Source organism: Sminthopsis crassicaudata, chromosome 2 (assembly GCF_048593235.1).
Source record: "Sminthopsis crassicaudata isolate SCR6 chromosome 2, ASM4859323v1, whole genome shotgun sequence".
Lineage (NCBI taxonomy): Eukaryota > Metazoa > Chordata > Mammalia > Dasyuromorphia > Dasyuridae > Sminthopsis > Sminthopsis crassicaudata.
The window spans coordinates 524,248,890-524,537,247 of record NC_133618.1 but is presented as its reverse complement, the minus strand read 5'-3'; the positions used below and the strand labels follow the sequence as shown (position 1 = coordinate 524,537,247).

General features: G+C 35.4%; 2 protein-coding genes across 11 annotated transcripts; both read left to right on the top strand.

Annotated features, from left to right (window-relative positions):
• Nucleotides 1-89,162: 89,162 nt before the first annotated feature.
• On the top strand, nucleotides 89,163-127,221 carry ONECUT1 (one cut homeobox 1). The gene is made up of 3 exons (XM_074294546.1): nucleotides 89,163-89,309; nucleotides 90,361-91,607; nucleotides 126,847-127,221. Exons 2-3 carry the CDS (start codon nucleotides 90,518-90,520, stop codon nucleotides 127,137-127,139), a joined length of 1,383 nt encoding a protein of 460 aa, XP_074150647.1. The 5' UTR covers nucleotides 89,163-89,309; nucleotides 90,361-90,517; the 3' UTR covers nucleotides 127,140-127,221.
• A 46,503-nt stretch (nucleotides 127,222-173,724) lies between these two features.
• Nucleotides 173,725-287,589, top strand: ATOSA (atos homolog A). Of its 10 annotated transcripts, XM_074294542.1 has the most exons (16): nucleotides 173,725-173,838; nucleotides 187,355-187,398; nucleotides 191,676-191,761; nucleotides 197,952-198,066; nucleotides 226,863-226,943; nucleotides 256,226-256,410; nucleotides 257,387-257,589; nucleotides 259,067-259,192; nucleotides 261,976-263,827; nucleotides 265,611-265,727; nucleotides 269,300-269,379; nucleotides 271,004-271,115; nucleotides 273,509-273,667; nucleotides 279,437-279,505; nucleotides 281,776-281,975; nucleotides 286,369-287,589. In XM_074294542.1, exons 7-16 carry the CDS (start codon nucleotides 257,420-257,422, stop codon nucleotides 286,520-286,522), a joined length of 3,039 nt encoding a protein of 1,012 aa, XP_074150643.1. In that variant the 5' UTR covers nucleotides 173,725-173,838; nucleotides 187,355-187,398; nucleotides 191,676-191,761; nucleotides 197,952-198,066; nucleotides 226,863-226,943; nucleotides 256,226-256,410; nucleotides 257,387-257,419; the 3' UTR covers nucleotides 286,523-287,589. The 10 variants fall into 10 exon arrangements, 9 of the variants coding, with proteins under 9 accessions (XP_074150643.1, XP_074150639.1, XP_074150638.1 ...); XM_074294538.1 differs by lacking the exon at nucleotides 226,863-226,943 and having other exon boundaries at nucleotides 191,676-191,757; XM_074294537.1 differs by lacking the exon at nucleotides 226,863-226,943.
• Nucleotides 287,590-288,358: the final 769 nt, after the last annotated feature.

Here is a 288,358-nt window from a genome sequence, read left to right as displayed (position 1 = left end):
CTCACACATTGATCTGAAAATGTCAAACCTACATCATTAAAAACACTAAAAAAAAATGCATCCTTAGAATTCTAAGTCAATGACTGTGACTACAAGAGAGTACCCAGACATCAAACATTATTTCTTATGATGATCATTTGCTGGACATTCTTTGCAATATGGCACTAACTCCCACCCTAATCCACCTCAAACATTTACTAATTGTGTGGTGCTGAGCGACTTATATAATTACTCAGTGCCTCAGTTTCCTCATCTGTAAAATGAGAGTTGAACTTGATGACCTCTAAAGTCTTTTAAAACTTTAAATCTATGATCCTAGCCCTGAACCAATGAATCTTTACTTTGGGGTCTGCATAAGGGGTAAGAAAGGATAGGCTCCAAAAAGTCATGTCTGCAAGGGTCAATTTCCAGAACATTTATTGGCTAATCAAAAGATCTCCTTCCTGCCCAGGCTAGCACAGACTAGCCCAGATCTTTCAAGAGTTTCAAGCAATTTAGGGAAGGTGGTCAGAAAGACAATTCAGTATAGACCTTTTCAGAGTTCCTTAGAATGTGTAAAGACCCACTTGGAACCAGAATCTCCCTATCCACTCACCGCCACCCCCAAAGATAACACCACTGAAAATCTACTTTAAGACTTTTCATTCCCCCAAAATAATATTCCATACATATGTGACATGCTCCTAATATGTTATATACCAGGAAATTGAGTGCTGGCCCACTCCCAAGATAACTAGCTCCCTAGATTTCCGCCTGGTCTTTTAACCCACTCCCGACACCCTCCCCCAAATCTTTAATCATGTCTAAACCTCCCATTTTTCACTTCAGGACTTCAAAGGCCAGTCAGTGGGGAATGGGGATGGCCATTACTGGATATCTTCTGCCTTTCTTCACAGGGACATAATCTCTAGGTAATGATTCCCTTTGCCAGCATCCCAGACCCAGAAATAGTGTGGCATGTTGGCAGATCTCCAGAGGCTAATAGGAATGGCTGCTTTGTGTCTTATGGCCCATTTTAACTGATCTAATTTAGAATTTACCTGACCAAGAGCACCATAAAATGTACTTCTAAAGCTCAGATTGTTAATTATCACAGGATGCTGGGCCAAATACAAGAGGGAGGGCCCCCTTCCAGAAATAATCTGTCCCTCAGACTCAAAGAAGAAACAAATGGTGGTGAGGGGCTAAGGCTAGAGGTACAGAGATTTGCCCACAGGAATTAAAGAGCTTATAATTAGTTGTGCATTGCCCAGTGTCATCTTTCTTCTCACTGCTGGTGGAAAACATTTGAGAAATGGAGAATGGACTAAGAATTCTTTTTGTTTCTTGTACGGTCCATTGTGGTCCTTTGGTGTGAGAGAGGTAGAGCCTGGAGCAAGATGACATACTCAGAGCAAGGAGATTCTCAGCACAGAGAATGCCTGAATAAGATGACCCCCAAATATAATACTATTTACTGACAGTCACTTCCCCACAGCAATTATAGAGCTGCCTGAGAGCATCCTAATTAGCACGGGCTGTCAGCACACCCATTATAATCCCCAGTTGTGTAGGATAAGTGTTTATCTCAGCCACTTCAAGTCACATCAGGCTGAAACTTAGCCTGCAAGTTGCCCATCTCAATTTATTCTCTCCCTCTTCCCCTCACTGATTCTGACAATTTCCATTCAGGGACAGAAGAAAAATGGAAGGCTCAACATTTCACATGATTTTGCTTGAGCTTAGACCTAAAGCTGAGCCACCACCACTCAAAGAAAAGCAAGGCTATTTCACCTCCGGTGACCCATCATTTTAAATAAATGTTCTCTCCAAACACTTCTCTTGCAAAGGATTGATTCAAAGCTACACTTGCAAATTAGCTAGTACACATTGCATCCCTGCTTTGGGAGCTGCCACGTGCTTACTTAAGGGAACTGAACCTTGACAACTGCACAATAAGCCTGAAAAAGCTAAGCATGTGCTCCTCATTTTTGCAGAATTATACAGGAATCTCTGAGCATTCTCTCTTCTGAAGATTATATCCTATATGTTCAATCTATGAGGGCTTTTTATTAGGGGGCTTTAATTCAGGAAGTCATTTTGGAGTCAGGGCCATAGAATTTGACTGGTAAATCTCATATGGAGCCATAAAGCTTTACATTTCATTATTTGCTTTGGGGATTAAAATGGTCTTATTAAAGATAATAGTGCATGTGAATTCTAAATCATGAGGATCAGGGGCTTCTGGAGCCAGCTCAAATTTAGTCTTGAGAACCAATACTTAATTTTTTAATATTAGCAATTGCACTTTGGAAATCAGCAAATGCTACAAATCAGAGCTTGATGTATTGTTTTGCTGATCATTTAGACTTAAGAAAGTGTTGGAGGAAATGTTAATAATGCAAATTAAATTTAAAAGTGAGTCTAACAACATTTTTTGTCATAGAGCCCTTTGGTGAATGTTTTTAAATGCATAAAGCAAAAATGCACAAGATTAGAAGGGAAATTGACCATAATGTAATATATAGTTGTTGAAATGTCCAGGAAAAAAAAAAGATCATAGACCTAAGTTAAGAATCCCTGGTCAAAAGTTCTCTCTCAATACCACTTCACACCTCTCAGATTGGCTGAGATGACAGAAAAAAAAATGATAAATGTTGAATGAGATATGGGAAAAGTGAGATACTGATGCATTGTTGGTAGAGTTGTGAAATAATCCAACCATACTGAAGAGCAATTTGGAACTATGTCCAAAGAGCTATAAAGCTGTATATACCCTTTCATACAGCAGTATCTCAAGTGGGTATATATCCCAAAGAGATCATAAAAAAAGGAAAATGTTTCAGATATACAAAAATGTTGGTAACAGCTCTTTTATAATGGCAAGGAACTAGAAATTCAGTGCATACCCATCAGTTGAGAAATGGCTGAATAAGTTATAGTATGCAAATATAATGGAATATTATTGTTCTATAAGAAATGATGAGTAGGCTGGTTTTAGAAAAACCTGGAAAGACTCACATGAACTGATGCTGAATGAAATGAGCAGAACCAAGAGAACACTATATGCAGTTTCAACATTATTATGTGATGACCAACTGTGATGGACTTTCCAACAATGAGTTGATTCAAGGCAATTCCAACATACTTTGGATAGAAAGAGCCATCCACATCCAGAGAGAGAACTATGGAGACTAAATGTGGATCAAAGCATAGGATTTTCACCTTTTTGTTGAATTGTATATGTTTAATCCACATTGGATTGCTTGCTGTCTTGGGAAAGGAGGAAAGGAGGAGGGAAGGAGAAAAATTTGGAACACAAGGTTTTGCAGAGGTGAATGTTGAAAACTATCTTTGCACACGTTTGGAAAAAATAAAATATTATTGAAAAAAGTCCTCCCTCAAGAAGTTTGAACCCATGAAACATCCTTGAAACTGGGCCTCCAGACAAATAAAACCCCTAACCTGACCTATGCAACATTGGTGTCTACTGCCAGTCCTCAAATTCCAGCCACTTTCCAGTACAATATATGTACCACATGATATACAATATGAGAGTTCTCCACTATCAAATGAAATAGTTTGGCTATGGGATGAGAGATGCTAGCATATCATGCCTCTAGGTCCCTTATTAATTAACATCAACAAATAATATTAATTTCTACTGTACAGTAAATTGACTTCCTTGTCACTAGACAATCAACATTTGAGAATCTTTATTATAAAGCACTGTATTAGAGGCTTTGAGAGTAGATTTTTTTTTAAACTATATGAATACTAGCATTGACTTGAGACCATCATTTGGCATCGTCAATACCACCAAAATCCTTGGTACTGTCAAATGGTTCAGAATCTATGTATGACTTTATTCATGGAAATTATATTAACGTAGATAAAGTATCAATTGGTTCATCATTACACCCTAAGGACCATGGCATTTTTTCCATCTGACTTGCAGCTAAAACCTCTAATATATATTATCTCCTCCAAAAGAATGAGAGGTTCTTGAAATAAATAAATCCATCAATCAATGTTTATTAAGTCCCTACAATGTGCCAGGCACTGTGCTAAGCAGGGTCTGTCTTTCTTTTCTATTTGGATCCAAAATGTTTAGCATAGTGCTCTTCACATTGCTAGAGCTTGCTAATTACTTCTTCATTCATGCTCTGATTTTGAGACTGGAAATAAGACAAAAAATAAAATTCTGGCTTCTTCCATTTAGGCAATAATTAAATAATTCTTACATGAATGTTATTTATAGCACCTCATAGGCTTATGCTTGGCCCAAGCTATATCATCTAGATTTTGCATATATTGGGCTAAAAAATATGGAATTATGCGAATGACTGTCACAGTTGTTATAATAAAAATGTGACAAGTACAGAAATCATTCCTTGCAGGAAAGACTTCATTTCGATTCAATTCATTTATTAAGCAGATGCAAAAGCATGGTATAGTCAATAGAACTGGACTTGTAGTTTGAAAGACTTGAATCCAAGTCTCTGATACATACTTATTGTGAAATCCCACTTATTGTGAGACAAAATTGTTTTCTTGCTGGTGGTTCCCTATCCCAGTGAAATCATGAGTCCAACTTTACTTCCCACTCCCCCACTGACACGCAAAACCATCTGCTTTCTGCAAGGCACCGGAGATATGATAAAAAAAAAAATACCATACCTTCAAAGAACTAATAGTCCAATATGAGAAATATAATGTGTGTATAAATAAATGTGAGATGAGATAAAATTGGGGGAGGGGGGAAGAGAGATCGACATGAATTCTAGGAAAATGGGCTCAAAGAAAAGACAAAGATAGAAGAGATCTTGAAGATCGTGGGCTCCTTTGGACAAGTCAATGTTTCTCTGAGTCTCAGTGAAAAATGGGGGAAGTGGACCGGATAATCTTCGAAGGCTGTTCCACTTCCAAATATATAGTTCTGCGATGTAGTTCCACCCTTTTATCTGACAAACAAAGAAACTGAGTCAAAGGAGTAAAGCGGGTTGTTCAGAGAATAGAAAAGGAAGAGCCAAGGTCTCGCAACGATCCATGCAATAAATATACTTCCTACCTAGGAGAGCCATAAAGCACACTGGCATCCTTTGTGGGATGATGTGCTTAAGTAATGTACGATGTAATACCGGAAATATAAGGACTAGAGAACATATGAGACTGGGGCGGAGAGGAGAGGAGCTGGCCCTTATGTAGCGCCTTATCCCCCATCTCCAGTTCGGAGAGAAGTCCGAGGGTCGCGTGTCAGAGACTCGTTGCTCCACAGGACTGGTTTAGGAAAGATCAAATGCTTGGGACCCTCTTGAGTTGGGAAGGGCATTGCGCCCCATGACCGGCCTTTGTTGATCTGATCCGAGTCAAAGAAAAACAGCGGCCCAGACAAGCAACAGTCGCCGTCAGTGAGCAGGAGACTTGAGACTCCAAGAGTTAAATCGCTTTGTTTAGTAGGTCTGGTGTAGAGCAATCTATAAACCAATCACTGAAGTCATTTGGGGGCCGCCTGTTGCTGACAAATGTAGATGGACAGATATGTAAAGATGATGCGTCATGAACTGCGGCTGATGAATTTCCTGCAGAAGCCGCTGTGTTCACATCACAGGTGTCAAAGGGTGACAGAACTACATCACACAAAGTCTGGCAGTTTAATTTGGTGTCGGCGATTAGGGGTGACTCTCGGAGCCATTGTCATTCCGCGCTTCGGCTCGCAAGGTGACACGGCCGCGCGCACTGCCGAGTCTCTTTGTTGGAGCCGGAGCTGGGGGCTCGGGTTTGCAGAACAGAGAAACTCCAGAGGTCAGGGGCGGAGGGAAGGAGCAAAGCGCGAGTCCTCTGCAACTGTCCTCGCGTGGCTTCGGTTAAGTGTCTGCTGGCTCCATTACCCAGAAAACAAAGGGCGGGGGTAAGGAAGGGGGGCTTTACCTCCACATGGATTTTAAAGACTTGATTGATGCGAAAGGCTCAGGCTGGCCGTATTAGGAGCTACTAAGTGCACTGGGGAACGGTAGTGGCCTGACGGAAGTGCTCTCCCTGCCCTGGTCCTGGGCAAAACCACCACTTCACTCAGGAAGGAGGATCTCACGAGCGTCCCGGACTCAGCCGGCCGCGCTGGCACAGACAGCGAACCCAGTCCTCTCCTCTGCCTCTCTCTGCTGCTCCCCGCCCGCCCCGGGGGGGAAGGAGGCCGTGGGAAGGGCGTCCAAGGACACGGGGAGCTGCCTGGGTCACTCCCTAGGAGGGGGAAGGGAATCATCACACGTGAACATCACCACTGGAAGGGCAAGATAGGCTTCCCAGGGGGAGGGGAGGGGCTCCAGAGGGAAACAGGCAAGTTAGGATCGAATGAGACACATGTGAACAAAGACAGACAGAGAGGGAGAAAGGGAGGGAGGGAAGGAGAGAGACACAGAGACAGACAGAGACAGAGAGGGAGATTCAGAGAGACAGACAGAGACAAGTAGACATAGAGAACAGACAGAGACAGACAGGAATAAAGATAGAGAGGGAGACAGAACAGAGCTTCTATGATCATAGCTCTCCTATCTGACTGCCATACGCTCCTATATTCTGGAAGCTATTGTAATATGCCCATCTTCAGACAAAGCTGGAATATCAATAAATCAACCAATCAAATAACAAGCATTTATTAAGCACTTACCGTGTGCCAGCCACTGTGTTAGGTACAAGTGGAACAAAAACAAAAATTAAAAACACTATCTGGATCTAGAAAAAGAACCAGTAAATACAAGTATGTATAGAAGAATTTTACACATGTATATGTATATATATATATATGTGTGTATATATATATATATATATATATATATATATATATATATATATATATATATATGTTTGTGTCTGGTGGCAGCCATCTCTGGGGTGGGGAGAAAGAAACAAGGAAAAACAAAATTCACATGATAATTTTGTTGTGTATTCATTCAAGTTGTGTGTAACAAGTTTGCACTTTCATGTGCAATCATTTTTGTACTATTTTATAGAAATGCTAGATTTATTCTATAAATTAAAAATAAAGTACTTTTTAATGAAAAAAAGAAAAGGAATAATTCCTACCCTTAAAGAGTTTGTAGTGTAATTTCTTGTCATTCAGTCATTGTGGCTGATTCTTTGTGACCTTATTTGGAGTTTTCTTGGCAAAGATACTAAAATGGTTTTCCATTTTCTTCTCCGGCTGGCTCATTTTACATATAAGAAAACTGAGAGAAACAGTATTGTGACAATCATATAGCCAGTAAGTGTCTCAGGCCATTTCCTGATTTCAAAAAGTCTTCGTAACTCCAGACTTTTCACTCTATCCACTTTGCCACCCATCTGCCCCAACATTCTGTTATTTTCAATCAACCAGCATGTACTAAGCACCTACTGTATGCTGTACATGATGCTGCAGATACACTGGCAAACATGAAACAATTTCTAGCTGACTTAAAATATATTTTTAAAAACATAAAGAAGTTAAGAGGAAGGGATACTATTAACCCCTAAAAGGCTAAATCCTAGCCTCAGAGGGAAATTACCAAGGATCCTCTGAAAGTAAACAGAAGTACAACACAATGGATCAGAGGTGAAGTAGGAAAAGAAAATGTACAGAGCACAAAGGATTAGAGATTCATTCTGCCTTGTCTACTCAATCCCTCCTCTTGATCAGTCAATAAACAGTTATTAAGTGCCTACTATGTGCCAAGCACAAAATGGGGGTGAGCCCACAATCCCCCCAAACAAAAACAATACTAAACTCCAACTAAATCATCCACATGTAATATAATTTTCAAAGAGCTTTCACATTTGTTCTCTTAGTTGAATCCTATTGACTCTTATGGTAAAACACTTCTTATAGTCAATACTCCAGACTCCAGAAAAAGTATTGACAATGTCTTAGCCTCCACCTAGTCTTTTCCTCTATAGCAAGAGAAAGCAACGCATTACAAGAGATCTCACACAACACAAAAGGATTGGCCAACCCTAAAGCCATAATGAGTTTTCCTCCTCCCATTCCCATGTAAAGAAGGGTAAGTGCAGTGGTGCTGGAGGTAGGGTGGAAGCTCATAGACTCAGAACTGGAAAAGACCTTGATGGCCACCTGAAACAACTCTTTCTCATTTTACAAAAAAATCAAACCAATGCCCAAAAAGATGAAGTCATGACCAAGGTCACATTCAAAACCAAGTCCCTTCACTCTAAATCCAACATGATTTCCACTGTATCACTTTGCCTCCTAATAACAGAAAGGAGAGGGGAACAAGAAGTTACTAAGTAACTGCTATATACTAGAAACTGTGCTAAGCACTTTACAAACAAGATATTTGATCCTCTGGGTTGTATAGTAGAGGGAGAACAGACTAGATGGCTGGGAGATTATGTTCTAGCTCTGATTCTGCTACTAACCAGCCTATATGATTTGGGCGAGGTCTTTACCCCTTGGGTCTCAGTATTCTCATCTGTAAATGAAGGGCATGAAGTAGATAATAAATAAAATTATAGACTCCCTGGCAGGGAAAAGAACTTCAGAGGGTTCTCTAGTTCTGCCTGTGAAGTATGGTAACACAGCTAGATTTGGAGACAGAGGACTTGAGTTCAGATACTAACTGTTACAGTTACCTTTTATCTACATTTATGAGAAAATTAAGAACTCTGACAAATAGACTTTTGTTGGAACTCTGGTGCAAGGTATTGCAAGAAGGCACTTGAGAGGAAAAAACTTGAGCTTCCTGAGGTCCCCACAGAATTTTCCAAAACTAAATATCTGGTCAAATGTGGCAGATGATTTTCTGGGGACTGCAAATAACTAAGGAAAGAGTTGAGGGAAGTCCCTCATCTACTGCAATGGGACACCTTCCACAGAGGTGGGTATTCATTCTGGCTCTGTGGGAAGAGACAAATGTTCTGGTTAAGCATTTCTAGTTAAGCATTGAAGGATTTATGTTTGAGATGATACAGCAATCCATTACTGATCCCCATGATCCCCATCCCAAAGTGGACTGCCAGTTGAATCAAGAAAAATCACCCACTGGTAAGCTTAAAAGGAGAAAGAAAATTACTATGACTCCCCACTCTTTTGAGTATTCAAGACTCTGCTAACTCTTCCTTAGACTTCTAGTGAGTGACAAGGATATTTATCCCTCCTCACCCATCCCCAAAAATAGTTCTGATGCTTGTACATATGTGGCAATAAATGTGTGTCTAGGTGATTCTAAAACTGGATCTCAAATCCCTGTTTCTTCTGTTTTGTGTTTCTTTCCCTAAGCATGGATGACAAAATAGGGATCCTGAGAAGGTTTACCTCCTGAGTTCAAGAAATTTGAAGTCATTGTAAAATCCAGGAGCTGAATACTCAGAAGGAAGTGCTTCCCATAACACTATCCTTTTCAGAAGAAATGATCACCACCAAGAGGTTTTTATGGCTGGCCAGAAGATATAAAACTTGAGTAAGCTGCTGTAAATGATGACTGAGGCAAAAATGAAATCTGTTCAGCAGTCCCACAATTCTCCCAGGAATTTTTCTTACCTCTTACCTTATTGGAGAGAATAATATGAGTAATATGCATGATATAAGTATTTGTCTTTGGGTATCTATGAGTCTTCTGTGTTTTAGGCATTTGTAAGAAAAAATAAATAGATCCTTATAATAGGTTTATACTACTTTGTACACCGAGTAACTTTTCCAAGTGAGATACCCGTTTTAAATCTTTTGGGAGAGATTTTAGGCAAGAAACAAACCACCTTGTTTAGCCAGACTTTCTGGGAATAATCCCAGGAAGAGACATAATGAGTCAAAGTGTGAATGAAGTCCAATGTCCTTTCTTTGGGGTCAGATCTCGGCCAAGACTGATCTTCAGTCTGTGTGAATCCAGAGAAGTAGCTCCTGATGGGCCCAATATAGTGGACAGAGCCTGGAGTCATGAAGACCATGAGTTCAAATCCAGTCTCAGACACTAATTAAATTATGCCTAAAGTCCTTTCCAACTCTAAATTTATTAATCTGTTATCTCATTAAGATTCCCTCTAAGGTAGAACCCTTCTGACTCTAATATTGTATTAATCATTCATGGGACCAATGTTTATTCTGCACAAGGAGGGCAAAGCTGAGTCAACTGAACATTAATAAAAATTGGTATGGGCAAGTTTTCTATCTCAATGCTCTTGGGATACAATTCCTGGAACTTCATTTCCTCATGTAAAACATTCTAATGGAAGGATTCCAACAAACAACTCATAAAGGTCTCAATTTCTTGGCTTTTTGTCCCTTTTGTGATTTTTCTCCCTTCCAAATGCATCGTTTAAAGGTTATAAGGCCTGATAAAACATACATGGATAGTCTGCAATGGAAATAGCTTATGTTAAAACAGAACTTGAAACAATGATTCGCTGGCAATAGATAAAGAATCTGCTAAGAAAGTCACTGATTTAGAGAATTTTCAGGTAAGAAAAGTCTTTTATCAGTTCATTTGTCATCCCAATTCAGGTTCTGTTAGCTTTAGCAAAGCTCCAAATCAAATAAAAGTGCCAATGAGGAAGAACATTCCATCCTTTGGATCAATGGAAATGATTAGTGCTTCAAGATTTGCAAAGTTCTTTAAATATATGACAGGATACAAAATCTAGGTTCAAATGCTATCTCAGACAATTATTACCCTGGGCAAGTTCTCAACTTACTGTTTCATTCTCAGTTTTCATCTTTTGTAAAATGAAGGTATAAATAACACCTATCTCAGACTACCTGAGGTTCTTGTGAGCATAAAGTAAGATAATGTTTATAAAGTGCTTTGCAAATCACAAGGCACTATGTGAGTTATTATTATAATACCACTTGGTCCTCATAATCTTCCCCCTATAGATGCTAACAGGTATTACTATTCCTTTTTAACAGATGAGGAAACTGAGATTCAGAGTGGCTATATGACTTTTCCTATGGTACTGTCAGAAATAGAATTTGAACCTGTCTCTCTTGATTCCAAATCTTTCATTTTTCATTATACAACATGTATACAAGTATATATGTCATCTGACATCACCTTTTCATATAACAGTAGGGTTAGGAACTGAAAAGGGACCTTATAGATGACTAAGTTAAACTATCTCATTTTAGAGATAATAAAATTAAATTCCAGAACGATTATTATAAATAATACTTTTAAAAAGTTGCTAGCATTTATATAACATTTTAAGGTTTAAAAAGAACTTTTGCTTGTATCTATCTCATTTTGTCAACTCCTGAGACAAATACTATTATTATTCCCATTTTATAGATAAGGAAACTGAAACACAGAAAGGTAAAGTACTTACCCAGGGCCATACCACTGATAAGTATATAATGGAAGATTCAAACAATTCTTGATTCCTAGTCAAGCACTCTATTTACTATGACACCTCATTAAGTGATAACCAGTTTCGCAAAATTAGTCAGTAACCGAGTTAGGTCTTTAACTCAATTCTCCTACATCCTAGTCCTAGTAGTGTTTTTCTACTATATTACCTTTCCTTGGAAGATACAATTATCGCTTAGAAAATATTTCTGAAATACTTGTTTCTGGAAAGTGTTCATAAGGTTGTCTCCTTCCTCTTTCCCTCCATAATATATTTTATAAAGTTTTGGAGAGGTATGGGAAATGGGGAATGATGCCCAAAGCAAGAGCTATTAGCTCTGAGGATAAAGTTGAAGGGAACAAATCATTGCCTGAGAATTTCTAACAATGCCTTAGCTGGGGGTCTTTTAATCACCTTTAGTGGAAAAAAGCCTCAGCCTATGTACCCAATGTTATGTTGTTGTTTGGTGAAGAGGGTTTGCAGTCTTCTATTTAGCAAACAGCTTATAGATTCCCTGAGGGCTAGATTTGATTGTCTCTGTATGGCAGAGATTTAGCACAATGCTTCATAAATGCTCAAATCTAAGCTTGATTTGTGATTTCACCAACACAGAAATAACTTTACCTGTATTTCAGTATGGAAACTCCCTCCACTACTGCAGCTTGCATTCCATCTATAACTTAGTAGATAGGTCCAAGGAAGTTGCTTGAGGAATACAGAAGTAGTGTTTTGTTTAAGGTGAGAGTTGAACCTAAACCAACTTGAACTCAGCATAGTACCCCTTCCACCTACCTACTTCCTAGGGTATATAGGATTACCCCATAACAGACACTTAGTAAAGTTTGTTAAATTGAACTGAATTGCTTACACACACATCCTTATTAATGCTGTGATTATCTAAGGGGAGAAATGATATTATGCTTTCAAAATGTTTAACAATGCTAGATAATTTTTTCTCTTTACAGTAAACTATAAATATTCCAGAAAAATCTATCTGAGCAGACTTTTGAGATGTCCTATCCATAGTTTACACATACTGTTAAATTACAAAAGAAAAACCCCCAGATTTACTGTATGCATAATACCCAATCATTTGTAATCATATTAAATTAGATAGAGTGTCAATCTCATCAATAATTTAATGATGCTATCAATTCTCACCCCCTCTCTCTAGCTGTCATAGGGTGGATTTCTTTCTGCCATACATTAGCATTAACCATTGATTGGACATGGTCATGGCTCTTGTTTGCATATTTGTACACAAACTGAGAAAGACTGACTCTGAATCCCAATACAAACATAGCCCTAATCTTCAATCACTTGGGTATAGCAATGGTGCTTGGCCCCTGGCCAACATCCTCCTTTCCCATTAATTCTCTCAAGAGAATCGAGCAAGCTCCTTCTAGTTCAGCTTTCACAATGAAAAACTATGCCCTTGTAGGAACAGTGTGAAAATAAGGTTGGTCTCTTATGTCTGTTGCATGACATACTTTGGATTACTGTAATAACTTGCCATCGGAATCTTCAAAGATTTGACCATCATCTTATGAAACAGATGAGAGACAGAAAGGATCTTTAGCCCAGTCTTTAAATAATATTATTAGGCCTTCATCCAGATAGCAAGAGCTAAAGCACTAAAGTAGAGTGAATAGCCTCAAAATTAGGAAGATATTGTTTGAGTCCCATTTCTGACATATACTAGCTGTGCAACTTATTTAATCTGTTGGTTCTATAGACAGCTCTCTAAAACTCTGAATTGCAAGAAATGGATATTTGTAGAAGGCATTTTTTCACTTAATGGATTCTCTATACTAGTAATATCACAGATCCAGTCCTATTCCAAAACCTTGAGACCTACCAAAATTGAATTCAGTCTATTGCATTTTTACTGAGCCTCACTCATAGTCATTATCACAATTTGGCTGTTCCCCATATCTCTAAACTGGAGCCATGACAATGGCCCATCCTCATAGAGGACTCTGAAAAATGTTTCGAACAGATGATCAACTTTAAAAAGCTAGCCAATCATATCTCCTTAAAATTTATGGTAAAAGAAGGGAGGAAAGTGACTATTATTCATGATACTGAGATTAATTATTTCCCATATAAACCAGTAGAGTAGAATAGTAGAAAGAACACTGGATTTAGATAAAGAGGTCCTCCATCTTCACTTTGTCACTTGTTACCCACATGACCTTGGGCAACGGTTTCCTCATCTAAAAATGAAGGAGCTGGTCAAGATGGCCTCTGAAGTTCTTCCAACTCTTAAGTATATCACTTTGTAATCCTATATTGGCATTTGGGGTCTCCCAATGAAAAAACATCTAATTTTGTCTTTACCTTCATCACTTGCAAACAAATCTCCAAACCCTCTTACACACATACACACACACACACACACACACACACACACACACACACACAGCCTCCAATGCTGTACTGGAACACTATTTAACTGATATCGGTATTTTATATAAATTCAGGGTTTTTATAGCTTTAAAGAGCTCAATAAAAATCTGGGTCTTCCAATATATGGGGGGAAAACTGGATTTTTAATGCCATCATACTGTTCAGTTTGAATGGTTATATTTTCTTAAAATAAAAATCATGAACTTGATTTAAAAAACAATAAACTGTTCTTCCTTCATTAGTTAATAAAGTGTCCCTCTCTTCAGAGATTTTACAATTTAATTGGGAAACTAAAATCTGGATTTAAATTAGTGAGACTGATTCTCATTAGTGGATGGTGGAATATCTTCTATTTGCTGAATGAATTCTTTAAGTGATGACACAAGGACAAAGATAACTCACATGTAAATATACCTGATCACTTTTTAATAATTAAGTCTACCCAAAAATGTTGACTCAGGAAGTAGTGGAAAATCAGAAGATCACTAAAATCATGTAAAGAAGTTCCTGAAACAATCTAGACCATTCAAGCACCTAGATTTTTCATCAAACTCTAAAGATGAATCTCTTCAAATTTTGTTAGCTGTATACTAGTCTTCCCCCCTGCCATAAAGGTGTGATAGGAGTAAAGTAAGTACAGTTGGTGAGAAGTAAAGAAAAGACAATATTTATAACAATCTCTACGGGGACTTATAGTTAAGCAGTCAACTAGGAAGAGATTATCAAGCAGCAAGAAAGAGAACTGAACTGAAATTATGTAATAAATTCCAATATCTTATTAATTAAGAATTAATTGAATTTTTATACAAATTTTATTGATAATAGTAAATAAAGTGAAATTAATGTATCTATCTAATAATTTGAAAAGGCAGAAGAACATGCCATAAATGAACTTCCCAAAAAAAAGCACTAGAACCAGAGAGATTCACAAATAAATTATATCACAAATCATATCAGATATAGGATTTAGGTAAGGATAGAGACAGTAAATGATATATATAAACTAAAATTCTCTGAATTTTCAAAATTGGAGAACCAAATTTAAGTGATTACATTATATTAGGTCATAACCCTGTAGATTTGGAACCAGAGAAGCACAGCCTCCTTTAGAGTTGTTCTGAGAATAAAGCATATTGTCCAAGAAAAGATATCCAGGGACCAGATAACTACATGAAAACATCCAGGACTATCTTTTTGCATGGTCTGTCCCCTAAGCAACTGTTCCTCCCTGCTCTGTTTTTGCTCTACCCCATAGGCCGAGTGTTTGGTTGCCTTTTACCTCTGTTAGATAGGATTTGGTATTAATATTTAAGTTTTCTTGGTTCCTTGGTGGCATGCAAATGTCCCTTCTCAGAACTACTTCATTTTGAGCCCTCTAACTAATTTGATCTGTACTTGATTTCATGTGATTATAGGAATTGTAAAAAAAAAAAAACTTTATTATATTTTTAATCCTGCATCATCTGAAGTAAATCTCTCCTTAATGGACAGGCCCAGAAGCAGCCAACATCCACATGAGATGGCTTTCCCAACATTCTGAGCAAGAAGCTGAATCTACTGTCCTAGTGTTTTTTCCCCTTTTGATATGTGCCCAACCACAGAGGTTTATGTGGTTTAAGGCCCTGATTTAATCACGTGTGGCATTTTCTCACTCTAACATTCTTGCCCCCTCCTCGCTCAAACAATTATGGATACCCTCAAGGAACTAACCCTCTAAATAATATCCCCATGGCACATGGTTACCTCCCCTTTATCGGTCATAAGGGCAGAGGTTCTTTCAAACATCTCCCTTTGGGCAAAAGGGAGAAATGTCAAAACATTTTGAAGATACCCTGTTTTCCAAAGCTAAGGCCTAGCAAGCATGCTGTGCCTTGAGCTTGGCATAATAATAATCCTTTGTGCCCTAAGAATTATGTCATCCTCTGACAAAGTTTATTGCTTGGATCAGCTCCAGGTGTTTACTAAGGAATTTAGCTCCCCTTATTTCCTAGGCCATCCATTACATATTCACAATCCCTGTTCTTTGTCACTAACAGGTACTGTACTCCTATTCCTATCAGAGAACTCTGGTTGTCTTCAAGATGGCCATGACTCCCCAGATTTGGAACAATTACTATTCCTATGGGACCAAAGAACTCTTGAATTGTTCTAAGAAATGCCAACCATGAAAACTGTCTCAAGATCTAAAATAATTGTATTGTGGGCCAACCCCTTTCATATATATGTGTTTCCAATATCAGCAGCATTTAGTAGTCCTCCTTCTTAGGAGGTGGGACTTCTGCCTTCAGGTGTCATTTCCCTCACTTTGAAAATAATTAAATTTCTGTTTGTGCCCTGACTTTCCTGTCTTTAGCCTACTTAGTTTGGACTCTGGCCACTCCAAGGTTAGAGACTTCTTTTAGTCCAGTTGATATTAATTGGTGTCAGAAGTGGAATGTACCATGAATATCAGTGAGTAAAATGAATTTGTTTTTGTGATTACTACTCTCAGTATCTCTACCATAGAAATAGAGATATTGGATAGCAAAAATTTCCCCGGGGGTAAGGATTTGAAGTTCAGGGGTAGAAGGTCAAGAAAACAAGAAGGGAATAGTTAGTGAAACACAAAAACAGCAAGCCATACAATCAGAACTCAGTAAGTAAAAAAAAATGAAAACTAGCATAGGAGAGATTGCCTGAGAGAACAGGTGTGAGTCAGGGGGAAAAGGCCACTCAAAGAACAAAAAAATGGTTTAATGTGTATGAGAATAAAAGGGGTAGGAATGTAGGAAGTCATAGAGTGTGATTTCAAAGTTCAAAATCTTGAAGATGACATTATCCTCAGAAATAGTAAGTTTTAAACCATGATCATGTTGGTGTATGATTGAAGTAAGGCAGATGAGGTGATCATTTAGGAATTATTTAGTTAATTGTTTAATAATGCTATCAAAGACAGGAACATAGAAGATCCAAAGGATTATAAAAGAGGATGAGATAAAGAGGAAGAACCTGAACTAGATACCAAAGCTATTCTAAGTCTAGGGGAAAGAACCTAGTAATGAATATCTAATATTCTCCTCAAATGCAAGGAGTTTGCTATTTAGTTGGGAAAACAAGGTATACACATGGAATCAATAGCGATTAAGACTGAATATAACAAAATGTTCATTATGTGATACAGACAATAAAGGCTTTAAAAAGGTTAAGAAAGAGCTCAGCTGAGCTGAACTCAGGAAAACTTTGTAAATGAAATGGGGATTAAAATGGACTTGGAACAGGAAAAGTAGATAGGCAGTTAAGAAATGTGGAAGCATTAATTGTAAGGTGAACACCATAAGCAGAACAAAGCAATTATTAGGAAAGAAATGAGTTCTGTGAGAAAAGGGGATAAAGAAAAGACCCTCTATAAGAAAACTAGCATGACTAGAGAGAAATAAGAGATAGTTTCCTATGTTTCACTTTACTCCTATTCATATACTCTATAATCTAGGCATACTGGACTACTTCTTCATATTCAACTGTACATCTTTATGCCTCTGTCCATGCTATCCTCCTTCAACTCCCTCTCTAAGAATATCTGGCTCAGCTCAAATGCCACCTTCTACAGGATGTTTTTTTCCTGCTCCCCAATTACTAAAGTCTTCACCTCTGAGGTGGCCTTCTTCCTGCTCTGTATGTAAACTTTGTATATGATCTTGTCCCTACTTATTGGAATGTAAGCTTCTTGAGGACTGATTTTATTTTATTTTATTACAAGTGATTAGTACAGTACCTGTCAAATAATAAGCATTTAATAAATGTGTGGGGGTTTTTGATTGATTAATAAATAAACTGAATTCATTATAGAGGGCATTTATATGAGATACAGTAAAATCATGGTTGATTTTTGAGTAATGGACCTTTTCTTTGCAGATGGATTAGAGTGTGGAAAGTTGAAAGCCAAAAAATCAACTAGATGATTATAGCAGTAATCTAGATGCAATTTATTTAGGATGGGAGCAATCAGACTAGAGAGGGAAAGATGGAGCTGAAGGATCTATTAAAATAGAAAGAGACAGAATTTTGTAATAGAGGACACAAAAGGACATCATGTACTGAGCTGAGGAACCAGAGATGGATACTGAGGCAGACTGGATATGCAGAACGAGATAAGACATCAAGTAAGAATCTATGCCAGTCAGGCTAAAGTCAGCAAGATTAAATACGATAATTAAGTATGAGAGGACAGGTAAAATTAAGCAGACTAATTGAGGAAGTATTGAAACAAAAGGTTGGAGGGGGAGCTAGATGGCACAGTGGATAGAGCACCAGCCCTGAATTCAGGAGGACCCGAGTTCAAATTTGGTCTCAAACACTTAACACTTCCTAGCTGTGTGACCCTGGGCAAGTCACTTAACCCCAGCCTCAGAAAAAGGGGGAAAAAAGAAACAAAATGTTGGGGAGAGGAGGACAAGAAGTGAACCCATCGGACTAGAACTGACAGTGATCAAAGACAGAATATAACAAAGCAATCACAGGACCATGGATAGCTCCCTGTGGACTCTGTTACTGCAACATTGGCTGCTGAATTTCTAAAGGTCTTTTAACCTAGTTGCCCAGGAATACCCTGATTGGCCCCACTGCTCAGGCTGAACCCCTAAAACTTTTAGATGTCTTGTTGGATTCAGTGAAGCTCTAACCCTTTTGGGATAGTCTAGTGATCATCAACAACACCTATCCAAGGTATTATTGTCCAATCTATTTTGAAGCCTATCTACAGGGAGTACTAGGAGGTATTGGTAGGAAGGGAGGGAAGAGGTGAGTTATAATCAGTGGGGTCAGCCTCTGTTTCAGTGCATCCTCTTCATCATTTTGACCTTGAAAGGCCTAACAAGCCCAGAAGTAGGCACAAAGAACATAATCCAGGGAAACTGGGAGAACAAAAGTGTCCCTAATCATTTACATAAGGAAAGAAGATAAGTTTTGAAATTGTTGTCTTTTAAATTTGGACAGAACATCTAAGTGGAAAATTCTATACATCACTTTGAAATATGAGATTTTATTATGGTTGAGAAATCAGGGTTAAAGCTGTAGATCACAGGATTTAGAGGTATAGGGTAAGGGTGAGAAAACAGGTTCCCAGAGTAAATAAATGACTCGCCTAATTTCACAGAGGAAGAAAACTGGTTTTTGTGCCCTATTTCTCTTATTCTAAATTCAAGATTCTTTACAGGGTTCTAGTTTAAATGGAATCAATTTGCAAAACTGTTTCTAGAGTACATGAAGTTGAAATAATCAGACAGAGCTTCACTCTAAAAATCAGTCAGTTGGAATTATAAAGGAAAAGGACAGAGACAGAGAGACACAGAGACAGAGACAGGGAGAGCTAAAAAATATGAAATCCCTCCTTAAAAGGACTCATCAACTAAACAATAAAAGTATAATAAATAATATATAAATATAATAATAAACAAATGGAAATACATACAAAAAAAATTCTTCCCTTTGCTCCTTTCTCTTTCTTTATAACTTCCACTACCAGACTGAAGTAGAAACATCTGGGAATTTGGCAATATTAGTAGAAATTGCTATCTGGGAAATTTCTGTGAATTTGTAAACATCCTTATACCTTCTTGGATCTAAAGAGTTCTACTTGTATGGAACTTAAGTTTTATGATGCATATAGTTCTAAAGCTGAAACGCACCTCAGAAGTCATCTACATTCATTTTATAAATGAAGAAACTCAGGAATACACTTACCAAAGGTCACACATATCATAAAAATTAGAGATGCCATTTCTTTCTCACAATAAGAAGTTAGTGATTTTGTTTCACTTGGTCCTTACTATAACCCTATGATAGTGTGACCTTATCCTGGGTATCCAGGAATACTTTGATTGTCCCACTTCTCAGGTTGAATCCCTAAAATCTCTAGATATTTTGTTGTACTCAGTTAAGTGCTGACCCTCTTGATGTGCTCCAAGAATCATTAATACTTACCTAAGTTTCAGAATCCAATCTGACACTCCTTAAAGCTCAATAGAAGAGACTGAATTCCTATGCGACCTAGGAAGTAACCCTATGGGAATTAAATCTAACCCTCAATTTCTTCTATTGCAAAACGGGATATGTATTGCATGATATGTTACATGATTTGATTTACCCACCACAGCTAGGTGATATAGTGGATAGAGCACCAGCCCTGAAGTCAAATCTAGCCTCAGGCACTTAAAACTTCGTAACTTGTGACCCTGAGCAAGTCACTTAACCCCAACTACCCCAGGGGGAAAAAAAAAGATATGTTACATGAGTTGACCATATCTGCATTACCTGCCCTATAAGGATGGTGTGACTTATCCAAAGTCACACAGCTAGTAAATAATGGAGCAAAAGTTCAAACTCAGTCTTATAGCCCCAATTACATTTTTTGTTCCATTATTTCATGCTTCCTTCCAGGGTATTTGAGTCCAAGCCTACCTCCTGAGACTCCCAAGAAGCAACCTAGCCCTGCTTTAATGGATCAAGAAGATAGCACTGGTTAGATAATTAAAATAAAATTCCCAAGGTCACACCAAACTCTAGTACTTCTGTCTTCTCAGAGTAAGACTTGCAAGGGCATCTCCTATTTACATAGTACAGGGCTGCTGCAATGTGAAGAAGGAGAATGAAGAAGAGATAACCTTAGGGTGAGCAGGAGAACAACTTTGGGAAATGTATTCCCACAGCACAAAGAAGGGAGCCCACTAATTGGCTCTAGAGGCAAGTAACTGCAGGCACAAGCAGGTAAAGAATTTTCAATTCTTTATTGACTGCCGTAGCCACTTATTTGGAACTTGTGTTCATTAGCTGTGTGTAAAGTGATATTAGAGGAGAGAATGCTTTGGAGTGTGCTGAATGATTGAATGTCCAGCCTGATGGGAGGCTGCATTATGTAAAAGTGCCTGCTAGGGTAATCGAGTTACTTAAGTGAATGTGTTGAGCATATCTGAGTGAAGTGTATTTGTGGGTCCTGCAGTGTGAATACAAGATCAGGGGGTGTTGAAAAGTAAAAAGTAATTCTGTTCACACTGAGAAATCCCCCAAGCCTATGAGTTTCGTCTCTTCCTGGTCATTACTGAAAAAGGTAAATTCCTTTGGTTTTATGGTTCCTTCTTCATTGGCCTCAGGAAAATAAGGGAAATAATCTATCACAGCTCTAGAGCTGGAGGGGATCCCCAAAACTATCTATTTCAACTGCTTCATTTTATAAATAAGGAAACTTGAAATAAACTGGAGGAAACTTCCTCCAAAGGGAGGAAGTGTTGAATAAAGACATTGGGAAAACTGACTTCCAAAGTACAAAATGAAAAGGCAACTCTTCTGCCAGAGTTTCTTCTTATGACATAAATTGTGACATAAAGAAGGTAAGTAGTTTTGTAGTTTAATAATTCAAAGAGTACTAAATGAGAAATGTTGGCTACCGCTGTCAAATCCTTAGGAAAGTAAGCAGAAGTCAAGAGGCCAGGCAGGCCTACATTTACTTATATTTATGTTTGGTAGCAACCTACATGCTTTCTTCCCTATTTGAGGTTAAAACATTGAGCACCTAATACCTAATGTGACGATATTAGGGAGCAGCTGCAAATTAAATAATTATAAGCTAATAATACCTCCTTTAAAAAATAATTTTTCAAAATCATCTCAATCCTATAACAAAGCTCAGAAGGAGAAAGAGGGAAAAAGTAAATTTGGGTGAACAGGAAGGTCTGAAATATAGCACATTGCCTTTGCAGTATTTAATATAATGCCTAGACAATGAAAAATTGCATGAAAGCTGGGGAAGAAAGAAGGATAGTGTTAGAAAGTAGTAGAGATCACTCAATGCAGGGATGGATGAACATCAAAACAAACCTCTCATTCACAATTTTTCTAGAGTCAACATTAAAAACAACAACCAGAGTTTCTAAGCATGAAACAATTCATCAACATTATTATTTAATGATCTAAAACCTGAATAAGACCCCCAACTCATCCAAAGATATTCATATCCTATATGTAGTTTAGTTTATAATTTATTCTATTTATGGAAGGGGGACATGGAGATTCAGATCAGGATCACAGACAGAGCAGGAAGGAATCTCTGAATCACTTTGTCCAAACTCCTCTTTAAAAAAAAAAAAAAGAAAGAAAGAAAGAAATATGGAAAGTTTAAGTGATTTGTTCAAGAATATACAAGTAGTAAATGGGGAAGCTAGAATATCAGCCCAGGTTCTCTGACTCCTAATAGCTTTTTCCATGACATCATCATCCCCTTCATACTTATATGAATATAAGCTCTTTGAAGGTCAGAATTAGTTTATTTTTGTCTCTGTATTCCTAGAATCTAGTGCAGTACCTGCCAGGTATTGGACATTGTATATTCTTAATAAATGCTTGTTAAATGATAATTTGATTGATCCTGATGCCTTATAATGGTCTGTATTTCATAAACTAGGCCTTTTTGACCTGCATGCTAAAATTTCTAAAGGAAGGCTCTGCATTGAAGAGAGCCAGACTCTTGACTTTATTGTCTTCAGCACAATTCTCCAATTCTGATGTGTTTTTCCCCTTCTGATTTATTACAGCACACACAGTACTCTAAAAATATAATTACAGCATTTAAAGTGTATTTCCTATCTATTGGCTGCAGTAGTTTAACCAGCACATAAAGTCCTCTGACATTGACTTATACTTTGGAAAACTAGAACTGGGCACTCTGCAAAGCAAGACTGAATGGATGGGTGATCAGATGGACAGCAGACTCCATAGTGCTTCATCAGCAGCCTCTATGTGAGAAATGACGATAATCATTTCTAACATAAAGTACACAATTTACAGCACGGAAGGCAGTATCATCTATCTTTTTGACCATTTCAATATGGAATGCTTCCTACCTTTTAATATATACTTCCATAATCCCACCCTTTATCTACATAGAATCTTCAAGGTTTGGGTATTTTTTTCAACATGGCTAAATCCCTGAGGGAAGATAAAAATGGGGGAAGAGGTAGAAAGACAGTATCAGAGTATTTCAGAGTGGAGAAGCAACATGTATTGGTCACAAGATTCATGGGATTGAGAGGTATAAGAAACATCAGACATCATCTAGTGCAACATCCTTACTTTACAGATGTGGAAATTAAGGCCTAGGAATAGTAAATATTTGCCCATAGTCAAATAGGTAATCAGTAGCAAAAGTCACAGAAAGACCTGAGGCTGAAATTAACCCAAGTGAAGTGCAAACACCTCCAGGCTAACTCCTACAGAAACAGGAGCTCTGGGACTAGCTGGTTTGGCAGGAGCCTTAGTAAGAACTACAGAGAATTTCACCACCCAGAATGGGAGTCTGAGTCTTGAAAGACTGAGGAAACCCTGGGCTGATAAGGAATTCCAGACCAAGCAGTGCTGAAGGACATCGCCCTGGGTGAGAAGGAACCAGGACACCCATGAATGCAAAAGCAGCAGGACAGAGATGCTTTCAGTTGTGAACACTTGCTGGAGGGTGGAGTTCTTGATTTGGGGTTCCTGGTCAGAGGGGAGAGCTGAAGTGAAGCCAGAGACACCATCCCCCCTTACCCTAGGATTAGAGTTACCTACACTAATATCTCTTATTCAAAAAGAACTAGCAAAGAAGAACCCCACCATAGAAACATATAATTTGCTATATAAGGGAATAAGGGAAGACTGGGGTTCATCTTTTAAAGAAGACACTGAAGTAAAATAAATCTTCTATCTCAAAAAGTAATATGAAATTGTTCCCTTTCCAAAGAGAATTTATAGAACTCAAAAAAGAATTTAAAAATCAAATGAGAGACATTGAGGAAAAACTAAATAAATAAATAACATCTGAGAAAAACGAGAAAATTATGAAAAAAAATTAGCCAACTAGAAAAGGAGATAGAGTCTCAAATATGAAAATAACTCTTTTAAAATTAGAATTGGAGGGTCAGCTAGGTGGTGCAATGGATAGAGCACCAGCCCTGAAGTCAGGAAGACCTGGGTTCAAAATCTGACTCAGACACTTAATATTTCCTAGCTATGTGACCCTGGGCAAAGTCACTTAGCCCCAGTTGCCTCAGCAAAGAAAAAAAGAAGAAAAAGGAAAAAAAAGAAAATTAGAATTGGGCAAGGGGAAGCAAGTGAAGCTTTTAAGAAATAACAAAACAGATTAAAAAGCATGAAAAAATAGAACAGAATGTGAAACATAAGAAAAATGACAGATTTAGAGAACAGGTCAAGAAGAGAAAATATAAGAATAATTGGACTACCTAAAAATTGTGACCAAAAAAAGGACCTTGACAAAATAATGTAAGAAATAATCCAAGAAAATTGTCCTGGAGTGATAGAACATGAGGGGGAAATAAAAGTAGAAAAAATTCACTGATCACCACCTCAAAGAGATCTTTTATGGAAAACACATAGAAACATTGCCAAATTTCAAAAACCCCAGATCAAAGAGAACATTTTACAAGAAACAAGGGAAAACAATTCAAATACACTGAAGCGACAATTAGAATTGTACCGGGATTTAGAAGCAGCTACAATAAAAGACCACAGGTCCTGGAATTATATCTACCAACAATCAAAAGAACTAGGCCTGCAGCCAAAAATATCATATCCAGCAAAGTTATCTATAATACTGAATGAGAAAAAATGAACATTCAATAAACTTATAGATCTTCAGGACTTTCTATCAATCAAATCCAAACTTAATGGGAAATTTAACATAAAAGAGCCAATATCAAAGATCAACTTTAAGGAACTCATCATGGATAAATATTTTATTTTTTATGTGGAATATTTATAGCATAGGTTTAAGATTGACATAAACAATGTGACAACCCAAAAGAAAAATTGGGCCAGAGTTAAGGTAAAAATAATAATTATGTCATACAAATGAGGTACAGAAGAAGAAAAGACAGAGAGGCATTAGAGGGAGAAGAAGAGCTCATAGTTCTGAAAACCTACTCACATTGGGAATGGGTTAAATAGGCAACACTACATATATAATACAAAGGGTGTAGGATCCTCCAAAATCTATTAAAAAATAAGGATGAGAGTTGGGTAGGCAGGGAAGCAAAGAGTGAGAGAAGAGGACAAGGGAGGGATCCATGAGTGGAGAGACGTTAAGTAATAGCAAGTTAGGAGCAGAATTAAAGCAAAGAGTCAGCAGGGATATGTGTGTGTGTGTGTATATTTCTACATATGTATACATAAATATGTCATTTCTTAACTATAACCTGCTTGAGAGTGAGGGGGATGAAAAGGAGGGAAAGAATAAAGTAAAAAAGGTATGCATCAGAGAACAACAGAACAATTTACAAGGAAGCGAAGAAAAGATGGATACTCATGAATATAATTTCTTCTATTAATATATATATATACATATATATATATATATATATATATATATATATATATATATATATATATATATATACACCATGGATCAGGAGGATCGGATTTCAAATGCAACCTTAGACATGTCATTCTCCCTCAGCAAGTCACTTATGCCCAATTGACTTGCAAATACTAAAACAAAAGCAAGTATAGAGACCATCCTTAAGATATGTTTGACTCTGTGGACTAAAAGATCAGATTGTTGATGTCATTTCCTGGTTGCCTGAGTATAAAATAGCCAAAAAAGTTCCGGAGATGCTTGGCTAGTAGAAAATTATGGGTGAGTTGGGCAAGGAAGTTTCATTCAGTTGAATCAGTTCAAACTGTTCTAAATATCTGTCCTTGTTTGAATATCCTTCTTCTATAGCTAAGTAAATCTCCTTTTGTGATTTTTTTGTTTTATATATTTTATTTTTCCCCAATTTCATGTGAAAACAATTTCTAATCTTTTTTTTTAAAGTTTGAAGTTCCAAATTCTATCCGTCCTCTGCCCAGATAGATAGTAATCAACCAAATATGCGTGTGCAATCACATAAAACATTTCCGTATTGGTCATTTTATACAAGAAGACTCAAATAAAAGAAAAAGAATGAAAGAAAAGTGAAAAGTAGCATGCTTCAGATTATACTCAAACAACATCAGTTCTTTCTCTGGAGGTGGATAGTATGCTTTATCATGAATCATTTGGGATTTTCGTGGATCATTGTATTGCTCAGCATAGTTAAGTCATTTACAATTCTTCATCATACACTATTTCTGTTAAAATGCACAATATCCTCCTGGCTCTTCTCACTTCATTTTGTATCTGTTCATGTAAATCTTTCCAGATTTTTCTAAAATCATCCTGCTTGTCATTTATTATAGCACAATGATATTCCATCACAATTATATACTATACCTTGTTTAGCCATCCCCCATTCAAAACCACCACAAAAAGGACTGCTGTAAATATTTTTGTACAAATACATCCTTTTCTTTTTTATAATGTCTTTGTATAGACTTAGAAATGGTGTTTCTTTGAATGATCTGAGTAGTTCATTTTGTTCTAGTATTAAAAACCAAAATTACCAAGGGACTAACCTAAGTAAAGTCCAGCCCAAATACCAGCCTTGCCATTCTTAGTTACTTCCAAGATAGTGAAGGAGAAACTAAGAAGCAATGGAAAGATTTGGTAGTGTCTGCTGCTGCTCCAATGTCTTTGGGGTATCAAAATTATTTTATGTCCTCAAACTACTGATCAAGAACCTCTTATGACGAATCAGCCTAGGAGAGATAAAAGAGAAAGCTGGATTCAGCATCCTAGAGAGTTCCCTCCTCTCCCATCAATGACTGGCTAAACCACCAGTGAACAAGAAGTAAAGTAACAATGGTAAAAAAAAAGAAAAAAAACTAATTGAAGTCATTATTAGCTTACCTGGTATTGACAGCTCAGGAAGCTAGAAGAATAATGTCTCCATAGCTATTTGTGGAATATCTTCCTTTGACACTTCAGAGTATTTCATTTCTTCAGTGTGACTACTCCCTCCACCAATAGAGATCCTAACTACTATAGCTGTAACTTAATAGCCATCCATCCCCAGGCTTCTTGGCATCTGCCTTGCCATTGTCCCCTTCCCCATGTAAAATAGCACCCTTCAACTGACCTCCAAAGGTCATGCCCTAAACTCATCACTGAAATACCATTTTGGAGGTGACGTGTCCTGATTGATGAGACTGAGTGTAAATTCACCTAACTCTTTATATCTGGCTAGCCCAGACAATACTTCACATAACATTCAACTATCTACCCTGAACATCTTGCCAGCTTCTATCACCAAGCACACATGTTTGTGTGGCTACGCCTGGCTACCCCTACACACATACCCTTCCTCATACTTTCCATCTCTTACTCTAAGAATAGTCATCAAACCAAGAATCAATGCTACCATTGCTCCAGGAAAGGGTGTGAAAATTGATTGCCCTGATTCCACACACTCTTCCAAAGATTTCCCAGATGGCAACCACCACACACACACACACACCACCCACTCATACACACATGTGCACACACACACACACACACACGCATATACATTATGAAAGCAAAATGACATTCACCATGTCTTACTTCTTCTTTATAGCCCAAGCATCCAACACAGCGACTCAAACATATAAGGTACTAAGTAAGCTCTTTATTTCCCCACCTATTCATTTATTAAATGATCTATAAGAGTTGTAATGGCAAAGATAAATAGACAAAACAAACTGATCACCCTATAGTGAACCAGGTTATGGGACTCCTTGATTTTAGCTGAATTTGTCCTTGGACAAAAAAAATTCATATTCAAAACCTTTTTATTTCTGGGAGGACTTACCAAAACTTCTATTTCATAACATGTCATTCGTAAGCCTCACTGTAACGTAGAAGGGATTCTGGATTTTAAGGTCCTGCCAATAGAGTAAACACTGGACAATCCAGAATGGAAATGCTTCCAATATGGGTCCAGTATGGTACTATATGTCAATTGTCCAAGGACAAACCTAAGTTCAAAGAGTCTCAAAAGTCAAAAAGCCAGTCAAAGACTCCAATCACTTGATTGGACAATTAAATTTTTGGCACAGCAGTACTTGAAGACCATCTACTAATTAAGCAGAAACCTACAATCTGCATTAATGGAGAGAATAGCCACACTGACAAGAGTGAAGATGCTTATAGCACTGAATTATTATTCAACATGTTTGATTGTATTAAATTCCAGACTTGGAAACATGGCTCATATGTGCTCCATAGGGCAGTGAACCTCTAAAAATCTTATAAATATGAAGTAACTATCCTAATACTGTCCACTTTACTCAAAATAATATTATGCACAATCCATGGAAGAAGCTAGCAAATTCTCATTAATTTCTGCAAGTTGCCTCTTTGGGTCTTTCAAAGGGTAATCCATCTGGTGGACACCAGCTGATGGCCACAGGGGATGAATGATCACAACAGCTGCATCTGCCAAACCTTTAGAGATCCTCTGCTCCCACCCTAACCTAACCCTAACCCTAGTAGATAAACGTACTTTACAGCTTGCCTAATATAAGTGAAATAGGTAGTCACTGACATGGTATGATATGAGGATTACCAGAAAGACCTCTTTTTCATTTATTTCATCCCCACAAGTCCATTATTGAAATTTCACCATTAGTGATTCACTCCTTTGTATTAAATATATTGTCTTAAAGCATAAATCCCCTGGAAACCATAAGGAATAAAGCACTAGAACTCTGGTATATTTCATCCAGAATAGGGGTTCTTAACCTGAGATCCATAAACTTGGGGGCATACGTTTTAATAACTATTTCAACATATTTAGTATCTTTTGTTATCCTATGTATTTGATTTTCTACACTTAAAAATATTCTGAAAAGTGATCCATAGGTTTCACTGGACAAGGAAACAAGTGCATGAGTAAAAATAGTTAAGGACTCTGACCAAGAGGGATACAAAAGCAGCTGAATGCAAAATCCTGAAGAATGTCAAAGGGGTGTCTGAAAAATGAAGGTGGGAGACTCCCAAAATAAAATTCACCTACTTCACAATTTTTTACATGAAATTCATGATCAGATTGGAGCTAAAAATTATAGCTATCTTGAGACTGAATTCAAGTGAAATGCTTAAAGGGCAATGAAAATTTGTAAATATCTGACCACTGTTCACTCAAGTTTTGTGGATTATACCACCAACACAAGAAACTTCTCTCTCTTCATACTCCCCCTGCTGAAAGAATCAAGCTCACCGAATCATGTTGGGTAAGGGAAAATGGGGAAGAATTTAGGAATGGGGGAAAGAGCAGCTACCATCAGCTTTTTCTTTTACTTTCCTCATCTCCACCCTCTTTGGCTGTATCCAAATAAGGGAAGGGATGACTTAGTTGAATGAACTTATGATAAATCCTCTTTATATTTTTCATGATTCCACTTTTCCAGTGGCAGTTAAGTGGTACATTCATGGTTCATGTAGTTTATATTAAGAATATATGGTGAATATAATACATATTGAAAAATATATATACTACATATATTACATTTAATTTATATTTTAACATATTGAACATGTATTGGTCAACCTGCCATCTGGGGGAGGAAGGGAGAAGAAGGGGGAAAATTAGAACAAAAGGTTTGGCAATTGTCAATGTTGTGAAATTAACCCGTGCATATATCTGGTAAATAAAAACTATTTTTAAAAAAAGAAAATATATATACTGAATATATGTCTGGAACATTCATCTTCCTGAATTGAAATCTGGCCTCAGACACTTCCTTGTTTTGAGACTCTGGGCAAGTCACCTAAACCTGTTTTCCTTAGTTATTCATCTGTCAAATGGGCTGGAGAAGGAAATAGCAAACCACTCCTGTACCTTGCCAAGAAAACCCCAAATGGTGTCAGTAAAAGTCAGACACAACTGAAAAAAAAGTTTGCTGCACAACAGCAAACTACTATAAGAATAACCTCTGTATTGCCTTAGAGAAAGGTTGAATTTTTGTTCCTTCAAGAAACACCTACAGTGGAGAAGAAGAGAGACAAAAAAGGAAAGATGCTAAATACAAGATCCTATTGTTCTTAAGTGTCCATAAATCTTAACTTTACAGTGACAGTCAATAGAAACAGCTCTGACTGCTTAGCAAGTCATATGGAGCAGACCTTTGGTCAGATTGACCTTTAAACACAGCCCAGGGCTCTCTGTCCAGCAAAATGATGCTTCATTTGGCCACTGGCCACAGATGGTATCTGTGTTTTCTGACCTTCTTCAATCCCAGCAGCTAGAGCTTTCAATGAAAGCTAAAAACATTCTCTACCCACAGCCACCAAGGAACAGGATATGAGGCTTTGACCAGCTGCTCTTTTTCCCTCACTCTAGGGAATCAAGGAACTGGAAGGAACTAGAGATATGAAGGCTGAAAGAGGGATAATAGTTCTAGTTATTTTTTTAATTAAACTGAAATTTCATTTTAGATTAATAAAACACTAAAATACTTGTAAGTTGATCCCCATTTTTCCTTCCCCAAAATCATTTCCAAGAACTTGAAATTTAAAAGATTTTCATAAGAAACTATTCTCAACAACCATTACAGTTCCCATACACAGAGGAATGCAAGCCAATACAAACAACTTGGATCCAAGATTTGAATGTAGAAATAATGCAAGCACTTGTGATGCTTTATGTCTGATTGGATTACAAAATAAGTTGCTGATTTAAAGTTTGATACTGGAAGGGCACTTGAAAATATTGAAGAATACAAGACATTTGCAGATGTTTGGTTTGGTCCAGAAATTCAGTCTGACCTTCTGCCAAGCATGCCCCATGGTCACGTTTTTAATGACACAAACTGATTCCACATGCTCCTTATATTCTTCAAACTCTTCCAGATTCTGTTATTCAAGAAAGAGACAGATCTACATTTGTAAATACTCATATTAAATGAATAATGATTTAATGCTTTAAGGCTTACAAAGCATTTTTCTCACAAAAATTCGGTAGGGATGATCATGTAAGTATATCAGCAAGGTTTGTAGCTGGTATATATGCACTTTTTTAATGGGAATGTAAACTTAAGAAGGAGGGAAGGGGCCCAACTTCTTCATCTGGCTCTTGTTCTGATTTTTGGATATATTTGCATACCAAAAAGTATCTTGAAAATAAGGTACACTCTATTCTGAAAGACTTATGGTAAAAAATGTTATCCATACCCAAAGAAAATAACAGATTGCATATAAATATAGATTGAATCATACATTTTTATTTACTTCATTTTTCTTGGGGTTTTTTAGTGGGTGGAGATCTATATTTTGTTTATCAACATGACTTTTATTGAAATGTTTTGCATATCTTCATTCTTAGTATTTCTGAGGATGAAAGGAAGGGAGAGAATTTGGAACTCAAAGTTTTAAAAACATATATAAAATTATATTACATGTAACTGAGGAAAATAAAAATATTAAATAAAAAATAATGTTCACATTAAAGAGACAGCTAAGTGAAATAGCAGTGATTGTGCTGAAGTTGATAGGATCTGAGCTCAAAATTTATTTCAGACACTTAATAGCTTGTAACTAAACAAATCAACAGATCCCTCAGTCTCAGTTTCCTCATCTGTAAAGTGAGGATAACAGTATCACTTACCTCACAGGGTTATTGTGATGATCAAATGAGATAATATATATAAAGCATTTTGCAAACCTTAAAGTGTTATATAAATGTTAGTCATTATCATCATCATTATTATTAGGGTGGCAGTCATCCTACACAATTCCTTTAGAGTTTGATATAATAGTCCGTTAAATGGATTTGAGGAAAGATCACAATCAAGGATTTAATGAGAAATATATGGAATTTTCTACCTCCAAATCAGATAGTTGTTTGGGACCCAGATAATCTATCTTTGGGCTCCATGACTTGTTTACACTGGCTGTCACTTCAATGCCTAGAGTGCTTTTCCTCTTAGTTTTTCTGACTTACTTCAAAATTCATCATTCATTTTCCTCATCGAACAGCTCTTCTCCATGAGACTCAATCAGTTCATCATTCTTATTCATTTCTAGTTCCAATTCTTGTGTTAATTTTGTAATCTTATTACCCACTTTTTCATGTTTCATGACAAAAATATAGAATAAACCAAAAGCAAGCTTTTTTTCAAATTCTTTGCAAATGTTTCTGTTATATATTTCATACTTTTAGAATTCCTTACATAAAGTAAAATTTGAAGAATATGAATCTATGTAAGAGTAGAACTGTCTGTACTTTATATTTGTAAGGAACACTTAAAAATAAGAATTCAATATATTTTGCCTTTTTTCCCCAAAGGTGTTTATCTTCCATTTTCATACTCACACATATCTCCTAAAAATATTTGCCTCTAACTTCAAAAGTTCCCATAAATCTTATATTTTTAAAAGGGACTTCAAGAATCTTAAATGTCCAACCACCTGCCTCAAGCAAGTAAATATCCTAATGTTGGGAAGGAAGTGGGACAAAGTGGGTTTTGCGTTGCATTTGGAATAGAAGACTTTCCTTCACTATCCAGTCTTGTTAATTACTATCTCTGTGATCTTTGGGAAAATCTTTTAACTTGGGGCCTCTGTTTCCTCACAAATAAATTGATGGAATTGGACTACAAGATTTCTTAGATCCTTTTCAGTTCTAATTCTATGATTTTGTCATCTTATAAGCCATCTTTAAAGTGTAAGCACTTAAAAATAATTCTTGATGAATGAATTGACATTTTCTTTTTTTACAATTCTGCCTAAGCCTGAATCACATATGTCTTTCTAGTCTAACCCCCATTCCAGTATTTTCTCATTTCAAAATCACACCTTTTGGGGCTTCCAGCTAATCTTTTATTTCCCACACTCCTCCCATTTATGTACTAATTTTCCTTGGATTCATATAGGGATGGTTCCTGTTTTCCTCCTTATAGCCCTAACAAATTTGTAATTTAATAAAATTATAATCTACCTCAGATTTGGGGTTTTTGCATGAACCACACTGATCTACTCTCAGTTTGGTACTTCAAAGTCAGAAAGAGAAAATGAAATTCTTTCATAGTGAAAGAGCCTCCTCAGTCAGCTCACCATGGAGGTCAGGTGTTAAATGTGTCCATCTATTTCTTCCTAAGGAATATACTAAAGAAGTGGGATGTAACACTGATGTATACTGATCAGTGTACGTTTTTCCCTGTGGTCTATTTCCCATACCTCATCATCATTTCCCCTTTTTCACAAGATTTTCATGAAAAACAGTGTTTTAGAAAAGCTTAAATCCCCATAAAATGTTCATTGTTACTATAATTATAGTTATTTTGTACATACTTACACATTAAATTCTCACCCCCATCACCTTAAAATATAAGCTCCTTATGAGTAGGAATTATTTCATTCCTTATATTTGTCTTCCCAGCATCTAGAATAGAGAGTGGAACAGAGCAGGTATTTTAAAAATGTTTGTTGATTGATTGATTGATGAAAAATTTTAATTTAAATTCATACACTGCTTAATTATATAGTGCCTTTGTCAGCCAGGGAGTGCAATGGATAGAGTGCTGGGCCCAGAGTTAGAACGTTCAAATTCAACTACAAACAAGCAATATCCTGAGTTTTCTGCTCAATTTCCTCTAATGTAAAATGAAGTAGCACCTATTTCAAGTGGGGGGACAGCAAGGTCATACAATGGGTAAAATATTGGGCCTAGAGTCAGGAAGATTACCTTCCTAAATTCACTTTATTAGCTGTGTGATCCTGGGCACAGTTTCCTTATTTGTAAAATAAGCTAGAGAAGGAAATGGCAAACCACTCCAATATCTCTGAAAAAAAAAAGAATCACAAAGTTAGACACAACTGAAAAAAAGCACCTGAACAATAAAAATAACTAAAAGTTACTGTGAGAATCAAATAAGACAATAAAGTACTAGCACATAGTACTACACTAAATACCACATAGTAGTATTTAACAAATGCCCTATCTTTTCCTTATATATGCAATATTCATTAGATCAATGAAACTATTCCTTAAGTCTTTCATAAAACTTTTTCATCCAGCTCATGAATTTACCAGCATCAGCTGCTTCTCTCATTCCAGACAATATAAAACAGGACAGTTATATCTACTTTCCTTTCTCTCAAAAACTGCAGCTTGCTGACCATTTATTTGATGACCAGTCCCAAGTACAATATTGGAAAACTGGCAAAAATCCATGGTGTGGTTCACTATCCACACAAATAAAAGGTTGTGGATCACTAACCTAGGCTTTTCTCAAGCCAACCTTTGAAATATTTGACAAGCTTTGCAAAGAACCACTTGCCCTGGGCAAGAAACTATTTATTGGGGGCATGTCACAAAGGATCATTTCATTGTCTGTATCATATGTCCTTGGAAGAAAGGAGAGTTAGCTTTTTTTAAGTGTGGACAGGTGAATAGTTTATATTTTTTAAGAACACTACATTGAGAAGCTAAGCAATTGTGAATTTGACAAAGAATCCAACTTTCTTATTTCCTAGCTTTTGAGTTTCTCGATAGATAATCACCTCAGAATTGTGTGTGATCCAGAAATAATGAAGAAAAACAAATAATGTCCATTTGTCACTATTGTGCTCATGTGGGAGACAGGCTAATGAAGTTGGCTTGCAAAATGTCATTTGTACTTTGCACTTGAGGTTATCTGGGACCTTTTATTTTCCTTCATTTTTTGCCCTTTAAGGCTGCCTGGAACTATTGCTTTAAAAAATCACTATTGAAGGTAGCACAATTGAACAAAAAGGTGAGTTTCCTGCTCCATTTCAGAACTGCACAAACACAATTATTCAATGACTTTTCCAATCACTTGTTTCAATGATAGTTCTGTGGTGAGATGTGCCACAACATACTTATTTTTCTTCTGCAAATTAATGGTGTTACATGTCTCCTGGTGAAATAACTGTGTTTGACTTTTCTATTAACGTATATTATCCTAAATGGGGTGTCAATCAAGTTGTTCTCATTAGGAATTCAAAACTCCAAGCTCATCAGGTAGAAGATTTAGAATGGTTAATGATTTCACAAAGCTGCCAAACCTTATTCATAAGAGAAGTGACTAGAATGATCAGACTGCCTGCTACAGATGAGCTTCCCATTCATAAGAAAGACCTTATTTCTCAGGAAATTCTTTGGTTTATCAATTCAAAGTTGAAATCATTCAGTTGAAAAAAAATTCTCACTAGTAAATTAAGGGTAAATAAAATGTCGATGTTATTTGAGATGTATTTAATTCTTTCTGTCTTCTGCTACAAAGTCAATAGAATTTATACAAAACTCTGACAGTAAATGCTAGATGACCTAAGAACACAGAGAGACAAGGCAAATAAGAGCAACATCTGCTTACAATTCAATATTATTTGTAAAAACTTGTATTGAAGCATGACAGAATATTAAGAGCAGACTTGCGTCATATACATACACATGCCCACATACAGCACACAAACAAAAAAAATGGAGCCAACATAATGTCTACCTAAAGCTTAGAATGCTAAATATTTTAGCTGGTGTAGAAGATAAAAAACCTGATTGTAACTTCCAGTTGATCAATGATGGACAGAAATAACTACACCCAGAGATGGAACACTGGGAAGTGAATGTAAATTGTTAGCACTACTGTCTATCTACCCAGGTTACTTATACCTTCGGAATCTAATACTTAATGTGCAACAAGAAAATGGTATTTACACACATATATTGTATCTAGGTTTTATTGTAACACATGTAAAATGTATGGGATTGCCTGTCATCGGGGGGAGGGAATGGAGGGGAGGGGGATAATTTAGAAAAATGAATACAAGGGATAATATTATTTTTAAAAATTACTCATGCATATATACTGTGAAAAAAAATTCTAAATAAAATTTTAAAAAAACCTGATTGTAGGTCAAGAAAAACACCGAATTCAAATTTAGCTACAAATACAGAACAACTGTGTGACTGCAATGCAATTCACTTAACATCTGTCTCTTTCACTTTCCTCATCTGTAAATGGGAGATAATAAAAGCACTACCTCCCAAGGATGTTGTTGGGAGCAAATAAGTTAATATTGTCAAGTACTCTGCAAACCTTAAAATGTTATATAAAATGCTAGCTATTATTATGAAATTAAAAGGAGAAAACAAGTAGATGAAAAATGAAACAGATTTGTCAACATTTCCATACCAATTTATTTTCAGTGCCAGTTGAACCACCTTATTTGGACTCTAATATTACTTCAGTCCCCAATATATAATATTATGTGAAGAAACTGAAATGGCAATTAAGAAGACACCAGGAAGACATAAATTGGATTAAGTACAAATAATAAAAAACAGCTGTAAGGGAATGAAAGGAGACATAACACAATTCCAAAAGAACAAAAAGGTTAATATTCATTATTTCTCAAAAAGGATAAGTTCCCCAAATTTGGGGAACAAAGTACTATTTTCCCAGTGTTAAAAAAACAATATTATCCAATTCCCCCAAAAAAGGTTATTGGCAAAATATCAATAACTATAGATTCATATAACTACTTTGTCATCAATATAATTCAACTAACATTTACTATCCACCTCTCTGTGTTTTAGACTAGGTGTTATGGATACAAAAAACAAAATGAAATGGTTCTGTGTTCAAGAAGCTTATAGTCTCTTTATAAGAATGATCAGTTCATGTCATAAAGGCATTTTTATTTAAAGTGTGAGAAGATAATTGGCAGATTTTCCCAAATGATTTTTCTAGAACATACATTACCTTCAAAATTACCCAATTTCTAAGAGGTATAAAGGACTCAAGATCTCATTCCCCTCCCCCCCCCAAAAAAAAACATTTAATTTAGTATAGCAAAATCTGGCCTAAATTATCCAAGAAGGTGTCTCCCATGGATATGTTAAGGTTATATTCCTTGGACCCACAAAAATAAATTTGTTCAATGATGCTCTAATTATCAATACTAGGCAACACATTAAACAACACTTTCAACTAAGGTGTATATCTTCAAAGAATTCCAATGGAAAAGAGATTTCCTGTGGGTGATGAGTCCACCAGATTTCTTGTTTCTTGTCATTGTGCTGATTGAATCTAAGTCCAAAATACTATAAGGTTTCTTCAGTGAAGAGTATGACTAATCAAAAAAGAATGACTTAACAATCCATACAAGAAAAAATGGAAATTATTTTTTATTAAATTACATTGGTCACCATGTGAAAATCAAATTATAGATCAAGGATGGGGAATCTTTTTTCTGCCAACAGCCATTTGGATATTTATAATATCATTCATACAAAATGATTTACTTACATAGAATTCAAGTAGTGGGAGGTTGTTGTCATCTGCAGTTGCCTTGGCAGAACCAGACTAAGTTATTTTGCCTTACACAGCCCACAGGCCAGAGATATAGAGAAGAGATCAGGAGCATCAATTAGAAGCCTATTTTAACAGAGAAGGGATGAGATTAAGGCACAGGGAGGATTCTCTAATATCCAGCTTCTTAAACTGTATTTGCAACCCCATATAGAGTATCATAATTGAATGTGAGAGTCACAAAATTATGATTTTTATCAGTAAATGTTTGTTTGTACACATATTTTATACACCCATATATCCAGGGTCACATAAAAATTTCTTAGGCAAAGAGGGGGAAAAAATTTAAGAAACCCTGCTCTAAGGTAGTAAAGAAGAATGAGAGGAAAGTTAAGGAACCTCTTATTGGATTCCTTAATCTTCTCATTAAAATTGAAAACAAATTCTAAATGCATTGTTAAGCAACTTGATTATATAACATGTACAAGTAAATTCTTTCTAGATTAAAAAAGAATGCAAGCTACTAAGCTGTCATACTCCTGATGAGGATGTTAAACAATAAGAAGTCACCCTCTGTGAAGGACAGAATGACTATGTCTCTTCACTCTCATTATGTATATTCCCTACATGTTATTGTGAAAATAAATATACTTCCCTCTTATGATATCTGTATTAGAAGCAGACGAATCTGCTGCCTTTTCATTTTCCTCAGTCTGGCCAATTAGTTTGTGATCATTTAGAGAAAGATGAAAAAAAAATTATAATAAACTCAGCCAACGGCATCCATGGAAGACTGGGTATCTTTCTGACCTGATCAGGTGAAAAGACTATGCTCTGGAGCCAAAGATTTGATTACTTTTATCATTATTTTAGACTCCTGAGCTACAAATATTACAAGTGGCCATTAAATTATCCTGCCATCTTTAAAATCCCTTTTTAAAGAGTCACCTATGATGTATGAGCAGGGCTGAAATCTTCCTCCTGAAGACTCACAGCTGAACATCAGAAGCAAAAACGGAGACCTAAGCAGCAATGACAGATCCTAAGAGATACTAATGAGGAGCAGTGCCACTGCCTAAAAGAAACATTGCACATTATTAACGCATTAGTCCTGCAGGGCACTATGCCAGTTTTAATAAGCAACCAATTTGGCATGCAAGCTCACATATGCAAGATCATTCATGGGAAAAAAAAAAAACCTTTTCCCCTAATGAAAAAAAAATAATACTTACATACACTGCAGCACATCAATTCCAGGAATACTGAGGGGGAAAAAACATTTTTTATAAAACAAATCCCCAGATACTACTGGCCATGATGAGATTTAAATATTTAAGGCCCTTCTGATCATGAGTTCCAATCACTAAGTATTCACATGTTCCCAAAGGACAAGGAAATATCTAACAGAATCCAAAGCATTGGCATCCATGAAGAAATAGCTCATCCTATCTGGACCTAAGTTTTCTCATCTGTAGGAAATGAGGCTGGAAAAGGTGATTTCTAAGTTCTCTTCTAGTTCTGACATTCTTTCCTTTCAACAAATTAAACTCAACAAATGTTTGTTAATCATTTAGCATATTCACTATTTCAGGAATTAGGGATAAAAGACAAAAATAAAACAGTCTTTGCCTTCGAGTAACTTAATATATTTTCTTAGTCTGATACATTGCAAACACTAAAGAATCTAAAACTCCAAAGAATACCCAATCTCATAGGTATGAATGTTCCCCCCAGAGTTGTAGCTCATAAGCCACTCACACCTGCCCATTTTATATGACTCTGGTCCATATCATCCCATAGGTTCTTCCTGTAGGGTTTATTAGGCCTCCTGAAAGCTTTCCTTGCTTTCTTTTGGTGATAAAAGACTATTAGTGGAACACACAGAGGAGGAGAAAGAGGAAGAGGGAAAGAAGAGGAGGAAAAAGAAGGGAGGAAAGGAGGAAGAGGAGGAGGAAGTCAACAAGAAAGATCTAAAAATCACTCATTCTTCATCCAATTTTTTTCTCATATCTATGGTAAGGCTAAACCTTTTAGAAGAGTTATAGATCAGTTAGTCAATAAACATTTATTAAGTACTTACTATATGCCAGGAACTATGCTAAGCACTGAGTATACAAAAAGAAATAGAAACCTCCTTACTTGGGGAAGCTCACAATCTAATCTAGATGTCATTAAGGAGATTCTACAATATCCTCTAATTTAAAATGCAGTCAGCATAAAGTAGTCCACAGACACAAATAACTGTTAACACCTTCCCATATACTAGGAATCAGTCTTCAGCTTGTATTATCTATTAGTTCTACTCTTTCAGAGTTTTATGACTCTACTATTCTTGATGGTGAAAAAAAAAATTTGTTTATAAAAATCTTTGTGGAGCATGGGTGTCCATGTCTTATGCCTTAATTAGTAAATAAATAAACAAATAAATTAGTACTAATAACCAGAAAGGTTATAAAACAAGATTTTCTCTATTGCTATAGTTTTACTTATCTTTTATAATTTTGATATGTGTATTGGACACACATTGTTGAAGGAAAGCCTTCAAAGTGACATTTTGTTAAATAAAAAACAAAAAAAAACAAACAAACAAAAAAAAAAGGCAAGTTAGATCTTGTATCCACTACATCTTTCAGTCAATTGTGAGATGGCCAGGATATAATTTTTATAGAATATCACTTGAGAAAAAAGTCTGCAAGTTTTCTTCTAAAACTTCATCATGGATAGCATTGATGCATGTATATTTTCAAAAAAATTACAAACAGATGGATAAGTAAGCTTGTGAGTCATATGATGGTATCTGATTCACCTTTGTTTAGTAATAATAATATCTAAGATTGCTTTCCATGCCCTGGGTATCTTACCCTCTCCAAGGATCTTGAAAATCTTGATGCCCTTGAAATTGTGTCACTTCTATAAGTGTCATTGTGTGGACTTCCTCTAATCCAATCTAGCTACTCTTCCCAGCTTCATTCTCTTTAGTGCTATTTCCACTTCCTTTATTAGCACAACACATTAGAATGACCTTACTGCCCTGGAAGGTGAAAGGAGTTTGTTATAAAAAAATCTTTCATCCTTAAATACCTTTTGGATGATTTGGCTTAGTTTTGTGTCTTTCTACATTTTCTTTAAAATGGTTTTTCCCTCCACCATTTCTCACTGTCATACAAAATCCCATGTTCAGCACCTTCTGATTCTTTTCTCAAAGAAATATTCATTAGGTATAGGTGTGAAAATTTTGTTTAGTCTACAAGTATATGGAATTTCTCATCCGTTGTTCCTGACCCATATTTTCCAATATATTTTTCGGAATTCTCACCAATCCCTACCTTTTCATTGAAATTGCCAAGCATCAAAGTATACATTGATTAAACATGGAGATTCTTATCAAATTGTAGAATTGTTCTGCTTCTTCATCCTCTGAAACAGGTGTTGACAGATAAGCTTCAATCACTTAATGTTTCTCTTTTTTTTACAAATACTTATAATGAGAACTACAATATAAAATGCACAAATGTCTCATGAAATGAGTCTTGTTGTTTGGGGATGCAAAGCAAAACCAACTCTGTTAATTCCTTTGTCTTCCCAAGAAGAATCTGAAAGCAATTCCTTCCAATTCCACATAATTTCTATCTTACAATTTTGTTTTTAACAAGAATAATCATTGAAGTAGTGTGGGCACTCAGCCATTAAACAAATATCTCACATTTAGTGTAACAGCAAAATTAATGTTATAAATGGTCTTAAAACCTTGTAATTCTCAGCATCTTCTGCCTCATTTTCCACAACTCTGCCACCATCACTTCCAAATCCAAAGGACATCAGAGTGGAAAGAGAACTGAGGGCAATTTTCTATTTTTTTTTTTTGGTTTTTGAAATGTTAGACCAAAGAACTCACCAACCTGCTACTAGCAATGAACTTCTCAGGGAAGGAGTCTCTCTGCATCCAGGAAGGCTGCTTATCCAGCAGATAAAACACATTATACACAAATTAGAGGAACAAAGAAGAAATTACCTTGAGATCTATACATAGAAGTACACAAAAAGTGGAGAGAGGATCCTAAAAGATAAAATGAACAATATTGGTTACATAAAATTTAATTTTTTTGTACAAACAGAAGCAATATAACTAAAATTAGAAAGAAAACAAATTGGAGGGGGGAATTATTATAAAAATTGCAGCCAATTCAAAGAATGGTCCTCCTCTTTAAAAAAAAGTTTTCATTTCCAAGATTCTTAAGAAACTGATTCAAATGTATAAAAAAAATTCTCTGGTTGATAATCAAAGGATGTAAAAAGATGATTTAAAGAGGAAGAAATCAAAACTATCAACAGCCATTTGAAAAAAAATCCTACAAATCACTAAGAATTAGAAAAACTCAAAGCAACTCTGAGGTCTCACCTCATACCCATCAGATCAGATCAGCTGACCCAAAAAAAAATGACTAATGCTAGAGGGGCTTCGTGAAAGCAGGCACTTTAGTACACTATTGGTGGAGCTATGATTAGAAGTCACTACATTGTCCATATTTGTTGCCACTATTAGACCTTCTATCTCAAAGAAGAAAATGATTCATATTTAAAAGAACTTTGTCAGTTATTTCTACAGTTTGAATCATCTGGAAACTAAGGTGGTAACTATGAATTGGGGAATGGTTAAACAAATCATGGGATGTGAAAGTAATAAAATACTACTATGCCATAAGAAATGACAAATAAAATAGCTTCAGAGAAATCTGGGAAGATGTGTTACCAGAGGCCTCCTTTTCAGAGTAAATTTTGACTTCAGGAATACTAGTAGCTCTGTGTCTATGCTTTGATCCCATTAGGCCTGCTTAATTTCTTCCTGTTACTAAAGGGCTTTAACGGCGGGCTAAGGCAAAAATCATATGGTCCTCAAAGAAAAATCATAAAAATATAAACTTCTAAATATATATACATGTTTACCTGTAAAAAGCACATGTGCACATGCTCAATGGAATTGGTTTATTAATCAATTAATCATAATTAGACCAAACAAATAATTCATCCATTATTCAGCATCCAAGTACAAACACAGTTAGATAGTACAGTGGATTAAGTGTTAGACCACAAGTTCTGGGTTTGAGTTCAAATCCAGCCTCAGATGCTTACTAACTCTGTGGTCTTGGGCAAGTGACAACCTCATACTGACTCAGTTTCTTCATCTTTGAAAAGGGTATTATAATGGCATCCACCTCCCAGGGTTGTCATGAGGATAAAATGAGTTAATTTTTTAAGTGCTTCATAAACCTTACAAAATTATATAAATGCTAGCTGTTATATTTTATATTTGAGCCTCTTTGGCCTTCCCTATTGTCACAAAATTTTCAAAGATAAAAATGAAAATGCAGCTAAATCCCTCTACAGTTAAACTCCCTTGGCATGCATTTGGGCATTTCCTCACTAAACTAAGAGATTTAAGAGCTTTGCCTGGCAACGTAATTTCCTTTGACTTGTTATTAGTCTTTACTACTGTTACCTACCTTAGCCTATCTACAACAGTTTAACCAGCTTAGGCTTTCCTCCTTGCTGACTTTTGGGCCCAGAGTCAGCCTCTATAATGGTGATGTGGAGCCCATTTCCTTCTTTGTTCTCTGCTGCTACAACCCACAAATCTTAACACCTTTCCTCACTTACACTCTACTACCATAGTTTGTCATCTTCATCCTCTAAAGGATAAAAAAACAGATATATAAAGTGCAAATTTACAAGTTAGTTGGAAGCCTGTGAGAAGTGTTGGATCTTTTTTAAAATCCTTTTTAAATCTTTTTTTTAAATAAATTATAGAACCACAGAAGTTTAGAATTTGATAGACCCTTGTAACTCATCTAGCCCAGGTTGCAATCCAAAAAAGAAACTTGTTAAATAACAAAAGTTAAGTTGCAGTCCATGAACCCCCAAGGAGACAATGGATACAGATCAGAGCATCTGTGATCTTGGGTGAAGAGAAAAATGACATCTTTTCACTAACCTGTTACTGAAATTTAGCATTTCTTTTGATTATTAAAAAAACCTTATTATGAGAAAAGATCCAAAGGCTTTACCAGAATATCAAACGGATCCATGACATACACAAAAAATTAAAAGCTCCTGCTCTATACATCTCTGATAAACAATAATCCCTTCTCTGCTTGAACATTTACAAATTTTTAAACAGTTCTTGGGAGAATTTACAATTGTCAATAAGTTCTAAATTGAGCTAAAACCTTTCTTGAAGTGATTTTAAAATTTGTTCCCCTACAACTTCCAAACATTAGTCATAATGCTTCCTTCTTGCAAAGCACAGAAGTCTCTTTATTCTATATCAAAGCCTCTTTAAACTTTTTCCACTTCCTTTTCACTGGAAAAATTTTTACACAATCCAGGGTATATAGATATATAAAATAGTTATAAATATCAAACATTTACTGATAACAAATCATAAAGAAATTTATTTTAAAACAATTCTTTGGTATAGATATAATTTCACCACTTATTAAAGCTGAAAGCAAATTTACATACTAATGAGGTGATTATGCTTGTTTGCTTTTACATAAAAAATTAAATCTTGAGATAATATTTGATACTGCAGGACATAGAGCATTCAGAAATCTTTTATTATTTCCAAATTGTTCACAACCCTCACATTCAGTTATACAACCTTAAATGGGATCACAACTCATAGTGTAAGAAGCTTTGTCCTATATGATAACTCTTCAAATATCTAGGAATAATAGTTATTATCTATCTCAGGAGATAACTTAGTGATTATCTCTCCTAAGTGATAACTATCTTAGCCCATTGTTGGCCTTCTCTTCTCCAGATTAACCATACCCAATTAGTTCAACTTGACCCACTTTACCGTAGTTTCTAAATTCTTGACATTGAGGAGACCCTTCTCTGGCCACGCTCTGCTTTGTTGATGTCCTTTCACCCATTTTCACTAATTCTCTTCTCCAATAATCCAGTCAATCCAATTAAGTTAGTTAGCCATAAGGTTTAAACAAATATAGATCAATTTATTATGATTTTTACTTCACAAAATAAAATTTTACTTTATTTTTTTTTACTTTACAAAGAAACAAAAAAACAAAGTACTTCATCTAACAGAATATACAACAGTCTTATCTTTTCATGTAGGAGGATATTGCATAGATTTTTTTAATAGAAGCATCATAACATTGATGTATTGAATATTCATGACATTCTTATGACCAAAGAGCATATGGACTTTCTTACATATCTTAAATCAGAGCACTTCAATCCTGAATTGAGAAAATTGCTTTTCCCTCTTTTGAGATCTTTATATTTATCCTCATTAAGTTTTCTCTCTTAAGGGATTTACTCATTGTGTTATTCTGTCTAGATTCTTTCAAGTTCTGTTTCTATCCTACTTAGGTTTATGACACCTGCAAATCCGATAAACAGACCATCTATATCTTCATCAAAATTGCTAGGGTTTTTTGGAAATGCTAAATGTAACAGGACAGAGCCTTGTGAGCATGCTACTTGTAGACATTTGCCTAGATAAAATGCATCTAGGCAATGAGATTACATTGCCTATATATATATAATACAATGAGATTACAATATCTCCTTCTCTGCAACTTATAAATTAGAGAGTAGCCCAGAGCACTGAGTAATTAAGTGACTTGACCAGGGCCACACAGCTAATGTGTATCAGAGATGAAACTTTAATCTGGGTCTTTCTGGCTTTCAGTCAATTAAAAAAAAAAAAAAAAACATTTATTTACCTAATATGTATCAAGGGACACAAAAGAAGCTCATGGTCTAATGGAGAAAATCAAGATCTAAGAGGGCCAGTAGTTTGTCCTCTTGTCATGTTGCATACACTCAAAGCATGCTGTTGACCAGTTTTCTGACTGGAAGAAGGGATGATTAAAGTAATGGGAGAATGGGTGGAGACTAACTGGCAAAGAAAGATAGTGAAAGAAAACTGGAAAATGAGAACAAACATCTCTTTGTCTGACAAAAGATTGGAGACAAGGTAATTGAGGTCACTTTAAAGGATATACCTTGACAAGGAGAGAATTGATTCTAGGCAATGTTCGAATGGTCAGTGAATTAGATACCAAAGGGTAAAATAATAGACTTGGAAGAAGCCTGAATAAGTTACATGATCCAGCTGCTTGTCCTTAGAGAAAATAATCTCACCATAGGAATGATACATTTAGAACATGTAATCTAATAGTAACTAATGTACAACTAGCTTAAATAGCTGGGTACTTCTTCCATTAGTGAAAATAGCAAATCTTCCCACCCTATGTACTTCTTGCTCATGTTCTTCCATAAAATCTCCACACATGACCTACCAAATGCTCAAGTCCCTCCCTAGTTTTTTTAGACAGTATGACAAAAGGAAAACTTACAACTTCTTTGCAATAACAAATTAAATTCAATGCCTGATAAAGGCAAATGAGAAGAGACAGCCAACTCCCCTAGTCTTTAAAATAGCCATGCTTGTGTTTATATACCAACAATACAGTATGGGCAACATACATTTCTTGTTTTTAGTCTTGACCTGTAATTTCACTCGGTTAGAGAACTATCAGCAATGAAACTCCTTCTAGTAATACAGGATGACAACTGTTCTGACTCAGAGCTTTTAAGAGTTAATTTATAGGGGACAGCTAAATGGTGCAATGAAAAAGCAACAGTCCTGGAGTCAGGAGGATCTGAGTTCAAAGCCAACCATAGACACTTAACACTTCCTTGCTGAGTGACCTTAGGCAAATCACTTAACCCCAGTTGCCTCACTAAAAAAATAAAATAAAATAAAATAATTAAAACCAAAGAGAGTTCATTTCTACCTTGTTGGCCTAATTATAATTGATTCCCTTTGATCCCTTTCTTGGTCTAAATGTAGCTAAGAAATTTTTTTGTGTTTAACAACTTTCCCCTCAATGGCACTAATAGTATAAATTCAAACTTTTTGGAGGTTCAGTGACTTAACTTGTACAGCCATTAAGTTACAGTTTTTGAATTCAAGTCTTACTGACTCTGAGGTCTCTTTTCTATCAGTTACTAATCTAACAGTGAAAATTCCAAGGTCTGCTCCTAGAAGGTAATTTAAATATGGCCTCCATTACATAGCTTATCCAAAGGTTATATTTACACATAGACAAAACAATAATTAGAAAATGAAAAACAGTTCTATCAATCAATGATTTTTCCCAAAAAAAAATACTAATTTGACTTTTTTCCATGGAATTTATATAGTATTTTTATTACTGTTTTAATTGCTGGAACTGACCAGCTATCTTGGCTTTACCAAGAGAGATTTAGAGAATGTGATAGATTAAAAAAAAAAAAAACAGATTCACATAGACCCACTTAAAGTTGGCCTGACATGGAGCTCTGACTACGGTTCTAACAGGTTAATAAAGATGGCTACCTTAAGCCTCTTACCTATTTCTGTACAACTTGATAAGAGAGGCGTGATCTGTACTGGTAGTCTCACCTTGGTTTTTATGGCCAATCAAGGATATTTCCAGGCTATGAAAATTATGTGCAAAGGGCTCTTGTTAGAATCAGTCAAACTGTCCCCTCGGGAAGTGAAGGGCCTGTGTTGTGGGCTTAGTTAGATTCCTCTGCCAAGGGAGATTTCTTGCTGTCTAGTAAGCGCTTCCCTTAATTATATGTATCCTTCATCTAGTCACTTCCTGTCACATAGACTGTGAACTCCTTCATCTGAAGAGTTCTCACAATCCCCTCTGTTCAATTATTTCCACTATTTTAGCAATGCAGCAAAATGAAACCAAGCTAAGGTGCTTGCTTTCCACTGATTTCTGAGAAGGCCTTATCTCTAGAAGAGTAAGGTTCAGTGTTCCAAAACCAGGCTGATGGTCACACACAATGTGTTTAAGAAAATGGCATATGAATCTGAATGTCACACTAAAAGGACAGAGACATTTTCAAAACCTATTATTTCCTTTCAGGTCTAAGGGGCAAAAACACAGAAATAAGATTATGTGATTTAGCTGAAATGTGAGCTCAGAGTTTTGCTGATTTGGTATTGAATTGACAAGTTCTACAAGGGCAATAGAGAATAGAAGACCTAGTATAATGTGTTTAGGACATGCAAATTGAGGTGAGATATCATACTTTCAGAGAAGAATCCCAGTCTACAACTTCTTTGCATTGTCAAATTAAATGGTGTCTGAGAAAAACACAAATGCTCAAATTGTCCACAGCATTTAAAATTGGCACCAGAGGTATTCACTAACACAAGAATGCACATGATGAGGAATCCTTTCTCTTTTTACTTTAAAGAAGTGCTTTATTTTATCACAACTCTTCTTTAATTTAAAATTACCTATTTTTAAAAAATATTGATCAATAGATGTAAATAAAATACAGAGTCCTGGATATTAAAAGCGTATTTATATTGACAAATGAAGCATTCAGGGTGGAGGGGAGGAAGAATATCAGTCAAGGAAAGTTGAAGTATTTTTTAAATTATCTTGAGCAGATTTAGTTGCCTTCCTTTTTATTATTAATTTTTTTCAGTAAACAAGCATCATTTTCTCTCCTTCTGAAGTTCCTTACATATATGCTTAAAACCTTTGTAACCAATATGCATAGTTGCTAGATGTGGCTGTGCATGCCTGTAATCCCAACTACCAGGAAGATATTTCCAAATAAGGCATTCTAAGAAAGAAAACTCAGACTAACTATATTAATTAATTAATAGCAAAAAAATAAAGAAAGTAAAGAAAAAGAATATTTGATCTGCATTCAGGTTCTACAAATTCTTTCCCTAGAAATAAAACACCTCTCATCATAAGTCCTATAGATATGTCTTAGATAATTGCATTGCTGAGAATAGCTAAATTACTCATGGTAGATCATCAATACAATATTGCTGTTCAATATTGCTGCTATTATACAATGTTGTCCTGGTTCTATTCATTTTACTTTGCATCAGTTCATATATTTTCATATTTTGCTGAGAGCATCTTATTCATCATTTCTTAAATGATAGTATTTCATTACAATCATGTGCAACTTGTTCAATCATTCCCCAATTGATTGACATCCCCTCAATTTCCAAATTCTTTGCCATTATTAAAAGAGCTGATATAGATATTTTTGTGCACATAAGTCCTTTTCCTTTTTGTTTTTAATATCTTTGAGATATAGACCTAGTAGTGGTAATGCTTAGTCAAAAGGCATGCATATTTTTATAGCCTTTTTGGGCATAGTTCCAAATTGCTTTCCAGAATGGTTGAATCAGTATACAATTTAACCAATAGTACATTAGTGTTTTAATGTTCCCACATCCCTTTCAACATTTGTCATTTTTCCTTTTCTGTCATATTATCCAATCTGACAAGTGTGAGGTAGCAGTTCAGAATTGCTTTAATTTGCATTTCTCTCATCAACAATGATTTAAAGCATTTTATATGATATGGATAGTTTTGATTACTTTGTCTGTTCATATACCTCATTTATCAATTGAGGAATGGCTCTTATTTCCATAAATTTGACCCAGTTTTCTGTTTAAGAAATGAAGTCTTTATCAGAGAAACTCACTGTAAAAAAAATTTTACACTAATGATTACCTGCTATGTGTTTTCTTGCATTATATTTTACCTGTTTGTCTTACTCTCTTTCCTTTTATCCTGTCCATTGTCAGAAGTATTTTGCTTCAAACTTTTACTTCCCCCAAATTGTCCTCCCTTCTTACAGTTGTCCCTCCTTCTTTTACCCCATTCCCTTCCTACTTTCCTGTATATAAAGATAGATTTTTATACCCAAATGAGTATGTATATTATTCTCTTTTTGAGCCAATTTTGATGAGAATGAATCATGTGCTGCTCTCTTCACCACTTCCTTCATTTTCACCAGAGTATAAAATCTCTTCTAGGCCTCTTTTATGTCAGATAATTTATCCCATTCTCCCTCTCCCTTTCCCCTTCTCCTAGTGTGTTCTTCTTCCTCATTCCTTAATTTTACTTTTTTAGATATTCATACCATCACATTCAACTCATACCTCTGCTTTCTGTCTATATATACTCCTTCTAACTGCCCTAATAATGTGAATGTTTTTAGGAGTTATAAATATTGTTTTCCTATATAGGGACATGAACAGTTTAACCTTATCAAATTCCTTATGATTTCTCTTTCCTATTTATCTTTCTATGCATCTTTTGCATCTCGTATTTGGCAGTCAAATTTTCTATTCAGCTCTGATTTTTCATCAAGAATACTTGAAAGTTCTCTATTTGATATTCCTAAAAGGCTTATACTTAGTTTTGCTGAATAAGTGATTCTTAATTGTAATCCTAGTTTTGTTACCCTCTAGAATATTATATTCCAGGCCTTCCAAACTGTTCATGTAGAAGCTGGTAAATCTTGTGTTATCCTGATTGTGGCTCCATGGTATTTGAACTGGTTCTTTCTGGATATTTAAAGTTTTCTCCTTGATCTGTAATATCTAGAAATTGACTATAATATTCCTGGGAGTTTTAATTTTGGGATCTCTTTCAGGAAGTAATATAAGTACATTCTTTCCAGCTCTATTTTACTGATTAGTTCTAGGCAGTTTTCCTTGATAATTTCTTGAAAAATGATGTCTAGGCTCTATTTTTTATTGTGACATTAAGGTAGTTCAATCATTCTTAAATTATCTCTCCTAGATCTATTAGTTATTTTTCCAATGAGATAAGTCACATTTTATTCTATTTTTTCATTCTTTTGATTTTGTTTCTTGATGCCTCATAAAGCCATTGGCTTCTACTTGCCCAAATCTAAATTTAAAAGCATTGTTTTTTTCAATGAGCTTTTGCACTTCCTTTTCCATTTGACCAACTCTACTTTTTAAAGAGTTCTCTTCATTGGATTTTTGTGCCTCTTTTATCATTTGGCCTATTCTGTTTTTTAAGGTATTTCCTTCAATATTTTTTGTATTTCCTTTATCAAGATGTTGACTTTCTTTTCATTTTTTCTTGTATTACTCTTATTTCTCTTCCCAATTTTTCTTCTATCCCTCTTATTTGATTTTTTGTGAGCTCTTCCATGCTCTGAAATCAATTTATATTTTTCTTTGTAGTTTTGGATGCAGGGATTTAGATTTTGTTATCTTCTTCTGAAAGTGTGTTTTAATATTCCTTGTCAATATACTAATTTTCTATGGTCACTTTTTATTCTGTTTACTCATTTTCCAACCTATATTTTTACTTTTAACTCTGGGGCTTTGCTTCCCAAGTGGAGGTGCTGAGAGCATCTTATTCATCATTTCTTAAATCATATTATTATTTCATTATAATCATATGCAGTTTGTTCAACTATTATTGACATCCCCTCAATTTCCAAATTCTTTGCCATTACTAAAAGAGCTGCTATAGATATTTTTGTACACTTAGGTCCTTTTCCTTTTTGTTTTTAATCTCTTTGAGATACAGACCTAGTCCTAAGTTTCAGGTTTTTTCTGCATCTGTTTTCAGAGGTTGGCTTTTCCAAAGTGGTATGATCTAGGGAGAGGTATATTTACTATTCTCCTGTATATGAACTGAATTGGCAGCAATAACAAAACAAACTGTGAACAGGATTCTTTCTCCCCTGGCCAAAAGTTCTACTGTGATAATGCTCCTCTTTTGCACTGGGACTAAAACCCAGGACTGTGACCCAATTCCATACATGGGCAAAGCAACAGAGTCGTGTCCCTGGTGGCAGCAAAGGACCCCTGTAAATCTCCTGACACATTGTTCCAATCCCCTAATTGTCTGTGGGTGAGAGATCTGGAAGCCACCATTACTGCCACTGATTCAGGGATCTGGTCTGCACTGGCACAGTTCACACTATACTGCGTTTCTCTCTCCCTGGTACAATAGACTTTTCCTGCTGATCTTCTTAAGTTGAATTGGACTGGAAAATTATTTCACTCTATTTTTTGTGGATTCTGCTCTCCTAGAATTTATTTAGAGTTATTATTTAAAGGTATGTAGAGGGATTTGGGGGAGAGCTCTGGTGAGTTTCTGTCTTTACTCCACCATCTTGGTGTCCCCTCAACCTGTACATACTTGATTCATATTGTACAATGAATACCTTCCTACTCTACCTATCCTAATCCTTGGGTAAATCCTAAAAATATGAGACTTGACATAAATTATTTCCATTTAAGAACAAGTTAACAACTTATTGACCAGTTTCAGAAAAACTTGATGAGAATCAAGGTGGGTGGTTTCAGAAAAACCTGAAAAAATATATTAATTGTTGCAAAGTGAAGTGACCAGAATCAGAAAAACATTGTACACTGTAACAATAACATTGTACCAATGATCAGCAGTGAAAAACTTACTTTGATCAATAATATAATGATCCAAAACAATCCCAAATATCTCATGTTAAAAATGCTATCCAGCTCTAGACAGAGAATTAATGAACTCTGAGTATAAATTGAAGCATAATTTTTTCACTCTCATTTTTTTGCCTTTTTTGCAACATGGCTAATATGGAAATATGTTAATGTGTTTTACATGATTTCACATATATAATTGATATCTTATTGCTTTCTTAGTAAGTGGAAAGGGGCTAAAGAGAGGATAAGAATTTAGAACTCAAAAAAATAAGAATAAAAGGAAACAAATAAATAAAATGAAGAATAATTATAAAGTCTCAAAAAGATTACAAGCAATCTTTCAAAATATCAAATATTGCTGCCATTTTAATTCATGAACCTAAAAACCCAAACCATCACTATAATAATTTTTATTATTTTTCAAATTTTAAAAGTTCTTCTTTTAGACATTCTTGAACTGGTGGTTCATATTCATAATCTCTTCTTATTTTCAGGTTTGCTTCATTTCCAGGTTTTCCAGAGCTATCCATCACCTTTCACCAAGCAAGTTCCATGATTTTGTTCAATTCAAATGTGAAATTATTGAATATCTTGACTTTTCAAATAAATACATTATAGAAAGGATAAAAGAACTAGCAAACCTTTTCTATTTTCTTTTCGATGCTATTTGGAATCTATTTATCTCCTTTTCTGTAATTTATCTCTACTCTGAGATCATAATTTCTGTCATCTTCTTACAAACATGGCAAACATTCATGCTAGGCATAAGTGATCTTCCAAATATAACTGTTGTGCTTCTTGGTATTAAAAAAAAATAAAGTTTCCATAGTTAGTTTCAAAACACGGACTATATTCCATTTTTACCATGGAGCACCTTTTGTCCCCAGCAAGTTCTATTTCATAGAAATTCATCAAATTTTGCCTTGAATATCTCTAATAATCACCTTAAACTTATGAAAACTAATCTCATCATTCTGCAGATTATCTAAGATCACTTTAAAAATACAATCCTGAAATCCATCAGAGTTCATTTTTATTCCTTGAATCCTTTTTACTAATGTCATGCTAAAATTCATATGTTGATCATAGCTAGTGTTGACACCATAGCAATATTTCTTTAAAATCTTTCTTTTAAATACATATATATATATTTAAATATATATATATATATTTATATATATATATATATTTATATATATGGGCAGCTAGGTGATGCAGTGGATAGAGCACTAGCCCTGAAGTCAGGAGGACCTAAGTTCAAATCTGGCCTCAGATGCTTAACACTTCCTAGCTGTGTGATCCTGTGCAAGTCACTTAACCCCAATTGCCTCAGCAAAAATAATAATAATAATAATAATAATAGATAGATATATAACTAGATGATAGATGGATGGATGGATACATAGATGGATAGATAGATAGATAGATGATGGATACATGATAGATGGATGGATGGATAGATAGGTAGATAGATGGATGGATGGATACATAGATGGATATATAGATGGATAGACAGATAGATAAGATAGATGATAGATAGATAGATAGATAGATAGATAGATAGATAGATAGATAGATAAACCATTTTCTTGTTGGGTCTTTTTTTACTACCTTTAATCAAACACTTATTCTTACCAACCACTGTGATTTCTCTCAGAAGCCAAAAGGCCCTACACCTAAATTATAGTGATATCATTCCCAGGATACCATTGTGGAAAGTTAATAAAACACACACACATATGTATACATATGTGTGTGTGCCATTTGCCTAAAAACTTTTAAGAAGGAATACTACCAAACGAAGAAACCCATTCCACTTTTGGAAAGCACTAATTGCTAGAAGTTTATCTTAGAATCAGCATAGATTTACCTCTCTAACTTTACCACCACTGCTCTCAGTTCTGCCTTCTGGAGCTAAACAACAAATCTGATTCCTTCTCCACATGACAGTCTTTCAAACACTTAAAAACAGTTATCATGTTTCCCTCCTATTTCTCCATCCCACCCCAGCCTTCTCCAAGCTAGATATGCTCAGTTCTTTCAAGAGAATATCATATTGACTTAAGTAATGCACTTCATCATTTTTGTTCTATTCCTCTGGACATTCTTCAGATTATCTATTTTTTTTTCATAAAATATGATACCTAGACTTGAACATAATACTCCAGCTGAGGTCTAATGAAGGCAGAGTTCAATGTTTTAATACTTTTGGAAGCTAAGCTTCTCAATTTAGCCGAAAGTCACATTAGCTTTCTTAGGTGTCATATCACACCATTGACTTACAGTGAGTTTGGAGACTAAATAAATGAGTGTAAGAAAAGGGAACCTACTCTGCCTTGCCCAAGCTCCCTTAGGAATGAACTTAATCTATATTACATGCCTAAATACCAATACATGCCAGAATAGAGAAATCCCTTAGTGATGAAGGAAGTGGGCATAGTGGGTCCAGCAACATTTTCTATTCACTCACTACAAGTACATGAATCAAACACTTATATTTAGGCAGGTGGATGGTATAATCAGTACCTTGTTCAAAACCAGTTTTAGATATTTACTAGCTGTGTGATCCTGGGAAGTCATTTTAATCCTCTTTGCCTCAGTTTTTTCATCAATAAAATGAGCTAGAGAATGAAATGACAAATCCTTCCGGTATCTTTGCTCAGGAAACCCAGGAAACCTGGATTTATGGAGAGTCAGACATAACTGAAATGCCTCTAGAGCAATAACTGGCACACAGTAAATACTATATAAATACTAATTATTATTATTCATTAAAAACTATCTCCTATGCATATTTGAATTTGTGTATTCATTAAAAATTATACTTTCACTAAAACTTCATATATCCATTAAAACTATGTATATCTGTTGGAGTTTAATTCATACACTACAGCTTAATATATCCATTAGAATAATATATATCCTCAGCAATTTATGTGCTCGTGTGATTTATCCATTCACAGGAATTTAATGCATCCATTAAGACTTACACATATGATGGACTTTATGCATACACTGTATATACACATACACTACCGTCCCTTGAAACTATTTTATACATTAAAAACCCCAAATCTATTGAAATTTAAATGTCTTGGAAATTTGTGCATTCGTTAAAAACATATGTAACTGTTGGAACTATGAACATGTATTACCTTACTTTCTGCCCATTGAAGGATACAACTATAGAAATGTATATTTCTATATGTAGTATATATATATATATGCTATAGTGTATATGTTATAAAGTATATATTGTACATTCAGTGTATATGTACAATGAAGGCTATGTTGTCTCAGAAGCACAAAAGCCAATGCAACCTGAATGTCTATTGGAATCCTGTACACACATTGGGACTTAATTCCTTTGTCTAATATCTGCAGTATAGAGCTCAGAAGATTAATTCACTTTGTTCTTTAATGATCCTCATGCCCCTTGATGGGATATTGTTTAATAAAAATCTTATGCATTTTTCCCCTCACCACTTCCACATTCTTTTAAGAAGTTCCCAGAATAGATTGTCTCGTTATCTATTTCCTGTTTGAAAATAAAGCATGATAACCCCCACACAAACTTTGCTCCTGTCAAAAAAAAATGAGTCTCTGAAAGTGGAGGTAGTCATGGATCTTCTGACCAGATTAAGGACTCATTTTTCCTTTTGAGAACAGAAGGAAATTACAGAATCATAGATTTGAAGCTAGAAAAGTTCATCCAGTCCAACTTCTTCATTTTATAGGTGATGGATACCAGCGAAATTATGACTTATAAGTAACATTACAGATAAAATAGACATGATTTGAATAGAATTTTTACACTTGCAAACCAATTTTCCTCTTTTGAAAATTTATTACTTTCAAATGATTGTGGAATGTGATTTTTACCTTGAAATCTAGAAAACATAGTTAGGCTTTCAGAGAGAGCTGAGCAAACTATAGAAACACCAGAATATGTAACAGTAATTATTCTTAACCTAACCAAATTCAAAATAGCATAAAAGAGCTAGAAAAGAACATAAGACATTCCCTGCCTGACCTCATACATATCTTTCTGTTTTTTCTGGCAGAATTCTCTCATTCTATCTCTCTTCTGTCACTTCCACTTCTTTCTCTCTCTATCCTCCTCCCCCTCTTCAATAAAATAGTGTCTGTTTTATTAAGAAAAATTCATCCTTCTAAAGGCTCAATCAGTCACTTGCCTCAAGATCTCAAGGAGTGTTAGTGAGAAAGGGATTCCTTGCTCAGAGCACTATACATAATGCAATAACAAAGAATATAAACAATAATAATGATTGGTTTTGTATTATTTGATTTAATGGTTAGCACACTTCACTATGAAATTGGGGCCTTTCATCCTAAGAACTGCCCCCAAAAAAAGTCTGAGACTAATATACTTTGTCTTAAGGAAGGATAGTGAAGTCTGCTCCCACTTATTTCTATGTGACAAATTCATAAAAGAAGAGTCTGAGAATATAAGTTCCTATTATTAATGAACCAAAAAGGTTTTATTACAACTTCTTAGAATAGATTTTTCAAATATGGGTCCTATTCATGCAGAAGAGAAGTTATCACATACATACATACACATGCACACACACACATCTTTTAAAGTCTAAAAAGAAAAGATGGGTTTGGAATAAAATAATGTTGCAACATGATAGAGGGAGTTCCATGATGAACCTCTTTGCATTCCTGAAATTTGTCTAAAAGTGTTTTCTTTCTCTGTCATTCTCTGTCAGGTTTGTGGAAAAATAGCTTTTCATCTCTCTAAGCCTCATTTTGTAAAATAATATTTATACCATTTGTGTCTCAGAGCTTTTGTAAGAAAAGCATTTTTTTAGACTGTAGAGTCTTATGTAAATGTGGGTAAACACATTTAATAGGAGTGTTCTGCAAATTTGATGAGCCTGACAAATGCCAATTTAATCAAATCACTCATTTCTTAAAAAAAAAAAAAAAACATGAACTTAACTTGCAACTTACAGTGAAATGGACAAAAGGTGCCTTGATCATGTGTTTGAAACTATGAAACATATGTTTTGACTGAGATTCAGATGTCATTTTCTATTTAACCCTCTAACACTTATAAGCATGAATGTCACCTCTTTTTTAAATTAAAAAAGCAATTTTTATTAAAATATTAACTAATGTACTACTGGGCTTATATCCCAAAGAGATATTAAAGAAGGGGAAGTGACCTTGTGCAAAAATGTTTGTGGAAGCCCTTTTCATAGTGGCTAGAAACTGATAATTGAATGGATGCCATCAATTGGAGAATGGCTGAGTAAATTGTTATGGAATATTATTGTTCTGTAAGAAATGAGCAGTAAGATTAATACAGAGAAACTTGGAGAGACTTACATGAACTGATGCTGAGTGAAATGAGCAGAATCAGGAGATCATTGTACATGGAACAATACTATTTGAGGATCAATTCTGATGGAAGTGGCTATCTTTGACAATGAAAGGCTCCAATTCATTCCAACTGATAAGTGATGAACAGAACCATCTATACCCAGCAAAAGAACACTGGGAAATGAGTGTAGACTGATTGCATTTTTATTTTTCTTCCTTTTATTTTCTTTCTTTTATTTTTACCTTCTGAATCCAATTCTTCCTGTGCAACAAAAGAACTGTATAAATATGTATACATATATTGTATTTAAGATATACTTCAACATGCTTAACATATATGAGACTGCCTGCCATCTAAGGGAGGGGATGGAGGGAAGGAAGGGAAAACTTGGAACAGAAGTATTTGCAAGGGCCAATGTTGAAAAATTACCCATGCATATGTTCTGTCAATAAAAACTTATGATAAAAAAAAAAAACATTAACTAATGAAGAAGTAGTGTAGTATCCTGGTTTATCTTTCTAATAATAATGAAGAAAGGAAATTCATTTAACTGAGTAACTATTTTTAGTGAATCCATGCTAGCTTATAGAGTCCTTCCTAAGATTCATAAATAATTTCTGTCTAGAATTTTGCCAAGATCTCTGGTCTATACTTTGCAGAATTTGTTTTTTACAACTCCGGTTGAAATTCTAAGTAACACTTATATGCATTTGCAAAATTCATTTTATAACCTTTTAAAAATCAAAATGACTTCTGCCTAATATTTCATCATCTGATAAATTATAGTAGAATGCTAGACTAGGAATCAAAGTTGTGGGTTCAAATTTTGCCTTTTACATTTATTAGTTATGTGGCCATGCCTATGTCATTGATACTGTCTAAGTCCAATTCCTTCTGCCATAAAATTTAGGCAATAATATTCTTATACCTATCCCGTGGAATTATTGTGAGTCTCAGATAATATATACAAAATATTTTATAAGCTCTAAAGTGATAAGTATTTGTTATTACTCAAAGATCAGCAACACTGATTTATTAATTTCTACTATTTTTCTGTACCCTGTAATTGTCTTTACCCTCGATGAATTATAATTCGTCAAGCTCTTCACAATTCTGATATGCACATCCTCTTTTATCTAAGTAATCTAATCTTCTGCCATCTATGATATTAGGAATCCCTCACAACTATGTGCTATAAGCTAATCAAATTCATTGATATGAAAACTAATATTTCCCACTTGTAAAAGTACGACTTCCCCATATTAGGAAAAATAAGGAAATATAATCAGCTGTTCATTTCTTGGTTTGAAATGCTAGAGAAAGGCAAATTACTCTATCAGTGTTTCTGTTCCAGATTTCTGCTTTCATCCCATCCCTAGTTTCTAAAATCATTTCTTCCATTCTATACAATATCTTTGCTTTCCTGACAATGTTACCTAATTCTTATCCATAATAATACGGATATCTTGGACATTCTAAGCTCCATAGGAATAGAAACCATGTCTTATCTAAGCTTTGCTTCCTCCCAGTGTACCACACAGAGCAGAGCCTTTATAAATGTTCTTTCTGAATTGAATTACATATAAGCTTCTGTATGACCCCTGTTTTATTGTTTATTAACCCAATTTGTGACCTGCTCTTTTGCATCTCTGAGAAGGGCTCTGCCCTTAAGTCCCAAAATTCACTATGATGCTGGAAAAACATCTTATTTCTTCTCATAAGCTGACCTTGACTTTGCCAAAGCCCTCCCTCCCGATCTCAGTTAGAGAGGACAGGATTGTTGAACAAGAATAATATATAACTCTTTGACTCTATATCAAAATTAAAGATTCATAGTGCTTTACTAAATTCTTTTCTTCAGTGAATAACAATTCAATAATTAATACCCTGTTAATAAAATGTTTTAATCTTAGTTAAGATAAAACATCCCAATCTATATTGTGCCATCTCCTAGTAATAAGAAAAATAAATAATAAGAATTCAATTTCACTCAAAACAGAATTTTAGTATCTACTAAAGATGCTTCCAGAGTTAATTTTTGTTGTTGTTACTGTACTTAACAACAGTATTTCCATTGAATAAGCCAGACTCCGTATGAACTATTGGGACAGACAGACAAGAAAACAAAAAACAAAAAGTCTAAAGGGTCAAGAAACAATATAAATGTGTGTGTATGTGTGTGTGTGTGTGTGTGTGTGTGTGTGTGTGTGTGTGAATGCAAAGGATATATAAAGTAATTTCTTTTGGAGATAGGTGAGGACACTAATAGGTAGAGTAGTCAAGAAAGAATGTGTACATAAAAGATAGCACATGACCTGAATTTTGAAGGGATCTAATGATTTCAAGAAGCATCGAGAAGGAGAAAGAACATTCCAAGCTTGTGAAACAGCATTTGAAAAGGCATAATGTTGAAAGTAGAATGTCCTGTATAGGGAAAAGCAAGTAGGTCATAACTCACACCATTTTTTCCTAGCAAAGAGAGGTTTAAATGGGCCCATTGAGGCTTTCTCAACTGCATGCCTAATCTTCTTGTGTTGAATCTCTGAACATTAAAATATATGTTAATTTAATTTGCAATGCATTATATTGTTCTCTCTAGAATTTTAATACTGCCTCATCCTTTGCACTGGATTAACTTGGTGCATAAATTTTGGCAAGATGATGGAGAAAGAAGAAGGCTAATGTGGGGTCAGAGGATCTGAATTCAAATTCTCATTCTATCACTTAATATCATGAAAATTAAACCAAATCATTTCCCCCTCTGAGTCTTGATCACTCTAACTTTAAAAATATTCTTAGGGGGCAGCTAGGTGGCACAGTGGATAGAGCACCAGCCTTGAATTCAGGAGGACCCGAGTTCAAATTTGGTCTCAGACACTTAACACTTCCTAGCTGTGTGACCCTGGGCAAGTCACTTAACCCCAGCCTAAAAATATATATATATATTCTTAGATTCCTTAGATGTCTAAATCTACAGTCTTCATGATGGTCCACTTGCAAATGTTTGCCAAGGGAATTATAATAGAAAATGACCAAATGATCCATAAATTAGAACCATTTATAGGAGTCACTGAACCTACAATAGAATCAGCTCCATGGAAAACTCAAAACAAAAGTGAAACACCTTAGTCCAAGAGTGCTGCATTTAAAGGATATTAAATGTAAAGACTTATGTCAAAAGCCATTTACATCCCATCTCCACTCTATGGCAAGGAAGAAGCAGAACCTCCAAGACTGATCAAGTATTCTCTTCTCTTTCTTCAAATAAGCTGCACCAGGCTGCCTGCCTCCTTTGCATAACCAGTCTATCAATTACATTTCATGTTTTAGTCAACAAGATAAGGTCAATTCAGCATCAAATAAATTTTCCATATGTCATAGTCTGAAGGTCTATATTGTTAAACGTTGGATACATACTTAAAATAATAATCATGCATTTGAGTCCTCTGTGTCATACTCAAATTTTCTTCCAAACTATGATATTGTACTGCATGATATCAATGCTGGAAAATCGCATTTGCATTGTCAGTCTGGCAAAAAAAGGTCAATACACTTTCTTGAAATACACAAACCACACATGTCAATAAGGGACTATCATTAATTTTCAAAATGTCAAAAATCTGGTTAGGGATCTTTGACATTTTCCAAAAAAGAACTGTCTTTTCACTGAACTGAAATATTTGAAAAACCACAGAGAATGTTCTTATCAATAGGAATCAGAAAAATATTGGGTTTTGCCTGTATTCTAAAGCAAAAAACATTTAAGAGATACAGGAGGGACTTCTTTTAACTATTTGCTCATTTTTTAACATCAGGTAACCTGTAACATAGCCTTTTTCCTGTTGATGAGTATGTCTAAATTATCTACAGGTGTTCAAAATAATGATCAATAAACCGCCTGTTATGATAAACAGGAATTGTTTATAGGATTCCCACTTTATAATCCATAGAAGTGGCTAGAATTTGATTTCCATTCCTATTGAATAATGATAGATTTTATGATAACAAATTTAAGACGCATCATGTGATCCAGGTAATTTTTGCTGAAAGTACCATCATCTGATCTATGACCAAGTGACCTTATATCTTCTTTTATAGTATTTTTTTTGCTTTTATTATGCAACCGAGACTACAATTACCAACCCTACAATGTGCCTTGAATTTCTAAAATACAAATATGTTTTATTTCAAGGTATTTTGAGACATGAATTTCACATTTTAATGTGCCTCTGGATTTGTTTTAGATATGTATTTTTAATTTGGTATTATGATTTTGAGACAGCCTGACAATGAGGATAAAGAACTAGTCTTCGAATTAAAAAGATATGCGTTCAAATTTATCTCTCTCTCTATATATATATATGTATATATATATATATGCAAGTTATTTAACTTCTGCATCACCTAGATAACTCTTTAAAATTATAAAATACAGAAAAGTTGCCCAATCCTCTTTGAGGGGGGCAGCTAGGTGGCATAGTGGATAGAGCACCAGCCTTGAATTCAGGAGGACCCGAGCTCAAATCTGATCTCATACACTTAACACTTCTTAGCTGTGTGACCCTGGGCAAGTAACTTAACCCCAGCCTAAAAAAAAAAAAATCCTCTTTGAGGATTCCTATAACAAGTCACAAATCTAGTAAAAAAATAAATAAATAAACAATAATGGTGATGATGATGATGATGATAAAATGTGTGAGATAACATGCACCTTAACATGTGAATAGACAATCAGGAATAACAATGTTTAAAAATCTTATGATCATAGGCATCAAGCAAGGAATAAAACATGGAAATTTGTTAAATTGAGTTAAATAGAGATACCTTGTGGATTATGAAGTACTCTAGGTGCTCCTTTTTGGACATGACATACTGATTGCTTCAAACCTTACAATACTGCAGAACCCCCTGGAAAAAATATGTAGTACTCAAAGGATTTAGATGTGATCATCCACATCAGAAGACCCACTGAATGAAAGATGTCTATTTCACATTTTTTTCTATCTACAGTTCATTTAAATAGATACCCTGTAAAGCTTATTTATCAGTTTGTATGTGTGTAATATATATCCTGACCAACTGTAAGCTGGACCTAGAATTGAACAGAAGAAGGTGAATTGGGTGAATTGCCTTTGGAAAATTATAAAGCTCCTCCAAAGATTCCAGCTTCCTCATGAAAACAAACATTCATTTTTTTTAACATTCAACAAGAACTGCTATATGGCAGCAAGACATGAAATGCAATAGTCTCTGAAGATTTAAATTAATTTCACAAAGAGAACAGATGATTAAAGAAGATCACAACATATTACCATGTGGAACTCTAAAGAACAGGAGTAAAAGATATATCAAGGAATTGTGTGACAAAAAAGAATTCTGGTCACATAGTGAAGATAACCTTAAGATATAAGGAGACAAGGAGAATTGACTCCAAACCATTGGGTGGACCCCTGTGTTAAACAACATTTGCATAAGATGAGAAAGACTAGATAGATGCATTGGAGAAATTTCCAAGATGGGTTCATACAACCATGTGAGTATTTGAGTTTTAAAATTTATAAAGTTTTTACTGGGTTCACTAAAATTTGTCTTATCTGATTCCAGGAGTAAAAAAAAAGTTTCATTCCTCTGTATCAGTTATTCATTTGCCACTAGACCTATCCCTTCTTTTCTCTTTTCTAGTCTAACATAGCACCCATCCTGTCACCCACTCATCTCTTATTTTGTCAAGAAAATGTAGATTATTTTCCATGAGCTATTTTCCCCTTATGATCATCTTATAACTCTATGACATCATCAAGTAAAGTAAAGACAACAAATATTTATTAAGCATCTGCCATGTGCCAAACACCGCACTAAATTCCGGGGATACAAAAAAATGGTAAAAAAAAAAAAATAGTCCATGGCCTCAAGAAGCTCACAAACTAATGAGGGAGAAAACATGCAAACAATTATGTACAAGCAAGATACATACAGGATAAATTAAAATAATTTCAGAAAGAAGATCCTAGAATTAAAGAGAACCAAAAAAGACTTCTTCCCATAGGTGAGATTTTAACAGAGATTTGAAGGAAGCTGAAAGGGAAGATAGGAAGTAGAGACTAGGCATAGGGAACAACCAATGCAAATGCCCAAAGTTGGCAGAGAGTGTATTGCTCTGAAAACAGCAAGAAGTTCAACATCCCTGGATGGAGAGTATATGAAAAGAAATAGTGTATTTAAAAGATTGGAAAGGGAAGAGTTTGTAAAGGGTTTTAAAAGCTAGAGTATTGTATATTTGAGCAAAGAGTAAACAATGAATCATTGCCATTTATTGAATGGAGAAAGGATTAACATGATCAGACTTATAATTTAGGATATCCAAGGAAGTGATTTTCCTAAAGCTTAGTGAAACATGGGCTGAAGTGAAGAGAAAATTAAGACAGGAATGCCAATCTGAGGGATATTCCAATAATCCATTAGGCATGATGTGATTCTTCATATACTTAGAAACATGTTGTCTTTCCCATTCATATTTTCTCTGAAGTTCTTTGAAGGCAGGGATTGTTTCACTTTCACTTTTGTATAAATAGTGCTTAACACAATGCCTAACATAGCATGTATTTTAGTAAATATATGTTTATTGATTACATACATTATTTCATTGCAGCCTTATAAAGAGAGGTACTATAGATATTATTGTCCTCTTTTTATAGGTAAAGAAATTGAGGCTCAAAGGTTGAGTGATTTGTCTATATTCACCTAGGCAAAACTTAACAAAACTTAAACCTAGGTTTTCCTGACTCCATGACTATCAGTCTTTTTATAATACTACTGCTGTCTGAATATTGGCTCAAAAAAATCATTTTCCAATAGCAAGATTGTTTTATTTTCTTTAAAATTTCCTTAGTTTTCACTTATATTGTGCTAATTGTGTTTAATCTTAAAATATATATATAATGTGATACAATATAGATATGCATACAAGTCCCAGTTCTGCCATTGGCTGTTCTGTTGCCTTAACTATTTAATTTCCTTCAGTCTTCTATCCACTGAGGGGATAGATATAGATGATTTCTGAGGTCTATTCTAGCACTAAAAGGCTAGTATTCTATGATAAATGGTGGAAAGAGGTTCCAAACCAACAAAGCATTTTATGACAATATTGTTCAATAAGGTAGAGTGACCTCAATTCTCCAAGCCATGGGTCAGAAGCTTGGGCACATAAAAGTACCAAGAACATCTTTCAAGAAAATAGATTAGCTGACTGATACAAATCTCAAAGAAATTTTAATCCAATGCAATTCAACAAACATTTATTGAACATTCTACCATGTACAAATAATTGTGAGGCATACAAAAATAGACAAGGCACACTCTGCCCTCAAGGACTTTATAGTCTTGTAGGACAGATAAGATAAATGAACAAATAACTTAAGAAAGAGCATTATAAAAATTATAGGAGTGGTACAAACAACACATAGATTGAGAATAGACATTCTAAGTAAAGGGAAAGCTGAGAGAAAAGAGAGTTCAGTGTGTATTTCTTAAAAGAAGAGTGATCTAGTTTACTTTTAGAATTTAGAAGTAGTAGAATATAAAATTGAAAAGGTAAGGGGAACCCCAATGGTGGAAGATAAATTCTAAGGAAATTATATTTTATTTTGTACACAGTAGTAACCATTAAAAATTCTTGAGCTGGGGAGTGAAATAAGGAATATGATACTCTATTTAAAATGAGCATATCAGTGCAAACAGATAATCAGAACAAAGTATAAGAGAAAGACCTTCTTCCCTATATAATTATAAAAGATATATTTCAGTATCTATTAGGAAACAGAAGAGAAATATACAAAATATAAATCTAGACAGAAGATTCCATTATTTGTCTGTTTCTGGAGATATTTCAGCCTGACATAATTCAGTCCAACAAGTAATTATTAAACATATATTATGTGCATAGTTAGTGCCTTGCACATAATACATAGCGAACTGGGCTTGGAGTCAGAAAATCTAATCTCAAATCAAATCCTCAAACACCTACAAGTTTCCTGGCCCTAGACAAGTAATTGAACATCTCTTAGTCTCAGTTTCCTTATTTATAAAGTGAATATTTTATAATGCCTGCTATGTCTAAAACACATAATGAATAGATGGAGGATGAGACATTTTTCTCTGATCCTAATAGATTCTGAAATTTCTAAAAATTATGAATTCTGCATAAAAGATAAAAGTTATTTTAGCTATCTCCATGGTCTAGAACAGCAAAAACCCTGAAGTAATAATATGATGAACTAACAGAAAAGAAGGCAATTGCTAGTCCCTACCTCCTAAAATGCAATGTGATAGTATTGTATGCAGCAACAACACTCACCTAGAAAATTGAGGAATAAGGGGAACTATAGCAGAATGACAGGGATACACTCATCTAAGTCAAAGGGAAAGATTTCAGCATCCAGCTGAAGTCATTTATGCCCTAATCCCAAAAGTTACTTGGGAAAGAGCCTCAAGTTAAGTGAAAAAAAAATGGGAGTATGGGAGGATGCTGAGATAACTTTGAAGAGTAGCTCCCAGGGGAAACCCTCATCAAAGAGCACAGAGACAGAAAAGCTAACAGCAAGGAAATATAAGGTGGGAGAAGGGAGGAAGACATCATCAACAAAGTCAGAAGAAAATTCAGTTAAACATTTTAAGAATAAACAAATAAACCACTGAGAAATATATTAATAGCAGAAGGGAGTGTGGCTTTTAGATCATCTAAAAGAGTCCAAATATTTATGAATCTATTATAAGGCAAATGAAAATGAGCCAACACATGAGATGAGGCAGAGATCCCATGGACTCTTAAGAGGGTGCTTAAACAGCATCAAAATGTTTCTGAATGGTATAAAAGAAATAAGAATTGTGAAAACAGAATTTATAACCTGTGCAGAAGAAATAATAGGCAAAATACAAAAACTTAAATATACTCACCAAAGAAATAAACAAACAAACAAAAAATAATTAGGAATGCAAATGGAAAAAGAAGTGAAGGACAATCTGAAGAAGAGTAGTATAACCATAATATAGTTGGTGAGACCCTATTGGCTTAGGTAGAGTTGCTTAGCAGCAAAGGCAAAGAGGGACAAAGCTTCAAAGATCTGATAAACCTTTGCCAGTCATTAGAAGTCATAGATATTCCATGACAAGTTAGTGAAGGGTGAGATTTGGAGTTGTCACCTAATAGCAGATAGAAAATAAGAACTCTAGGCCAATAGCTTAAAGGCCTAAAGGTTTAGAATCAAGTCAAACATAACACAGACTACCCTGTCCAGCACTGGATGAAAGACAGGTAGGTTAGATTTACTCATCACTCCCAGTTCTTGGGTACCCTTAAAGGGATTAAGGGGTATCTAGGTTTTCTATAAATGGCCTCAGTACCCACTAATAATATTTCTTAATTGTGAATAGTAGCCCTACAATCAAGATTTCTCATCCTTTCTTTAGCTACTTTTTCCACTGATTAATTATTTCAGATTTTCCTAGAATTGGATTATATTGCCTCCAGTTTCTAATTTATTGGACTTCAGTTCTGCTCTGTATCTTTCCCACCCCCTCACAGAAATATTGTATTGTTTCTAGGATCTTTACTGTATTGACACCCACACTATTGTATGAGAATACTTTCTAGAAATCAGAGGCTTCAACTCAGGTATTCTTGTACAGCTATATTCCAACATATGTCCTTATAGTTGATCATGCTTTGATCTATACTATCCAGTAGAAGTAACATTTCTATAACTATATCAAAAGATTAATGAAAGGAGTAAAAAAAATTTTAAGGATTGAAAGTGTTTTGCAATTACAAGTAGTTTTTCATAGTAACTGCCTTTTAGAAGTAAAAATGAACCAATATTCAATAAGATAATATGTTAGGAGAGAATGGTTAATATTTGTCAAGCACTTAGAGAGCTTTGTTTAATGTTAGAGCATTTCAATAATTTAATTTTCTATTCATTTGCCATTATATGATTTAAATTTTTAATATAGTCCTAAATCTTGAAAATTTCATTCTCCTGGTAGAGGTTCAAAGACTATCTTATCTAAAATACCAACTAAGAGATTTTCTAATAATAAGTTGTACAAGAGCTAGGAGAATATGGCATCTCTATATGCTTCAAGATGTTTCCAGGATCTTTTACAAACAGAAATGAACTCCTGTCTAATGCAGTCTACTCCAGTGCCCCCCTCCTTTTGGACTAAATGGGCCCCTTTTACCGAGGAAGCTGCTAATATGGCACTAGGCTATTAATGGGAAAAGCATTTACTTTAGATTAAGAAGAGTGTAAAGTAGAAAAGGGGCCCTCTATGACTGGCTATTAGGGATGTTAGTTAAATATTTATAATGTCTAAATTAGCATAGTGAAAGCTCAATTCATCAATTTGTTCTGGTCTGTTTGTAAGGGGAAAAAAGAAATAACTCCAAATGCCCCTGAAGAAAGACGTTGCTTCAGTCAATAGAAAGATGACTGAACAATTTATTACGTTTCTGTGGTAAACTTTTTATTTTGATTTTATTTAAAGATACTTGTTGCAGCATCTTACCTTAAAGACCATTTACCACAGTCAATATATGGGAGAGTTATGCATTATTCATTGTTATCCAATGAAAAATTTGCTAAAGGTGCTTCAATGCTGAATATCTGATTGATTAATTGATTGTCTGATATATTACTTTCAAAAAGAAGGCACTAAGAAAAGGAAACTGGAAGCCAGGAGTCCTAGATTCTGTCTCTGTTACTAATTAGCTGAGTGACCTACCTTTCTGCAGTTTTCAAAAAGTAAATCTTCCTAATAAAGGCAGGAATATCTAGAAGGAAAACAATAAAGTCTTTCTCTCTCTCTCTCTCTCTCTCTCTCTCTCTCTCTCTCTCTCTCTCTCTCTCTCTCTCTCTCTCTCTCTCTCTCTCTCTCTCTCTCTCTCTCTCTCTCTCTCTCTCTCTCTCTCTCTCTCTCTCTCTCTCTCTCTCTCTCTCTCTCTCTCTCTCTCTCTCTCTCTCTCTCTCTCTCCACACACACACACACACACACATACATACAGAAAAAAAAAAGGTTAAATACTTTATTATTTCTTCCACTGTGACTAGGCCTCCTTAGCATTTGTAAAGGACCAGCTATATTAGCACCTAGAGCTGAATAATAAATGTTGGTTTTAGTAATGATTTTGATCATTGTCATTATTACTTCTTGGATCTTTTTACATGGCAAAGAGAAGCACAGAGAGCTCAAACATATTATTTGAGTTAAGTAGGACTGAAGATCCAGATGCAGTTGTCCACCAGTAGCTATGTAACTTGAGTAGAACACTTTCCCTCAATTTACATTCTAATATGTAGGACTCTCTTACTGAAACAAAGAGAATAGGACAGAATTTCTCAGAAGACTCCATAGATTGACAGCTTATAGTAAGAATGGGCTGATATGGCTTTCATAGTTTTCTGGCAGTAGACAGTCCTTTACCATTCACCTTTCAAGACCATGCTTCCTTGCCCAAAATAACCTTTTTTCTAGGAATGTTTGGTCGAAGACGGAGGGGGGTGAGGAGAGGTAGGCAGACAGACTGTTTTCTTCCGAGTGTGTGTGGGTGTGTAGCATCCAATAACAAGAATATCTGTATTGATTCGTCTATCTGTAGGTGCATCTAATTCCCATTCTTTCTCTCTCCACCCCACCCCCACTTCCTTTTTCACCTCTCTCTTATTTCTTTCTCTAGAAGCTGGTCTTGTGGAAGGATATCTGTAGAGAAAGGGTTAAGGGTTTTCTGGTGGAAATGACCCAACAGAAGGGGCTCGGCCTGGAGCTGAAATCTAAGTGCTAATGACCGCTGGCCTTCACCCCGCTGCTGTCCACCGGGCTGAGCCCCGGCCTCCGAAGGCTCCGGGGGACACAGTGTTCTGCATTTAACATTTGAACTTCTCCTATCCGAGGCAGCAGGACGTTTTGTCCTAGGGTCGCTGACCCCGGACTCCCCCATCAGCTGCCTTGAAACCTTAATTGAATGACAGATGGTCATCTTAGGGGAGCCAGAAGCTCCGGGCGGCCAGAGATCGCCTGCAGAGGGGGGATGGGGCCGTCCTTCCCAATCCCAGCGCCCCTCAGGTCAAGCCCGCTGAATTTCGGCCACCAGAGCATCTCCGGGGGAGCAGTCAGTAGCTCTGACTAAAGAGGCCAGGAAGCTTGAAGCCCAATGGACATAAGGGCAGGAAGGAAAGAGAAAGGTGACCCAGCGGTCTTTTTTGACCAGCGAACTGCAAAGATCTGTAGGAAGGCAACGATAGGTTCTTCCCTCTCTCAGGAGTAACTAGAGCTCTCCCTGAGAGTGTTTGAGCCTGAATCGGTGCCAAAGCAGTTAAGTGGTTCCTGAATCCTGCGGTGCCTTGCCACCCTGAGAAGGTCAAGCATCGCTGCTCTGCACAACTTGGCTAGCCCAAGTACTGGACATAAAGCTTTCATTGTAAGCGTGTCCCAGGACAGCCCGTAGGGTTATCCAATGCCAGCCAGTGAGCACACAACCTGATCTTTCCTTCAAAATCCAATGTGGTAGTAGAGGAAGAAATCAACCCAGAGACAACTTAAAGAGGAAAAGAAAGCAAAGAACAGAAAGCCCCATAAATATGAGCCAGGTCGAGTCGAAAAGAACCTTTCACGCTCTCTAGCTCGGCACTGTGTCGCTGAGCACTGGCCCATAATCCAGGTTGCACAACGTTCGGGTGCAATGCCCTGCCCTCCTAGGCCTCCAGTTATTTCTGGGCCTATAAGCCTGGACTGTTGAAAGCCCAAGAGCTCAGATGGCTAGAGCCCGTGCCCGGGGTCAGCAAGGCCCAGGTCATATTAAAGGGAGTCTCTGGTGCGCCAAAACCCTAGGTTTTAGGATGACCTCCTCAGGGCTGATGATTGCGGCAATGGGAGCCACTTCTCAAGAGACTGCAAGGGGCACAGGAAGCAAAGAATGGGGAACAGAGGCCAAAAGCAAATCCCAGATACTGTTTCAGAGAGTCTAGTGGGCTTTAATTGGACGTACCGATGTTTACTGAGAGTAAAAATGACCCGGGTTCCAGGAAGCAGAAAGTCCAGTCCCCAGTGCAGCAGGATTTTCGGGCCGGATATTCTCGGGGGCGGTAAGAAGGGAGGGAGGACCGCTGTCACAGCTCTGGGAGGGGCTCAGACCCGAGTGCAAGTAGCTCTCCCCCAGCCGCCCGCGCTCTAGTGTCCTATTTCTTTAAAATAAAAGCTGCAAGCCCTACAATTACTGGGATTACAGTGAGAGGGTATTGATCTGCAGCCGGCATTGTAGGATCAAGCGGGCAGGCGGATGCAGACACCCCCCACTCCTACCTCCCGCTGACGCCTAGTCCTGAAAAGCGCTAAAAAACCGTTTATAAATGTTTGATTTCAGACGCAGCACCAACACCTGCTGCAGAAGAATTACCCCCGCCAGTGGTGATACAGCACCCCACCTTTTCCCATGTCCCCTAATTCCCCTCCCCTTCGCCTCCCACCTTTGACCATCCGAACGTAACGCCAAGGACGCCACCACCTTAATCTTTTTTTTTTTTCCTTTTCTTTTCTTTAATTACAGACGCGTAATATACACATAAGCAAAAAAAAAAAAAAAAAAAAATGAAAAGAGAGAGGGGGAAAGGAGGCCCAGCGAAGGCGGTAAATGCAGCCCTAATGCACAGATAGCTGACATCAACTTCCGTTAGCCAGCTCCTCGGGATCGAACCTTTCGATTGTAACTGGGACAATTTGCATAGTGATTCCCTTTCATAGCTTTCCCAGGTCCTTAACAAGCCCAGGCAGCTATTCAAATGCAAGGCTAGGCTGACCAAAAAAGAGCTATCCTACGACCGAAGGAGAGAAGACAAAACCCCCGATGATCATGATTATTTTTTTCTTTTCTCTCTTTTCTTTTCTTTTTCTCTCTCTTCCTCGCCGCCTCTTTCTCTCTTTTCTCTTTCAGATTTAGCTGTGAGCTGTTTATTTATGGCTGGAAATGTGTGTGTGAGAGAGAAAGAATTGATCTTTCCCTGGATTTAAAGATGGAGCAAAGGGCGCTGGAGGGAATTTTTGTTTGCTTATTTTGCTTAGACTCAGCTCACAAATTGGGGGTGATGGGGGAAGGAAATGTCTTCCTCCCTCCACCGTTCACCTCAATATCTTCCTGGACCCAGCACCCCTGAGCAGCCTAGGCGGACCCGGACCCGGGAGGACTAGTCCAGCAGTCTGTTGTCTCTCCTTTTCCGAAGTGGGATACAGAAGAGGGTTTCCTAGAGGGGCCACCCTTACCCCTTCTCTTTAAATGAGTCCAATAAAAGGTATCACCTGCGACATGTCCTCTTCTTGGTTAATTTTTCTTAGTATGCATGCGTGTCTTTTTAGGGAAGCAGGTTGTGGTTGAGTTTTAAGAGACTAAAATGAGGTTTTCCCATTCCCCCCCCCTTTTCTTTCTCATTTGAAATTATGCAGATTGATTTTTTTCCCTCCCTCCTAGGGGGCAATACTAGGATGCGAACCTGATCGGATGTCAAAGAGGCAACTTGCCATGAAATCCGCTAATGCACCGCGACTCACCGGGGTAAGCATATCTAACAGGAGCATGCGAGGGGAAAGAGACTTGGGGAAGAGCTCAAGGCGACGGTGATCAGAAGGGCTAGTGAAAGGGGAGCGGTGACATTTGGCACCCAGCTGAGTTTAGTGGACATGCAAACAAGGTTTAAAGCTCTGCAGAGGTCAGCAGCCGCGTCATGAGCTCAGGAAGCTGAGTGGGAGCTCCTACTCAGCAGCAGTCAGTTGGCTGCCCCTACAACTGACAATTTCTCTGCTTTCGAGTTTTAAGTATCAACTTCGTACAGAAGGGCACACACGTAGCCAGTGTGTGCGTAACATACATGAAGCTCTACAGTCGAACACAGCGGATACATAATTGTATAATTCTAGCATGAGAAATACTACTCTATAAAGATACAATTGCACTTTAGAAATGTAGAGAACAGGATTAAGTCTTGGGGCACAAATTACCATATGCGAATTTGTTATCGTATCTCTATACTAAGGAGACTAAATTCCCCCCCCCCCTTCCTTTGAATATATATTCTCTATTCTCATCAATTGCAGCCCCTCAATATTTTTAGATTTTGATTATCTAACAAAGCAGATACTTGTTTTCTCCGGTACTTCTATGAGCTCTACAAACAGTTGTCGAATATTATTAATGCGGCAGCTAATTACGTGTTTACCTTTTTTTTTAAAAAAGAGGTTTGCTTCTATTGTGGGGGTGGGGTGGACCAGAGTGGTTTAAACTGTAGAATCCAGTAAAACATTGATTTGTAACTCGTTCTTCGACTATTTGTCCCTGCAGCTTGGCACAATGAAACGGGTTTGCTGTGTGATGTTTTGTGGTATCTATTTTACATATCGGCCTTCTAAATAGTTTTCTTGGTTTTTCCTTTTTAGTTTTAGTATCTAATGATAAAACTCATAAAACCAGAAAGAAGGATTCTCAGATGAGTCTTTGGTAAATCACCTGCATGTACTTGCGCATCTGCCTAGAGAGGAAGCAAATCCAAAACCACGTAGATTTCCATATATATGTAATATAAATGACACGAATCGAATTGAATAGATAAAGCGAAAGTGGAGATAACTGGAGATGGAAAGCAGGAAAGGATGGGCAGAAGAGAGACATTATTATTTTAGGGAAAAGGATTTTAGGGCCTGAACTTTCCAGATTGAATGTCTGTTTAGATCCAATTATTCGGAATTAAGTCCATTTCTGAGCTGTATAGGCAGTTAAAGGGTCTATCCAAGCATTTTTATGCAAGAATTTGAAAGGATATATCTTTTGGTCGTTTTTTTTTATTATTATTATTTTAAAGTTACAAAGATTCATTTTTCTTTTTAGTGCCCTCTACTCCAAATTGAAAATAGTAGTAATAAAAGGGGGGGGGGAGGGAGAGACCTGTAGTCTTTAAATTGCCACAATCGCTATGTTCTTTAAAAAAATATATTTGATTTTATTTTAATAACTTAGTATCAGGTCTGAAAATGTTAAGCAACCAGAAAAAGGTAGAGAAGGTCTTTGTGGGCAGACGGATTTTATTCTACTCAGCGGCTGATGGTATTTTGGCGCTTGTAGATATTGCTTTAGTTTTGTTGAATGGCTACAGTTCACTTCTTAAAACAGTAACTCAAGATGTAAGTAAAAGTGTTTTCATTTTTTATTGATCCTGCTTACATCTTTCATTATCCAACATGTAGCCACAGCAAATTAGCACTCATCTGATACAGAGGATTCAATTGGCAACCATATTTGTTGGAGAGAGAATTCTAAATACTGGGCTTTTTCTCTGCACTTAGTAAGAACTGATAATGAAGGTTAGGCACCGCTAAAAACTAAATAAATGAAATCTTCTCTCTCCAGGAATTGGTGGTGATGTGTTCATTACAATTCAGACATGTGGATGTGCATAAAGAATGGCTCTTTTACAGGGTTGACTTGCCCTCTCAGGTTTTAAAGGTTCAACCAACCACTTTGAAGTCCTGCCCACTTAAAGGGGTTTTATTTAGTTTCACTGGCATAGGTTCCTTTAGGGAACCTGAGTTTCAGTCCCCAGCAAAGGTAGGGAGAACAGAAATGATGTGTAACCCTTGACCAACAATAATATAACATCCAAGTCTACTTCAGCAAAGTGAAAAACAAGGCATTTATTTATTTGGATAATTAATGCCAGTCAAATCCCCTTATACATTTCATTTATTTGATTCTTTTAGAAAAGGAGGAGGCTTTTTGTTTGTTTGTTTTGCATGAGTTGCCCTGAAAATTGTTCAAATTGTCCTACATAGAGATTCCTAGTCCAGCTAAGGAGAAAGCACAGATTAAGATTGTTAAGAAATCTGGCCTCTTGTCCATGAACACTCAACTGTGAGATCTTGGACAAGTCACATAATTTTTCTGGGTCCAATTTTCCTTGTCTGTGTCAAAACAGATGGTCTAGTCCCTTCAAGTTCTAAAAGTCTATTATTTATTTCTGTGAAACCGGGTAATAAAGAAGTTAGAGTAGAAACCAGAGGAGTTACTGTATATTAGTTTTCTTTTTAAGCAGTAAAGGTTGTAAGGTTTAAACTGGGCAGCCACAGAAAAATAGTAGCTGTCTATCTGCAGGACCATTCAGCAAAAGGGTCATTTCTGCCAGAAAGAAAACTACTGCTCTAATGGCAACCTGAATTTTGACATATTCTCTGCTCTAGAAGTGGTCCAGAGCTTTATGAGAGAATCAGAAAGACAAGCAGAGAAACTGAGAGAAAGGGACAAGTAAACCACACTAAGAAAGGGAGCTGGGGGCAGTGTCTACCTTGTCCTCCTAAGAAAACTGGCGTGCAATTTATGATCTGGTTCAGGAGAGAAGTATAGAACAGATGAAGGAGATACCTTTGACTCTTGGCAGTAAATGGGAAGAGAACTGATCCACATTTCCTTATGTGCTTTCCTTTCTCAGGCCTTTAGCAGTCAGTTCCCATAAACTAATTTTCCCAGCTAGAGTCAGGACTGATTCGATTCAATTCCCTCTTCTAGAAAAGAAAATGTCTTGCATCCTTCCCAGCCCCGACTCCCAAAGATTCTGTACTGCAAAGGGTTTGCTCTCAAAAGTTTGCAGAGGTGCCCTGTTGGCCAACCTGTAGGAAACCCTACTAAATCCAGCTAACACCTAACACAACTTTGGCACTCAACAAGGCTATTACTCAAAAAAGTAACTAGATACAAGGCCTAAATTACAAGGGCTAACGAAACCAAACCGGGAGCATCAATGTGCTGCCCCCAGGGGGCGCCAAAGACTCTCCTTCACTTTAAGGGGGCTGTTTTAGAGTTTTTGGTTTTCTATTTCTGTTGGTTGTTGTTTGTTTGTTCTAATATTCCCCAATCTATAAAGCGATCCTCTTTCTGCCTCTTGTTAACCAAACACAGGACTTTATTGCTCATTAATATGATTGTAGCATTTTCACACTCTACGCTCGTTTCTAGAAAGTTAGGAGCCCACTGGACACTCTGTGCTGTCTTTGGTTTATACAGATAATAGACGTGACTCACGATCCTTTGATTTTCATGTTGTTTGGCTATTTATGTTAGTCTTCACTGAGCCAGCACCCTGTCTCTTGCACAGGCTCCCTCATGAAAAATGGCCCTGCTTTTTTCATACTGCCGTTATCTGATGTAAACCTGATCATTGGATAGGAAAGTTTAGCCTTGTGGGCACTATGATCTACCCAACTCAGAAAACTTAGGACAAAAGTTGTTCAAGTTGAAGTGTGGAGGTCTGTGTGTCTGTGTGTATTCTTTTGGTCCAGGGTTTTCATTTCATATTTATTTTATCTCTTCTCTTAATAAGATGGGCATCTCATCTACAGCTTCTAATCTTAGAGGATTACCTGGCACACGGAGAAATTACCTGACTTGTTCGTGATCACCCAACGAGTCCTGCCTATGTCAGTCAGGGCTTGAATCATGTCTTCCTGACTAGAAAGATGGCCCGTTACCTCTTTGGTGTTTGTGGAGGGGAAGCAAAAATAGATCTTCAAGAATGTGAAGGAATGTTGACACATTTTAGAAGCTATTATTTACAGGTATTATTTACAATAGTCATTCATGTAAATTCACTTAATTTGTGAGAGCACATGGAGAATACAGATTAAACACATTCATGGATGCCTATTTGTGAAACTAACCACAGCTTCTTGAATCCAGTCTAAATAAGCAAACCCTTCTACCTAGTATCAAACCTTTGTTCCTGGTTAATGAGTGTTTTCACGTGAGAGTCTGAAGGGCTTCATAAAGCCTTTGAAGGAAGGAGCATATGTTTACAAGGAAATGAATTCTTAGTAGCTAGGGAGAGGATACTTGAATTTCAGGTGAGGATTTTGCAGTTTAAAAGACTGTCGGGCTATTGAAAAGTTTCCTATTTCTTTCCTGCCGCGAAAATAGAGCGGAAGACCTGGGGAAATGGTAACAAAAGCTATAAGGAATTCGAGGATTGCAAGATCAATGTTTTCTCACAACCGAAGGTTTCGAGGCTAGCAAACTTTTAAAAACCGAAGACAATCATATTACCTATGGAAATAGGGAAGGGGGTGAGATTTCTCCAAAAAGAAGTCCCACAACAAAAGGAGGACCTTGACATTCTCTACATCTGCTGATATCGTTTGGAGTTTTACAAACTTTTGCTCTCACTGTTGTTGCAAACAAAATGACCACCAAGGAGACAGAGAACCCATATACAGAGTATTTTGCGAACACTCCTTGGCCCACTGGTTTTTCCAAGCAAATGAAACGAGCTGAATTCTTTATTAAATTATTTTTTTCAGCCTTCTGCCTTTTTATGAAAATAAAAGACAACACTTTGTCATTTTTAATCATATAAGCAGACAATAAATCTAATTTAGATATTGATTTTTTTCTCTAGAATCAAGTGATTTTTGCAGTGTCTGTTATGTTTACTTTGGCCAATAAGAGCGGTTTTCTCAGAGACTACGTAGTATTGGGGCTTTGTCTTTATTGACAAAATGAAGCCGAGCGCTGAACAATTATCAGAAATATTTACTTGATCGGTGTGGACAGCCAAGGTGAATTATTGCGAGATGAATTTGCTTCCCTCCCCGCCTCCGCAGAAGCAGGTTGTGCGTGGGCGTGTGTGTTTGCGTGAATTACCCGGATAATTACCCCCGATGGATAACCACTTCAGTATGTCCATCGGATAATTCTATAATTCCTTGGTCCTGAAGTGGCTGTTGCTTAGGTCTATTATAGTGAAGGGCAGTTCTTTTGTTTAAAAAAACAAACAATCCTCTTTATATTGTCAGAGATTAAAAATCCACAATGTAGTAGAGTGTTTGGGGATTTCAGAACAAAGCAGTAGAAGGCTGCTTTGAAAGGCAAAACTCTCTCGCTCTCAATAAAGTTCTTCTAGAGTAAATGTACCAGATCTTCCACTTTAGGCAGGAATTCAGGAACGCTGAAAGCAAAGTTGACCAATTACCATTGAATTTAGGCAGCCTATAAGGCATCCCAAAAACCTCACAAGAGAGGAAAGTAGCTCCACACACTACCCCGAGTTCTCGCTTCGCTCCTCTCAAAGAACAAGTGGGTGTTTGGGAAGCAAAAAGATCTCTTTGGAATCTCGAAGGCTTCCAATCTCACTCCCATCCAACCCCCCATTCACAATTACCGCAGATTTCAAAAAGAAACCTGTTTGTCCGAGTTTGGGATGGGGTTTAGATGTCCTGTTTTATTTTGTTTTTAAGAAGCTAGGTTTTCTATTTTTCCAGTAATCCTAACTAGAACTTTCACTATAGCTCTATCCTTGGTACATATCCTAGAGGATGAAAATCAGGGCAATTTACATGCCTTTTGTGTAGGTTTTTAAAGAAATAGAATAAAAGAAAACTTTTTCCCGAATTTTAAAGCATCAGAGAGCAGAAACAAACACTTCTGCCTCATTGAAATGTTCTGAAGCCAAATGTTGACCAGTTGTGTTCATCAATTTACTTGCTATCACTGCCAAGGCCATCCATTGCCTAGAGCTGCAAGACAGGTTTTTTTTGGTTGGTTGGTTGGTTGGTTGTTTTTTGTTTTGTTTTGTTTTGTTTTGTTGGACTTTTTAATTTTTGTTTCGTTTTCGAGAGCGGCGATATACGTTTTATTTGTTTTTAGATCTTTTTGTTTGAGTTTGTGAGAGGGGAATCCACATTGGTTGGCGTCGGGATGAAAGAAAAGAAATAGTGAACCCATTTTCCAAAGTTGGTGAATACATTTAGGTCCATCTGAGATCAGAACCCTAGAAATTAGGGTGTACACTAAGAATTAAGAACTGGAGGCCACTGGAGTCCAAGGCACTGCTGGGGGAGGGGATCCAGCAGTGCTCTGGAGAGCCAGAAAGCAAGCGGTGAGGGGAGTTCAGGGGCCGCTGATGACCCCCTGGGTCTGACCTTTCCTGCTGTTCCTCTGGGGTCATTATTTAACTCTTCGTTCTCCACAGTCCGCCTGCTTAGCAGTCCGAAGCCCTCAGGGAGAATACTGGGTCGATACTTGGGGTCTGCCTTCGAGGACAGAGGGCAAAGGGAGAGAAGAGTAGCTTTCGGCACTCTATGTAGGAAAAGAGAAGGTCTCGGGTTGCCAGAAAGACAAGAGGGCCCTGGGCTCTGATGAAATGGGACAGCGAGGCCAAACCTTGCTCAGCAAAAAGAGTGAGGGCATGTGGAGAGGGAACCATCAAAAGATAAGTCAGGGAGAGTGGGATCCGAGCTTCCAGGCCCCAGTTTAGCCAGACTTTGTGAGGGAAGTAGGCTATCATGGTGGACCAGCCCTGAGGAGCTTACCTCTTAATTTTCCTTCCTTCTTTACAATAGAGCTTCTTTTATCTATTTTTCTAATTATCAACAATACCCTCCACTTCATCTGTTCCTCCTCTCAAAAAGAAAAACACCCTCAAAACTCTCCTGCGCAGAGAAGGCAACAAAAACCCGAAGGACAATGAGGAAGTTAGTAAAATCAGAGCCACGGGGACTGGAAGAGGAGATGGCAGTTGCAGGGGTGAGAGGGGAGTCATTCAGGGATGACTTTCTTTTATCTGGTTGCTAATACCCCCAAACTACTCCATCTGAGAGAGAGTAGCGCAGCTCAGAGTGCGGAGCCCTGGACCTAGTAAAGCGCTGCAAAGACTTCTAGAAAACGTGCCTCCCGTAGGATGATGTGGCACTAACGAGGCGTCTATCTGCTCTCCTTTGGGGTCGCCTTCCATCTGCTAGCCCCGGCTTCGCTCCGCAGGCAGCACACAGATTTAAACTTAGCCGCGGGGTTGCAGGGCAGCTCTTGGGCCTTGACCTCGGCCAGGACTCCTCTGAAGCTAGCTCAACTCTCTCCGTTAGCCCCACACTGTTACTCCTCTTCTAAAATGGGGGAATTGAAATCGGGCGTCAAGAGAAGGCTCCCGATCTGAGCTGCTTCTTACTGGGCTACAGTGAGAAAGGCAAACTAGAATGCCCTGAATCCGAACTGCACCAGCTGACCGTTCCTTCCTCCTCCTTTTTTTTTTTTTTTTTTTTTTTTTACGGGCCGCCGATCTCCCTCCTACTCAAATACACACCCCTAGATCCCAGAGGGCTGGGATTTTAGTAGTCTCCCCAGCTGAAGGCCGGTCAGGGAGGAGCCGAGAGCGTAAAGTTCAAATGCATCAGACTCTGAAGTCATTTATCCGGTTTCATAAATAATTTTCTTATTACACTTAAGCCCCTTAATTCCTGCCCCTTCCCACTTTATTGCGGGGTTTCAGCAGATAAAAAGTTTCTAAGTCGGCTCGGTTGTTGTTTTCCTCTTTCCATCATTAACATCATTAATATAAGCTATCAATAACCCTGTCGTTTGGAGCATAGTTTCGCAGTATTGATCCACATAGCTATTCATCTCTGCCATGCAAGACACGGAATAATTTTCGCATTACAGTAGCTTGGATTTGCTTTTAATTCATATTTAAAGCTGCAACTGGCTCTGTGGAGCTCTCTGCGAAAGACTAGAGGCGCCTAATTAATAATAAGTTAGAAACGAAGGAAGGCACCGGCGAATAAATAATTAATACAGACATCTATGTCTCTTTGAATATTGCTCCTTTAAAAATTTAGACTTACCAGGACCATACTGTAAGTCTGCAATTTATATTGTGGGGATGATTTAAGAAAGCTATTTTTTTCCTTGAAATACAATACTAAATTATTAACAGTGTTTTGCAAACCTCCTAAGTTCCTTCATTACCTAACCCCTCCGGTTTGTTCCTTCCAGGTGGAAAACACCAATATAGAGGGGTGGGGTATAAACTCTCCGCAAGAAACCCTAACTGGATTCCAGCTGTGTTCTGTCGGAATCTAGAAAGCAAAGAGGACAAAATGAGAGTTGGAGGCAAGACAGAAAGTCAGGGTCCAGATATTTGAGCAGCTCATCTCATTGGAGTTCAAAGCTCAAATCATCAGATAGAGAGCTATTTTGTTTGGGGGCAGGATGGCTGAATGTTGTGAGGGACCAGAATTTACTTACAATATAACAGTGCAGAAGTCCTTTGGGTAACCTTGTTCTCCCCAAGAAAAGATTAGGGAGAGGGACTTAGAATTGAAGACAAAGTGAGAGAAAATCCTAGTCAGAGAATTTCATCTTAAGGAACTCAGTCGTTTCAATAGGGATGCAAAAACTCTTGGGATCTCCCAAACTGGGTTAAGGGGAAAGCTCTGTTGTAGGAAAAGACCCCTGGGGTCAAGGAGGGAGCATCAGGACTGAAGAAGAGAGAAGGGTCAAAGAAAATGAAAATAGCCAAATAAAGGAGATGACAAAGAGTAAAACATATGGTGTTTGGATTTTTCTTTCTTTCTTTGATTAGTTATTGTTAGCAATATAGATTTTTTGTTGTTGCTCAGATTAATATATGTTTAACATAAAAATACTGGCATTAGTCAAGTACATTGTAATCATCTTGTTGAAGAAACCTTTCTTAGTTTGATGACAATTACTCCAAAGAAATCTCTTGGGAACAGCAAAGAAAGCCCAATTTCTTTACGATCAGAGACTCAAATGAAGAATCAGCCTACAATGGTGATGATAGTGACAATGATGGTGATGGCAGGGCTGGTGTTCCTTCTTAGGTGCATCTCGTTGAGAGAGAGCCAAACATTTAACCATCAATTTGTCCAAAGCTATCTGCTGCCCAAATTGTGGCTGTTCTAGTTTAAGAGATCATTACACAGATAATTATTGCTTTTCTCACCACCATCGTTGCCATGGTATTCCCTAAAGTTGCAACCAGGATTAAAAAGGAGGGGAAATCGGTCAGTAAATCAGTGTATTGCCTTGGAGGCTGTTCACTTTCCCAATAACTTAAATAAATAATCCCTTTTTCTTTCTTCTCATTGTAATCCTCACATGTTTTCCTGAATTCTTTCTGATGTCTGATCATAATGATCCTGGATTGGAATTTTAAAACTCCAGGATTTCAGGGATCAGAGCTCTAAGGTCCAAAGTAGTGATACCTGAAGGCACTTATCTTATGTCTCACTTTTTCCCTATCCCATCCCATTCCCCCTTCACCTAAAGCACAGATTCATATTAATAGCCTATGGCTAAGACCTCCTGGGTCCCCCATTACCTACTCCTTTGAGGTGCTCCACAGGCACTGATCACACTACCTGTCATCCATCTAAAAGACTGCATGACTAGTCAAAGGTTAGAAATCCAACTCTTTTCTTCACCCAGGAGCTAAGAATTACAGAAATATAGGGATGAGGTGGGAAAAAGAAAGAAGTCACAGAGTACAATTCTTCCACAAGGATGTAGATATAGGACCCATCTGCTTAGTCACATCCTCAGTCTGGAATGTAGGGTGAAGTATACCTTGTGTATGGGAAGTCTTGCATATAAGGAAACCGGGAGAAAGAACTCAAACCCTCTTCTCATTATTTTTATCTCTTAGTAGGAAAACAAAAACTAGGTATACTTTTACCTATTGTGTATCAGTAGGTGTTCTGTGATTTACATGAAGACATCAGATTTCAGGTATCTATTTAATATATAGATTCCTCTGTGGTTAAATTGTAGGATTTCATCAGTCTATTTGAACAAATGAGGTCAAATTGCAAGCATCATCCCCTTATAAGATTAGAAATACAGTATATGTAAATGCAACCCATGGGTCTTGCTCTGAAAGACATTTATGGACATCAGTTTTCCTGTGTGAAGGTTAAAAAAAAAGGTCTTTCTTATGTAAGAACGTAGCTGATTTCTTTAGGTACAGGTGAAAAGGTGCATTCCTGTGCATTCTCTCTCTCTCTCTCTCTCTCTCTCTCTCTCTCTCTCTCTCTCTCTCTCTCTCTCTCTCTCTCTCTCTCTCTCTCGATTAGATCCTAGGTGGGCTCTCTGTGCTGGCCACCTGATTCTTGAGCTGGTAATGCTGAAATTCTGCTAGCCACAGAAGCCACTCTGGGACCCACAGGGTGTAGTTTAAATAGGATTGAATATACCACTTTCTGGGGATGCAGGCGCCAGGGAGTCCCACAGACTGGGTAAAGAGCATGCTGGGGGAGAGTGGAAGGTCGGTAAGGAAAAAAAAAAGGAAAGGTAAGAAGAGGGAGAAAGGGTGAGACAAGAACAATAGGAAAGACAGGAATGAAAAGTGGGAGAGGAGGGAAAAGATGAGGAAAGAATGATGGGAGAAGAGGAGAAGGGAGAAAGAGAAAAGAGAAAGGAATGGAGGAAGATGATAGGGAGCCACAAAACACAAAAGTTTCATTTTTAAATCTTCTAGGTGTCTGCGGGTCAAATAAAGACAAGGGCGGTTAACGATTATTCTGTTAAATCTATGGCACTTGACTACACAAACACTAATTTGATTAGACACCGAAATGATTTGTTTAAAGAGTTTTTCCCTCCCTAGTGCAGCTCCTCCAAAGCTTCCCCTCTGCGTTACCCACTGAAGCTGCTGGAGATGATCACAGAAGGGAACAAACGCCCACCCGGAAGAAGAGACAGGTTTTTTAAACACTGGAGGCTTCTTGAATGGGGCGCCTTGAAACCCTCTCTACGTGAAGCTGATTGCCAGACCTTTGACTACAGCTGCGGAGCCTCAGTTTCTGACGTCCCAGAAGCCTCTGGGTCTATCTGGGAGGTGGCTCACACTTTGAAAAAACGTGAAAAGCTTCCAACCTTCTCTTGACTTCATACCCCTTTTAATTCTTCCTTTGCTACGGGCTTTCTAGACTGTAGGGATTTCTGCCAGAATTAAAACCTCCAAGATCTGATTAAATCCAGGAATACTTCAGATTGTCCACCTAAACAGAAGTTTATATGAAAGCTAGATTTGAACAGGGTAGTGAAGGAGAAGGAAGAGTGGGAAGGGTGGAGTGAGTGAGAATATAAGGGGTGCGTTTCATCGAATCTGTCGTAGACAGCAGGAAGGGAAAAGGTCGCTTTCTTCCAATATACAAATTGCTAACTATGTCTCAGCACCAGTCTTACCAGATAAATCCACAGAGATCAAGGCGCAGTCCTAGCAAACCCCACTGCCCCAGCTCCGATCTTCACCACCTTAGACTCTTATATCTTTAGGGCACCTTGGAGTCAAATTATAGATATTGAAGGAGCCATAGAATGCAATTTTCCTTCCTTCCTTCCTATTTTGCTTACTTCTGTTTCTTCTTTCTTCCTTTTTTTTTTTTTTTTTTAAATAAATCAGGCCGGGAAGGTTTCTTCCCACTGGATCTATATCACTTTACAATTCAACTCTAAAGTATAGCCCGGGGAAAAAAAAAAAAAAAAAGACATTGGAAAACATAGTGTTGTCTTTAGAGTTGAAGGCAGCAGAGCTCCATTCACCTAACTACTCCTCGTCCTTATTGCACTTTCACAGGAGAGCCACCTTAGAACGTCATCTTATTCTCGGCAACATCAAGGCCATCAGATACCAGCAGATCTTGGCCATATAGTGTTTACTTCCAAGCCTGGAAGCTATCTTAGGTCAAGAGCTGAGAATGGTTTAATCTGGAAGTGGGATAGATTAAACCTCAATTTGTCTTGGAGATATGGGAACCTTAACCATCAGTACACAGAGAATAAGATCTCTAATGATAACCCTAAACAACCCTAGTCTGAATAATGTGTTCAGGCTTCTTCTTTGCCCCTGAGAGACAGGAACTTTCCAACATGGTCAAGATTAGGGAATAACTCTCTTAAATTAGTTCCCTAGCAGAGTGGCTTTCTTGACCCAGATCTGGAGGTGAATTAAGAACTTTAAAGAAAATATTAGGCCTATTTCCTTGAACATAAGGCTTATGACTTAATTAATATTTGTGACAATACCTCTTCTCTCACCACTAGAAAATGGAAGAAGAAACTTAAGGGAATTTGACTAAAATATATTCCCTTGCCTGGTGTTTTCAAAAGGAAGAAAGAAAAAAGAAAGAGAAAGTGAGGAACTAAGGGATGGAGGAAGGAAGAAGAGAAAAGGAAAACAAGAAAACTAATAGAAATATTGATAAGTTAAAGGAAAAGGGAAAAACTTAATGAGAAAAAAGCTGGGAAAGACTTCATATGCTAAGCAAAATGGAAAACAAGAAAAAGAAAAAAAAATCAACTGAAAACCTGCCATCCTTCATTAATTGGTTTCTATTGCTCCTCTTTTCTATCAAAAGAAAAGGTATGTGGAATAATAGTGCTTTTCACTTTCAAAAAGAGGAAATAAATAATTTTGAACTACTTTTAAGGAATATTTTTACACTAACAAATTATCAGTGTTTTTTCTCTTCACCTGTAAATTTCTGTATTCTCTTTCCAAAATTTTCTGAATATCTAAAGTAAACAGAATTGCAAAATTTTCAGAATAATTAAAAGAATTCTGAGTGAAAAAAGATCCAGAGATTCTGGTATCAAGCTTTTAGACCATCATAAATTATCTCTCTCATATACACACACATACACACCCCACAAGTTTTACTGAAATGCACTTGACTCTCAAAAATAGAACCTAGCAAGGTTAGAAATTTGAATTCTTGACCCTTTGTTCATCCCTCTCTCTCCCTGCCCACACACAAATATCCATAACCACTAACAAAGTGTGAAAGAATAGTTTGTTTCTCTTTGGAAAAATAGCAAAAGCATAATAAAATCTTAGTTCCCAACATATCAGCCCAATTGCATGCTTAGTAGTGATTACAGTGTAACTTACCTTAATTGGTAACTTCAAAAGTAATATTAAAAAGCATCAATTCCCATTCCTTGATAATCAATGGTCATTGAATGAATGTTGTACCCTAGGCAGCTATCTACTTTGCCCACCCTCGGTCCCTGTGCTGCCTACGGGGCATTATAAAGAACACAAAGAATTGGACTTCCTCTTAAATTTTCATTCTTACATTGTAGGGAATCCAAGAACTCATGTGCTATATGATCTTCTCAGTTATTAACCTCAGGACAAGCTTATTTTCTATTTCTCTAAGTCTACCTCTCCTTTTGATGTCTCTTTTTCTGTCTGTGGCACCACCATCCACACAGTCTTGCATGCTTGAAATTCTGATGTTGTATTTTAGTCTTTTCTCTTTGGCCTCTAACATTTAATTGTTTATCAAGCCCTGATAATCCCTCCTCTTTAAAGTCTCCAACTTAGAAACCTCTTTTCCATTAACATTTCCAACACCTTGTGAATCTTCACAGACTTAACTGTAGCCGCAACCTCCTACATAACAAATTTCCCTGCCTCTACTCTCACTTAATTCTAATCCATCTTCCATTCTTCTGCCAGAATAATGTCCTTTGTTGCTGATCTGTTCATATCATGCGTCTGCTCAGAAAGGTTTAGGAGGCTCATATTACCTAATGAGTAATATTCATAAACTTCTGCTTGTTATACAAGTCTCTCCATCTGACACCAGTCTACCCTTCCATTCTTATCTATTACTACTCCCCTGCCCACACTCTGTGCTACAATAAAAATGGACTACTTGCTCCCTTTCATTCTCTTGCTTCCATGTTGTTTCCTTTCCTGCTCTTGTTCATGCTATTCTATATTATTAGAATTTCTTTTTTTCTTCTGTTGAATTTCTGCCAATCCTTTAAGACCCATCTCATATGTTATCTCCTTAATAAGCCTTTCCTTGGTCTCCATCTCTAATAAGGTTAGAATCTTCACTCTCAGACCTTATTTAAAACTTTGTTTTGTACCTCTCACTATGTAATAGTGTTAAGTATTATTTTCTCTACTAATCTGTAAGCTCCATGAGGGCAGGAATCTATCTTATCTAAATTTGGTCTTCACCATAACCACCACTCACTAATGGACGTTTAATATTACATATTTCTGTGTCTCTTTATTTATTTGAATGGATGGATGCTTTAAAAGTCTGCCTAGATTATCTTCAAACTCTAGAGGTTTCTTCCTTAACAATTATGTTTTTCATACATTCATATGAATGATAAAGAAACATTCATGGTGGGAATAGATAAGTTAACATTTCTTTTGAGATATTCTGTAATTTGGCAGTCAAAAATATGTTGAATCTCAATGAACTAATGTTCTTGGTCTTTCCTAAGGTAGAAAAAAATTGGTCATTCTCAGAAGAAATCATTGTGTGGTTATTATTTGGTGAAAAGTCAGCCCCTTTATCAACTATTAACTCCTTCCTATTTGTCTCTTTTCTATTCAGATTTCAGAAACATTGAGTTCACAATCAATTCTCATCATTTCCGTGACCTGGTATGAACACTGTGACTTGCATATATTCCCCAGGAAAATTACCTTCTATCATTCACTAAATGTAAATACATAATTTGTTCTTATTGGCTCAAAACATAAAATGTTGCTAGTATCAAGAGCTCAGTCATCACAATCCCTTTTTCTTTTCATGTTATGAATAAATAGTTTTTTAATGTGGAGATAAGGGGGGGGAAATTGTTGTAAAATATTTTAAAATCTGTTTTGGTTATGAAAATGAGCTTTCTTCTAAATAAGATTTTACACTTACATAGTGCTTTGCCTCATATTCATTATCTCATTTGATCCTTAAAAACAGTTTTTTGATATTGATTTCTTATCTTCATTTTATTGCCAGAGACCCAAAGGTCAAGTGACTTGCCCAAAGACATAACTAATCAGACTAAGGTGGAAGTAGAACCCAGATCAACAGACTCTTCCTTTTAAGTTAGCTGCTTTTTCTGAAATGTTTTGTTAACAATAAATTCAGAGCTCTAGAATACTTACCCACCTCAGAATAGTCAACAGTAATATCCCCTAGTCACACAAATTTACAAATTTAATTTTCATTATAGAAATTTTTCATCAGAAGAATCTGTAACTTATGGAAACTGGTGATTGGAAAGAGATGGAGTTTCTAGAATAATAAATAATTTTGAGTCCCTTCTCCTTTTCTCTAGAAGGATTGCAAAGAGTATGAGGAAAAGGTAATTTTAGGTTCCAAAGGATATTGAACTTTCAAAGAACATGTTTAGAACTGGTAAGGAGCTAAGAGGTTATTAAGTCCAACCTCCTCCACTTAAAAATAAAGACACTGAAATTCAGAAAGGGTAGTTGATTTGCTCATGATCATGCAGACAGTAGTGATAGAATCAGAATTTGTACCCAGGACCATTAAATCTCAAAGCAATGCTCTACCTACACCACAGTGCTTTACCAGACTTACATAGACCAAAAAATATAGATTATTTTCCTCTCCTACCATTTTTTCCAGATCATTTTAAGGAGAGATAGAAAGGACCCCCTCCTTATCCATCAGAAATATTAGTGATAGCTTCTCCTCAAAATTTGGAGCAAATGATGGTTTTTAAGGCCAGAACAGAAAGTCCATTATTCTCCTCTAACTATAGGATGTCTGTGATTAAAGGAAATATTTAAATAAAATATGACCCACAAAACTTCAAAAAATGAAGCTAGTCCTAAGCTTATAATGTACCCTTTCAAGAGAAAAATCAAATTAAATAGGATATATCCAATAGTTTAATTTGGACAACCCCCCCTTATGAATATATCCTTAACCAAAACTTCATATATACAGCTATTGGGGTAAGGTTTCAAAAACATTGTTTCACACTTTTCTAGATAGCTCTCACTGAATTTAATTGGGGGGCCTTGCATGAGTGTTTTCAGGATCAAATCTTAATTAACTACTCATAAAGAAAACTACAAACAATTTCTTCATTTAGTATTTGCCTTTTCCAAAACAATTTTTGGAAGGGGGTAAGAAGAAAAGGATTGAGATTGTTTCCAAGATAGATGACTGCAACATTTGCCTTTAGAAATTCCTTTTCCCATAATGAAGTAAGGAACACATACATAAGGAACATAGTGATTTTCAGAATGTATTATCTTTTGACCCACAATCTAGTTTGTCTATAGGTGGTTACTGAAATGATTTCATTATAGCAAATCAGGAAACCTGTTTCACACCTTGTCATTTTTTTCCAACAATAATCATGATTATATTGTGAGGAGAAGTGCTTTGTAAACCTTTAAGTGTTTTATGGGTCAGTAATTATTTTCCCATTAATATGACAGCATTATTTCATTGTCACTTATTATTTGGATTTTGGATTATCATTTGTCAGTATACTTCTATTTCAATAAGGGCCTGGACAACATTATATGGACAAGACGGGGTTTTCTCTGAGGTTCTAGCTCAGTAATCCTATTAAGTCTTTGATTCTATTAAATCAACTAGAATGATGAAGCCCAGTAATTTCCAATATCGGAAGATTGACTATCCCTGACAGAAACACATCACAAACAGACTACTTGAGCACAGAAAAGAGGCCCACTACCTCGATGATAGGCTGCCTTCTGTTTTCATTCAAGTTTACCCAATCCTTGGTCTCTGATGGGGTGAGGAGGGGGGGAGCCTATCTATACCACCAAAAACTATCTACTACTCTTAAAGTTGTCCGCTTCCCACATCCCATCTTCTAGAACCCTTTCCCCTCCCCGTTTGTAGGGCACATCTATAATGTGGAGGAAGTGATCTTTGGTGGGCTCTATCTCTATGTGTTCCGGCTTTGAGTAATTTTTCTGACATGGATTTCAGATGGATCCTCCGTTTTAAATCTAAAACCTGTCCTAGGTCAATATATATATAGCCCAGAATGGAGCACCAAATACAGTAAAGGAGACGAGAATTTACCTCGCATCCACGTGTCCCCAGACTTGAGATATAGGAATTCTGAATCTGAGCTCTATTTAATTTCCACCCAGCTCCCCTCCTCACTATTGGGGGGCGGGGGTTGAGAGAGGGGGAGGGAGTGCCTTGGGTCCCTAGTGAGGCCTTTATTGTTCACAGTTAGACAATGAGCACATCTGTCCATTCTCCAAGGGATAAAAAGCACCTAAGCGGACACAGCTCTGCCTTTTGTTTTGTGACCCCCCTCCCTTTTGTAAACGAAAGAAAACCTCGGCATGTGGTGAACTGGCGTGCTTCCAGCATCTGAGCCAGCTCTGTGTTTTGCTCCCTCCCCCTTATAGAGTCCCCCACACACCCCATCTAAAGCCTAGATCTATCTCCACAGTACAATTGAGGTTGGTATAGAGGAAGAGAGCAAGGTTCATCTGAATATCCTATTCGCACAAGGGTCGGATTCCTTAAAAGATCTGAGCTTATGGGGAAAGTATAAGGAAAGAACTGAAATCTGTTTTCAAATCTTCACTCTCTGAAGCTCCTTTCAGTAAAAAAAAAAAAAAAAAAAAAAAAAAAAAAAGGATGACTTTTTCCGTTGGATTTGGGCGAGGTCTGGGCTGGAGCAGAGACCGGATCAGGCAATAGAAACTGCTTAGAAGTAAAGACTGACTGGCACCCGGTACGAAGTCCCCCACTGTCTCCCTTTTTCTATCCTTGAGCTCCGCGGAATCGCCCTTTTGTGAGGACATAGGCTAGCCCAGCGGTCGGGGGAACGGGACAATAGCTAAAGGAACTGCCTGGATCTCCCGCCCGAGCAACTGAGGGTTCGGTTGCCTCGCCAGGACCCGGAAGTTAAAAATGAGAATTCACCGGCGGTGGGAAACCAACACTCTCCCCACCCCACCTACCCCGGAAAATGCCAAGTCATTGGAAGGGAAGGAGACACCGAGCTGTCTACAGTGTTAATTACTGAGAAAGGCTGGAAGAAACCAGATGATTGGGAAGAATTAGGTGCGTAAAGACGTCCCACAACCCCACATTCAACCTCAGCCACCTGAGTCCCCAGGGCCTGGCACTCAGCGGGGGGCTGAACCCTCTAGCCAGTTCTGGCATTGCCCTACCGAGGCCATCGCCAGGAAAACTTTGTCCCACTTTCTTTTCATCCTCCCCTCCTAGGGCTGAGAAGGGGATGGGATGTGGTAGAAAAAGTGGGTTGCCAAAAGTCTTGGTTACAGGTGAGGGAAGCTAAAACCACGGGCTCCCTTCCTTCTCTGCCTTCCACCCAGCACTCTACCCCCAGCCCATTGTCAAGAAAAAAGATCTGGCAGATTTTAGGATCAGTTCTCCTATCTGCACTCTCCATCCGGCTCCACTCTACCATCAACATCACTACCACCACCACTACCACCACCACCACTCCAAATCCTTTGACAGCCCCGCCTTCTCCTCCCTTACAGTCTAAGGCCGGGAGGTTGCTGTGATAAGAGGGGGCGGGGTTGACGCGGCCTCTGGGCCCAGCAGCAGAGCACAAAGGTTGACGGCCTGGCCCGGCCTCCCCTTCCAGGAGCTGGGAGGAGAAATCCTTTAAAGCCAGGATGCGGGCCTGAGCCCATCCAAGAAAACCGAGCGGGACGCGCATCTCCAGCTGCAGCTGCAGCTCCAGGCTCCTCTCGCGCTTTCCCTCCTCGCTTTTTTGCATGTGCTCGCGACTTCCCAGCCGGACTCCGATAGGAAGGCGCCTGGCCCCTTCCTTAATATGTATGGGGACGTCACTAGCCCGGCCCGGAATGGGGGTGGGGTGGGGGGCCGTATCAGTGCGCATGCGAACTCTCCTCCGGTAGCAGCAGCGGAGCGGTGGCCAGAGACTCTGAAACAGTAAAAGAGACATGGCTAGAGATGGCGAGGGACGCAGCCAGACACCAACTACGGCTGCTGCGGGGGCTATTTTAAAGGAACCGGGGGCCTTATAATTATAAAGAGAAAGGGGGAGAGAGAAGGAAACAGGGGGTGGAGGGACAGTGTTTTCAAAGCAGCTCAAACATTTTTAAAATTAATTTTTAAGGAAGAAAGCAAAGAACGAGAAAGGGAGGTGGGGGCGAGGGAGAAGAGAGAGACAAACACAGCGAAACAACCCGCATCCATCAGATGTGAAGACTTCCTACACCGTTCCCACTGCCCGGCCAGATAGATGTTTTGTCCGCCGGGTCGCACGAATCACAATGAACGCGCAGCTGACGATGGAGGCGATTGGCGATCTTCACGGGGTGAGCCATGAGCCGGTACCCGCCACAGCCGATCTGATGAGCAGCAGCCCCCACCATCGCAGCTCTGTAGCCCATCGCAGCAGCCACTTGCCCGCTCACCCCCGCTCCATGGGCATGGCGTCCATCCTGGACAGCGGCGGGGACTACCACCACCACCACCGACCCCCCGAACACGCCCTGGCGGGGCCCCTGCACCCCACCATGACCATGGCGTGCGAGACCCCTCCAGGTATGAGCATGACCAGCACATATACCACGTTAACCCCTTTGCAGCCTCTACCTCCCATCTCGACGGTCTCGGACAAGTTCCCACATCACCATCACCACCACCACCACCATCACCATCCTCACCACCACCAGCGGATCGCCGGCAATGTGAGCGGTAGCTTCACTCTCATGCGGGACGAGCGGGGACTAGCGTCCATGAATAACCTCTACACCCCCTACCACAAGGACGTACCCGGCATGGGCCAGAGCCTTTCGCCCCTCTCCGGTTCTGGTTTGGGGGGCATCCACAACTCCCAGCAAGGACTGCCCCATTACGCCCACCCGAGCGCCACTATGCCCGCTGAAAAGATGCTCACCCCCAACGGCTTCGAAGCCCACCATCCAGCCATGCTAGCCAGGCACGGGGAACAGCACCTCACCCCCACCTCCGCAGGCATGGTACCCATCAATGGCCTCCCGCACCACCCCCATGCCCACTTAAATGCCCAGGGTCATGGACAGATCCTGGGCACCGCCCGGGAGCCGAACCCCTCGGTGACCGGCTCCCAGGTCAGTAATGGAAGTAATTCAGGGCAAATGGAAGAAATCAATACCAAAGAAGTGGCGCAGCGGATCACCACCGAGCTCAAACGATACAGCATCCCTCAGGCCATCTTCGCTCAAAGGGTGCTGTGCCGCTCGCAAGGGACCCTCTCTGACCTGCTGCGGAACCCTAAACCCTGGAGCAAACTGAAATCTGGCCGGGAGACCTTCCGGAGAATGTGGAAGTGGTTACAGGAGCCGGAATTCCAGCGAATGTCAGCGCTCCGGTTAGCAGGTGAGCCGGGAAGGCAGAGAAGTTAGTAAGGGTGCTGGGGAAATCCGGACAGAAATCATCGCATTTGACCCGGTAGAGTTAGTTGCGCCTCCACCTAGACAAATCAGTTCAGGGATAAAAATACAACCGGTACATGGCCTCTCGGGTCCGGTTGCTTCCCTTCATTTTTCTGTAACCTTGTCTTTCTTTCCTCGGGACCCAAACCAGGCAATCCCCATCGCAGATACCACCGAGGCTTCGGCTTCCGGAGGTTGTGTAGGGAGACAGGGCTGAGGGCAGGTCTGGCAGAGGCTCGAGAAAACCAGCGATACTTGCCAGAATCTTTAGCTGCACAGTCTACCCGTAGCGTACTCTCGTGTAGTGTACACGCGCGTACACGGGTATTATTGTAAGTGTGTATTCATGTTGTTCACACACCGAACTCATATGCTCTGGGCTCCAATCCTGTACGAGAAGCTCAGGTTTGGGGAATGGAACATAACAAGTGTTCTGGGTGAGATTAGTAAAGAACTTTACTATCTGGAACTTATATTCATTTATGTAGGTGAATCGCCTCCTGCTTAGGATTCTACTTCGTGTGGCCAGAATGTATTCTATCCTATTGCTATTTTAGATGCCACTGTGTCTGTGAATAATGAATATTCATGTTTGTAACTAAAAATGCTCACTGTTTTCATCCTTCCTCCTTTATCTTCCTTGGCTCTCTGTTTCTTGGAATTAACCCAGTTATAGAGGAGTTGAATGTTTTCGTAGAATGAGAAGTGGAGCAGGGGGGAAAGAAAGCAAAAAGGGTGAGGGAATAAGCTTGTGTCCGTCCAGCTAAGCCGAGTTTCTCGAAGTGCCTGCCTCCTTAGGACTTCAATTTATTCTGCTGCTTCTTTGAAAACCTACCACCCATGTCTGGAGGAGGGTCTGAGAATTCCAAATGTGGTAGGAAGGAAGCCCCACCGCTAGCTTTCAGCTCCGAGCTGAAGTAAAAAAGAAGCAAGAGATTGATTGACCCGCGCTGGTTACCAGTTTCTGCGTCCTGGCAGTTTGGGTCAGTGGCCTGCTGGTTTCGTTATTTCAGCAGTGATGGCATTGGGGGGAAAGCTGAATGATTATTTTTATAATTTTATGGTAGAACTAGAATCTAGTTGTCAATTTGGGACATTAAAAAAAAAACTAAAAGGAGATGCGAGGCAGAAAAACGAGGGGAATAAGGGGTCCAGGTGCTGGCTGTAGCTGAGGGAAGAAATGGAAATGATTTTTTTTTTTCAGGGATCAGAGGCCGAATTGTGACTGCAGTTAGGTTAATTTAATCCTCCCGCCCCCTTCGGCCTCCACACCTCAGACCCTGCTCCTAGGCTGAGTGAGTGGCTTGAATAGAATGGTAAAGGCCTGAATGAGGGTTTGTTAATTAACTGATCGTTCTCCATTAATTCGTCCCTGGAGAACAAGAGACAGTCAATCCGAGCCAGGGCCGGGGGCACTGAGCCGTTTCACAGGCTAAAATCAAAGAGAAGGCCAGAGCTCCCTATCTCCCTCCCTCCCTTTCTGCGAGGTCGTCCCCCTAACTCCATAGCCTTCCAATGAGAAGAGAGAGACATGCCAGGTGCAGGCCGGGCTAAAACTTAAATCTGAAACCCAACTGTGAGGTTTGTTTGCTTTTACTTTTCCTTCTCTTGCTTCTTCCCCTTGCCTGACTTCACTGTTTCAATCCCAAGATTCCATCCCGATGCCTGGGGTACTCCACTGACTGTATTCACTGGCCCCTCTATTTCTATATGTTTCTTTTTTTTTTTTTTTTCAGCACCGCTTAGATGATGCCTTCTCCACATTCACTACTTCAACTTCTCTGTTTCATTCTGGAAATAGGAAGAGGTTGAGGAAAGAGACTACTCAACTACGGACTGTTATTTGTCCCCATGTCCCTTATAGGGATGACAATGTCTTCATTGAGGGGGGAGGACAATGTTTTCATTAAGAGGGTTATGTTTGTCACACTCTTGTCTTTCCCTAAGGGGTGGAGGGGAGAGGAGGGAAAGAATGGGACTTCTGATTACAGAGGAGCCTGCCTGTTCCACACACTTACTCCACTGCCCTCAGGCTGTTGAGCTAGACCCAGGTTTCTAGCATGTAAATTAATTCCTCTATTCCTTAGGAAAGAAGTGTCCTCTTGCTAATGCTGGATTACACTAGCTACCCTTCTGTTTCTCCAAAAACCATAATTTTGGGCTTCCTGTTAAGTTGGAGGAAGATGATGATATTGATTGGCTTCAGTCCTTGTCTTAAGAGATGAGGGGAAGTCTAGGAAGCTTGACAAGTCCAGACATCAGAGGAGTGAAGGTGATCACTTGGACATACACTGAGAAGGAGCTGAGGTAGTGAGGAATGGTTGGATCACTAACCTCCAGTTGGGAGCCCTTTTATCAAACTCAAATGCAAAAACAGTTGGGGTCCTAAACTAGTTAACAATAGAAACAAGGTTTTGTCCTTTTGGAGAACAGACCTTGGCAGCTCCAGTTTGCTTTAAGCATTTGTGAAAGGTCAAGTTGAAAGGAATCATTGAGATACTCCTCTTTGCTCCTAAGACCTAGGAGATCACCAGAGGTTGAACCCCAGGTAGCATCTTGCCAATTTCTATTTTCCCATCAGCTAATCAAATGACCTATAGCAGCCTAGTCCTTAAGCAAGAACTAATGTTGACTGTAATGGCTTGCCCTAAAAGAAAAGAATAAGTTGTTCTCCCTTGGCTTCCTATTGATGGCAGTACTTGGGAGTAGGACTTAGAAGGACCCTCTAGAGGGAATGGGTTTCTAGAGTTTTTTTTGAAGCCTTCTTCCTAATCTAGTACATACTTAGAAGTCAAGCAGAAACAGGAGAGCATTAAGCTTGTTACATATAGGTGGTATGTCAGGGTACTGATCAATCTCATTTTCTCAGAATGAATATGGTCACAAAACTCTTTCTTCCCACATCTTCCTTGAGAATTTAACCAGCAATTACCCTCTCTTTTCTCCCATTTATGTCTTCAATTCTCTTCTTCTGCCTCCTCCTTCTTCTCCTTTTATTCTTTGTTTCTCTCACTCTCCCCACAATCTAATTTCTTTTACAATTCCATTAAAAATTTAATAGTTTGTCCCCTCTTCCCCAGCAGTAGAGCTGCCTTAGTAGTAGAAATGGAGATAATCTATTGCACAAAAAATAAATAAATAAATAAATTTGTAATTATTTAAAACAAGTAAAAGTAAACAGGAAGGGAGAGTTTGCTTTTGCCCTTTATATGACAAAAAAAAAAAAAATTCTAGAGGGGAAAGGCTCTGAGACAATATTGAGAACCTGGAGGCTGGGATAGCATGGATTGACTACAAAGTTATTTTACTAGCGATGTAGTAATAGTTAATGAATAAAAAATGAATAGAGCAGAGAACAACCAAAATCATGACCTGGGTGGTATTAGAGTGTAAGCCTTATGAAGTGTATAACCTTTCAATAGCCTTCAGCCTACTCTGTAAAAGGTTGTGAAATACAGGAATATTTTGAAACTATGCTGAAACTTTTATTTTAAAAAACTTCTGTAAGCATAGCAGAGGAGTAGTTTGATTTTGGAATCCTTAAAAAAATAATTGAAGCAGAAGACTAGAATGAATCTTTCAATGGACTGTTAGTATTTCTCTTCCCCTTAATCCCTCAATCCTGTCCTTTTAAGGAAAAGAGCAGAAGCTTCCAGCAGATTTATATTTTTATGGAAGGAGAATGTTATCTCAATGCAATGTTTAGTATGCGTGCTACTTAAGGGAGAACTCTATGAATGTGAATAAAGCACCGGATTTGAGCTTCTGACTAGAGCGTTGAATATGGTATCCAATAAGGAGCTGAAGAGATCTCAGTTGAATTAGCAACTGTGGGAGGAAGGAAGCTGGGCCACATGGGCAATTGAAGATTTACTCCAAATGCTTACTTCTCCTTTTTCCACATGTATAAATCTAACCCCCTCTCTTCAGCTTTACTATAATGTGTTATGTGTTTCCTGACAAAAATAGATAGAACGGGCTAATATGAGATGGGTAACAGAGGGAAGTTTCACCGAATTAGATGCAAGGAAAAAAATCAATATTTTTTCCTCAAAGTAATAATCGCTGCTTCCCATTAGAGATGCAGCCCAGCAGCTCTCGCGCCGCTAGAGTGTTGTGTCCCGGGTGGGGTGGGATGACATGCCTCTGACGTGGACGCCTATCAAACGGAGGAGGAGATTAGTTTCCAATTAGAGATCCCATAAATGTGCTTGGCTGAGTTGTTGAACCCTTCTGGGCGGGAAGTAGAATTCTATGTGGAGGAAGCTTTTGCCTTCATTCGCCTTTCTGTATTTAAATCTGTTTAAGCAGAACTTGACTAGCAAAGCGCCGTTCTATATCTGCTTGGATTCAAACACTATCCCGGTATACATCTGAGGTTTCGGAAATGCATTACTCTGGTATCTGGAGGGAATCAATAGAAATGAAAAGAATTCATCCTGAGCTAACTGTGAGGGAGGAAAGGGAATGCCCTTTCCTAAAGTCATCAGGACTGGCTCAGATTCATTCCAATCTTGAGCAACTGGAGTTTCCCCAGTGATTCCCCTTCCAGGTCCTGAATTCTGTTCGATCTTGGGGAATTCAGAGGAGAATGGGGGAGTTTGGACACAGAAAGTGACCTCGCCTTGGAACTACAGAAATAATCTTGTCTTCATCCAGAGGTGCTGAACCCGCCGCGTGGTCACCCGGAATCTGAGAAAGTGTCGGCGGGGCCAACCTGGGGCTTGTTTGCTGTAAGTGGCCTTGTGGCCTGGTTGATTTATAACTGAATCCTGCATAACTCCATTTGTTTTTTGTTAATGTTTCTCCAAATTGGGGGAAGGAGGGCAAGAGAGAGCCAAGGATCATTTCCACTGGTCCCTTCGTTTCTTCTGTGCCAAGAAGCTAAGGATGGCCCGGAACCCGGGTCCAAGGTAGTAGGAGAGAGGGACATAGTTAGCTCCATTAATCGGGCTGCCAAAGTGGACAAGATCAAAGGCTGAGGTGGGAAGTTTCCCTCAACTCTGAGGCGAAAGCGATTTTTGACCTACAAGTGGTCCATTCAGGAAACGCAGCATATTATGGGAAAGAACCTCCAGATTTCCTCTCTCTCTCTCTCTCTCTCTCACACACACACACACACACACCCTTTGGCCCAGGCTCAGGCAGTTGCAGCTGCTCTTTGAGTAGGTCAGAGCCAGTGAACAAAGGGACCGCGGGGGAGGGGCAGAACTGGCCCAGCTGGGAGTCCCCTGAGGATTTATTTCTCCTCTTACCCCAAGATTCTCGAAACAAACATATATTAACGAAGCTCACATGCACTAACACTAACTTTCAGTTTTGTGGGCTCAACCTGAATTAAGGAGTTTCTTTCTCCTCAGTCCGATGACCTTCCCGCGGCTACCAGTGTTAGTGTCCGCCTTGTTATTGTCTCTCTGACAGTCACCCACAGTGACCGACGCGGGCAGTAACAAAACCTACACTGCCATTCATAAAGTCTTCGTATCAATGTCTGCAGTTGTTCTTAACGGACTTGTGCTTGAGCTCGAAATTACCCTAAGTGACACTGCGTGAGTCTCTCCAAGCACTCCAACTTTTATTTCCCTTTCTTTTCTTCCCGGACCTTGCTTTTCAGGGAATGGGGGAATAGTTATTATCGGGTCTCTCCCGTGATTTGTGGTATTATTGTCCGCAAACAATAAAATCCAGGAGAAAGGTTACACACCCAGGAAAGAGAAATATTGGGAGGGAACTACCTGCGTGGTTAGTAGACAGAGCTTTTCCGGGCTTTCTGGGTAATTCCATTTTGCTGAAACGCCCAACTTTGCAATTTAAGAAGAAATCTCTTCGGCCATTACCTTCAGGGACTTTTCCCTCTTAGAGGAAAAAACAATCTGTTTAGATGGAAGTCGAAAGCACTGCTCAACCAACAGGCCCCACTTAGTTGTCTGAGTTCTGGGCAGAATGATCTGCTGCTCTATCTCGATGGGTTTTAGTTACAGAAATGTTATCACTACTCTTTATGGGAGACATCTCAGCTTTGCTACCTCCTCCGCCACCACCTCACAAATATCTCTGCTCCCCCTCTAATCACCTCTTGACCTTATACTTTCAGGGTGTGTTTGCAGCAGCAAGTACAAATCCTGGAATAGTCTTTTGTCCTCCTCTCTGCTGCTTACAAAAACATTCAGAAAGAACAGGACTTCTCTAGTGCACTATGAAATAACTGGGAAGTATCTACACTATTGACATGCTACCCTACATTTCTGCCGACCTTCAATTGCCCAGTTGCTACAGCTTTTTTTTTTTTTTTTTTTTTTTTTAAGAAGCTGGTCTTGCCCCCTACTGGCCAATGTAAGGCAGATTGTTAACTGGGGGAATCCTTCCTTCAGCAGGCACTTTAGAGGAAAAGAATCTCATTTCTATGGTTATTAAAATTTTCTAGTTGTTGTGATAATTAATATTAATAACAGCACTAATAAAAAGGAGGTGTATTGGAAAAGGAGGAAGATGATGAGCCATAGAAGCATAGAATTTTAGAGTTGGATGTTACCTCAAAGGTCACATCCTTTGATATATCAGATCAAAGTTCTCAGATATCTCAATAGGAATCTCCATAGCATTCCAGACAGAAGACATCCAATTTCTGCTTGAGGACATTCGGTGTTGGAAAATCTACTACCTCCTAAAGTAGTCATTTCTATTTGGGGCAATTCTAAATGGACAAAGATAGACTCACAAATAAAAACTTTAAAGTCTCAGTCTTGTGATATAAAGTCTATATCTTGTGATATAAAGAGGGGTTGTATTGAGGCTCTCTGAACTGATGGCTGAAAAATTCCCTAGTGAGGAGACAGCTTCAATCATAAATTTGCAGTTTTCTTAGAGCATTAACCTCCACCCTGAAACAATTTACTCAGCATTTAGATTAGGCACATTCTTTTGTTGTGGTACCTATTTGGCTGTATCAAGGTTACAGTCATATGACTAGAAAACATGGATCTCATTTGACCCTAGGCTTGAGCAAAGAAATGTTAGGACTGTGTTTGCTTTGGTTTTTTTTTTTTTTCTTTCTTTCTTAAAAAACAAAACAAAGCAAAATCCTCCTAAGACAGAGCCAGAAAAAGTGGGTTCTTTGTCTAAAGCATGTTGCATTCAAATTTATCTCTGGGAAAGATGGGGGCCACTAAATCCAAAATAACCATCTTAGAACAAGTTTAAACTGCCTTCTTTCCCTGGTTTCTTGGTTGCATTGTCCCTTCAGTACCCTGGACAGGGCTTCTGGAGGACCACCAGTGCTAGAGTGGATTTGATTCAGGCTTGATCTCCCCCGAAGGGCCTTGCTTGGCAATTACAACAGCACTAAGAATCTTTTGAGGAAATAAAGATGGAAATATGTGTTAATTGAAAGGAGATAAATTATCTAGGAATCCTGAACTCCCAAATGAGAAGGCTTGCACCCACTGCAAAGTGAACGGAAGTGTCAGATTCAAAGGACTGATGAGCTCTCTCTCTCTCTCTCTCTCTCTCTCTCTCTCTCTCTCTCTCTCTCTCTCTCTCTCTCTCTCTCTCTCTCTCTCTCTCTCTCTCCCTATTTCTCTGTCTCTCTCTCTCTCTCTCTCTGTCTCTCTCTCTCTCTCTCTCTCTCTCTCTCTCTCTCTCTCTCTCTCTCTCACACACACACACACACACACACACACACACACACACACACACACACACACTGCTGTTTTCAGCAAATGTCTGAGTTCACTTACACACCTGCTTTGTAGAATCTAAATGTGTGTCCCTGTGGGTGTGACATGGGTTGGATCATTAAACTAAAACGTTCAATTCAGTCCCTTTGATCTGTGCTGAGAAAAATCTATAGTGATCTCTAATCTAACTGGTCTTTAAGGAGATTGTTACGATAGTAACACGGGATAGGTTTTGATGTCATCATTTTTACATTCATGGTAATTCAGCTAATGAAAGGAATCCTACTACACACAGATGTCAGGTGTTTTGTTGTTATTTTTTTAAATAGGGAATAATTCCAACTCTTCAATTAATGAAGTCAGTAACTAATGAGGACTGTCACTGATATAGCACTATTCAGCCTTGGTAGAAAGTGACTTTGTCCTTGAAAAGCAATCCTCCCTCTTCTTTGCCTGTAAGCATTGATTGTTTAAATATATATAACACATATATTAAACATATATTAATTTGATATCTGAAATCAACCTGAGTCTTTTGTGAGTAAGAGGAGGAAATTATCAATTTCATTTGAGCAATATCATTTCATCAATTCATTTGTGCTCTCTTAATTGATAGGGAGAGAGTAGAGAATCCCAAATCAGAGTAGTACCAATGTTCTAGGGGTCTTATTGAGACTGAAACTGTTACATTGTGGACTTCTTGTAAAACTGTTTGAATTCATATGGCATTGACATAAAAGTTGCTTCATTTTTCCAAATAATAGAATCTATTATAATTAAAATGTATGTACTACTACTACTGTTAATAAGCATGCCTATTTTGCCATTTAATTTATTTTAAAGTTATTTTTCATAAATTCAAGTAAAAGAACTTAATTTCACCATAAAATGCATTCTGTGTATATTAATGGGCTTGTATCTCTGAATATACAGCTAACAATTACAGATATATATTTTAATGATTCCTTAAAAACTCAAACTTTAATTCTCCCTCCAATATTGTGGCAAGGAATACTTTAATGAGAGAGAGTATTCAGATTAGACAGGAAGCTATAATTTACATTTATAAGCCAGAAAACGGTATACTAGAAATACCATTGAATTTGAAGTCAGAGAAAATGGATTGAATTTCTGGCTTTGTCAACTATATGATCTTGGATAAATCACTTACCCTCATTTGTAAAATTAGGCAGTTGAATTAAATTCTCTTCCAATTCTAAATCTATGGCATTAAAGAGAAAACTTAGATTAGGTTTATTGATACACAATGTGACTGACAGGATGAATCTTTTAATTCTCCTTTGAACTTTAGTGAATTTTTTTCTGAGTTTATTAAATAACCTTGTTGCATGTTAATTAATAATGAAAATTAACACAGATTTCCAACACCAGGATTAAAAAAAAAAAAGTTGTAGCCCAATAAGAATTCTAATTAAAATGAAAATGATTAGCCCTGACACTGTCACCTTCTTTTTTTCTGACTATTGATATTCAGTGATATTGGACATTATCATTGTACTGATAATTGTGGAAAGGTGTAATAACTGAGTGTAAAGCAACTGATCCAAGCAACCACTGAAGCACTCTTACATTATATTGTTCAAATGAATTGGACTTCATAAACAAGCATTTTTTGTGTTCCTAAAATGTTCCAGGCACTGGGCTTGTCTTATGTTTATATGGTAATATATTAAAACATTTAAGTCTTGACTTCACATAGGCTATCTCATTTAATTCCTACAATCATGTGAGTTGAGGAAGCATTATTATTCACATGTAAAATAAGGGAACTGCATATACAAAATATTTGGTCATTATTTTTTTATGAAAGGATCACAGATTTAGAGCTAGCTTTTTTTAAACAGACGAGGAAACTGAGGTCAAAAGAGGTTGCCCAAGCTAACATAAATAGTTAAGTATTATTAACTAAAATCCATATCCCAATCTAGCATCCTTTCCACTTCACTACATGAGTTTGGTGATTATCTTCAAAGAAAGATAACACTTCTGACTATTTCCATAACATTGGTATCCAATCATTTTATAAAATTTCTTTTTGGGAAATGTATTTTTATCCTTTAAGGAAACCATGTCAATAAAAAACATCTCTATATGACAATACTTGAATTTAACTAGGTCCTAACATTTAATATATCATATTAATATGATTTGTCTATATAGACAAACTAGACGATAAGTAATCAGAAATATAATCTGCTACTTGTATAGGTAAATCAAATAGATGGAATGTTTGCCCCATATCTACAGGCCTAACTTGAAATGTCTATGAAAAATAACAATAGTGCCTTAAGCGTAGAACACAAATGCCTTTTCTCTAGGGATCTCAAAAAACTTCACATCTCTTACCTCATTTCTCTTCACAACATGCCTGTTAGAGTTATGTATTATTGCTTCCATTTGTTAAAACTGGAGAAAGAAAGCAAAAGACACATAGCAAGGCAGTAAAGGAACCAATTTGCCAGGTCATTGTTCATCCTGCTACATGCCCTATGTGTGTGCTATAAGTAGTTCTATTCCACCTGGAATCACTGACTGCTGGGACCAAGCTGGGGGGTACCTTTTTAAATCTAAAGATCAATGTAGCATATTTGGTCCCAATTCTACTTCTTGCTTTTGAGCTAATGCTTGCCACATATAATGGCTATAATTTGCTTATTTTTCAGGATTTTATATATTTTAGATAATGCATGGATACACAGATTGTATCTGTAAATTATCAAACATCATGATTTCGGTGGATAGTAACTATACTTGTGACTTCATTGATATAAGAAACTCTGCAATTTATAATACCAGAATCACTTAGAACATACAGAGGCTAAATAATCTGGCCTGTGTTACATATCCAATATTCATCAGAGGTACACACTGAATCCAGATCTTCCTGTCTTGGTATTTTGCTCTCTACCCAATGAGCTGAGCAGTCTTTCATGTGATGTTAAAAACCTAAAAGATTCAATTATTCCTTGCATGTCTCCAAACGTCATGTAACAGAAATTTTATTTCTAATATTGTCCTAGGAATTGCCATTTCTGAAACTACTACATTCCTTTTTCACGTCGTGAGAATTCCATAGCTCCCAAAGGAGGTTAGCCAAAGAACAGTCAGTGACTGTAGGCCACTTTGTTTAGCTTTTTATAATAAAACACGGTGAAAGCGCACCATCTAGTGGTTTCAGATCTTACTTCTACTTCTGCTGACTATAGTGCCTGATAGGAGTGGCTAACCCGATTAAAGTATTGATGTAGTCACAAAAATCGTTCATTAAGGCAATTTAATCTTTGCTATTAAATGTCCTTTCAATTCATTTGGGGTAATTAAGATGCAGTTAAAGTGATTAAATTCTAATTACTTATGCTAGACAAAGACATATTTGTCACACTAATGTGGTTAACTAAGGACTCAGCTGAAAGAAAGTTAACATTTACTTCAGATGATGCAACTGGAGAAATCAGTTCCTCTTTTCATCATTAATCCAGTGAACTGGGTGATTATGTAATGATACTTCAAGTTCATTAAACAGAATAAATGCTCATCAAAATGGTTTGGGGGAAAAGATGTGGCTAAAAACACCTTGGTATTTTAGCAGTTAGTCAACATTGTTAGACAAAATTGCCTTCTCTTTTTTTCCATTTTATCCAGACATGTTGAAAAAATCTTTGAAGAATAAGATATTGTGTGTCTAATATCTGGAAAACAGCTTCACTAAGTTTGGAAAAACTCCTTGCTAGAATATTGGCCACCTGATGTTTTATTCTTTTGACCACAGTAATTCATTAATCCAGTCCAATTCAGTAAAATCTATGCAGTGCTTACTATCTGTCAGGAACTCTGTTTAATGCAGAGGATACAATTAAGAAAAAGATAGTTTCTGCTCTTAAGAAGCTTACACTCTAATGGAGAAAACAACAAAGCAGGGGAGGGCTCAGGTTAGAGGAAGACCAAGCAGATTCATCTTGTTCCATGGAGTTGAAACTAGGTAAAGCAACACATATAGAGTAGAGTGAACCAAAAAGTCCAATTTCTGCCCTCTGACAAGAAAGTCAATGGGAGGAGTTTGGTATTCCACCCTCTAGCCTTCCAATCAGTAGGAAAAGGGAGGGGTGCAGGGAGGCAGTGTCAGTCAAGGCTTGAGTTGTTGAGATTAGGCATGTTGATGAGATTAGGAGTTGACCTGGCAGGGGTATTTGATTTGATACCAGACAGAACAGTAGATGCAGTATAAAATGAGCAGATCATCATTAAAATAATCTACACAGAAGGATTATAATCTACACTGACATATAGGATGGACATAGATGAAATCATAGGTGTTTGAAATATCCAAGTAGGCACAAAAATGCCACTAGGCAGCTAACTAGAAAGTTAGACCTACAATCAGGAAGATCCAACTTCAAATACCCTACTGAGGTATTTGTTAGCTGGATGTCGTTTGATAAGTCATTAACTTCTTTTGCTTTCTCTATTTCTAAAATACACTCACCACTCATAATCACTGTTGGGATCAAATCAAAACTATATAGTGATTTCATAAAAGTGAAAGCACTATTTAAATGTTAGCTCTTATTACTTTGATCTTGACATTTAAAGGAAGATTTTTAAGAGGAAAATTTTTGCTACTAATATACAGGTGCAAAATTGACAAACTAAAAGACAATTTCAAAAATATTAACAGTAGCTATTAAAAAGGAAGAAAAATCACTTAAATAAATAGCTCTTGGTTAAAAATATGAAATCACATCTCCAGATGCTTTGGGTTCATTAAAACACACACATTAACTATTCCTTTGTTTTAGCCCTTCTTTCTCCTCTATTCGTATGCCATATACTTTTGTGGCCTTTGATTTTGATGGAGAAAGATTCCTTTGTCTCACATTTTATACTACACTGACTATACTGACATTTATATAGAATTATACAGTTTGCAAGATATTTTACACACATCATTTCATTCAGTCTTTACAACTCCCCATGATAAAGTAAGACATCATTATTTTCAGTTTACTTATGAGGAAAATGAGATTCAGGACTTGTCTATGGTGATACAGTTAAAAAAAAAATTAAGGATAGGATTTGTATGTAGATTAGGCCAGGAAAGATCCAGAATTTCAGAGTTAAATGTGATCTCAGTGGTCACCTAGTCCAATCCATACCTAAATAATTCCCTCTACAACATACTTGACAAGAGGTCATCTAGCCTTTCTTTAAGACTTCACTGAGAGGTGGCAGATTTCACATTTAGATAGCTTTAATGGTCAAGAATTTCCCCCATAAAAGCTTAATTTTGTCTCTTGAATTTTCCCATTAATTTGTTCCAAATTAGTCACAAAAGCTCACATAACATGAACGCCAGGCCATTCACCAATCTAGTTGCCTTTTTCTGAAAGCTCCCCATGTTATTAGTATTCTTCCTAAAATGTGATACCTAAAACTGAACAGTGTTCTAGATATTGTCTGTACAATAGAACTTTAATAAGTTTATTCATAGAAGATATGTCTCTCAATGCAGCTCAATATTTCATTACCTTTTTTTTACCGCCATAATACATTATCATTTTGAGTTTGATGTCTACTAACCCATGTACCCCTAGATGTTTTTTCAGATGAATTGCCATAAGGGGGTGCTGTTCTGGAGTTAGATTTTATATCTATAGCACCTCTTCTTCACTTTCCTCTTACACACATGCATTATCCCTATTACCATGCAAGTCAGATGTTTGGGCACAAAAATCTGATCAAACTCCAAGACAGAGATGGGAATTGTCTGCAGATGATAACTTATTTGACTAGGAACCTTTTGATTAGTTATTAGGAAATGTCAACAACTGTATTATACTATGACTGCTCTCTGGGTAACTTTGCCAAAAACCTTAGCCAAAATGGACAAAAGGGCATCAGGAGAAAAAGGAAAATGATAATTTAAGTAGGTCCTTTTTTGCTTTGATAGAAAACAGCCTACTTTTAATTTTTGTCTTATTGTTTAGGATTCTGTTATATATGCAGTTTTATGTCCCCAAACAAACTATCACCTTAGAAAGAAATTTTAGCTTATGTATAATAGTGGGGGTTAAAAAAAAAGGATTATCTAGTCTTTTTAATAATTGCACAGTATCTTTTTTCACCACCCTCTTGATTGGAGCTCTTTTGATCCAACTATCACAATTATAACCTATTACTTAAGTCCACAAGAGTCCATTCTTTTAATAAACACCTTGTGTCAGAATTGCCAAAGGTCCCTATAGGTGACTTTGTAGTTGAAAGGGATATGTTTTATTAGCTGAATCATTTTAAGCTGTTTTAGGTTTTTCAAGAAACCAGAAAATTCAGCTCTGCTTGTTTTTTCCTTAGCAACATTAAATTCCTTCCTCCTTTCCTTATAACTTTCCAGTAAACAGAATATGCATTACTAAAACAAAAATAAATAAAATGAAAATGTAAATAAAAAACAATTTCACTAAATAATGATAGAAGGATTTACTCATCAATATACCTGTTCAAAGGTGATAGGCAAGGAAGTTGTTTTTGTCTTCATTAAATTACTATGTGATAACCAGAATTTTGAAACCATTTGTTTCCACTATCTTTCTGTTGCAACATTTGAGTTTGTTTTTTAGCTGCACATCTTAATCAAATATAAAGCTGTGTTGACTCATGATCTTTGGGGAACCTCATTAACATTTCAAAATGCAATGTGCCCTAAATAGGAATTCAATAAATTCAGCAACTGGACAAACATTTATCAAGCACCTTCTGTATACATTTACTATGATAGAGCCTGGGGATACAAAAATAAAATTAGACAAATCCTTCTCTCTAGAGAGAGAAAAAGACAAGTGCATAAATTGTTAATGAAGAATAACATACTAGTTCAAAGGAAAGTTCCAGATAAAATGTGCTAAGGAACTTGAGGAAGGAGAATTCACTTGAGCTGAATAATCAGAGGCTTCATAGAGGAAGTATCACCAAGTTTGTTTTTAAAATAAGGATGGGATTTCATCAGACAGAAGTAGCAGGACAGAGATCATGAAGAGGAAACCCATTCTCGGCATGGAAAATAGCATGAGCAAAGTTGTTAGAGAGGCAACATGATGTAGTGCAAAGAGTATTAGACTTAAAGTTAGGAGGACTTCTGCTTAATATTCTCTTTTAAATTATTTTATTTTTATTGACATCTTTTGTTTTCATATCACATTCTTTCCCAAGTATATCTCTTCTCTACTGTCTCTGATCCAATGAGTTATTTATATAACAAAGAATTTTTAAGGAAAAAACATTCATCACAACCGAATACACTGACCATTTTGATGATATGCAATACTGCATACTCAGAGTCCCTCACTTCTTTAGCAAAGGGGAAGAAAAGTGTATTTTCTCAACTCTTTTCTGGAGTCAAATTTGATTATTATAATTACATAGTATTTTCATTTTTGTATTTTCTCTATTTATTTTAGAGTGCTATTTGTGTTTATTGTTTTTCTAATTCTGACTGTTTTACTCTATTCAGTTCCTGTAACTTTTCTTATGTCTCTCTGAATGCTTCATATTCATAATTTCTTATAGTGTATTAATGTTATATTATATCATATAACACAATTTGTGTGCCTACTCCAAAACCAATGAGTATCTATTTTATCTCTAGTGTAACTATTGATATTCTGATATATGAAATATATATGTCTATTCTTTCTTTCTCTATCTTCTTTATGGTATACGCCTACCAGTGGGATCTCTGGGTCAAAAGCTACAGATAGATCTTTTTTTAGTATAATTTGAAGTTAATTAACTAACATTATCAAGGATCTACCAAGTATCAGATTCAGTGCTAAGTGTTAGGAATTATTAATCCCAGTCCCTGCTCTCAAGAAATTCATAGTCAAATGAGAGAGACAACATGCAAGAAGCTGATACACACACACACACACACACACACACACACACACACACACACATACACAGAATCAATTGAGGCTAATCAATAGAGGCAAGAAACTAGAATCAAGAAAAATTAGAAAGTCTCTCATTGAAGATAAAATTTTATCTAGAATTTAAAGGAACCCATGGCTAGACTGAATCACAGTTGCATTAAATGTGTGAATTCTGGAATCATGGCAATGGATACTTCCTAAGGAGGAAATGTTAGTTTTTGTCTTTTCTCCTCTAGCACCTACAACAGTATCATAAAAAGTAATAAAATGATTAGGAGATGAAAGAAAATGTGTATATACACATATTATTTATCATAAAATTGTAATGGTGCCTCTCTTTCAGTCAACAACTGTAGTAGTGCAGTAGTCATATGCTATGAGAATTGGAGCTCAAATAGAAGATACTCTTCTCTCCAAAGGGTATTTAAAGAAAAAGATTGGGACAAGCAGTACCAGAGGAAAGCACATTAACCCTAGAGCCAGAGAACTAGAGTTAAAATCCTAATGGTTAACTGTACGACATTGGGCAGATCACTTAGACTCACTGAGCCTCAAGTTCTTTATTTGTAAAATGAAAGGGCTGGACTAAATGACTTCTAGAGTCCCTTTCAATTTGAGATCTATGATCCTATAAATATAATTGAGAAGCATGGTGTCTGGGAATAGGAAAAGTGATAGTTTTATTGTTTTCTGTCCTCATTAAATCAATTTTGGACAACTGTGTTCAGTTCTGGGTACTACATTTAAGAAAGACAATGATAGTGTATATCCATAGTAGAAAAACCTTGAGATAAAGTCACATGATGAACTTGGGGCATTTAAGCCATAAGAATAGCTAATATTTATAGAATGTTTTAATATTTCAAAGCACTTTACACATAATAATCTCATTTGACTCTCAAAGCAGCCTTGAGAGCTAAATGCTCATTTTACATTTTACAGTTGAGGAAAATGAAGCAAACAGAGGTTAAATGACTTGCCCAGGTTCACACAGCTAGTATCTGAAGTAGTAGTTGGACCCAAGCTTTTCTGATGACAAATCTAGCATAATCTACTTTACTGCCCAAGAAGGAAAAGCTTGGATTAGAGAATCTGATAGTGAGATTTGCTTATTTGAAGAGTAGTCATATACAAAAGTGACTTCACTGTTTCACTTGACCCTTGAGGGCAGAACTAGGAGGCTTTCAGTTCAAAGAACAACTTTGAAAGTAATGCATTCTCTAAGGCTACCAAGTGTCTGAGAAGCTACCAACTTGCATTGATAGGAGATTCCTCATCTGAGAATTTTCTATATCAATGAAATTATAGGTTCAATTCCTGTCCCTGGTCCTGCTTAATAAAGGAAAGTGATAATAAGGTCAAAATTAGGGATTTTACCCTATAATTAATATTTACATAGCACTTTGTATATGTAAAATCTTATTTGACTAGTGAAGTAGATAGTGTAAATATTTTAAATATGGTGAGAAAATGAGAAGTCTCAGGTCACATAGTAAAAGATGCTAGGCTCAAACCCAGATTTTTTTTTCTGCAAATCTAGATTCTTTTTTAATACAGGAGACTAGTTCTTAGTTTTGTTCTAATACACATTCACATTACCATTGCTCATTCCAGTCAATGATCTTGCAAATGCATTCCACTGGTCACAAAGGGTCTAGGATGAAAGAGTGTTGAAGGATTAGCACAAATCCATCTTCACTGCGGCATAAACAGAATGAATGCCCCAATGAGTAGCCTCATTACCATTTACAAAGAACGCTACATGATGATAAGACAGTATACTAGTTGACAGATACATTCAAGGCATTCTTTAATAGATAATAATATGGTTCTTTACCAAAATCTTAGTTTTAGTCGCCCTATAGTCAGAGACTACTCTAATAAAGATTATGTTTTCTAAGGCTTAGAATTTCACAAGGAAAAGAGTGTTACTTGGGCTCTCTTCTAGAGTTCATTGTGTAAATGAGACATAAAAAATGAATGACTTTTTAAATATTGAGTCAGCTTGCATCTTTGAAATATGCTCATCAAATTGGGAGAAGGCTATGTCCCCAGTGTAAACCTGCCAATTATCTTCAACCCTAGTGGGATGGGAAAGAGGAGAGAAGGGAAGATATAGCTCTTCTCACAAAGGAGATCCAGTGCTCCTGCTTAATGTTCTAGAGATATGTTTCTCATTCAAGACATCCTGGATTCCAATTGTAAGCAATCTCATTTGCTAAATGTCTTGATCCTGTTATGTCAAACATTTTAAATAATATCTTAGATAAAGATATAGATGGCACTAGCATTAATAAAGATCAAGAAAGACTTCTTGCAGAAAGTTGGATTTTATCTGAGCCTAGAAGGAAGTCAAAGAAGCAAAGAAAATAAAAACCAAAAGGGAAAATATTTTTGCCCTTAAGGAGCACTCTATGGAGGAAGATAACACATACTCTATAAAAAAAAAATATATATATATATATATATATATATATATATATATATATATATATATATATATATATATACACACAAAATATGCACAGAATACACACAAAGTAAAAATAGAAGAGATGACACCAGCAATTAGAAGGAATCAGAAAAAGAAAGCAGTATTTCATGGTTTAGAATATCATCTCCTTGAAGGTAAGGGTTATTTTCACTTTTGTTTTTTCTATTTCCTGTGCATAGAGTAGAACCTAGTAAGTAAAAAGTTAATGCTCTTTAATTTAGTTGATGAGAAATTAAATTCATTATTCTTGACCCCAGGGAATGAAAAAAAAAGAACCGATAGAAGTAGGAGAGAGACAGCTTTGGAATTACCACAAAGACAAACTTCCTAACAACTGGAATTGTCTGAAGGTGGATTGGAGATTATAGGTTTCTCCTTAATGTAAGTTTTAAAGTGGAAACAATGCTGTCCACTTGTGATATAGAAGAGATTATTGATAAAATCCAGATTGGGATAGACTTCTTGTGGTTACTTCCATCTATGCAATGCTGTGGTTTTGTGGAAGAGACAGGAAATGATGCTCCAGAATAAAGAGCCAAAAGGAAAGGGTAAGGTTGTACAAGAATTAGTTGCTTTGGGTTCCTGAAAATAAATTTAAGGTTTTCATTTTGAGCATTTACACTTTGGAAAGGATAGCAAATGCTATAACTTGGAAATTTGAGTAATCATTTTGGTGTTGATCTAGACTTAAGAAAGTAAGGGAGAAAATGTTAATAATTCAGATTAAACTTAAATGTGTGTTCCATGTACATTCTTTATTCAAAGAACTATTTGTTAAAAGTTTCCCAGTATATCACTGAGTAACATGCTCCTTCATTATAAGGAAAGTGGTCCTGATTATTTAAAACTGTATTTACTACATTCTAATCTCTTTACAAATATCTATCAACTAGATTATTATTCAAAATGTAAGTTAATAATGCTTTTTAAAAAACTATTACAATATAAATAATTATTATGAATATTTAAATGACAATTTCTTGCTATTTTTTTTCTTTTTTGTTTTGTATTTCATTAATGCCCTTATTGGGTTTTTTCTGTTACAAACACGACCAACAAATAAATTTCCATGTTGGCCACATCCAGAAAAGAAGTCTGAGTCCTTCACCTATTAAGAAGTGGTAACATGTTTCATCTTGCGCTTCTGAAAATTTAATTGGTCATTACATTATTCAAAATTCCTATGACTTTATAAAGTATTTGTTTTTTATAATCAATATATATATATATATATATATATATGTATATATATATATATATATATATTGTTCTCCTGGTTCTACTCACTTCACTCTGTATTTGTTCATCCAAATTTTCCCAGGTTTTTCTGAAACCATCCCCTTCATAATTTCTCATAGCAAATTTGATCTCATTTATATACACATGATGGACCCTCTCTTCATTTCCAGTTTTTACCACCACAAAAAGTGGTTATAAATATTTTATACATCTTTAGAATAATCTGCATTACTTATTTCTTCCTCTTTTCCCCCTTTCCTCCTTTTTTGATTAATTTTATTTCTGTAACCAACTGTGTATGTTTTCCATTTCTTTAAGAAGTTGAAATGAGAGCAAGTAGCACCCACTCCATGATCCCCTAATTACATATTTTTAATTATGTGAGATAATTTTTTCTATCCTAGCTTCTCTTCTGCCTCCTAGTGTAATCCTCTTCTCTTCCCTTTCAATTTTTTTAAAGATCAAGATATTATATAACTATTCCTAGATTCTTCATTTTATAATTATTTTATCTCATGATTATTTATGTTTACCTTTTTTACTTCTTTTTACTCATGTTTTTATATTTCAAAATTTCTGTGCAACTCTAGTCTTTTCATCAGGAATGCTTAGAAGTCCTGTATTTCACTAAGGATCAATTTTTCTCCCCTGTAGGATTATACTGGGTAAGTTTTTCTTGGTTGTAAGCTATATCCTTTGCTTTCTAAAATGCCATATTAAAGCCTTCTGATGGCTGCTAAATTCTGACCAAGACTCCTCAGTACTTAAATTATTTTTTCCTAGCTATTTGCATTATTTTTTCTTTGACCAGGAAACTGGATTTTGGCTATACAGTATTTTTGATTTGGTTTCTGTAAGGAAGTGAATTCTTTCTATTTCTAATTTTCCTTTTGTTTCTAAGAGATCCAAGCAGGGTTTTAAAAATAATTTCTTAAAATATGATATATAAGTTCCTTTTTTGGTTAAGACTTTTAGGTAGTACAGTGATTCTTAAGTTATCTCTCATGGATCTTTTCCCCAGATCTATTGTTTTTGCTAAGAGATATACGTTTTCCCATTGTTTCAGTCTTTTGACTTTGTTTAAAGAGTTCTTATGATATTTTGGAGTTATTAACTTTTATTTTGCCCATTCTAATTTTAATTTTTACTTGGATAATACTTTGTCCCTCTTAAGCCAAAATGTCAATTCCCTTACCATTTCTTTCTACCATGGCCTTCATTCCCAATTTTCTCCAGCTCTTCCATTTCATTTATTAAAACCTTTTTATAATTTTCTTTTTAATTCTTTCATCATCTCTTCTAAGAATTCTAGTTGAACTTGTGTCCAAGCTATGTTTTTCTCTGAGCTTTTGCTTATAGATATTTTGGAATCATTATCTTCTTCTGGATTTGTGTCTTGAGCATCTTTGTGATCATAATAGTTTTTTTTTTTTTGTTTTTTTTTTTTTTTGTTTTGTTTTAATGTCAGGATTCTGTTGTTTGCTTCTTCTTCCTGTCAATTTCCTGGCTTCAGACTTGTTATTAACGTCAGACTCTGTGTACTTCTAGAGAGAATATTGTCTGGTTCTACAACTTCTTTCTTAACATCTTGAACATTATATTATTTTAGGATCTCAAGAACAGCTTAGCCAGGGTTCTATAAGCTCACAATGCTCCCCAGTGATTTGATATATGATGAATTCTAATTACTGACTCCCTGGTCTGAGTTGTATGCATCCCTGTCCTAAGTTTGGGTCTGAATCACATGCCTGTAGTTTACTGCATTTGGAACATTAGTGAATTGTTGCTAGACTCAACCATTATCAACTAGCTGGTTGCTTCAAAGTATTAGAACTTCAGATTCCCCTCACTTGGGATTCCTGCCCTGGTTATTCCAAAGCAAACTTCAAACCTAGCTGAAGTTGAAAATGAGCCCATGTTTTGCTTCTGGAGTGCAAGTCACACAGCTGCTTCTTGCTTCTGAAATTGTTGTTTAACTAAAACAGATTTTAGGATTTGTGACCATTCCTCACCTTAGAAAGCCACTACCAACACCAACAATAACAGCAAACATTTATATAATACCTACTATGTATATAATAAAGTACCTAATATATATAGTACCTAATTACTAAGCACTATTAAGTGCTTCACAAATATTATCTCATTTGATCCTCACAACAATCTCTAAGAGGTAGACACTATTTTTTCCCCCCTGAGGCTGGGGTTAAGTGACTTGCCCCGGGTCACACAGCTAGGAAGTGTTAAGTGTCTGAGACCAGATTTGAACTCTGGTCCTCCAGAATTCAAGGCTGGTGCTCTATCCACTGCTTTTGTCCTATTATTATTCCTACTTTATAGTTGAAGGAACTGATTCAAATAAAAGTTAATTGACTTGATCAAGATCATAGAACTAGTTAAATGTCTGAGGTGAAATTTCAGGTCTTCCTAACTAACTCTAGGTCCAGTGCTCCAGCTACTGTGATACCATATATAGGTATGCTCTTCATTCATCCTTGGATCTATAATCCAGAATTGAATAAAGGGCAAGAGAGCTACCAGCTTGAACTTATTCCCATATCCTGCACTACTTAATCTTGGGCCTTTTCTTGTACTATTGCCCAGTGCCTCTTTGCCTTTTAATATTCTATGAAGCAGTTCCATAACATAACCTACCTCCAGTGTCCACAGACTTCTCTGTCTCCCTATGATGATCTATGCTGGGAAAATTACTCATCCAATTTTTTTCTTGGATTTTCCAACTAGTTTTCAACCTGATACATTTCCAGATGTGCTTGTTGGAGTTAAAGAGTAGAGAGAGCTTACTCTATTTCTTCCTGCTACTCTGGTACCTTATCCACACTCTTGATGTACTTCAAAACAATAAACATTTGTTGAAACTAGGGCAAGCTTTTCAATGGCTACTGAATAAAATATAGAACTTTTAATTTATGTTTGCTTGTCTTCTTCTCAGGGTTAGAAAGATGTAGAGAGGATAGTTACCTGCATCCTCAATCTTTGCATGAAAATGTTTTAATGATAAAAAATTTTATTGATAGATTTTGGGTTTTTGTCACCTTCATTTCTGAACTTATCTTTCCATGTCTCCTACTCATCGAACCATCTCTTGGAATAAAGAAAAGAAAAAAAAATCCATGTCTCACAGTATTATTCCAAGCCCATGGTCCCCTACCCTCTCTAAAGGAGGGCAATAGATTGCATTTTCTCAAATCTTTTTCAAGGTCAAGTTTCTTGATCAGTATAATTACATTAATCCAATTATCTGTCTGAATTTTAGACTGACAGCATGATACTCATTTTGTGTATTGTTTTTTCTGAAAGTGCCTTTTTGATAGAAAATGCTCCCTTCATAAATTTCACCAATTAATAATGAATTTGCTTTTGAAATAGTTTTCACATAATAAACTCCATCTGGGAACTAGAAGAATAAATACTAGAGAAGTTCTTTCATTTTGGATTTCTTCCTGTACTATAAAATATTTGTCCCAAGGGACAATAGTTTTATAGTCCCAGCTTAGAATCTCAGAAATTTAAAAATCCTAAAAATTTGAAATACAAAGATCTTCTAGGATCTCAAATGTTCCTTGCCATATCTAAGATCCTTCAGGTATATCACCAAGATTTGTATTTAAACAAAACAAAACTATCAAACAAAGGAAATAAATTCTCTGACACTCTGACACCAATCAGACAGATAACAGGAACCTAGATGAGAAAAACATTTTTCATCCAATCACATTGGTATCTTGAGCCAGAAATGAACCAACATCAGTAAAAAAAATTGTTTAATACAGTCAAAAAGAACTAATTTGTGGGGAGGGGAATAGTAAAGCTGAAATAAAAGAACTAATTCATTAGCACCCCATATTCATCTGACCTGACTTTAGTCACTGTCTTAATGTTTTACCATCATATACACACTACCATCAATATAGAAAGATATATGCTTTTATGTGATCGCTCAATGAATCTTTTAAGGGACTAATTTACACATAATCAATTAAGATTAATTCTTTTTGTTTTTCTGGGTTTGGGTCAGATCTATGATTTTAATGGCATAGGTAGTTTCCAGTAAAGTGAGTCCTGCTACTAATGTTGATCACCACCTGTACTACAATTCATTGTCTTTAGAGTTTTGTTCTAGGCACTAAGATTTGCTCAGGATCATGTGATCAATATGTATTGAAAGGGCAAATTCCTGAGTCCAAAGTACACAACCAGTACACAGCTCTATATCAACTATGTTGTGTCGCCATCCAATTAATCTTATATGATCTTTAAATGTTTTTTAATCCACTATTTTTCAATCTGGTGGGTTTGTTGAATGAAAACAAAAGATTTAGGATTTGAAGAAGAATGAAGTATAAGAGAAATGTTTTCAAGTTGAGTGGATTTTAAAAAGAAAACTTGTTTTATTCTATTTTAAGTGAATAACTGTTACTATATATATCAACAAAAAATAGATACAACAGAGCACAACACACATGCATGTATAGAGCACACATATATATCACCTAATTCTCAGTATGTTTGCTCTACATGGATCTTAGTTATTTCCTGGCTTGGTTCTCTGACATAGCAAAGAGGATCCAGTAACAGATAAGATTCCAAAAAAAAGTTCCCAAGTCATTTCAATGAACCCCAAATGTTTCTGGGATGACTGTGCCCTCCATGACCTTTATTTACTGAGGTGTTTTTTTTAGGACAAAGGAGTCACAAAATAGCAGCTCCTGTCCAGGTCTGGAAGAAAGGAAGACCACAGCCTTTTGTTTATAGCAGCAGTAACATTCCCACTTTTTACAGATAAGAGGGAGCTAGGTTAGGAATAAGACACTTTTTTATTTATAGGACACTTTGCTAGGCACATTGTTTTGGTGGTTGGGAGCAAGCATAATCATCACTAGAGTTTTACTCAACTATATCCATAAGGTTTTGGTATGCTTACACTTGCTGCAGGTGAGTGGTGTCCGAATCCAGAAAGATAATAGGGCTGAACTTGCCTTTGGCATCTCCAGAGTTATAATTAGGGCTAAACAATCAGGTCTTTACCCCCCCACCACCACCACCATTACCCTTCTAAATCAGTGTCAGATATAGAGGATGGTGAATTTAGAGCTCTTAAAAGTCCTTGAAAAGCATAGAAATAACAAAGTTTAGCACCTACTTGGCAAGAATGACAATTTTTTAAAAGCAAAATAATAGATGGAGTGAATTCCTCTCCTTTCCCTGCTTTCTTTGTCATCATCTACTTTCTCAAACTGGCCTTAAGACAAAAAGCACCAAGCTTTCCATGAAACAAGTTTGTGTATCAACTCCACTTTTACACTTTTAGTGTAAAAAGAAAAAGACACTTTTAGTATCTTGCCAAAAGCTGTGTTTATAGTACTTATCCCCAGTACAAAAATTCCTGGCTGTAGCTCTGGGCCTCTGCTATGGGTTGGTGTTTTGTAGGGTCTTCAGTGACAGGTAATGACAAGGGAAGATATTAAAATGTAAAGAACAAGAATTAATGGTAAAAAAATAAATTAAGTCCCTGAGAGCATAACTATAAGCAAACCTTAGCACCAATCTCAAATGAGGAAATTAAGTTACATAGGGATGTATTAATTTGTCCAAGGACAGAGTATTAAGTTATAAAACTAGGATTCAAGTCAGTTACTCTAAGATCAAACCTATCTTTCTTTTCATTGTACCACATTGTATATTTGAATATCAATGATATAATCAGCCATAATTTCTCCCATCTTGTTTCCCATCTCATACCTCCAATAACTGTACATTGCTATTTGTCATTTTTTAATCCTCATCTATTGTTTATCTTAAAAAAAAAAAAAAAAAAAAAAAAAAAAAAGTTTCCTCTGTACAAAATCCTGGAGAGGAAGGGGAATAGGAAACAACTTCAGGATGATTTGTCTCAAGGTCCCCCCCTCTACCATAGTGCTCTGCCCTGTCTGGTTCAGAGAAGAAAAAAGGGGATTCCTATCTACACAGCTGAGGTCATTGCATGGTGTCCTAAACAAAAGTAAATCTCTCCTTCAGGCAAAAGATTCCAAACACAAAGTTCTTTCAACAACTTTATCTTCTTTCATCTAGTAACAATTAAACTATCACACATAGTGCTCTCTTTCTAAAACTCATATCAAAGCCTTTCATCCCTTGGATTTTAATTACTTTAAGTGTGTCCTATGGTGTCATCCCTAAGTAATTCATTATCACAATTTCTACCATATTCTACATGTGAATATTTGATGAAATTGGCCATAAATCTGACTCTTAGCTCATCAATATATTTAACAAATAGACCTATGTCATAAGCTAATCACCATTTACTATTTGCAAAGATAAAGATATCAATCATATCAGTTCTTCCTAATGTCCATCCTATACATTTCTTCATCCAGACAAATATTGTATGGACTCATTCTCAGATGGGTCTCATTCCTTGATCACTTTCTAACAAAGTACAAGAAGCAGACTAAGAATAAGAGGATTTTTAAAGCCATGTTTGGAAAAATAAAAGAATCAAAGAAGGAATGAGATGATATGATGTTATCTAATGATGGAGAAAAGACAGTGAGCCAACAATTCTTTGGCTTCTTTTTTATCTGCTCAGAAGAGTTTTTTTGTATAAAACAAAAACAGGGAGTTGAGGTCTAAAATTATTTAATCTGCAAGGAACAGAGAGGATTTCCCTCCCCAAGTATAAATTCAAAGAAGTGGCCCTTAAAGTCCTAACCAACTCTGAAATTTTATGATTTTTTTGAAGAATTTGGTGGCTTAATCTTTGACATTAAAGAGAGCTACCATATTTACTTTTATATCTTTAATCATTTCTCACCCATTTCTCCATTTTGAGAAAAATATTTTCTTTGTGTAAGTAAAATACAGTGTTGAGGCTGTCACAACTTCACTGGTTCATTACTCCAGGCTCTTCCACTGGTTCCCACATGGACCTTAATAAATTGCCTTGTCCCCCCTGTGAGGTGCAATCCCAACTTCCCCACTTCCACAGCACACCATTGTTTTTTACTTTGAAACAAATTATAGCTGCCAGCAGAGGCCCTTCAGAAGGCTTATAAATATAAACCAACAAAACTTACTTTGTCTTTGCCAAGATTACATAATAAAACTGTCACTGTCCAGTTTGGGGGGAGAAGGAAGTGAATCAGAGAACCTTCAGTTCTACCAAGTTTTTCTTTGTCCCTTACTCTTTATCTCTGTCTCCCATCTATATCTGAGATGGAGGTTCAATGCTGTCATTGCCAAGCCTCCCTGGCACTGAACTATGCTGACTGCCACTAAGCAAAGTCATCAGAGGACCAGAGCATTTGTTGAGGTTTGAAGTGGGGCTTACTGGAGCCTATTAAATTTCTCTTTCTCTGGACTACTCTTATATATAGGTAGAATATATGACAAGCCAAATGGTGAGATTTGGTATCCCCAAAAAAACCTACTATAATATAGAACTTAACCCAGCATCAGATAGTTTTAGGTGAAAGTGCCATTATTCCATAAAACTATTGTTAAAAGTAGAGCCATTAATATCTTAACATAATGTAGTTAATTCAATTTTTAGTAGTAGTGGCAATAGTTATGATAATTATCGATTTTAAAGTTTGCAAACCTTTTACTTTTATTTCCTTTGAATTTTGTTGTTTAATTGTTTTCATTCATGTCCAACTCTTTATGACTTTATTTGGGTTTTTTTTGGGCAAAGATACTAGACTGCTTTGCCATTTCCTTCTCCAGATCATTTTATAGATGAGGAAATTGAAGCAAACAAGGATTCAGTAATTTGCTTAGGGTAATACAGCTAATTTGTACACCTAAAATTTCATCTCATTACATAGTGAGTTAGCTTTTGCATAGTAGAAAAAAATATTCAGTACCTTTGATGTCAGACGAGTTGGGTTTAAATATGACCTCTGATGCTTACTGCCTATGTAACCTTGAGCAGGTCATTTCTATAAAGTCCTTAGTTTCTTTAACTGAAAATTGGGAGAATTGGGATATTATTATCTCTGAGATTCCTTCCAATTCTAAATCTATGAAATAAATATGATTCTAAAACTCACTTATTTTGTGCCAAAACTACTAGGGAGAAATATTAGTGGAGTGAAACAAAAAAGGAAAGACTATGTTCTTAGGACATGCAGACAACTCCCAGAGCCCTTTGATTGTGGCAACTGAAAGTTTATCAGCACCAGAAAGTCAGGGACTTTCTTTTTGGGGTTGCTCATATATATGCCAGTATATGAGAGTTAGAAAGAGGTAAAGTAGAGGAAATTAGGAGGGAGAGGGACAAAATCTGCAAAACTACTGAGAGGTGATATTTAAATTTCTGCTTTATTGGCTTAAGAAACATTGATCTGGAATCTTTGATCCCAAATCTAATTTCAACATTTGTTTCTAAGTGTCCAAGAATCTACTGGCCATCTCCCTCTCCATCTCCCCATCCTCTTTTAGTACCTAACAGGCTTGCTTTCCTCAGGAAATTATCAGTATTCTGTGGTTTTCTTTAAGTCTTTCTCCCTATTAAAATTTGTAGGTATTTTGTTCTACCACCACTATTTTTTTTATTCAGCTATTTTATAGGTAACAAAATAGAGCCACTAGGTGGTGCAGTGGATAGAGTGCCAGATTGGAGTCAGAAAGTTCAAAATTCAACCTAAGACATTTATTAGCTGTCTATTCCTGTGCAAATCATTTAACCTCAACTGCCTCATAATAGCTAGATGGATAGATAGATAGATGAATGAATGATGGATGGAGAAAGAGAGAGAGAGAGAGAGAGAGAGAGAGAGAGAGACAGACAGACAGAGAGACAGAGAGACAGAGACAGAGAGAGACAGAGAGACAGAGAGAGAAACAGAGACAGAGAGAAAGAAGGGAGAGAGAGAGAGACAGAGATAGAAACAGAGACAGACAGAGAGACAGAGACAGAGAGAGGAAGGAAGGAAAGAAGGAAGGAAGGAGGGAAGGAAGGAAGGAAGGAAGAATACTAGTGTTACATACCTCATAGGATCATATGAGAAAAGTGTTTTGTAAACTTTAAAATGTTATACAATTGTGAGCAAGTACCAGAATTTCTTCTTAAAATGTCTACTTCCCATTCCCAGTTTTATCATGTTAGATAGTAGCTCTAGAGCCATGATCCTAAGACCTTATGACCCTAAGATCTGGTCCTTTCCATTAGAGCTCCTGATCTTGTTGGATCTGACTCAGTCATCAGAGGGTAGGTAAGCAGTTTCTTGGATAAACCAATTAATCAGTTCTTCCTTAGTATCCCAGGGAAGTCCCTCCTCCAATAACCCTGCATTTTCTCTTTCAATCTTTTACTTTTGCTACTGTCAGAAACATGTGTGGCAAAAACCTATTCCCAAATTTATATTGTGAATTTGAAATATCTGTAAATCTATGATTTTTCTTTAATAATAATTATAAAACAAATGTTTTTGATATATTATTAATTGCAGTGAATAAGAATGAATTATCGGTCTGTTACTCTAAGTATGAATTAATTGGGACAAAGGTGAAAAGAGAAAAGGAAGGAAAAGATCAGAAAGAGAGAACAATGAAAAGCAAAAGGAGCCATTTAAAAGAAATTTGGAAGAGGAGCCTCTAAATTATGAATTTAACAATCACTGATGTATCAACTTGCCTCAATCTCTAAGGCTGAGTCTACAGAGAAGAGATGCCATCTAAGGTTCTAAGAATAACATTCTGTTTACATTCCTGCCCCACTAACTCATGAGCCCCAAATTAGTATGCTTTTATTAATGTCAGTAGACTCAATGAATAAAAGTTTGGTGGCACAGTAGATAGAGTGGTGGCCTAGAGCCATGAGGACTTAAGTTCAAATCCAGCCTCAGATATTTATTTGCTATGCACTGCTGGGCAAGTCATTTAACCCTGTTTGTCTCAATTTCCTCATCTATAAAATGAGCTGGAGAAGGAAATAGCAAACTACTCCAGTACCTTTGCCATGAAAACCCTAAATGGGGTCACAAATAGTTGGACATGACTGAAATACTTTAATGTCTAAGGAAACTATAACTAATATTAACCATTGACAACTAAACAACCAAAGATTCAATTAGCTTTCAACAAAGTATTTAAGTGTTTGGCATAGCAAGAACAGTAGTTATAAAACATCCCTCCTATAAACCTGGTGCACACTCTCCCACATTCCTTCTATAAACCTGGAGTGCACTCTCCCACTAATACATACAGCCTACTAAAGAAGAGTAGGCTCAAGCTTATAGTACAATTGTCATAAGTCAGACAAGAAGGATGTGGCAAAGCAATTTCTAACTCCAGGAGTCACATTTCTTGAAGACTGACTCACTGTCTATATCTGTCTAGAATATTTCCCTTTATTCCCTGATGGATGTAGTGTAGCTTTTGTAGGAATCTTTTTTTCAAAACAACATGTTATATGGAGGGAAGAGGGGAAAGGAGGCAGAAATTCAATCTTTATCCCACCACCAACAAGGGCCTCTCCTCAATAGGCATTTATTACCTTGCAATCTTCCCTACTGCTAAAGTTTGTCCAAGGCTTAAAGTCTCCATGGGTATTATTAATTTGTTTGTTCAGCCCATCCCATTCCCTTCTTGACTCAATCAGCTAGGTATTATTTGAACCTCATAAAGGAATCACAATATAATACACCTTTTTAGCAAATTAAAACCTCATCATATGTTTTAACATTCTATAACTTGTATCAACTGAACAGTAGTGGAGAGGAGTTGACAAAGAATCCCACTCCTTTATACAAACATTTCCATATACGAGGAATAACAGAAAAGGGATTGTACATGAATCCATGAATATTCATTACATACAGCTTGTTTTCTTTCAGTAAATATTAAACTTAACATGAAAGTACCAATACCCCTTTGCTTATCTATTTCCCCCTTCTGAACTTCCTTCTGATCTTTTTTTTGTGGGCATTTTTTTTATTTGTTTCATTTACATCATAGCAAAGCTATTCAAAGAAAAGAGAGATCATTAAAATATCTGAATTCCAGTGAATTTTTAGTCTATTTTCTGTGCCACTTGGAGTGTATCACTGTTTTTAGGAAAAGGAAATGAGAATCTAAAAGATTAATGAAGATTGATGAACTACAGGACTACCCATATACTTGATATTCTATAATTCTCATGAACTCATCCCTGCCTCATGTATACTCAATTTGGGAATGAGAATATGGGAGGAGAGAAAAAAATGCAAATAGACATGGTGTATTATATTTGTATGATTACACTTTTCTCTTGACTTTCTTGTCTTCACAAGTTCCCAAGATAAAAATTGAGTTGAATTTTGTCTCTTTTTGTAAAATTGAAGAAACTGAGTTGTCACTAGCACAAAAGTGATTAACCAAAATTACAGTTCAAGAGATTCCAAGTGTAAAATCTGCTTTCTCCACAGTATCTTTATGTGCTGTTCTCAATTTCACAAAATGTTCAATAAAGAGTATTAAAGCAAATTTTAGCTCCAGATATTTTGAAGTTGTTCTAAAAGCTTCAACATAGGACAAATAAATCTATTAAGATAAATATGCATAAAATGGGATAAAGAAGCAATTGAAACATTCTATCCTATGGCTTTAATAGAAAATTAGTAAAATAGTAAATATATTAAGTTCCTGCAAGTAAGTGGTCCAAAGTCCTTAAATATGGTATTGTCCATAGCCAGGTGCTCATAGAAGTTTTTTTTTTTCCCCCCATAACCCTTGGGTGATTACAACAATGGAAAATGAGATAGTGACATTTTAGCATGTATATCTAGAGCTGAGAAAGACTCTATACAGTTGAAGAGGAATTACCTCAGATGGAATTAACAGTCTCAGTACGATAACCCAGGAACCTGTTATAAGCAGCCAGATTTGCCTTAGATTTCAATTAGAAAGCCTTTTAAAGGGATATACAGGGAAGAAAACTAAAATAGAGAAAAACAAAAAGGTATCATATTCTCAACTACAAAATTGTCCCAAACTGAAAGACACATAATCCCAGATTTGCAGCCTTTTTATTTGATCTTCTTTCAAATAAAAACTAATTTGTGTCAATGAGAGGAGGCTACAAGAAGTAAAATCTCAAGGAATTATGAAATATATTGAAACAGATTGCTTTATATATTGGTAAAATCCCCCAGGCCTTAAAAGATAAGATGGCTCTGTTATGCCAATGACAGCATCAAATTTACATCTCTAGGGGCTAAATTGGATTGTGCCAAACCACATAGATTGAAATAACATACCTTACAATAAGTTTAGAAAAGAAGTAAGGGAAGGGAAGGAAGAGAGGGGAAAAGAGATGCAGGAAAGGAAGAAAAGGAGAGGAGAAAGGAAGAAAGGAAAGGAGGGAAACAGGAAAGGGAGGGAGGGAGAAAGAAAAGAGAGAAGAAAAAGGGAGGGAGGGAAGGAAAGAGGAAGGAAAGAAGAAAGGAGGGAGAGAAAAAAAGTTATATGAAAAGTGATAACTTGCTAAATTATAAAAAGAATAATGGAATACTAGTCCTGGAAGGAGCTTAATAGATTATTTAGTTCAATTATCTCATTTCACAAATATATAAACAGAGGCCCAATGAGGTGAAGTTATTTGCGTAATGACATAACTATTTCATGTCAGAGTCAGTTTTAGAATTAAGGTATCCTGACATAGAAGTTGGATTTTCATATTTAGAAAGCAAATGAGAGGGAAAGAGGACCTAGAACTGTAATATCTCTGATGTAGGGAATTCCTGGTTAGAAAACTCCTAAAAAAGCAGAAAGGCTGGAAGGAGAATATCACTCAAAGTATTTAAAACACCTGAGACACTCTAAGACAAGCCAGTCCTCCCTAGCCAACTGCAGAAGTAGTCTTTTCCCTTGTGCCACTTTCAGAATTCAGTGGAATAAGAGGAAAAGGGGAATTTCTCTCCCTCCTCTTATCAGCAATAGTGTTTTGCAGAATAGCAACTTACCCTTCAAAATTCCCCATGCCAGGGGAAAATACAAGAGAAAATGTAGAGAACAATTCTTTCTGAATAAATTAATTGCTTCCTCCAACCCTCTTTGATCAGGGAGCCCACTATCAGTCTGTCTGAATATAAGGTACTCCCTAATATTATCTTAAAATTATCAGTGGTTCCCATTCATTTATTTTTGACAAGCACTATTGGACACCTATTATGTGCTAGATATTAAAGAAAAGAGAAAAATAAATAAAAAATATTTCCTATACTTAAGAAGTTTATAGTCTAGCAGCAGAGGTAAGAAATATATACAAATAAATATAATACTGAATAGAACATATGATAAGATATATGAATGGTACAAACAAAATGATGTTGGATTTTAAAGGAAGAAGAGATCATTTCATAGTAAAGAAATGAAAGGTGGTGGAGATCATTTAAGATTTCCTTAAAGAGACCTTGAAAGATAGACAAAGATGAATAAGAAATAGTGTGGACAAAGCTTCAAAATATATTTCCTTGGTAAACATGAATAATCCAGTTTGGATGAAGTATAAGAGTATAAGAAGAGAAGTAATAAAAAAATAAAGTTAGAAACATCAGTTGCAGACATTATGGAGGGCTTCAAATGCCATTACAAGGAATTAATTTTCCCTTCATTGATTAATTTAAGTCTCAATTCTTAGCTTTTGCCATTCTGACTTCTCTGCCTCTAACTACCTTAAGAACTTAGTGTAAGCTGAATTTAACATTATCAATTGCTGCTTTTCCCATCAAAACCTTCTGTCCCTTATAGATGGAAAATGAATATTTATGATTTTTCTTAGCCATGTCTTTTGGATGACATTAAGGGTTGTATATTTTTCCAACTATCAATTATGTATTTACTTAAGGGGCAGCTAGGTGGCTCAGTGCATAGAGCACCAACCCCGAATTCAGGAGGACCAGAGTTCAAATCTGGTCTCAGACACTTAACACTTCCTAGCTGTGTGACCCTGGGCAAGTCACTTAACCCTAGCTTCAGGGGGGAAAAAAAAGAATTATGTATTTACTTAGCTAATCTAAATACCAGTTGGTTTAATTTGTTTACTATTTATACTATTTGTTTATTTATTGATTATTTTCTATTTATAGAAAATCTACTTATAATAACTTTTATTAGCTAGTTTTTTCATTCTTCCCCTATCCTCCAGTTATATTTGTTTCCTCTGTATCACATTTCATTACTCTCTAACCTCCTAACATAGATCAAAATTTTCTTCTGCCTCTTCCATTCATTTTCCTCCCTTGTTTTCACAGAGGAGTCCTTATCCTGTTGTTTTGTTTTGTTTTGTTGTTGTTGTTGTTGTTGTTGTTGTTGTTATTGTTGTTTTAAGAAATAATTCCTTCTCATTGATAACCTGGAAGTGGTAGAAAAACAAACATGGAATACTCTAAGTGAGGTCTCAGCAAACTTTGCTTTGTGACCTTGTCACCTTGATCGCTTGTCTCCTTGATCTACATCATTTATGGTTGAAAAATTCTCTATCCTTTATTCCTGTTACTCATTGCTTATATTCTCAATTCCCTTGGACAACTTGCCTCACCTGTTCCATATCTTCTCATCACTTTGGAACCTTAGCAGTCACATTGATCTTTCTTTTGTCTTACTGCCTTCTTCTCCAGCTAAGTCCTTCTTTCCTCCTCCTCTTTTTTATTCTACTTCTCCTAGGTTCCTTTTGCTCAACTTCCTCCACCATCACTGCCATCACCCCTTGCAAGTGCATTGCCCAGAAACAGTTAAAGAAGAATGTGTCTGAGAGTATTGTAATACACTGATTGCTATCAGAAAAGGAGAATGAACACTTTTAATTTTGATAACATGTTACCAACATTGCTGGTTGTAGTTTGACTGCATTTAACAGCCTTTATATTGCCATAGACTGTGTATGTTGTTCTCTGTTGTGTGTTTTCTTCACTCTGTGTGACTTTATTTAAGCTTTTCCTTGTTTTAAATGTTACACTTCAATGAGTTCTTTGGATCCACCATTCTTTAAGGTACAGTCATATTTATTCCATTACTTTAATATTCTATGGTCTGTTCAGTCATTTCCCTGATCATTGGATATTAAGTTCTATGTTTGGCTATTACAAATAGTGCTTCTATGAATATATTTATATCTTATCTTCTTTTCTTCTATCTTTTATACCTTATCTTCTTTTCTTGCTATCATTAATCATCTTATGGTATAAACCTATTACAGTAAACCCTGATAAACCCTGGACAGTTTGAGAACAACATAGGGCAGTGAAAGAAAAAGGAAAGATTGATAATATGCTAATCACTTTAAGAAACTGTCTTCCTGGTCCTATTGTTCTATTCTATTGTTAGATTTATCCAATTGAAACTCAACACAATGTTTTCTTTTAAACTATGAAAAAAAATTAGAAAGAAAATAAATTGGGATTGGGGGGCCAGATTTTTTAATTTTTATTTTTTAACTCAAACAACACCCAATTTCTATTCATCTAACCCAGTTATACTATAAACATTTCAAGGGTCTAAGCTATTTCTTCTCAGTCTTTCACAGTTTTCCTTCTCTTCTCTCCCAATCCAACTACTCTTAGCTCAGATCTCTGCATTAGTAAATAAAATTAACACTGAAAGGACCACAATTTAAGAAAACCAAGAAGGAGCAAACTGAATCATTTGATTCACTTTATCCATAAGGCAAAGAAAGTAGAGATAAGAAAAAAATTATTTCAAAGCAAAAAATATTAAATTGTTGTATTAATTGATGCATCTAGTTAGACAATTTCATTAGCCTAGCCTTATGGCTTCCATATTTTTCCAGGCAACTTTCTAACATGACTATGTGTTTCATTGCAGCATGCAAAAGGAAAGAGCAAGAACATGGGAAGGATAGAGGGAACACACCCAAAAAGCCTAGGTTGGTCTTCACAGATGTCCAGCGTCGAACTCTACATGCAATATTCAAAGAAAATAAGCGTCCGTCCAAAGAATTGCAAATCACCATTTCCCAGCAGCTCGGATTGGAGCTGAGCACCGTCAGCAACTTTTTCATGAATGCAAGGAGGAGAAGTCTGGATAAGTGGCAAGACGAGGGCAGCACCAATTCAAGCAATTCATCTTCTTCATCAAGCACTTGTACCAAAGCATGAAGAAATAACCACAAACTAAAACCTCGGTGGAAAAGCTTTAAATAAAAATTTAAGAAAAATAAAAAAGACCAGGACTTCAAGATAGCAGGTTTATACTTAGAATTATTTGAAAAAAAAATATTTATAGTCCAAAGAAACCAAAGACTGAACTCACCTGCATCCTGACTTTGTTCTGAGACACACACTTCAGCAGGGTGACGACTTGGCAGAGGAAGTTATGAGCAAGAGAACTGCTGGGTCTTATACCGTCCATCCATGATCATTCTCGCTATGTTTGGCTCTTTAGTGGTTTGAAGCATAGTGATTTTTAGCCATTGAATGGACATCTTTTCAGATCTGACTCCTTCAACTCTTCTAGCACACCGTGAAGGTGTATGGTGTCTCAGTACTGTGCGTGCACACATCCACACACACACATACCCACCACCAATGGTTAGGGACTTAGGCAGGGCTGGTCTTCAGGAAAGGTTGTGCCATAGAGCACAGCCAACATGGTGTGGAGTTGTCTGAGTTCATTTGAACAGAAGTGGGATTTCGCTCTTCTATTGTTTGAACCTGCCAGGCCTATAACCTAAATGCAGATTCAAACCCAGCAATGAAAATTTGAATGACTCCTAAACTAGTGCATTCTCTTTGTTTGTTAAGGAATGTTCAGATATTTTTTAAAAACTGAAACAAGATTCCATCCATTAAAAAAAAAATTCACCTAGGTACCAAAGAACACATTTAATATTATAGTGCAGGTATTTTATTGCAATGATTTTAATATTCCAAAGCTATTTTTACACAAAATACTATGTAAAGTTATACGTATGAACTGACCTAACTGTATAATACAGTATACATATAATTATGACTGTTATTTAGGATTCTTGAAGCATTTGAAACATTAGTTTTCTTAACTGGCAAGAAAGAATGTAGCTTCAGGGAAGCAACTAATATCCCATCACAAAGGTTGATGCCATGAGTGTATCCTTCCATTCAGTTGACACATGCCTATTCAAGTTCCATAACCATCACTTGAATGGAACTCTAGACACTGATAGTTGAGAAAAATCTAATTTTGTTCCTTCCAAATTATTTCCCTAGAGGTCATTCTGAACCTACTTTTGGCACCATGAAATTATAAAAGTGGCATCCGTAAAATCCTTTTTTTGGTAGGTACCCACTTCATCAAATTAGAGATTGCAAATTCTGGGAATTTGACCTAATATTTTGAATCATTAGATGTCAAAATATCTTTTAAAACTAATAACCAAAAAAAAGACTAAAGAAATTGAGTAAAAAAATGGAGGCACTCAAGAAAGATCTATCATAAAAAACATGGACTAAAAATAACCTACCCAACATTGTTAACTACTTAGATAAGTGAATCAAAGTGATTACATAGCTTAATCCTTGGTGAAATTTGGGTGTCAAGAGACAATGATTCAATCTTGAATTGGGAAGATTGTTGACAGTACATAGAAAAAGGCCAAAAAGAAGAGTAGATTTTCAATTCTGTAGTTCTATAGTCTTTGTATCATTAAGCACAACCTCCAAGGTGTACTACATTCTTTCTTGCTACTACATCAAGCTGGATATTGCATGCTATAGATTCCACTTTAGTTAAAAGGGGGCAAATCAAAAGAGCACTTGACCTGACCTTCTAAACACAGACAAAATTTTTCCATTTTGTTCAAGTCACAGAATCAGTGGCAATATATGATCATGAATTTGGGGTTTTGTTTTGTTTTGTTTTGTTTTTTAAGGTCACTAGGAATAATAGAAGAGACAACAAAATCAGATAATGATGGTACATTAGTGAATCATTTTCTCTCTCTTATAGAACTATGGAGATTCAGATAGAAAATTCCCTCAGTTCAAACTACAATTGCAGATACCATTTTTATCATTAGGCTAAAAACTGACTATCCTTAATTACCTTTTCTGTTTAAAATTATAAAACTAAGCAATGTTCCAATAACAAGTAATTAATTCAAATCTCATAAAAATGCTAAAGATAAAGAAGTTAAATAATTTCAACATACTACCTACCTCCTTAGGACCAAATTTGAGAATCTTTTCTAATTATCTGACAGAAGTCTAAAAAAAGTGAAACTCAGCCATATTATATCAGTTCTGATCCTCTTCCTGAGATCTATGTTGAATGGGAAAAAAAGGTATTTTTATTTTAGGATTTTCCATTTTACCCCAAATTCCAAATTTCTTTTTTTAAAAAAAGGCACAATTACAGTCCAGTTATCTAAACAAACTTCTAAAATTATATACTTTCAAGTTTCCTAGAAATTCAATCTTATCAATTCCTCATGAATCAAAGGAAAAAACCGATTGATGTTTGCTCTCTCCAGAAGGAAAAGAAAACCTGCAATATAACTTATTTATCATGTTGGGAGGGGAAGCCTTATTCATTTCAAACGTAAGAATATAAAATTCAGGGAATTTCAAGCTATATCTGCACACACATAGATGATTTTACTTGATTCCAGTAATTTTTTTAAGCCCACCAAAAAACTGGTTGACTTCAAGCAACCAGGCTTATTTTTGTTATTGTTGTTATTATTGTTGTTGTTGCATGAATCCCAAATGACCAATTTGAATGCATTTTTAAAATTTCAAACAGTTGTTTTGGATGTAGACACAACCCCCAAGTATGTCACCACTTTTTAAAAATACTTCCTTTCATAATGTCTTTTGAAAATAATCAATTATTTGCTGAAACCAAAGAGAATTTTCATACCAGCATTGAATTTGCACCCAGTATGCAATTTCAGGACCTAGAGATATATTTTCACATAAACAAATGCACAAACTACAGCCTGAAAAATAATTTTTTACTTACCTGTTATGCATACTTAAGACCTTTAATTTTTAGAAGTCACAATCAACAAGCCCCACATTTTCACAAGCAATATGCTAATCACCTAGTTGTCACAGGCTTCATTTTCCTTACTCACCTTCTAAATAGCTCATTGAAAATGGAATGTCACCATTTCTGCTTAGTTGTAGCATTATTTTATGTCTCAGGTTATTAACCTAATACATTGATCAAAGAAAATAAGCCATTAGTTTATTCAAGTTCTGATCATTTCTTTTCCTAGGTAAAATTCAACTAAAGAACAAATCTTAATTTTTTTTTTTATTGTTAATTCCAAACCTGTACTCTAAGTAATCTTTATTATCTTTTTTTTTTTTTTTTTTTTTTTTGGTGGAATTGAAGTTAGTCTGGTTTCATCCATCCATCATCCAGGTCCTATTACCAGAGGAAATATTTCCTGAAAGGGGCCAATCATGAGGGTGGGGGGAATGATGCTATGGGGAAGGAAGCTGGTACCAAAGAATAGGAGGTAAAGCTTTAATCAGAGTTCAGGTAAAATAATTCTGGATTTCAGGGATTCAATCTCAGAATGCAGCTGGAATAGACCCTAAAGACCAAAGAAAGGGTGTGGTGGAATCCAGAAATTCTAACTGACCCATGTCATTCACTACACCCAATCAAGAGCACGGTAATTCCTTTGCCAGAACAAAAAGAAAAGCACTGTGTTACTTTGGGACTCTTCCTACTCCCAATGCTATCCCAGGTGAATAGCCTGTCTTCACAGGTTAAATGCAAACTGTTATACCAAAGAGTTCTAGGACACTTCTCACATGAATTATAAAGGCATTTTCCTCTAGAAAGGTCCTCCCTTTGTACATAAAGGATGAAAACTATGCATTTAGCAAACAAAGAGAAAGCACTTCTCCCTTTTCTATCAAGCCAAGTTTAGGGTGCATTCAAAGGCCGGAGGTTATTTTGAGACTTGTTGGGCCTTCTGGGTTATTATTGTGGTGTGGTTAGCTTTATAATACATCTGGTAACTATTTCCTAAATATGAAGGACAAAGAAGCAAAAGGTAAGAAATAGCTACTTCCACAAATGTAAAAAATAAATGTGTAAAAAATCTACTATTTATAGTGTGAACCAAAGACGCTACCTCACTCGATTTCCATTGGTGATTTTAATCACATTGATGATACCAAAGAATACCAAAGATTTTTTCATGCACGGCCTTGGTCTGCAAAGGGGACTCAGCCCCTTTCCCTTCCCTCACCTCTTTTCCCCTTTCTCAATCTTCACTCAGTGTATAAACTTGTCTTCATTATTGATAATAATAATAATAATGGTAATAATAATAATAATGACATTAGGAAATACTACTCTTACTACTGCTAATACTACTTAATAAATCTTTAGGCAAACATGTTGCAAACTTTGTAAACTCATAGGACGAGTGCCTTGCTTAAACCAAAGTGTTAAACCGCTGTTGACCTCTCTCACCTTATACTCTTTGAATACCTCAGCCTCTTAGAAAGGCCACTAATGGAAAAAAAAAAAAAGGAATAATTATTCACCGTGGTGCTTTTTCCGTGCAACCATGCAATGAAACTTTCTTTGATACCAAAGGAAAACTTTTTTTTTCCACTTTCTTGCTGATGAACCAAAGGTCCTCCTCTCTCCCTTCCCATCACTGTTTGAGTCCCTCCACCAGGCAGGCCGTGCATCTCTTTTACCAATTCCTCCAAATACCTCATAGTAATGAAGTTTAGGGTTATGTTGTATAGAGAGTCTATGTGATAAGGCAAAACTTACTAGTTTGATAATTGTTAAGATTACTTAAAAAAAATCTTTATAATTCTTATTTATTTTGTAGTATGTATCACTGAAGATTTGTTCCCTTCAGTTTGGGGTTGGTTGGGTTTGGTTTGGTTTTGCTTTTTTGGTTGGCAGAACTGCCCTAGGATGCTCAAGGAAGACTTTTAATTTCTGGAAATGTTCCCCAGGTGGGTTAAAGATTATGTATAAATGCAAGAAAGGAACAAAAAAAAAATTACTTTCATTTTGATAGTTACTTAAGGCATTTTGTGTTTGGTAGTTAATTTTTTCACAGGGTAAAAAAAAAAAAAAAAAGAATTATCTTTTTTGTGACACTGGGTTTTTCCTACTTTTTCCCCTCTATAATGTGCTGTGATTTTTTTATTTAATTACATTTTGTATAAGCTTATTTAATCACTACTTTAATTTATGACTGTAGTTTTTAAAAAATGTATATAGTAGATTTGAAATGGCCAAAGCTTTATGTTACAATCTTTTTTGTTCTTTATGCTAAGATGAGCTGAAGTAGAGAGCTTCTCTTAACTGCAGGGTGTTATCTTTAGCCTTGTCTTAGCAGGCACTTCAGTGTGTGTTGTAAACACTGCCAGGTTTCCTCCCCATTCCCCCCTTCAAAAACTTGTACATGCCAAAATGAGTGTTTCAAGATCGTCCTTTTTGTCACTTAGAAAGAAGAAAAGCATTATTCGTGTGTTTTTTCTTTATTTATTTGTCTTTTTTAAAGAAAAGATTACTTTGCAGGTAAGACCTGCAGTTCCAAAGAATTTAAAACTTGTTTGATGTTTAAAAGCACCGGCATTTGTGAGATACTTTGCTGACTTTTTAAAAAATTTACCATTCGCACGGGTATGGGAAAGGAAAGAATTGTAAAAACTCTCAAAACAAGCTAACTTGAATTTGGAAATATTTCTGAGTTTTATCAAGCTTCTGCGGCTGAAAGGAACATTTCCACTTCTAGAAAGATATGTATAATGTCATGGCTCAGGGTCTCCAAAAAGAAAGTCACTGCTAAGGACAGATGACTGAGCTGATGCTATTTTTGAGGCAACACTTGTGAGAAAACAGGAGACTCCTAGAGAATGATCTCAGTCCCAGCTATAAATTTAATTTTGTAAAAAGGAAATTTTTCCATACCTTTCCTATATAGCTTGTTACTCTACATCCTCTCCCCTCTCCACTTCTCCCCCTACTTGGAAACTTCCTCATCACCCCAACCTCCCCATCTGCCAATTGGAATAGTTTCAGAGGCCCCGGAGAGAAGGAATAATGGCTTCCCCAAATTAAGTTTGTCCCTCCCCATACTTCACCTCCCACTGTTTTCTTTTTCCAAACTAGAAGCAACAAACTGAAATCAGGCCCCATTGATGTTTTTCAGATGGTTGCCACTATTTTGGGTCACTTCAGCCCAATAAATATAGATATATACACATAATATGTCCATACATGCACACAATGTGGATATATATGTATATATACATATATATGTATATGTGTGTGAATATGTATATATGTATACATACACACACATGAAGAATTCTACAAACCTGAGAAATGGCATTGTCAGGGGAGACGATGCTCACTATTTTGCTTGAGTGATAATTTCTGTTTGAAATGAATGTCATCAATCCATATGATTTATTACCAATGTAAATATTTTCTTTCCAGACGCAATAGTTAAGTTCAAGGTGTACCTTTTCATTTTCAGGGATATACTATGGGGGGTTTAGGGTGGGAAAGGAAAGGGAGGGCTTAAGCTTTGGGACAAATGTTACATTTTCTTAGATACATTTTATACTTGTCAAGTATTTAAATAGGGCAATAAAGCTGCTCTGAAATGCAGGATCATTCAATGGTCTGTCATTGGTAAGCATTGACTTGTTATTTGCTTTTAAATACATACTGTAATGCTGTGCAGTGACTTATGTATAACAGAAAGAAAATCCAGGAAAAAAAAAAAAAGCAGTAGTTATTAACTAGTCTTTTACCATCAGCAATGAAACACTGAACAGAATTGTATCCCTTAAGAATTGTTTTCTGTTTCTCCTTTAGCCTTTTGAATTTTTGTAGTATGTTCTGCATTTATTGCATCATCATTGTGGGATCATTTTAGTTTTGCATTCGAAACAAAACAACAGTATTAAAAAAAAATAAACTTTCAAAAAATTGTCTTTTACTTGCTTCAATAGTTGTGTTCCTATATCTGATGGTGTTGTCCAATCTGAAACCAGCCCACTAGTCTGTGTTCCCTGGGAATCTCCCTTCCTCTTTCTTGAACTTTTCCATTCTCAACACACCTTTGACCTTAGCTATTGTTTGATTGTGTCTCAGTTTCCATGTTCAAGTTAGCTTGATGGTTTAATTATATAAGGAGGGTGCCTAAGACAATCATCAGGTAAAAAAAAAATTAAAAAAAAAAAATAAAAAGATCAGTAGAGGTAGAAAATCTTCCAAGAGCAAGAGGGAGTTCTTCCTTAGCAATGAAAAAAATAAAAATAAAAATAAAAACCATGAGGGGCTTAGAAGATTTTTGATAAAAGACAAATGTTGCTCTTTTTTGTTTGTCAATTAGAAAGCAGTAGTAGTTTATATGTTGCATCTGCATTTCAGACTAACTGATTATTGTACCCAATTACAGTTGATTGCTAATATTTTGTCAATTCTCTCTCTCTCTCTCTCTCTCTCTCTCTCTCTCTCTCTCTCTCTCTCTCTCTCTCTCTGTCTATTTCTGTCTCTTTCTGTCCAATGCTTCTTCTGTACTTTTGTGTGTAGAAACAAAAAGTATAATGCATTAGGCATTATTCTGGTTTGTTTATGGGTATCTCCTGTACTGCATTAAGGTTTCTTTCCTTTTTTTAAGCTTCACTACTGTTCTCACTTTATGCCGTGCAATATCATCTGCTGTGTTTGCTAAGCAAAAAAGAAAAAAAAAGAAAAAGAAAAAAAAAAAAAAAGCAAGTGATGATGCCATCATGCTTTTCAGTGTTAAAATGTTTCAGCGTTTATGTAGTCACCAAAATGTAGTCAATAAAATGTTGGATTTTCCAGCACTTTAAATTTAGACCTTTCTTGACTCCTTTTGTTTTCCCATCCACACAATCACAAAAATTAGCCATGAGCTTTGTTTTGGAGGGTGGATGAGGATGGGAGGGTGGTAAAGAAGCAGGATGCTAATATTCACATGAAAGTCAATGAAGAAAACAATCTTTTCCCCCAAAGATTTTCTGGATAAAAAAAGAATATACTTTAAAATAACAGAGCAGCATTCTATTTCCAGAGGCAACTTCTACCAATCTGATTGCTATCTATCTGAAAATAGATTTTTTTTTTTATGTTATGTATGTATGTATGTGTTTTTATATGGTTGGGGGGGGTTAAGCTCGAGAGGATTGAGATAAAAGTGGTGGGTATAAGGTTGGGAGGCTAATACTAAGAATTATCTTTTGTCTTTGGCAAATATTTCCAATTTTGATTTTTAAGAGGATATATAAGTTTTCATTTTTGATTTTCATTTTCCAAAATGAAAGTACTTCAAAAGAGGCTCTATATGCCATTTGAGAATAAGAAATCCTCATGAGAGGAGAACCAGTGGTCTGACTGATATTTGTGTATTGAGGAGTGACCTGCGTATATATATTCAAGAAGATCTAGGAGGCAATCTGAATTCTTATCTTTATTTTATTCTTGTTTACATGGAAGCCCCTTTGAATGTTGCCTAGAGTGGATTTGGATCAGAACTGGATTTTGGGAAAGTAAAATAATCTTTTCTGCATTGCACTGAGCAAACAGCTCCATGTTCTTTTCACTAATGTTATTACCAAGTCTAGGGTAAAAAATAAATAAATAAAACAAGTTAGATCAGAGGACAGGGAAGTCATAAAGAACAAGAGGTGGTGGAGTAAGTTATTTGAATAGCATTTAATGGATGCTGAAAAGTGATTTTCTTATTAACATCAATATTACTGAGTTTTCATTATTTATTACTCTTTAATTTCCAATTAAAAGTTATCCCTGAAGACAACTAATAAAAAGTGACATGATACTGAGCTTTTTTTTTTTAAAAAAACAAACTCACCTAAATCATTTGTAAAATAGAAATCACACTAAATATACATGGGAAAATATATGCTAGACAATACAAGATGAAGGAGCTCTACCTTTGGGAGTGAGATAACATATCAACCAAGAGAAAAAATTCAAGATTTCACCCAAAGAGAAATTCCCCACAGCTTCTAGTGTATCAAGCTGGAGATAAGAACAGGATGAAGAATACCCCACTTCTGTCAGTTTCTTCCTGGAGTCTTATTCTCCTTTGAGCAATTTGAAGTGAAGTCAGCATCATACATATTCTCTCTCCAAACTGGAAGCCCAAGAGACTGTAAAATACAAACTGAAGAGCACTAAAAAAAAAAAAATTAAATTAAATTTAAAAAAAAAAAACCTCATGCAGGTACCCAGAATTGATCTCTACAAATGAGAAGGAAGTCCCATAGCAATACACTTTGGGACTCAGATTCTTTCCCTGGGCCAAACTCTTTGGAGTCTCTTGCAAGTGTCAGCTGGAGCAAGTCCAGGAACTGTAAATATATTGTATAACAGTGCTTTAGAACATGATAAAAGTATGATTTTCATAGCATTCTAGATAACTGATCTTTGTTACCATCGCAATTAAAATAAGCAAATGCACATTAACATTTCAAGCAATGCAATAGAAATGGCACCATACAGAGCATCACTTGGGTTAGTATTCAGTGATAACCTGTCTAAGTGGCTGAGTAGAGAGAAAGGGATGAATGCAAAAGATTTGTGGAGGTGAAAAAAGACAGGATTTGGCAACCATGATGTATGGAGTGAGGAATAATCTTCACTTGAGTCAAACATCATGTTAGGATTATGAAACTAAATGGCAAGAAGGATAACTGTGCCTTCGACAGAAATTGTGATGGGATTTAGATGGATGATGGATAATGCATGTACATTTCCAAAATACATGCATGTCCTGAGTTTTACATGTACATTTCCCTTTATATTAACAGGACTCAGAGCTTCTAACATAAGCTGGGATTACTTTGACTGATGGCATCAAAAGCTGGGCAGACAAGCATGGAGGTGGTAATGGAGGAAATATGTGGGTTTTCTTTTTGTTCTTTGAAATGTTTGAATGTCTGAATCTCCTGTGTTTTGCTTTAACTAGCAACTTCTGCCAGCCAAATTCCTAGAAAAAGCTGTCTATCCTTATCACCTTCGCTTCCTGTCCACCCACTCTCTTCTCAGCCCTTTACAATATGGCTTAAAACCTCAGTACTCAACTGAAACTGCTCTCTCTAGAGTTAGCAGTGATTTCTGGATGGACAGATGTGATAGATTTTTTTCCCTCAATCTTTATTTTCCTTGACTCCTTTGAAGCATGACTATTGGCCAGTCATGAGGGATTCTCATTCCCCTCTGTTTTTTGGGGGGAGGAGACATTGCTCTCTCTTGATTCTCCTATTTGTCTGGACATTTCTTCTTAGCTTCTTCTGCTGGCTCATCATCTATATCAGATCCCCCAAAGGTGGAGGTACTATAAGGCTCTTTCCTGAGTTCTCTTCTTATTATATCTCTCACTCAATGACCTCAGAACCTCTCTTTCCCAGATCCATATATCCAACCCCAGAATCCCAGCTACACATTTCCAACTGCCTAAAGGACATTTTAAACTAGGTATTCTGCAGTAATCTCAAACTGTGCAAAATACTACTCATTGAACCTTCCCCTCAAACTCACCTTTCTTCCAAATCCATCACAATTCCTATCAAAGGCACAATTATCCTCCTTGCTATTTAGTTTCATAACTCTGGCATGATCTTTAACTCAAGTAAAGGCTATTCCTCACTCCACACATCCAAATTAACTACCAAATCCTGGTAATTTTTTTTTACCTCCATAACATCTTTTGCATGTTTTCTCTCTACTCATCTGGCCTTCATTCCTTATTACAATAACCTTCTAGTTGGCCATTATCAAGTCTCACTTTACTCTATTCTATTATCCAAACAGCTGCCAAAATAATTTTTCCTAAAGCATTGATCACCTCAAGAAATTCCAATGCCTCTTTATTGTTTTCAGGATAAAATATAAACTCCTCTATTTGACTTTAAAAGTTCATAACAATTGGAACCAGACTACTTTTCCAGTCCATGAATTACTCTTAATCTAACATTCTATTACTATAGCATAATATACCATACTCTACTATGCTATGCTATGCTATGCTGTATTATGCTATGCTATACTATATTATACTCTAGTGATATGTATTGTGACCAATGCAATGACAGAGTAGATAACATTCTGGGCCTGGAGTCAAGAAGACTCCTCATCCTGAATTCAGATGTGTCCTCAGACATTTACTCTGTGACCCTGAACAAATCCTTCAACCCTGTTTGCCTTAACTTCCTCATGTGTAAAATGAGTGGGGAAAAAAGAAATGGCAAATCACTCCATTTATCTTTGCCAAGAAAATCCCAATTGGAGGCACAGAGTCAGACATGAATGAACCTACTGAATAGCAACAATATACTATGCATTATTCCTAATTTACGGCCCATCCAGACTGGCCCTCCGGCCTTTCCTTAGGTATAATTCCATCTCCTGTCTCCCTGCCTTTTGCAATGACTGTCCCTTATGCCTGGAAAACATTTACTCTTCAACTCCACCTATTAAAACCCATCATTTTCTTTCAATTAGGGCAGCAATGGACAGAGCACTGAGCCTGGAATTAGGAATTTCCAAACTTAAATCTAACTTCAAATACTAGCTATATAACTGAATAAATCACTTAACTTCCATTTATTTCAATTTTCTCATCTGTAAAATGAGGATACTCCCTAACACATAGTAAGCACCACATAAATATTATCCTTATTATTATCATTAAAAGTGACTTTAAGATGGTAACATTTATGTTATGTTATGTTACCATCTATATGAAACCTGTTCAGATTCCTTCTGCTACTATTGCTCTTTATTTTGCACTTATTTTGAATATACTTATACATGTATACAGTATCTCCTTCTATATACTTCTTGGAGACAGAAATTATTTCATTTTTAAATTTGTATATCCAAATCAATTTATTGAGTAAAATCTACACACCAGGGATTGTGTGTGTAGATTTTACTCAATAAATACTTGTTGATTAATTGATTATTGATAAAACATCATCTAAATTTTTCATCTGTTTTTATTGAATTTACCAATTCTAACCAGATGGATATTTAGACTGTTTCTAGAATTTCTGTTGTCTTGAGATACTTCTTCTCACATGAAAAAAACTTCATTAGGAACACTTAAGCAGCAGCCCAAGATAACAGCTACTGAAAAGTGAACAAAAAAAAATTTTTTTTTTTTAAAGAAAGAAAAGTAACCTAATAAGAATGAAATGGAAGAAAATATCAACTTGATCTTGATTTTTCTATCAGCAAATCTAAGGGTCCTTTCTTTCCCTATTACTTGGCCTCTGCTCTTTTGTTGTCTACAATAGTGATAGTTCTTATATTTGTATGGACAAAACTTTGATAGTAAAAAAACCCAGACTTTCCTGGATTAAATAATGTTCCCTACGTATTCCACAGAACTCTTTTATTGTCCTGACTCAGTTTCCCTAATTATCCTGACCCAGTCCTGACTCAGTTTCTCTAATTGTTCTCTGCTTCAGTTTATAATTGTCAGCTCAATGGGAAGTCCGGCAAAACCTCCCCTCCCTCTTTATCAGAACATTTGATAAGGATGAAAGATCTAATGTTTTAGAATATCAGAATGCCTCTTCCCATCCCAAGCTATCAGAATATCAGATACCATCTTATCAAGATACCTCCCTCCATCTCCAGTGGCTCACCCCACCCTGTCAGAGTTCTGTTCCCGATCTCTGCACCCTGACTCCACCCTTGCCTCAATCTACCCCCTGTATCTGAGCCACTTGTATATATATCATTGAGAACTCACATTATTTGCTGGATACTTGGAGACAATAGTCTCATTCAGCCCTGGGACCAAACCATGGATCCATTTGGCCCCAGTAAATCTCTCCCTTTAAATAAATTATTAAATACTCTCTAATCTCTACTTGCCTCAGTTTCTCTGGCATTACACCTATGGGTTTTACAGATAAATGACAAAAGTGGTCTCTTTAAGTGATCACGATCAATCAAGCAGAGTTCTTATTTTCTTTTATTTATTTGTTTGTTTTTATTGTTTTCATGATCATGTTGATTACTGTAGCCAATCACATAGGAGTCTGGATGTTTTGCTGAATAATTAAAACTAATACAATGTCTATAAGTTATTAATATCAGTCTGATAATTTCCCTCTTCCTGAGTGGCTGCCTAGCACATCAGAATTCAAAATCAAAAAGCTCCATACTGTTTGTGCAAATAAATAGCTTGAATAGTGACTACTGTTAAACTTTTTTTTACCCTCCCAGGAACTAAAAGTTATTTTATAGGAATATAGAAATCTAATTTCAACTAATTTCACCCTTTCAGACTTCTTGCTTACTCTTTAGATTTATCAAAGGAAATGAATAATCCTAAAGACTACAAAGTTTCAAAAACAAACAAACAAAAAAAAAAAAAAAAAAAAAAAAAACCTGAAAACCAGATCCAAACCAAATCAAAACCAGAAGCCAATAGCTCATCATTTTATGGCTCTGATGAGAAAAAAACTGGCATTATGGTCTTATAATACTAGATTTAGCTATAAGAAATCTTAGAAGTCATCTCAATTTACAGATAAGTAATTAAGGCTCAATTTCCCAGTTCTCCTGACTCCCAATTTATGCCTAATTCTATTACACCATTGATGCTCAAATTCAGGACCACTTTAAGCTCTTAAAAATTATTGCTGTTTCCCCTAAAGCGTTTTTTGTTAATGGGGGTCACATGCATTAACATTTACTATTTTAGAAATGCAAATATTCCAATATTATTTTGAAAACAATTTTTACCTCAAAGATTCTCAAAAGGAGGACCAGCAAGAGCCCCAGATCACACTTTGATAACTATTGCACTGTTCCTCATGTCTTCTTTCTCCATCAATGCCTTATGCTTATGTACGGTTGAAGAAATATTCCTCCACTCTCCATTTTGGTTAGGGAAAACAACCTCTGGGGAACAGGTTCCACATTTCTAGCTAGTGTGATAAAAAAATATTTGGAACCAAGAGAGAGTCCCAAATAAATCATATGTCATATTTCTCATATATCTAATTTTTCTTCTATGATAGGAAAAATTTCCATTGGTCAAGCAACAGTCTCTGTGCTAAATTTAGAGATTTATTCTGATCTGTTTTATAGTATAGTAAAAGAAGAAAAAAAAAACTGGATTTGGAATTAAAGGTTTCAGGTTCAAATCTTCACTCTGGATAACCCTAAGGTCACTTTTCTTCTCAGACCACAATTGCCATTTTTATAAAATGAGAGTTTGTTCTAGAGGATCTTCTCAGCTTACTTTCAGGCATACTTGGGCAAAGATTAAAAATCTGGGTCCATGAATTCCTTTTAAAATATATTTTGATAATACTTTAATATAATTGATTTCCTTTGTAATCTCATGTATTTTATTTTGTGCATTTAAAAATATTATTCAATTATTGTTCTGTAAGAAATGATTAACAGGATGATTTCAGAGAGGTCTGGAGAGACTTGCATGAAGTGATGCTGAGTGAAATGAGTAGGACCGGGAGATCTTTGTATACTTCAGCAACAATGCTGTATGATGATCAATTCTGATGGACGTGGTCACTTTCAACAATGAGATGAACCAAATCAGTTCCAACAGAGCAGTAATGAACAGAACCAGCTACACCCAGCAAAAAAACTCTGGGAGATGACTATGAATCACTACATAGAATTCCCAATCCCTATATTTTTGTATGCCTACATTTTTTATTTCCTTCACAGGTTAAATGTACACTATTTCAAAGTCTGATTCTTTTTGTACAGCAAAATAACTGTTTGGACATGTATACATATATTGTATTTAATTTATATTTTAACATATTTAACATGTATTGGTCAACCTGCCATCTGGAGGGGGGGAAGGAGGGGAAAAATTAGAACAAAAGGTTTGGCAATTGTCAATGTTGTAAAATTGCCCGTGCATATATATGGTAAATAAAAAAATAAAAATAAATATTATTCAGGGGCAGCTCAATGGTGCAGTGGACAGAGCACTGGCCCTGGAGTCAGAAGGACCAGAATTCAAATCCAGACTCAGTCACTTAATACTTCCTAGCTGTGTGACTCTGGACAAGCCCCTTAACCCCAATTGTCTCACAAAAGAAAAACAAAGATAAAAAGATATTCAGAAAAGGGGTTCAGATGCTTCACCAGACTGCCATAGCTGTCTATGACACTTAAAAAGTAAAGAACCCCTGAATTAGAATTCAAAAAATCTAGAGACTAAAGTGGGAGGAAGGGAGAAATGGCGCTTCCTTAGCATCCAAGACAGAGATGATGAAGAAGAAAAAAGAACAAGTTATTTGTGGACTCTCAGGAATGTCCGAACATCCTGAAACACCATTTTCCCCACACTCTAATCCTCATCCCCTGACTATATTTTCTATCCTGTAGAGGCTTTTACTCTAATACTCGCCATTGATTTCTCTCTTACATATTATAGAAATTGAAAATATATGGCATCAGACTAGCTAGGTGGTACAGTGGATAGAGCACCAGCCCTAAAGTCAGGAGGACCTGAGTTAAAATCTGACTTCAGACACTTAACACATCCTAGTCATGAGACCCAGGGCAGGTCACTTAATATCAACTACCTCAGCAAAAAAAAAAAAAAGAAAAAAGAAAAAAGAAAAAGAAAAAGAAAGAAAAAAGAAAGAAAGAAAAGAAGAAAAAAAGAAAATATATGGAATTTATTGAGTCAAAAAAAACATAAATTCAAATCCTATTTCAGACAGTTTACTGGTTGTGTGATCCTTAGCCAATCTTTAACCTCTCTTGTCCTTAGGATCCTCATTGTAAAATGGGAATAATTATAGCACTTATCTCATAGGATTGTTGTGAGGCTCAAATGAGATAACATGTAAAAAGCTTTGTAAATCTTAAAGAACTATATAAATACTTGTTATTATTAATGTCCTGTTATTATATATATATTTGTTACAAGAAATATTTTTAAAGTGACCTTTGGAAAAGTGGCAGAGTAAGAAAGAAAAAAAAACCAAAGGAAACCAGCTCTTGATGATCTCCTCACCAATTTGGAAACACTGACCAACTTTTCTCCAATGCACTAGCAAGAGAGAGGGACAGAGAGAAAGAGACACAGAGAGAAGAAAAAGTAAAAATGTTAGGTTCTTACTAAGTACTAATGAGATAATGAGATGATAGGTTCTTACTAAGTGCTAAGTCAGTACTTAACAAATCTCTAGTTCCGGCCTTTACAGGGAGTTTTACCCCTTCGAACTTCTGGGGAGGAGCTTACATGTTTAAGAGGAGCAAGTTCATTGGTTGAAGTATTTTTTCCCAGAAACCCCTGAGTTATTCCACGTCCATTCTCTGGGAGGATAAAAGAAGCAACATTGATCAAGGACGTGAAGTCTCTACTCTAGGTCAGAGTTGGAACGGCTCTCTACAGGAAGAAGAATCTGGCTGAGAGATTGAGTTGAGACAGCAGATCTCTTCCCAGAGAGCGATCTGCAGTCTCTGGAGACAACAGAACTTTACAATGCCCAATGTGGGGCATTAAACATTAAAGAGTATACAAGGTTGCTAAGCATGTCTTTTGTGGACTTGAACCAGTAAAAGGAACAGCAATTCTAGGGTGGCATTTCTTTGTCATTTGTTGGAAATGCTTCCTGTTAACTCCCCACTGCTCACCTCAGCGGAGGTCAACTGGTTCCTACCTTCTCCCAGTCTTTGGAGGTCTTCAGCTCTAATTATCTCAATCAGAGAATAACCTCAAAGGTCCCCCACAGAACACCGAGTCACTCAAGTATGCGGCAGTAGGTCTTTATTCTATCACTTTACATCATGGAGTTCCCTCAGGAGTTCCCTCCCCAGTCTTCTACAACCCCTTTTTATAGTCCCCAGATCATGTGTCTGAGAGGGCACAAGCTTGAGCATGATCAGCAAGAGTGAGAAGGCTTTTCCTCGTTACTAAGGTTTACTCAATACCATCAACACCCTGTTTGTTGGTCTCTGGCAGAATAAGAGTGCCTCTTATACACTGCCCTTGAGATCTGCCTTTTATTCTAACAGCTTCCCCTTTTTTTTTTTTTTAACTGAAAAGCAAATTTACAAGCTCTATGACAAAAGTAATGATGTAGAGGAAATCATGTTGGGCCTAGATTAAGTGAAGAAAATGTACTATGAATTCTATTTTGGCAAATGTTATTCAAAAATGCTATGTGATACATTAATAGAATTTAAATGGGTGATTAAATCAGCCACACAGACTGGGATGCAGACTTCAAAGAGGGCATACAGTTTGAACAAGGGAGGTCTGGGCAGTAGGCATGAAATTAAAGTCAGAAAGACTATAATAGTGGAAGAGGTTATTATGAATGAAAAAAATTGCAGTGATAGAAGGAAGAGAGAAAAAAAGAGAGATGGTAGGTAGAGGGGGAGGAGGCAGAGAGAGACAGGGACAGAAAGGCAGAGACAAAGAAAATAGAAAAAGGAAAGAAAAAGAAAGAGAGAGGGAGAAGGGAGGAAGGAAGAATGGAAGAAAGGAAAAAAGAAGGAAAAAAGAAGGAAGGAAGGAAGGAAGGAAAGAAGGAAGGGAGGGAGGGAGGGAGGAAAGGAGGGAAGGAAGGAAGGAAGGAAGGAAGGAAGGAAGGAAGGAAGGAAGGAAGGAAGGAAGGAAGGAAGGAAGGAAGGAAGGAAGGAAGGAAGGAAGGAAGGGAGAGAGGGAGGGAAGGAAGGAAGGAAGGAAGGAAGGAAGGAAGGAAGGAAGGAAGGGAGGGAGGGAGGGAGGGAGGGAGGAAAGGAGGGAAGGAAGGAAGGAAGGAAGGAAGGAAGGAAGGCAGGAAGGAAGGCAGGAAGGGAGGGAGGGAAGGAAGGAAGGAAGGAAGGAAGGAAGGAAGGAAGGAAGGAAGGCAGGAAGGCAGGAAGGAAGGAAGGAAGGCAGGAAGGAAGGAAGGAAGGAAGGAAGAGAGGGAGGGAGGGAGGAAAGGAGGGAAGGAAGGAAGGAAGGAAGGAAGGAAGGAAGGAAGGGAGGGAGGGAGGGAGGAAAGGAGGGAAGGAAGGAAGGAAGGAAGGGAGGGAGGGAGGAAAGGAGGGAAGGGAGGAAAGGAGGGAAGGAAGGAAGGAAGGAAGGAAGGAAGGAAGGAAGAAGGGAGGGAGGAAAGGAGGGAAGGGAGGAGGAAAGGAGGGAAGGAAGGAAGGAAGGAAGGAAGGAAGGAAGGAAGGAAGGAAGGAAGGAAGGAAAGGAGGGAGGGAGGAAGGAAGGAAGGGAGGGAGGAGGGAGAGAAGAAAAAACAGAAACCAAAAGGATAAAAAAAAAAAAAAAACTTCTTTGATAGTCACTAAGAGAAGGGGAGAAGTTGGTGCTACTGTCATATTCTTATGCCTGTTAATCTATAGTCCTGGAGCCTTCTCTGAACCTGACAGCTCAAAGTAGTCCAGATTCATAAACTTCCCCTTCAACTTTAGGTGGAAACCATCCCTTCTATCTCTAGGGTTTTCTCTGCCTGGGTATGTTTGAGAGACTATGTTACTGAGATCACATTGACCAACAAGCTTGGACTCACTGATAGGCCTCAGCCAAGTTTAAAGAGTGACCTGCTTTTCCTCTTATTTGTGCTTTTTGTTGGTGATCTCGCTGTTTAAAATGGCCCCAAACATACCACTGAAGTGTGGTTTAGTGTTACTATGCATAAAAAGGCTGTGATGTGCCTTATGGGTAAAATCCATATGTTAGATAAGCTTCATTCAGGCATTAGTTATAGTACTGTTAGCCATGAGTTCAATGCTAATGAATCAACAAAATTATACATCCAAAAAAAAAAAAAAAAAAAAAAAGGAAATGATAATTAGCCAATCTGTATGTGAAAGCACTAAAATAAATATTGTAACCAGAGGTTTAGAAGACCTTAACCTTATATTTCTCCTTAGAGCAATGATTTGGTATCCATTAACTCATTGTTTGTAGTGACTATAAAATATAATTGCCACAAATTATGAGAATCACTTTACTCTGTAATTCTCTAAAAATTAGGTATGATGGTATAATCCCTGTTTTACTAGGAAACATGAGACTGATGGGACTTCTAAGCTATAGTAGGACCAGAGCCCATCATTGCTAAGTCTAACACCAAAGAGAGAATCCCTGAGAGGGAAGCACGGTGAGAAGGAGGGGCAGAGAGTTCTGAGAGGCAAAACAGACCAGGTTAAGCATGGAGCAGCTCAAAGATGATCAATTCCTCTAGCCTCAGTAAAATAGTTAACATTAGGACTCAAAATGTTTTTTCCCCCTATATTACATATAAGGTATAGAGATAGATAGATAGATAGATAGATAGATAGATAGATAGATAGATAGATAGATAGATAGATAGATAGATAATAGATAAATGGATAGATGTAGATGAATGGATGGATGGATGGATAGATAGATAGATAGATAGATAGATAGATAGATAGATAGATAGATAGATAGATGATAGAGTAATATCAATCAACATGCCAAGAGGCTTCTTTTACACATCTAGACAAAGTCATATGGGAAAATAAACAGGCAAAACTATTAAGGGAAACCCTGAAAAGAAAAGCCAATAGGTTGTTTTTTTTTTTTTAACTTCTAAATTATAAAACATAATTACACAGAAGTTATCCCTAAATCTATCTGCTACTAGTCCAAAAGAAAAAAATAGAGAAATAGAGCAATGTAGCACAATTAATCCAACCAAATGTGTTCAGAAGATTAGCATTTGTTTGGCAAACCTTTAGAAAACAAAAACAGGGGACATGATTAATTATTTAACAAATATACTTTGGAATATACTCATAAATCAGGGGGTTATAAAGGGTTACAGTTGCAGAACATAGGTTAGGTACCATGAGCCTTCTATTTTCAATTTGGCAGGAAAAAAAATTTAGGCCCACCTCCTACACCATAAAGCTCAGTAAATTCCAGCTAGATGAGAAAATACAAACTTAAAATGTGAACTTTTGAAAAGTTGTTCATGTCACATGGCCAGGATATGTCAGAGATGGGCTAGAATTCAAGTTCTTTCTGAGAATAAGTGGTCAAGGCTTGGAGCATTTATTGCCTACTATGTTCTAGACAGTGGGTTAAACTTTAGGAGACAACAGTCCCTGCCTTCATTTGTGATCTAATGAAAGAGACACAGTGTACAAAAAATTCTGTGCTAACAAGGTACATGAAGGTTAAATAGAAAAAATTTCAAAAGGAAGGGATTTGTAGTGAGGGAAAGTAGGAAAGGTGGGATTTTAGCTGAGACTAGAAGGAAATCAGGGAAACTGGGAAATCCAAATGAGGGAAAGGAGTGTTCCAGGCAGGAGGGATGGCCATCCCAAGTGCATGACATAAGGCAATAAAGTATCTTGTTCAAGGAGTCCAATGCCATTAGATCTTAGATTTTCATGGGTTTGAAAATTAGGTAGGAAGAGACTAGGTTACAAAGAGTTTTAAAAGACAAATAAAGGATTTTTTATTTTATTCTTCCAGCTATGCTTCTGACTCAATGGATTCCAACACCATGCTCAGTTGCTTTTTCACTCCAGAAGTTTCTGTGGTGTTTAGGGGTTTCCCACCCTAGAATATCCCTTTGACATGCACTCCCCTTTCTCCCACAGATGAGTTCCTTGTAGGTCTTCCATTTTGGAGACTGGCCCAGGCCTGCCGTACTCCATTTCCCTTCTGGCGATGCTCCTAACTCTGATCTTCACCATCTTGCTCCATACAGGTATTGTCACTTCAGGCCCCCCAACGCTTTTCAGATCTCCTCATTTGAATATTTTCTCCACTACCCTATTTCCTCCCCCCCCCCCAATAAGAATATAATTTATTTGAAGAAAAGGACTTTCTTTTTTTGCTTTTATTTGTAACCCCAACACTTACCACAGCATCTGGTGCATAGTAAATGCTTAAATAAATGTTTAAATGCCTGTTGGACATTAAGGTTATGAGGAGCTACTAGAGTTTATTGAATGGGGGGTGAAAAAGGGGTGATAGTAAACCTGTACTTTTAGAACATCACTTGGGTAACTGAGTTGAGGTTAGATAGACTAAAGTGGGGGGAGACTTGAGGCAGAAAAACCATCCAACAAGCTACTGCAGCAGCCCGGCGGTGATGCAATGGGGTGCTGAGCTGGGGTTTGTGATGTCAGAGGAGAGAATAGGAGAGGTGTGCCCAAGGTAGGATTGAGGAGGTTTGGGAACAGATTGGAAATGCGTCGGGAGGCTGAGGGACTAGGAGAATACGACCTCTCCCGAGGGCATTTAAATGTCTGTCAGTGAAATTGCTTGAAAAGCGGCTGTCAAGATTAGAAGCAAGAACCCCAGGAAATGATTAGTGCACCCTAAAGTCCTGAGCCCTTGTATTTTTCACCCGACCGTCCTCATTGTTAAATGCTCTATGGGAGGAGTAATGCTGCAGGTTAGCCAGTAGGTGGCAGGCACGGAACAGTTTCCCATCAGGGACCCAAGAGCAACTTCAGTCTCAGAACTGGGACAATTCTTTCAAAGGGAACAAAAGTGTTATTGACAGCTACTAAAGAAGGGTGTTATTTTTATGGACAGTTTCATATTTAGCAAAGAGACCATGTGGAGTTATGGAGTGAATCTTTGAAAGCAGGGATGGCTTCTAAACAAAACTGAATTTCCCACCTCACATCCTGGTCCATCCCATCTCCCCACCATCCTTCCAACGCCCCCCAATTAATAATTAAAAAATAATAACAATTAGAATTTATAACAGTGCTTTAAGGTTCGCAAAGCACTTTACAAGTACCTTAATCTTCCCTCACAACTAGGGATATAGACATTATTTGTATATCCATTATATGTAAGGGTAATTGTGTAATTGTGATAGCTGGTGGGATAGTAGTGTGCTAAGCCTGAAGACCTGAGTTCAAATCCAGCATCGGACACTTATTAACTGAATTTGGGCATGTTACAATCTCTACTTCCTCATTTTCCTCGACTATAAAAATAGAGCTATTAGTAGCACCTATCTTGCAAAGTTGTTATGAGACTCAAATGAGATATTTGTATAAAAGTGATTGGCACATAGTAGGTACGATATACAAATATTATATATATTCCCTTCCCACTTTACAGATGAGGAAACTGAAACAGGGATTAAATGACTTGCCCAGAGTCCTATAGCTAGTAAATGTAAAAGACTGGATTTAAATAGTAATTCTATACACATTACTATGTAGCTACACGTTTCAAAAGATCTTCCAAAGCTACCAAAAAATTGAGTACCACAATACAGCAGATAACTATTATTTAATAAATAGATATATAGTACTTAATATCTTAACTTGATTTTAAAGCAGTTTTAAGGTTTAGTAGCTTAAAAATAAGAATTTTAGGAGACCCTATATTTGTTCTTGGAATATAAGTAATCCTGAAAGTTTTGGGGGATTTTTTAATTGTCTTCTTTTCACAGAATCACAAGGGTAAAAGCAAATTCTGCTCTACCTCATTTCTTCTCATCCACTCCACCCTGAAACCTCTTCCTTAGATATTACATAACTCTTTCCATCATATGACTGAGCACGTGTTTAGATCTACCACTTGTTGTCTTCCCATCCACCAATACAAAAAGATACACACACACTCCCTAAACTGCAAACTTAACCCTGCTTTTAAAGGTCTGAAAAAGGCAAAGTTCTGATTAGAGCCCATTGCTGAAACAGAGATGAAAGTCAGTTTCAAATCTGGAGCTGGATGACCATCAATTGGAGAATGGTTGGGTAAATTATGGTATATGAATGTTATGGAATATTATTGTTCTGTAAGAAATGACCAGCAGGAGGAATACAGAGAGGCCTGGAGAGACTTACATGAACATGATGCTGAGTGAAATGAGCAGAACCAGGAGATCATTATACACTTCAACAACAATACCATATGAGGATGTATTTTGATAAAAGTGGATATCTTCAACAAAGACAAGATCTAACTCAGATCCAATTGATCAATGATGGACAGAATCAGCTATACCCAGAGAAGGAACGCTGGGAACTGAGTGTAAACTGTTTGTATTTTTGTTTTTCTTCCCAGGTTATTTTTACCTTCAGAATCCAATTCTTCCTTTGCAACAACAACAACAAAATTCGGTTCTGCACACATATATTGTATCTAGGATATACTATAACATATTTAATATGTATGGGAATGCCTGCCATCTAGGGGAGGGGGTGGAGGGAAGGAGGGGAAAATTCGGAACAGAAGGGAGTACAAGGGATAATGTTGTAAAAAATTACCCATGCATATGTACTGTCAAAAAAAGTTATAATTATAAAATTTAATTTGAAAAATTAAAATTAAAAAAAATCTGAGGAGTGACCTGAATTCATGGTTTTTGGTCTCTGCAAGGAGGGGGATTCTCCATTAACAGTGAGATAGTTTGAGTTCTATCATTCAGAAATTATTAACAAAATAAATTTTATATAAATAAAATGTATATTCATCTATTTGGCTCTCTTAAAATCCTCAGATTCTGGCAATGTACCTATTACATAGTATTGTTATTTGTCCTATTGTTATTCTTGAAGTTGACCATGACATCAGGGAAGCAATGTCATAATATTCCAGTGAATTTTTTATTTTATAATTATAAAAAATTTTTTGACAATATATATGCATGAGTAATTTTTTTTATAACATTATCCCTTGTATTCATTTTTCCAGATTTTCCCCTCCCTCCCTCTACTCCCTCCCCTAGATGACAGGCAATCCCATACATTTTACATGTGTTACAATATATGTGAGTAAATCCAATTTTCTTGTTGCACGTTAAGTATTAGATTCCGAAGGTATAAGTAACCTGGGTAGGTAGACAGTAGTGTTAACAATTTACATTCACTTCCCAGTGTTCCTTCTCTGGGTGTAGTTGTTTCTGTCCATCATTGATCAACTGGAAGTGAGTTGGATCTTCTTTATGTTGAAGATTTCCACTTCCATCAGAATACCTCTTCATACAGCATTGAAGTGTACAGCGATCTTCTGGTTCTATTCATTTCACTCAGCATCAGTTGATGTAAGTCTTTCCAAACCTGTCTGTATTCGTCCTGCTGGTCAGAAATATAAAATTATTTCTAAAAATGTCCTGAGTTGGGCTTCCTGTCATACAGCTACAGCTAGATATATTCCCAAATGACCTCATCTACCTAGCTGGTAGTTTCTACCATTAGGCTTGAAACACAAAAATCCATCCTAAGAAACACTCTTGGCCTTGTGGATCTAGCAATGTACTTGACATCAGGAAGACTTTGGACGAATCCTCCAATGTTCTCCACTATTAGACTATGAACACAAACTATCTTTTGCCTTCCTTTTATCTGGAGCACATTCTACAGTACCTGGTACATAGTAAGCCCCTAATAAATGCTTATTGATTATTGACTACCTGATTCTAGTTAGCTAGTGTTATCTAGCGATAATACCATATGACTCCCTTAACCTCCTTATGCCTCAATTTTCTCATGCATAAAATGGAGGAAGAAATTCTAAAGTCTTTTTAAGCCTTACATTTGTGATTCTATGATCTTCATTAGATTGTGAATTATTTGAGATCAGGGATATCTTCTGACTTTTTTTGTATAACCAGCACTTAGTATTTTTCCTGGCACATATTAGGTGCTTATTAAGTGTTTATTGCTTGCTTGCTTGATCAATAAGGTTTCTTCCTACTCTAAATCTTATGCTCTTATAATAAAGCAACTGCCCATAGAAGGTATTTAGAGAAAACTCTGGCAATATCCAAAGATAATACCAGTTGATATATTTTATGCTAAATAGGTATTCCTCAAATATATAAGTTTTTTATATTCTCCTTTTGGCACATACCAGGGAAGCAACATGCCGACATTCAGATTAATCATCACTGAAGACTGAAAAGACTTCTATCATACTCCACCCAATTCCATGTAAAATCAGGTTAAAACAAGGATGAACTTTGGGAACCTATTAGAATTCATCCCATGCTATGGGGTTTAACAGAACTATCACTTAGACTTCTATTTTCAAAGAGCAGCCTAAAAATCTCCCCCCTCCAAGGTCTCTTGGGATGAATCCAGAATTTACCTACCCTTCTCTTCCCCTCAAGTCCTTCTAACTAGATTCCTCTGAAAGAAGTATCAGACTAACATTGGTTTTTCAACCAGAACTATCTTTGAAACTTACATTGGGAGCTCAGCTATTCTAATTAGCCTTTACTCTCAGCTTGCCATACAGTCTACATTTCATTTTGGAAAAAGTGTTATGAACCATGAGAGAAGACCACACCTCCCTTGAGACATGGGTTTTTGATGCTTAATAGTCTCCTGTAAGTGAAATCATGTAGTCAGGAGGTATAAATACTGCGATGCAGAGCCAGATGAAAATCAGCTCTGTTATACTTACCTCAGGCCACATGTAGGCCACATGCTCCTTATTTAAGAATTCTTAAGAATTCACACATCATGGTCAGATGCCTCTATAGAAACAAAATACCAGGACCACACATACTGTCTAGTCTACTGACAGTGAGAGATCCAGCATTAAGACTTCCCCTCATGAACAAAGTTATGTTCTTCCATGAAGGGGCAGTTTCCTGGGCAACTGAACACATTTCGAATCTCAGCGGTTTCAATATTGACCAAGGGCAAGCATTGACTTTTAAGGAACCCTGTCAAAATTACATATAAATACAATCCTGGTGTGTTCCATCCGTACGTGATGCTTTGATTCTAGGATCTTATATTGGAAATTAAGAATATGAGATCTACAAAAGTTCACTTTCTTTGATTATAATGGATCACTAATAGTAACCACATCAAACTCAATTAGACCATTTCTTTCTTTCTTTTTCTTTTTTACTTGTGATTTCATTAGTGTGAGTTACTCTTAAGTCCAAAAACTTCTTTTTGTCAAAAGAGCAAAATCCTAATGGTACAATCTCAGGCATCAGGGAGCAAAAAAGGTGAAGTATTTTTATTATCAGAAGAACCTTCAAATAGATGAAAGAAAGTCCTGTTATACTTACCTCAGGCCCCATATAGGCCACATGCTCCTTATTTAAGAATTCTTGGACATTCTCATGTGGCCAAGTTGCCTCTATAGAAATAAAATATCAGGACCAGAGACATACAGTTATACTCCCTATTTTAGCTATGTAGGGTGTATCACTACTCCAACTTTTGAGACCAAATCTGTTCTCAGCAAGTTGCCAAAAGAGAAATATATATATTTTTTTATGTCAATGTTGATTTTCACAGGGTTTCAGGTATCTCTAGGGTGTACTCAGAAACGCATAACGTTGAGAAAACTACCATTAGGATAGTTTGCATTATCTAAATGAACAGGTTTGATGTGCCCTGGAGAATTGAGCTGTTTCAAAAAAGAATCAATGTAAGTGAAATTTGTCTATAGATTTCAATGCGTTTCAGAATTTTTTATCAATCCTCAAAATAAATCCTTTTCTTACTGCTAAAGAAATCCTAATAAGTATATTCTTCTAATATCCATCCTTTCTAACCTCCAGCAGGACCAGACTCAGAGGACCGGAATTCAAAGCCTGGCTTTTATATTTACTATAGGTATGACTGTGGACAAGTCATTTATCCTGTTAGGGGCTTAGCTTTGTCCTCTTCAAAATGAGAGCCAGGAAGAAGTGTACATTCCCCTTCCACCTCCAAAAGCAATGATGCTATGAACATTGTCTGCCTCACCCAAACCAGGAAGAGAAAACAGATGTGAGTCTATTTCAAAATAACTCAAATTATAGGTAGGCTTATTTAGTTCTAATTCAAAAGGCGAAACATATTAGTCACAAACACTAGCAGCACAAAACCTAGATTAGCCATGTAAACAGGAAATAATCATGTTGACCAAAGAGTGAAGGTCAGAAAGAGGATAGATACCTGGCATATGGACAGATTTAGACTAAGGAAAATCAAACTTTTTCTAGAGTCAAAAATCCCAGTGATTTATATGCTCATAAACAGATGAATCCCAATAATACTCCTCAATGGATTTTGTCATGACTTAACTTTGCAAGGGACAATCAACATGTTTTGCTAGCTACTCACAGCCAATCAGAATGGAGAGGTAAGATTTAAAAACAAAAAACAAAAAAACCTTTCCATAACCTCCTGCATTAAGATCCCTGCTCTAGCTCTGACCTATAATCATGTGACTAATATGACTATTATGTGATGACACACATCTCACTTAACTCTCTGGACCTCAGTGTTCTCCTCTATGGTATTAGACCATTAAAATTTCTTCCAGATTTTGGTAAGAGTATTATTTTAACCTCTGCCCCCATACAAATTAGGCAAATTTTTCCTTAAAAGGAAATAAGAGCTTCTTCAAGATTTGATTGGCTCAGGATCTAAAATCACTTCCTTATCACCCCACTTCAGCTCTAAGGGCATTTTGATGCTTAGAGGGTGGATCATGAAGGGCAACTCAGATTAGGGACTTTCATTCAACTAGATCAATTTGGTTTCCTCAAGTCTATCCTGGTTGAATATCCTTCTCTAGCTATGGCTAAGTAAATCTCTTTTTATTAAATGTTGAATGACCTATTGTTTCAAAATGGATCCTAAATTACTGGAGCCATTGACTTGAGACAAGTTCATCCCAGAACACAGCTCTAAAATGAACTTAATTTACAAAAAAAAAGGTCTGGCAACAATGATAGGAATAAAGAAATATGGAGTTAGCTGAAAAGACCTTTGCAATAGGCCATATGGGAGGTGATGAAAATCTGAACTGGGATGATGTCTCGAATAGAGAGATGATTTAGCCAATAAAAGTATTCTTGACCAATCAAGTCAGTAAGGTAAAAATAAAAAAGGAAAATAATGAAAGGAAATTAATTGTCATAAATTATTGATTCACTATGTCTATGCATAGTGAATTTATCTTTTATTTTAGCAATGTAAAACAAGAATTGATTGAATAGTAAATAGCCCCAACATCACATCAAACATTCAATTCAATATTATTTTACTTTCAAATTAAAGTAATTCATTCTTGCCTCCCCATAGCCACTTTGTCCCATTCCCTTCCCTACCCCATTGAGAAAGCAAGAAACAAAAACAAAGCCTCTTTTGCAAACATGTATAATCAAGCAAAATAAATTTTTGTATTAGCTAAGGCCAAATCTAAATCTACACTAAGTTCATCCTCTCTCAGAAGGAGGGCAGTCTATTTCGATATAAGTTCTTTGGGATAATGTTTAGTAGTTTTTTCACCATTTTTTGGTTTAGTGCTGTTCATCTCACATAGGTATGATATTCTAGAATTGGTTATGTATCATGGCAGCTGGACTCTGTGGTCATAATAGCTAAGTCTGAGTCACTCCCAGCTGTCTATTTCTGGTTCCCTCCTAGGAATGTTGAACTCTACAAAATAAGTCTCCAGGTTCACTCCAAGTTTCTAATAATTTTATATAATGTCCAAGATAGTTTAATTCCTATTGCTTTGGTTGTTTCTCATGATAATCATGGCTAGAAAAGGAAATTAAAATTATTGGTCTTATCTACATTTCCTTCTGGCATGTTACTAGTAAAATAAGGGATTTTATTTTTCTTTAATTACTCTGAGATCTATATGATCAGGGACATTGATTTCTCACAAACATTTTTTGTATTATCTTAAACACTGTTTCTGTTATTTTTCAATTGTGTCTGACCAAATTTAAACTCAGAAAGTTTAATCTTCTTGACTTTCTATCTACTGTACCACCTAACTACTGGGTTCAAAAACTAGAGTCAGGAAGATCTGAGTTAAAATGTGATCTCAACAGTTACTAGCTGTATGACCCTGGGCAGGTCACTTAACCCTGTTTGCCTCAGTTTCCTCATCTGTAAAATGGTCTGGAGAAGGAAATGGCAAACCACTTCAATATCTCTGCCAAGAAAACCCCAAATAGTGTCACAGAGCCAGACATGACTGAAACAATAACAGAAAGAACCACTGTTTCTATACCTTCAATCAAGTAAGTCATGGAGTTCACTGAATGAATGCAATGGTAAAGAGTAAGATATCCATGTTTTCAGATTTTTCTCTATGTGTGTATATGTGTGTGTGTGTGTGTGTATGTATGTGTATTTGTGTGTGTTTCTCTCTGTTTCTCTTCTCTCCCTTCATCTTCTTTTATCTCCCCCTCCCTCTGTCATAAGTATTTATTTATATGCACATATGATAATGTATGCACATATATTTACATACATATATACATAACACAACTATATGTGTATATATATTTTTGGAAACTTTTTATATCCATATACACACACATATATAAACACATTTGTATTTATGTATGTATATATATATTTGTATATGAAAGTTCATCCAACAATTTTTAAAAGCATTTAATATACAAGCCTCTTTACTAGGTGCTATGGCAGATACAAAGGAAATAAAAAATGTGGTTCCTGTCTTTGGGAAGCTTACATTTCATTTGGAGAAATAAAACATCTAGAATAGTTTTAAGATAACATATTAGTAAGTGTTTGATTAGGTGATATGTAATATATGGACAAGTACTGAGAGAATCTTTTAAAGGGAAAAGGTTGCCTTAAAGAGTAATTACAGAAGAATTCATGAAATGTCTGACTCTTACATCATACTTTACCGTTGAACTCAAAATACTTTATAGCTATTATTTTATTTAATCCATATAATAGCCTTGTTTGGGCTAAGAACTATTATCAGCATTTTACAAATAAGGAAACCAAAGCTTGCAGAGTATAAGTGCCTTGGCCCAGGTCACACAGCTGGTAAATGACAAATTGGGATTTGAACACATCTGCTGATTTAGGAGCCAGCAAATATACCAAAGCTGGCTTGAGGCAGGCTTAAAGAAAATATAAGATATCAGCAGATGGAGCAAAAAAGAAAGAAAAACATTACAAGCAAGAAAGCTTTGTGTTTGTGTGTTTGTGGGGATGTAATAAGCAATTATATAAGCCTAGAATCACACTAGCATGAAATCTGTGGCCCAGTATAATTCCTTGCGGATGGTAAGCACTTAATAAATGTTTGCAGTATTAAATTGAAGATAGAAATGTACAAAATAGTTATAGAAAATGTGTTCAGAGACTTGCCTACAAGGACTATGCTGGGGAACTTCTGAATATATTTTAGGTTAAGAAGTAATAAAGAGCCTTAAATGCCAGGCTTAGGAGCTAAGATTTAATTCTATAAGCAACAGGGAAACATTTGAGTAAAGGAGTTAGATGAGAGAAGCAGTAATTTAGGAAAGCTAATTCTGCTCCAGTTGCACTCCTTTTGGACTTTTTTGATTTATCCCTCATACTCCCAGTTACGCTATCATTGGGAAATCTCATTTTCCAGCACCAATCAGATTTGGTCCTCACACCTGCCCTTCTGATTGGGGTGGGGTGGGATAGAACAGAAATCTCATTTCCTATCTGTTCACACTTATTTTGGATTTCTTTCACCTCCCTACTTTTCCATCCTTGTGCCCCACCAGATACCTTTCACTTATCCCTGCTTTTCAGTTTTTCTATGTGTTATCTTCCCTATTAAATTGTCATTTCTTAATGCTAAGTAAAGTGAGTAGAACCAGGAGAACACTTGACACAGCAATAGCAAGATTATACAATGCTCAATTCTGATGGACACAGCTCTCTTTAACATCAATGTGATTCAGGCCAGTTCCAGTGGTGTGTTGGAGAAAGTCATCTGCATTCAGAAGAGAATTATCAGGAATAAATGTGGATCACAATATAGTATTCTTCACCTTTGTTGTTGTTGTTGTTGTTTACTTTTTGTTTTCTTTCTCATTTTTTTTCTTCTTAATCTGATTTTTCTTGTGCACCATGATAATTGTGGAAATATGTATAGAAGAATTGCACATGTTTAACATATTGGATTACTTGCTATCTAGGGGAAGGAGTAGGAGAAAGGAAGGAAAAAATTGGAACACAAGGTTTTCCAAAGATGAATGCTGAAAATTATGCATATGTTTTGAAAATAAACAGATTTAATAAAAATAAATACATTTTCAGTTCCTTGAGGAGAGGGACTGTATTTTTTTGTATCTCTATTCTCAGAACTTAGCACCATACATGGCACAGAGAGGGTAATAATTATTTATATTTATAGTAATAAATAATTCATTATTAATAGCACAATGTTGGCAAATAATAAGAGTTTCATTTGTGTTATTTGATTAACTACTGAAAATTTAATGGTAAGTGGGCAAGGTGGTATAAACAAGGATAGGATTAAAGTTGAAAGTCTAGCTAAGAAATTATTGTAAAATCCAGGTGTGAAATGATGGGAACCTGAATTTGAGGGTAGCCATGGAAACAAAGGAATGGAGACACTGTGGAGGAAAAATTGGCAGGGTTTGGCAATTAGACATAGGAAAGTGAAGGAGAAGAGCTATCAAGTGAAAGAGGGGAGTCTTGCATGAATCCAGGACTAAAAGATGGGAAATAAACCCATACAGATGACTGCTTTCTGATAAGAAAATAAAGACACTCTGAATAATAGTTAATGCTTGGATTCTGCCTAATCCAAGTATAATGTAAAATCTTTTGACAGCAAAGATTGATTTTTTTCCCTTTGTTTCCTTAATGCCTACCATAGTAATTTTCATGTAGAATTAATTTAATAAACGTTTATTGAATTGAATTTTCAAATTAAGAAAGAACAACTAGAAAAACTGAATTATTCTTCAGTATTTTATTATCATCTCAATATCTTTTTATATTTCATAGGTACCAGTATCAGAACTTGAGCTTTCTATTATGTATATCTTCCACCAGATTCATAATTTTGGTGTAATTCTCAATTCCTCACTCACTTACCCTTCTAATTATAAGGAGTTGCCAAACTTGTCATTTGTCCTTCCATACCATCTCTCACATCTGTCTTTTTTTTCTCTGTTTATACAGCTACCACTTTAGTTCAAAGCCTAATCACCTCTATTGTAATAGATTCCTAACTGGTTTCTGTCTCGTCTATCTCCACTTACATCTATCCTCAACAGAGCTACAAAAGTCATTTTCATCAAGTACAGATCTGACCATGTCATTCTCCCAATTCCTAACTCAGTAACTCCCAACTGACCCTACAATTAAATATTATTTCATCTTTAACTCATCTTTTATTGATTTCCAATTATATAATGCATGTCATTATTAGGACAGTAGTATATTCATATGCTTTAGCTACATGGTGCAATGGATAGTGATGAACCTAGAATCAGAAAGATTCATCTTCCTGAGTTCAAGTCTAGCCTCAGACATGTACTAGTTGCATGTACTTAATCTTATTTGCTTCTCTATAAAATGAACTGGAGAAGGAAATAATAAAGAACTCTAATATCTTTGCCAAGAAAACACCAAATGTGGTCATAAAAAATCAGACACAATTCTACAACAAAAACAACATTCACATAAGTTATAAGAGTACATGACCAAAAATGTTTACAAAGTATTGGTCTTATCCATTTGTTTTTACCTAGGTGGCCTGCTACTATGATTCCTTTTGAGTAATCATGGTTGTCATTGAGGGCCTTCTTGGGTTTGGAATCTGTAATAAAGAACATGTTAATATGAACACCTGCAATAAACATTCTCCTATTTTGTGCCATTTATTTCCTCATAGTTTAAAGTCCATATTTACAAATAATGAATAGTGAGACTGGGGGTCTGGAAATTAAATGGAAATTAAATGGAGAGGAGAAATAGATTAAAAGGGATTTATAAATTCAATGAAATAAGATATAGCTGTAAATCTCAAACTTTTTGAAGTTGTGACACCTCATTATTTGATTTTTTTTCTCCTCCTACAGGCTCCATCTTTCCTTTCCCCCTTTTCTTCCTCTTTGCATTTAAATGAGTTTTCACTACCTTCTTGATGTCTGAAAATTTAAAATTCAATAAGTTATTTCACAGGCTCACTTGGTCTGAAACATGATGAGGTTGATCAAAAGAAATACCACAGATCAGGGAGGGGGATAATAGTCCCTCAGTGAACTTCCTTTGTTAGAGAACATCTGGAGTATTTCTGCGACCTATTTTGGAAGGAGTAACAAACTGAAACATGTAAAGAAGGAAGATCAGGATGCTACAGAGACTCAGAAACTCCTCATGATTCACTCTAATTCAACAAAGATTTATAAAGCACCTATCATATATTTTATTAGGCAGCTAGGTAACAAAAAAAGTTGTTGAACCTGGAGTCAGGAAATATGAGTTCAGATTCTTAGTCATATACTAGATGTGTGACTCTAGGCAAGTTACTTACTCACATAGCCTAAATTTCCTCCTCTGAAAAAGGGGATAAGACTCACATTCACTTCACAAAATTGTTGTAAGGATCAAAAGAGATAACATTTGTAAAGAGCTACAAAAAAGTTGTTATATTGCAAGCACAGTTCACTTTTATGCTGCGATTGATCAGAAAATGTTAGGGATTCAATTTGTCACTAATTGGAGAAGTATCAACTGGCCTCCAAAAGAATTAAATTTCTAACTTTCTTTCTTTTCCCAATGGATCCCATAATCAGTTAAGTATCCACTTTGTATCTGCTGCCCTGTCAGGTTTTTTTCAACTCCACATTGAACCAGATGCCTCTTCCAGGTTAAACTCATCACCTATAATCTCATCCTGGTGCAGCTGTCTCTAGTCTCGACAGATCTACTTCCATCTGGAGGAGAGAGTACCAAACTCCTCCCAGTACAGAGGGCAGACACCAGATTTGGAGGCTCTCTCCACACTGCTGTCCTACCTTTTCTTTCTACTCCCTAGATGATCCATTCACACCCACCTACTTCTTGACTCCTTTTGTGTGTTTTCTTCTTTCTCCTCGTCCACCCCATTAGATTATAAAATCTTTAAGGGAAGAGACTGCCTTTCTTTTTATTCCCAGAGTTTGTTATCATTTCAGTTCCCTCTATTTGTGATCCCATTTGGGATTTTCTTGGCAAAGATGCTGAAGTGGTTGGCTATTTCCTTCTCCAATTCATTTTATAAACTCAGTCAAACAGGATTAAGTGACTGGCCCAGGATCACAAATAGGAAGTATCTGAGACCAGACATCCATGTAGAGACTAATAACTCCAGACTCTATACTTTGTGAGCCATTTAGCCCTCTGCCCAGCACATAGTAGTCACTTAACAAATGTCTGTTGGATTAGATTAGAGTGTACTCCCCTTCATAATAAATCAAGCTGAAGACAGCTTTTTCCATGGAAACTTAGTAAATTTATTCACTTCAGGTATTTTCATCTTTAATATGGAGATAAAATAAATGAAAATTGATTTTTTTTCCTGTGGAATTTTATCTATTTCTAACTCATTTTTTCTCTTTTTCCTTTACCTTCCTAAAGGGGTGATGCAATCCTTTTGTCTTTTCCATTTTCCTTTCTTCCCTTTTAATCTCTTCAACATATTAATATTTAATCCCTCATTACTGTAGTTAAATAAAAATTTTTTTTTCATTTGGAGAAAATGAGATTAAATGATTTGCTCAAGGTCATACAGTCTAAGGACAGATTTGAATTCAGATCCTCCTGACTCCAGCTCCAATGCTTTATTCACTGTACTGCCTGTTACTCCCAAGTCAAATTTTTTAAAAATTACAGTGTGAAATTGTTTTTTTCCATACATAACATGAAAAAGCTACTTAGAAAGATGTGAATCCAAGGCCCAACTACAATACATATTGCTGTGTGCCCCTAGGCAAATCACTTGATCTCTTAATGCTGCAGGCAATATTCTAAACCCACAAATAGTAGGGCATTTTTGACAGGTATTGATAAACTAGGTGGCTCTGTGGATAGAGTGCTGGATCTAGAGTCAGGAAATCCCTGACTCAAATATTCACTAGCTATGTGACTCTGAGCAAATCACTTAAGCCCTATTTGCCTGATCCACTGGGGAAGGAAATGGCAAACCACTCTGGTATCTTTGCTAAGAAAACCCCATATGGAGTCATGAAAAGTGGAGCACAACTGAACAATATCTGGGGCAGCTTGGTGCTCAGTGGATGAAGTCCTAGGTCTGGAGTCAGGCAGACTCATCTTACTGAGTTCCAAACCTAATTTTGACACTACAAACTATATGACCATAAACAAGTCACTTAACCTTATTTACCTCAGTTTCCTCGTCTGTAAAATGAGCTGGAGAAGGAAATGGAAAATTACTCCAATATCTTTGCCAAGAAAATCCCAAATGGAATTGCATCATACATGACTAATACAACTTAATAAAAACATTTGTAGAGTTTTATCATTAGGAGTTCCCCATACTGCTGAAATCACACACACACACACACACACACACACACACACACACACACACACACACACAATTCTAGACACTGGCCTAGGTTAAGAAATATTTAAGGCTAAAATCTTAAAGTATTCAGAATTTCTTTTTTATTCAAAAGTGGTTGTGTTATTATGTAACATCACCTGGGAACATCCTCAGTTCCACAAAACTATTATTTCATTCAGTTTGACGCTCTCTTCATCTTTCAAGCTAAAAAATTCAGGGCAAAGAATGAAATCTTTGTTCAGCAGACATTACTTCTAATTCTTTGCCCTTATTTTTTTTTCTTTTTTTTTTCCCCCAAAATTTGTTTATTTTCCTTGTGGAAGTTCAAGTTCATCAAGTATGTCTGATGTCATACCAGAGGAAGTAGGTGCTACATGTTTATTAAACATGACTCATTGTAGTGATTCAGGGAACTGGAAAGCGTCAATCCATCTACAAAGACTCCTCACAATTAGTGCTCTCTGGTGGCATGTGTATACTCCAGGACATGGATGAAAACCAGCTCAAGTGGTAGGACTAGCTAGTAGTACTGCAAGGAACTTATTTGAAATCAATTGACTCCACCTTAAGGGAGGGATTGCAAGTTTTAGTCACTCTCCTTTTTGGCACAGACCATCATGGCAATAGGCCATTAAACCCACTCAGCAGTTCCATCTCCAGATTGTGATGTTACCAGCCTAAAAACAATGGTTCTTCTATATCTCTACCCTATGGGAATCATATTTAAGGTTTTTGAGCTTTCTCTCTGTTTCCCTTCTCTTTATAGGTGTCTTTGTCTTTCTCTCTAGCTCTGCCTCTGTCTCACTGCCTTTCTGTCTCTTTTTGTCTCTATCTTTCTATCTGTGTCTATGGTCAACATGGAGGATGACCAGAGCTGGGTTCCCTCAAAGAAGCCATGACCATTGGGGAATCTGGCACTGGAGACTGGCGACAGACCACTGGACCTGAAGTCAAGAACACCAGAGTTCAAACCTGACTTCTCACTGTGTGACTCTAGTCCCTTTATCACACTTTTATTTGCCTCAGTTTCCCCTACTGTAAAACAGGTATACAATAATGATTCCTACCTCCCAGGATTGCTGTGAGAATCAAATGAGATAACATTTGCAAATCACTTAGCACAGAGTCTGGCACACAGTAGATGCTTAATAAATACTTATTTCCTTCCTTTTCTTCTTGCCTGTTATTTGCACTGCTACAACAACATGATAGTAATAATGGATTCCAGTCTGTCTCTGACTGATTGTGTCCCAGGCTGAGTCTCCAAGTCTCAGACAATTATTCAAGTCTAGAAAGCCTGGTGCCAATCCACATTGATGGAGGGAATTTCCTCACTGGAAGTTCCCTATGTCAGTGAAATAACAGATCTTTTTTAAGAAATAAATGATGATGATGTTAATAATAGTTGATATTTGCCGAGCACTTTAACATTGGGAAAATATGAGATGTACGTATTCATTATACCCAATGTGTAGATATTGATAGTCAGTCATGTCTGACCTCATGACCCACTTGAGATTTTCTTGAGAAAAGATACTGGGATGATTTGCCATTTTCTTCTCCAGTTCATTTTACTGATGAGGAAACTGAGGCACATAGGGTTAAGTGACTTGCCCAGGATCATACAACTAGTAAGTCTCTGAGGCCAGAATTGAGCTCAGGGAGACTCAAGGTCTGGCACTTAATCCATTGTACCACTTAGTTGCCCACATGTGAATATCGGATGTCCCAAAATCTTAGTGCAGTTATAAGTCATGTAAGGTGGAAAAATTATTTTTCCCCTCTCTAATTTGCATAAACCTTTTCCTTCTTGTCCCTGAGCCCCATGATTCTCCCATATGCCTGTAAGGGTTTCATATTTAAATGTTTCTTTTTGGTTTTTAGGGTATTTCCCTTGAAAGATTATATTGATCTGCTATTAAAGCCTTTGGGACACTATGTACGTTATACACATACTCATTACTTATACTGTACAGCTGGTTACCAAGTAGAGATTGTTTTAGTAACTCTAGGAGGTATTAAGGAGAGTAGCTAAGTATTCATGTTTTAGTGTCAATTAGTTAAAGTCAGATTTGAAGATATAGATGGTGATATTATAAACAGCAGAAATATGTTATCCCATTCTATTGCTGGAACTACTCACAATTGTTTCAAAAGTGAACTCCTTACAAGACAATATTGGAGGCAGCTCTCTGGGTGGCTGAGTGATCTGCCATTTTTCTTGTCTACAATAAAGAACCAAAAATGAAAATAAAAGGTGTGATTTTGATCTTTCATATCTTGATTTTTCATTCAAATCTCAACATTCAGACATTATTCAATAATAGATTCATTGGCTTTCTGGAAGATAGAAAAGAGACATAAAATACAGATCCTATTTTTTTCCAAGGTCTCTATTGTCATAGGAATATAACAATATAAAATTAATACACTTAGAATAATGATAGAACCAATAAGATAGTACTGTACAGCTGGTTACCAAGTAGAGATTGTTTTAATAACTCTAGGAGGTATTAAGGAGAGTAGCTAAGTATTCATGTTTTAGTGTCAATTAGTTAAATCTTCATACTCTCCTCTTGACAAGTAGTTAAAATCATTCATACTGTCAGAATGAAATAATCTTGGAGTTTGCAGTATTATAGGGAAGAGTAAGGATCTGAGTAAGTAAGTATAGGATCTGAGCAGGGTAGCAAGGTACTTTGGGCAGAAAGAAAGCTCTGGACACTTGGAAGGTTGTGGGTAAAACCTACTTCTTAAAACTTTAAATAAGGCCAGTCAACCTGTATTCACAAATTCTGGAATGACTGTCCTTTCTCCATAGTTTCAGGATGAAAGATAATTGCCAAAGTCGCAAATGTATTTATGCAGCTTTAAATGAACGAAAAAATTGTTTTCTTTTCAAATAACAGTTCCCAAGAAATACTCAATTCCACTAATCTCAGAATTTCAGATTGAAACATCTCAAGTATATTTGTTTTGTTTTTCACAGGGTCACAGACTAAAAAGAGAACAAGATCTCAAAGTTCAACTTCCTCATTTTATAGATAGGAAAAAGAGGCCCATGGAGATATTTCATTGGGGAAAAGCTGAACTTTCCAACTGCCTGCCTATGCCAGTGAATCATATCGAGTTAAAAGCCTATGTTCTAACACCTACCTCTTAAGGTATACTAAGATTAACTCTATATAAATGACTACATAAAAATAAAATATTATTGAGAAATTCCATTTAGAGCATGAAAACATTGCCCTATCACAGGTCCAACAATTTAGAAAATAGAAGCTTCAATACAGATCCTTACTCAGTAACAAACAATTAACAAGACAAGATTTGAATTCAGGTCTTCTGGTATCAAATCAAGTGCTCTTTACAATATACTGTATTACTTCTATATCTCCTCAACTTCTATTCTTATACTTCATCCTGAAGTGGAGGTAACCTTTGTTTGCAAAGGTATCCATTCTGAAACAGGTCTTTAAAGATTTCAATTATGGGCCTTGGAAAGGAATATGTGTTTAATGTCTAAGAACCAACCAAGTTAAATTCAAAGAGGTTCATCATTACAAAGTTGGACAACAGATAATGGTGGAGTTATTGTTTGTTTACCACAGCAACTCAAAAAAAAATAATCTGTTATAAGAGAGGAAATGTAGGAGAGATGTGTGGTACAGTGAATAGAGTGATGGAGTCAAGAAGGCTCTCCTTTGTGAGGTCAAATCTGGCCTGAGATACTAGCTGTGTGACCCAGCATAAGTCACTTAATGCTATTTGCCTCAGCTTCCTCATCTGTCAAATGAGCCAGAGAAGAAAAATCACTTTAGTGCAAATCACAAATCACAAAACACCAAAGGGCATCATGAAGAGTCAGAAATGATTGAACAACAACAAAACTATGGTAAGGAGGAGTTGTATATAAATTTTATATAGGAAGCATCCACATTGATGAAATGATTGATTTTTTGAATAATTAAATTTTTGAATTTATGTTATTGAGTTTTTATAAATATATATCAAAATAACTAAAATTCAGTTACATCCCCAGGGACAATTAATTTATAAAATATTCTTTTTTTTTAAGCACTGAAGCAAAAAATAATGACTGTTTTGTAAGACTGAAGTGTGTACTGTTTGGATATCATAGTCACATTCCAATTAGAATAACTACATTCCATCTAGCAATAACACCAGTGTCTCTATCAGAGAGACCAGTAAGAAGGAAAACATTCTGAGAGTTACTTACAATTAGGTTTAGCTAAAAAAACGTGAGCTACACATTTCCAGGTGTTTTCTTTTTAAGGAATATTTTATAGTCCAATCACATAGACCATTCATATTTTGGAGAGTATAATAATAACTCCAATTTATACATCACTTTAAGGTTTGCCAAGCACTTTTTCACTCTGGGAAGTAGGAGAATGAAAATAGTATTTCTATTACTGTTACTACAACCACCCTTTTAACAGATGAGAAAACTGAGGCTCTAGAAGCTTTACAGATTTAGAGTTAAAGGGACCTTAGAGGTCACCTCCCCTGACTCCCCCACTCCCACATTTTACAGAAGAAGAAAATGTAAGTACAGAGAAGCTATATGGCTTATTTATTTAAAAACATTATGCTGAGAAGGAATCTATAGGCTTCAGCAGATTGCCAAAAAGATTCATGAAAGAAAAATAAAACTTAAGATTTCTATATCCCAGGTATCACAATACATCTTTGCAGATAAAAAGACAGAAGCAAATCCAGCTTAAGAGAATTGTTCATAGTCATATAGCTAGTAATTGTCAGAGATGGATTTGCTACCAGATTTGTCAAAACTTCATGTCCAGTGTTTTGTTTGTTTGTTTGTTTTTTGTTTTGTTGTTGTTTTTGTATACTCCATTGTCTTTCTGATATCAAAATAGTTCCATGAAGTGAGTTTTAGGATTATTATTCAAGGTTAGACAAGGAAGATACTGGCTTTATGAGATGTGCCAAAAACAAAACACATGATAGTTTAAAAATAGAAAGAAAGGGATACCTGGAGTGAGAGCTAAAGATAAATTTTAACTACTTCATAAATTTGTCCAGTGCCAGTGCCAGTGCTTTTTTTCCCTCAATTTATTCTCTATTTTAAACTTAAAATTATTTTGTAATACTTTTCAATTTATCCCCTCTCCCTTTTTGTCTCTACCTTCTAGCTTCTCTAGCTTCCTTTAAGTTTCAGCTAGAAAACTACCTACTTCTAGAAGTCTTTTCCAGTTTTCCTTTATCTTAGTCCTTCCCCACTGAGACTATTCTCAATTTTTTTGAAGTACCATTTGTTTATACATAGTTATTTTCAAATTCAGTCCTCCATTAGAATATAAGCTCCTGGAGAACAGAGACTGTTTTTCCTCTTTCCTTTGTATCCAGTGTCCAGCACATAATTCAGTTCAATCATTTTTCAGGTGTGTCAACTCTCTGTGATCCCATTGGGGTGGGATATTAGATATTAGAGTTGTTTGCCATTTCCTTCTCCTGCTCATTTTACAGATGAGAAAACTGAGGCAAACAAGATTAAGTAACTTGCCCAGGTTCACATAGCTAGGAAGCATATGAAGCTGGATTTGAACTTGGGAAGATGAATCTTCCTGATTCCAAGCTGTGCTGTATCCACTGTGCCACCTAACCGTCCTGGTGCATAATAGATACTTAACAAATGAATTCCTCCATTAAGCAAATTTTAAAAATATCCTTTAATGTATATTATCACAGTCTAGCAAAAAACAATTCCCTTTAAAGGAACTATGTGTGCAAAAATGTTTATGGCAGCCCTTTTTGTAAGAAACTGAAAACTGAGTGGATGTCCATCAGTTGGGGAATGGCTGAATAAGTTATGGTATATGAATATTATGGAATATTATTGTTCTATAAGAAATGATCAGTCAGCAGGCTAATTTCAGAAAAGCCTTGAGAGACTTAAGTGGACTGATGCTGAGTGAGTAGAACCAGTAGATCACTGTACACAGCTACAGCAAGATTATACGAAGATCAATTCTAATGGATGTGGCTCTTTTCAACAGCAAAATGACTCCAATGATCTTGTGATGAAGAGAGCTATCGACACCCAGAGAGAAGACTATGGGAACTAAGTGTAGATCACAACATAGCATTTTCACTCTTTCTGTTGTTGTTTGCTTGCATTTTATTTTCTTTCTCATTTTTTCCTTTTTGATCTGATTTTTCTTGAGCATCTTGATAACTGTGGAAATATGCATAAAAGAATTGCACGTGTTTAACATATATTGGGTTAGGATGGGGGGACAGGAGGGACAAATTTGGAACACAAGGTTTTGCAAGTATGAATGTTGAAAATTATCTCTGCATATGTTTTAAAGACAAAACATTTTAATGAAAAAACTCCCTTATTAGTCATGTTTGAAAATTTATATCTTTTTCTGTATTTTAAATTTATTACCTCTATTAAGAGGTGAGCAACATACTTCATATTCCTTCTTTTGGTTTCATGGTTCATCATTATCTTAATCGATGTTTTAATGTTTTTGAAAGTTGTGTTCCTCTACAATGCTAAATTGCTTTCCTAGTTCTGCTCACATCACTCTGCAAAAGTTCATATTTTCCCCACTTTCCTCTGAAATTGTCCATCTCATCACTTTGGATAATAATATTCCATTACATTCATATACTACAGTTTGTTTAGCCATTCCTCAATAGGTTACTCCCTTAGTTTCCAATTATTGGCTAACATGAAAAAAGCGAATACAAATAGTTTTGTTTAAATATATCCTTTTCCTCATTTTTTAATTTCTTTGGGATATAGGCCTAGTGGTATAGTGAAGTCAAATGGTATATACACATAAACACACACACGCATACACATACACACACACACACACACACACACACACACACACGATTTGATAACTTTCTAGGCATAATTCTAAATTACCTTCCAGAATGGTTGAACCAATTCATTGCTCTACTAGTGTACCTGCTTTCCCATAACTTCTCCAATATTTACTATTTTCCTTTTTGAGCATCTTTCCAAATGATAAGTATGAAAAGAAAATTCAGTTGCTTTAATTTGCATTTCTCTAATTTTTAGTGATTGAGAATAGAGATTGCATTTTTCCATATGTCTATTTATAATAATTAGTCATAAATCTTCATGATTTTTTAGTGGAATCAGAATGATGACAAGAGTCTTCTATCTGCTAACCGAACAAAAATGCCTTTTTGAGAGATAGCTTTGCTTTCTTGATATGGAGAGTGGGAAAGAAATGATTCTTCTTCAAGGTTCTGCTTTGACCTTTGTTGTTTCAGAATCAGATGGTTCTCACAAATCAAAAGCTTTCTTGAGCTTTAATCACAACTTGTTGAAGGAATGACCCTGCCTGTACAGTGCCTTAGCCTGTCTTTCTTGATCAGTTGATATTGGCAGCCTAAGCCTTTTCTTTAATTGTGAAATAAAAGGCATTTTAGCCCAGTGGCCTGTTGACCTGACTTTTATGAAGTCCAGATACCAGCAAAACAGATGGAGGAGATACTTTAAACTGAAGGAATTCTTAACTTGGTATCCAAGAAGATAACTTTTTTCAGTATACTTGTTTCCTTTCATAGTCCTGTGTGTTTTATTTAGCCTCTGGCTCCTCCGAGGATCCTGGGACTCACTATATAAATGCTAAATGTACTTTGCACTCCAGATCCTAGTTTATAGCTCAGAAGTGCTACTTTGTGATTTACCATTTCCAGTCATCCAGGTAATTGACATCACCAGTGCACACCACCATGCCTGGCTCAAGGACTTTCAAAACTTCTAATTTCAATTTGCCTTCGGTGCAAAGTGAATTTAAGTGAAAGAGATGGAAAACTGATAATTGGTCCAAAGCCACTGCTGTCTGTGAGACTTGCAACTGACTCAAGGAGACAGGCATATCTGATGGGGCTGACCTTGTTGTTTTCCAGTCTAGGAAAGCTGCCCTTTACAGTTAAGTTGGCCACAGCGAGGTGCAGATGTCCCATTGCTAGCTGTAACTTCGCTGGTTTAAAATGAGAGTTTTCAGTTTGAATTTTGCCTCAGGTGTCTATTATAGAGAGTCTTGAAACAGATATTTTCAGTCATGATTTCACAATTCCACAGAATTTTAGAATTGGAAGGGACTTCAACTGCTATCTATTCCAAGTGGAAAAGAGGGCAGTTAAGTGCTACAGTGGATAGAACATAGTGTCTGTTTTGGAAAATAAGGACTAGTTTCTACGGTTTTTTAGGACCCTAAATCTATCATTAGGAGAATAAGCATGATTATGGAGAGAAGTATCCAAACAGATGACATTATAGATTTTAATCAAAACAAAACAAAAACATATACATATTAACATATATGTATGTATAAGTGCATGTTATATTTTTATTTTTAACATATTTTAATTTTTATAAATTGTACATAAAATAAGTATAAAATCTATTTTGTATATTTTATTTTGTAAATTTCATATTTTTATATATACATGTACATACAAACATATGTTTTGTACCATACAAAATACTGTGGCTATACAGCTATAATTACAGCTCTAAAAAAAATGCTTGGTGTTTTTTTTTTCCTCCCCACTCTCCCTGTCACACTCATCCATCCATTTTATTTTTTTCCCTTTAGAATAGTTAATTTACCTTCACTCTTTTCCTTTTTTAGAGCCAGGAATCCCATATACATCTTAAACCAGTAAAACATTAATAGTTTATAAAGTAATTTCCTTGAAACCACACTGCAAGATGTATCATTTTCCTTTATTTTTGAAATTCTGAACTTAATGGCCATCAACAAGAACATATGTTCAAACAAACAACTTTTTAAAAATTAATAAAGCTTTTTATTTTCAAAACATATGCATAGATGATTTTTAACATTCACCCCTGAAAAATCTTGTTTTCCAAATTTTTTCCTTCCCTTTTCTCCACTCCCTCCCCTAGAAGGCAAGTAATTCAATATAGGTTAAACATGTGCAAGTCTTCTAAACATATTTTCACAATTATGCCGCACAAGAAAAATCAGATCAAAAAGGGAAAAAAAATCATAAAGAAAACAAAATGCAAGCAATTATAAAAAGAGTGGAAATGCTATATTGTGGCCCACTCTCAGCTCCCACAGTGCTCTCTCTTGGTATACATGGCTCTCTTCATCATAAGACCATTGGATCTGCCCTGAATCATCTCATTGTTGAAGAGAGCCAAGTCCATCAGAACTGATCATTGTATAATCTTGTTGTTGCTGTGTATAATGATCTCCTGGTTCTGCTCATTTCACTCAGCACCAGTTCATGTAAGTCTCTCCAAGCCTCTCTGTATTCCTCCTGCTGGTCATTTCTTACAGAACAGTAATATTCCATTACATTCATATACCATAATTTATTCAGCCATATTCCAACTGATGGGCATCCACTCAGTTTCCAGTTCCTTGTCACTACAAAAAGGGCTGCTACAAACATTAATAAACAAGTTTTTAAGTATAATTCTAGTGAAAATTTACTGCTTGCTTTTGTACATCCCTTTATTCTTTTCTTTTTTCAGATTTATTTTTTTAATCTGGATCTGTGATTTCATTGGTGCATTGACAATGAAGAAGCATCTACTATCAACATGGGTCAGATACAGTTCTGCAACTTACATTTAAAATTTAAATGTTGCCTGGGGTATTGAGAGGTTAATTGACTGGTCTGGGTCTATATAGAGAATATGTATCACAAGCTGCACTTGAACCTAAGTCTCTAGATTCCCAATGCTACCTTATCTGTCATAGCAAGAAAGGATTGTGCAGTGCATAGAGAGCTGCCTTTTGTAGGAATAAAACCAGGTTTCAAATATTGACTTTACTACCTATTAATGACTTTATTCCAGATCATATGGCCCAATGTTTGTGACTTTATCTCTCTATTCTCTAGACAATTTTCTAAATTTGTAGTTACAAAGGTGCCAATTTTCACTGGAAAGGGAGAATTCTTCCTTCCAGGAGTTCCTTATGTCAGTGAAATAACACATCCAGGTCATATTCTAATTTTATCTTCATGTTACAGATGAGAAACTTAGTTTTTGAAACATTAAGTGCTTTGTATACAATCATGAAACTAATGATAATAGCTGATGTTAATATAGTGCTTTCTCTGTGTCTGTCTCTGTGTCAAGTGCTTTACAATTATTATTTGATTGGCACAAAAATCCTTAGGAGACAGGGGCTACAATTATCCCCATTTTACGGATGAGGAAGCTGAAGCAAACAGAGATGAAGTGAAGGGTCACGCAGCTAGTATCTGAGATCAGTTTTGAACTCAGATCTTCCTGAGAGACCTAGAGCTCTCTATTCCCTGGGCCACCATTTGCTTCTATAATAGTCACAGCAAAAGTTAAAATCCAAGTCACCTCATTCCAAATCCACTACCCCTTGCACCCTAGGACACAACTAGTACTAGAAGTGATCTTTACTGCTTTTTTTCAAACTGGACATATACTTGTTTCAGACTGGACATGTTGTTTGATCTCTCTGGATTTCAGTTTCCTGATTTGTAAAAAATGAGGTGTGTTTGGACATTACATGATCTCTAAGGTTACTTCCAGTTCTTAATTTCATAAACCAAGCTTGATAATAAAGGGTAGAGGCAGAAAAAGCCAAGTTTTCAAAGAAGGACATTTCCAAAATAAAAATAATCATCATAATGAACCAGATTTAGTGCTCTTGTGGCTAAAGAGGAAAGACCCATGGGGTGGAGTCCTTTTCTAAACTGGATCTGAAATTAGAAGGAAGAGTGACACGTTTTCTGCTGTTGATATAGTAACGCCCAGTAGTCTGAGGTCCTCAGTGAGAACCACAACCACAACCCTCCCTAGGAATAATTTAAGCTTTCAGAGTTGCCTGGGGGCCACTGGAAAATAATGAAATTGTTTGCCTAAAATAATAGCTACTTAAAGTTCAAAGATAGAACCCAAACCCAGCCGGGCTTCCTAATCTAAGACTAATTCTTGCGCCACTATACCACACCTTCCATTTTATTCTTTCTTTCTTTTATTTTGGGGGGATGGGGCAAAGGTAATTTAAGTAACCTGCCCCGCGTCACACAGCTGGAGGTCGAATTTGAACTCAGGAAGATAAGATAAGCCTTCTTGACTGCAGGTCAGACACTCCATGAGCTGCTCCACCTAGCTGCTCCTCAAACTTTTTTTTTTAATTTCCTCCTCAATTTTAAAAGCAAATCATTAGGCTGGTTAGGATCAGGTCTGAAAGGCTCTAATCTAATCAAGCTCCGGAAGAACCACAGCAACTTCTTTTTCTAGCCGGGTTTGTAGCATCTCAGGCAAATCCACGTGCAGAGAAGGTTTATCTCCTCAACCCCACAGATCCATTTCCCTTCTGACTCCTCCCTCCACGAGGCTCCTCCCACAGCCCCACTGCTCTGTCTAAGTACATCTCTTCCTCGTTACAGCTGGGAGCCTCGAGGATCTGGCAGCTTCTTATTTCTTGGCTTTCTTCGCTTGCCCAGACAGAGCTTCCTTATCTACGATACCCAACCTGGTGAGTAAAAGATTTCAGTTAAGTTCTTCGACTGAATGAATCGGGGCTGAATTGAGTTGTCGAGGACTGTTTTGTACCCCTCAAATCTGTGGGGGATCTCTGGATCCCAAGTTAAGAAGATGAGAAGATTTCTGTGGCTTTTGGATTATATATTCAGAACATCATAATGATTTTGAATCAGTAGCTTGGGCAATCAGTAATTTTGGGGAAAAGTAAATTTGGGGAAAAAGCTTGGATAAAATAAAGCAATCTGGTTTTCTTAGTTGAGCCGAACTTCGTATCTACTATGGCATGTATTGCTGCTTTGCATTTTCGCGAGAGGTGGATAGAACTGGAAGATATTCATGTCCCATACTTGTGAGAAAACGGATTTAGGAAAAGCAGTTCGAAATTGTCTATTGATTAGTTTATAGGCAAAAGTGACGACAGTCATCTGTGATAAATCCTTCGCATGAAAATGTGAGGATGGGACTACATTTGTCTGGAGAGGCGATTGGGCAGAGGCTTGGGTGAAATCCCTTGTTCAGATTTCAGGTTCCCAAGTTTCCGAGGCTAACTGGTATAGTGGAGAGAAGGCTGAAGTTATAAAGAAAACCTGGGATGAAATCCAGCCTCGGGAACATTCCGGGATCCGGCTCACTTAACCTCTCAGTGTCTCATACAGTTTGAAGATAAATTGCCAATCTGCATTGCTATAGGATATTTCCATAATAGGAAATTTGTACAGGTATGAAAGTCCTCATCCTGATTAATTGCAAAAACGGCGGATCTTTTAGAAATGGGTTCAGCTTTCCAATGAAAAGCATTCATTGATCTCCTGTCCAAGGGTTGTAGCTCTGGGTTTGGAATCAAAAGACCTGAATTTGAATTCAGACTGCCAATTACTGCCTTTTGTATATAACCTTTTGTAATTTGTTTGGGGTGGGGGTGAGGCAAATTTCTTAAGTGTAAAATGAGAGGATTGAACTTTCTAACTCTATAGTTAAATGACCTTATGGCTAATTAATTTTGCCAAATGGGTAAGGGTGGAAATAAGCATTTATATAGCCCCTACTGTGCCAGTTATTGTGCTAAGTACATTACAGATATTTTCTCATTTGATCCTCACAACTCTGTGAAATGGGTTCCATTAATCTGATTTCACAGTTAAGGAAACCTGGGCAAACCGGTTAAGTGACTTGTTCTGGATCACAGTGTCTGACGTTAATTTTGAACTCATATCTTCCTGACAAGTTTAGAGCTCTATCTCAACCCTGGAAGTTTTCCTTTTCAAGTATGAGCGGTGGGAGCTGAGTTCTGGACCAGTTACTTATGAAAGTAAAATCATAAAAAACATTATGGGGAAAATGTGCTATACTAACTTATCTAAAATAGAAAACTTGTGGTATAGAAAAGACTTTGGAAATTACCTGATTAACTCCCTCCCCCCCCTTTTTTTAATCCTTTTTTCTGAAACTGAAGTTTAAAGGAGCTAAAAAGGGACTATGTTCCTTAGTTCAAATCTGGCCTCGGACACCTACTGGCAATGTGATCTTGGGCAAGTCACTTAACTCTTTCTGCCTCACTTTCTTCATCTAAAAAATGACCTGGAGAAGAAAATAGCAGACCACTCCAGTTAGTATCTTTGACAAGGAAATCTCAAATGGGGTTATGAAGAGAATAACAAGATTGAATAACAGTGATTCATACAACTACTAGGATGTTAACTCCAGTCCCCTATGCAAATTGCTATCTCATCTGTAATTTTGGATCTTAGAAAATAACCTGGGGACCCTCAGAGGTAATGAAGTAGACCAAAGCCCCTAGAATGAGAGAGAAATTAGAATCCAGTTTTTCTTGACTCTCAAATGGAGTTCTTTTTTCTTCTCTATTCCATGCTGTATCTCTAGAGAATTTATTGCCTTTATTTCTCAGAAAAGCAACAAGGAAAAGGGAAAACACAGTAGGATGATGGATTCAATCCCAGGCTGCCACTTGAACAAGTCACCCCTCTCCAAACATTAAGTTCCTGCACTATGAAGTCTTGGATAGATTATCTCTAAAGTTCTTTCTAGTTCTAACAAATAGCCTATGATTCCTTCCATCCTGCATTTGTTCTCCCTCATGCCAGTTACAGCTGGAAGGATAGAAAAGGGCATAGCATTCCCCTTACAATTGTTTGTACAATTGTCTTCTTCATGAGGATAGTCCATGCTCATGAAGGCAGTAACTATCCATTCTTCAGGATGAGGGAGACTACATTACTTGAAATTTATTTCCATTGCATCGACCTCATTCTTTAACACAGTGATCTCACATTCCTCCTTCTGGAGGAAGGAAAGCTCTCTAAGGAGAGGTGCCTCCCTGGCACATGACCCTGAGAAGCAGCTGTTGTATAGTTACTTATCTATGGGGCTGAATCTGACCCATGGACCAGAGATTGTTGACCACTGGGCTGAGGTTCCAAATTAAGCAAACAAAAAATCCTTTTGATGAGGATTAAAGGAAAAATAAGTAATGATTTGGTCTTTGGTATTGACTAATAACAGGCTCTTGATTTCAGGTTATATTCTTGCATTAATATAAGTGCTTTTTGAAAAACGAGAACTATGGAAAGCTGTACCCTAGAAGAATGACTGGTTCCTTAATCTTCAGTTCTATTGGGAAAAAAAATCCATTTAATAACAACAAAAATATCTAAAATTAAGAATGGCTGTTATAAATATTAGCTGTTACTGTTATAAAAAATTTTTTTGTGAGCTTGAAGATGGAACATTAGAAAGAATGCTGGAATTGGATTCCAGTAACCTTGGTTAATAGCTCAACTCTGCTATTTTGTACTCATGTGGTCCTAGGTACAGCAATTTAATTTCCTCTTTAACATCCCAGTTTTTTTCACCTGTAAATTAGGGGCTTGAACTAGAAAATCTTGAAGGCAGAGGCCCTTACCTTTATGTGTGTGTGTGTGTGTGTGTGTGTGTGTGTGTGTGTGTGTGTGTCTTACAATCTAGTGAAACCTAGAGAACCCTTCTTAAAATGTTTGCAAATGCTTAAAATTTTATGTACATAGTTTACAAAGGAAACTATATTAAGATTGTTATAAATTTTTAAAAATCAAGTTAATGGGCCTTGAGTTCAAAATCCATGATTATCTTTTCTAACTCTTAAATTTATTGTACTCCTTTGTAGAATAAACAAAACCCTTAAACTAATATTGCCATAGAATTTTCATCAATGCCATGCTTATATTCCTATACGGCTTTTTCAATGTCCAAAGTAACTTCATGTCCATAACATACAAAATTTACCTCCCATATATCTTTTTTTGGGGGGTGGGGATATGGTAATCAGGGTGACTTTCCCTATGTCACACAGATGGTAAGTATCCAATTTGAATTTAGGTCCTTCTGATTCCAACCCAGATGATTTTATCTACTGTACCACCTAGCTGCCCACCATCCCATAAATTCCATGATGTCAATCAATCAGTAAACATTTGTTAAGCACTTTGCTAAGCATTGAGATTACAAAAGAAGCTAAAATTTGCAATCATATTTGCAGATCTGGAAATTGAGAAACAAATCATTTTAAGGACATGACTGAGGTCATATAGCTACATAGATGTTTTAAAGAATCCTCTGGGAATGAAGTTTCTTTAAGAAATCAGCCTTGTTATAAAAATAGAGGGGAAAAAAAGGGAAGGAAGGTAGCCAAACTATGCATAATTGTAGATGGTGAAAAGCAGCCTCTTGTGTCACACAGCTCCAGGGCAATGTTCCAGCCAAGCCACACAGGTTCTGTTTGACCCCGGGGTCCACATTGGGTAAAAATGTGAAGAGAACAATGTCCCTAACTCTTGCTCTTTTACCTCCCAGGTGGTTATGTGACCTTTCCCCCTCCGTGGTGTTCTTCCGGCCCTCGGTCCTAGCAAACTTCTCTTGGCCTGATTAATTTAAGAGTTGTTGAATTACACCCACCACACATTTACATTTTAAGCTTTTATTTAATTGTGGAATAATCAGATTAAAATAAAATGTTCCCACCTTTTCCAATAGATATAAAACAGTGGGGGGTTAAAGAGAGGGAGGTCATAGGACTGATTTTGGACTACAGGAAGACCCGAGTTCTAGTTTCAGGGCCACAAGATAATACAGTGGGCAGAGCACTGGGTTTGGAATCAGGAAGACCCTTCTTCCTGAGTTCAAATCCAGCCTCAGACACTAGTTGAGGGATCCTGGGTGAGTCATTTAATCCTTTTTGCCTCAGTTTCCCCATCTGTAAAATGAGCTGGAAAAGGGATGGCAAACCAGTCCAGTATCTCCACCAAGAAAACCCCAAATGGGGGTCAAGAAGAATTGATTATGACCGAACAACAACAGGAAGTTCAAGTTTCTGACCAGTGCTGGCTATAGGACAAGTTGAGTGATGTCTTAGAGCTCTGGGCAGTTTTCTGAGATTTTATTACTGTGGATCTGGGGAGAGGAGGGATCTCCCTATTCTGAAGAGTTATTGTACTTGTACAGAATTGAGAGTTCCTGTACTGATGGAATCATTGGTCCAGGGTTCCTCCCTCCCCCATATGAAATATGAGGAATGGGGAGGAAGGATTTGAGAAGTAGAGATGATTCCTTCCTCTCCTCTTTCCTCCAAGGGAGAGGGAATGTAAATCTAGCTTCTCCTGGTCCTGGTGTAAACAGCTATAGGTTTGGAATCCAAGGATCTGAATTTGAATCCTGCTTTTGCTGTTGATTACCAATGTGACCAATGTGCTCTCAGTTTCCACATCTACAAAATAAATGACCTTTGAATTTACTTCCAGGTCCAAATCAGTGATTTGGGGACTTAGCATTGAGTGGCAGTTGTGTTCTAGTGAACATGATAGGCCAACCAAAGACAAGCTACTTTTAGGATGTTAACTTGTGACCAGGAATAGCCACATTTGTAATTTCTATAGATGTATTTTTGAAATAGATCTTTAAAACTACAAATTAATTCTATGAGCGATTTTTTAAAAATGTTTTTTGGGTTATCCCTGTCATACCTCCAGCAAAGGGAGGCAGTAAATCCAATATTACATTGTGTCATCTCAATGTCAATAATTGTCTTTGGGAATTATAAGAATCCTGACATGCAGCATTTTTACTAGACATTACTTCCTTAATTGTGTCCTAATAATCATGGAGGGGGAACGTCCCTGGGGGGAAATGGTAGGCTGTGTTATTGTCTTACACAGCAAGAGTTCTGGGAATAAATTCACCTCTGGAGTCCCTGTAAACCTATTTTGTGCATTTTGTGCTACTCTGTCCCTTGGTTGGTTTAAAAAAAAAAAAAAAAAAAAGACTTGATATTTCTTTATTAAAGGCAGTTCAATTATAACATAAAATAGGCCTCCTTGGTTATGGTGAAAGTTGTAGATATCAGAATAACCCTGTCACCTACTCTGACTTTCAAACTAATTGAAGGTTAAGAATATCTTACCCTTGGTGTCCCAGCCAGTGAGAATAAATAAGAGAATCAGAGAATGTTTGAATAGAAAAGAATACAATGTCCTCATTTTACATAAGCTAACTAAGGAAGGTGGAATGATTTGCCTAGAGATACACAGACAGCTATTTAATAACAGAATTAAGAATTTCTCTCTCCTGGCTCCTTCTTCTCCAGCTTACCCTCGCCCCCCATGTTCTTTTCAGTGCCATTTTCTTGATAATATGGATATATTTCAGTGGCTCAAGTGCTTAGCTCCTAGGGAACATAATCGGTTTCTAGTAGAATATTATAAATTTCTGTGTTAATTTTTAAGCAGTATTATTTTCTCAAAAATAAAGTGTTTTAGTAAAAAGATCTTAGGTGATCACCAAATTTTTCTCTTCAATATTTTCTTTAGTTCAGAAATATACCCTAGAACTCAGATAACTGACAAGTGATTGTCCTATATCTCTTTTCCTCCTCCCCTATCCTTTTCTCTTTTTTTTTTTTTTTTTTTTCAAAGCCTATTGCTTCCCCATCCTCAGTCACTTTGCATCTCTTTGCAAATGAACTTGCTCACTCTTCATGTTAGCAACAATGTCTTAATTAGACTGGGAGGCCTGTGAGGTGCTTCCTTGGCTCTCTGTCTTCCAGCTTTATACTTTCTCTTGGTGATTTAATCAGTTCCAATGGGTTCAGTTACCCCCTCTTTGTAAATGTCTTTATCCAGCTTATCTGGTCTTATGTCACCAATTATTTTTTATCTATCTCCTCCTAGATTTTCTGTTGATAGCTCAAATTCAGCATATCTTGGAGGGAATTTCTTATCCCTGAACTCCACCCTTTTTTCTCCATCACCATCTTTGTCATGGCCACTACCCTCTTACAGATACCTAAGTTTATACTCTTGGGTCATTCTTAACTCTGTTCTCCCTCAGCTCCTATATCCTATTAGAGTCTTGTCGATTCTACTTCCATGCCATGATATGTCATATGAGATGTTCCCATCCAGACTGTTTTCTTCACCCACATGGGCCTTTGTCACTTTGGGCCTATTGCAGTAACTCCTAATTGGATTCATTGAATCCCAGGTTCTTCCCTCTCCAATCCACTCTCCACCAACAGCTGCCAAGTTGATATTTCTAAAACATGGGCCTGACTATGTCATTCCTTAATCAATAAACTCTGGGTCTTATTGCTTTTAGGATTAAATGCAAAAGTCATCCTCCTCTGTCTAGAAAGAGCTGTTACTGGAGTAAAGAGCTGGATTCTGGTTCTATTAACTGCTCAGTATCTGACAGATTACTTTTAAACTTACAAAATTCTTTATATACATTAATTATCTTAATTGACTCATGTGCCCATCCTGCGATGCATCCTAAGCATGTGCATTGTCAGACATGGCCAATGTGTTTATTTTGTTTGTTTTATTATAAAAGAAGGATTTTTTTGGTTGGGGAGAATCAGTAGGATCTGAGTAGTGTCAGTAAACCATGCACCATGAGCTCAGCTCTGTGCTGTCTCCCTTTAGGGAAGCTGAACTTTCCTCTTACAGGTGGTGCAGTGGATAGAATACTGGGCTTGAAATCTGGAAGATCTGTATTCAAATTTGACCTCAGATACTACTGGCATTGTAACTTTTAATCTCTTAACCTGTTTGTCTGATTTCTTTGTTTATAAAATGGGGATAATAATAGTACCTACCTCTCAGAGTTGTGAAAATCAAATAAGCTCACAGTATAGTGCCTGATACATGGTAAATACTAATGTTCTTGTGACTAGTATTTTTATTCATAACTCCTCCAAAAGTCTTGGTGAGAGCTGTGGGAGTGGTGGGATGGAATCCTCCTTAGTTAGGAGCAGCTCAGGAATCCCTTGGTTCCCTGGGGCAGTGACTCTTAAATGTCTGTCCCTCAGTATCAGTGTTCAGGTTAAAAAACCAGAGCAGAACAGGCCTGAAAGCCCCAAGGAGAGAGCCAGCTCTGCAAGCCTTTGGCCCAGGGGTTAGTCGTGCTTGAGGAGCCATGCCTTCTGGCCCAGGGCATGCCCCTTTCTCCTGCTCCCATTGTGACAGCGATCCCGTCGATGAATCTTTGTACTGAGACATACCATGTCTGCAAAACTTGCCAGTGGGGGTAGAGGGGGAAGTTGCCTTGATGGTACCCATCTTAGATATTCCACTATATTAGGGCAGCATTTAAACTATTCATCTCTTTTATATCATTATTGATCACTAACTGTACACCTATTTTTCTAATTATTTACTTACTTTTTTTGTTTTGTTTGAAAAGGCAATTGGGGTTAAGTGATTTATCCAGGGTCATTTGATAAGTCTTAAGTGTCTGAGGTCAAATTTGAATTCAGGTCCTCTTCACTCCAGGGATGGTGCTCCATCCACTGTGCCATCTAGCTGTCTCATTATTTACTTGCCTTGATGACTTTTTATGCTATTACTTATGTATAAATCACTATTGGTAATATGATGCAACCTATTTATACCCACCATGTTTCATTGCTTTCTGAAATCTTGATTTTTCAGAGATAAGTATTTCTTGCTTCGTATTCATATAATACTTGGATAACTCTGGTATTAAAGAGATGAGTTTTTGTGTCACAGAAGCATATTGTGAAAGTGCTATATAATTTTCCAAGAACACTCCAAGCTACTTTCTCTTTTTTTCAATTCTACACCAAGCTCATGAAGTGGTTGATTTTAAAAACTGAGAAATAGATTTAAAAAAAAAAATTAAGTCTGATTACCACCATTTCTTGGATTTGTTTAAATATTGTAAATAGTTGTCATAATGAGGAAACCAAGAGACAACTTAAGAAGCAAACACTTGATCTGTTTGCCAAATAGGGAGTCATAGTACTTAAGGGCAACACTAATTTATATAAGCTTATTTGCAAACCATTTTGAATGAGGATGGTAAAAGATTGACCAATATTAATTCATAAAACAGTGAAAAGAGTAGAGGATAAAGGAAGCTTGGAGAAAGCCTGGTAGGGGATTTAACTAAACCAGACTATTCCAAAAACATTTATAAATGAAATGGGAATCAGTACAGCTATGTAAAATGAAGTAGGTTTTCAAGCATTTCTTAAAGTGAGCTCTCCTCATCATCAATAACAGTGGAATCACCACATTTGAATTTTACTACCATATTTATTGCCAGATATTCCATATAAGGAAGTAAAAATGGCAATGAAGATGAAGAGTAATCTGCCTTGTTAAAAGTCCTAAAAGGAAAAAAAAAACAACTCTTTGACTGGGGGTTGGACAGGAGTATGGTGGATGATCACTTTATCTATAATTTAATTTTAGATCATTGACTGGGGGTCTGAGAAGCAAGACCCACTATACTGCCTCTTGTTCATGACAGAATTATCGAAAAATTCCAACCTAATTGGGCAGTTGACTTAATTCCATACAATTTCCTCTCCCAGATTTATTGACCCTTACAAATAATAGATGACCAGATCTACAAACTATTATAGTAAATAATACACAAACCAAACTCTACCACATGAGAATTTCAATTCAAACCTTATTGGACCATCAGCTTAATTACATACAATTTCTTTTTCCAGATTTGTTGACCCTTGTAAATAATAGATGACCAGGTCTACAAACTATTGTGGTAAATAATGCACAAGCCAAACCACCAAATGAGAATTTCAGTTCCAACCTTACTAGACCATTGACTTAATTCCATGCTTTTTCCTTTCCCAGACTTGTTGACATAAATGGATGGCCAAACCAACATAATATTGTAGTAAATAATATTCAAACTAAAGTCACATGAGAATTTCTGGTAGTCATCTTTCTACAAAATTGTCCCTTCCCCTATGCTCAATAGATGAGAATATCCTAGGGAGAGTTCACACATTTTCATTGTGGATTGGTGATTTAAGGGAGAAAAATTTTCCATCAAAAACAATAGTAAAGGGGCAGTTAGATGGTGCAGTGGATAGAGTTCAGTCCATGAAGTCAGGAGAACCTGGGTTCAAATGTGACCTCAGAGGCTTAACACTTCCTCTCTGTGTGACCTTGGGCAAGTCACTTAACCCAGCTCCTGGAGAAGCTGGACTGCATTTTGAGTTCATCTCTGTAAAAAGAAGCTGGATGTTTTCTATAGTTATAAGAAAGTTATTTCTCAGTACACCAGCGTATATCTTTCTGAAGTATAATGTTTCCAGGAAAGACAATTTCCAGGAAGTCCATGTGCTGGTTTATGCTTGTATACTTTAGATCAGATCACAGTTAATGGTTTTTTCCCTGTGATATCCCCACAAGCACTGTCCAATTCCTTTGGACTTTAGAGTCCAGAGTGCACAGGCAGGGAAAAGGATAAGCATTTATAATGCACTTATTATGTGCTGAGAGCTATATGCTAAGAACCTTTTACTAATGTTATGTCACTTGGTCCCCATTTTACAATTAAGGTAACTGAGGCAAACAGTTTAAGTGACTTGTCCCAGGATCACAACCTCCTAAGTGTGTGAGGTCACATTTAGACTCAAAGCTTCCTAACTCCAGGCCCAGTGCTCTTTCCATTGTACCACCAGCTGCCTTCATATAAATCTGAAGACTATTTTAGAAATTTTGTTCTGCTGCACTGACTGGTAACATACTCGAATTGGCAGTGCTTTGATGCAGAGCAGTGATACTGTGAATTTCCAGCTGTGGGCTATTCTGAAGGTATGGGGTGAATGAAATTGAACAATGCTATCTTTCTATGTTTGCAAAGAGTGTTTCATATTTGTTCTTTCTATTGTATGTAACATTCTCATTAGCAACTGAACATGTTTTTGAAATACCAACCAACTGCACGGAATGGTAGAACAAAATCTGCAGGTGCAGAATTTCATTTCTCTACTTTAGGCTAGAGAAGGTAGCGTAGCTTGCATCTGCTTTGTAGCACTGCAGCGAGACAGTCCTCTGTAGGGCCTGGGATCACTTCTACAATTGTCTTTTTTGTTCCATTGAGCTGTTGGGCTCTGATGGAGGCCAGGCAAGCAGGCAATTTGATTTATCACAGATGTGATACACATTTCTGTTGAACTTTATTCATAGCACATGAGTTATACTGGGAGGTCTCTTTCCCACATGTGAAAAAGACCTGGAGATTTTATGCAGCTCTTTCTGAGGCCTTTGTATAAACCAAACCATGCACGTGCACATTCATTTCTAGAGCACACAGTCCTGGAAGAGGAAGGAAAATTAGCAGGAGAGGGAATGAAATATTGTCAACTGGGTTTAAATTGTAAAGTTGGAAATAGAGATCACAGTTAATTACCAAATTGGAGGGTAACAGCTTTAGAACTAGAAAGGACTTTAGGGGGTCATCAATACCCTTATTTTTTGTTATTTAGTCATTTCAGTGTGTCTGATTCTTTGTGACCCCAGTTGGGGTTTTCTTGGCAAAGATATTGGAACAATTTGCCATTTCCTCCTCCGGCTTATTTTTTAAAATACATGTAAAACTGAAGCAAACAGGATTAAGTAACTTGTCCAGAGTCTAGGATTTTAGACCAGATTTGTACTCGGGAAGACTGTTTCACTTAGCTGCCCTATTCTGACTTTAGAGAAGAGGATGACTGAGACCCAAAGAAATGTTTTGCTCAAGTTCACACTCAAATCAGGTAGAAGAGATGGAATTTGAACCCAGGTCCTGGGACTCCAAATCCAGCACTCATACTTGCTCTCTTGGCTCTTTCAGTAATGGCTCGCTACGGTATGATTTCAGCAGCAATCAGACACTATATTAATGTGCCCTATATTAATGTACCTCCCATATAATATGTGTAGGCTTCTTCATTACCCAGTTTGGCCAACACCCAGAGAGAGACTACTCCTAGAAGTCTCTTTGTATTAATAGCATTGAACAATTAATGGGATGATGATGCAAAGCGGTCCTCCACCCAAGTCCTATTCCAATGCCTCATCTTGGCAGGAAGGTATGATGATAATGTGAGATATTCTGCAGCTCCAGCCCCCTTCCAAGACCTCACTTTGGCAAGAAGGTGCATTGCTTCTCAAAGGCTAGTGCTCCAGGAGTACAAGCTCTGCCTGGCCCTGCTAGGATAAAAGGGCTTCCAGCATGGGGAAGTATCCTGGATAAGTGTAGAGGAGCTCACCCCCTGGTTGGCTAACAGGAGATGCCTTATTGGGTCACAGCAACCCAGGAGTGCTTTCTGGTAAGGCAGTAAGGGGAAGGGGTCACTATTTGTGTTCATGACAGTCTGACAAAATGATGTATTGTTAAAGGCTGAATTGGTTAATGGCAAAAAGAATTCTTTTGACAGATGCTGTGAAATTCTCTATTTTGAGATGTACACAATTAGTCAGTAAAAAAGCTAAGTGGTTAATGGACTTCAGTAGTGGGGGAAGGAAGGTTTTTTGCATGGTTATTGTGGTGTTATTGATATTGGTGTTTTTCATGTGTTCAGAAAGGTTTACTCTAAAATGAAAGAATATTGAAAGATTACATTTTAAAAACTCTATCATTAGGCTTATTTGTACATCACTAGATCCCAAAGGAAATGCACAAAAATGTATAAGAGTCCCTTAAATGTATGGTCAATATAATAAGTAGTCAAAAAAGTTAGTGAATGTACAAAATAAGTGTAAAGCTATATATTACTGATTATAAATATGTAAACTATAAATGATTATAAATATTTTGAATTTAAAGGACAAGAGTGAGCTGGAGTAGGTGGAGAAGAGCTTATGGAGAAGATGAGATGTGAGCCTGAACACAGAAGAATTTATATAGAGGAAAGATAGGGAAAGCATTCCAGGTAGATGTGGCAGCCTGTACTAAGAGAATGAATGTGCTTTAGCCTTAATTGAAAACTAAGATATAATGAAATAAGAGGTATTTCTAAGAAGGACCCCTGTCTCTGAGAAATTTGAAAAGCAAGAGAATGTGCTTATAAACAACATAAATCCATATGACAAATGACATATTATTGGACATCTGTGACTTCATTAGTGTGCATATGCCCTCTGGCAATATAGCTTGCATCTATCCATAGCTGTGATATCCTTGCACAGTCTTTCTAAAGGTCTATGGACGGTTTCTCTGCCCCTACATGCTGGAGTTCTGTTGATAGTATAGGGCTTCCATCCTTGAGTGGTGTATCTCTAATCTCTTATTCTTACTAAATGATCAGCTCATCTCCTTTTCCAACCAAGGTGTCACTGATTGCATCTTTTATGCCACTTTTCATGTTCAAATCATCATAGGTAATATGTTGCAGCCTTCTTAGGACCACTATGTATCTTTCTGTTGTTTGGGACACTTGTAATTTAGAGGTTTTTTTTCCTCCACAGATCATGCTATTCCATGATTGCATATAACATCACTAGGATATTTATTTTAAAAAATAAAAAAATATATTGATAAAAACATTTTATTGCAGGTGGTGCTTGGGTTTGTTAAGAGTACTGTGGTTTTTTCACATATAGTCCATTTAAATGCCTTTGATGTATTCAATTCTGGCCCTAATTGTATCACCTTTTTGTAGTGCTTATCCAAGATGTGTGTTCTGATAGATTAGCTTAGTGGGCTAGTGTGTCAAAACCTGGGCAATATACATACTTATATACTTTACACTTTCTTTCCTGTGCAGCTGAGGAGCTGATCTTTTTTGAGGTGCTTCAGATCACACTAAGGAGGGAGTGCCCAAAGCCTTTCACAGCTTCATGTAATTAACCTAATATCCACAGTTAGGAATATAGAAAGAATTTCTCCATTTATAAGCAATTTTTCTTTAAAAAAAAAAAAATCACAAAGGACATCATCTATGATTCTGTATGATTACTTTTTTTGTAGGAGCATACATTTGCTTATTTTATTATTTGCTTGATATGGATACTTGAAAGATCATTGAACATTGTGATTTCTGTGGTTGTAGCTATCATGCAATACATATATAAACTTAACATTTGTGGAAGGCATATTGGAGGAATGGCCTTTAAAGGCAAAATTTGCTCAATTTATTTTATTTTGTTGAGCAATAGATAATAGGCACAATGGGTAATTTTATACTTTTTTTCTCTTAGGGAATTCTGTGAAGATGTGGCCTGCTGCAGAAAATCATGTACAGGTTAGTGACTTTGGCTCAGATCTGTATGGAGAATAATTATAATAGCTTTATACAGAGCCTACTACTCAGCACAATGCTGAGTACTTTAGATGGTGGATCTCTTGAACTCTGAAATTCTAAGTAGCCAGAGGCTAAACTGCTTAACTGCACCTGGCACCCAAAAGGTTGCTTTTAAAATTACATTCCCTTCTGTACAGATTTTTTTTCTCAATAGTATTTTATTTTTCCAAATACATGTAAAGATAGTTTTCAACATTTCATTTTGGTAGGATTTTGAGTTCCAGATTTTTTTTTTCTTCCCCTTGACTTCAAGCAATCTGATATAAATTATACATGTTCAGTATAGATTTCTAATGTTTATTAGAACCAGGAATGATTTCTACCATCAGCAACCACCACTTTCTTTGTAGTAGTAATAATTGTTGAGTTGTTGTCATTTCAGCTCTGTCTGACTCTTTGTGACCCCATTTGGGGTCCTGCCAAAGATATCAGAGTGTTTTGCCATTTTCTTCTCCAGCTCATTTTACAGACGAGAAATTTGAAGTGAACAGGGTTAAGTGACTTTTCTAGGGTCACACAGATAGTAAATATCTGATTCTAGATTTGAATTCAGATCTTTCTTTCTCCAGGCTTGGCACTCTTAACTTAGCTACCAAATAATAGGTAACTCTTTATCACATTAATCCAGTGCTTTCAGGTTTCAGGTTTTATTTGAAGACATTATCTCCATTTACCTGAATAGGAAACTAAAGCCTTGAGAAGTTAATTCACACAGCTAATATTATTAAATTCTTCCAAATCAGAAGCAGGATTTAACCCTCAACCTCTGACTCCAAAGCCAATATCCTTTCACCCACACCTTGAAGAAGCTTCTTTCAAGAAAGATGGAGTTCAATTGCAAGGGTTTTTACATTGTCAGTGATGAAAATGGATAAGAGATGTTAGCAGATCTGTTCTAATTAATGTCACTTTGTTGTCCTCCTTATAGCTTCATTTGCATATACTCTCAATATGATCTAATTTAGCTGGAGTTTGTGCTAAAATTCCCTGCAGATCATTTCCCCCTTTGCTTCCTTATGCTGTTTTGTGAAGCATTATTTTTCAAAATCTCTTGTCATTCCCCCTTCAGAATTCTGCAGATATGTTTGTGCTATAAATTGCTGTTGTACTTGTCTGCCATATATCTAAACTGAACAAGATCAGCCCTTTGCTGGATTGTCCAGTTTTTGGATTGTTAAGGCAACTTTCCACTTTTCAGGAATAATGAGAGAGCTTTACAATCAACTCTTTTACATAATTTATTTTCCATTTTTTCAGTCAACAGCTTTTAAAAATATATGAGGTTGGAGTTGTTGTACTGATATCTAATTTGGTGTATTCATCTTTATCAATCAACATGCATTTCTTAAATGTTCACAATGTGCCAGGCCTTGTGCTAGGTTACAGAGACAAAGGACAAACAGTCTCTCTGCTTTTGAGGAGCGTAGGTTCCATAAAGAAAGCTATATCTGAATTTTAAAATATATACAAACTAAACATACAGTAAATTTGGTACCATGGCATTATCATTCTAGGGGGGAGAGGAAAGATCCACTCCTTGTGGATCAAGAAAGGCAGTATGTATGAGACAATGCTTGAACTAAATTTTAAAGGAAAGGAAGGATACTTAGAGGCAGAAGGAAGGAAGGCATTTCAGAAATGGCGGAGACTATGAAGAGACAGAGAGATAAGAAATTGGACTTTATGTGTTAGAGTGGACAAAATGTCCAATTTGGCCAAATAGTAGAGTTTATAAAGGGGAGGAAAGTACTGTCAAACTAAAAAGGTAATCTATCCACGATTGTGGTGGAAGGGAAATTACTGCCTAAGAAAACACATGGTCTTCTACGAACCCTTTCTGATTCCCATTCTCAATTGAGTAGTCTGTCTCCAATCCTTCCTCTAAGGCTGATTTCTCCCTCCCTCCCCCCCAACCCCAAGTTATTTCTTTTGGTTTCTCTCTCTTCTAAGGGAGGGGGTGTTTCCTTGAAGTTTAGGTGAAGAATAAAAGGACTTTTTGAGGTACCTCAACAGAGTTACTTCCTCTCTACTTTCCAGTCCTTCTTCCCCTACCATACTTATTGTTAACTCTTTTATTTACCTAAGGAAATCCAGGAGAGTCTGGATTAATAATGATATTATTAGAAGTTAAATAATACAGCTACAACCATACCATTCTCCTAAATTCCAGTTCTCTATTAGATAGAACAGTGGGAAGAGTACTGGCTTGGAATTCAGAGCTGGGGGAGCTAATATGCTTTCTTTCTTTTTTTTTTTTTAATTATAGCTTTTTATTTACAAGATATATGCATGGGTAATTTTTCAGCATTGACCCTTGCAAAACCTTCTGTTCCAACTTTTCCCCTCCTTCCCCCACTCCCTCCTAGATGGCAGGTAGACCAATGCATGTTAAATAATGTTAAAGTATATGTTAAACACAATATATGTATATATATCCATAGTCATTTTGCTGCACAAGAATTAATATGCTTTCAATAAAAGTCTTCTTGATTTATTTTGAGCCCCTAGCTAATATCCCAACTATTTAGGAGTTGCTTTCTGTCTTTGTTCAGAGCAAACCATAAGTTCCTTCTCTATGTCCTCTTTTAATCCTCCCAAGAACCCACCCACCCACACAATGAAGTATATTTGAGACAAAGAGGCTTGTTTTCAAAGACATGTGGCCTATATAGAAATCAACAATTTTTTTTTTTTTTTTTTTTAAATAGGAAGTAAGCACACTGAGAAAGCTGAATGCCAAGGAGATAGTAGGGAGATAGGAGTTTCTCTATTGCTGGCCTTTGCAAAAAGTCCGTTCTCTTTCTATCCAGGCATTTTTGTAAACTTATAAAAGATCAGCTGCTCCATCAGTGATTATATCATAGTTACTTTAGCGGCCCTGGGAGCCAGCTGCTCTCCCATCCATCCTATTCATCTCTTCTCTAGCCAGTGGAGAAGTCACATTGTCCCATAGCTGATTGCTCATGTCTTACTTCTTTGCTGAGATTATCTTTCTCTTCTTTAGGAGGATAGGATGAGGGAACTAGCTGTCTTTTTTAGGGACAGTGAAAACCTCCAACTGTTCAGGATATACTGGTGATTTCCTGTGCTACAGGATTCTGTCTAGCTGTGTTCTTCATTCCCTCTATAAAAAGAGGAACTACAGTAATTTTGGAGTCAGTTTGTAAAGGATTTTAAATCCCAGCCAGAGTGGTTTTTGTTTGATTTTGCAGGTCTAGATCTATGGAAGGGATTTCAGAGGCGTCTAATCTAATCCTCTTGTTGTTTTTGAATTATTTCAGTCATGTCTGGCTCCCTGAGATCTTATGTAGAGTTTTCTTGGCCAAGATACTAACTGGAGTGGTCTTTGATTTCCATCTCCAGTTCACTTAACAGATGAGGAGACTAGGGCAAATTGGGATAAGTGACTTGCCCAGGATCACACGATTAGTAAGAGTCTGAGATACTATTTGAACTTAAGGTCTTCTTGAATACAAGCCTGGTGCTCTAACCACTGAACCATCTAGTTGCTTCTCATTTTATAGTTGAGGAATTTTAAGACCCAGAGATTATTAATGCATCAGATGTGGAATATAAACCCAGCTCTGAATTCAGAGCTTAGTACTCTTCCCACTGTTCTAATAGAGAACAACTGGAGTTTAAGAGAACAGTATGGTTGTACGTGTATTGTAGAAATATTATTTTGGCTTCTATATTGAGAATGAATTGGAGAAAAGATACAGAACTAAAATGCCACTTAGGAGGCTATTACAATAGTTCAGGAATAACAGATGAGAAAGGCTGGAAATAAAGTTAGTGGAAGGAAGGGGATAGATGTAAGAAATGTTGTAAAAGTGTAAGTCTGATAATTGCATGAATATGATGGTAAAGACGATGGTGAGGAAGACTCATTTGACTTAATAATCAGTACCTTACTGACCAAGACAGATATTTTTAGGACTTTATTTATCTTTGGGAAATGGAGCTGAGCTTTTAATCTCCCTTCTTATGTTCTTCCATCCTTTGCAAATTATAGGGACAATATTGGTTAGAGACAATTAAAAAAGACTTCATCTCACTTTGCTCAAAAAAAAAAGTTGTATCCTGATACAGTTCAGTGGTCTTTCTACATTTATGACTAGTGTCTTCTAATTTTATTGTTAAAATGTGATATATGTAGGTTGTAGACTTTTAATGGACTTTTAAATTGGTCCCTCTGATTTTGCACTTTTTGGCAGGGGCTGTATACTTCCTTGTTCCTACATTTACAGTGATGTCAGACTTGGAGTCAAGAAGATCTATGCCTCAGTCATTAGCTTTGTGAGTAAGTCATTTAACCTTATTTGCCTCAGATAAGTAAAATAAACAGTATATTTGCTAAGAAAATCCCAAATGGGGTCACCAAAAGTTGGACACAATTGAAAAATAACCACAGTGTTTATGTAATTTAATGCTTTTTCAAGTTCTTCATCAAGTTTCTCTGTTAGAATCATGCTATATTGGAGTTGTCAAAGCTTCTAGTATAGATCAAGAATTTGTAACCTGAATCTGTGAAATTTTTTTTGATATAATTGATTTCCTTTGTATTGCTGTGTATTTTATTTTATGTACTTAAAAACATTCTGAGAAGGCATCCATGGGCTTTAACATATTCTGCCAAAAGAATCCGTCACAGTAGCAAGATGAAGAACTAGACCTAAATTTACAGATAAGGAACCTGAAGTCCAAAAAGAAAGTGGTTTGACTAAACCAAGATAAACGAAATTATTGAGCCTAGATTCAAACTTATGTCTTAGACTTAGACCCATAGTCTCCAAATCCACTGTTATTTTCTTATCATGCTTCTTTTTATCTTCTCCAACAATTTCATGGCTGTTTCAGCCATCTTTGTGGGTTTCTCTTTGCTCATTGTTCATCCACAGCATTTCAAAATGAGATAACAAGGTATCCCAGGGAATGATGGTACTTGTTTTGCCCCTCTCTCTGTAGCAAGAGTGTCAATATAGATATAGTTTGGTTCTGTTGGTTGAGTGTTGGTATACCCATGATACCAAGAGTTCAATTAATATTTATAGATGGTTTAAAATGTGATTGGTAGGCCTTTCTGCCATCTTTTATTTTTTATTTTTTTTTTTTTTATCCTATCACTGTGGAAGCAGAGAAAGGTTAGAAAAGACTGGGTGTTATTTTATATTTTTGTTTCTCTCTTGAACTGCCATGGACCAAAAAAAGTGATCATCTAGCATCATCTTCTGATGAGTATCTTTTTTTTTTTATCCCTATCATCAGTCAATTAACAAACATTTTTTAAATGCCTACTATGTGCCAGACATTGTGCAGTGGAGATTACAGAGATTAGAAAAGCAGTCTCTGCTTTTGAGGAGCTTATAATCTAATAGAGACAAAGAGGACCCAAAAGAAAGCTTAAGGGTGAGGAAGAGAGGAGAAGAGGAGAAGGAAAGAAAGGAGGGGAGCTTTTACTCCACCTTACAATCAGAGGAGCAGAGGATGCTGATAGACCAATGATGTATAAGTAAAAAATTTTGTAAGATGAAGATGAGAAGGTAACATGAGACATGAAGGGAAGGTAAGACCAAAGAGAGCACCTGGATAGAAAGTGAAGAAGTTGTCCTGGATGCTCTTCTTTAAACTGTTTTTCAAATAACAGATACAATCTGTTGCTGGACTGTATTTAAAGTAATCTTTTCAGTTTTAGTAGGACCTATCAGAACCTTTATTCTACTGGCATCTCTTTCCAAAAGGCAGGCAGTCTCCTCTTGCTTCAATGAGGCGTCTTAATAGAACCTTTGAGTGTGACACCACATTTATTAAATCTCAGGTTTTCGCATATTAAGACCATGCCTAACTCTAATACATTTGTATATATGAGGGTGTATGACAGTCTATGTCAGTGCTCCTGTAAAAGAAAGACTCCTTCAGGGATACCTCATTCTCATCATGCACTCTAAATAATAGTGACGTGTTGGAAAGAACATTGGAATTAAAGTCAGATCTAGATCTTAGGCTTGGCTCTACCACTAAAGAAAAAAAGGATGACAGAAATGCCTAAGAATTACATTTTTCAGATGACTATATATATAACTGAACTCTTGGTATCATGGGCGTACCAATACTCAGCTAACAGATATAAGGTCAAGTCATTGGTTATCTATAGGCCTCAGGTTTTCCTGTATCGAAAATCAGATGGTTGAATAAGAATGCTGAATTTGTAGCCAGAGGAATTGGATTTAAATTCTGGCTCTTGTACTTCTACTTCTTCTACTCTTACTACCCATCTGTCATCTAAGTTCTCTGGTTCTCATTGGTTATTTGTAAAATGAAGGGAAGTTAGATTAACACCTTTTAAAATATAATTAATTACAAAGAGAGGAGCATGGTATAATACAGGGGTTCTCAAACTACGGCCCACAGATGCAGCCTGCTGATGACGTTTGTGCGGCCTGCCAGGTTATGGCAAATGGGCTGAGGGGCTGAGACAGAGTGTGAGCTTTTGCTTTTACTATAGTCCGGCTCTCCCACAATCTGAGGGACAGTGAACTAGCCCCCTATTTAAAAAGGTTGAGGACCACTGGATAATATAAAAGATCCAGAATTTGGAGGCAGAAAACCTGGGTTTATCTTTCAGCTCTATAACTTAGGGCTTTATGACCTTAACAAATCACTTAGCTTCTCTTGACCTTAATTTCCTAGAAGTGAGAGTTTTGAAGTAGATGATAATATAATCACCCTTCCAGAGCTAAAATCCTATGATTCTAACTAAGTATGTCTTTTTTTCTTTTCTTTTTTTTTTAATGTCTTTCAATTTCCAATCTTCACCCACTAACTTTTTGTCATGCTTAAATACCCTGCATTTTAGCATGCTTTTAAAATGTATTTAGGATTTTCACTGAACATTTTCAGTTAAGTCTGTATATTAGGTCTAAGACAAGTGAAAGTACTGAGAAACCACTTAAATTCCCATATAGGTGGTAAATGTGTAGGGGGGCAGCAATAGTTAGGCAGTTTGTGGATTATCTATACCTTTTTTTCTTTTCCTTTTAGCTATTTTAATATTGTTAGGATAGCCTCTTCCAGAAGGGACAAGAGAAAGGAAAGGAGCTGAGGCAAAAAAAAAAAAAAAAAATCTGCCTCTTAAAGATAGATATTCTAAAAGGGAAATTAGGTTGAAGCTAAAATTAGGTTTCTAGATTATTTTTAACCATAGTCTTTCTATCTTCTCTTATGAAAGATAAATGAAAGGTCAAATCAAAAAGCATTTATTAAGCTTCTATTGTGTACTATGCTAAATTCTGGGAATACAAAAAAAGGTAAATATTCTCTACCCTTTAGGAGTTCCCAGTCTAATGGGGGAGAAAACATACAATTATGTACAAACAAATTTATAAGATGTTCCAGAAGTGGTACTGCAGTTTTAATCTATTAAAGTTAAAAGGATAAACTGGTGCTAATCACAGAGCAAAGGCACAGCATTAAGAGGGACCAAGTGATAATAAAAAAACAAACACCCCAAACAAACAAAAAAAAATCTTAAGTTTTATATCTACACTTAATCATTGTAATTTAATCATTGTTCTCTTAATCATTGTAATTTAAAATTTTACAACAATAGAATAGGTACAATGTCAATATTCTGTTGAAAAGGGAAAAATTCAATATTTGGATTAGTCTAGACACAGTTTAAAAAATATGGTTAAGGATTGAAATGTCAATTTTTAGCACTTTTAAAAATCAATTCATCCAGAATTTGTTTAATTATGTTTTTCATGTATTTTGTAAGATCTTTGATATATAAATATTTCCTGACGCAAAACCCCTCCCACCAAAAAACTCAACCTCAGGTGATGCCCTGTTACTGTACAATAATAAGGTTCCATTACCCGACTACATGATTCTTTTAAAAACCTACTTGTGAGACTATAAAGCATTGTAAATCTGAGTTCCGTGTTACTTTACAGGTTCACATAAAAAACCAGCTCAAAAGATCTCTTGCCTTCTTACACACATTGAGTTGATACTGCTATCAGCAGCACTTAGGTTGACTTATTTTTCTTTTTAAATCACTGGAATGCTTATCTTGCTTATTCGCTTGCTTTCACAATGACACAAAACACCACAGCACCTGAAATGTCATCACGTCACATTGTTATGGCACCACAACACAATTACATCTCGCCAAGCAATGTAATAACATTGTGTCAAGTGTCATCCTGCCATGACTCAGTGTTTTGGGAGCTGTAAAAATTTATTTTTGGACCAGCGAGTGTCCCGAGAGCCAGGGAGTTTGTCCTATTAAAAAATCATCAGTGATTTAGAGAGAAACTGGTAGGCAGGCTTAGGGGGTGGGGGTGGGGGTGGTATAGAGTCTCAGCTTGGGTATAAAAGTACCAATACGTGGGCTCGGAGGAGTTTTTAAATTGCCTCCTCCTAGGACTCCGCATTCTGCTAGGGAGGGTTCTGCTAAAGTGTTGCGTGAAGGAGACGGAGACTATAATTATCTGTTGAGTCCAGGAGCAGTCTCACTCCAGTACTTCTTCCTATTTATTTATGTCAATGTCTAAACAGCAAAGTTCTTGGAGTCCCTGGGCCCTCGAGCTCCGAGTCCTCAGGCACCGAGGGAAGGGCAGGGCCGAGGGAGCCACGCATTCCAATCGTAGTGTCCCCTCTGCTGAAGCACTAGTCCCCCGCCCCTTTTTTACGCAAGGTGGAGAAGAAGGAGGGGAACCTACGACCAAACGTTTCCTTAGACCTTCCCCCTTTCCTCCTTTCCGCTTCTGGTAGTCTGTTACCCTGTTGCTCCGTTGCTATAACAACCTGGCACCGTCCGGGAGCTCGGTGGTAGCCACTGGGGGAGGAAGTGACGAGGGGTGGGTTGGCTGTTGTTGGGACACGTGACTTCGGCTGTGTTTTGACAGGGCAAACAGCGGAGAAAACAGTGTGAGGGGAGACTTGGAGAGAGCCGAGTGAAAGCTGAGCGTGCGAGAGCTTGCGTGGGTTGGGGGGAGTTAGACAAGAAAAAACGAGGCGGGCGGACCCCGGCTGGGTCCTAAAAGTGACCTAGCCTGACCTATTGAACCAGAGGGCCAGGGCAGGAGAGGAGAACGAGGAGCCTGAGGCGAGGTGCCGGGGATGGAGGAAGAGGAAACAGGCAGGAAGGAGGAGTGAAGAGGGGAGGAGAGAAGAGAGAGGTGGCGCAGGGGGCGGGTGAGATTAAGGGAAACAGAGGAGCCGAGGGCTCGGCAGTCTCTGGCCCCTACGGTCCCCAGAGGCAGCCGCGGGGGCCTCCGCCTGACTTTGCTGTGGGCCCCTGCTCTATTTGGAGTCAGTCTTCGGTTTAAAGCGAGTGAGCGTGGGCGAGGCGGGGACAAGGGGGAGGTGGGATGTGACCCGCTGGGCTCCAGGCTCAGAGGCGGAGAGTCCCGTCTGTCCGTCTGTCCTTCAGTCTGTCAGTCAGCAGAGGTTGAAGAGGGGGTAGGGAGGAAGAGAGGCAGCGGGCAGCTGGAGCAGAGCGCCATGAAAGCCGCTCTCCTGGAGCGGCTGGGGGGCCCGGTGTTGTGCTCGGTGACTGGGAGCTGAAGGGAAGCTGGGGAGCGAGGCTCGGGGTGTGGGTCTGAGTGGTCAGGCAGGAGCCATCCCTCACACCCCACCCTGAGACCTGGGGTGTGGAGTGAGTGCCCGGCTGTAGGCACTGAGACCTAAATGAACCCCTGAAATCTGATTTCTGAACCAGTGACGGGAGGGGGACCAACTGGACAGAAGGGGAGGAAAGAGGTCCACTCAGGCCCGGACGAGTTTGTTTAGTGAGTGGGGGGAGGCGGTGTTGAGAGAAAGTCAAAAGGATGCTGCTTTCAGACCCTCTCATTGTGTGAAGTAGTCTGTGGTTGGCTGGGGGAGGGGGACTGTGGAAGGAAAGGTTGTTCTAGACGGGGGTTACACAAGTGAGGGGGGGGAAGGAGAGAGAGAGAGAGTGTGTGTGTGTGTGTGCGTGTGTGTGTGTGTGTCTGTCTGTCTGTGTGTGTGTTGGAGAGCTGTTTGTAATCGGGGATTGGAGGCCTTGAAGAGGGTTTCCCTTCTGGGCAGCAGGTAGAAGACTTGATTCCAGCCATTCCCAGAGGTTTTGGCTCTGGCCAGCGTCTTTTTTCAAGGGGTTAGTTAGCTTGTTATTTGGATTTTTTATTATTGGTCTTTTTTTTTTTTTCTCCCCACTCTACCTTCAGGTTATAAATAGATCTCCCTCTCTGTACAGAAAGGCTGTGTCAAAGAAGGACACTTTGGCCCGGGAAGCCTGAAAGTGGGGGGAGGGGCACTCATTGGGGGAGGTGAAGAGGGGGAAGGCGGTGCAGAGTTTTGCTTTTTTCAGACCTACCACTGCTGCTGCTGTCACCACAATGAGTGCCAGGAAGAGGCCTAACTGCCAACAATTTTGTTGCAAGATCCATCTTTTTAGTATCAGATTAATTTAATTTTATCTTTCTTCCTCTATTTTCCCCCCTCAGTTTTAAAATCTAATTAGGAGCTGCTGTATCCATCCTGTTGAAGAAGGGACCCAACCAAGAGTATCTTATCTAGAATCCTGACTGAGAATTGAAGGGAAAATGAAGCCAGACCGAGGTAAATGATTTATTTAAAAAGGGCTTTTTTTTTTTTTTTTTTTTTTTTAATCTTAATTTTAGAAGTGTGAACTTCATTTCGTGGAAGGATCTTTATTCCTGTATTAAAAGTGTGATTACTGTTTCTGTTTCTGTTACAGCCGATCTCAAGAAAGGCACATACATAGAGCCTTTAGTGAGAGCAGTTAGACTCTCAAAGATGAGTGATCATCTATAAAAACACTTATGAACCTAGTATTTTAAAATTAGGCTTTAAAAAGAGTGCTGCTGGGTGATAAAACATCAGTCAGGATAAAATGGTCTTAAAGGTTATTTCACTACAATTTAGAATCATTTTCATTTCTCAAAGCTATTGAACTCTGTTAAACCCTTTTAAATAAACATAAATCCATCTCTTATTCTGAAGTTATTGAATAATAGTCTTAAAATTGATCATAGCATTATTATACAATTTTTAATTTATACTTTGGTTATTTTTGCATTTCAAAGACAAGCCATGTGAAGTTGAGCATAGAGTACAGTGTTGTTTCCTTAAAACTTTGATACATGAAGAACCTCTGCTGGCACCCCTAGAGTTAAATTTATTACTTCCCTTACAAACCTGTATTTTTAAGAGTTAAGTCAGTGCCTTTCAAGGAACTTAAAATTAGAAACTGTTTAGTTTAACTTTTAAGGTTGATAACAAACCAGTTTTTATAGAATTTAGGCATGTTTGTTTAATTCATAAACATAAGGACTTATGCTGGAAGTGAATTGACATGTTTTGTTTTTGTCAGTTTTCAAAAAAGTTACTTAGTCGCTTGTAAATTTATGATATTAATGGTTGGTTGTTAGTGTCTTATGTTTTTAAGTTGAATTGACTTTGATGAATTATTATGATATCAGTTAAGAAGTGGATTTTCCCATTATGTTATTTTTCCTTTTAATTGGATCCTCCAATCAGAAATTATATTTTTCATTTTACTTTATATCATAATATATAATATACATTTATATTATTCCAAATATGTAACATATAGTGAAAACTATAGTTAATAAGGCCACTGAAATTGTTTTGTGTTTGGAAATATTTGAATATCAGTGCTTTGTTTATATGTGAAATCTTAAGAAATAGTTTATTTTTGCTTAGCAACTCGTTTTCAGAGCACCAAATTTACATGTTAGATTACATTAGATTTTGGAAAGGTCAATAATTGCCACTTAGATAAGTAAGAAAATAAAGTCAGTCTATATTGGCTTTAAACTCACTTTAAAGTGATAGTGTAGTAATTTGAAATTTAGTGTCTGATTATAATCTGTTTTTTACATACACATATGATATTTTCAGTTTAAGATTACTTGCTAATGTTGTTTTCTTGGGAATGTTAATATATGTTAATATAAATGTTAATAAATGTTAATATATTTAGTCTTTTGCATTGTAAGGTTAACGCTTCCTTGATATTTAGCTTTAGAATTTACAGTAAAGAAACATGAAATTGAATATATGGCATTTTTAGTCTATAGACAATACTTAAATACATTAATAGATTACAGTAAAGCTTCCTTCATCTAGTAGTATCTATATTGGGGAATGATTTACCATTCATTAGTGACTTTCCCAGTTAACTGAATCTTATCAGATTTAAGTACAATATTGGATTAATTTGATTATAAATACTTTAGTATACTGATAGATTTCCTGTTTTCTTAGAGTATACTATTTATAATTTAATATTTTATTGATTCCTGGTCATCATTAACACCAATTTTTATGCTCAGTGAGGCATTGGGATAGTCAGTGTATTTTGGCTTTATACTAAGTATACTGTGTGTGTGTGTGTGTGTGTGTTTACTTTATTAGTCTGTCCATATTGGTTTTTTACTGTATACGGTTGCCAAAAAGTTTGCTTCTTTTGATTTTCAACTTTTTGTAGCCTGAGAAAGACATGTTTGTTTTAAAAAAATGTTTAAAATAAATGAGTAAAGTTTTGAATGAAAGTATAAAGATCTCTCCTCTGAATAGTCATAAGTTATTATGTATAGATTTGGTGACAATCTATTTTGGCTACTTGAATTACCCCTCTTACTTTTACTTAATGTTTTTTATTTTGTGTCTTAGTGTTATTGTTTATGGTGATAATTTAACAGCATGCAAATCAAATCAAAATCAAATCACCTAAAATCTGTGCACCACAGATTGACTTGGAAAACTGTATTATATTGTATTATATTTTCATTTATTTTGTTACAACTTCTGTCTGGTTTGGACTGCAGTTAGGTGTGTTATGAGCATGGGCCACTTTGTGACCTGCAACTCACAATGAGTTGATGTAGTTTAAAATATATTTTTCTCCATTACACAATTGTCTAGTGGTGAGCCTTTCCAAACACAATTATCCTTGAAAGACCAGTCCAGCTGTACAGACCATTGAGAAGTTCATATTCAAGGTCTTTCCAGCTTAGTAATACGTGCAGGGATTGTCCTTTGTTGGCATAAACTTTGAGTACCCAAGGTCACTGCATCACAATATGATATCAGAGGATATCTTTAATGGATATCAACATTCACATTAAAACACATCATTAGTAAGATAAACACAAATGTTTTTATATAATATCCCATACCGAGCATGTTTTCACACAATAGGAAGCAATCAAGTGACTTGATGTTATTTCCTATAAATTTATAGGAAATAACTGATCATTCATAGCTTTCTGTGCTCTGGCTCTGAATGTTAAAGTTAAAGATATTGCTGAGAAATTATAAAAGCTTTAGGATATTTGACTTTGGATAAAATTAATTTCTATGTAATATTATCCTCTATATTGTTTTAGTTTCAATATGTTATTCCAGGCAAATGTGGATTTTGATGCAGGTTATATCTGGGAATGTTAGATGGTAAAAACGATGGCCTGGAGCTGTACAGATATAAAGACTAAATAAAGAATATGGTTCTGCCATATACTTCGGAGTATATAGGCATACTTTTGTTCCCATTAGTGAATCAGTTAGGAAATATTTATTGAGTGCCTCCTCTGTTTATATATAGCACAATGGAAAACTCTCTTTGGTATAGCAAATATAAAATATAATCTTTACTTGCAAAAACCTTAAAATATTTAATGCCTTACTAATTTCCAGTTGAAATATCTGCACAAGAAATGTCTATGGAACTAACTTATTTTTCATAGGACTTAATGGTTTTGTCTATAAAAAGGAATATTTAAAAATCATTCAAGATTTATTCTTTCATTTAAAAAATAAAAATTTTCAGAAATATCAAGTAAGTATGGAGCATAACAATATGGGTAACACCTATATCAATACAGATGGATTAATTATTATTTAATGTCCACAAAAGATAATGATAGCATATTTTGTTTTAAACTTTCAGTGTAGGCTTTGTAATAATAAGTCGTCTCTCTTACCTTTGTTAGAATTGTTTTTCTTTGAAAGAATTGGTTAAACATATCTGCCTCTCTCAAGTATGGAGATGATTGTAATTCACATGAAATTCAGCAAACAAGTGAAATGTATTAAATGAAAATGAGAATTTCATTTGTGGCCAAATAATCAAGATAGAACTTGGTATAAGCGATTTAACAAATCACTAGATTATTTGAAATTAAGCTGCTAATTGTTTTTCTTGATACTGATAACAAATCCCATTATTTACCCAAGAGCTTTTGAGGTCAACACAAATAAGAATGGGAAAATGATGAAGAGAAAGAAAAATTGCAGTGTTAATAGTATTAGTTAAATTGTCTGTGAAACTTTTTCATAAAATAGAGCAACAGAAATTCTAGAAAAGATAAAGTCAAATCAGGAAAGGTTTTTAATAAATTGACAATGCCATTAACATAATGGATTAATCTCTCCATTTAGGATTGAAAATTAGGTAGAAGACAGTAAGGATTTAGGTCAAACATTAACTGAAAAAATAGAAGCATTTGAAAAATATGGATAGAAAATTTGTCTTTTCATATGAAACTTAGGAAATTATTGAATAGCATGATAGAAAGGAGATAGTTCAACTACATGTATGTTCACTTTTCTACTCATATGTCAAAAATGACTATGTTGGTCTATTATCCATTTGCATTGATGGCTCTTGTTATATAGAAATTGTCAAGTAATTGTTGGCTCACTATCTTTTACCATCTAAATGTTTAAGAGATTGACAAAGATGATCCCTAGCTGATGTTTTGACCTGTCATCTAGTAAGAAGAAAGGGATCTAGTATGATGAAAACTGTTATTTCTTTTGAAATGATGAGGAAATAAGATACTTGGGGGAAAGCTGATAGGAGAATTGAGACTCTTAATGTGCATGTGCATTACTACAAAAAAACCAAACAAACTTGATTTCTCCTTTGAGAAGAATTTAGGGGTCTAGCCATTGTGACATCAAAAGAGAAGGGAAACCAAAATCAAGTATTTAAGAATTAGGTTGTTTACTCTTCTTCCTTTGTCAATCTCAAGTGTCTTATCTAACCATGGATATAGATTATCCTTTCTTTGAATCAAAGATTTATAATATAAATCATTGTTATATGTAGTTTTTTTTTTAATATTGACATAGCTTTTGTTTTTGTTTTATTTTTTTAAGGGAAAAAAATTGATTTGTAACCTGAAACTAATTATAATCAAGGTAGACTGCAAATTGTTACTACTTTAAGTATAAGTAACTTGTGGGTAATTAATGCCTAGTTGTTGCCTTTTCTAATCTCTATATATTGTCTACGTATTATCTGATTAAAATTTTATCATTCTATTGAGAGATTGAATTGTTAAATAAATTTACTTTCTGCTTAACCAGAAACCTAACTTATTTTGACAATACTTGAGCATCTTAACTGCCTTTTAGTAAACAGAGAGAAAAAGAGAAGTGGTTGGAAACAGAGCATTGATTTCTAAAGTTTTTTTTTTTTTTTTAATAAATTTAAATAGAATGGTTTCTGTGAAAACAATCCCAGAGGATGAAAGGAGTATTAAAATAAATTTCCTCAAATAATGACTAAAGACACCCAATCATTTCTGAGTAAACAACTGTCTCATTGTTCTCTCCATTTGGGAAATAACTTTTAAAAGTAATAGTTAAAATATTATTGTAAAATAATCCATACATACAGATTTGATATTAAAATTTAATTAGATAAAGAAAACTTTCTAAAGTCTTATTTCTGCTTTAAAATATTAAAAACTTGATTACTTACAAATGAAAGAATAACAATAGAAAGAAATAGGTAATAAAGTAAATATAACAGGTAGAGTTAGTAGTCATAGCTTCTGTTCTCGGCTTTACCACTAATAATTAGTAACACAATTCAGGCTATAATAGCTTCTTTGTGCTTTACTGTATGTATGTTTGTGTGTGTATGTATGTATGTAAAATAGATCTAATAGTGCTTATTAAGCAATATGATTAATCACCAACATTTAAATAGCATGTTAAGATTTACAAAGCATTTTTACACATATTAGCAGATAGGTTCCTCAATGGTTAGAGCGCCAGGCCTGGATTCAGAAAGATCTTAGTTCAGATCTAATGTCATCAAAAGATTATTCAATACTATATAGATAGATAAGGGGTAGAAAGTGGGAGACCCCATCAATGCCAGGTTAACACAAAATTACAGATTTTAGGAAAATAGCTACTTAAATTATTTATTTTGTAGGGGATATTGAATCTGCATATATGCCAGTGGACCTCAAACTTTTAAAATAGGGGGCCAGTTCACTGTCCCTCAGCCCATTTGCCATAACCTGGCAGCCACATAAATGTTCTCAGCGGGCTGGCCGTAGTTTGAGAACCCCTGATATATGCAGTAAATTCTTAGAAATTATACATTATAGAATATGTGTAATTTTACAGCCTTAAAATGATGCTAAACTAATATTTTTCATTCCTAAATTTTCCAAAATGACAAAATAATGCCAGAGTAGTACTAAAGATTTATCTGGTGCTTTCCTTGGCTCTTGATTTGGACCCTTTTTTCTTTTACCTATAACCTTCACCTTGTCTATTCCTCTTTGATGATGATTTTTTTGTAGTAAGACACTGCTCTTAAAGTAAGACTTCAAAGAATAAGTAATGTGCCCTAACTTCTCCGCTCTCACTTTTTCAGATGAGGAAATAGATTGTGTTGTTCTCCAGGGACAACTGGAACTAGAATCCAGGTTTTCTGATTCTCAGAGTAATGTTCTTGTATTGTGCCACTGCCTCCTAGAAAATACTGTTGTCCTCAGGTGAATGGAAGTAGTCTTCTAGCTTTCCTTAGGGAGTCTGAAGGAAAACTAATATTCAGATGAGGGGCTAGCTCTTGTCTTTATCCTTCAGCCCTCTGAAGCCATTTATAGGAGACCAAATGGCAGCTTGCTCTTCTCAACTGGGAAACTACAGTGAAAGATTGGGGTTTGTTGGACCATGTCTTCAAATGTTTTCTGATTTAAAGAAATTCAGAGAAACTATTGAAAGGAGGAATTGACTTGTCCCTAAGTGATATTAAATTGTCTGCTTTTATGTTTTTGACGCATACTGTGCTCTAAAATTAGTTATTTCATGGTTACTGTGCAAATTAGAACTTTAAAAAAAAAAGGTCTAAAATTAATAGGAATGAACTTTGTTGCAACAACAAAAAGAAAACACAAAAATTTTGCTATAATTTAGAGTCTTTGTTACAGAAAATTGAATCAGATTTAACTTGTACAGCATTAAAAGGAGGAATGATAGAAAACATTTGCTCTGATTGAGTTTTTTTTTTAAGTAATTTTCATTTGGAACAAATAGAACATTTGGCTATTTAGCTGAAATTAAGAATACACTTATGAATATAACTTAAAAATAGTAACAGCTTTTTAGTTTTCAAAATACATGCAAAGATAGTTTTCAACATCAACAACATTGCAAACCTTGTGTTCCAAATTTTTTTCCTTCTCTCCCCAATCCCCCCCTCTTCTAAACAACAAGTAATCCAATGATAGGTTAAACATGTCTAAACATATTTTTGCATTTATCATACTACACACACAAAAATAAGATCATAAAGGGAAAAAATTAGGAAGAAAAAAATAAATAACAACAAAGGTAAAAATACTATTTTGTGAGCCACATTCAGTCCCCAATAATCCTCTTTCTGAATGGGGATGGCTTTCTGCATCAACAAGACTATTGGAATTGCCCTGAATCACCTCGTTGTTGAAAAGCATCAAATCCGTCACAGTTGCTCATTGTATATAATCATCTTGTTGCTGGGTACAGTGTTCTCTTGGTTCTACTTACTTCACCCAGCATCAGTTCATAAGTCTCTCCAGACCTTTCTGAAATCAGCCTGGTGATCATTTCTTGTAGAAAAATAATATTCCATTACATTCATATAGCATAACTTATTCAGCATTCTCATGAATATTATATTACTCTTTATTAAGGCTTAATTTTTCATGAATACTTTAGATGTGCTTAAAATGCTAATGCAAGGCATATTCTCTTTAGTGTAAATTTTCTGATAAAAGGGAAAAATAATGGTAAGATTATTGTTTGTTTTGTTTTACATTGTTTGAGATAGTTACCAGTTAATCCAAACTTTTAATAGATGATAAAAAAAATCCTTTATATTTCATATTGAAATGCATTGTCTTATATCAAGTTACAGACCAGAAATACAATGTTTTTCCTTTGCCACAGTGCTTTCCTTTTTTTTTTTTCTTTTCTTTTTTCTGAGGCAATTGGGACTAAGTGACTTGCCCAGAATCACACAGCTAGGACATGTTAAGTGTCTGAGGTCAGATTTGAATTCAGGTCCTCCTGACTTTAGGACTGGTGCTACCTAGCTGCCCCACAATGCTTTGCTTGAAATAAATATATGAAAGATGAGAAGCCAGATTTGTATATATATATATAGAATGGGGAGTAGTTGTTTGTAGCAGTTGAATCTGTGAAAGTGAATGAAATCTTTGAGAGGTGATATAATTGAACATTGCATATTTTTATAGTGATATTATGAGAGTCTTAGCTTTGAGAGTTAAAACTTCAATACTTTTTTATCCAGTTAATTTATGTATTATAATTTATAATTGGATTATAGGAAGCCATTGTATTTGGTTTTTATCTGCAGAATTTGCTAGAGAATCTCTCTAAAAATCACACATGATAAAAACGCAGTGAAAAGTTGAGAATCTATACCATGGGAAGGAATATTCATATTGACTAGATTATGGATCTGTCAAAGTATGATTTTATCAATGTATTATTTGTATTTGCTATAGATTTTTCAAACCTATTGAAATCTTTATGTAAAATGACTAATTTTAAATATTTTCATTAAATTTATTCAATTAACAAATATTGGTTTTCTTTTTGTATTTATGGGTTTTTTTCCTTTTTGATTTCTTCAATATATAGACTTTTAAGTAGTATTGTATTCAAGGGGTATGTACAGTTTACAGTAACTTTTAAAACATCATTTATTTCAAATTGTTTTTCAATATAGGATATAATTCATAGTTTCACCACCAGGGTTGGGGGGGGGGTAAGAGAGTATTAATGTAGCTGTTTTCTTGTAGCCCCTCCAATATTTTGACAATTGCTAGGGTGTTGGGGTTTTTTTTTGGCAAGTTTGGAATCTCTTAGAAATGAAGTAGAACTTTAGAGTTGCTTCAATTTCTCTCATTCTTAATGATTTATAGATTTTTAAAAAATTATAGTTATTGATAACTTGAACTTTTATAATCAAAATTTGTTCATTTTATCTTCTGACCCTCCTTTGCTTGGTCACAAAGTCTTTCCCTATTCAAATCTGAAAGGTAATTTTTTTTTCCTATTTTATTTATGATGTCATAAATTCATTTGGAACTTATCTTGGCAGGGGGAGTGTTATTGTTTATATCTACCTTTTTGCCATACTGATTTCCAATTTTCCCAGCAGTTTTTATCACATAACAAATTCTTACTCCCATGGAACAGCAGGCTACTCTATATTATATATGATCTTTACTGATCATCTTCAACTAGTACCAGTTTTTAAAATATAATATGTAATTTTAATATTCATTTCTTGAATATTTAATTTTCTTCCTCTATTTTTCCCATCTATTGAGAAAGCAATATATGTTACATATGTGTAGTGTTAGCAATACTGAAAAAAATTTTCTTGGATAATTCCAATAGATTTGGGATAAAAGGGGCCATCCACATCCAGAGAAATATGGAGATCTGTCAAAGAATAATATTTTTTACCTTTTTTGGTTTTTTTGCTTTTTTCTTTCTTGTGTTTCTATTTCCCTTTTGGTCTTATTTTTCGTACACATGACAAATAGGGAAATATGTTTAATAAGGTTTGACCTGTATCAGATTGCTTGCTGTCTTGGAAGAGGGGAAGTAAGGAAGGGAGAGAAAATTTGGAACAGAAAATGCTTACCAAAATGAATATTAAAAAACTGTTTTTACATGTATTTGGAAAAATAAAAAAAAATCCTGAATCATTGTCTTGACTTAGAATAGCAAAGTCTTTCACAATTAATCATTGTTACAATATTGTTCTTATTGTGTATAAAGTTCTTATGGTTATGCTTTCTTTACTTTGCATCAGTTCATGTAAGTTTCCCAATGTTTTTCTGAAACCATCCTGTTCATCATTTCTTATTACACAGCATTAATTCCATCACAATCATACTGCAGCTTGGTCAACCATTCCCCAATTGGGGGCCATTTTACCAATAAAAAAAGTTAATGCTATATAATATAATAATATAATAGTGCAATTTGAGTTTTGATAATTCATTGTCCAAAATATCTGCCATGAGTTAGGAGATAGTAAACATCCTTTTGACAATTGCAGTGCAGTTTGGCTACACCACTGCAAAACAGGTTTAAAGATAAGACTTGGCCTAGGACTACAATGGCACCCACTTTATAAAAAGCAGAATTGGCCACATTTCTTTTGAGTCAGAACAGGTATGTAAACTCTTTACAGCCTTTTTTAGGAGTGATGCTTTTTCTTTATGGAAATAGGTTTTTGAAATGCTGCTTTCCAACTTCTTTCTCAACTGAGGCTTAAAATAACAGTCAATGATCATTTATTCATGGGTCTCAAGTAAAGTTTGAGGGAGCACAATCCTTTGATTTCTTTACTGCAATAAAAAAAAGATTTTCCTTCAACTTCAGGTGAACACCACCTCAGAGAATATTTATCATTCACCTTCTTGGTTTACTATCTTCCCTTTTTGGTCTCTTATTTCCTTTCTTTTCACTCAAGGCTGAGGATGGATATAGAATTTTCTTTACTTTCAAAGTATTGGGATTGCTTCATTTTGGCCCTTTTAGACCCTTTCCCCTAATATTTAAGAATGTTGGTTATATCATATCATAATTAAAATCTTTTTTACAATAAACCCAAAATTAAATTGATAACATAATTTTCATCGTATTACTCCTTTTTGGAAAACCCTGCAATAGTCAGGTTTTTTAAAAATCATATTAAAGCCAAAATTTTTTGTTTGGTTTTTAACACTTTCTATTAAACATCTCCATTATCTATCTTGCATTTACTCCCCAAACAAGACCCTCCCTCCCAATCAGTAAAATTTCTTTATTTATGTCCCATTCTTATGGCATGTTTATTTCAAGTTCTATGCTTTTGCTTGAATGTTCCTTCTCCTTCTACCCACCTATCCTCCTACTTATAGTCTCTGTTTATGTAAATCTTATCCATCCTTTAAGATACAACATATGGCTCACTTGTTTTATAAAGCTTTTTGTTATAGTCCAAACTAGTATCTTTTAAACTGATTATTTAGTCAACCTTTACAGATGATTGTATTTTTCACAGTATTAGATAGAGAGAAAAGATAGTCATTTTCTGGTTTTTTGTTTTGTTTTGTTTTGTTTTTTGGAAGAGCCTATTATAGTCTGGACCAATGAAATGAAACTATAGAATATCATGTACCCAAGGAATAAGACCAATTATCTAAAAATATTTATGCACAAATTTCTACTCTAAAGGCAAACTGTCCACAAAAACAAAAAAAGAATAAGAAAAATTAACTTTTAATAGAATAGTCCAATATGATCTTTTTAAAAAAGTTGCCATGGCCAAAAAAAAAAATTAAATTAGATTAATGTTATACACCTGTTTTTGTAATACTCCTTGTTAAAATCCTTTGCTTTCCGTCATACTATTTTTCTTAGTTCTACCTATATAACAATCCATTTTTCATATCATATCTTCATATCTTTTACTAGATTATCATTCATGTTGTCCCATAGGTGCCCTTCCAAAGATTCTCTCTTCTTTAAAAAAATTTTTAAAATACAAAATCGGAAAAAAAAAATAGAAAAGGAAAACTTGAAATATTGTTATGTATCCAACAGAACATCAGGAAGTATTCAAAATATGTAACAAATATCCATTTCAAGAAAGCATTTTATTCATAACTGCCCATCTTTTCTTTGCTTCGTTGTAGATTATTCTTTTGTTCCGCTGTGCACTTTTTATGTTCTTTTTTTTTTTTTCTCTTTTTATCTTCCCCACTTCGTCTAAGCAGGCTCTCTATATTCACACCCACATACATCATTCATGCATACACACACATATAAATAATATACATTTACACATATGTAGATATTCATCTAAAATAATATTAATATGGCTGACATAATGTAGATTTCTTTCTTGATTGAGTCTTTTTTTAAGGTTGACTTTGTCTGAGACAAATGATTACTAGCTCTACATTGTTTTTTTTTCTAATAAATTCTACTACCGATCATTGTTATTGTGTTTCTGTGTATCTCTTCTATTTCTGCTAACTTTTATACTTTAATTCTATTCTTTAACTTGCCTTGCTATTTCTTAACCTCTCTCATCCATGGATTCCTCCTTGGTCTTCTCTTCCCCAACTCTGTCCTTCCATCTTTATCTTATTCCCATTAATCTGCATACATTCTCACACTCCCATTAATCTAAACACCCCTCTGTGCCCCACATTGTTCTATGCCACCCCTTCCCTCCCTCTTCATTGCTTTCTCAATTATCTATACATCTTGTCCCACTGCTGAAGAACTATATATCCTATTTTCCACCCTCTTATTTCTTTAGATTTTGAAGGGTACAATACCCTTCATGGGGGTGTGTGTGTATGTGTGTGTGTATTTATGTATGTGTGTATGTATATATGTATATATATTTCTCTATTTAGCTCATTCCAGATGTGAGTAGGTTTTCAAAACTACCAGCTCTCCACCCCTCTAATGCCTCTGTATTAGTTTTTCTTCTAAACCTCCTTTGTATAGCATAATTACTATTTTCACCTTTTTCTAGACAGTTTTGCTTTTTAAAGTCAAAATATACTGCCACAATCCTTCTTTTGAACTACCCAATTACTGATGTCAATTTTAGACATGTGGTTTATATTTCCATTTATAAAACAAAACAGTTTGTCCTTGTTGAGTCCCTTGATATTTTTTATATTGACTCGGATGTTAATTTTTTTTTTATTGAGTTCAGGTTTGGTTGAGACAAAATTCTGAAAAATCTGTGAATTTATTGAATGTGCGGTATTTTTTTTTTTTGTTATTATTGTTCAATATTAAACTTAGCTTTGCTGGATATGTTTTTTGCTGCAGGCCTAGTTCTATCTCCAACTTGGGGTTGGTCTTCTGGTATTTTCAGATGGTTCTAGGAGGAACCCTATTTTCCTCAAAACTTAACTTGTTTTTCATTGGTCTGTGTACTCCTTGAGGCATAATTTTATTTTGTTTATGGGGGAAATCTGGAGATCTTGGAATTTTCTGACTTACTCTGTCATCTTCCTATGATCCTTCCCCAAAGACTTTAATGATCTAGTCAGCTTCCATGGACTTATGTTTGTGATTTCTACACTGATGACTTCCAGATCTGTATAGCTATTTCTGGTCTTTCTTAAGATACTGAATATCCTAGAGGGATCTCAAATTCAATGTGTACACCATCATCCCTTCCCTTTCTCCCTTCCTTTCTCCCTCCATTTTTGTTGAACATATTGTTATTCTTCTTATATGAATTCTTTTCTTTACTAAAATCATAACAACCGTAATTCAAGTCTTTTTCTTCTCTCACATTCCCTATTGAAGGTATCTTAACTTGTTTTCCTATTCTTTAGTTCAGGCATTCTTAATTCTTTTTTGTATCATGGATAACTTTGGGCCATCTAGTGAAACCAGTGGAGTCTATCTTAAAATTATATTTCTAAATGCATGAAATTAAATATGTAGGATTACAAAGGTAGCCAACTATTTTAAAATACAGATTCTTTTCCCCCTATCCAAGTTCACATATGCCCTGTCCTCAGAATCTTTAGGGTACTGTATACTCTGGGTTAAAAAACCCTTAATCTAATTTCCCCCTTTCTCTGATCTATCCTCCACTCTCCTGCAAAAAGGATATTTCTAAAGTAGGCATATGATCCTAAATCCCATAATAAACTCTTATTACTGTAAAGGTCAAACTCCTTTACTTGGCAGTTAAAGTCCTGTCCAATCTAACTCCACTCTACCTTTTTATCCTAATTATACATCACACCCCTTAATGTACATTACAAGTCAGCCAAACTAGATTACTTGCTGTTATACATGGAACAACTCCATTATCTGACTTCCATTGTAGTCTGTCCCTCCATTCCTGGAATCCATTTCTTTTTCATCTATTTCATCATAAGTTCATCATTATAATGCTATCTTTTTTTTTTTTAATTTCATAATTATAACATTTTTTACAACATTATCCCTTGTACTCCCTTCTGTTCCGAATTTTCCCCTACTTCCCTCCACCCCCTCCCCTAGATGGCAGGCGTTCCCATACATGTTAAATATGTTATAGTATATGCTAGGTACAATACATATGTGCAGAACCGAATTTTGTTGTTGTTGTTGTTGCAAAGGAAGAATTGGATTCTGAAGGTAAAAAATAACCTGGGGAGAAAAACAAAAAAATGCTGTTTACACTTATTTCCCAGTGTTCCTTTTCTGGATATAGGTGATTCTGTCCATCATTGATCAATTGGAATTGGATTAGCTCTTCTCTATATTGAAGATATCCACTTCCATCAGAATACATCCTCATACAATATCATTGTTGAAGTGTGTAATGATCTTCTAGTTCTGCTCGTTTCACTCAGCATCAGTTGATGTAAGTCTTTCCAAGCCTTTCTGTATTCATCCTGTTGGTCATTTCTTACAGAACAATAATATTCCCTAACACATAATGCTCTATCTTATATAGGAATCCCCAAATGTTTGTGCTTTCACTCTCCATCAGTTATCTTATTTTTATTTTGTGTATATTTATATATGTACATGTCTCTCCCCTTAGAAAGTAAATTGCTTGAGGACTGGAACTGTTTGATTATTGTCTTTTATGCTTAGAGACTAGGAGTTAACATTGATGTTTAATAGATCCTTGTCTATTATTGATTGAATAAAATTATTAAACTTACAAATTCATATATAATTCCAGTTTTTCATTATTAAGTTTCGTTGTTGAATGTGCACTATAAAATTTTAAAACCTGCCACATGCATTTCTACCAATTTTAACATTTTTAATAGAGCTGAGGATCATGCTGAATAATAGAGATTATAGACATTCAAAAATTATAGAGTACTAGACCTCCAAAAAGATGTTTATTTGTCTTTTTTAGGGAAAAAAATTCATTGATTTAATGATGAAACTGAATACTTTATAAAGACAGTTATGCAATAGTGATATTAAAGCATAAGATTAAAAGTTCATTCTTACTAGTTATTATTAACACTTCTTAAATTTCAACAGTGTGCTCTAGGCACTGTACAAGACATGGAGTCCTTAAGCTTAGATTATAAATAACCCTTGTTCTAGGTCATTTTGAGTAATATTAATGATGTCAAAAATAGCAGAGTACATTTTCTTCTTTATTCTCTGACTTAAGATTTAATAAACAAGTTCCAACTAACAACGTAGGTTATACAAAGTATTGTCAGATTCTTCTTCATGGTTCAGAACATTAGAAAGTCAAGCCTCAGGTGCATTTATGAATTTAATTTGATGAAATCATTTTGATTTGGTGCTGGAGTTTACAATACATTTCATGTGCATAATAAACATGGAATGAAAAGGTTTCTTGGTTTATATTTTAGTTATTTTAATGACTGAAATATGACTATGCACATTTAAATCCATTAAAATGCATATAACAATGTGCTTTCTTTATTAGCAGAGTGGTTGACCTATATATACAGACATGGTGGCAAATAACTTTGGATTCAGAATTGAATTTGTCCACCAATATTATTCTTCTAGTAGCATATGAGAAACACCAGAAAAAAATCAAAAGTGAATGACATTAGTGGAAAAATCAATTCTTTTATTCTTCAAAACTGAAGCAATGTTTAAGGCATTAAAAATAGTCTTTCATTAAATCAAATTGATTAGGTACTCATGAAATAAACCATAGGATTATACATAAAGCACTATAAAAGATCTAGAGGCCATTTAACCCAACTCTGTCATTTTTTAAAATAGCTTTTTATTTACAAGATATATGCATGGATAATGCATTGACAATTGGAGAACCTTTTGTTCCAATTTTTCCCCTCTTTCCCCTCCCCCCTCCCCCAGATGGCAAGTAGTCCAATACATGTTAAATATGTTAAAAAATATATATATATATATATATTCATATCCATAGATATTTTGCTGCACATGAAGAATTGGACTTTGAAATAATGTACAATTAACCTGTGAAGAAATAAAAAATGCAGGCGGACAAAAATAGAGGGATTGAAAATGCTATATAGGGATTTACGCTCAATTCCCAGAGTTTTCACTGGGTGTAGCTGGTTCTATTCATTATTGCACAAATGGAACTGGTTTAGTTCATCTGATTGTTGAAGAGAGCCACGTCCATCAGATTTGATCATCATATAATATTGTTGTTGAAATGTATAATGATCTCCTGGTCCTGCTCATTTCACTCAGCATCAGTTCATATAAGTCTCTCCAGGCCTTTCTGAAATCATCCTGCTGGTCATTTCTTAAAGAACAATAATATTCCATAACATTCATATACTATAACTTATTCAGCCATTCTCCAACTGATGGGCATCCATTCAGTTTCCAGTTTCTGGCCACTACAAAGAGGGCTGCCACAAACATTTTTGCACATACAGGTCTCTTTCCCTTCTTTAAAATCTCTTAGGGATATAAGCCCAGTAGTAACACTGCTGGATCAAAGGGTATGCATGCACTGTTTGATAACTTTTTGAGCATCCAACTCCTTCATTTTGTACATGAGCCAACTGAGGCTCAGAGAGATTGTGGCTTTGCCAAGATTTAATTTGTATGATCTTTCCAGGATTTTATAGATTGAGCACCTTAGTATCTATTCTAACCAGCTGGACTAAGCAGCTAAACAGACAGGATTTAGGTTCAAAATGCAGACTCTATCCTTTCCATGTTGTAGAATTAGCACTAAAGTACTAGTTGTTATTGATGTTTTGTTTTGAATAAAACCAGCAAACATAAAGACAGAAAAACAAAAACAAAACACAAAGCATATTCTATTCCCTTAATCAAAATGACACAAAAGAATGAGACTGATAGTTTATGTACCACTTCTATAATTTTACTGTATGCTAGAAGCAAGAACTATTTTAAATTTAACAAAACACTACCAGTGTAGCCCTTTGTATTTAACCTAAATGTAATGAAGATTGAATCCTGTGTTCTTGATTGAATCATGTTATTGTTTTGTTCTGTGTAGTTCTGGATTGTTATCACTTTAAAACTCTCATACAGAATTTTAAAAACAGTTTTCCTCTTTATCTTGGAAGTCAAAAATTGGTGTCAGAAGCCAGAAAGATGGAGTATACTGGATCTGTGATTAAATTGGTGTAGAAATCTCTTAAATGAGGAAACTTTTTATGTATAAAAACAGTTTAGTAGCTTTCCAGAAACTTCTTAGGGAGTTAATTTCTTGTAGCACTAAGAGGTTAAACAATTTACCTAGAGTTCCATAGCTCAAATCTTTCTTTCATCAACTAGAAAAGCTAACACTCAAGACTTAATTATTCATAGTAATGGAATATTTGGTTAAATATTAAACTTAAATTGTGTTTAATTTGTATTTATTGATTTAAATTTAAATTTTATTTCCTAATTATGTTTTCATCTGTTACAATAATTTGTATTTCCAGAATTTAAAAATGTTGGGAGACAACTTGAGATTATTCTTAGAGAAGAGAATGGGAATTAAAAGGGAATTAAGAAATTCATTGCAGATGATTAAGATTGAGAATAATGATAAACAATACAAAAACCTTAACTTCCTGAGATATTTTAAAGATTGTTCATGACACCCGTGAAATAGATGATCTTTGTTTTCTAATTACTATAGTTTATCCTTGCCTTTTTTTTCTAATGAGATGGAAAGTATGTGACTAGTTACAGAAATTTAAATTCAATTTACATCTAAGATAATTAGAAAACTATAAAATGGTTAAAACTCCAATAAAGCTACTGGTTGTATTTTCTATTAGTTGCATTTAATTATAATTCTGGTATGACAATGAATTTTATTATTTATAGTATACATATAGTATAGTGAAATAGTATAGAACAATTTCATAAAATTCTCAAAGGTAGAAAAGCATCTTGGAGAACTAGTTGCAGATGGCTTATAAAGCTCTCCACTGTAGCTGAAATCATATTAAAATGTAATTGGGAGATTTTTAACAAGCTAAATAAAAATAGTATACTATAGATATGTATAATGATAATTTGTGGTTTTCTAAGTCAGTATGCAGTTTATACTCATCAGTTTCTGTTTGATTTTGACACTAGTGTTTTTCAGACTAATTTCAATGAATGCTTTGGGACTTAAAACATATTAATAGACTCAATAAATGTTGACTTTACACATAAGGATATCATAGAATAAAATAAGGTCAGGGAAATGGCTGAAACAAATAATTTTTATTATGAGTTGGTTTATTCTTAGTATAAGTGTTAGTATTCTTAAATACAATATTCTCATACTTAATGTATTAGAAGGCATATGCTGTTAGTATTGATATTCTCTCGGAACTATTGTTCACACTGTTCAGTATACCAGTGATCTTTGGAACATGATGGGGGCGGGGGAGGTGAGGAGAGGCTCTGCTTTATTCCATCCTTTCACATTTATTACTAGCTTATAACCACTATAATTGTTTAACGTATTATGTTATTTGGTAGTAGTCTAAAAATTCCCATAGCATAACCTAAATTTATTCTCCTTCAGATGTAGTTTCTATATGAAATCCTATTTTATATGGGGAAGCATTTTTTCTCCATTTAAAAATTTTAATAATATATATGTGCAGGCAAATCTTTAATATCAAAAAGGGATCTCAAAGTAATTTATAAATATTAAGAAAGGAGAGGTCAAAGATTGAAGATTAAATCACAAAACTTTTTTTTTTTCTTTCCCTCTTTTCTTCTTGGGGTAGGGCAGCAGGTTGAAATAAAGAGCTGGACTGGACTAGCATGGACTGGGTAGAATGTGCTGAATTAAAGAAAACATTTGCGAATGCAAAAGTAGGCCTGACATTTTAACTGTGTCATCAACATACAGGTGTTACCCCTACATTAGACAAATGATTCTTTCTTCACTGGATGAATATCTCTTCTAACTTCTCTTTTGAGTTGGATCTGTTTTCCTTCTGGCTGCACAAAACCCCAGGAGCCTTTCAACTCCAAAACATATTTTCCCTCAGTTGTAGATGTGATGAAAAATATAATTTACATTAAGGTATGAATAAGACTTAATCTTCCCAGTAACTTGCATGTTAAAAAAAAAGTAGTGTTTATTCTAAATGACTGTCTAATTGGTAGAATGTTAGATGAAGATCTTTAACTGTGTATTCTTTATGGCTAGGTATCCACTCCTACTCTTTCCTCCAGCAATCCTAGCTTTTTTTTTTTTTTTTTTTTTTTTTAATACCTGGCCTGCCGAGGCATAAATCAGCATACAGTTAAATAGCATCACTTCTCTTTTCTTTCCTCCCTCTAGCTCTTTCTACAAGGCCCTTTGGGGTAAAAACAGAATCATCTCCTGGGGATATGGTATGAGTTAAATTTACTAAACCTGTTCAGTCTCTCAATAGAGGCCCTCTTTTATAATATGTTGTGTGATTTTTTAATAAAAGGGAATGAAACATTCATTTAGAGTGAAGCTTTAAATTTTTTTTAAAGACAAATCAAACTAGATGACTGAAGATGAGGAATAAATACTTTCTTTTAAACAGAATTAGCTATCTTTCCAATTTAAATTTTTTTTCCCCTTGTTTTTTAATCCTGCAGTTTAGATGCAATAATTTTAAAAATTGTAACTGGTTGTGCTTATCTGGAAATGAATAAGTTTCTTAAAAATAACAGCTAGTACTAAGTTTGTTGGAAACTGATTTTTAGTGGATAGTTTTAGTTGTTGTTCTCTTCATATTTTAAAGTTTTACTTTTTAAGTCATAAGTTGCTTGAAACATGAAGTAACAAATTGCTTCTCCCCCACTACCTTTGTTCTGGTTAAAGTTTTATGCAAAACATTGTTTGAAACATGAGTTTCTTCTTTTCTCCTAAAAACAACTCAAGGTACTGTTTTTAATAGTATATGCCACTATAATTTGTAGTTGTTGTTCTGCTTTTCTTTCCTTTTAAGTTGCCCAAACACAGCTGAGTTCACAAGAGGAGAAAAGAAAACTTGATAGTGTTGCCAAATAGACAGGAAACTGTAGTGGACCTAGTGAGCAGTGAAAGGTTTGAGCACGCCCTTCATCCAATCAGCTGTGAGAGCTGTTGCTATGTGCACTCTTACTCTGCTGCCTTTGTGAAAAATATCTTGCACTGAGAGAGGGAGAGTGGAAAAGGGAGAGAAACCGAATAAGCACCCAAAGCGGAGCATTTTGTTTTAACCACTGCAGACATCTGGATCTCTCAGATACTGACAGAATAGCTTATTTAAAGCCAGGAGGCAACTTCTTTTACACAAGAATTCCAGTATGGTTTACTGTGGAAACAAAGGACTTCTTCACCCAGAAGGTGTGTAATGGAGTGATTTTAACTGCTTTATTTTTATCCTAATTTTTGTTTTTATATAACTGTTGTGGTGGTTGTTTCACGGACTTTAATGAATAAAGATGTATCTGAATTACCTTACAGAAAGAAATAATAAAGTTAGGGAATTTCATCATTTTCAAAGCCTTTTAGCAGAATGTATAAAGACTTAATTAAAATGCAGGTTTGAACAATGTGAATAGGGAAAGAAAGAATTGTATAGATTGGTATATATTTAAATGAAACAATGTGAAAGAAATACAAGAAAATATTATAAGGGAATGGAGAAAGAGAGAAGTTAAAAGCTTTAATCTTTTTTTTTTTTTTTTTAGAAAATCTATTTTGTTTGAAAAAAAATATAATTTAAGATAAATTAGATTTTTCTTTAGCTTTCATTGTTTTTGAGTTTCACAATTATGGTTCAAAGTTAGCTTATGGAGATTTTTAGGGATGCTGTTTCCTGTTCTTTATAATGAATTTTATAGATTTTTATCTCTTTATTATAAATATTTTAGTATTATAGCCAATGAACAGGCCAGATAAAAGATTACTATTTCTTAACAGTAAATTCAAAGAAGTAAGTAGTGTTTTAAATGTTTACTTAGTTGTATTTAGATTTGGAGAGAAATATAAGATAAGCATATGCAATTATCATATAAATATAACTTTTAAATGCTTTAGGAATAAAATGGGGCAGGATAATCTAAAGTAAGACTCAGGGAACAGAAATACCAAAAAATTGTTACATGTGTTAGGGATAGTTGGTAATTTTAAAATTAAGTTGAATAAAATTAAAAGTAGACCTCATGTTTTTGATAATTGACTTTGAATTTCTGCTATATTTGATTTGAATCAAAAAAGTCAAATGCTGGTTTTAATAATTTGAAAAGGGTTTATGTTAATAGGATCCACAAATAGTTTTTTATGAAGATTAAGTGTAGTTAAGATTTCTGGGAAGCATTCAAACTAAGGGTGAAGGCCACAAATTGCCATCATATACCCTGGAGCCCACTACTGGAGCAACTAAGTACAAGAAATTGTTTTGTGACAGCTTTTAAAATTCATTAAAACAAATTCATTAATAAAGCAATTCATCTCTAAAGATCAAGTAATTTAAGTTCCCCAGCCCAGTCCCATATTTGGAGCTGAAAACTATTCCAAAGACAATAATTTTAACAACAGTTTAATTTTACCAGGGAAGAAACTGAGGCCTAAAGAGGTGAAATCACTTGTCTAATCATACACAGGCTTAGGAAATAACATGTCCAGATTGATCCCTCTTACCTCACTGAAATAAATATTTCCATTGTCCAAGTTAATCTCTATGTACACCTGTTAGTTAGCATTGGCCCACTTAATATGTGACTTTTAGACAAATTATTTGAAGTCCCTGTGCATTAACATGTCTGTAAGAAAGAGTAGGTTGGACAGAATCATTCTTCAGTTCCCTTCTAGCGTATAACTATCCATTTCTGAGCTCTTTAATTGATGTCTGTGTAAATGATATTTTTTTAATTGAAATCAATTTTTTGTTCCTCTTAAAGGAAACACAGGTTCAAAAACCAATCCAAGTTAGCCAAGATTGTGAAGTTGCCCAATATAAAGAAAAAAAGGATATTAATAGTATTTTTAATTACCTGCTTTCAGGGTAATTTTTCTTTTGACTTTCTGACACGATCAAAGATGTATAACCTCCATTTTTTTTTTCCTAAGTAAAAAAAGAATTGTAAATAAAACAAGATTTTTGATTTATAAATGGCATCCAAAAAAAGTACTCATTATATAAATATAAAAATATATTCTATATACATCTTATTTCACAAGCTTTAGCTTACACATAGCCCTCACTCCAATTTTATTTTTTTATTTAAATTAATATTGTTCATTCAAATAAATTACTGTAATATTATTAAATAGTTTGACTGGCATTATAAGATCTTGAGACTTGAGCAATCCATCATATCTTTACTTTTGTCAGTTTGAGATGTGGACCATCTTTTGAACAGAAGGAAATATCAGCGTTTTAGTTTAACAAAAAAGCTGATTTTCTTAAACTCTAGTGATTTCCATAGTGTCAGACAGAAAAAAAAAGAAAGCACTAAATGTTCAAAATAGTCATGGAAGAAAAAAAACCAAATGTAATAAATACAGCTTTTGAATCAGGTAGAATTTTGTTTGATCATTCTTATTTTTAGAGGTATCAGCTGCAACCATATTGTATTTCTAGTATTTTTTCATCTTAATGAAATTTTTCCAACTGAAATTTAAACTGAATTGAACAAAACTTTTCTAGTCTTTGCTTTTATGAGCATTTTGATTTGATGTGATTATTTCTAAATATAAAAGAATTGTTTTCATATGCTACAGAAGATGGAGAATGTAAAGCAGGAAAGAAGCAGCAAGAGTCAAAAAGACTCTTTATTTCATAAAGGCTTTTCAGCCATGCTGCAGAAGGGATGTACTTGGGAGACTCCAAGACTGTATTCTTGGACCAAAAGGCTGAAGATGCGGTGTATTCAACATTTAAAGTACTTTGTTATATCAAGTCCTCCAAATATTCTGTTTATTTTGTAATCTAGTCAAATGTAGTAATAGTGCTATTATCATTTATAGTGCCTTTGAAACTTGGATCTAAGTGATGAATAGCAGTATTAATAAGATTGTTGTTTCCTAACTGGATTCATTTTGTTTGTTTGTTTTTGTATTTGTAAATAGAAACATTAAGATTCTAAAAAAGAGATTTTATCTGGACCAGTTGGTTCAATTGTAGGAATTACTATAGATAATATCACAACATCTTTTCAGAAGTTATTTTGGGGAAGTGAAAGCTAGGTTATAAAATACTGTTATATAATTCATACATAAATCTTTTAAAAATAATTTAAAATTATTTTTTCATTTTGGGAATGGAAGAAAAGTCCTTAAGAGTAAAGAGTTTTGTTTCTTAATGAATTTAATGTTCTCCTCCTGATTTTTTGTACCTTTTTTTTTTCCTGCTCTTCATATCTTGTTTTTCCTAGTGATTGTTTCCTTACTGTTGGTTGTGTTAGTACCTATCAAACATCAGCACCTCATCATTCTATAATCCCCTCATTTTATAGTTTTGAAAACTGAGGTCTGGTCCGGAGAGGTGAAGTCTGAAGTAAAGGCAGTATTTAAAAAAAAAAAAAAAAAAACCAGATCTGAAAAATCAGACCTAGAATATTCTGATTTCAAATACACCCTAATGCTTATAAATCTTTCTCCCTACATACCTGATCATCTGTGTATAAGTGCTTTAACACAGAACACTCCATTAATTTTTTTCCTCTTGTACATATTGCTTTACTTATTTGTATTCTTTGTCTTAAAGGAATTGAATTTAAGAAAATCTGTTCAAAGAAAAACTCCCTACTTTAAAAACAAATTTTTTTTTTTTTTTTTTTTTTTTTTTTTTTACTTTTTCCTTTGGTTTGGTTTATTTTATCCCTATCAGGGGAAAAAATGTTCCAAAATTATTTATTTTTCTTAATAAGAGCTTGCTCAACTTTTTTATTTTTCTGATCATCACATATAATCCTGTCTATTACATGAAAACATTAAGAAGAGTTTCTTTTATATATAATTTCTTGCAGTATTTTCTTACTTGTATTTCAAGTAGAGAGCCCTTTGTAATGAAGATAATTATCTTATAGAACTAATAACAGAAATACTTCTTGATCTGGACTTAATTTTATACCAATAAAGAACTTTTAAAAATGTTTATAGAGTACCCTTTATATGTACACATGTGTTTGCTCATGCTTTTGAAAATCTATGTTTTATTCCATATTATCTATGGATCATTTTGGTTTTGATCCTCATATAACTTTTATTGTGGAAATGCTTTTCTTTGTTAGAAATTAGTTTTGGGGCAGCTAGGTGGCACAGTGGATAGAGCACTAGCCTTGAATTCAGAAGGACCCGAGTTCAAATGTGGTCTAAGACACTTAACACCGTGTGACCCTGGGCAAGTCACTTAATCCCAGCCTCAGGGGAAAAAAAAGAAATTAGTTTCAACATTTCCCTATAAGGTAGAAAATTGTAAGTCAAAGACTAGCTTTTAACTAAATACTAAATACAACATATAAATTTTTATAAATTATAGTTCCTTATTTAATAGGAATAATTTTCTAATTTTGCAGATTTTTCTTTACTGCTAAGATTAAATAGATTATTTTGCCACAGAACCTTGGATTAGTAAAAATGCTCTTTAGTTTTTGTAGATTATTTAAATATGCTAATGTAGCTAAACATTGTCTTAATGTATATATTTCAGTTTAGGCAAATTTAAATTCTTAACTATTCAATTTAAAAGTATATTTTACTTTTCTTTTGGCTCTCAAGGTTGTAAGGAGAAAGATAGGCTTCTTCCAAAACCAAAACTTTAGGACATAGTCTCTTTCATCTCTTCCCAGAACCATTTGAATAAACAGAGCAGAATATAAACTTGTTTTTATTCTAATGGAATTAGTGGATACCAGTACTTATTTCTGTTCTAAATTTTTAATGTATTTAATTTATAATTTAACTATTATGATATTGTAGATTTACAAACAAATCTTGCAGTTAAAGTTTTTAGAAGTCATTTATGTAGGGTGAAAAGAAGAGGAAGGTAGAGTAAAGGCAGGGCAGTAATATGTAGGTACCTTAGAATATGGAATGTTAGTACTAAAAGCAATCTTAGAGATCTAGTTGAACACCATTTTACAAATTGGAGCCCCAAAGGTTAAGTAAGTAATGAAATGAATTAGAACTTCCTGGCAGCAAGACCTCATTGGAGATTAGATAGTTATAAATTTGTATTATCCCAAGTCCTCACAGTATCAAGGCTTTTTTCCTTTAGCCTTGTAGGTTATTCCTAAAGTAAGAGTTGGAAAAGTCAATGGTAGGCTAATAAAAATAACCAGAAATTAGCAAGGCAGGAGCAACATCGAAACAAGGGGTACAAGAAACTGAGGGATGATTGGCAATATCTTGTTGAAATTACCAAATTTTAAAGTCAAAACTATAAAAGGAATAAATGTGAAGTCACTGCATTGGTGATGGAGTAGAATAACATTGAAGTTAAGACTGACGTCATCACAACCGAGCACAAGGCACATTCAGAAATGAGGCAGTGGGAGAGGTACAAGAACAGGAGATTGTAACTAAAATAAAGGAGAAAGGAAGGAAAAGGATCAAGAAAGGGGGGACAAAATGAGACAAGAAGAAAAGCAAAGAAAAAAGGTTAAGTTAGATAATCAGGCAGACATTTGTCTTGCATGGGTTTATAAACAGTTTATGGCAGTTGGCTTTTGTGTAAATGGAGCTAGAACTGACTGGCAGGTATGTTAGGGTTCTGTAGGAAATGGCCCCTAGGAGTTACTTATGGAACTCTTCATTCAGAATAACCCAGATAGTGGTATGTCAAGGGTGAACTTGGTATGATTGCCCACAGTAATGACCTGCTAGCTTCTTGGGAGGGTAGGACATAGAAACCTATATCTTCTTTTAAAATATTATTAGTGAGTAAAAATCTAGATAAGTTATTACCAACAACAGCAAGCTTAATGCCAAAATTGCCTTGTCACTTTAATGGTATAATATTAAATTCTGAATCCCTAAACTTTAAAGGAAAAGGGAAAAAATTTAAATAACTCTTTAATCAAATGATCTCTAAGGTTCTTACCAGCTTTCAATCCTGTGATGTCTTATAAATAAGAAAAGTTGTAGACACTTTTGAAATCTGAGTCTACTTTAGGAGACATAGAATTTAAACACAAGTGGATATTTATATAGCTAGCTACATAAATTTAACATTTAGTAATTTTTTCTGGAAAGTTGTATTTTTTGTTCTGGGTGGGGTTCTATTAATAACAAACTCACTTGATTTTTCTTGGAAAAAATATTTTTGAGCAAAAAGTCATTGTCTAAAGAGGATTAGTGTCAGCTTATAATGGATCTAGAAGAACAATAAATCTGAGATTTTTGCAGAATTTTGTATTTAGGAACCACCTTCCTTTCTCTCCTAACCTCCAAATTTAATTCTGCCATTCTGCCATACTTTTGTTATAACAAAGATTGAAAAATACACCAAAGATCTTAAAAATTATCAAGAATTTATAGTATAAAAATGCAGTGTTATATTTAGGCTGAGGTTTAATTTAATTTTGAATATTAAGAGAACAATGTAAAAAAAATTGTTAATAAAATGAAAGAAGAGTCAAGTCTGGAGTGCAAGTGAAAAATGTATTTTTATAACGTTTTGTATGCTCTGAGAAAGTGCCAGAAAGAAAGAAGGATAACATGTTTTATAACACATCTCCTTTGTGCCAGGTTATTATAGTAAGCATTTTATAAATATTATCTCGATCTTCACAAATACCTTCACAGAGGAAACAGAGAGGTAAAGTGATTTGCTCAAAGTCACTGAGTGGGAATTTGAACTCGGGTATTTCTGTGTCTAGGACTATCATTCAATCTGCTGTGCCAAGCAATTACCTTGAATTTCTTGATTATGCAAATGAAATTTTGTATGACAGATTCTTCTCAGAGATAGCTATTATTTACTTTTATGACTATGTGCAAGATAAGCATAGTGCTAAGATGCTAAAGATATTTAATTCTGCATCCCTGGTATACAGCTTAGTATTGAAGTGGTCTTGGTAGATTGTAGTATGTAGTGGACACTCAGAATTTGCTATATCAATAGACCAGCCATATAGAGAGAACAGAAACATTTATCCAAATGAATTAAGTCCATATTCTTTTGGGAGAGCCAAACTAAACTGTAACATAATTTCTTCAAAAGTTTGAACTGCGATTTCATTAATTTGGAGCACTCCCTTATAGTCATAATTTTTACACTTTCACATGTTAATTAAATAGTTGTAATGAGCTAAACTGACCCCCAAAAGTTATTATTTAGTGGCTAAATGGGGGTGAAGCCTATACATGCTTCAGTTCTGTCAAAGCTGTCAGAGCTTTACTCTGCTACTATAGCTTTTGAATTCTCAGGGTCACTTCCTTTCCATGAGAAGGAATGAAAGTTAACACTTTAGTAGAAGGTATAAATTTCTTTCTTACTTTAAAAAAATTCCCTTTCCCCCCTTTTTTTGATTTAGGATTTTCAACATTTTTGAAAATGGGGAATTAATCTTTGTAGTTAGGCCTACACTGCAATTCTCTTTGAAGAAAAATGTTATGACTAAATTAAGTCATATTTGAGAATAATTATGGAAAGTTAGTTATATGAAGTTTCTGAGCTTGGAATCAATGAGAAATAGAGTATGCAAAATTCTGAGGACTAAGTTCCTGGTTTTTGTCAAAATAGAGTGTCTTGATTGTGAAGCCAAATCTTAAAATTGTAGTTAGCAGAGTTTATGCCTTATGTGACATACTTCCTTAACTACAAATTCTAAAATCCTTTGAAAATATATTGGGAAGGATATTGCCAGAAAGGACAGTGGAAGCTGAAGAATTGTTTCTGGATAGAATTTTCAGATGCAAAAGTGAGTAATAAATTATGCATGATGGTTTACTTAGTTCACAGGGAAATGGCAAAATAAAACTGGATTAGTACTGCCTGTAAAGTAGGAAAGGATTTATTTATTATTATTTGTTGTGATAGCTAGCTACATATTAACTAGAATTGTAAGGAGTTAAAATGGAAGTTACATGGAGAAAAAAATGCCAGTCATCCTTAGAATTTCTAAGATAAGGCTAAACTAAGTGCTCAAAGAGAAGGAAAATTATTATTAATCATGTCTGCCCTATGATGGGATTTAATTATTTAGTAGTCAAAAAGAAGAGATAATGTAACTCTAGGCAAAAGAAAACTGTTGGGTTTTTTGTTTGTTTATTTTAGCAGCAGCAGTATTCTTATTGAAGTGTGTCTTAAAATTTCAGGCTCATGGCCTAAAATGTCTGGATTCTATCTTTTTTTCATTATTTTGATTTTATTCTTTTCTACACTGCTATGTTTAGTTTCATGAGACCTGACGAAATACAGACACTAAAATGAATCAATTTATGTATAAATTGTCTTCAGCTTCGTGTTTTAAGACTCCTTCCCAAATCACTCAGGTTAGGTAATGATATTAATAAAACCACAAATTGCACAATAATCAGTATTTTGGAATATTATTTTAGAATAAAAACAGTATTATTAAAATAGAAATTAATTTAGCCCTCCTTTCTAAATATCAATCAAGAATTAAGTACCTATAAGTGTGCTAGGTATTATGGTAAGCACTAGAAATACAAATGAAACAATCCTAGGAAGGCAACAATGACATATTAAAAATGTGTGAGTTACTTATATATCAGAATTGCCTGAATGTCTCACCTGGGCATATAGCAATCCATTTTGTGCTATAAACACTCATCAATCAGGTGTTGTTCTTTAGTTTATAACATTTGCAAACTCACTTTTTTTCATCACTTTTAATGAAAAGACTGTCTCCATACTGTTTCATTGTTTAAAAATATTTCTTTTTCCTTTGGGAAATTGATACAGAAGGTATTAAAATAAAACATTCAAAGCCATCTTACTGGTATAAAAGAAAAAGAGAATATATTTTACTTAAAAAATCTGCTTACAAACCTGAACATAAATTGGAAAGTTTATAACATGGACACTGTACCAAAGCATTATTTCTTATTTTTCTTGATTTGTGTTTAAATGGCTAACTCTAGAATTTGACTCTTTACTTTTCAGCTTACCACAGATGTAAAGGAAAACAGAAAAAGCATTACTTAAATTCCAATAAGGCATAAAAGGCATTAACACTTTGATTAGGTAAGAAAGAAAAACATACTGTGTGTTTTGTCACTTATCTAGAAACCAACTAGAGATTAGAACAGAAAATATAAATACAATGGACAAAGACTTAATGAAAAACTATTTTAAGAGCTAGATTATGGTTTTAAGAGGGTTTTGAAGTATATAGTCTTGATTCATCTTGTTCATAAATCTGGTCAGGCAATAAATCAAGCATTTATTAATTGCCTTTTGTATGCTAGAATCTTAAGCTTGGTGATGGAGATACAAAACCAAAAGTGAAAACAGCCCTAGCCCTTAAGAAGCTTACATTCTTTTTTTTTTTTTTTTCTTGAGGCTGGGGTTAAGTGACTTGCCCAGGGTCACACAGCTAGGAAGTGTTAAGTGTCTGAGATCAAATTTGAACTCGGGTCCTCCTGACTTCAAGGCTGGAGCTCTATCCACTGCGCCACCTAGCTGCCCCCAGAAGCTTACATTCTATTGAGGAAGACAATGTATGAAATTACTTATAGACAAGGGGTGGGGTCACTAGCTGGAGGGGAATTGGGAAAACAAGGACTGGCATTTGAGCTGGACTTTGAAGGCTAAAAATGCCAAAGAGTCACAAGAGATAGAGGTCAAGTGCATTCCCTACATGAGGGCAGTCTGTGCAAAGAATCATGAAAACAGGAGATGGAATATCATATTTGTAGAATGAAAAGAAATCCAGTTTGGCTGGATTGTAGAGTCCTTGAAGAAGAGTAATTTATACAATTAGAAAGGTGTGTTGCAACTATATTGTGATGGACTTTTAAGTGCTACAGAAATTTGTTTTTAATTCTAAAAGTAATTAGAAGTCACTAGAACTTTTTGAGCAGGCAACAACTGTGCACTTTGGCAGTTGTGTGGAGGATAAATTGGAGAAGTGATTGATTTGAGGCAAACCAATTAGGCTATTGTTAAGATAATGAAAGCTTGACTTAAGGTGGTTATGGTGTAAATGAAGAGAAGGAATGATATTGTAGGAGACATTGTGAAGGTAAAATTGATATGACTTAGGAAAATGAGGACTCAAGAATGATTCCAACCAAGATGAATAATGGTGCCCTTGACAGAAATAGGGCATTTCAAAAGAGGAATTGGGTTTGGGGGGAATGGAAGAAGAGGAAAATAACTATGATAATTGAACCTTTGGGAGTTGTTGAATTCACCCAGAGAGTGTTGAAAGAAAGGAAAGTCCAGGACAGAGCCTGGAGGCTCTGTCCACAACCACATTGTGGTTGGGATGTGATTGAAGAAGAACTGGTTAAGAATACTGAGGAATAGTCAGGTAGCTTGTTTGTTTTGCTAAAACAAAAGAGAGCGTATTTAGGACTGGAGAAATTGGCTTATGGGTTTCCTAAATTACAGAGAGGTCAAGAAGGATGACTGAGAAAAAGTTTGATTTGGCGAACATAAGAGATCTTTGGTAATTTATGAAGATTTTGTTGATTGAGTTTTATTTTATTATTTTATTTTTTATTTTATTTTATTTATTTATTTTTTTTTTTGGGAGGCTGGGGTTAAGTGACTTGCCCAGGGTCACACAGCTAGGAAGTGTTTGTTAAGTGTCTGAGACCAGATTTGAACTCTGGTCCTCCTGAATTCAGGGCTGGTGCTCTATGCACTGGGCCACCTAGCTGCCCCCTGATTGAGTTTTAAAGTCATATCACAAGAGGTTTTAAAAAGTGAATGAAAAAAAAAGTAGAAATAATGAGTAGCCAATTTTTTCTAAAAGACCATGAAAAGGATAGATGTAGGATGATGATTGCTTGAAGGAATGGATGGTAAATTCTAATGATAATTAATAAGGATAAAAAGTATTTATAACCCGGTTTTGCAGAGTTCTTTACATATATTCCCTCATTTGGAAAAATAAAATTCTGCTTTGTAGCTAAAGAATTCATGTTAAAGAGTGGATCGGGATAATTATATATGTGTTAAAAGTTAGGGAGTTGTAAACATTTCCCCTTTTTTTTTCCTTTTCATTTTATCCCACATATGAATCACAGTAAAGAAAATGATGTTGTCTGCATGCAGACAGCAATACATTTGTATCTTATACTTTATCTGGTGTGATTTTTACTGCAGTTAGCAAAAATAGACTTTTGCAGAATGAAGATGAATGTATAATTTGGAGCTAAAAGATCATAGAATTAGAACTTGGCACTTTAGAGCTCAATTATCCCAACTTCTTGATTTTATATATTCCAACAAAAGCTAAGAAAAGGAAAGTATATTCACAAATAGTGTAGTAGTATAGCATAAAGATCACAAGATTTAAACTGACAGTCTGGGTTCAGATCCTGTTTTTGCTACATTACTTGTGGAATTTGGGCAAATAGCTTAACTTTTTTTGTGGGTCTTATTTAGTTTCCTCATTTGTAAAATGAGGGGACTATATTAGATAATCTCTAAATTGCTTTTCAACTCTCACATACCATATATGTGTCCCTAACATATTTATGCAAACTTAAAATATGAAAAAATAGTATTTCACAAAAAATATCTAATTTTACTTATAAAATGCCTTTTAAATGACTGGAATCCCCTCCAATACATGCTGAAAATCCTTGATCTAAATCATACATAGTCCTTCAAGTTGTTGGATAGGATTGTAGTCTGGTAGACCAGACCCTATTCAGTCCTACTTCTTAATATATTTTCCTCTGACTTTAAAATACTACCTATTTGTCTTTAATGTCTTATATGATGTTATATATTATATTATTTTTTTTATCTATCTCTATGAGACTTCGATCCATAGTAGTGGTCTCCAAACTTTTTTTGATTACATATTCCCTCAGTAAAAAACTTTTCAGTATGTGCCTCCAATATACATGTATTAAATATACATTATGAAAGACATACAAATAGAAAATAAAACAGGAAAATATGGTAAAATAATTATAAAATCATTTAAAATTAATTTTAAAAACTCTTTTGCTCTCACCAAAATATTTTATTGATGTGATTAGATTTGCTTTTTTTTTTTTTTTTTTTTTTTTTTTGGAATGTTGATTTAATATTTTGATAGAATGATTCTAAGGTTTGAATATAATTTAGACTTGTTTCCATACCTTGTTTGAGTAAGGTGTCTGATACTGAAAAAATTAGTTCATAAATTCAAAATGGAAGAAGTGCTTTTTGGACTGTCCTCATTAGGTCATCACATTTATGTTTTCAGTCCCTATCAGTGGGAAGATTTTTTTTCAAAAATCAGGTTGTAGATCTCCATCTTCTCTGACAATGATTTTAATGCTAACTGGAAAGTATTACATTTTTATAGTTTTAATGACCAGATTCAAAACCCAGTGACCTTTTTAAAAACATAGAAAATTGTTTCCAAATTTTTTACTATGCAGACATTGAATTTATAGAATGATTTCATTTGTTGCAACAACAGCTTGGCTTTTAAATATCTTGTTTATTATTGTTGTTGTTGTTTGTATTTCATTCTCCAAGAGGACCAGGAATCAGAGAAATGATGCCTTGACATGCAAGTGAATTGGATTTAAGTGAGGGAGGGCTATGCAAGGTCACTGGCCTCACTATCTCCTCCAGAGCCCTCTGGGTCCAGTGGCAAGATTAGATCAAGACAGTATACACTTAATACAAGTGTCAGATAAAGGAAAGGTTTGAAGGGAGCATTGAAAATATTAGATCGTAGATATTTTAAGTGAAAGACAAAGATCTGTTTAAATTTATTTCTGAAATTCTTTCTTTTAAGATGTTCAGAGAAACAATGACGTTTCTTCCAAGCATCCAATTGACAAATATTTATTAAAGTGTGTTCAGCTTACAGCATATGCTTTGCTAGGTACTTGTGATAAGAGGGTGGTAAAGGAGAGAACAAGTATGTCTGGCATCATCATTTAGTTTTGAGTTGGCAAAAATGAGATGTTTTAGAGAGAATAGCATATATACAAAATAATATCAAGCATTTCTAGTCAGAATTATGTCATCCATGCTTATGTAGTAACTGAATTTCTAGGCACAGACAGCATTGCTTAAAGTTGTCAGCTAGCTTTTGTTAAGTGCCTACTTTGTGTCAGACCTTGTTCTAAATGCTGAGAATACAAAGAAAGTCCCATAAAAAGCAGCTCTTGCTGCCCAAGGAGCTCACAGTTTAAGAGGGAAGACAGCATGCAAAAACCTACATATAAACAAGATACATATCAGATAATTGGTGATAGTCTGAGAATATAAGGCACTAAGATTAAAGAACCCTGGATAAGACTTGTTGCAAAAAGTAAAACTTTAGCCAACATCAAGCCAGATGGTTTGAAATAAGAACGGAGAGCTTTCCAGGCATGGAGGACAGCCAGTGAAAAGGGAAAGATGGAATGTCATATGCGAGGAACTGCAAGAAGGCCAGTGTCCCCAGATAACAGGGTATATGAAGGAAAGAACACTAGAAAGGAAGAAGCCATATTATAAAACTTTCCTTGTATAGACTTAGGACCACCAGGAACAGGTTGCTCAGGATCTTTTTCAATATTTTCCCCCTTACAAAGCTCTAACAACTTCTAATGTAGGAGAGAAATATTAACTGGAATGAGTAATTATAGTATAAATACTATGATTATTGAGGAATTAAAATTTCTTATTGTGGGTGAATTTTCCATAATATTTTCTTCTTTCAAATGTTTATTGATACTATCTGTTCTGCTTTTATTACTTTGTGTACATCTTTAACTCAAAGCAGAACAATTTGAAAAATAAGTTACTTTTTTTCCTGTTTCAGGAAAGTTTGAGAACATTTCTCCTTAGATTGATGATTTGTGTTAGCTTTAGAGAAAATTTCTTTTATTCACTAAATGTAGAGAGGAATAGAGAGCAAATAAAGGGGACAAGACAGGAAAACTGAACAAATTATTTTCTTAGAGTGGTTTTATGTGTTTAAATGTTATGATTTTCCAGACTATGAAACATACCAATAAATGTCATAAATGTATTCCAAAACCAAATATGACTTTTAAATTACTATGCTTTTGGTCTCTTTATTTAGCCAAACAAATGAAATTGCATTGTAGGTCATTGTTTTTCTCTTTTTCTTGAAAAAAAAAAATTAAGGCCTTTGTCAAGAGTTTTTGGTTTCTGAAAGACATGTTCTATTAACTCTAAATTTCTCTCTTTTTTTTTTTTTGGTGAACAAGTTGCCTTTAGAGGGGAAATTTATGCATAAATATTTTTAGATAATTGGTCTTATTCCTTGGGTACATGATATTTTATAATTTCATTTCCTTGGTCCAGACTATAATAGGCAGATATAACTTTTAACTAGATAATAGAAAATTTGGGGATTTCTGATGAAATTCAAAATTCGGAGTCTAGACTTTGTGATATAACTTGTGCCCTATAAAATAGTAGATAGGAAAACTGACTATACACTTGAATCTCTTGCTAGCATGCTTGAAACAGGAAAGCCTCTTAAGGCTTCTCCCTTTTCAAAAACAGGTTACATAGTGACATATGTTAGTTAATTGGATAAGAAGAATTCTTGGCTCTTATAAGAACTGAGGATTCAAGGAGGGCATAAAGGGAATAGGAAAAGAGCAAAATGTATTAATATTGCCAGAGATGCAGCTCTCATGACAAAAGTATCCAACAACAGAAATATAATTTGATTTTTTGATTCAGTTTTAATTATAATTCTAAACTAAGACATTGGGAGTCAGAGCATCTTTAACATGGTTGGGGTCACATAAGTAAGTATCTGATGTTTTTTTTTTTTTTCTTTTGCTCTTTATATAGTACATTTTAGAGAGGGGTGCCAAAGAACCAGACCTATAAATTAGTATAGGGAATTTCCATCTAGTTCAGCAATGCACATAAGAAGTTCATTTGTAACTTGAGAGGTGCTTGAAGTTTCAATTACTTATCTTTAGTCATATAGCTGATAGTTGTCAGAATTAGAACTGGATTCAGGTAGTCTTAACTCCAAGGCCAGCTCTGTTCACTGCATCATATTCTCTCTTCTGTTTTATTATTTCAAATAATATAGTTAAAGGACTTTTAATTTTTCTCCTTTCTGCCAAGATTACTTTAAATGGAAAAAGAACTAATTGCTGCTGGTTGCCATTCAAAGAATACTTTTTAACAGTTAAGTTTTGAGTAAATTATAGCTATAAAATTCGTCAATCAGGAATAATTTTAAGTGCTTATTCTCTGAAAGGCAATGTGATATAATGAATAGAGGGTCTTCCTTAAATCAGGAAAATTTGGGTTCCTTGACACTTTGTCACTATGTGTGACTCTGGGTTAGTAAGTCACTCTTAGTATTCTAGACATCTCTAAGATTATAGGTTGTAGAAAGATTGTAGATCATCATTGGTAAAAGAAATTCCATACCTGGGGCTCACTGCTTCAAAAAGGTACAAGAAAAATTTACTAAGTACTGGATATAGGGTATTAGAAATACAAAAGCAGTAGAAATAATTTGTCTATAAGGAGCATACAGTTTAGCTATCAGGATTTTATAGTTAAAAGGAACTTTAAAGATCCATCTAATCCAAACCTGTCATTTTACAGGGAAGGAAAATGAGATTTAAAGAAATATCCAAGGTCAATCATCTAGTAATAGATTTGGGACTACAATTTAGGTCTTATAACTTTGTCTAAAATTTTCTCCATTTATTTAGCATATTATGTAAATTTATTTTCTACTTTCTTATAGAATTTTTATGTCCAAAATTAGACAATACTTTATATTTTATAAAAATTATTTAACTATACATTTCAGGAAGAACAGTTGAAAATGTGGTTTGTAAACATTGTCACATTTAACCTTTTTTTTTTTTTTTTTTTTAAACAAAAATAAATTTCCAAATTGGTTATGTCCCCCAAAAAAGTATCACTTTACTCTCTGAATCCTTTATCTCTCTTATCAGGAATTGGGTGGCATGTTTCATCATTAGTCTAGAATTGTGGTTGGTTATTATATTAATCAGTCTCTAATTCTTTTTAAATTGTTTATCTTTACCATATTGTTGTCACTGCATACATTTTCCTCTTGATTTTGTTCATTTTGCTCTACCAGTTAAAATAAGTTTTCCAAATTTTTTATAAAACCAACCCATTCATTATTTCACATAATAGTATTCCATCACATTTATGTGCCATAATTTGTCAGCCATTCCCCTCAGTTTATTCCTCTAAAATTTCCATTCTTTGCCACTTCAAAAAGAGCTTTAAATTTAGGATTCTTTCCTTGAAATAACCTTCTTCTAATTCTTCTTTATCCATTTCCCTCTTGAGTGAAATGTATTTCTGAACCCATCTGTTTATGTCTATGTTTGTATAATCTTTTCTCCTTTGAGTTCAGATAAGTGAGGTTGATATGTCGATCACTCCCCCATCTCTTTCTCCTTATTTTTATAGTCTATTTGCACCCATTTATTATATAAATTAATTTTCATTAACTTTCCTTATTATTTCTATTTTGTTTCTCTTCCCCTTTCTTTCCATTCTTTTAAGATCTTCAAAAGATGGCAGAATATTCTCTGAGGCTTTGTCTAAGACCCCAGATGATTAGATAGAGTTCAGAGGGAACACCTGTATCATTTCCTCTTATGTGAAAGTAAACTCTTTATCCTTGCTTAGTTTTTTGTCATTGTTGATTCATTTTTAGTTTTTTTTAAATTTTAAGTTTTTTAAGTTTTTAATTCCTGTTTGAAATTCAATGTTTCCACACAGCTCAGATCTTTCTATTAAAATTGCTTGGGGGGCAGCTAGTTTGTGTAGTAGATAAAGTACCATCCCTGAAGTCAGGAGGACCTGAGTTCAAATGTGGCCTCAGACACTTAATACTTTTTGGCTCTGTGACCCTGGGCAAGTCACTTTACCCCAATTACGGGGTGGGTGGGGGGGATTTGCTTGGGAATACTCTGTTTCATTAGCTATTTCTTGTGCTGCCTTGACATGCCCTCATCCCCCGCCATAAAATTGTACTCAGATTATTCTTGGCTATAAGCTTAAAGTATCATTATGCCTTCTGGAATATCATATTGCAAACTCTCTCTTCCATTAGGTTGATAACTATTAAACCATGTGTAACATCTGTCAGATTGGCTAAGATGACAGGAACAAATAATGATGAATGTTGGAGGGGCTGTGGGAAAACTGGGACACTGATACATTGTTGGTGGAGTTGTGAAAGAATCAAACTATTCTGGAGAGCAATCTGGAATTATGCCCCAAAACTTATCAAAATGTGCATACCCTTTGACCCAGCAGTGCTACTACTGGGCTTATGTCCCAAGGAAATACTAAAGAAGGGAAAGGGTCCTGTATGTGCCAAAATGTTTGTGGCAGCCCTTTTCGTAGTGGCTAGAAACTGGAAAATGAATGGATGTCCATCAATTGGAGAATGGTTGGGTAAATTATGGTATGTGAAGGTTATGGAATATTATTGTTCTGTAAGAAATGACCAAGCAGAGAGACTTGGAGAGACTTACATGAACTGATGCTAAGTGAAATGAGCAGAACTAGGAGATCATTATACACTTCAACAACAATACTATATGAGGATGTATTCTGATGGAAGTGGATATCTTCAACATAGAGAAGAGCTAATGCAATTCCAATTGATCAATGATGGACAGAATCAGCTACACCCAGAAAAGAAACAGTGGGAAATGAGTGTAAACTGAGCATTTTTTTTCCCCAGATTATTTTTACCTTCTGAATACAATTCTTCCTTTGCAACAATAACAACAAAATTCGGTTCTGCACATATATGTTGTACCAAGCATATACTATAAGATATTTAATATGTATGGGAATGCCTGCCATCTAGGGGAGGGGATAGAGGGAAGGAGGGGAAAAATTCGGAACAGAAGGGAGTACAAGGGATGATGTTTAAAAAAAAAAGATTACCTATGCATATGTACTATAAAAAAAAGTTATAATTATAAAATTAATAAAAACAAAATGTGTAAGTCTGACTGTTGGCTGGTGCTCAAATGCTTTCTTTCTGGAAGCTGGCAATATTTCTTTTGACTTGGAAGTTTTGAGTATAATGTTAGGCTGTGATGCTATAATTTCACCATTAAAGTTTCTTTTAGGAGACAGTGGTGGATCCTTTCTATTTCATATTTTGCTGTCTGATTCTGAGATCTGGCAGATTTCTTCAAATATGATCTTTAGACTTTTTTTCCTCATGGTAGTATGGTAGAAACATTTATAACTTTTCTTCTCAGTCTGTTTTCCATGTCAGTTGTTTTTGCTATTAAGTAGCTTGGACTTTGGGTTTGTTTTTTTTTTTTTTTTTAAAGTCTTTTAGTTTTAATGTTATTTCTTGTGTAGCGTCATTAGCTTCTCTTTGGTCCATTCTAATTTTGGGGCAAAATTTTTTTATCTCTTGAAATAAACTATTAATTATGTTACTAATTCTTTCCATAGCTTATTTCTTTTTTTCTCTAGCCACTTTCATTTTATTTATAAAGAATATTTTAAAACTCCCATTTCATCTCTTTCAGGAATTCTAGTTGAATTTATGTTCAATCTGTCTTTTTCTTTATGGTTTTGCTTGTAGATGTTTTGAAGTCATTTTCATTTTGAGTTTGTACCTTGAACTTCCTATCTCTATGATGAACTTTTTATGATGGAATTCTTTTTTTTTTTTTTTTTTTCTTTTTTTTTAATTCTTTCATTCTTCCAGCCTACTTCTGACTTCAAACTTGATCACAGACTCTATCTGAGCTATTATTGAGGGTTGCATTAGCATCCAGGATGTCAGGGACATCTCAGAGTAAGGCTCTGCAATCCACTAGTGGTCCCCAAATAGCTTTATAATAATGAGATAATGATGATGATAGGTACAATTTATATGGTATTGTGTGTCAGGCACTGTGCACATATTATGTCATTTGATCCCCACAACATCCCTGAGAGGTAGGTTATTATCTCCATTTTAGAGTTGAGGAAATTGAGGATGAGAGAGGTTAAGTTATTTGCCCAGGGTTATCCAAAAGTGTCTGAGTCTAGATTTAAATCCAGGCATTCCCAACTCCTAGGTCCAGAACTCTTCACCACTCAGCTATCTCTAATTTTAACCAAGGAAAAGTATGGTTGCTACCTCATATCAAGAGATCTAAAATCTTCAAGTGCCTGACCTGGGTTTGTATATGAATAAGAGCAGACTACTGCTAGACTCAGATTTTATCAGCTAGCTAAGAAACTGTACAGATTCATATTAGTATAACTGCATGTCCTGACTTGGTCTGGGATTTCTGCCCTGGTTATTCTTCTGTGGGCTTCAGATTGGGCTAAGAACTGGAACTAAGACTTATTCTGACTCCGAAATATTAGCCCTCGTCCAGAGGTGAATCTGTGAGCCTGGAACTGTATAGAGGGCAACAGAGCTATCAATATTTCCCCATCAGGATTTGGTCTGATGCATTTTTTAATATCTGTTTGCAGGAGTTTTGAGATGTAGAAGAAAGTAGCTTCTTGCTATTCCACTAGCTCTGCCTTCTTTGCTCTTTCATTTAAATTCTGCATAGATTGGTAACACAAGGGATAAGTGGTTTGGTTTTTTTTTCCTTAATAACAACTTTCAATTGAATATGGTTCCAGGGGAAAATTCTAACTTATATATGAAGCATGAAATAGTGGTCCCATGATCATCCAATTAAATAGTACAAAGAATGTTGCATTAGCATTGAATCTTACTGTTAATTCTTTTCTAATGGGAAGAATAATGCTTCTAAACAGGATTACTATTTTAAAAGCAGGAATAAAGCCATGTTAAACTGTTTTTCAGAAAGGACAACTTAATATTGTATAATAATTCTAAAAAAATGTAAAATAATTATATAATAATTAATATCTTAGTAATGGTCTAAGTTCAACCACAAGTTTACATTTCAGTTAGTTTATTTTCCATATATTTAAACAGACATTTGCCTTGATGTCTTTTGACTTCTTGGGCTAACTGAATTACTAAATAATATTTAGTTTTTCTTTGTATTGTATTTTTTCCCTCCACCTTATTGATAGCATTGTATTGTATTATATCTTTTCCCTCCACCTTATTGATAGCATCTGCTTATTTATATTTCTAGTGCAGTTTTCTGATCAACAACTTTCTGCTTCTGACAGAGTTACATTTAAAAGTCTCTACTTGAATTGAATTTTTTTCAAACTATTCCAAAAAAACAAAACAAGTTGAAACAGCTGATTGTATAGAGGTATTATCTAGGAAAGTATACCATAGTTAAGACCATCTGTCTAACTGTCATGTAGTAATCAGGCAGTCATTGAAAGTAGAAAAATGTCAAGTTGGTCAAAAATTCAGATTACCTTAACAATCCAGAATTAAATGTTCAGAATTTAGGAAAGAAATTAACTTACTAGAATGGATAGAAAGTTTTTTTAGAATCAGGATAGAAATTAAACAGTTCAAATTGGGCTTTGAGATTATTTATCTGTTTATTAAAGCCTTTTATTTTCAAAACATGCATAGATAATTTTCATCATTCATCCTTGCAACACCTTGTGTTCCAAATTATCCACTATATGTTAAACATGTGCAATTCTTCTATACATATTTCCACAGTTACCATACTACGCAAGAAAAATCAGACCAAAAAAATGAGAAAATTAAAGCAAATAACACCAAAAAAGTGAAAATACTATGTTGTGATCCACACTCGGTTCCTACAGTCCTCTCTCAGGGTGTAGATGGTTCTCTTCACAAGATCATTGAAACGGGTCTGAATCACCTCACTGTTGAAAAGAGCCACATACATCAGAATTGATCATAATATAATGTTATTCTTGCTGTGTACAGTGTTCTCCTGATTCAAATAATTTATAATAAATAGTTTTTAGGTGGAGGTTTTTTTGGGGGGTGTGCCACTAGGTTAGTTAGCCATTTTAAGGGACATTTAGCAACATGCTCTTGCAGTAATGACCATTAAATGTTATTGAGAGGTTGTTTTTAGATTTTGTTGCTTTAAATTAGCTAGCAGAACATTTTCAAAACCCTTAGATACAATACAAATGAGAAAAAAAATTTTAATGGAGTACTTGGCTAAATATTATTTTAGGCCACAACTTCTATAGTCATTCAGTGAAACTAAATTTTTCGTTGTAATTAAGTAGAAAAGAGAAAAAATAGTGAAAAGACATTCTGTGATTTAGCAGAGGAATTGAGTACTGGAATGAAAAAATTAAGATTTTAGGTTATAAATTTTTTTGTTTGGGTGGCTTAGGAGAAAATCACAACATAACTAGATTTTGTTTTCTTTAATATCTAATTCTCACCTAGGATATGCTATAAGATATTTAATATGTATGGGAATGCCTGCCATCTAGGAGAGGGGGTGGAGGGAAGAAGGGGAAAAATTCAGAACAGAAGGGAGTACAAGGGATAATGTTGTAAAAAAAAAAAAATACCTAAGCATGTGTACTGTCCAAAAAAAGTTATAATTATAAAATTAATGTTATAATTATAAAATTAATTACCCTTATAAGAATGACCAGCAGGATGAATACAGAGAGGCTTGGAGAGATTTACATGAACTGATTCTCAGTGAAATGAGCAGAACCAGGAGATCATTATACAGTTCAACAACAATACTATATGAGGATGCATTCTGATGGAAGTGGATATCTTTGACAAAGAGAAGATCTAATTTAGTTCCAATTGATCAATGATGGACAGAATCAGCTATACTCAGAAAAGGAACACTGGGAAATGAGTGTAAACTGTTTGCATTTTTGTTTTTCTTTCCAGGTTATTTTTACCTTCTGAATCCAATTCTCCCTGAGCAACAAGAGAACTTGTTTGGTTCTGCACACATATATTGTATCTAGGATATTACAATAACATTTAACATGTATATAAGACTGCTTGCCATCTAGGGGAGGGGGTAGAGGGAGGGAAGGGAAAAGTCGGAACAGATGTGAGCACAAGGGATAATGTAAAGAATTACATAGGCATATGTTCTGTCAATAAAAAGTTATAATAAAAAAAAAAATTACCTAATTCTCCTTTGATCAGAAGGAACCAGAGAAATAATGAAGTAAACTGTGTGAAAGTACTCTGGATTCAGTGAATAAAAAGCCAAAGCATTCTTAAAACCAGTTTTAAAATTTGGAGCTTTAATAAGGACAGAGCCTGGGCAGCTATGTGGGGCAGTGGGTAGAACACCAAACTTGAAGTCAGGAGGACCTGAGTTCAAATCTGGCCTCAGACACTTAACACTTCCTAGTTGTGTGACCCTGAGCAAGTCACTTGACCCCAGTTACCTCAGCAAAAAACCAAAAAAGCATAGAGCCTAATCTGTATGGATATAAAATAGTAATTGTAATCACGATGGATTGCTGCATTTTAAAAAATAAGAAAGATGTTTTTTCTTGAATAGATATATCATCTTCCATTTTTTAACATAGCTTAGCTTAAAATATCTTTCCCAAGATAAGGGAATTTGTATTTACAATAGCTTTGTATTAACGTTAAATTACTTTCACTTAGCTAGATTTGGCCTACAGTATAATAGAGAGTAGATTTGAAATCAGAACTTTAGTTCAAATCTTGCCTCTGACACTTGCTGGTTATAAGATAAATGCTTGTTGTTTATTAATTTCAATCATGTGTGACCTTTTGTAACCCCATTTGGGATTTTGTTGGCAAAGATACAGAAGTGATTTTCCATTTCCTTCTCTAGCATATTTTAGAGATAAGGAATTGAGGCAATAAGAATAAGGGTCTTGGCTAGTGGTCACACAGCCAGTAAGATCTAAGGGCAGATTTGAACTCAGGACTTCCTGATTCAAAGGCTGATGCTCTCGCTATTGTGCCATCTAGACAAAAAGACAAATCACTTAGTCCCTGGAATTATTTTTCCTCGTCTGCAAAATTGACTACTGATTCCCACAGTATCTGTCTCACTGGGTCTTGATCTAAATGAAAGACACATTCCCTCTCCCTCCCTCCCCTCTCTCTATGTGTGTGTATATCTATCTATCTATCTATCTATCTATCTATCTATATATATGTTTTTTAAGTACTCGATAAACTTTAAACTTAAGAGCAATAAATGAGTTTGGTTGTTATTATTTTGGAAAACTATATAAGTCCTATAGTCTAAAAATGAGTCCTATTTTCTGAACTATGGATTACATAAGATTGTTGTACCGCTAGCAAGGCTTTCTGTGGGTTTTAGGAGAGCTAAAGTCTTCATTCCTTCTATGTGGGTACCTAATTGGAGATAAGATAGATCCACAGTCAGAAGAGAAATAATTACTATTTTGTAGTTAAAGCAAAGAAGTGAGAAGAGGAAAGAACCCCTTTTTGGTGTACCCTTGTAAGAAATTTGGCAGAAAAAATAACCTAACAATTCTATTAATATATTTTTAATTTATTATTTTCAAAGTTAACATTTAGTATTGGATTTTATTGACCATTTAAAACATTTTCCCTCAGTTATGTATAAAAACAAGTTTTAACTTTCATTTAAAAATATTTTGAATTTTCTCTATTCTTCCCTCATTTCTCCCTTCTCTGAAACATCAAAAAGTTTCATATAAGTTATATTATTGGACATTTTAAAAATATACAAGGGAAGAAAATAATTGAATTATATAAATGAACTGCTTTATATTGTTATATGATTAGTAAAAAAGAATTCATAGAAATTTGGTCTCTTGTTTTTAATTTACTTCATGTTTAAATACAGTTGAGAACTAAAGCTTTACTTTTGTGAAAGCTATTTTGAGAAATTAGATAAACATGTCAAGGAAGTCTTTGTATTTTAAGAACCACATATTGAACTAATCTACCCATAGCTAATTTTATATAATGTGTGTATATGTATATACTTACAAATATCAAATTAACTTTAATATTTAAACACTGAAGATATTTGGTAATTTTCAAAGCCATTCTGTGTTGTCAAACTGCTGTTCTTTCCAAATGTGTGGGAGGAATCGCTCTTCTAAGAACAGCATTATACCTTTAACCAAGCTAGTTGTATCATCAATGAGTTTCACTTTTTTGTCCTAAAGTGGTGTTCTATTGCTGTGTATAATCAGGTGGCTAATTCGGGTAAAGTTTTTATGTGCTTGCTTTTGCTATTATTAATTTGGCCAATAAAAGTAATTAATTACATTCTGTTGAACTTTTAATTTTAATTTTTAAATATTTCATTTGAGAATATGTAGACAGTAGTTGCAAATTGTGATAACTCTTGCTATTTTATTCACTGTAGAAACAATATTCAGAGCTATTTTATCCTCATAACTTTGGTAGTAAAATTGAAATGAACTCTCTAGTACAGAATACTTTGTTTCTATCTGCCTCCTCATTAAAGTCCCAAATTTGATAACTGAAATTGGAAGATTATTTAGATACGATATTGTAGATCTCTGATTTGATATGTAAAACTTCTTCCAGCTTGGCTTCTGCCCACCTCTCTATATTAATTTTATTTCTCTCTTCATGTAGAAGAGAATCCAGTTGGCTTACTCAATCTTTTATGAATTCAGCATTATGTCTCTTGCCTTTATGTACTTTGTTCCAGCTGTCCTACATTTTTGGAACTTATTCTTCTCCCTCTCCTTCCCCTTGTTTCTTTGAACACTTAAAACTTGTTACAAGCTTGGTTAAGTATCTCAATGAGTAAAATGATCTGAAGTCAAGAATACTTTAGTACAAATCTGGCCTCAGATCCTTATCAGCTGTATTGATCTTGGGCAAGTCACTTAACTTGTATTTGCCTCAGTTTACTCATCTGGAAAGAATTAAACCACTCTTTTAGAGACAATGCAGAGATAACATTTTGGTTGACAGTGTGGGTCTGTAAAGAGATTTTAGGGAATCCATAAATTTGAATGGGAACAATATACTTTTATTTTCATTAAAATCTAAGTGAAAAATTTCTGTTCAATTATGATTTTTAAAAATACATTCTGAGAAAGGTCCATTATTTTACCAAATGGATCCTTTTCATGACACAAAAAAGAGTTTAAGAACTCCTATTGTAGGAGAAGCTCTGAGGTATCTTGAGCCTCACTGGAAGCCGCCAGGATCCAAATGAATATTTTAAAATTCTTGATGAAGCCTAAAAATGGTGCTTCTCAGGATGTATGCCAAAGCAAGAGTCAGACTAAAACCTAAAGCCATAGAATGAGTTAAAAAAGACCAAATCTACTCTGGCTTGCCACCTGCATCCACAGAGTGGTTCTGGGAATTTAAAAGCACAGTTGAGGCAGATGGGTAAAGAGTCTTTCCTGTCTACATCTTCCATCTTATTTTTTAAAATAAAAGAGAAGGAGTGCATTTCAGTTATTACTACATTCACTCAGTAATCACTAAGGAGAAGGATATGCATTATCACAGTTTTCCTGAAAACTGTCAACTTGAACAAATTCACTTAAAATATGTTACACACACACAAAAAAAGTTGTATTTAAATTTTTTTTTTTCAATCAATGACTGGGGGGGGGTTAAAAAGAAGAAAAATATGTAAGCTTTAAAAAAAAAATGATGTCCAGAATGAATGGAACTGATAAAATACATTATATTTATTCCTTCTCCCTCCCCCCTTCCCCGGGGGCAATTGGGGTTAAGTGACTTGCCCAGGGTCACACAGCTAGGAAGTGATAAGTGTCTGAGGCCAGATTTGAACTCAAGTCCTCCTGATTTCAGGGCTGGCGCTCTATCACTGCACCACCTAGCTGCCCCTATAATTACTCTTTATATAATTGTATTTATATTTCTGCTACATGTATTTCTATATGTTGTTTCTGTCTCCTCATCAGAATGTAAACTTTTTGAGATACACATTCAGAGAGAGTAAAGTGGAAATTTGTTTTCAAAGATTATACAGCTAGGTATTGAGATCTATTTTGTTTCTTTTCTTAGTTTGCTCAAGGCTTAGTGATAATAAGAAGAGCATATTAGAGGGTTTTTTTTTGTGACTTTGAGATGGATCATATAAACTATTTTTTAAAATGGAATGTAATATATTGTACTTAATTTATATTTTAACATACTTAACATATATTGGCCAACCTGCCATCTGGGGGGGAGGGGAAAAATTGGAACAAAAAGTTTGGCCATTGTCAATGCTGTAAAATTACCCATATATCTGGTAAACAAAAACTATAATTAAGTTTAAAATAAAGTAAAATCTTACCTTTTTTTCAGGTAAAAAAATTAGAATGTAAGATCTTTGCAAATAGAAATTGTTTTATTCTTTGTATAAGTATCCTCAGTTCTCAACATAGTAGAGGCACAGTAGGGACTTAATACAATTCAGTATCATCAGTTATCATATTGATTATATTTTTATATATTTTCTTTCTTGAGAAACCCATCATTATCTTGTTTGATATTCCTCAGCTGTCATTTCTGTCTTTTCTTTTGTAACTTGAAACATTTTTGATTTATTAAAATTTATATTATATGTAAGTATTGAATTTTGGACTCTTCCCTTTCTGAGCCCTGTGAATTCTCTCTTTATATTGTCACTTGATTATTAGAAGTTTTATTGACAATTTCTTGGATTAATTTTTTCAGACTTTATTTCAAAATTTTCTGACAAGTTAGTAGATTTGACATTACTATGTTTTAACCTATCTCCTAGGTCTATCATTTCAGTCTAGATGTGTTTTACTTAGTCTGAAAATCAGTGATATTTTATTTCTGAATATTGATCTTTACAATCTATAATTCCATTTCTTTTTTTGTTCTAGTTAAACTGTTGGGGTTTTTTGCTTTTAATAGATTTTTTCATTTCCTATTGTGTCTTTCTTAAGCATATTAAAACTATTTCCTTAATATCTTTAGCATCTTTTAATGCTACCTTAATTTCTTCCCATAAATTAAAAAAATTTCCATTAGTCCTTTTAAAATTTGGGATTGTAATTTTCTTTACAAAGTTAATTCTTGCTTAATAAGTTTCCCCCCCACCTACTTAATAGTACTTTTTTATTCAATTTACATGAAAAGATAGTTTTCAGCATTCACTTTTATAAGATTGTGAGTTCTGACTCTGTTACAAATACAATCATATTAAACATATTTCCACATTAGTCATTTTATTAAAGAAGAAGCAGAACAAAAGGAGGAAACACTGAGAATGGGGGGTGAGGGGATGAAAATAGTGAATAGTATATTTTCATTCAGACTCCATAGTTCTTTCTCTGGATATGGATAGCAGCTTAATTTGTTTAAATGTGTAATTTATTCATTTAGGCGTGTCCACTGACTTACCTTGGAGTCAGGAAGATAGGGGTTTAAGACCTCTGCCCAGCTTTGTGACCTTGGAAAATTTGCTGAAACTCTCAATAAAAAAATTTTCTTCAAATAATGTTTTAAGTGGAGGTTAAATAAAAAGGTAAGGTTAAAGAGAGAACTAGTATGTCTTAAGCCACCCACTTATCTGAGCTATACAGGGAACAATTATTTCAGTAAAATTAAAGAGTACGTGGGATATCTAGTTTTGCTATGGGTACAAACTGGCCCCTTTTCCCATTCTCTTCTGTTCTTCAGCGCTCTGGCTAAGTATTGTATCATTTATTGCCCCAGATAAAGCACATTTTTTATTATTAAATCTCCATCTCCTCCATTTTCTGGGATTGAAAGGAGATAGTAACAAAATTGAGTTCTACTACAATTGCTATAGAAAGGTGAGTTTGAGGGCCAATCTCTTTTGTTATTTTCTATAGCTTAATAATATTCTAGTACATTTATCTACTACAATGGATAGACATCTCCTTAGACTCCTAGCCATTCTCCCTTAGATTCTAGTTCTTCTCTTTTTTCTTTAATTTTTCCCCTCTCCCCTTCCAAAGTCAGAAATTTGTTTCTTTTTTGACTTTCTCTTAGTCAGTACCTTCCTCTTCTCAATACCTGCCACTCTCAGTATCTATACTTGTTTCAATTTCATACACCAATTCTTCATTATCTAGTTTAGGTTAAGAGTGAGGTACATCTGATGTCTACTCCTTTTTTCCCTCCATGTTGTATATTTTTATACACCTTTATTAAGAGAAACAAAGTCCATGCCCTTCTTACTTTTTGCTTTACCCTTTTAAATTCCTCAGAGTGAAACTATCCTGTTAGTAGTTCTGTTTTTCTAGTTTAATTCCCTAAATATTCTTTGAAGATATTACAGCTTTCAAGGGACACTTATTTCTTCTTCTATTTTAATATTAATATAGCTCCTATTAGTTGTTCAAATTTAGCTTTCTGTGTTTCTCTGAACTTGCTGTTGCACTTGGTTGAAATAAGGAATATAACCAGGTCTTAATCAATTTGTGAACAAAGATTTACTTTAATAAAACTAGGCTTAGCATCTAATGACTTTAAATAGGGGAGGTAATTCATTGATTTAATTAATCTCCCCATCCTTAAAACTATATTTTGTAGTTTGCTAAATTCCTCTTAGCAATCTTTGAAATAGGTGTCTTATTAGGAAAATTAAAGGATGACATTGGACACTTTTTCAATTTGTGTTGTAGTTCCCTTCTAGGAATATCATTTGAATTATGGACAAGGATAGAAAAAACAGTGAATTACAGGGGGATTAGTACTGGTCCTATGATTATGCCTAAAGAAGCAACTCCCCTTCTCCTTGTACAGGTTGGTACCTTCTCTGAAACTTAAAGCCTTAGAGATATAATATGAGATAATAATGGTAAAGCACTTTAGCACAGCACATGGCATATATAATAAGTTCTCTATAAATTTTATCTATCATTTTTATTATTATTTGCTCAGAGAGTTAAAGCAGCTTGCCCAAGGTCACATAGCTGATATTTGTCAGAGGTCTTGAACTCAGATATTCCAACTTCAAGAACCAGACAGTATTTAACAAATGATCAGCATTTAGCAACTTCAGGGTTAAATGATAATTAGTAAAAAAAAAAAAAAAAAAAAAAAAAAAAAAAAAAATCTAAAATATACTCCAGAAATGCCCACGTAAATTGGCAAAAATCAAAGAGCAAAGTCTAGTATACTTTTAGGGTTGGTTGATGACGTAGAGGTACTGATATATTACACTGACCCACCTCAAAATTCTTGTCCTAATTATGTGATTGGGAAACTTGAGGCCCATTTTTTCAACAACATTCTCAACAGCCAAAATTTGGCCGGTTATCTTAAGTGTCTGTTATTTTCATTCTTTTTGATGAAGGGGGAACTAAAAGGAACTTACTAAAATCTTTTTAGGAAACATAAGTAAGATTTCTCTGATATTGTCACAGTTATTGATTATGCCCTTTTAGGTGATTTGATAAGTATTTAGTATTGTGTTTTGCTTTGTTGTTGTTTTGCATTGTTTCATTGAATTATGCAAACACAAGAAAGATACATTTCATGTTCTTTGGGAGAATATACTCAGCAGAAAAATTTAAATTCTTAGGAAGAAATTAGCACTTGTTCAACTCTGACATGATTGCCTCTTGTATACTTTGTGATTACACAATTAGCAAAGTTTATCTACCAAAAAAGCAAATAACGTATTAATGTGAAGGTTCCAGTTGCCTAACCAATTTCAGAAGGAAAATTCCAACAAGAACATTTTTTGGAATTTTCCTTTTTTCACTTACTTGACAATTTTTTTAAAAAAGTTAACTTTTCATTAATAGCTGTTAGTTTGGGTATTGTTTCCAGATTAAAAAAAACAAAATATTAAATGAAAAGTAGAGCTGATAATTTGTTAATATATTTTATTTTATATTATTTTGATTTTTTAATTTATCCTTTCCATCAAGCCTTCTCTTAAAAAAAAAAAAAAAAAAGGTAATGGGAGGAGAAAGCATAATAACAAACATTAGTAGTGATAGTATATTCAGTGTCCCACACAAATAATCCTCTTCTCTTCCCTCTTCTCACTGCTCTCTCCACTCCCATGAGAGGTACGTTTTCTCACCAGCTTGTTAGGGACAAGCTTTACCTAAGAAAATATAGTAATAATTAATTATCTATTTTTGCTGCTATTCCTTTTAGTTTTTGTTGCAGAATCAATTATAGAGCTAAAAAGGATCTCAGATTATCAAATAAAATCCCTACATTTTACAGATGTGGAAACAGACCCAGAGAGTTTCAGTGCTTACACTGTCAGTTATATTGACTTATAGTTATACTTAGTAACAGAGCTATACTAGAACCCAGGTTTCCTGAACCTCTCCCTAATGCTTTTTCTACTATATTAATATACTAGATAATTTCTCAGTCTTATCTTTTCAAATTCTAAGACCAAAACAGTTATGAAGTCTAAGAAATTTTTTTAAAAAATACTTTTACCTTTTATATGCTGTCCAGGCTCTTAACTAGGTTCACAGTATCCCCTGAATGTAAATATATAATTGGTGCAGGCAGTTCCTAAGGATATATAGTCCATTTATAAACTAATCTATCTATATGATGGGCTAACCATCTATAGCCATCTTGGCACACAAGTCTTTTGTTTTTGCTGCTTCTTTTGCATTTTCTACTGTTTCCATGAGTGGAAAGAAGTCCCTTCTGAAGCTGGGTACACTGAAGAAGGAGATAAAGACTTTTTCTTTCTCATTATTGGAACAATAAAGAGATTTAAGGGGGAAGGGAAGGAGGAAGGAATCTTCTTTCATTGCAGGATGAGAGGTTTTCTAGAGGCCTTGGGATATGGGCTATAATTGTACTCCTGATATCTTACTTTGTATGGTCCCATAGAAATTAAATTTTAATACAAATCATTTTATTTTGGCTTTATAATGGGATAGATTTGGCTTTTGTGGGCCATCTTGACCTAATTACCATTTATAGCACTCTTTATGTAGAAAAATTGTCAGGTTTGTTGTAAATAGGTGTTCTCTTTATAAGGTTTACAAGGACATGTACAAAAGGCCTCTCTGGCAAGAGTTAAGTTTTAATAAAAAATAAAGTTCTCAGTTGTATGGACTTTTCTTGGTTTTCTTTTTCTCTCTGAAAAGGATGTGTAAATTTTTAAAGCAACCAACTGAAACTCTTAGCCTTCATTTCAAGTTGTCTGGGATGAAAGCTTGGTATTGCAGAACCTTCTAAAGTTTAAAAACTCTTACCTACTTTAGATTAGTGTTCATTAGTAACCTAAAAGAATCATAAATTGTCTGTGGTTGTCTAATGAATATATTTTACCAGTAGTAAACTGAACAAAGTAGGCTAAAATTTCTCACACAAAACCGAAGTTTTATTTAACTAGTGGCACAAAAAATAGAATGTATATTTTTTATTTTTCTGTCAATCCTATTACACACTTTAATTACATACATACAATATGTATTGTGCATCATATCCCCTTATTCTAATTAAACTGTAAATTCCATGAGGACTGTTTTTCATTTTTGTATTTACTGTGACTTGTATATAATAAGTTCTTAACATAAGTTTGTTGAATTCAGTGTGTTTTATAACATTCATGGTAGAATACCTTGAATGTTTAGTTCAATTCAACAAATATTTATTAGATGCTGAAACAGGTCCAGACAAAGTGTTATGTGATATATGAGGAGTATTTAAAAAAAAAAAAAATACATTAGGCAAGACTTCAAAGAGCTGGTTGTTAGACTTGGAAGGAAATCTGAGATGGGTGAGGTGGGCAGCATATTTTGGGTCTGGGGAAATGGAAATAACAATGAGGGAAGCTTGGGGCAGCTAGGTGGTACAGTGGATAGAGCACCAGCCTTGAATTCAGGAGGACCCGAGTTCAAATCTGGCGAGACACTTAACACTTCCTAGCTGTGTGACCCTGGGCAAGTCACTTAACCCCAGCCTCAAAAAGGGGGGGGGGGGAGACAATGATAGAAGCTTAAATAAGAAGTGATGGTAGGGGAGGTAACAAGTGGATGGTTTCTTAAAGTTTCTTGTCTTTTTCTTTATACCTACTGTTTTTAGAATTTAGAAATTGGGGAATTTTTAGTTTTGTGTTTATTGTTTACGTAATAAATAGAAGTTTCTGTATGTCTCACAGACTCTATGACCTTACTTTGGAAATTAAAAAGAGGCTTTTTTAAAACTAGTACTATTAGGACATTCAGTAAAATTCACCATATTTTATATTAGTAATTAAATATGCATTGTTGATTTTATATATATATAATCTATATAAATATATAAAGAGAAATAAAGAAATTTCTCTTAATTTTCTGAAGATAATCTAGGCTTCTTTCAGTCTTTTCTCAAAATTAGTTTCATGCTCTCCTCTATAATAAATATAATGGAAAAGTTTTGCAGGTAGGAAAAACTAGTACTTCCTTCCCCATTTCCACTTAGGGGAAAAAGGGATGAAGACAAAGAAACTGTAGTCAGGCCCCAGGAATAGAGTATATTTTGTCAGGAAAAATAAAAATGCCAGAAGCAATTACCCAACAGTTTTTATTATTTCCTCTATACTTGTTAAGTCAGCCAGTAAAAATTTATTAAATTCTTACTGTGTTTTAGGCACTGTGCTCAGTCAGACTTAGTTAACTTTTGGAAATTCTCAAAAATAACAATTACCTCTGAAGTATCAATTGCCTCTGAAATTCTCTCAGTCTTGTGGTCCTGAGCAACTGATTGAAGACCCTTGTGGTAATATAGTTAGATGTCTTTTTTTAAGTGTGTACATACTTTTGCACAAATTATTTAATGTTGCTCTCTTAATATAACATCTCTTGAAATTGTTTCCACTTGACCCTTCTCTAAGAGAGACTTTGAGTTCTGTCAGAAGAATCAGGAGACTTAGGGGAAGTAACATTAATGTTCTAACTAAACTCATCACTAGTCATTAATGGGGAAAGGGAATCCCAAAGCATTATCTCCAAGTTTAATTCCCTTCTCACCAGATATTGGTTCAATAATGGATTCAGTTAACAAAGAAACCTGTTTATCCAAGTAGAGAAGATATACATATAAAAATAAAGACCAGGCAGTGTAGAGTGATGGAGCTCTCCCAATAAAGTTTGGTGCAAACTATTTCAGTTCATTGAAGAAAGAGTATCCCAAATCTCATCCAAGTAGAAAATTTCCTTAAGTCTCTAGTATACCAGTGGATAGGGGCCTGGTAGAAACTACCAGTTCCTTTCACATTGGCTTTTTCCCAGAGTTAGCAGGCTGAAAAGAGATTGGCATTGAACAGTCATTCCTCTCAAATCTGGAGACTAGAAGAACCCTGAGGATCTCTCTATTCCCTCTTGTTAGTTCTTTCCCATTCCTTACTCAAGCATGGGTCATTAACCTCCATTAGTGAGAGAGAATACAATAAAAATAATTTTTAGATTACAAAAATAAGGCTCTCTGTAAGAAAAATTGTAAAACAGACATAGTTTGTCCCAATTCTAAGCATTTTCACTGGTTGGCCTCATTACCTGGAATGCTCTTTCTCCCGCATATTCTAATCTCTATCTCCTTGTTTCCTTTCAAGCCCTCAGTTCTACAAAAATCTCTTTCTGGTCCTTAATTCTGTGCCTTCTTTCTGTTAATTATCTCTTAAGTTCTCTTGTATATAACTTGTTTGTAAATAGTTATTTACACATCATGTCTTTTCCAATGCCTTTAGTTTGTCCACTCCATTACTACCTGAGGCCTTCCACTGTAATATCTCACACTCTAGCCTTTTCCTTTCCATAAATAGGAAAAAAAATCCTTCATTGGTCCCTTGGGAAACAAATAAGATGATCTGGTATCCCCATCTCTTTGAGGACTTGTCACATTATGTTGTGAACATGGTCAAATGCTTTAGTCAGTGAAACAAATGTTTCTAAAACTTCCTTGCTTTCTCCATAATGTAGCAATTTTGTCTCTAGCTCCTCTTCCTCTTTGAAAACCAGCCTGCACTTCTAGTAATTTTCAGTTCATAAATTGCTGAAGCCTAGCTTTCAGAATCTTAAGCATATCCTTGTTGGCACATGAAATGAATATAATTTGGTAAGTAATTTGAACATCCTTGGCATTAATCCCTTCATTAAGATTGAGTTATAAACTGATCTTTTCCAATCCAGGAATCACTGCTAAATTTTCCAAATTGACTATAACATTGAGCGTTGCACTTTAAAAGGATCATCATTTAGGGTTTTAAATAGCTCCACTGTGATTTTGTCCCCTTTTTGTAGTAAGGTTCCCTAAAGCCTACTTGCCTTCATTTTCTAGGAAATGTGGCTCTAAATCAGTAACCATACCCATCATGGTTTTCAACGATGTAAAATCATCTTTCTCTAGCTAGGTCTTCTGTATATTCTTTCCACCTCTTTTTAATCTCTTCTACTTATGTATCATTTTTGTCTATCATGCTCATTTGTTCCCTTGATCTCATTTTTAAATAGATTTTTTTGTTTTTTCTCATTCAATTATTTCCCTTCTAGTTTTCTTTTTTTTTTTTTTTTTTTTTTTTGCTCATATAAGAAAATCTTCTATATCTTTGGTTATTCTCTGGAATTCTGCATTCATTTGAATATATTATCCCTTTTCTCTTTTATGTTTTGCTTTCCTCCTTCCCTCAGGTAATTGTAAAAAACTTTTATCAGACAGCTTTCTTGCTCATCTTTTTCTGTATTTTTCAAACATTCAAACATTGCTGCCTCCTATATTTCTTCAGTTATCAGATCTAATCCCTAATTCCTATTCTTTACTTCCACTTCATCCTTATAAGGAATATTATTTAGGTCATACCTATATGGTCTAATGGTTTTTCCGATTTTCTTTAACGTAAGTCTGAATTTTGCAGTAAAAAGTTCATGATCTGAACCTCAGTCAGCACTCGTTTTAATTGATTGTTAAGAACTTCTCTACCTTTGATTGTAAAGTATCTATCTGATTTCAGTATTGACTATCAGGTGACATCCATATGTGGAGTCACCTTTTGAGTTGTTGAAAAAGAGTGCTTGTGACCAATCAGTGAGAGCTGTCTTGACAAAACTCTAGTAGTCTCTTCCTTGCTTTATTTTGTACTTCAAGGTCAGATTTATTTGTTATTCAATTATCTTTTGATCTTCTACTTTAGCATTCTAATCCCCTATGATAATGGGACATCTTTTTATGGTATTATTTCTAGAAGATTTTGTAGATCATCTTAGAATTGAACAATTTTGACCTTTTCATATTGGTGTTTAGAGTGTAGATTTGTATTATTGTGATGTTGGACAGTTTGCCTTGGATTTAAACATCTATCATTCTATCATTTTTTTTTTTTTTTTTTTTAGATTATATCCTAGGGCATTTCTCACCCTTTTATTGACTATTGGAGCTGCTATATTTCTTTTCAGGGATTCTTGCCCAAAGTAGTATATGTAATGATCTCCTGAATTAAATTCACCTATTCCCATCAATTTAAGTTCAATGACAACCCAAGATGTTGATGTTTACTTTCCATCTTCTCTTTGACCATATATCTAGATGGCCTTGATCTTATATTACAGGTTCCTATGCAATATTGATTTTTTTTGGGGGGGTCAAGGTACTTGGGGTTAAATGACTTGACCAGGGTCATATAGCTAGTATGTTAAGTATTAGGTGTCTCCCGACACCTAAGTATACACCTAAGTATCAGGTCCTCCCGACTTCAGGGCTAGTAGTCTATCTACTATGCCACCTAGCTGCTCCTTCAATATTGATCTTTATAACAGCAGATTGTCCTTTTGTCACCAGACACATCGACAACTGAGCTTCCTTTTAGCTTTGACCCAGCTATTTCAGTCTTTGCTACTTGTAGTTGTTAATCATTATGACCTAGTAATATCTTGGACATCTTCCAAACTGAAGGGCTCATTTTCAGATGGCCTGTTTTTTAAAAATCATTTTAATACTGTCCATGGGGTTTTCTTGGCAAAAATCCTGGAATAGTTTGCCATTTCTTTTTCCAGTGGGAATCACCTTTTGTCTGAACTCTCCACTATGATCTGTCTTAGATAACCCTGCACAGTACATAGTTCATAATTTATTGAGCTGTGTAAGCCCTTTTGCCCAACAAGACAGTGATTCAGGAGGAGTAATTAATATTTTTATATATAGTTAATACTCTTTCTTCATTTCTTTACTACTCTTTAAACCCCCACAATCTTTCAGTCCAAGCAGTAGGAACTTGTATTGGAAGGGATATATTGCATTTTAGGTTGAGATTCTGGTTCTAAATTGTCATATGACCTTGGGAACGTCATTTTATTTCTCTAGACCATGGTTTCTTTGTAAGATTAGGGGGTGTAAAGTGGAGAAGAATTGAAGCTATATGGCTTGTGTGTTTGCTTCCAGGTATAAAATTTTATAGTCCTATTCAACCAATCAATAATCAAAACTTCTCAATTCTCTGAATTTCTTCTTGCTCCAATTATCCTGAATATTACCATTACATTAATCCTCTGTAAAATACTACTTTAGTCAGATTACTCCCTTGCTCATCAATCTTATGTAATTTTCCACTGTCCAGCTTCTTGAGCCTAGCTAGCATTGAAAACTCACAATCTAGCCCTCCAGTCTTATCCTCTCAGACTTCTGTGCCTAGCTAGTTGGCCTTTACGGCTTTACTTACTTTCTTCTAAACATATTACATGAATTCTTGCCTCTGAGCCTCTACTTTATCTTTTCCTTTTCCTATCTCTCATTCCTGCCTATTATCCCAAGACCTGGGTGTAATTTATTTTGTTTCAGAATCCCAACCCATGGTATTCTTTAGAGCATGAGTTTGGCACTTGTTTTTGTATTGCTTTATGCAATTTGTAGGAGTGTATATTTAAAGCAATAGAGAGACCTTAGAGAGGTTCTATATTCCAACTCCTTCCTTTAACGTAAAAGGAAACTATGGTTCAGAGGTTAAGTAGGGAGGAACTGAGCCTGGATTTTAAATCCAGGCCCCTGACTACAAATCTAGTATTCTTTTCACTGTCATCTCTTTTGGGTACTTTTTTATGCACCAATATAGCTTCGACTTGATAATTTCTTTGTGGGCAGAGATGATATCTTATTTTATACTTATTTTACTTCTATAGTATATAATACAATAGCCTATATCATTCTAACTTAGTACACTATAACTATAATTATTTTTTTTCCAAACCAAAAATCAAGACAGCATGAATTGGTTAGCTTTGCCTTGCTACCACAATTACATAGGCATTTCTGTTAGCAAACACAGCACAATTCTCCTGGGCTTTACAAATAGAAATTTCATACTGGCTAAACAGTGTCTCCTCTCCCTGAACTACATAAATCTGCATATATATCATATATATGATCATATCATCATTGTGTATATGATATATACACAAATTGTATGAGCATTTTCATGAGTAATTGCTTTTTCTGAAAGTATTCTCTCCTGTTTCTCATCTGAAAGCTCCTTTCAGCCTCCTTTCTTGGTTCTTCATCCAAGTCAAGTCACTAACTAGGTCTTCACCCAGAGCTCTGTCCTAGGCCCTAGAACCTCTTTTCTTCCCTTTTTCCTAATTGTCTCTCTTGATGATCTAGTCCTCTCCTATTGGTTCAGTTATCGGTTCTATGCATATGATTTTTCCATTTTACAAATTTAGCTCTAATGGTCTATTATCATCAGTTCCCCAGAAGTCTTTCCTTGTTTTCCCCCCAATCTGTATATAGTATCTTCCATTTGGAATTTCCTCTCCATTACACTATATGTATCTTGAATGTTCATAATTATTTGTACACTGCCTCCCCATATTAGAATGTGATGAGGATAAAAGATGAGGATAAAATGTCCTTAAATGCAAGGACCATCTTTCCCCTCCACCTCTCTTTTAATATCCCTAACACTCACCACATCTGATATTTGACGTATAGCAAGCACTTAATAAATGTTTGTTGATTTAATCAAAAGTCAAAAGATTTTCTCTTTCAGCTTAAGATTATTTTTATTGCAGCAGTTGACTTGTTACCACTTCGTCTAATTCTTTTGAAAATGTGCCTTCTGTACCTTAAAAATCTTATTTGCCAAAATTTTGGCATTTCTTGCATAATTTTGATGGCTTATGGGGATAAAAGAAAAATTTTTAGTTGGTACTGAGAAAATTTGTGACATATAACATGTTCATAGTAAGTAGATACATAAAATGGTTTTTGGGGGTTTTTTTGGTTTTTTGTTTTTGTTTTGTTTTGATTGAGGCACATAAAGAATAACTTAACTCCTATAGGATAACACATTAAATCAATTATAGAATTGGAACCTAGATAATCATATTTACTTTCTTATGCTGAAAATAAGTAATGCTATAGAAATTGAAATGTTTTACATATTATTAAAAGCATTTTAAAGAGTGATACCCAAAAGATGAATTTTTTTCTAAAAGATATATTGATAGAAAACTTTTTTTTTTCACAACAGAAACACTAGATGAATATTTTGAATATGATGCAGAGGAATTCTTGGTCTCTCTGGCCTTGTTAATTACAGAAGGCCGAACACCTGAATGTTCTGTAAAAGGTCGAACTGAAAGCTTTCATTGCCCTCCAACTCAGTCAAGTTATCCAGTAGCAGCAAAACATGAATGCAACGATAAACTGGCCCAGGTAAGACTTATATTTATAATTATTTATTTAATTTTATATAATATTTATATATTATTATTATTATATTATATTACTATAATATATATTATTAATATATTATATATTATTATTATATATTATAATTATTTAATATTTATATAATATGTTATTACCTTGCTTTTAAGCTGGTAATCATTTTTCTTAGATCCTTTTAAAAATTTCTTATTACATTATTGTCTCTAATATTGTATCATGCTATGTATATTGACCTTTTGGTCATAGACTCATAAGCTCTTTCTGCTATAGTATTATTAAAGTATAATAAAGTGTTGTATAATTTATTACATAAAAGATGAGGATAGTATGTATGTTTAAAGTCCATTTTCCAGTGCTTAAATAGAATTGAGAACAACCTAATGAATTCCTCTACAAAGGAGGGCAGCACCTTTGTTATAGTAACAAGAGTTGGCCAGAGTAGCCATTAGGAATCAGAGGCAGGGCTTTGAACCTAAGACTTCCTGGTTCCAAGGTTAGATTTTTAGCCACTTAATCATATTGCTTTCCGTAGTATTTGGTTCATTTAAATGTAATCTTAAATATTCCGTCTTTGGGTGAGACATATGATACGTTAAATAGCATTTTCCATCTTTAATAATTATTTGAATAAGCTATTCTAGCCAGAATTCTCATTGAAGTACTATGAAGAAAACCTGTACTTTTTCTGTGAAAGGAAAGTAACATTCCCTTCCTAAAATTTTCACCTAATGGCTTAACATAATAGAAATTTACTTTGTTCTGTGGAAATAGTGCAATTGTAATTCCTGCTCCAGACTAATTGTTTTGGGGCAGTTGGGATCTAATTTCACTGTTACATCAGGAAATATAAATATTGTAGTTATCCAGTGTGGTGCAGTTTAATTATCTTTCACATATAACATCTTGTTTTTTAAAATATTTTGCTTATATTCATTTTATTTAATTGTGTCATTTAATTAAGTGTCGTCAAGCCAGACGAACCAGGTCTGAGGTTATGTTGCTTTGGAAAAACAATCTTCCAGTCATGGTAGAAGTGATGCTACTTCCAGACTGTTGCTATAGTGATGATGGACCTAACACAGAGGGAAATGATTTAAATGATCCTGCAATTAAACAAGATGCATTATTATTAGAAAGGTGGATATTGGAACCAGTTCCTCGACAGTAAGTTATTGAACTTTATTTTCTTTGTTTTCACTTCATTTATTTGTTTTTGGTTCAGAAATTTAAAAGTAAGATATATGTGTATAATATCTACACTTGTAATAAAGAATTTTGAGTCACAATTTCCAATTTTAATTATAATTTTATTTTACATTATAGTTGCAAAAACGTGCTGTCTGTGATTTTTAAATTCAAACTCATAAGACTAAGAAAAATCATTGAATTTTATTTCTAAAACTTTAGGCTTTTTTGAACTTAATATTATGTATATGTGTATAAAAATTACCATTATATTCCATATAAAACAATTATAGGGGTAGAATTTAAATTGCTTTTAAATCGAACTAAACTCTAAGTTTTCCATTAGTTTTTTTAGGTCTCATTGATAGTGTGTCATGTCTTTATATGTGTTTATAATTATGTAGCATCCTTTCCAGAAAGATTTTCAATATACTTATGTCATTTGATAATTTGCTGGTTGTCTCCCCACCTACACATTTAAAACTCTACAAACATTTTATAAAGTACCTGTTATGTGCAAGCCATTATACGATGTGTACGGTGCAAAGACAAACAAATTCAATAGCTCCCACTTTTAAGTAACTTCAAAATCTACAGGGGAGTGAGGGGAAAAGGAGGGAGAGGATACAGTATAGCTCAGGGAAATAGATGCAAAGTATCTGCAAAGTTCTATAATCTGAGAAATAGCATTTAACAAACCAGGGATCAGGAAAAACCTTTTGAAAGAAGAGGCATCTGGACTGTGCTTTTTTTTTTTTTTTTTTTTTTTAGGCTGGGGTTAAGTGACTTGCCCAGGGTCACACAGCTAGGAAGTGTTAAGTGTCTGAGACCAGATTTGAACTCGGGTCCTCCTTGAATTCAGGGCTGGTGCTCTATCCACTGCGCCACCTAGCTGCCCCTGGACTGTGCTTTGAAGGAGAATCTAGGAATCTGGGGGAGGGTATTCCATCCAGAGGGCTGCCCATATATTTAAAGACTTGGAACAAGAAGCAAAAGATTGTGTTAGCTCCCCACCAGCAGACTAGTTTGACTATAGTGGAGAATGCATGCTGGGTGTTGGCAGGTGATACGGAATAAGAACCATATTTTGGAAGTCTACATTCTAGACTGATATTTATATTTTATCCTAGAAGATGATAGAAACCTCTAGAGTAGAGATTAAGAGTATTAACACAATCAGTTCAATATTTAAGTAATATCAATTTGGTAGTTCTGTGGAGGATGGATAAAAGAGGAATGAGTGGTACAGATAATGAGGCTGTGGAAGAATTGATAGGATCTTAGTTAGGGTAGGAACTTTGAGGGGATGAATATGAGAGATATTATCAATATATTATCCATTGTTCTAACATAATTATTTGCAGAAATTTGATTCACTTGATAACCTACATTTCTGAAATTCAGCATTTTGCTGTGTGATGCTTTCCTAAGATTTGATTATTTTTTCTTTACTTAGAAATGGAGATCGATTTATTGAAGAAAAGACCCTTCTATTGGCTGTGCGTTCTTATGTCTTTTTTTCTCAGTTAAGTGCTTGGCTGAGTGTTTCCCATGGTGCTATTCCACGAAATATTCTTTACAGGTAAGTCAGAGGTAGAAATAGACAATATCTATTTAGTTCCATTGGTCTATTACTGAAAAACATGTTAAATTTTTATTTTTAAGTTTCCTTCTATTCTAAAGATTAGGAAATTTTACCTATTTATATGGTCTCTTTCCTTCAAAAGATGAGTTAGAAACAACAGAAGAGTTTCTAAATGCAAACTTAATTTATAAGCTGTTGAAGAAACATTTAATTTGACACTTTAGATATTAACTTGAAACTTTGAAAATTTTGGTCTTTGTAGATGAGTCCAAATATTGTTATTGTTGAGGCATTTCAGTTCTGTCTGACTCTTTGTGACCCAATATGGGATTTTCTTGGTTTGACATTTCCTTCTCAAGGTCATTTACAGATGAGGAAACTGAAGCAATTAAGATTAAGTGTTTTGTCCAGGGTCACACAGCTAAGATATGTTTGAGCCTAGATTTGAACTTAGGAAGTGGATTCTTTCTGATTTCAGGCCCAGCCCTATTGTGCCAACTAGCTGCCCCAAGTCCAGTTATACTTAGTAGTAAATAAAATATTTTTAATTGTTCTCATAAATCTTCCCCTATCCCTGATACTCACCTAGCTATCCTGTTTTTTATATTGTTTTCATCAGAACGACATGCTTTGCATCTCTAATATTAACAATAAATGTTTATTTACTAGCTACTTGACATTAGATATGTCAATTATTCATCCATATTTTTATCTTTAGTTTTCATTCTTGTGAAATGAGTGCAATTTAGTAATTTTCAATTTTCCTTCTTAATTCTAACAGTCTGTGAGTATGAATTAAACACTAGGTGAATAGTAAAGATTAGTTAAGAGACATTCATTCTCCTAATGAGGCTTACAGTCTTATAGGAACGTATAACATAATACTCAATTGACTGTAGTATATGCTAAGTTGATAAGCAGAGATATAAGCAATATTGTGTTATTTGGGCTAAGGTTTACCTTATTGAAATTGAAAGGTGGAAGTCGATCAAGAATTGGATTTGGAATATGAGGAAAGTAGTGTAAAGATAATACCAGGGTTTCGAACTTGGAAAACTTAAGGAAAAGTATTACTACTGAGAGAAATAATGAAAATTCAGGCTGGGTTGGAGCAAAAAAAAGTCACTTTTTAAAAAGTTATAATTGAAACTGTGGGAATGCATGAGGAATCCAAAAGAGAGTGAAGAGGGCTAAAAACACAGGTTGAGCAGTTCTTAATTTAGGGTCTGTACTTTATTTTACATTTTGGTAGCCATATTTCAGTAATTTGTTTTTCTTTGTAAAGTTACATATTTTATGAATTTAAAAACATGCATTCTGAGAAGAGGTTCATAGGCTTCACCGCCTTCCAAAGGGAGTCCATGACACCAAAAAGTTAAGAACCCCTGTCTAAACTGCATGCATACACACACACACACACACACACACACACACACACACACACACACACACACACATCTTAAATGGCTCAGAAAGTATGAGGCATTAATAATAAATACTTTGAATTTACACCAAGCTTTCACATTTGCAAAATGCTATACAAGTAGTATTTCGTTTGCAGTTCACAGTAACTGGGAGGTAGGTGCCTTATTATCTTTTTTTTACAGATGAGAAAATTGAGGCAAATAAAAAGTAAGTGATTTTGCCAGGGGCCACACAGCTAGGAAGTGTCTGAGGCAGTACCCGAATGCAAATCTTCCAAGGATGTCACGCTGCCTCCTGCAGCCAGGTGTTGAGCCGGCTGCATAGAAAGATTACTGGCTCTGGAGTGAGAAGGACATGTATTTAAATTCTGACTCTACCTCTTACTACCTGTGTGATTTTTACCTCTTTGTGTCTCAGTTTTCTTACTGGTAAAATTAAGGTATGATAATAAGCTGGAAAATCTCAGCAGCTCCTTCTAACTCCAAATTTGTGATTCTACAAGCCTGTGCAAGAGAAAGAGAAGACAGTGAAGACAGAGGAGCTCTAATAGAAGAATCCAGAAAAAAATATGATATCTAGGAATGCAGGGGAAGTGATACATATCCAGAAAGAGAATGTTTGGTTAAACATGTCAGATGTTGTAGGTAGGTCAAAGAAAATGAGAATGGAGAAAAGAGTATTGGATTTGACAATTTTGGCATTAGCTGTGATTTTGTGTGTGAGAAGTAAAAGGAGTAGAAATCATATTGCAGGATATTGAGACCAACAGGTTGTAAGGCAATATGCTTATGAGCTATAGATTTATGTTTTAAGTAATTTAGTGAGTCAAAAGAGGAGAAATAAGAAAGTTAGAAAAAATGAGAAGACTTTTGAAACATCTAAGCATGTTTATAATACAGCGGGAAAGAATAATGGAAAGAGGTAGATTGAAGACATGGGAATGAAAAAAAGCATTTTGTTAGCTAGAGGAAGGGCAGTAAAAAAAAAAAAGGAAGTGGGAATATTTTTAATTATTGAGGGACTTTGTTTTGGCAAAAAATAGAGACATTTCTTCCTTGAAAAACAGTGGACAAACAAGTGAGAACAGATGTTAAAACTAGGACGTTTTAAGGAGTAGAGGAGGAAAATTATGGGATATTTAAGTTGAATCTAGATTTCAATTGTAGACCAAAATGTTAGCAGTAGGGGGAAGGGTTTGCTCTGTAGACAGAAAATAGTCAAGGAAGTCATAGAATTAAGTGAATCCAAAGTATGTCTCTCTGATAATTGATAGTATATTGATATAAGATAAATAACTGGAAATATATAACTTTTATGGATATTAATTTTAACATTTATTATCTATCTTGTTTCAGAATCAGTGCTGCTGATGTTGACCTACAGTGGAATTTTTCCCAGACTCCCACTGAGCATGTATTTCCTGTTCCCAATGTTTCTCACAGTGTGGCCTTGAAAGTCAGTGTTCAGTCCTTGCCTAGACAATCTAGTTATCCAGTCTTGACCTGTAGTATTCACACTAACATTGACTTTTATGAAAAAAGAATTCAAGAACATGAACTGAAAACCCATCAACGTTACAATTCCAAGGAAGTAGAGCAGTGCAATATGCGCGGTTCACATCTGTGTAGCAAACAAACTTGGACATTAGTACCTGAAGGTTTGTTACGTGCAAAGAAATCCATAACTCCAGAATTTAATACAACTGTCAAAAATGTCAAACCTTGTCCTGCTGTTGTTCATGATTCTGACCGTGGGACATCTCAATCAAGTGTGCAGTGCTTTAATGCTACAGGAGATACAAAATCATTTGAAACATCAGTGAAAACTTTAAAATCTTTGTCCTTGGGTGATCCCAATGTTTCTAGTAGCCATAGTTCTTGGCAGCCTACAGGAGAAACCAATCCTTTAATAGGCTCTTTAATTCAGGATCGACAAGAAGTCATTGCGAGGATTGCTCAGCATTTGATTGATTGTGATCCAACTACTTCACGTGTTTCTGGGAGTCCATTCAACATGCAAGATTCCAGTTCACTTAACTCAAAAATTTTCCGGAATTCATATGAAAATGAAAATTTATTCAAGAAAAATAAGGAAAACAGCTCAGTTTCCTTTGTTAGCTCAGAATATACATCCTCAGAAAACAATGGTGAAGGAAAAATAAAGTTAAAACTAGAAAACTCTCACTGTGATTCTTATGTTTCCAGTAATATTTATTCTCGCCAATCTATTGGTGAGACTAATCCTTTGATAGGCTCTTTACTCCAAGAACGCCAAGAAATTATTGCAAGGATTGCCCAGCACTTGATTCATTGCGACCCTTCTGCATCACATATCCCCAGGCATTCATTCAACATGAATGACTCCAATTCTGTTCATTCAAAAATTTTTCGGAGTTCATATGAAGACAAAACTTTGTTAAAGAAAAGCAAGGAAAACTCTATTTCCTTTTCTAATAAAGATTTGTCCTTATCTGGAGACAATAATGAAGGCAAAAATATAATAATTTCTGATAAATCTTTTAGTTCTTTTAAATGTAATGAATTAAAGACACCTTTAAAAACTCAAACCAGAAGAAATGCACATCAGGAAAATCCTAGTGAAACTGTCCAAAGTACATTTCAACAAACACAAAATATACCTGTAAATTTGTTGTCTTGTTTAAATAAGTCATATAGCAAAGAAATTAAATTAGAATCACCAAGCCAATCAGAAAACACAGTTTCCAGATGTCAGTTTAAAGATCAAGAAATAAGTAGTGGAGTTGATAAACAATATTTAAATTCTAGCAATTTTGGTGAACAGATATGCAAAAATAAACATAAGGAAAGAACAATAAAAAATGAGACTAGCAATACAGATTTTTTTCACAACCACCAATTAGATGATTCAAAGACACTTGACAGTTCAGTGAAATCTCTTGTATTGCCAGCAGCTGATCATCTGCATAAACATGAGCTCAGGTGCCCAAACAAAGACCCCAAAACATCTAAGGCTTGTGAGCAAAATACTCAACTTGTTAGCATAGAAAACTGTCAGAAAAAGGACACTGAGATGTTCAAATATTGTAAAAGTAAGTCAGATCAATTCAAAGCGGAACAGGATGAGAATGAGGACCCAGCAGATGAAGAATCTCAAAAATGTTCTCAGAGAAAAATTAGAGAAGACTGTTCCTCTAGGTGTGAACGACTGAAAAATACAGAGGTGCTGGTAGGTAATATTTTGAATTTCAAAATCTTATTCTTAAACTTCACTGATTTTTGTTTGAAGTATTGCACCATGGCATATAGTGATCCTCAGGAAAATCTAGCTTCAAATACTACCTCTGACAAGAGCCCTGGGATTTGGCATTGATCAAGTCCATTAGTCTCCCACTCCTGAACCACCAGAACAAGTGTTTCATTGTGTTGAAACGCTAAGAGATTCCTATTGTGATGAAATCTCGTCCTATAAAAAAATCCAAAACAAATATAAAAAGTGTGTTTTTAAATTTTCTTTCTACCCTATATGTAGAATTTAAGAATAGTCATTAATAATAGTTTCATAAGTAAACTTTTTCCCTGGGACAAATAACTTATTTTGGATGAACAGTAGAGATCAGGTCAGGGAGTAAAGTTATGATTTAAATAAAAAAAATTCAATATGAGCTTTAAAAAAATTTTTTTGAAAGATAAGTCATCTCTCAAAAGATAAAATATGTAGTTCCTTTCTGATCAGAATCTCAAAATGGTTTTATGGGAGGTCTGCAAGTTTAAAATGACATAAAATAGATTTAACTTGCAAAATTATCAGGTGCTTTGTTTCACATAGCTCTATGTTGACTTGTTGCTGCTGCTTATTTTACTATTCATTAGGGCCCATTACCATTTAATAAGGTTAGCACTCAGAAAAGATACTCAAATTAATAGACTAAGCAGTTCTACTACAGAGCTTCTTAAACTTTTTCTACTTGTGAGCTCTTTTTGTGACAAATTTTTACATGACTGAGTATATAGGTGCATAAAATAGGTATGCAAATCATATTTACTGTTAATAAACCATACTTTAGTGATATCCATATTCAGTTATGAAACTCCGAATGGAATTGTAAACCACAATTTATAAGGAGCTGAGTTCTAGTAGAATTTTGCATGTTCATTTAGATGGGAGAGGCAGACAAAACTATTGATTTAAAATTTAGTTTTCACAGTTATTTGTGTTTCAGTTTTATATTCTTTTCTTCTTGATCTAGCATCATATATGTGTCAGAATTGATCTGTATTTAAAAGCCACATCCAACTCAAATTTCCTTTCTTTCAGAAGTATTTACAGATCAAATCTTCATCTCCAAAAAAATAAATAAATAAACAGCAGCAACAACAGAAAAACCCAACTACTTAACTGTTTCTGTACTGTTCTGAACTTAAACTGGATAATGTTTAATTTTTTTTTTAAAGAGGACTCTTGTCCTTTTTTGTGATGTCTTCTACATATCCCCACCAAAAATACTTTTTTTTTTTGTCATTTTGGGAAAAGAACCTGAACCTCTAAAATTTGTCTTTTTCAATATTTCCTTTTTGTAAAACTATTAATTGTCACATCCCATCTTGGCCTCAAATTTGCTATTTTTTAAATATTTTTATCCATAAAGAACATTCTTTGTACCTGCTAGTGTTTCCATTGTGATTAGGTAGATTGCCGTTTCCAAGAATCAAGATTATCTGTATTAAGTATACTAATAAAAGAACTTTCTGGTTCCCCAATAAACAGCTCCATCATGAGTGAATGAATGAACATTTTGCAAACCATAAAATGTTATGTAAATGTCTAGTGGTAATAGTAAAAGAAGAAAATAGTTATAGTTGTATACTTTGGTGGTGGCTCTTTTATATTTATGAAAATCTGTCTTTTTAAAGTCAAAATACCAGACCTCACCACAACTAAACTGAGTCTTAAAACTAAAGATTTTTGACAGTTGTTGAGCTTGAATTAAAGCATTATTTTTCCTTAACAGAGAACTATATCAGTGAAGCATTCAAGTATTTGGCAGAAACATAATTTTCATTCATTAGATGGAACCTCAACTAAAGCCTTTCATCCTCAAACTGGATTGCCTCTTCTTTCAAGTCCTGTAAGTTCTCTAGTTTGTTATTCAGCATATAGACCAAATAACTTTAAATTTATTCCTAGAAAATGAAAATATGCAAAGATAGTTTTCAACATTCATCATTGCCAAACCTTGTATCCCAAATTTTTCTCCCTTCTTTCCATATCTTCTCACAGACTAGAAGCAATCCAATATAGATTAAACATGTGCAATTCTTCTAAACATATTTCCATATTTATCATGCTACACACGAAAAACAGAACAAAAGGGAGGGGAAAAATGAGAAAAAGGGAAAAAAAACCAAGCAAACTAAACAATCACCAAAAAAAAAAAAAAAAAAAAAGGTGAAAATACTATACTTTGATCCATATTAAGTCTCCATAGTTCTCTCTCTGCATGTAGGCTTTTTCCATCAAAAGTCTCTTAGAATTGTGATGAATGACCTCATTGTTGAAAAGAAACTTAAGTCTTAGTACACACATGCATACTCATATTTATATGCTAAGTCCTACACCATGGTCTTTTTGTAGAGGAGATAAAGATTAGTATTGTGTATTATAGCAGGGTCATCGTGGTTTGTTTTTTATTTTGCTTGAGTTCCTGCTAGTATTTTATTCTTTTGAGTTTCAATATAGTTGTATACTTTAATAATTTCTGGGATGAAGTTTTTGCATAGAGTAGTTTCTACAGCAATAAAGCTTACATACAAATCGATTCATCCTTTGCATGTTTTTTACTTATATTAAACCTTACCTGGCAGTACAAATGGGCTACTGTTAAAATTGGGTAGCCATAGACAGTGTCATTCCACTCTCAGATATTGCACCCAACCATCATGGGATTTTCCTCTACTATCACCCATCACTTTCCCAAACTTGTTGATTAAAGGAAGAATGACAAATACTCCTTTTTCTAATTCCCTGCCTGTATTTTGCTGGAGGCCTACAAAAGGACTGTGATTTCTCAGTGATGAGCTCTCTAACTAGTTTTCTTCCAAGGTGGAGAGAAGGTAGTAGCTATCCCAGGAATTATTAATAAATTTTTATTACTGGGGTTGAGGAGGGGGAGTGGCACTAACTCCATACAGGTTTTTCCTATAACCTGCCAGGTCCTGTGCTTACAGAAATTAATTATATGGTGACAACATCGAATGCCAATCAGTATTCTGAGATCCTTATATACAGAGGTTGTTTACTCTTATTATAAACAAATAAGTAATTTCTTAGAATATGTATGGCAGAATCATCACTTTATATGAGAAAGTCTTACATAGTGAACAAAGTACAGGAGATAATGACCAGGTCTTCTGACCAGGTGTTCACTAGGGAACCAACAAGTCAGGGCATTATGTGAGTAGGTATAATAAAGGCTTTTAAAATTACACGTGGCTGTTCTTGATCGTGCTACTGATTATTAAACTGTAGATTCAAGAGATCGTGGCCAGAGACCTTTGAAGGCCTCAGAGGAGGCAAGCTGGGTAGAGTTGACAGTGGTCAAAGGTACTCTGTTGGGCCTAGGGCAGACTAGTAATTGTAACTGCCAGGAGGGCATGTTACAAATGGCTTTAAGAGATTTATTCAGCTCCCATTTTCCATACCTAAGTGGCTATTTTAACCATTTAATCATGGGCAACATAACTTCTCTGAGCTTCAGTCTTCATCTGTAAAATGGAGAAGATAATAAATTTGTACACTTATTTAACAGTAAATGAGAAAGCACTTACTCCTTAAAGTGAGTTATTTCTCAATGTGAGCTATTTAATTTTTTAACTTTGTGTAGTATAAAAGCACAGAAATAGAAGTTTTGAGGACCTATGTTTATGTCTTGGCTCTGCTTTTTATCACCTATGTGATCTTGGATGAGTCACTTAAACAGTTCTCATTTTCCGTTTCTTCCTCTGTAAAATGAAAACTTTTACTAGATCTCTGATACCCTTTATGACTTCAAGTTTTTGATTTTGTAACTTTTAATAGCAGTACTGTTCAGCTTTCAAAACAGATGCCAGTCAGTCAAGGTATTGATTAAATGCTCTGCTATGTGCCACTCATTGTTCTAATCACTCCAATAAGCAAAGTAAGGCAGTATAAATGGAAAATAACCTCAGAGGAAATATGAACCCAATATGTTTGGGTAGAAAGGGCAACAACTGAGAAAGACCTCTTACAAAAGATGAGATTTGGAGCTCAGAATTGGAGAAAACTAGGAAAGCTAACAACTATTAATTGTTTATTACGAATTATTCTAAAAGAAAAATCAGCACATTATTTTGACCAAATTATATGCAGTTCATCTGGGAACTATTTATATGAACTATAACAAGATAACTAGAAATTTTGTGTCATGACTTGTAATTTCCCTTCATACTTGCTCTATAAATAATTATATTACTCCACATCAGTTCATTTAAACATATAAGTTTATTAACATTTTTCATCTCTGACAATGGCACCATTTATCTCTGTACTTAGTATCTATGAGGTAATATTGAGCAAATTAATCTCTCTGGCCTGATTTTCCTCATGTATAAAAAGAAGTTTAGGAGCAGCTAGGTGGTGCAGTGGATAGAGCACTAGCCCTGAAGTCAGGATGACCTGAGTTCAAATATGGCCTCAGGCAATACTTCTTAACTTCATGGCCCTGGGCAAATCACTTAACCCCACTTGCCTCAGGGGGAAAAAAGTTTAGCTTAAATGATCTCTTGGGTTCCTTTGATTCCTAAATTCTATGAAAACGTTATTTTATATTCATAGACCAGAAAATTCAATCCCACTGAATTTTGGGGGGCATTATATTTTAGGATTACCCTAACTGACTCTACTTAGATTAAGTATTAATTTATAAGACAAACAATCTATTCTAGATACTTTTTTGATATTGCTTATTTCTAACCTCCAGACATCTGCTTTTTTGTTAATTTTTTTCTTTAGTCTTTGCTATTGTTATACATCTTAACACTTCATTTTTTAAAAATAAGATAAAGTGGTCCTTTTTGAAACTTGTATTTAAAGAACCAGAATTGAATATCAGGGCATAGAGTGTTTGATAAGGGGATATATAAAGGTGTAAATACTCGTGTTACACAGACACATCTCAAAATACTAGAGTTATAGAGAAAAATCATTAAGTATGATGATATAAATGATACTGTAGTCTTTTTCAGTTCTTATATTAAAATCCTTAAATAGGTTAGAGTCATGTAATTTTAGCTCCCTTGTTATAATTTTTTCCTAGTTCAATGAGAAACTTTACACATTTGTTTTATCATAATGTTTCAAATTGATTATAACTTTCCTAAGTTATTGTCAAGCTAGGCTTAAGTTTGTAGTTAAACAGCTTAAATATTTTAAAATTAGCTTTATTTTCAATAGTAGCAAAATTGGAATTTTACTTCAGGAATAATTTATTGACTATCAATAGCCTCTAATTTTTAGTTTTACGGGGGAGATACTTCAAAAAAAAATCTTACCTCTTTTTCTCTAAAAGTCTCTCTACTTTTCTAAATGAAGATTTGTGTGGTTTTTTTGAGGGAATGGTAGAGTGGCGGTAATGTTTTGTTTCTTGTTAATGAGTATTAGAAATTGTTATTTTTATTTTAGGTTCCACAAAGGAAAACACAATCAGGCTGCTTTGATCTGGATACTTCCTTACTGCATTTGAAAAATTTATCATCCAGAAGGTATTTACTCTGAAGTTCATTTAATTACATGTATATAATTCAGATTATTTTGCAGACAACTTCATAGTGAGGAATACTTATAACTTCTGGAAAAGTAAATTTTCAATATAAATCTTATTTTTACAGAATTGTGTGCAAGAAGTAAATAAAGATGACTGCTAACCCCAACATACATTGATCATGATAGGATTTTTTTCCCCTCTACATTTGGATGTCCTGACTCTCTCTTCATCATTCCCATAATTTTGTTCTCTCTCTCCTAACTAGGTTATACATGATGTAAGAAGGCTTCAGTTATGTACTTTTTCATTAGATACTGATACGTTGCATCTTAAAAATTTCTTAGTTTGAAATCTTCAGTTTGTGTATGTATTAGGTTTGTTGGAATAAAAAACATCTTTGTACAAATAGATGTAATCTGTAACTACATTTGTTAAATTTTCATTTGGAGGATTGAAAAAAGCAGTTGTTTGAAGTGTAGAACATTAATATTAGATTAAGCATTTCAATGATTCCTATATAATTAGCAGGAAGTCATTAAAAAATTCTCTTCTTTTTCATGGTTAAGCATGTGTCTGTGCATTTAATTTCTGAACTCTTCATGGTTTTTATGCATTCTGAAGAACCATTTTTTAAATGGACCATTACAGATTTATTCATGATCATTGCATGGTATTAAGAGTCCAGAGTTGCTAAATTAAATGTTAGTTTATATAACATCTAAATCAGCAATTCTTAGATTGAATAGTGTGAACTTCATTTTTATTCTTTAATATTTTGTAACTATTTGATTATAATTGGTTTCCTTTGTCATCCTATGTATTATTATTAAAAAAAAACCAAAACTTTATTCTGAGTAGGGATCCATAGGCTTCACTTGATTGCCAAAAGTATCCATGACACAAAAATTGGTTAAGAAACTTTGATCTTATTTCTTTACAAAATTGGAAATCCTCCCAAATCTACTTTATGAGCAAATCATGAAGAACATAGTTCACAAAAAAGTCCTCACTTCTTTTGAATTTATAGTTTTCAGCTCTTAGGTTTTTGAGGAACTATTAATCTTACTCTTATCATCTTGTCTTTGGGAAAATGATGTTTTAATTTATGTGTATGTATGTGTGTATATACACACCTATTTACACAACACAGATTACGTATGTTAATGGTTTTTTTGATATTTAATTTAGAATTGTGAATTAATAACTTGAAAAGAAAAGTATTCTCACCAATAACTATAAATAGAAATTTAAAAAGGAATAGCTAGCTATACAGTAACATATGTCAATAATTTTTAAATATTATTGATAGTGGATTTATTATTATAATATTTGTTACTGAATGTAGATTTATAAAAATGTAAGACTAGCCATTTTAAACCTGAAATTTGGAAGTAACTTGTAATTGCTTGTAACATATAGATAAAAAGTAAAATTTCTACTTAAAAAAAAATTCTACTTTAAATTTTAGTATCTGAAGTTGTTTTATCAGATAATAGTTCATGTACAACAAGCTTATTCTCCATATAACAAATTCCATAATTAAACAAAAGTAATGAAAATTATATAACTAAATTATTTGGAACAATATGACTTTTTGATGATTTTTGTATCTTCTTTTATAGTCCACAACAGTGTTTAAAAAATATTGAAGATGATTCAGATATCCATGGAAAACCATTTTTGAGTTCTAGTGCTCCACCCATAACCAGTCTCAGTCTTCTCGGAAATTTTGAGGTACTGTGCAATCTGACTAATTTTTTAAGAACTGAAGTTTCTTCTGTTATTTGAATCAAATGTTCTGTAGGAAAGAGTTACTTTATGTTTTCTCAAGTCTCTCTTCTCACTCTGGGGATAGAAGGCATTACTAGCCATGAATTCTTGAACTGGGGGAACTAGGCAAGTGAGGAAATCTTTACCCATCAGTGTTGGTCTTTTCTTTATACTAGAAATTCCCTTAAAATTTAGGAAGAGAATCTCTTAACTGAGCTTTGAAATTGACTAGTTGGGGACCTTTAACTTAGATCTTCCCTTTTTAATTATTTCCACTCCATGTAATATAATATAATAGGCAGCCCCAAAAAAGCTAATTCTTGATAAACTGATAGAGTAACTGGCCAAAAAAGCTAATTTCTGACTTCCATTGAGTGTACCATTCCAAATATAAAGTGATATAGTCTTTCTGTATTCTCCCTTTGTCACATCATGTCTGGGTTATTGTGTTCAGTTCTAGGTTTCCATAGTTTATTTAAGATGGACATTTGATAAATTAAAGAAGATCCAGAAAAAGTCAGACAGAATGGTAAAGCCCCTTTGTGTCCAAGTCATATGAGAAACTGGGAATGTATAGCCTGAAAAAAGAAGTGGGTTTTTTTTGTGTGTGTTTGTTTTTTGTTTTTTTAAGAAAAGAAGTCTTAAGAGAGATGTGTGGTCCTCAGGCACTACCATTTTGAAGACCTACTAGACTTGTTCTCTTTAGCCCCAGAGTGTAAAACTGGGGAAAATGGTACAGGTTTCAGAATGGCAGATTTAGACTTGATGTCTGAAAAACTTCATAACAATATAAATTATTCATAAGTGAAATGTAAAGTGAAATTAACTTTTCATTTGAACAACTTAATAAGTTTTTGTTAAAATTCAATAACTTCAGTTTTAAAGTTTAGCCATATCTTGAATTTATAGCAATATTTTCTAAAAAGAATTGTTTATTTTTAAATTTAAAGTTATCTATAAATAGAACTTCAAATGAACCTATTCTTTGCACTTTGTTTCTACTTTTTGTTATAGTTATTGACTATATGCTATCTTTCTAATTCATAGCAGCGCCTTTGATATCCCTGAGGATACAAAGACAAAAACAAAGTATTCCTTGTCTACAAGGATCTTTATATTCTACCTAAGGAGATGTCATATGTCTACCCAGAAGTAAATTGAAGATAATTTAAAGAATGAGAAAGTTCTAATAACTTGGTAGGATTATGGTAGGAGAGAGGGAGAAGAATTAGACAATGAATCTGGAAGAGCTTCTTATAGGAGGGTGGTACCTAATCTCATACCTTATAGGAGGTGGTACCTAATTTTATACGGAAAGTTGTGGAGGTTAGGAGGAAATGCATTCCAGACATGGGGGATAACTTATGAAAGAGTGTGTGTGTGTGTGTGTGTGTGTGTATTGTGTGTGTCCATCTGAACATATAGGGTGATATCATAAGCACTATATCTGACCACTAGACCCAAATGGTTCTGATAGATGACCTTGCACAGTCTCCTTCACTTAAATCCAATTCACTTACATGTCATAGTCCTCTTTGAGAACAAAGAAAAAACAACAACATTATTCATAATAATTCATGAACCACAAACATAAAAACTTACTTCCAATCCTGTGTTTCCCCTCTTCTATTTCTGCATTGTCAGTGAACAGGTAGCAGAAAAGGGAACAGAAAGTGCTAACAAATCACATAGGCACTGAAGATAAGAATGTATAACAAAACAAACTCCTTAAGATTTTTACATCCTACTGGGGGAAACAATATGTACACAGATAAGTAATTATAAGGTAATTTGAGGGAAAACAAATTACTAACCACTGGGAGGATTAGAAATGACTACATAGGTTAGGAGATAATACCTAAAGCTTTAAAGGAAATTGTTCAGTTGTGTCCAACTCTTCATGATCCCATCAGAGTTTTCTTAGAAAAGAGACTGAAGTAGTTTGCTATTTACTTTTCCAACTCATTTTACTGATGAAGTAACTAAGGTAAATAGGGTTAAGTAACTAGCCCAGGGTCACAAAGCTTAGAAGTTCTTGAAGCCAAATTTGAATTCAGGAAGATGAGTCTTCCTGACTCCAGGCCTGGCATTCTATATCCACTGTGCCATTAAGCTGCTCCTTGAAGGAAGAAAAACATTCATTCAAAGAGGGGAGGAAGGAACGCATTCCTATTGTGGGGAAATTGAGGCAAAGGCTGGAGAGGACATGCCACATTAAAGAAACAGCTAGTGAGACAATTTGGCAGAGATTTGGGAAGTACAAAAGGAAGGAATGTGAAATAACTCCAAAAAGTTAGAAAAAGAAAATGAAGTAAATATTTAAATTGTGCTTAATGTATATCATTTTTGTTTTACAGGAATCTGTCTTGAACTATCGCTTAGATCCTCTAGGCATTGTTGATGGTTTTACAGCTGAAGTGGGGGCAAGTGGAATTTTCTGCCCTACTCATATGACCCTTCCTGTTGAAGTGTCATTCTACAGTGTTTCAGATGATAATGCCCCTTCTCCTTATATGGCAAGTAGACAATTTTTGTTGCTTTTTCTTCTTGAACTTAACATACTCATAAAAATACTTATAAAAGTAGCTTTACTGGGGTTTTTTTGTTTGTTTTTGTTGTTGTTGTTGTTGTTTTGTTTGTTTGTTTGTTTTTGATGCACTGTTACCTCATTTCCTAACAGAAAACTGAAGTTTTTGCTAGAGCATGTTGTTAGTGTAGCATATATCTGTACTTTTTCAGTAAGCTCATTCTGGCAATATATATCTTCCTTTGGATTTGAGTATGATCCTGAAAATGTGTTTTCATGCACACGCACACATGTTTGTGTAATTATTTTATAAATGCCTCAACTGAAACTGCTTATAACTTTAGGCTAGTTAGACTGACCAGCTTGCATTCCAACAAAATTTCCAATTTCCATTATTTATTGTGGTCCTATTCTAGCTTGTATCCCTCCTTTTGCAGTTTCTTTCCTGTCAGGCCTGAGGATTGAGGGTGTGATAGTCAGGGTTTCCCCAAACTTTTGTGATCAATTTCTCTGCTGATGTCACTTTGTTGGTTATCATTCTTTACCTAGTTGTATTTTATTTTTCTTTTTTTTTCCCCCTGAGGCTGGGGTTAAGTGACTTGTCCAGGGTCACACAGCTAGGAAGTGTTAAATGTCTGAGATCAGTTTTGAACTCAGGTCCTCCTGAATTCAAGGCTGGTGCTCTATCCACTGCGCCACCTAGCTGCCCGCAACCTAGTTGTATTTTCAGTGCTGCTAAAACATTATATTGGAGTTCTCAGTAGTCTACTTTTAGAGTCTATTTGGTGGCTAACATGGATTTGTGGAACTAGAATGTCTAGTCCTTTGCTTAAGGATTCAGTATTTGATCTTCCTTGTGCCTCTTTTCCCAAGTGTTGAGAAAACCCGAATCTGCTATTTAAATATGTCACAGGGATACTACTTCTCAGAATTATAGAGTAGAAGAAGGGTATCTGTTAAAATAGAAATAGATTTTTAAAAAAAACTAATAGTAATATCATAAGATTAAGAATCCTATAACCTGAATTTTAATCTTAGTTCTTTTACTGACACAGACATAAAAAGGCATATAGTTGACCTAGCCACTAGGCTATTGTAAATAACTTCCTGGTCTGGTCTCAAACTAAGTCAGTATCCCTGCAGGGATCCTTATTTCCAGGCCTACTTTGCCCTTAATTCTATTTGTTTGACACAACTGACTTAGAACAATTAGAAAAGATATTACTTTGTAACACTTCATAGGAACAAATGTAAGTGTTACCTATTCAACATCTCCATGCCAGTAATTATACATTTAAAGATTTTTATAAGAAATGATGCAGGAAAGTTGTTAAATCAATTTGCTAGAGTTGTGCTTTGCTCTGACACTGTCAAAATGGCAGAGATCCTCCTCTACAAGTGGCCTATCTATACCATCAGTCATTGCAGCAGAGTTCTTTACCACAGAAAGCTATAGGTGACTTGTATTATCTTGGTGTGGTAGCACCTTAAAGAACTTAATTGTTGGATTGGTGAAGTCCCATATTAACTTTTAAGTAGCTTGCTATTATGGAATGGACAATGCACTTAAGGTCAGTAGCAATTAAGTGGGTGATACTATTTTGATATGAAACTTGATTTGTTTCAAATACGTACTAAATAAGAGCACAAGATAGCAAGGTATATATTACAATATTTTTAATCTTATCTCGATAATCTTCACTAGGGAACTAACAAGTCAGGGCATTATGTGAGTAGGTATGATAAAGGCTTTTAAGATTACACGTGGCTGTTCTTGAGTGCGCTACCAGTTATTAAACTACTATTCAAGAAACTGTGGCCAGAGACCTTTGAAGGCCTCAGAGGAGGTGAGCCAGGTAGAGTTGACACTGCAAAGGTCAGTGGTCAAAGGTGCTCTGTTGGGCCTAGGGCAGACTAGTAATTGTTACTGCCAGGAGGCCAAATGTCCTAAGGCCAAATGGATACTATGGTAGAAATAAGAAATAGGATTTAAAAGTTAATTGGGTAAATTCATAGAAAATTATATTTTTGTGTTCTCTTAACATATTGAGTGGTAATTAGGAAGAGGTGGCAGAAATGAATACTCTACTTGGATTAAAATCTAGAAGAATGAATTTGGAATAAGAGTGTATCCCACTAGGGTCTGTGTGATTCCCTGGTCCTATTTAGGTGTATTGCCCTATTTAAGGTTTCTTAGATACTATAAATTTCCCCTTTCTTCTCATATCATACATACTGCTTGAGCCACATTACTATAAGATTCCTGCACATGTCCTGTTGATTAAATTAAAATTAAACCAGATCATTGAATAAAAATATCCCTAAGTTGGAGAAGGATAATATTTCAGACTTCAAGAAGTTATTAACAGTGGTACTTAAAAATACCCAGTTTTCTTTGTTGTGATTATACCAGGCAATCTTCTGATTTATAATTTGTTTCTCATAGTAGGCTTATCATCCAAAAAAAAAAAAAAAGGCTCTAAAGTGTTAGATGAATTTTTTCTTCCGTTTTTATGTTATAAAGTCACTGTTGAAATCCTGTTAATTAATGTAGTTTTTACCTCTAGCATAGGCTTTAGTAAGAAAAAAAATGGATTCCACATGTAATAAAGGCGTATAATAACAAATCTTGCTGCTTGAAGTAAAAGAAAAATTATAAAAACAGAAAAACTCAAAAGTTAATCCCATTTCAATGGCAGGTTTCTGGTGTACCATCTGTGGGTACCTCTGTAATTTTAGGATGAAATAATTGTATCAAAATAGCCTCCCATAGTTGACAAAATTGAAAAGAGAAGTTTTTGTTTCTATTCTGCAGCTCAGCATTTCATGTTTCTATTCCACAATAACTTGGAAGCACTCTTTTGAAAGATTTTGAGCAAGTTTTGCATGGCTTAAGTTTGAGTTCTACTTGCATGCCATCTCAAAGTAAATTGGTAATAAAAAAGCATTCAAATGAGCATATCTTCTATGATTCCTAATAGAATCCAATGAAATCTAGTAGGTTGAGATTACAAAGGTATGTGTTTTTCTAACTAGTAAGAAATACAATTCACAAAGCCACTAATTTTTGTTATGTTTGTGCTTATTTCATATTATAAGATGTTATTTCATTGGTGTAGACATTCTCTCAACCAATGTAAATCATCATTCCTCTATAAAACTCAGCAGTTAGTTTTCAAGAGTAAATATAATCAAAAAATTTGTCACTCTGCTGCCACTCTGAGAATATTTTCTGTGCTTAGATAGGTTGGTCATCAGAAATAAATATACATTCAACTATTAAGCCAGTACCTAAATCATTTCATTTTAGTGTAGGGGCTGTCAGGTTACACTCCACTGACAGTCATTGAAATCTCCAAACTATTTTACCATATAGAGGAATTGGAATAAGACTACAGTAAAATTATGAATATGTCCTTATTGTTAACATAAATTGGTTTGTTTTATCTTTCTTCACAGCTAAAAAATAAGTATACACAAAATGCTTGGCTGTAAGTTTTTGTTTTTAATAGGTCAACAAACCAACCAAGCATTTGTTTTTTATATAGTACAAGTAGTGTTGTGATTTAAATGAATATGCTTACTATGTATATATTTACACATACATGCATTTTATAAATTTTATATATATATATTTATATACAAACATATATGTTATATTGTATACATTACATAGTTATAGATAGGTAGTAAAAATATAAAAATTTAACTAAAATTAATTTTGTTTTTGGCTTAAATAAAATGTGTTAATGTATACATATATTGTATTTAATTTATACTTTAACATATTTAACATGTATTGGTCAACCTGCCATCTGAGGGAGGGGGCGGGGGGAAGGAGGGAAAAAATTGGAACAAAAGTTTTGGCAATTGTCAATGCTGTAAAATTACCCATGCATATATCTGATAAATAAAAACTACTATAAAAATAAATAAATAAAATAAAATGTTTTAATATGAAAGTGGGAACATAACAGTGAATTGAATGTCAACCTTTAAGACACCAAGCCTTCTCTCTGGCTTAGTGATCCTGGGCTAATCAATTCAATCTTTCAATGCCCCAAATAACTCTCTAACATATAAGTTGTAGCATAGTTGTTGAGCTGCTTCAGTAGAGGGAGTTTTCTCACTGATGGTTTTCTATACCAATGAAATCATAAGTCTAGATTTAATATGTTCTGGATATTATGAAATGTGTACTTGGAGGATGTAATCTACAGTGTGTGTGCATATAGCTGATACAATGCTTTTTTCCCTTACTTGGATTGGAAATAAGGGGAGAAGCTAATATTCTAATTTTCTTTTAAAAATAGATTGCTCATTTTCTTTTACTATAAAAGTGGTACTATTTAGTGCTTCTTTGTTTTAAAAACTGATTTTGATTTTTAATAAAAGGGTTATTTCTCACTTTTGTCACAATTGTAATTCATTGATTCTCTCTCTAGCTCATTCTTTTGTTTTAATTGATCATATTACATTCCAGATATAACAGGGATCATTATTCCCAAAAACATTTTTACAGTATTAATGTATTGTTCAAATGGCCTAAAGTCTATGGCTTCCCTCCCCCCCAAACCTTTTCAATCCAGTAAAGAAATCTCCAGTACTATTTATATTTGTGCATACGTGTTTGCCATCATTTGGACAGGTACAGTTTTAAACTATCATATGATCATAAAAACATAAAGTTGATGATTTTAGATAATTTAGCCCCTATCTTTAGATGGTTGAATCACTAAAGTATGCAGGATAAGTGGTTCTCCATTCTTTTTTTTTTTTTTTTTTTTTTTTTTAATTTATTTACAAGAATAATCAGGTCTTTCCCAACATTTAGTCACCATGTTGGTTAATAATTTGTTCCTTGTATTCACTTGAAATTTCTTAATTTATTCTATTTTTTACCCCAGTTCATCTATAGAATAGAAAATAATTGTACTTCTTGCAAAAAGATATTATCCCCCAATATGTCTCTTCAGATTGTCCTTATCTTGTTAAAGTGCTATAAAATAAATTGGATTCTGTACTTAAAAGTCTGAAGAATCTAGAATAGAGTGAAGGAATTTTTTCCATTTCATTATATATAAGTACTTCTTTCTAGATATATACCAAAACTTATTATCTCAAAATATTAACTTAACTTTGAAAGTAGGCATCCATTTTATCTTGCTTTAAAAATAAAACATGATAATATTAGAAGCTTTAACTCACTTTTTGAGGATGTGACCAGAATTCAAAACATCTAAATTTATATAGCATTCATATGCCTCTTTTTAAAAATACCATATATTCTTATGACTTGCATCTTAGTATAATTTGAGCCAACTAACTAAATTTTAGCAATTGACCCTAATTTTCTATATCATGTACCCAAAGAATAATATTTCTTCAGCTTTCTTGTTCATTTTTTCTTGCAAAAGGCTAGTTATTTACATTATTTAACATTATGACCATGTCCTTTGGATGTCAAGCTTTCTCTCTGTTATGGCCAAGGGACTTGTGATTCACATCTGGGGCATCTCATACTAGAAAATATATATAGCACATTTTAAACAAGATTTTACTTTTAAGCAATTTTAATTTTAATTTTAAACAAAAATTACAGGATATTAAGTTGTGAAGTCTTCATTAGAAAACCTCATCCTTCATTGCAAATATAATTATAAAAGTTCAATAGTTACACATGTACATATAGATATATTTTTGCACTTGTGATATAGATCCATTACTTTGTACTAAATTTGTCTTCTTTTATTTTAAGGGTGTGATTACTTTAGAGTCCCTTGGTAAAAGGGGTTATCGAGTACCTCCTTCAGGAACAATACAAGTGGTATGTGTTTTATAGCCTACAATTGCAATAATAATTCTCTCACATACATATAGAACTTAGCACTTGCTCCTGCTCCTGCTGCTGCAACAATTTTGGTAAGTAACAATAGAGCTACAGCTCTGTTTGGAGCTTTCCAGCTTTGCCACAGAAATGGCCATTTGGGAACCTCCATAAAAGGAAAGAATTAATAAACTAAACAAGGTGAATGCTTTAGAATTAGATGTTATTTTACAATGTATTTAAATCAAAAATTTACTTTCAGCAAATCCCTACTACCCACAGATTGACTTAGAAAACCACACAAATTAACATATATTGTACTGTATTGTATTTATTTTTGTTAAATATTTTCCACTGACATTTTAATCTGGTTCAACCCTTCCTCCGTAATATTGTGGGCTATTCGAAATATTTGATCCCTCTGTTCTAAAGGACCTAATACCATAGTATAACCTTTCACAGAAAAACTTAGAAACTAAAGTGATATTGTTTTGCCCATTGGCATTGAGCTTAACGTTTCCCAGGCAAATAAATTAATTACTTACTTTACTTCCAAAGGCTAGAGTTATCCTGGTTTTATCCTAGACCTGTGGAACGTGCCCCAGGAGACTGACTTTTCGAATAGTTTTTCCTGAATAGTTTTGAATGATAACAGCATTCAGGATAATAAATCAAATTCAATTTGAGTTCCTGTATTCCTAGACTGGAGACAATTCAATTACAGGCCATTTGGCCTAGAAGTATTCAGGCCTGAATGTATCTATCCTAGACAAACTTACACCTCCAAGAGAGGGATCAAACCAAATTAGCCTTTAGTAGGGCTTTTCCTGCCCAGTGGCTTTCGTTTACTTAATATTTCATCAAACCACTTTCACTGACCTCATTGTTTCAGGACTGCAGAGAATCTATAATATTTGTTATATCTTTTACTACTTCATAAAATATTGTGTACGTTATTATAGAATTAAGGATATATGGACCAGTGTAGCCATTTGGTATATTGATAATAATAAAAATGATAAAATATATGAGTATAAGGTTAGTCTACTTCCCAAAGACTGTCAACTTTTGTATCTACTTTGCAAGCCTGAAATTGAAGTATATCCTGTATTACCTCTATAAAAAAATTCGTGTTCAGACTTTTTATTTATTGGTTTACGGTTATTTTATTATGTGTATTAAGTCTTTATCCTTTCATTCATTAGGATTTGAAAATTGGAACATAATACTCGTGTATTTCTCATTTTGATTTCAGTGAATGAAATCCAGTGCCATGGATGGGATCTCTAAGAGTATTGGCACCCAGTTAACTTATTGACACACTGATATTTTTTGGTTAGATCACTAAAAGAATTTCTTTCTGAATATTGCTGGCCATATTCTACTGTTCACTGCCAATTAAACTTAGTTTAATCAAATCATCCTGCAATTTTAACAATTGAATGTAATCCAGTGTGAAGTGAATGTGTGAAAAGATATTTTATTGTCTTGAATCTTTTTCTTTTCCCCTGAGGCACTTGGGGTTAAGTGACTTGCCCAGGGTCACAGAGCCAGGAAGTGTTAAAGTGTCTGAGGTCAGATTTGAACTCCTCCAGATTTCAGACCTGGTGCTTTATCCATTGTCTAATTAGCTGCCGCCTTGAATCTTTTATAATTATATTGATTGCCATTTTCTCAAGTATCGAGTTCAAATTTCACATAAAAATAATTATTTTAACAAATTTCAAGTACAGTAATTTTCAGTTTCTATACTTAAATTGCATGCCTAACCACATCTAAATTCAGTGAAATTAAATGGGTTTTTAACAATTATTTTAGAACAAAATTCTGTTAAAGCTCTTTTTTGAAAATAGTAATCAAAATGGATTCTGTTTTGCAAAATCTGTGTTTGACATCTAATGATTAAAAAAGATTAAGCTGGAAAATTTTAGTTATGAGGATGTTATTCACTTAAAAATTGAAACATTTCTTAAAACTATAATGCAGACAAGGGTTAAAAAATATTTGAATATTAGTCAATTTGGGGACTATGAAAAATTGTCTCAAAACATTGCTTTGATCCATGGCTCCTTTTTGATTTCAGTATTGTGAAAAGAGGAAAAAATAATTTGAGCTGTTTTCTTTAAATGTTAAATATGTGATTTAATTTAGGTGAGCCTCCAAATGGGAATATAAGGCCAATGAGATCACTTTATTAAATAAGTCCTTAATTTTGATACAGATTTGTTTTTTATTATAACTTTAATAAATAATTCTTATTGTTTCTTCAGACCTTATTTAATCCTAACAAGACTGTGGTGAAGATGTTTGTTGTGATATATGACTTACGAGATATGCCAGCCAATCATCAGACATTCCTACGACAAAGAACTTTTTCTGTACCTGCAAAAAAAGAAATGAAGAGAAGTGTTAATAAAGAGAACATTCGACATACTGAAGAAAAGTTATTACGCTACCTCATACATCTGAGGTAACTTTTCAGATGGAAATGGAAACATTTAATCTATATGAATAATAGTTCATGAAATGGGTTAAGTTTTTAAAATACTAAGTTTAGAGTCTTAAGAATTCTAGGAGGGGCAGTTAGGTGGTGCGATAGAGCACCAGGCCTGAAGTCAGGAGGATCTGAGTTCAGATCTGTTCTCATATACTTAATACTAATTGTGTGACCCTAGGCAAGTCACTTAACCCAAATTTCCTCAGCCTCCTCCCCCTTAAAAAAAAAAATTCTAGGCAGCCAATAAAAGCTTTTGTTCTTACTACTTGACTGTAGAAGTTTATTGTTTATGAATATTTCATGGTCATGTATTTTTATAGAAAAGTGTTGAAGCAGTTTGCCCAGTTTGGAGGCAGTATGAGTAATTGAAAAGTGTTAATTTAGTTCTGTATTATTTATTTGTTGCTATTCTCTTTTGATACTCTTCTCTGAAGTCATTTTGGATATATTGATATTCTTTCATGAGTGTATAAAATTTAATTTGGTATAGTACCTCTGTTACTAAAATGTTGCTAAATGTTGATAAAATGGTTCCATTCAGAAATCTCTAAGCATCATTTTTTTGACTTTTTCTTCAGTCAAAAAATATTTATTAATCTTTCTTTGTGTTTAACTCTTATGAGGATCAGTATGTGTAAGGTGGGGTTTTAACCCTCAGTTGTTATAAAGGTAAGATGGTAATGGTGATGATGATTTTTCTTTTGAGGGCTCAGTGAAATCCATCTGTGTAGGAAACTCCTAACAAGCGAAATTATTTACCAGTATAGTTTGGCAACCATCTGTGATTTAGTCTTTTTTTTTTTTTCCCTCAACAATAGCTTTTTATTTTTCAAAATACATGCAAAAATAGTTTTCAACATACTCCCTTGCAAAAACTTGTGTTTTCTCCCTCCCTCCCACTTTCCCCTTCCCCTAGACAGCAAGGTAAATTCCAAGTAGGTTAAACATGTGCAGTTCTTTACATATTTTTCACATTTATCACGCTGTACAAAAAACAGATCAAAAGGGGGGGGAGTGAGGAAAAAAAACAAGTAAGCAAACAACAGCAAAAAAAGTGAAAGTACTATTTTGTGATGACATTCAGTCCTCACAGTCCTCTCTCTGGATGCAGATGGCTCTTTCCATCACAAGTGTATTGGAATTGGCCTGAATCAGCTCATTATTGAGCCCCATGACTCTTAAGAGAGTTTCTTGAAAGTACTAAGAAGTAGTTAAGTGATTTAATATAAGGTCATATAAAAGAGACAGGATTCAGGTGAGATCTTCCATACTCAAAGCCTAGCACTCTACCTATGTCATCATGTGCCTCTAAGAGTTCAAAAGGAATTAAGTCACTGTTTACTTTAAATAGCCAACAATACAAGAAGCCAGGACCTGGCTTATTCTTAAATACTTCTTAGAGTTGGTGTAGGATCTGCTAATTTGTGGTTTGCTAGCAAAGCCTTAAGAGATGATTATTCCCATACCACATTTAACTATGGGAGCAGTTCTTAATTAAAATGGCTGAGCGGCTGCCTCACACTTATCAGATTGGCTAATATGACAGAAAAGGAAAATGACAAATGTTGGAGGAGATGTGGTAAAGGTAAAACATTAATGTACTGTTGATTCAGCATTCTGCAGAGCAATTTGGAACTGTGCCCAAAGGGTTATAAAATTATGCATATCCTTTGACCAAACAATACCACTACTGGGTCTGCATCCCAGAGAGTTTAAAAAAAAAAAAAAAAGGAAAAGGACCTATGTGTACAAATATATTTATAGCAGCTCTTTTAGTGGTGGCAAAGAATTGGGAATTGAGGGAATATCTATCAGCTATGGAATGACTGAACAAGTTTATAAAATTGTGCTAAGTATGGGAACAATATTTTAGTAGTAGACAAATAATAGTATGTTAACTATAGAGGTACAAAAATAAAAGTCCTTCATGAGATCTGAGAGGGCAAGAAATGGAGAGTATCAGATTGGGTTTGGAAGAATATTCCAATTATAGGAATATAACAGATACCGTACAGTCAAAGTAGATGAACTTAATTATTACAAAAAATTTTCCATTTGTCACAGTAGATCTGTGAGCTAGAAGGCCTTAGAAAGTAGTCTTTGTCTTCCCATCTTGGTTTCACATCTTAAGGAATTTGCTTACCTGCTTTGTCAGAGAGGAATTCAGCCAGGGTAATGGATTACACCTAGCAGTTTGCCAGAAGGACTATTAATGAAAGTGACATGAAAAGGAAAGTCTATGTTCATTCTACATTTCAATTAACTAATCTCCTAAAAAAAAAAAAAAAAAAGAGAGAAAAATAGGAGAACTTTAAAGAAAAGTCTTATAACTCCACTGAATTTCAAGCCAAAAGTAGGCCTTACCTCAAAAAAGAAATCACATCTCTGAGATGACCTTTTTAGCTGTACCTTCTATTTAGTTCATAAACCTGAACTAAATTTAAAGCATTATATCCTAAAGTTATAGGTAATGACTCTCAAAATAGCTTCTCTAGTTAAAGAGACCAAGTACTAAATTATATTTCAGATGTTGTAAGAAATCTCTCTTTGAGAATGTCACATCCTTTGAAACCATATTTGAGTACATAAAACATGAAGGACAACAAAAGTGCTATGGATGTGTTTTAAAGTTAAACTTCTTACTGTACTCTTTTTCAAGCTTAGGCAAAAAATGCAGGATCCTTTTGCTTGGCAGATGATTTAAAAGATCACTTTTGCTACAATCCTGAGAAAATTTATGCATATTAGTGTAAGACAAGAAAAGGAAATCTAAGTCGATAGTATGTTTGACTAACTGCTAAGCAAAATGATGTAGGTTATATGGCCTAACTCCTTTTGGGCTGCACAACAATCTAAAAGACATTTTAGATGACTCTTTAATTGATCTTGACATAGCTAATATGTCCTTGACTTGATGATGTATTAACTGGGTGTTCACTGTATTGGCTGTACTTTTTTGTTGTTATTGATCTGAAACATTTTTCTTAACCTGTAGAAGTTCTCACACACTCTGAGTTCGGAACCATGAGACAAATAGCTATGAAATAGGCTAGTGTGGCAAGGAAATTTATATTTTATATTATATTATCTATTTGTATTGATTCTTAACTATCACTACCATGTGGGATTGAATGTGTGTACCATGATGTCAGGTATAGGAACTATTGCAATCCAGACCCAAGGAGAATTCCTGTTGGAAGAAAAGTGTGCAGAAAGGCAAGAATACCAGCCTAACTAAAACAGAAATTGGTGTTAAGAGGTAGAGATATGGCTGGATAGGTAGATCACTTGACAAGATTTTGCTTGCTAGATTCAGGAGTTTGAGCTTGATTTCATAAGAAATAGAGACTAGTTGTGGAGGAAGAGTATAAATAAAGGATGTTTCAGGAAGACTGATTTGGCAGAGATGTGTTGAATTGGAGAGGGAAAAAAAGGAAATAAGATTACTGATTAGAAGTCAATATTTATAACATTTTAAATGTGAGATGATCAAAGTCCAGATGAAGGTAGTGCCCTGTGGGATTGGAGAAAGAGAAATAAATCCAAAAGTTCATTTTCATTCAAGCAACTCTGCATATTCTGACTCATTGCTCCTAATGCCTGGAACTTTCTTCCTCTTGATCTTGGCCCCTTGACTTTACTAGCTTCCTTCAAGTTCCAATTTAAAATCTCACCTTTTTCAGTATTTCACCTTTCTTCACAATTCCATTTAATATTGATACTCTTCCTTTGTTGGATTATCTCTAGTTTATCATTTATGTTTGTTTATAGCTATTTGTATGTTGTATGTTCTATTAGGTTATGAGTGCCTTGAGAGCAAGGGATTGTTAATTTGCCTTTCTTTGTATCCCTAGTTGTTAGCACAGTGCCTGACAGATAGAAGGTGCTTTAAATGCTTGTTGGCTGACATTTATAACATTTTATATGTGGAAAAAACTGTCTTTTGGTGCTTCGAGGAGGTACCAGTAGGATCTTATAAATTAATAAACATAATAAAATGTGCATATTAATATTTTAATTAAAAATATAACATGAAAGTATATCAAGGAAGCGCTAGTTTGCGCTTATGATAGGAGTTCTTTGAGGGAAAAATTACTTTTGACTGGAAGGATATTAAAAATGGATTGTTCTGATTTGTCCAGTAAGTGCAAGTAAACATATGACTGATTATTAACACAGAACCACTCATTTTTTGAAGAATTTGAAGTCCAGAAGCTTAACATGTTTTACCCTTAAAATAAACAGCTGCAAAGTACTTCTAAAAGCGAATTTCCTTTTGCTTTCAAAATATAGTTATTCAACTTAAATTATTAACATTTCTTTTTAAATGATGTTAAAATACTGCATTTCATTTTATGCTGTTTAGGTTCCAGAGCTCTAAATCTGGAAAGATCTACCTCCATAGAGATGTTCGGCTCCTGTTCTCTAGAAAGTCCATGGAAGTTGATAGCGGTGCTGCATATGAACTCAAATCATACACTGAATCACCAACAAACCCTCAGTTTTCACCACGATGTTAAAAGAAGTAAAAATTTGAAGTATTTACTCAATAGTCAAGTTTGAGAGCAAAAAATGGCATAGAACAGAGTGTACCAAATTAGTCAAGAAATTGAATTCTTTCCTATGATCCTGGACCATTAAGATTTCTGGAATGAGCTCCACATATTCCAAATAGACTGGAAACACAGACCTAAGTCCTAATCCTTTTTTTTGTACTGTTTAAACCACTTCATTGGATGTGTTGCAATAGCAAAATCCCCAGTTAGGTTAGTGTTTACACATTTTATTTCTCAGTTATTTAATATTTAATGTTTCCTTTAATACTAAAGTGATATTTGTCTAGTGTTCTAATGTAGCACAAATCCTGTGTAAAATCATAATATGTATTTTTGACATTAATGTTGAAATCTGAAATATATGCACAAGTCTTTAATTCTGTGTGATGTGTTTTTAAGTGATACTCATTTAAGTTATTGAAAATGAGAACAAACTTTTGGATTTCCTTATCACCTATGCAAGCATGTGTACTTTCATTTTTATATATTTTACACATTTCTTTTTCAAATGTTTCTCATACCAGTCTTAAAACAGTATTGCAGTCTAGGCAGGTTATGCTGCTTTAATGATTCTTTGCATAATTCACATCATCACACCACTTCATATTTGGTTCCTTGATTGCTTTCCTTTTAGGAATTCATGCCAAGAACAGTTTGATTTCTCCTTTAATCACCACTGTAGGGTTTTTATATTAAGTTGCTGTCCCATGCTTGATAACTTTCTCAAATTGTACTTTGAAAACAAATTAGTATTTATATCATAAATATATGAGCAAAAAAAGTTTTTAAATGTGTATTTGGGCCTTATTTTTCAATGAGAATTTTAATTTACTTCTAATTATTTGACTGAGTGTTAATTTTCTTGCATATAGATATTTACAATCTATTCTCCATTCTTCCTACTTCAGTGATCACCTTCCATTCTGATTGGGCAACTGCCAGACTTGAGGGCAAAAGTGTTGACTATTGACAAAATACAACATTTCCTTGTTCCAAAGATAAAGGAAAATATCATTCAGGTGCAAGAATCATTTGTGTGTGGTCAGAGTCTTTCTGTAACTATGTAATGGATTTCATAGAATTTATTCTGGCCTTTTCTATATGCTTACAGGAGGAATACTTGTCTCCTCTTGTCTTGCAAAAGATCACATAGGGCAAATTTAAACGTACTTTTGAGGACCATATGTAGAAGCAGATCACTCAGGGTAAAGAACCACTTCTGGAAAACTTAAGGCAAAGCAAAGACTAAAACATAAGCTCAAGAATGGACGTGGTTAAGAGTAGTACCCTTAAGGCCAGTAATCATGGGAAGTTTAAATTAGGTCTGGAATATTATATCATGGTACAGAAGAGTATCTGATCAACAAAAACAGAACAACTAGAGTTAGGGAATATTCTAATTAGACAGAAATTAAGGAAAAACAGTAACCAGCATCTTTTTGATTCAGGTGATTATTTCCAAAGCTTTTATGTGATCCTTGTTTCGAATATATTTCTGCTTCATGCTTAGTCCTAGGACTTGTAGGAACAAATATCTGTGGTGAAAAATCATATATAGACAAGGGAAAGTAGCAGCTTAATTACAATAAAATCCTAATATTTCCTTAGAACCATTAGAGTATCCTGTCCTGTATAGTGCAATGAAATAATATTTTTTAATGCAATAACTAAATTTACTTTTTTCTGAATAAGACACAAAATGCTTTAAAAAGAATTTTAATGCAGTTTGCTTGCATTAAGAGGGTGCTGCATATGTCTTCATGCCTACTCATTTTTTTTTACTAAACTCCTAGATCGCTT

Bases quoted from the DNA above. Each gene is read 5' to 3' on its own strand.
- ONECUT1 (XM_074294546.1), top strand. From the start codon at position 90,518: ATGAACGCGCAGCTGACGATGGAGGCGATTGGCGATCTTCACGGGGTG. The intron at 91,608-126,846 runs GTGAGCCGGGAA...GTTTCATTGCAG, and splicing joins GTCAGCGCTCCGGTTAGCAG to CATGCAAAAGGAAAGAGCAA.
- ATOSA (XM_074294536.1), top strand. From the start codon at position 218,089: ATGGTTTACTGTGGAAACAAAGGACTTCTTCACCCAGAAG. The intron at 257,590-259,066 runs GTAAGTTATTGA...TTCTTTACTTAG, and splicing joins TTGGAACCAGTTCCTCGACA to AAATGGAGATCGATTTATTG. The intron at 263,828-265,610 runs GTAGGTAATATT...TTTCCTTAACAG, and splicing joins TGAAAAATACAGAGGTGCTG to AGAACTATATCAGTGAAGCA.